Here is a 288,358-nt window from a genome sequence, read left to right on the forward strand (position 1 = left end):
GCATGAAGTCCAAACAAGTCGATGGGCTGATTAGACGTTTGGCACAAAGTCCAGCTAGGTCGACGGGCTGACCGGATAGCTAGCACGAAGCCCAGACGGGTCGAAGGGTTGATCAAACGTCTGGCAGGTAAGTGAAGGTAAGTCACTGGAGGGGAGTGACTGTGAGGACGCGTTCCCGGGAAGGGAACATTAGGCGTCGATCCGACTTAGATCCATTTCGGATATCTAAGTCGAGATCGTGACTAGATTCCGGTCTCGAGGAGACGGAATCTAATTACTATTCTTCTTATCTATAAATTGTGCTAACATTCTGTTTTGTAGGATATAATTTATACTTGTCTTGGACTAACGTTTTATTGTAGGAAGGAGATTGCAGAAAACAAGGGTCCGGGCGCCCGGAGGCAACTTTTATCCATATCGTCGCTTCGCTACGTGGAGATTGCTGACTGGCTCGGCTATGTCACATTCAAGGCACCCTGAAGGGATCCGAGCACCCCGAACCTCCTATATAAGGAGGGTGAAGGCTGAAGCAAAGGAATAACTCATTATCTACGCTTCTGTGCTTCTGCGATGCTGCGAAGGCTCTCCAACAAGTTTTGTTTATTATCTTATTCTCTTATTGTCGGGTTCTTTTCTTTTACTAAATAATTCCTGTACTGCATTTGTAAAGACCTTTCGATTATTAGTGATTACCCAACGAAAGCACTCAACGAGTGCGGGCCTTGGAGTAGGAATCGACAAAGGCTCCGAACCAAGTAAAATGACCATGTTAGCATTGTGTTTTCATTTTTCTGCTACCTACTCTATACGCTGAAAGTTTTAAATCGCTATTCACCCCCCCTCTAGTGAAACTCATCGATCCAACAAGTGGTATCAAAGCAGGTACCACTCTGATTTAGTGCAACCACCAATCAGACAAGGGGTGAAATTCGTTTCTTTCTTTTTTCTTCGGTTTTCAATTTCTCGTCATATTCCAAACTGGTATTGTTATCTTTTTGGAATATTTTTCATCGCAATTAATCTAAATTGGTGCAACACCAATTCAGTTTTTAGTTTTCTTTTATTTTATTCCGCACTACTAATCCAAGACCTAGTCTTGGGATCTTTGTGTTTATTTGTTTACTTGTGTGCAGATTAAAATGTCTCAAATTGAAGGCTTCAGCACGGTACGTCCTCCCCTATTCAACGGAGATGATTTTTCGTATTGGAAGAAGCAGATGAAGGTCTACTTGAAGACCGATTTCGACCAATGGTACAACGTCACCAGAGGCTACAAGGTACCGATCAACAACTCCGAAATACCACTGGACCCGGAATAGTGGCCTCCGGGCATGAAGAAAAAATCGTCAATAGACTTTAAAGCACTCAACACGCTACAATGCGGACTGACGAAGGAAGAGTTGATGTAACGACCCAATTTTCCCTATTTCGAGTTCTAAAAGTCCTTAAAAATATTTGGAAATGCTATAGAAATATTCTAGAGATTTTAAGGAATTTTTAGAGTATTTTTATGTAATTTTTGGAGTCCGTTTGGTATTTTTACCGAGTGGAGAAAGTTTAAAAAAAAACACAAAGTGCAAGAGCTAGGATTCGAACCCAGCTTCTCGGGCTCAAGCAGTATTCAACCCAACCAACCGAGCTGAGCTCGTTTTGTTAACTAAGTGTGGGAACAAATATATTTGAGTAATAGATGGAACCGAAAATAACCCAGGTTATTTAAGGAGATTAATTTCCTTCCCGAAACCTAAAACCCAATCTCTCCTTTTCTCCTCTCACCACGCGACGCCGTCTTCTCCTCTCGGGCGAAACCGCAGCCTAGGCTAGGGTTTCCTCCTCTCGACGCCGGCGAGGTGTTTTCCGGCCGGTCTCCACCCGTGGGTGACCATTCCGGCAAGGGGAGCTCGAGGAACACAAGGAAACGGGAGAAAACGAAGCTCTACCGAAACCCTAGAGGTCATCTTCTTCGGTTGTAAGTTAAAGAACACCAAAGTGAGTTGCTTCTCACCTGCAGTAGGAGTTGTTCCGAGTTTTAAGTTGATTCCGTGTTTTCGGATTGTATTTTATGGCATTCATGTTGTTGCCGAAGCTTTGCATTCTTTTATTGTTTTCTTGCCGTGGCACAAGATGTGGGAAGTGATGGCTGAAGCATGTTTTTAGGAATTGGAAGCTTGAAGGGAAGTGGATAGATTTAAGATTTTTGATTTGCTTTGTTGCTAACCTGTTGAAGTGTGTTCAGAGCTTAGAACAACATGTTTTTAAGGAGCTTTTGATTCCAGGTCATGTTTACCCTTTTTGTTGAGGCATACGATTCTTAGATTCTTGGTTACTGCTGTGAGCATGAAGTGTTCTTCATCTATAGATGCAAGTTTTTCTCTAAAGGATTTTATTACCCTAAGTAAATCCTAAAATCTGTGTGCATGTGAAACATAGGTATCCTGTTAAAACTTGTTGAGGCTTAAGAGCAGTTTTGAGATTTTGATTCTCCTTCTTTACTGTAGTAGTTTGCTATAGAGATTTTGGTTGCTCTATGGAAATCGAATTCCATTAAGTTTAATTAAGGAGGTTCAATTGCAATTATGTGTTGAATAGTCTCTTATTAACAACATGCATGTGTAGAACCTTCCTTATTCAAAGAATATGAACAACCTAGCATTTTGTAAGCATGAACAGCCTTATAATTAGCCTTGCGGATTTAGTTTCCTTGCATATTAATAAGCACTAAACATCCCTTTATTTTGAGTAGATGGTTTTAGAAGTTTGTTAGTTTACAGCATGTTTAGAAAGCTCAAAGTTGCATTCTTTTGCCTAGTTTACAGCATGTTTAGAAAGCTCAAAGTTACTTTTCTTTGCTCTATTTTTTTACAGCATGATTAGTAAGCTCAAGTTGCTTTTCTTTGCTCTATTTTTACAGCATGATTAGTAAGTTTAAAGTTGCTTTCTTTGCTCTATTTTATAGCATGATTAGTAAGCTCAAAGTTATTTCCATTTGCTATTTTAACAAGCATGAACATCCATGTATTTTAATGGAAAAATAAGAATCCTAATAAATACTTTTAGAAGTATTAACAAGTAAAAGGAAGAAAAAGAAAAGAAAGAGAAAGGCCAAGGCCTTAAGTAGATCCCAAAGTCAAGACTTTAGGGATTTTGGCACACAAGGTGCTTATTAAATGCCAAGTCATTTTATTATAAGAAGTATTTAAAGATAAAAAGTATTTTACTTTTAAAGGGCATGTACCGGACACAAGATCCAAGGGATGGGCTCCAAGTTGCCCCTAGGCACATGGCCTAGAAGGGATGGGCTCCAAGTTGCCCCTAGGCATAAGGCCTAGAAGTATCTTAGTAGTTTCGGGATTAGCTACCTCGATTCTTACTAAGAATGCGCGCAAAGTGGTACAATGTCGGGCCCAAGAGAAGTTGATTATTATTTTGAAGTATTAAAGTATAAGTTTTGAAACAAATGAAACAAGCTTCAAATATGTTTAGAATTAGAAAGTTTAGTTTCTTGTTATTTGAAGCATGCAGTAGTAGTTTCAATTGTTTCCTTGCTACTAGATTATTCAGCATGTTTAGCTTTACATGTTTAGTAGTTTTACATGTTTAGTAGCTTTACATGTTTAGTATGTTTCCTTTATTGGATTTTGAGCATGATTAGCTATACATGTTTAGTATTTCAGTTAGTATGATTCCTTCATTGGATTATGAGCATGATTAGCTATACATGATTAGTATTTCAGTTAGTATGATTCCTTTATTGGATTTTGAGCATGATTAGCTATACATGTTTAGTATTTCAGATAGTATGATTCCTTTGCTATTTATGAGCATGAGTAGTTTTACATGTTAGCATTCAGTTTTAGCATGTTTTTATTTATATACATGCATATCGAGTTTTTGTGAGTAGATAGCGCTCACTAAGCTTTATGCTTATAGACTGCACTTCCTCCTACTGCAGATAAAGGAAAGGAAAAGATTTAGCAAGGAAGGCGACAAGGTGGTGGTGATGAAGGTGTGTGATGGCTGGACTATGGAGAGATCATGAGTTTGCTAAGGAAACTGTCAAGACTCCTTCTTTGGAGTTTTCTTTCAGTTATTAAATTGATAGAGATTGTTTAGTAGTTTCCCTTTGTCTATGTTAAGTTTATTCCGCATTGTAGTTGAGTTATTTCCTATTGTTGGAGTGATATAGTTGTTTGCTATTGTTAGAGTAGTTCTTTTTTTTATTTGAGTTATTATACTGCGTGGTCGTGTGATTATATGTTCCAGCCGCTTGTGGCTGAGTATACACTGTTTGTATTGTTGATTTGGTTACCGGTACAGGGGAAACTCTGCCGAAATTTTTCGGTAGGGATTTCTCGTAGTTAAGTAGCGTACCGGTTAAGTAGAGTTAGTAGTTAAGTAGCGGTCGCCCTTAGAGAGTAGTAGTAGTAGTAGTAAGAAGGGTGGTCGTTACAGTTGAACCGAGTTGAACCGCATCAGAATGCGAAAGAACTATGGGACAAGTTAATCGAGCTACACCAAGGAACGAGCGATGTCAAGGTAACGAAACACGATCTCCTTTTAAATAAGTTATTTAATATTAAAATGGAGGAAGGAGAAATCACAAGTCAACTACATGCGAGAATCAAAGACATCCTCAACGGACTCCACGCGATAGGACACTAAATGGAGAACCGTGATCTAATAAGGTACGCATTGAATGCCTTTCCATGTAACACCTTGTGGGCATCAATCGTGGATGCCTACAAGATTTCAAAAAATTTATCTAAGTTAAAATTAGATGAACTGTTTTGCGAATTAGAATTGCACGAGCAAACTAACGCCGGGACCGAGAAAGGTGTTGCCTTGTTTGCAGGTTCATTCAAGGAAAGGACGAAAAACAAGCCTGAGGTTGAAGATGAGTCTGACCAGGATTCTGAAGACGAAGAGTACCTGGTGAACCTGGTAAGGAAGATGTTCACCAGGAGGAAGAAGAGCTTCAGCAAGAAGGACCTGCAAAAGATCAACTCCCCAACCGAACCGAGGAATGTGACCTGCTTCGGGTGCAACAAGAAGGGTCACTACAAGAATGAGTGTCCGAGGTTGAAGAGCGACAAGATGAAGACATCCAAGAAGGAAGCTCTCAAAGCAACCTGGGACGACTCCTCATCAGAAGAATCGAAGGCCAAAGATCAGAAGCACCAGAGTCACCTCGCGCTGATGGCTCGTGAAGCAGAACCGGAGGACGAATCGGAGGACAGGTCCAAACCCGAATCGAGCCACGAGTCCGTACTCGTTTCCGAAGGTCCTGAAGAAGTATACTCTAGTTTGAATAAAAAGTTTTTTAAAATTATTGCATGCTTAAATAGAAGACTAATCACAATAGAAAATGAAAATAAATTGCTCCTTGAGGAAAACCAAAACTTCAAGGAACAAATCATAAATGCTAATCCAACTCAAGACTTAACACTTAAGGAGGAAAATTCAACATTAAAAATAGAAATTAATAAATTAAAAGATCTTTTAGAGAAATTTACAACAAGATCCAAGAATTTAGATCTAATTTTAAATAATCAAAAGGTAATTTACAATAAAACCGGACTTGGCTACAAGTCAAGTTCAAATAAAACATTTAAATCGTTAATCACCCAACACAAACAATCAAGTAAAGCTTGGGTTCCGAAAGCGTGCTTAACCACGTAAGTAGGACTTAACCAATATTACATACCCAAATAAAAAATATATTATGTAAAGTCGAATAAATCAAGTAAAAAACCAAAATACAAACCTAGACCAACAAATTCAAAATCTAAATATTTTAAAATCCACCAAAACTTAGAATATCATCAAGTCAATTATAACAATAAAAACAACAGACACAAACCAAGAACTAAAAATAAAAAATAAAGGCCAATAGTTCAGGGGAGGCTCCAGAATAGCTAGCACCTCCAAAAATAATCTATCCGACAGGGTAACCAAACTAACCTTGTGAGATCTCAGAAAAATTTAAATAATAGGGTTATTTGAGAAATAGCCTTACAAAAATTTTTCGGAATTTTAGAAATTTTCTGGGAATTTTTCGGAGCTCGTATGACGGATTTTGAGGGGATCAATTAACGGGTACGGATAAAGCCTGTTTAGGATACCCGTTTAGGTGAGGAAAAGATTTAATTATAAATTCCTTTATTTCTTTTCTCCCCCCCCCCCAAATCGCCGATCCACCCGACCCTCACGATCCCGATCTCTTCTTCCCCGATCTCCCCTTCTTCCTTCTCTGTTCTCTCTCTCTCGGACGAGCGACGGCGACTGGAGCAAGGCTCCAGCTCCGGCGACTTCCTTTACCAGCGTCGGCGGCCGTTGAGCACAGATCCAGGCGGCGCTGTTCCTCTCCGGATCGTAGGCATGGCGTCGCATCTCCTCTAGCCGACCTTGCTTCCCCGATCCGACGCTACTGGATCGATCCAGATCCACCCGATCGTCAGCGTGGAAGGAACATTAGGGTCTTGAGGGTAAGCGACCGATCTTCCTCTTTTCCATTGCTCGGATTTGTGCCCTAGCTTTGAGTTCTTCCTCGATTCTGCTCTCTTACTCTCTAATGGTCAGCGATCCTATATCAGATCTTGGATCCAATCTTCGTTCTTGTTAATTTGGGTACAGAAGAATTCCTGGTACGTTGCTTCACGGATCGGATGGGGCGACGTTTTCTGGAGACGATCGATTGAGGTAAGCTTAGGTCTTCTTCTCTGCTACCGATACTCTATCCTTGATCCTCATCTTCTCGTGATTGATTTAGGTTTCGGTTGATGATGATGGGATCAATTGAGTTGTTGGGCAGAGGATCGAAGGGTTGATTGATGTCTTGGATTGCTTGATTTGAGATCAGTGATCTGCTTGTTGACCTCTTCTCTTGATCCAATCAGTGAGGTGAGTTCTATTGCTGTGAGGCTGGGATTGTGATCTTTGAGGTGTATCCAGCAGCTTTCCCTAACCGGCAGCAACCCCTTTGGTTGTGATCTATTGGTGATCACCTTGGATTCGAGGTAAGGAATAGGATAATTGATCTTGTTGTAGATCATGTATTGAAATTGGATATTAGTTTGATGATCTTATTCTAGATGAATTTGATTCATGTATTGGATTAGAAATGCATTGGATTAATCCATGATTAGTTAATAATTGTGTAGAAGAAATCTAATGAAATGGTTAGGGTTAGGGTAATTAACCCTAATCAACCGTTGGATTTCTAATCTAATTGGTGATTAGGGATTAGGTAACTAACCCTAATCGACCATTAGATTTAAATTGGTAAGTTGAGATTGTGGATTAGGGTTTTACCCTAATTTAGTGTTAGAGATTTTATTTAGCTATTCATGTGGATTTAGCTAAATAAAATATATATGTTGTTTGACGCAGGAGTCTGATTTGAGACAGGCGTCTCGACGTTGAATTCGGATTTGGATTGTACCTTCTATTTGAGGTGGGTACCCTTTGACTTATCTTGTTGATATTGTCTTGTGATATGTGCAGTTTATATATGTTTACTAGTAATTGGTAGATCTTTCTCTTCTCTGGTTATAGTTTATTCTATACATGTAGGCGATTATTAGCGATTGGTAGTTAGCATATTCCCTGGTTTAGTTATTTGATACTTGATACATGTTGCTACGATTAGCATCTATACCTTTGTCTAGCATGTTTTTCTTTCTTGCTATGCTTATCTGTGTTCATAGAGATGCATATCTATAGTGCTCTACTCTACTGGATTAGTTGCTTTACATGTGTGATACATGCTCTTGGATTCATTATACTTACATCATTGTTATATGTGATGTCTTTGGATTTATGCTGTTTATTATCCTTGTTATATATGTGTTTATCTGTTTGGCATCTACACATATGGAGGAGGATATGTTCAGGTATGACATACTGTAGCCGCATGCACCATATCGCATGATTGCATGCTGGGCGATTGACGACTCCATTATTGTTGAGCTCGTCGGCCAGCTACATTGACCTGCACACCACGTGACCATTGCATGGGTAGTGGCACAGCACACAGGGTGTGTAGGTTGCTCGGTGGTGCTCCGCTGGAGGCTCCACTCATGGGTAGTGTGATAGGCAGCGTGGTAGCACACCGGGGTCCCTCCCCGTCATTGTGTACCGGGAGATGAGAGGATGGCGCTCCCTCCTATAGTGAGGTTGGAGGATAGGTGTACTCCGGTGCATCCCGTCCACTCGGTCACTCTTCAGGGGTAGTGACGGCAGAGTGCACGGTGTCACAGCCCTACCCACGCGGTCTCACCATTGTGTGTGAGATTCTGACTGGCGTCAGGGGTGACCATGTCATTTGCATCATATGCACAGATTGCATTAATTATGATTGATGCATTTTGGTGATTGCATATGATTGACATGCATACAGGTTATATGCTTTTGCTCTGACTATCTTTATCTGTGTATGTTTACAGTCAGTTGCACAAGCCTCGCAGGTGAGTACAGTTTATTACAGTTATGCATTTTCTTATTATTCTTACTATAGACTGTACTTTATGCCTATTGCTGGTTACTACAGTTTATTTCAGCTATGTATATCTGTTATTCTGTTAGGAGACTATACTGTAGGTTGTATGGCTAGAGAACTGTACTCTTGATCCCATGGTTTAGGAGACTGTACCTTAGGCTATTACTGGTGGATATATATTGCTGTACATGTCTATTGGTTTACCTGCTGAGTTCTTTGAACTCACCCCGTTGTTACTATTTTTCAGGTTGAGGCCGTCAGGAGAGATTCCAGTCGCTAGCCCTATTATCGCGAGGATTTCTAGATATCGTTTTCTGTATTCGCTTTTATACGTATACTTGTGATGTGGGTTTGTATTGTGGACTTTATGACGCACATTGGGTTTACTATTTTTGTTTTCCGTTGCGAATATTTCATTACTTTGTGGATTTCGTTTCTTCGTTGTAGTGGAGTAGGATGTGTACGTATATCTTTGTTGATTTCTATATCACCTTTTCTTTATATATAACTGCGTGGATTGTTCATATTATATCTGTGTAGAAATGTTGAATATAACTGCGTGGATTGTTTACTATTTGTATGTATTGTTCCGGCCGAGTGTGGCCGAGGTATAGATATATGTATACTGAGATTCATATTGTCCGCCGTACAGGGGAGATGCTGCCGAAATTTCTTCGGACAGGGACTACCTGGGGCGTGACAAACCTACCCAACAGGGTAATTAGGACTAGTTAAAAAGGGACAACAGTTTAACTTGACCTACGGTACTGGTGAAGTTTTGGATGATAGTACGTTAGGGAAACTATGTCTATGCATGTCTAGGAAGATATGACTTCGACCTAGTGCATTTGGCTTAGTGGAACTAACCGAAGCTACCCTTTATGGATCCTAACTAGTTGACCAAAGTTTTGCACCAAGTTCAGTGGATATGACTATTTGGAAAACCTCGAAGGCATGATTACTTTAATGATGTCCAAGTAACTCACCATACTCCAGAAGTTTATCCGAAGAATGCCAATTTGTTGAGCCCAAAGCTAAACCTGAATCGAACATAAAGTTAAACCAAACCCTAAAACTGAACTTAACTCATCTCACAAAATTATAAGATTTCTTGATTGAAAACATAGATCGGGTGAGATGACTAAGGACTTACATAAATTAAATTAAATTACACTAAAATTAAAATGAAATTAATTAAATTTAAATTAAATTTAAATTAAATTAAAATGAAATGAAATTAATTAAATTAAATTAAATTAAAATGAAATTAATTAAATTAAATTAAATTAAATTAAATTAAAATGAAATTAATTAAATTAAATTAGAATGAAATTAATTAAATTATTTTGAAAATTCTTTGAAAATTATTTTGAAAATTCTTTAAAAATTATTTTAAAAACTTCTTTTTAAAATTATTTTAAAAGTTCTTTAAAAATTATTTAAAAATCATTTTAAAAACTTCTTTTTAAAATCATTTTAAAAATTCTTTAAAAAATATTTTTAAAACTTCTTTTTAAAATCATTTTAAATATCCTTTAAAAATCATTTTTTAAAAAAAAACTTCTTTTTGAAATCATTTTAAATTATTTAAAAATTATTTTAAAAACTTCCTTTTAAAATCATTTTAAAGAATTTTTAAAATAATTTTAAAAAAATTTAAAATGATTTCAAAAAGAAGTTTTTTAAAAATGATTTTTAAATAATTTTTAAAAATTCACTAATAATTCGAAAGGTTTTTACAAATGCAGTACAGGAATTATTTAGTAAAAGAAAAAAAAACTGACAATAAGAGAATAAGACAATAAACAGAACTTGTCGGAGAGCCTTCGCAGCGTCGCAAGAGCACAGAAGCGTAGATCGTGAGTTATTCCTTTGTTTCAGCCTTCACCCTCCTTATATAGGAGGTTTGGGGTACCCGGATCCCTTCAGGGCGCCTTGAATGTGACGTAGCCGAGCCAGTCAGTGATCTCCACGTGGCGAAAGTTGCCTCCAGGCGCCCGGACCCCCGGGCGTCTGGACCCTTGTTTTCTGCAATCTCTTTCCTGCAAGAAAATATTAGTTTGAGGCAAGTATAAATCATATCTTGCAAAATAGAATGTTAGCACAATTTATAGATAAGCAGAATAGTAATTAGATTCCGTCTCCTCGAGATCGGAATCTAGTCACGATCTCGACTTATATATTCGAAATGGATTTAAGTCGGATCGACGCCTAATGTTCCCTTCCCGAGAACGCGTGCTCACAGTCACTCTCCTCCAGTGACTTACCTTCACTTACCTGCCAGACGTTTGGCCAGCCCTTCAACCCGTCTGGGCTTCGTGCCAGCTATCCAGTCAGCCAGTCGACCTAGCTGGATTTTGTACCAAACGTCTGGTCAGCCATCGACCCGTTTGGACTTCATGCCAGCTATCCGGTCGACCCGTCGACCTAGCTGGGCTTCGTGCTAAACATCAGGTCAGCCGTCGACCTGTCTGGGCTTCTCCTGCACACTCGGTCAGAGTGTTAGATAACAACGAAACTAACTTAACTTATTTTGTCATTTATCAAAACTTGAGTTAGATCGTTAGTGCTAACCGCACTAACAATCTCCCCCTTTTTGATGTAATGACAACCTGGTTAAGTTAGTGAAAAACATATGCAAGTAAGAATAAGCATTTATAAGATTGTTAAGTTAACTTGTTTTAAATTTTGTTGTTTGTTGTTTAACTAACTTAAATCACCTAATCTGGTATCACTAACTTTAAAAACAAGCTAACTTAAACAAGTTAGCTTGTTTTAAATTTTTAAAAACCTTTCACATTTTTGAAATCATTTTAAATTCTTTAAAAAATATTTTAAAAATTTATTTTAAAAACTTCTTTTTAAAATCATTTTAAAAATTCTTTAAAAATTATTTTAAAAATTCTTTAAAAATCCTTTTTAAAAACTTCTTTTTAAAAAAACATTTTAAATTTTTTAAAAATATTTTAAAAAAAAATCCTTTTAAAAACTTCTTTTTAAAATCATTTTAAAAGTTCTTTAAAATTTTTTTAAAAAATTCTTTAAAAATTATTTTAAAATTATTTTAAAAACTTCTTTTTAAAATCATTTTAAAAATTCTTTAAAAATATTTAAAAACATTTTTAAAAAACTTCTTTTTGAAATCATTTTAAATTCTTTAAAAATTATTATAAAAATTCTTTAAAAATCATTTTAAAAACTTATTTTTAAAATCATTTTAAAAATTATTTAAAAATTCTTTAAAAATTATTTTAAAAATGCTTTAAAAATCATTTTAAAAAATTTCTTTTAAAACCATTTTAAAAATTCTTTAAAAATCATTTTTAAAACTTCTTTTTAAAATCATTTTAAAACTTCTTTTTAAAATCATTTTAAAAATTCTTTTTAAAATCATTTTAAAAAGTCTTTAAGAATTATTTTTAAAATTTTTCCATCCTAAAACTCATTTTAAAACTCTTTAAAAATTCATCTTAAAAATTCTTTAAAAATTCTTTAAAAATTTTTAAACTCTTTAAAAAAATTCATTTTTCGATCTTTAAAAATTAATTCTTTACAAAAAAAAATTAATAATAATAATGATAATTAGTTTACTATTATTCTTACCTAAACGAAGTTGAAATTAAAACATAAGCTAACCTTTAACCCCTACTTATTGTAGGAAACTAAGTAGATCTTGGACAGTAGTTGCTCCAAACATATGACTGGAGATCACACTAAATTTATCCAATTTACCTACAAAATATTAGGAACAGTTACCTTTGGTAACAATGGCAAACTTAAGGTAATTGATATAAGTAATATTGAGCTTAAAATTGACTTCATTATTACAAATATTTTACTTGTTGAAAATTTCAAATACAATCTTCTTAGTATCAGTCAATTGTATGACACCAGATATAAGGTTATGTTCTTGTCGTCAGAATATCTAATCAAGCATCTAGATAACCCTATGATAAGTCTAAAAGGGTTTAGAAAAGATAGCATCTATGCGATTAACTTAACCACCTCTTCAATTAAGTGTTACTTAACATGAGAAGAAGAAACTTGGTTATGACATAGAAGAATGTCACACACTAATTTTAGAAATATAAGTAAATTAAATGGATTAGTTAGAGGTTTACCAAAATTACGTAACTTAGACTCAACAATATGTAATGCTTGCCAACAAGGTAAACAAACAAAATCAACTCACAAACCAACTAATAAAACTCAAACCAACTCAATACTAGAACATCTACATTTAGACTTATTTGACTCCCATGGAGTCAAATCAATAAATGGAAGTTTATATTGTCTAGTAATAATAGATGATTATTCTAGGTTCACTTGGGTCAAATTCTTTAAAAATAAGGATGAAACTTTTAAAATTTTTACAAACTTTTGTAAACAAGTTGAAAATGAAAAAGACCTTAAAATTAAAATAATTAGAAGTGACAATGGGGGAGAATTTAAAAATCATAAGTTTGACAAATTTTGTCTCGAAAATGGATATCATTACAAATTTTGATGTCCTAAAACTCCCCAACAAAATGGAGTTGTAGAAAGAAAAAATAGAACTCTACTTGAGGCCTCTAGAACTATGCTGAATGAATATAATCTACCTAAGTATTTTTGGACAGAAGTTGCCAGTACAACCTGCTATGTGCAAAATAAAACAACACTAAATAAAACACATAATAAAACCATTTTCGAAATTTATTATAATAAACAACCCAATATAAAATATTTTAAAGTATTTGGGTGCCCAGCCTTTATCTTAAACACAAGAGAACACTTAGAAAAATTCACTTCTAAAGTAGAAGATGGAATCTTTGTAGGGTACTCCCTAAATAGTAGGGGCATAGAATATATAATAAGGTTACACTAAGAATTGAAGAAACTACCAATGTAAAATTTAAGGAGTCTAAACAAAACCTAGAACAACCCCAACTTCAACCAATTGAATTTATTCAAGAAAATAATAATCAAGAAGGAACCAATGATCATAAAGAAGAAGAAGAACCTCTAGAGAATCAACCTCCTATAACCATAAGAGTCAACCCAAATCATCCAATTGATCAAATAATTGGGGATCCAGACTTAAGGGTTCAGACTAGGTCATCTTTTAGAAACCTAAGTCAAATTTCTTTAATTTCAAAAATTGAACCCAAAATCATAGCTGAATCATTACTTGACTCAGACTGGGTCATAGCTATGCAAGAGGAACTAGCTCAATTTCAGCGTAATAAAGTTTGGGACTTAGTACCACCACCTAAAAATAAGAAAATAATAGAAACAAAATGGGTATTTAGAAATAAATTAAGTGAAACTGGGGAAATTACTAGAAATAAAGCTAGGCTAGTCGCTAAGGGGTTTAGTCAAGTTAAAGGGCTTGACTATGATGAAACTTATGCCTAGTAGCTAGATTAAAGTTCATTATAATGTTACTCAGTTATGCAACCCATAAAGGGTTCAGACTGTATCAAATGTGTTGGTGAAATCGACCTCTAGGGTTTCGATGTTTGACAATATGACCAAAGGTTGACCCAAACAAGACTTGATGTTTGGGAGAGAGAAGTCTAGTTAGGACTAGATGACTAGCAAAGGTAAGTCCTAACCAAAGGTTAGGCAAAGTGGAAGTCCTGATGAGTGAAGCCGGATCCTAGTGAGTGAAGCTAGGTGGTGGAAGTCTCGGTGAGTGAGGTCGGGCCCTAGTGAGTGGAGCTAGGTGGAGGAAGTCCTGGTGAGTGAAGCCCGACCCTAGTGAGTGAAGTTAGGTGGAGGAAGTCCTGGTGAGTGAAGCCAGGCCCTAGTGAGTGAAGTTAGGTAGAGGAAGTCCTGGTGAGTGAAGCCAGACAATGAAAGTCCTAGTGAGTGAAGCTAAGCAACCCTAGGAGATAACCCTAGGTTATACTTGAATTCTGTTAACACTGTTTTTATCTATTGTGCTAACCCAGTGTTGCAGGGAAGTTCAGCTAGGTCGACGAGTTGACCAGGTAGCTGACACAAAATCCAGACGGGTCGACAGGCTGACCGGACGTCTGACAGGTAAGTGAAGGTAAGTCACTGGAGGAGAGTGACTGTGAGAACGCGTTCCGGGGAAGGGAACTTAGGCGCCGATCCAACTTAGAACCATATCGAAACTCTAAGTTGAGATCTCGACTAGATTCCGATCTCCATGAGACGGAATCTAATTAATATTTTATTTGATCATAAACTGTGCTAACACTCTGTTTTGCAGGATATATAATTACCTCAGACTAACGTTTTCTTGCAGGAAGGAAGCTGCCGGAAAATAAGGGTCCGGGTGCTCGGAATGGATCCGAGCTCCCGGAGGTCCGGGCGCCCGGAATGGATCCGGGCGCTCGGAGGCAAACTTTATCTTCGAACGAGCTTCGCCACGTGGAGCACCCTGGTTGGCTCGGGTATGTCACATTCAGGGCTCCCCGAAGGGATCCAGGCACCCCGAACGTCCTATATAAGGAGGGTGAAGGCTGGAGTAGAATAACAACAACGAGATCTTCTATCACGTGCTCTGTTGTGCTCCTGCGATGCCGCGAGGCTACTCCGACAAAGTGTATTCTGTATTTCTTCTTCTTATTATTATTGTCAGAATTTCTTTTCGCATTTCTTGTAATTCAATCGTGTAATATATTTTCGAATTGCTAGTGGATTGCCCAACGAAAGCACTCGACGAGTCGGGCCTTAGAGTAGGAGTCGACAAAAGCTCCGAACTAAGTAAAACGAACCTTGTTAGCATTGTTGTCTTTTGATTTTTCCGCTGCGTACTCTCGTTAATTTTTTAAATCGATATTCACCCCCCCTATCGAATTCACGATCCAACAAGTGGTATCAGAGCGAGATTCACTCTGAATTGGTGTAACCACCAATCGAGCAAGGGGTCTTTTTCAAAAGTAAAATAGATATCGTTTGTATTTAAAATAAATCCTTACTCCTTTCATTTTTTCCCCTCCAAAATCATTTTTGAAAAAGTCATTTTGATCTTTTCACCATCCGTCAATATTAGTTAAATATCATATTTTTCAAAATCTGAAATAATATTTTTTTAATATTTTATTATTTTTTTTGAAATACTATATTTTTTCTCCAGCACTGCTAATCCAAGACCAAGTCTTGGGATCTTTCTGTTGTTTCCTTGTGTGCAAGACCAATGTCTCTTCTAGAAGGACGGAGCATCAACGAACCAGCTCCATATGAGATGTACAAGAGGCATGAATTCAATTTGTGGAGGATGCAGGTGGAAAGCTTCATCTTCATGAACGACTTTGATAGTGGCTTGACACTGAGAAGATCAACAAAAAATTCGGAAGCAAACCAAAAAGTAATAAAGTTAGTTTTAGATTTATTACCTAACAAAGTTAGTTGCAGGATAGGAAAAGTCAAGGATGCCCACGAGTTTTGGACCTGTCTGACCAAGCTTCATGAAGAGCCGTTGGAGTTAGACGATCAAGCCAAAATCGAATCCGAACTCGAGTTAGATCCAACAGAAAAGCCTACTGAATTAGGGGTTGCGGTCAATGTTAGTAATATTTACCAAAATACTCCTGCTAATAGTAGTTTAAAAAATATGCATGTTAATTTAGATATTTCTGAAAATATATGTGAAAATAGTGTAGTTGACAATACTTACAAAAATACCCCTAGGATATTTTCTGATAAAATAAATCCACTTAATTTAGAAAATACAGAAAATCTGAAAATAATTAATAAACCTAAAAATTAAAATTTAAAGTTAAACAAATATGAAAATTCAAATGATAAAGATGACAAAGTCAATATTGATCTAGATAAAATTAATAAATTTCTTAATAAATTATTTAATAATCTAGACAATATCAATCTAGAAAATTCTATCCAAACCCAAGATAATTTAATTAACAAAAAATTAAATTTGACCTTGATCATATTAAATTTAATAAATTCCACTAATCATATCAACTTAAAAGATAAAGAAAATATAAGGATAAAATCAAACACTTTGATAAAATAAAAACTAAATTTAACCAACTTAAAATTAAATGTTAAAAATAATCTAGAAATTCAAAACTTAATAAAAGGCTAAAAGATAAACCTTTAAAGAAATATAATTCAAAAAATTTAATTAATTAAAATTTAAAAATTAATGAAAACTTGAACATTAAATACATTCCTTTAAAGAAGGACAATTTAACTCATCTAATTAATTCAAAATTAAAAACTTAAAATAACAAACCATTATTCAGGGGGAGGCTTCAGACTAGCTGACACATCCAAAATTAATCTACCCGATAGGGTAACCAAAAACCAACCTACCCGGCAAGGTAATTAGGACTAGTTTAAAAAGGGACAATAATAGTCTAACTTGACCTATGGTACTGGTGAAGTTTTGGATGATAGTACGTTAGGAAAACTATGTTTATGCATGTCTAGGAAGATATGGCTTCGACCTAGTGCATTTGGCTTAGTGGAACTAACCGAAGCTACCCTTTATGGATCTTAACTAGTTATACCAAGGTTTTATACCAAGTTCAGTGGATAGGACTATTTGGAAAACCTCAAAGGCATGGTTACTTTAATGATGTCCAAGTAACTCACCATACCCCAGAAGTTTATCCAAAGAATGCCTATTTGTTGAGCCCAAAGCTAAACCTGAATCTAACATAAAGTTAAACCAAACCCTAAAACTGAATTTAACTCATCTCACAAAATTATAGGATTCCTTAATTGAAAACATAGATCGGGTGAGATGACTAACAACTTCAAATAAAACCAAATCGAATCGAATCAAATCAAATCAAATCGAATCGAATCGAACCAAACCAAATCGAATCGAATCGAACCAAATCGAATCGAATCGAACCAAACCAAATCGAATCGAATCAAACCAAATTAAATTAAGTCTAATTAAAATTGAATTAGATATAATTAAAATTAAGCTAAACCAAATCAAATTCAATTCAATTGAAAATTCAATTTCAAATTCTTTTAAAAATTATTTTAAAAATCTTTTAAAAATTATTTTAAAAATCTTTTAAAAATTATTTAAAAAACATTTGAAAAAATATTTTAAAAATTATTTAAAAAACATTAAAAAAAATATTTTAAAAATCATTTAAAAATCTAATAATTTTTTTAAAAAAATAGTTAAAAATGTTAGGATCGATGATCGCGATTAGAGAGGGGGGGGTGTGAATAGCCGACCCCAAATTGCTCGTTTCTTCCTACGATCAGGGTTAGCGCAGTGGAAATAACTAAATAGAAACGAAAAAGGAGAAGCAAACCTCAACACGAAGATGTAACGAGGTTCGGAGATGATACTCCTACTCCTCGGCGTGTCCGTAAGGTGGATGAGCCCTATCAATCCGTCGGTGGATGAGTCCCCGGAGAACCGGCTAATAAATACTCCTTGTGGGTGGAGAAACCTCGCCACAATATCTTTGCAACAGCAATAAGGAGTACAACAGAAGAGAAAGCAAACAAGAACAATCGAAATGTAAAACCCTTTGCTTGCCTTCTCGTTGTCGACTGGAATCCTGATGAAGCATCAACTTCTCGGATCCAAGCTCAGCTAGAAAACCAGCAGGGAAGCTCACGCGAAGCTTCAAGAACAAGGAGCTCAGCAAAGCTCAGTAAGTACAGAAGGAACCAGGAAGAAGAATGCGAAGAAGAGTTGCCACTGTAGCCCTTGAACTCCTTTTATAACCTGCACTCACCTACGGAGAACAGAAGACAGAAGACTAGCCGTTGTGAGCCAACGACTAGGGCTGGACCGATCAGAACATCTCCTGATCGGTCCAGGAAGACCCTGATCGGTCCTGGGGACCGATCAGCATGCTTTTCTCCCGAACTTCTTGCCTTCTGATCGTTGTTTCCTGATCGGTCTACAGACCGATCAGATAACACTCAGTAGGCTACTGTTTGGTTACTGATCGGTCACCAGACCGATCCAGATGCCCAGTGTATCACTGGATTGATCTACTGATCGATCCAGAGCTTGGTTTTTGCCCAAACCAAGTCCCAAACCTTCCAAACCAACATCTGGTCAACCTTGACCTGTTGGTACATCATAGCATCCGGTCACTTCCTTGACCTGCTAAGACTCCCCACCAAGTGTCCGGTCAATCCCTTTGACCCACTTGGACTTTTCTCTTCGTGTCAAGTATCCGGTCACTCCCTTGACCTACTTGACCTTCTCAACACCAGATGTCCGATCACCCTTGATCCATCTGGATTTTCCCTTGCCCGGCTTCACTCACCAGGACTTTCACCTAGCTTTACTCACTAGGGTTTTCACCTGGCTTCACTCACCAGGATTTCCAATCTGCCCGGCTTCACTCACCAGGACTTTCCAACTGCCTGGCTTCACTCACCAGGACTTTCCCACTGCCTGGCTTCACTCACCAGGACTTTCCAACTGCCTGGCTTCACTCACCAGGACTTTTCCGTCTGCCTGGCTTCACTCACCAGGACTTTCCACATCCGGTCCAGAGAATGAGCTACCGAGCCCTCTCTGACCACAGTTCGGAGAACGAGCTACCGAGCCCTCTCCGACTTCCATCCGGTCCAGAGAACGAGCTCCCGAGCCCTCTCTGACCACAGTCCAAAGAACGAGCTACCGAGCCCTCTCCGACTTCTCATGTGCCAAGCTTCCATACTTGGACTTCTCCGTGCCAAGTCTCCATACTTGGACTTTTCCCGTGCCAAGCTCCCTGCTTGGACTTTTCACCATGCCAAGTCTCCATACTTGGATTTTTCCCGTGCCAAGCTCCCTGCTTGGACTTTTCCGAGTCAGGTCAACTCACCTCAGGTCAACCAGGTCAACCTTGACCACGGGTTGCACCCACAATCTCCCATCATGTTCTCGTCAAACATCAAAATATAACTCGAGTCAGGTCAACTCGAGTCGGGTCAACCAGGTCAACCTTGACCTAAGGTTGCACCAACAAAAAATTCTTTAAAAAATAAATTAAAAAACATTTTAAAAATAATTTAAATATATTTTCAAAAATCTTTTAAAAATTCTTTTAAAAATATTTTCAAAATTCTTCTAAAAATTATTTAAAAGTCTTTTCAAAATTATTTTAAAATCATTTAAATATTATTTAAAAAACATTTTAAAAATTATTTAAAAATCTTTTCAAAATTCTTTTAAAAATTAATTAAAAATATTTTCAAAATTCTTTTCAAAATTATTTAAAAAATTATTTTAAAAACCTTTTAAAAATTCTATTTTTAAAAATATTTTAAAAATTATTTTTAAAATTATTTAAAAATTATTTTAAAAATTATTTAAAAAACATTTGAAAAAATATTTTAAAATTTATTTAAAAATCATTTCAAAATTATTTTAAAAATCATTTATTTTGTTTTAATTTTTTTTTTAAAATTATTTTAAAAATTATTTAAAAAACATTTTAAAAATTCTTTCAAAAATAATTTAAAAATCTTTTCAAAAATCTTTTAAAAATTATTTAAAATTTTTTAAAAATCCTTTTAAAAATTATTTAAAAATATTTTAAAATTCTCCAAAAAATTATTTAAAAGTATTTTCAAAATTATTTTAACATCATTTAAAAATTCATTTAAAAATTATTTAAAAAAACATTTTAAAAATTATTTAAAAATCAACTCAAAATTCTTCGAAAAATTATTTAAAAATCTTTTCAAAATTGTTTTATAAATTATTTGGAAAATATTTTAAAAATTCTTTTTAAAATGATTTAAAAATATTTTCAAAATTCTTCTAAATTACTTAAAAAATTCTTTAAAAAACATTTTAAAAATTCGTTTAAAATTATTTAAAAATCTTTTAAAAATTATTTAAAAAACTTTTTAAAAATTCTTTTAAAAATCATTAAAAAACTCTATTAAAAATTATTTTAAAAAATATTTATAAATTCATTTAAAAATTATTTAAAAATATTTTCTAAATTCTTTTAAAATTTATTTAAAAAATTCTTTAAAAAATTATTTTAAATCTTTTCAAAATTCTTTTAAATTATTTAAAAAATTCTTTAAAAATCTTTAAAAAAATTCTTTTAAAAATTAATTAAAAAAACATTTTAAAAATTATTTAAAAATCTTTTCAAAAATCTTTTAAAAACTATTTAAATTTTTTTAAAAAAATTCTTTTTATAATTATTTAAAATTATTTTTAAAAGTCTTTCAAAAATTATTAAAAAAATTCTTTTAAAAATATTTTAAAAATTCATTCAATAATTATTTAAAAAATATTTTAAAAATTATTTTAAATTCTTTTAAAAATTGTTTTAAAAAAATTTCAAATATTCTTTTAAAAATTATTTAAAAATATTTTAAAAAATCATTTTAAAAGTTATTTAAAAATCTTTTAAAAATTATTTTAAAATCTTTTAAAAATTATTTTAAAATCTTTTAAAAATTATTTTAAAATATTTTAAAAATTATTTTAAAATATTTTAAAAAATCTTTTGAAAATTATGTTAAAAAAGCATTTTAAAAAAGCTTTTAAAAACTTCAAAAAAAATTCTTTTAAAATTTATTTAAAAATCTTTTAAAAATTCTTTTTAAAATTATTTAAAATTATTTTAATGATTATTTAAATTTTTTTTTAAAATTCTTTTAAAATTTTTTTAAAAATCTTTTAAAAAAAATCTTGTAAAAATGATTTAAAATAATTTTAATAATAATTTAAAAATTATTTAAAAAATTCTTTTAAAATCTTTTAAAAATTCTCTTAACAATTATTTTAACTTAAAAACTATTTTTAATAAATTTAAAATTAAATGTTAAAAATTATATTTTAAACAAAAATTATTTTGAAAAATTAAAATTAAAAATTAATAAAATGTTAAAAGATAAACCTTTAAGGAAATATAATTTAAACAATTTAATTAATTTAAAATTAAAAATTATTTAAAACTTAAAATTAAATAAAATATTTTAAAATTAATTTAAATTTAATTAATTTAAAATTAAAAATTTAAATTTAAAATTATAAATTAAACTTAAATCTTAACTAAAACTCAAATCGGATAATAATTTTGCTCAAAAATATTTGGTATTTTTAAAACTAACATATTCGATCTAAAAATTATTTTAAAAACAGTTTAATTAAAATTATTTTAAAAGGACAAAATTTTAATTTAACCTAAGGTATTGGTAAAATTTATTTTAACTTAAAAACTATTTTAAAAGTTATTTTAAACTAACTTAATCGAAACTAAAACTAAAATTAAAAATCAAATTTAAAATCATATTAAATTAAATTAATACTGATTAAATTAAATTTTAAATTTACTAAACTAAATTAAACTAATTAAATTTTGTTAAACTTAAAACTTAAATTTAAAATGAAAATTAACTTTTAAATTAAATTTAATTAAGTTAAACTTAAATTAAACACAAACTTAAATTTGAATTAAAATTAAAATTAAAATTAATTCTAAGTCTATGTTACTTAAATATAATTTAACAACTTGAAATTAACAAGTTATTTAATTTACCTAATTCCTAATCTTATTTTAAAAAATTAACAGATTAATTAATCTACTAATTTATTCAACTTTGAATTAATACTGACTACAAACTTAATTAATCCTACTTAAATTAACTTTAAAACAAAAATGAAATAAATATTATAACTAAGATTGTCATTAAATTAACTCAATCAATTAATACAAAATTTAAGCTATTTTAAACAAATAAGTATTAAATTAGTAATAAATTATTTTAATATACCTAAATCTAAAATTAATTATCTTTTAGACTAGTTGTTTAATAAATGAGCAATTATACCAAGTATATACAGATAATTATTTAGGAAAATATTACTAACCCTAAATCCCCTAGAACACTTAGGTACCCAAATCCTAGTGTTGACTTCAGGGGGAGTGTTGACTTCAGAGAGAGTGTTGACTTCAGGGGGAGTGTTGTCGTCAGGGGTGGTGTTCTTAAGAATTATGTTTGTAAAATCTTTTGAAAAATTATTTTTGTAAAAATATTTGAAAAATCTATAAATACGAAAATATTTTGAATAACCTTCTCACGCTTTATTTGAAAAATATTCTTAAAATATTTTCAAAATTTTTTTAATCATCTTGAAAACTATTTTACAAATTTATTATATATATATATATATATATATAACTCTATGTTTTTCAAAAATCATTACAACTTAACATATTTTGAAAAATTATTTTGTTACTTAGCAAACATTTCAAAACTTAAGTTGACAAGGTCTTCTTAAAAGGTTTTGGTGCACAATCACTTTCAATTTTTTTTTGAAAATGTTTTGAAAACTCACCTTCAAACTTTGTGTTCTTTTAATTTGGATTAACCCCCTAGACACATAGGAAGTTTTACTTGTGGTTAACAAGAAATCATAAGAATGTGTCAAGTTAAGGGGGAGCCATGATTGAAAGACTAAAAGTAATCATTAAAAATTACTTTTACAAATCTTTGAAACTAAGTTTGAAAAATTATTTTCATAATCTTTTACAAAGTCTCTCTTTACTTTATAATTTTTTTGTGAAAACATATTGAAAAATATTTTTTTTTAAAAATATACTTAAACTTTCAAAAGTTATTAAATATTTTAAAATATACATTGAAAGGTGTTTCTACAAACACTTTGGAAAGTTTTTTTTGCACATTGTTGGTGCAAAACCTAATAGAAACTAACCTTAAGTTCATATTCTTTTGATGTGTGCCAAAGGGGGAGAGTGATATCTTAAGTTAGAAAAATCTTAAGTTAGAAAAGTTAAAACATTCATAACCTCTCTCACACTTTTTGAATTTCTCAAATCTTGAGAATTAACCCTTCAAAGACCCAAGCCTAACTTAATAAAATTGTCAAACATAAAAAGGGGGAGATTGTTCGTGCAAACGACCTCTAGGATTTCGATGTTTGACAATATAACCAAGGGTTGACCCAAACAGGACTTGATGTTTGGGAGAGAGAAGTCTAGTCAGGACTAGATGACTAGGAAAGGTAAGTCCTAACCAAAGGTTAGGTAAAATGGAAGTCCCGGTGAGTGAAGTCGGACCCTAGTAAGTGAAGCTAGGTGGTGGAAGTCCCGGTGAGTGAATTCGGGCCCTAGTGAGTGAAGCTAGGTGGTGGAAGTCCCGGTGAGTGAAGTCGGGCCCTAGTGAGTGAAGCTAGGTGGATGAAGTCCTAGTGAGTGAAACCAGACTCTAGTGAGTGAAGCTAGGTGGAGGAAGTCCTAGTGAGTGAAGTCAAGCAATGGAAGTCCTAGTGAGTGAAGCTAGGCAACCTTAGGAGGTAACCCTAGGTTATACTTGAATTTTGTTAACACTGTTTTTATCTATTGTGCTAACTCAGTGTTGCAGGGAAGTTCAGTTAGGTCGACGGGCTGACCAGGCAGCTGACACAAAGTCCAGATGGGTAGACAGACTGACCAGACGTCTGGCGGGTAAGTGAAGGTAAGTCACTAGAGGAGAGTGATTGTGAGAACGCGCTCCCGGGAAGGGAACTTAAACGCCGATCCAACTTAAAACCATCTCAGAACTCTAATTTGAGATCTTGACTAAATTCTGGTCTCAATGAGATGGAATCTAATTAATATTTTATTTGATCATAAACTGTGCTAACACTCTGTTTTGCAGGATATATAATTGCCTCGGACTAACGTTTTCTTACAGGAAGGAAGCTGCTGGAAAACAAGGGTCCGGGCGCTCGGAGGCAAACTTTATCCTCGAATGAGCTTCGCCACGTGGAGTACCCTGGTTGGCTCGGGTACGTCACATTCAGGGCGCCCCGTAGGGATCCAGGTGCCCCGAACGTCCTATATAAGGAGGGTGAAGGATGGAGTAGAATAACAACAACGAGATCTTCTATCACGTGCTCTACTGCGCTCCTGCGACGCCACGAGGCTACTCCGACAAAGTGTATTCTGTATTTCTTCTTCTTATTATTATTGTCAGAATTTCTTTTAGCATTTCCTGTAATTCAATAATGTAATACATTTTTGAATTGCTAGTGGTTTGCCAAACGAAAGCACTCGACGAGTGCGGGCCTTGGAGTAGGAGTCGACAAAGGCTCCGAACCAAGTAAAACAAACCTTGTTAGCATTGTTGTCTTTTGATTTTTCTGCTGTGTACTCTCATTAATTTTTTAAATCGATATTCACCCCCCCTCTATCGAATTCACGATCCAACAAAATGGACGTCAAATCTGCCTTTTAAATAGACTGATAAAAGAAGAAGTCTAGGTAGGACAACCACCTGGGTTTGAATGTCTAGAACACTCTGACTATGTCTTTAAATTAAAGAAAGTCCTATACAGACTTAAACAAGCACCCAAGGCTTGGTATGAAAGGTTAACCTCTTACCTAATATCCAAAGGGTTTAACTAGGGTCAAATTTGTTGGAACCCCAAGGTGTTTTGATGTGATCAAACAAGCTAAGTTAGGTCCTGCGTTTGTTTAACCCTTGTGTCTAAGTGTGCAGGAGCTTAGGAACACAGGAAGTCGAGCGGAAGACGCGACTAGCGAGAAGGACGGCACGGGGAGAGAGCTGACGGGCTCGGTGCGTCCGAGGGATGAGGTGACCGCGGAAGAGTATACCGGTGGACGAGAAGAACGTGCGCGGCGTTCGAGGGACGAGAAACCGGGAAGGAAGGCTGCTCGAGGAGAAGGCCGGAACTTGGGTTTGGGTGAGCCCTATTCCAGATGGCCGAGATCACCCAAGCTAGCGGAGCCGGAGCAAACAAGACCCAGACCGAGACGAGCTGAACCGGAGGCGAGAAAGTCAACGTTGTTGACTTTGGGCTCCAGGGCGCCCGGAACCCTTCCGGGCGCCCGGACCTGGATTTTGACCAGGATCGCGTCAAACGCGATCTGATCGTTGGGGGATAAAATTTTATCCCCCCCAGGGCGCCCGGAACCCATTCGGGGCGCCCCGACTAGTGCTATAAATATAGCACTGATCTGCACAGTCAGTACAACTCACTTGTAATCAATTCTTTCTGTGCTTTCAGTTGTGTTCTTTTCATTTGTGCTGTAATGTTGCAAAGAGGCTTCTCTGCCCAGAGGAGATCATAGTGCACTTATTTTCCTTGGATTAGCAATCCTCTGATTGCAAACCAAGTAAATCTCTGGTGTATGATTTCTTTACTTAGTCTCTACTTTTTATTACAAGTGTTTATAATATAGTTGAAATCCGAGAAAAGTTCGAGTTTATTTTGTAGGGCAATTCACCCCTCCCCTCTTGTCGGCCTCCAAAGGGACCTACAAGTGGTATCAGAGCAAGGCGCTTCAGGAGGACTAACCGCCGATCGAAGCAACAAGATGGCCAGACCAAGCATCGTCCCACCAAAATTCGAGGGGAACTTCGCAGACTGGAAGCGTCGTATGGAGGTATTCCTAAGAACTGATTTCGAAATTCGGTTTATAATGAAGTATGGTTTTTTAGCTCCGACGAATCAAGATGGAAAAGAAAAAGAAGAGAGCAATTGGACAAAGAAAGAGCAGAGTGAATCTGTAGCAAATAGCCGTGCGAAATATCATCTGCTGAGTGTGTTACCACCTCAAGAGGTCAACCGCATCGGAAGCTATTCATCTGCTAAAGAACTCTAGGAGAAGTTCCTGGAACTCCATGAAGGCACGTCTGAAGCGAAGCTCGCTAGAAGAGACATCCTCCGGAACAAGTTGATGAACATTCGTCTGGAAAAAAGTGAGAAGGTAGCCAATCTACACGCAAAGGTAAAAGAACTGATTACTGATCTCGAGAACCTCGGAGAAACGGTAATAAATCGAGACAGCATACGCTACGCACTCAACGCATTTCCCAGAACTCCAGAGTGGACGTCAATCATCGACGGCTACTACATCTCAAAGGACCTGGAGGTAAGTACATTAGAGGAATGTTTTTCTACCCTTGAATTACACGAAACTAGATGTGCAGAGACGTCAAAGGACACAACCCAGACTATGGCGCTGAACGCAACCAACAAGGATGAACCCGAGTCAGACTCCGAAGACGATCAAGAAGCGTACATGGTAAGAAACTTTAAAAAGTTTTTTAGATCTAATAAATTTAAAATGTAGAATAAAAAGAATCAAAAAGGTAGAAGAAAGATGTGGTGCTACCAGTGTCAGAAGGAGGGACACCTAAGGGAAGACTGCCCAGAACTCAAGAAGGTCAAAATGAAGACACCCAAGAAACACAACCTAAAAGCAACTTGGGACGACACTTCTTCATCCGAATCAGAAGCTTAAGAATATGCGGGGATTGCACTGATGGCAAGCTAGGAAGGACAAAGTACATCAGAACCCAACATCGATGAAGGGGGAGCGACCTTAGATGGAAGTAGCGAAGCAGGGGGAGATTCAGGCTTTAAGTCTTATATGGTAAGTGAGGTATGCCTCTTACCCCCTGATGAACTTTACTTTGGTATTAAGGCAATGGCTAAATCCATGTATAAATTAGAAAATAAAAATACCAAATTAGAAAATGAAATTCTAGAAACAAAAAGAATTTTGGCAAAATCATGTCTTATAGAGGATTTTGAAAACTTGAAAATTGAAAATGAAAAACTAAAAGAAGAAATAAAAATATTAAAAAAATCCAATGGTTCAAATATTTCTAATTTTAGAAATTATAGAGGTTTAAATTGGTATTATAAATTTCATCAAAGTCAAATTAGAAATATATCAAAAATCTATGTACCTAGGAAATACTTGGTTAATCCTGTAGGTAGGAACCTCTACTGGGTTCCAAAAATCGGTTTAATTTAAAATTAAAATCAGACTTAGCATTTTCAGTAAGGAAATTAAACAACTAATTTCATTATGAGGCTTTGTCTAAGGAAGTGGTTGTTGCTCCAATAACCAAGAAGGCCTAGTGCCTCGCCACGACCTGGAAGCCAAGTATCGAAATGAAAAGTTTAATTGACTAACTGAAAAAGCATTAATTTAAATTACTTAATGCTTTAAAAGAGTTATTCAATTTGTGTTAGAAAATATTTAAAATTTTTAACTTGACTTAGAAATTTTTTTATTATCTTAGAAATTTTTTTATGAAAATTGACTTAGAAATTTTTTTTTATATGAAAGTTATCTTAGAATTTTTTTTATGATAATATTGCCTTATAATTTTTCTTAAAATTGACTTAGAATTGTTTCTTATGAATATTAACTTAGAATTTTTTTTATCTGAAAAATGTTTTACTTAAATTTTTCTCAAAAGAAAAATTCTGAAGAGTGTCTTTACTTAGACATTTTTAAATATTTTACACTGAAAGTTTTTGTTTGAATTTACCTTTGACTTGTTTATAACCCCAATTTTTATGTGATCAAAGGGGGAGAGGTATGTTAAGTCTAGGGGGAGGTAATATAATTTTTCAATTGAAAAATATTTGGACTTATTTGAATATAAATTGTTTTTATTGCATATGTTTACCCTAACTTAACTTGAGTTGCTCACATCAAAAAGGGGGAGATTGTTGAAACTCCAAGGTGTTTTGATGTGATCAAACAAGCTAAGTTAGGTCCTGCATTTGTTTAACCCTTGTGTCTAAGTGTGCAGGAGCTTAGGAACACAGGAAGTCGAGCGGAAGACGCGGCTAGCGAGAAGGACGACACAGGAGAGAGCCGACGGGCTCGGTGCGTCCGAGGGACGAGGTGACCGCGGAAGAGTACACCGGTGGACGAGAAGAACGTGTGCGACGTTCGAGGGATGAGAAACCGGGAAGGAAGGCTGCTCGAGGAGAAGGCCGGAACTTGGGTTCGGGTGAGCCCTATTCCGGATGGCCGAGATCACCCAAGCTAGCGGAGCCGGAGCGAACAAGACCCTGACCGAGACGAGCTGAACCGGAGGCGAGAAAGTCAATGTTGTTGACTTTGGGCTCCGGGGCGCCCGGAGCAGTCCGGGGCGCCCGGAGCCCTCCGGGGCGCCCGGAACCCTTCCGGGCGCCCGGACCTGGATTTTGACCAGGATCGCGTCAAACGCGATCTGATCGTTGGGGGATAAAATTTTATCCCCCCAGGTCGCCCGGAACCCATTCGGGGCGCCCCGACCAGTGCTATAAATATAGCACTGATCTGCACAGTCAGTACAACTCACTTGTAATCAATTCTTTCTGTGCTTTCAGTTGTGTTATTTTCATTTGTGCTGTCAACGTTGTAAAGAGGCTTCTCCACCCAGAGGAGATCATAGTGCGCTTACTTTCCTTGGATTAGCAATCCTCTGATTGCAAACCAAGTAAATTTCTTTACTTAGTCTCTACTTTTTATTACAAGTGTTTATGATATAGTTGAAATCCGAGAAAGGTTCGAGTTTTATTTTGTAGGGCAATTCACCCCTCCCCTCTTGCCGGCCTCCAAAGGGACCTATAAAATTGACCCAACCCTATTCGTTAAATTAATAAAAAAGAACATATTTATAGCCCAAATTGTTAGACTTTCGAGCCACAAAAATCATTTTTTGCGTTGTGGAAACCTCGAAGCTAGCCACGGATTCGTGCGAAGATAAATAAAAATTCATGTACATGTTTGTCTACATTAGATCTACCTTAGATCTACATGAAAAAGAAGTATTACCCTTTTAGCGATGTCCTTCGCTTATCCCGCTCGTCCAAATGGTTGCCGGATCTCGTAGAGTGTCAAGTGTACACTCCTCTGCATGTATCCACATGGACAAAAGGTGTATAAAACCACTTAAAGTGTGCTAGCACTCTTGAGAGGTCTCACCAATGGAGGAGAAGGAGAGAAGAAGAAGAGAGGAAGAAGAAGAAGCCTTGAATTGCCTTGATTCAATGTGGTCGGTCACTTATTAGAGCTCTTATATCTCCATGTAATACCAAGAGTCATGGATCTTGGTCTTTCTCATGAGGTGGCACACAATGATGTAGCCTTGATGATGTGGAACATCATCATTGGCCGGCCCATGCCAAGTCACAATGAGGTAACATTTGGTCAAGTCAAACTTGACCCTTCATCTTTCCCCTCAAGTCAAGTCAAACTTGACCTCTTATCTCCCATGGTTGATCAAATCTAACCTTTGATTCAAATCAATTTAATTTAATGAATCTCTATTCATTGGTTTAAATTGATTCAATGAATCATAGTCTAAATTAGACTCATTCGACACATGAATCAAATTGAGTCCAACTCAATTATTCTAATCTAGATTACTCTTAATCCAATTTGGTTCATCACATGAACCTAATCCTCTTCGTCCATCATATGAACCTAATCTCCATCTAACTGCCCTTTGTGTGTGACCCTATAGGTTCTTGTAATGTTGGCAATGCTCCTAAACCCATTTAGAAACATAAGTAATGAGCGGTATCTAGCAACACATCATTACTACCCAAGTTACAAGAATGTTGAGATCCAACATCACCATTGTGACTACTAATTGTGACTCTTACAATATGTGACAATGTCCTTCTATCCTTGACATCTAAATTGATCAATTGAGGCATAGACCGTGTCATCCTCTAATCAATTTATGTCTTGAACTCTAAGTAGACTCACTCTAATCAAATGAGTTCAATATCTCATATTGACCTATTTGGGCATGGCCATGCACTTAGTGGTCTCACTCTATCAAGAATCATGATGTCACCCCCGTCATATAGGCGGGATAGATCCCATTTACATCACTCACATCCCTCCACATAATTTATTACATACCCAGTAGTCGCCTTTATAGTCCACCCATTTACGGGTGACGTTTGACGAAGCCAAAGTATGCAACTCCTTATGTAGGGAACCATGGTGACTTCAGGTCCAAGAACTGATAGACATACTAATAGTCACATGAGAAAGTATATGACACTCATATAACGATCCATGATACTTTCTCATGGCGGGTCATTCAGTATACATTCTCCATTGTATACTCATGTGTCAACTTGATATCTAATATCCATGAATTGTGAGATCAAGTCATCGAGTTGACCTACATGCTAGTCTCATCACATTAACATTGTCCCTGAATGTTAATACTTGACTAGGAATGATTAAGAGTAGTGCTCTCTATATCATCTCATTATCAATTCAACCAATCGATTGATATAGATAAGAACTTTCTACTCAAGGACGCTATTATACTCAGTTATTTGGCACCAATACAAGTAAGTATAATAACCATAAAGAAATGCCTTTATAAATATATATAGAAATATGATACATCGAGTCCATACAACAATCATCACATGATCGGCTCTAGGGCTCTCACTAACACAAATATATGTAGATGATATAATTTTTGGCTCGACTAATTCAGAATTTTGAGAAAAATTCACAAATTTAATGGAACAAGAATTTGAAATGAGTTTGGTAGGAAAATTAAGTTACTTTTTAGGATTGTAAATCAAATAAACAAATGAGGGAAATTATATTTATCAGCAAAAATATACCAAAGAATTACTTAAAAATCTGGGATGAAAAATACTAAAGAAATAAAAACACCTATTGCAGTTAACACTATTCTAGACAACGACCCAAATGGAAAACCAATTGACTTAAAATACTATAGGAGTGCCATAGGTAACCTACTGTACTTAACTGCAAGTCGACCCGATATTTTATTTGCAGTGAGTATATGTGCTAGAAACCAAATCTGTGCTAAAGAATCTTATTTGACTCAAGTCAAAAGAATCTTTAGATACCTTAAAGGAACAACAAATGTAGGAATTTGGTATCCTAGAACTAACATTTTTAAATTAATAGGGTACTCTGACTCAGATTATGCTGGGTGCAAATTAGACCGCAAGAGCACAAGTGGTGGATGTCAACTACTAGGTCAATCACTTGTCAGCTGGTTTAGTAGAAAGCAACACTGTGTTGCTCTATCTAAAACTGAGTCAGAATATATAGCCATAGGAGAATGCGTTGCCCAACTATTATGAATGATGCACACTTTAAAAGACTTTAACTTAAACCTTACAAATGTAAAAGTATTAATTGATAATATTAGCTCAATTAATTTAACAAAAAATCCTGTGCATCATTCCAAAACCAAATACATTGAAATTAGGCACCACTTTATCAGGGATCATGCCACTAAAGGAGACATTGAACTCAAGTACATTGAGTCCAAATCTAATTTAGCTGACATATTTACTAAACCCCTCCCTGAAAGTGAGTTTAGTAATCTACGTAGAAAATTAGGGATGTGTTTAATAGACTAGGACTCTTAAATTGCAAAAATTGTTTCAAAAATAGTATTTTCTGTTGGTCCCCGTGGGTGTTTTGATGTGATCAACCAAGTTGGTTAGGTCCTGCTGTATTTGATTCCTGTGTCTGAGTGTGCAGGAGCTTAGGAGCACAGGAAGTCGAGCGGAAGACGTAGCTAGCGAGAAGGACGACACGGGAAAGGAGCCGATGGGCTCGGTGCGTCCGAAGGACAAGAGAGCTGCGGAAGAGTACTCCGGTGGGCGTGAAGAGCGTTCGCGGCGTTCGCGGCGTTCGAGGGACGTTAGGCCGGGACGGAAGGCTACTCAAGGAGAAGGCCGGGCATTGGGTTCGGGTGAGCCCTATTCCGGTTGGCCGTAATCACCCAAAAGAATGGAGCATAGGAAGCCAACGCAAAAGAGCTGGAAAAGAAGTTGTGCTGGATAAACAACTCAAGGCACCTTCAAGTTGCCTTGAAGGCACCTTCAAGGCTGATGAAGGCGCCTTAAGCCTGGTTACACAGACCGTTTACGCAACGGATAAAGTTTTATCTGCTGACCGAGCTGGAGACGCCTTAAACCTTGTTGAAGGCGCCTTGAACCCTCGGGTTAGGATTTCCAGGACCTATATAAAGGCTCCTAGAGCTAGGAAATAATCAACAACTCAAGCAATCAATCGTGTAGCTATTCCTAGCAATAGTTCTAAGCTTCCAAAGTGTAAAAGGCTTCTCCGCCTTCAGTAAAGGAGATTCTTTTTAGTGCGCTTCTCATTGTCCTGGATTAACAACCTCCTTGGTTGTAACCAGGTTAAATCCCTGTTTCTTTTCTGTTTACTGCTTTATTACTTTACTGCTTTATTTACTATTGCACTAATTGAGTTGAAAGCATGAGGAGGGTATAGTTTATTTTTGATTTCAGCAATTCACCGCCCTCTTGCCGGCCTCCGCTGCACCTACAAGTGGTATCAGAGCCTGATCGCCTCAGAAGGACTAACCACCAACTGAAGCACTACGATCAAGATGATGGCCGGAGCGAACATCCATCCCCCGAAGTTCGACGGAGACTTCGCCACCTGGAAGCGCAAAATGGAGGTATTTTTTAAAACTGAATTTGACATTCTTTTAATAATGAAATATGGCTATGCAGTTCCGAAAGATAAGGAGGAAAACACCTGGATGAAAAAGGATCAAGTAGATTTCGTCGCCAACGGGAAGGCTGAGTTCCACCTACTCAGCGTTCTGCCGCCTCAGGAGGTAAATCGGATCGGAAGCTACGACTCCGCGAAAGATCTCTGGGAAAATTTCCATGAGCTTCACCAAGGTACCTCCGAAGCAAAGCTAGCGAGACGCGACATCCTCCGGACCCAGTTGACGAACCTTCGGATGAACCAAGGCGAGAAGGTAGCGCAACTCCAAGCGAGGATCAAAGAGCTGATAACTCAACTCAACAACCTTGGAGAAGAAGTAACGAACTGGGACTCGATCCGGTATGCACTCAACGCTTTTCCGAGAACTTCCGATTGGGCCTCCTTAGTAGATGCGTACTACATCTCTAAGGACTTCGAGGTAAGTACTTTAGAACAATTGTTTTCTACTTTTGAACTTCACGAATCTCGAGTTGCAGAGCCCAATGGAGTGGAGAAGACCAGTCAGAACATTGCCTTAAAGGCAAAAATAAACAGTTCTGACTCAGAAGTCTCGGTCGACGAATCCGAAGCGACATTACTGGTAAAACGCTTCAATAAATTTTTTAATACTAATAAGTTTAGATCGCAGAGGCATCAACGAAAGAAAAGAACAATTCGTTGCTACAACTGCAACGAAGAAGGGCATATCAAGGAGGACTGCCCAAAATTGAAGAGCAAACAGAAGGATAAGGAAAGGAGCAAGAATCCAACTCGACCCAAACACAACCTAAAGGCCACGTGGGATGATTCGTCGTCCTCCGAATCAGAAGTCGAAGAATTCTTGGGGATAGCACTGATGGTCAACCATCAGCTAGAAGAAACGTCTAGCTCAGAGATGAGCATCAATGAAGGGGGAGGAACATCAGAAGAAGAAAGCAGCAGTGAAGGGGGAGCGCCACCAGATCAGGTAAGTAAGGTACGCAATCTAACCCCGACTCAGTCTTTTAAATTTATCAAGTCTCTGTCCAAAGAATTAGATCAATTAGAAAAAGAAAATAGTGAATTGAAATTGATCCTTGCAAAAGCATGTCCAGTAGAAATGTATGATAATTTAAAGTTAGAAAATGAAAAATTAAAAGTTGAAATTGAGAAATTGAAATATCATGATGCATGCTTAAATAAATTTCCTAAATAAAAATTAAAAATTTATGAAAAATTAAATTGGTACATTAGAAAACACCAGGGTCAACTTAGAAAAGTGCCTAAAAATCATGTACCCCCTATGTTTTTGACCAACCCTGTAGGAAGGAACCTTTATTGGGTTCCAAAATATTTGTTAGTTTAAATTTCACTTTTGGTTAAAAGCTTACAGTGAGAAAATTAAACATTGAAATTCTTTATGGAAGCTTTGTCTAAGGAAGTGGTTGTTGCTCCAATAACCAAGAAGGTCTAGTGCCTCGCCACGACCTGGAAGCTAAAATATTGAAAGAAAATGTTTAATTAACTTTCTGAAAAAGCATTAAACAAGAATTAAATAATGCTTTGAAAGTTTTTCAAATATTTTTGAAAAATTCTAAAAAATCGATTTTGACTTAGAAATTATTATGAAAAAATCATAGATTTTTTTTCTTTAAATCTCAGATATTTTTACTAAGAATTATTTAAAAAAAATAGAAATTTTTACTTAGAATTTTTTTTTTAAAAAATAGAAATTCTTTAACCTCATTTTTACTTAGAAATTTTTTGAAAAATTCAATTTCTGAGATATCAATTTTATTAAATAGAAATTTTATCTAAAGTTAATTTTTTTTCTTTTCTTTTTAAAATATTTTTTAAGTTTTCACCCCATTTTTGCTGTGATCAAAGGGGGAGAGAAAGGTTACAAGTTAAGGGGGAGTAAGAAAGTTTAAAATTTTAATATTTTTCTAAAATGTGTTACAATTTTATTTATTGCAAAACTTATGCTTAACATGCTAGTTTAGTAATTTTTTTTTAAAATTACTTTTTGTGTCTATTTTTTCCCTGACTTGAACTTGGGTTGATGTACATCAAAAAGGGGGAGATTGTTGGTCCCCGTGGGTGTTTTGATATGATCAACCAAGTTGGTTAGGTCCTGTTGTGTTTGATCCTTGTGTCTGAGTGTGCAGGAGCTTAGGAGCACAGGAAGTCGAGCGGAAGACGTAGCTAGTGAGAAGGACGACACGGGAAAGGAGCTGACGGGCTCGGTGCGTCCGAAGGACGAGAGAGCTGCGGAAGAGTACTCCGGTGGGCGTGAAGAGCGTGCGCGGTGTTCGAGGGACATTAAGCCGGGACGGAAGGCTGCTTGAGGAGAAGGCAGGGAATTGGGTTCGGGTGAGCCCTATTCCGGTTGGCCGCAATCACCCAAAAGAACGGAGCATAGGAAGCCAACGCAAAAGAGCTGGAAAAGAAGCTGTGCTGGATAAACAGCTCAAGGCGCCTTCAAGCTGCCTTGAAGGTGCCTTCAGCTTGAAGGCGCCTTAAGCCTGGTCACACAGACCGTTTGCGCAGCGGATAAAGTTTTATCCGTTGATCGAGCTGGAGGCGCCTTAAACCTTGTTGAAGGCGCCTTAGACCCTCGGGATAGGATTTCCAGGACCTATATAAAGGCTCCTGGAGCTAGGAAATAATCAACAACTCAAGCAATCAATCGTGTAGCCATTCCTAGCAATAGTTCTAAGCTTCCAAAGTGTAAAAGGCTTCTTCGCCTTCAGTAAAGGAGATTCTTTTTAGTGCGCTTCTCATTGCCCTAGATTAATAACCTCCTTGGTTGTAACTAGGTTAAATCCCTGTTTCTTTTCTGTTTACTGCTTTATTACTTTACTGCTTTATTTACTATTGCACTAATTGAGTTGAAAGCACGAGGAGGGTATAGTTTATTTTTGATTTCAGCAATTCACCCCCTCTTGCCGGCCTCCACTGCACCTACATTTTCAAATTCTAGGATAAAATTTTTTTTCTTTGTAAAATCTTCCATTTATAGAATTTTAAATCAGTTTTAGCCTTAAACTAGAACAATTCCTTAGAAAGCATGTTCACTTAGGGCTAGTACTTGAGCATCTCACCAACACCCTAGGATTCCCTTGTTTGTGATTGCCGAACATAGAAAGAGGTGAGATACATAGGTAAATTGCCTGGACTTAAGATGCTTATTTCAGTACATCGACATGAGTCTGGGCGTTAAATAAAAAATAGACATTAATCAGGTTAAGTTATTCAGTTAAACACTAATTGATTACAATTAGACTTAACCTGACTAACCAAGTGAAAGCTGCTATTCTCTAATAGTCAGTAAGTACCTAAACTGGTTAGACAGTTTTTGCAATGTTAGGTTCAAGGGGAGGATTAATTATTTTTATACTTATTCTAAAATTAATTTTTAAAAAATATCTCTGTTAAAAATTAGTTTAACACTAACTAAGGCTACGTTTGGTAGCTAGGGTGTAATCTGCCTTGTAATGTAATCATGATTACATTACAAGGTTGATTATTTTATTTGGTTTAATTTTAAACTTATAATGTAATGCACTCTGGATTACAAAAGGTAGTGAAGTTTTGTAATCTGGATTACAAAACAAATACTATATAATCTGATTACATTACGAGGTCACCATTTAACCAAAATTAAAATGTTGACCGTCGTCGACCACCGCCGGCCGTAGGCGACCACTGTCGGCCGCCGTCGACCACCGCCGGCGGTCGACGACCACCGTCGGCCGCCGGTGACCACCGCGGCCGCCGCCACCACCACCGGCGGTCGGCGACCACCGTCGGCCGCCGGTGACCACCGCGGCCGCCGCCACCACCACCACCGCCGGTCGCCGGCGACCACCGCCGGCCGCCGGCGACCACCGCCGGCCGCCGGCGACCACCGCCGCCAGCAACCACCGCTGGCGACCACCGTCGGCCTTCGCCAGCGACCACCGCCGGCGACCACCGTAGATCGTTGCCGGCGACCACCGTCGGCCGTTACCGGCGACCACCGTCGGCCGTTACCGGCGACCACCGTCGGCCGTTGCTGGAGACCACCGTCGGCCGTCGCCGGTGACCACCGTCAGCGACCACCGGTGACCACAGCCGGCCGCCGCCGGCGACCACCGTTGGCGACCACCGCCGCCCGCGACCACTACCGCCCAGCCCCGCCGCCCGCGACCACCGCTGACCGCCGCGACCACCGCCGCCCCCCGGCGACCACCGCACCTGTAACGCCCCGCCTCGCCCCTCCTGCTAAGGCGACGGGGGTGGGGGGGGGGGTTACTCGAACATACATACATACTTAGTATAGCGGAAGTCTTACTTAGAGAATTTAAAACTTTTCCTTACTTTTAAATCACCATGGACATATAAACCACATAGCATACTTAACATGAATTTTTTTTTTGAATCATAATACTTAACACATAACTAATGTCATGGAGTCATAATGTAATAACATAACATGACATATTTCTTATTAAACAAAAGCAGGTCTTTCCATTTAGCCAACCACTTCCACACACATCCTTCTAGCCCCTCCTACCGCTCCCCTAGTACATCCATTCCTTGCCTTTATCTGTTGTACAAGAAAGTAAGCTGTGAGCACTCATGGCTCAGTAAGTTCCTTTCCTACTCACAAAAATCGCATAGCATATCAAAATCATAAGTCAAAATGCATGGAAACAAATCTATCATATCAAGCAACCTATCATGGCATATCGTAACATAACTATCATAAGGTATCATGGCATAATATAACATGATCATCAAATGTGTCCTGATATAGCATAACATCATCATAAATATCATGACATAATCATAACTTATAAACAAGGTAAATTCCTAATCATGTATCATGAAACATATGCAACATGTCTTTTGAAAACTTATAGTATACATACTTAAACATAATCTCAACATGATTAGGGCCCCGGCTTGTACCACATACATAAATGCGCGTGTCCTATGTAGGTCCAAGGTAGCAAGTCTTGAACCCTACAAGGCATACATACTAGGCCCGTTTCTTAGTTCATCAACCTAGGGGCACTTAGGAGCCCATCCCTAACGAGGCCCGTTTCTTAGTCCATCGACCCCGGGGCGTTTATGGAGCCCACCTTTGGTACAAGCCATACATAAAGTAAAGTAGCATGTCATACATATCATAGTTCTAATCATTTCATGCATATCATATTTCTTAACATATCATAAAACATGCATATTTGGGCACACAGCACATGCATGGATCATAAGCATACATAATGAACATGTCATTTATCACATCATAAGGCATGCATATTTGGGCACACAGCACATGCATGGATCATAAACGTACATAATGGACATATCATTTATCATATCATAAAACATGCATAATTGGGCACATAGCACATGCATGGGTCATAAGCATACATAATGAACATATCACTCATCATACAAAGACAGATTATACATGGAATCATTTAAATAACATCTCTTATTTCATAACATAGCATGTGAGGCACAACTAGGTCACTAAACCTTTTATGGCCGAAAGTCAAGAGTAGGGACATGAATTCTAAACAACATACAAACATAAGAAATTTATGATAACTTCATATTCTATCATAAGAAAGATCATAAGCATGTTAACCTAAATTTTTAAGCTCTCCTAGGTTCCTAATTCTTTCATGGCCGAAACCTTCATGAAGAGCAATCAAGTTCTAAGCAACATGCAAACATGTAAACCTAAACTCATATCACATCATATTTCATAAGGAGCAACTTGAGCATGTTTAATTTGGGTTCTAAGTTCCCTAAGCTTCTAACCTTATCATGGCCGAACCCTAGCATGGCCTTATTCTAGGTTACATGTAGCATGAAAATGTTGAACCTTAAGCCAATATCCTACACATTTCATGAGGAACATCATAAGCATATTTGGTTCAAGTTCTAAACTTCCTAAACCCATTAACTCAAGGTGGCCGAAACATATTGAACATGGAAACTAGGTTTCTAGTGGTATAAGAGCAAGGAAACCACAACTACATTTCATAGCATTTATCACAAGAAACATCATGAGCATATCTAAGTTGTGTTCTAAATTTCCTAGGCCTTTAAACCCATGGTGGCCGAAACATGTGAGCATGGAACTAGGTTTCTAGTGGCATAAGAGCAAGGAAAACACAACTACATTTCATAACATTTATCACAAGAAACATCATGAGCATATCTAAGTTGTGTTCTAAATTTCCTAGGCCTTTAAACCCATGGTGGCCGAAACATGTGAGCATGGAAACTAGGTTTCTAGTGGCATAAGAGCAAGGAAACCACAACTACATTTCATAGCATTTATCACAAGAACCATCATGAGCATATCTAAGTTGGGTTCTAAGTTTTCCTAGGCCTTTAAACCCATGGTGGCCGAAACATGTGAGCATGGAATTATTTTTCATGTGGCTTAAAAGCATGGAAACCTTACACAATTTTCATGGCATCATTACAAGAAACAACATGAGTAAACTTAGTTTAAAAATCTAAGCATCCTAGCCCTAAAACTTAGTGTGGCCGAAAGTTACATGTAGCCAAATTTCTATGTAATAAGCAACCATAGGAACATCAAACTAGTTTCATAACATTTCATCAAGAAGGTCATGAGCATCTTAGACTTGGTTTAAACTTTTCCTAGGCCTCAAATCTCAACATGGCCGAATCTTTACAAGCATGAAATAGAATTCAAAACCAACATACAATCATGGCATAACATCTTAGCTTCATATCTTGTCTTAGGAAAAATCATAGCATGCTTAGTTTTAGGTTTAAAACTCTCCTAGGCCTTTTATTCTTCCATGGCCGAATATTCATGAGCATAAAATGGAGTTTCCATCAACATACAAGTAAGAGGAAAAGTTAACAACAACATTATCATAGGGTACATAACACAAGAACAAGGGAGCATGTTTAGTTTGAGTCTTTACCTTACCTAGACCTCTTGTTCATGCTTGGCCGAGAGTCTAAGGTTCATGGATCTAGGTTCTAATTAATCATTCTAGTATGAAAACATTAGATTAACCTCCTACATAAGATACATGTCATAAGGAAAAATTAATAAGCACATCTAGTTAAAATTTCTTAGCCTCTTCCTTTTGTCTTGGCCGAAAGTTCCATAAAGCAACCCTAGGTTTCTTTTTTTTTTAGCAATCTATCTTCATGGAAAAACATATGAGCTATTGTACCACAGGTGAGGGGAAGCTTACCTAGTGTTCACTTGTAAATCCTTAAGGAAATGGTACCCTTGGTGAAGAGGAAGAAGAGAGCTCCTTTTGGTTTCTCTTGTTTGGAAGGGTACACCTTGAAGGCTCCTTCTTGTAATTTAGTTTTCTCTTAGGGAGAAAACCTAAACTTGGCTTGTGGTGATGAGGAAGAAGGACTCTAGTTTCGGCAATGGTGAGGAAGAAGAAAGAAAATGAAACCCTTTTCTTTCTTTCCTTTTTATGCTAAGTGGGTGGAAGAAACAAATATGAACTTTGCTTCCCTTTCTCCTTAATTCATGTATATACTTTTCTAATGAGAATATGTCCTCATTCATCTCCCTTAATTCTCCTTATTCTCACTCTCTTAATCCCCACGAAAACAAGGAGAAAAATAGAAAAGACAACTTGTCTTTTGCTTACTCCTTTTCCTTAACCAAGAGGTAAACAAGAGGAAGAAAGCTACTTGATTTTCTCTTGTTCCCTCACTTAATTATATCCTCACTTTTAACTACCATTCCCATCATTTTCCATTCATATGTTGTTCATTATCCTAGTGGTTATCATACATAATTTTATTTCTATTCTTTGTGAGAGGTTCAAGGTTCAAACCTTCACCTCTTCTTTTTATTTCTCTTATTTCTTTTTCTTTTGATTCTTCTTACTTGTATGCTCTAAAGCAAATAACACCCATATACTTATCTTATAATTCTGTGGGTGTTACAGCACCCCTCATCGCCGCCGCCAGCCACCTCTGGCCGCCGCCGCCGACGGTTGTCGTTGTCGCCCGACCGGCAACGGTCAGCGGTTGCCGATGGCGGCGGCCGGTGGAGGAGGCTAACAGCGGCGACCACTGGTTGCTGCAAGCTCCGGCAGAGGTGCGTCGGTCGTCGGTAGAGGTCGCAAGATATTTTTGTCATTTAATAATATTACGAATTACATTGCTTATAAAAAATAATAGACACCAAACAAAAGAATGTAATCACCCTTGTAATCAAAGATTACATACATTACATTACCAAACGTAGTAATGTAATCAAGATTACATTACATTACATTACAAATTTAATTACATTACAAGTTACATTACATTACACCCAACCAAACGTAGCCTAAGTGTTTTAAAAGTGTGTTTGGATTTTTCAAATTTAGTGTTGAAAGTTAGATCTCCTTAACTGGATTGCTTTAAACTTAGGTTTGGAAATTGATTTTATTTTCGAACTCTAAACTTTTCAAACTTAATTTTGAAACTCATACTTTTTAAACTTAATTTTGAAATTTAAACCTTCCAAACTTAGGTTTTAAAAGTTGATTTTGAAAAATAAACTTTATTAGGGGTTGTAACTTAGATTTTTCATACTTCATTTTGAAAATTATATTCTACTTGGCTTTTAAAAACATATTTTTTTGGAAATTTATTTTAAAAACTGGAGATTACAAACTTAGGTTTGAAAATAGATTTTACTTAGTTGGATTTTACAAACTAAGTCTTGAGAAATAAAATCATATTTAGTTTTGAAAACTTGATTTGAAAATTGGACTTAACCCTAATAATCTTTTTTTGTTTTGTAAAAATGCTATATTTGAAAATTATGTTTTCAATTTACAAAACTTATTTTAAAAAATTAAGTTAAAATTACAAATTTTAAAGTTAATTATTTTTAAGTCATTTTTCTAAAGTTAACTACTTTTTGAAAAAAGATAAAAGATAAAAGCTTAAAATAAAAAGTTATTCTTCTAGCTAAAACTCCCCCAAGTTAATCTGACTTATATTTCTAGACTTCCTTGCAATTTTAATTATAATTTATTCTATGTTGATTTTTGATGAATGCCAAAGGGGGAGGGTTAGGTGGTTTAAGTTAGTTAAACAACAAAGAACAACATTTAAAACAAGCTAACTTAACAACCTTATAAATGCTTGCTCTTACTTGCATATGTTTTTCACTAACTTAACCAGATTATCATTACATCAAAAAGGAGGAGATTATTGGTGCGGTTAGCACTAATGGTCTAACTCAAGTTTTGATGAATGACAAAATAGGTTAAGTTAGTTTCGTTGTTATCTAACACTCTGACCGAGTGTGTAAGAGAATCCCAGACAGGTCGACGGGATGACCTGATGTCTGGCATGAAGCCCAGCTAGGTCGACGGGCTGACTAGATAGCTAGCACGAAGTCCAAACGGGTTGATGGGCTGACCAGACGTTTGGCACAAAGTCCAGCTAGGTCGACGGGCTGACCGGATAGCTGGCACGAAGCCCAGACGGGTCTAAGGGCTGACCGAACGTCTGACAGGTAAGTGAAGGTAAGTCAATGGAGGGGAGTGACTGTGAGGATGCGTTCCCGAGAAGGGAACATTAGGCTTCAATCCAACTTAGATCCATTTCGGATATCTAAGTCGAGATCGTGACTAGATTCCGGTCTCAAGGAGATGGAATCTAATTACTATTCTGCTTATCTATAAATTGTGCTAACATTCTGTTTTGCAGGATATGATTTATACTTGCCTCGGACTAACGTTTTCTTGCAGGAAGGAGATTGTAGAAAACAAGGGTCCGGGCGCCTGGAAGGGATCCGGGCGCCCGGAGGCAACTTTTATCTATTTCGTCGCTTCGCCACGTGGAGATCGCTGACTGGCTCGACTACGTCACATTCAGGGCGCCCTGAGGGATCTGGGCGCCCCGAACGTCCTATATAAGGAGGGTGAAGGCTGAAGCAAAGGAATAACTCACGATCTACGCTTCTGTGCTCCTGCGACGCTGCAAAGGCTCTCCGACAAGTTTTGTTTATGTCTTATTCTCTTATTGTCGGGTTCTTTTCTTTTACTAAATAATTCCTGTACTGCATTTGTAAAAACCTTTCGAATTATTAGTGATTGCCCAATGAAAACACTCAACGAGTGCAGACCTTGGAGTAGGAGTCAACAAAGGCTCCGAACCAAGTAAAACGACCTTGTTAGCATTGTGTTTTCATTTTTTCGCTGCCTACTCTATACACCGAAAGTTTTAAATCGCTATTCATCCCCCCTCTAGCGAAACTCATCGATCCAACAATATTGGGATACTTACCTTTAAGGAATGGGGAACTGTTAGAGATTTGATTAATACTTTAAGCCGATTGTTCATATGAGAGAAGACTCGCCTTTGAAGCGAGAACTTGAGATCTATAAATTCGGTCGAGTTTATAAGGGGAACTGCTTTTCTATATGTATAATAGATGGGCATACTAAGCTGTGTAAATCTAACCAGAGTTGTTATCGACCGACTTTATGAAGGAAGATTGACATGTGAGAAAACCCATTAAGTTGATCAATAATGCGGTCAACCAATCATATGCTAAAAGGTTCATATTGATTGGGAACCTGTTGGACTTATGACCGATCGAGTCTTTGATAAGTTAGATAGCCCTTAAACTTAATCGAATATAGACTGCTCAGATATAAAAGATGTCTCAATACAAGAATGAGACGCTATGTTCCCTAAGTCCGATAGACTTTTAGGCTAGTCGTCCTCATTATGAAGGCCTTAGCGCTCGACCAATACCAAAGTCTCATGGAGAGTGACACGTTGGCTATCACCTCCCCTTGACTTGACCGTCACTTATCTTGATTTTGACTTCCGTGTCATAACTGGGTCTGCCTTTAACACACACATACACACACACATATATATACTCTGCTGCATACTGTACATTATGCGCGTGTGTGCATTATAGTGATTGAATTCAATTTTTTTTTTTAAAAAAATCAACATTTCCTTAAAATGGAAAACTATACTCCGTGAGTATTAAAATTTTTAATCTTAAACACTATAACCCAAGAGAAAAATTTGAACCTAAGATGAAAAATCTTATTAACTTAAATCCATTATAACTCATCCCCTAAATTCTAAAATCTTAAACCCTAAATACATATAATATTACCCCGTGAGTATGTAAAATTTTTAATATTAAACACTATAACCTAAGAGGGAAGTCTGAACCCTAGAGGAAAATCTTATTGACTAAAACTCATTATAACTCAACTCCTAAATTTTAACATTTTGAACCTAATTTTTATATATATATATATATATATATATTTTGATTGATCGATCTAACTTCAAACCAATTGTTATATCATATTGATACATTACAATAATTAGAAGATGAATCCGGCAATCCACATTCATAATCATTCTATGCAAGTGATTTTTAACTCTGATCCACCTCCATAAGAATACATTATGGGAAGCGAATAAATATCGACAAACAACAATATCAATAACAATGAGAGATCTAAACTAGATGGATATGGATACCACCAAAACACTAAGTTGGATTTAGTCGCGGAACTAAGCAACAATTGAGAGCCCACCATCACATGCTAACTCGTACAGCACCCCCACCCTCCATCACACCAGACAAAGATCGCTAAGTGCAAAGTTTGGGAGAAGGTGTGTCTAAGTTCAGGCCTCCTACTTTAGAGGTAGGGCTTCAAAAGAAACAAAAAGAATTGACTCAACTTGATAAATTTGATTTCCTCCATCTTGAGTACCCTTGAGTCCCAATTCGACTGATTGATTGAATCCCTATCGATCGATCTTGATCGCCCGTATCCAAACAGGGGGGCAAGTGGGAGAGTGATGGGGACTAAGTGGGCCATGGAATCCACACTCCAAAACACTTCTTTTCGACAAATAGAGAATAAAGATTCCCCATTTGATTTGAATGGCATCAAGTTCAAGAAAGAACATGCTGAAGCTTGTCTGTACTTATCGAGCCAATGTGGCTCAGGACCCAGCAGGTGGGGCTCTTTTGTTTCTACTATTTAGCTGCTAGGTTCCTTTGAAATCGAATCGGATAATGACTCGTCAAATCAAATACGATTCAGTTATTTCTTTTTAATCCCGGATCATGGTATTATAGTAGGACATTTAGATTATCACTCAGACATCCAACTACGATATAATTATAGAAATTTTTTCTCCAAATAAATGATATAACTAAAAAAATACTGGACTTCTAGGCTGGTCACCGCGTGCGCTTCCCGATTTATCTTGATGATCGATGAAAAATTTTCGTGGGACCGAATCGATCACCCTAGAAATAATCAATGAGACTAATTAAAATTATCATTTTTTATCGTTAGTCAGACGGGGCTTAGTTACACTTTTGACTCCTGATCTAACCGATCTGAAGCAATCCATTGAGGTTAGGCACAAGCAACCTGTGTTGTTGTAGGAAGAGTTACCCGTGGAACGACGAATGTGGCACGACCATCTCGTGTTGTTTCGTGCGCACGGGAGAAAAACTGTGGGGGGCAGCTCTGATTTCTAAACATGAATTCTTAAACTTTACCTAACTCAATAAATATGACTTAAATGCAGTGAAATTGCTATCATCTCTAAATATTGCCCGTGAAATTCAGTGATCCTATGGGAGAAAAAGAATAGGAGATAGACCTGCAGTAGGAATTAAGGTCACAATTTTGTACTCTCCTCACCAATAGAAAGTTAGGAGATCTCATGATGCTCTATCCTATGGGACCATGCCTTACATATAACAACGAACTCATATATACATCCAATAACACAACCCTACAATTAACCTTAATTAGATCATTTGTCCCATAATAAGATAAATCTGCTTGTTACCAATAACATTAACAACATTAACATGTAAGTCAATAAATAGCTAGATAAAATCCAACAAGCTTATCCCATTTGGCACATGTAGAACAGTAGAGGGTTTTTACAACTTTAAGAGCAGCCCACTGAAAAGAAATGAAAAGCACTAGTACATTGATAACTCTAAACTCTAAAGTGTTGTCTTTTTGACAGTATGAATTAAACACAAAATAAAAATAGTAATAACTCATAGTAATATCCTGAGACGAACTTGGTCACCGGTCATCGCTTGTCGTCAGAAGAGCGATCATGAAACTGAATTCGAAAAAATTCTTCTCAAGATCCACGAACCAAAACCTCTCCTGCTCGACTATTCTTCTCTTTGCCCCAGATCATCTTGATCCCCTCACTCCTCTGAATTGCTCTTGGACGCTTCATTATATAAGAAGCAAACATCGGTTACAAACCAATGATTTAATGTCATTCATTGGAGGAAGATGAAGTTGAATGGGCACTCCTTCAACTTCCTAATGTTGAAATTGATGCAACATCCAACATCTCCCACAACATCTCCCACTCATCCAAGTCAATCCAAAAAGATTATCTGGTCACATAGACCATATCAGTCACATAGACTACAAGGTGATCATGTCACAATGCCAAAGCCAAATATTAATTTGTCACAAAGATCAAATAAGTCACATAGACTATTTGACGATCAAGTCACGAAGACCAGAGTAAAAAATTAATTAGTCACAAAGACCAACTAAGAACATCCATTCCATACATTAGGAAAAATGATTCATGCGATAGTAAGCACACTGAGCATTTATTACTAAGAAGATTGTTACACTTTACATAACTACTCTTTAGAACGAATCAGAGATATCAATGACTTACCTTTACCCCAGATTAAATTATTTACATCAATATGAACATCTCTAATCTCTCATAATGACTATTATGTCAAGAGCATGTTCAACATCTCCAATTAAACAAATTATTCACAATTATATTTTATGTACTGAACTAAAAATGTAACTGGGACCAGTGAATAAATATCACAGATGTAAATCAATCTTAATCTTCCTTTTTAGCTAGAATCTATTCATTCTAATCAGTCGCTTTCATAGTTATATTCCATAGACCGAATCACTCATAGCCAATAAGAAACATACTAAAGTAGTAGACACTAATCAGAACTTCAAGTAGATAGCTAAATAGTCACTTAGGGTAAAATTGAGTTAATAATCTCAAGGGTCTCACATAGTAGAGAAGCAGAGATTCATTTTCCTACTACCTTTCTTGTCACCATAGCACATGTGGTATGCATCACATGCTACGATTCTCTTTACTAAAAATACCGCATGTTTTTTTTTCAAAATTTAACATCATACAGATTTCGATCTAGACACACCTAATGTCTAATCTTGAATTCAACATATGAATTCCAATCTAGCTTTAAGTAGATTTAGTAAATGGTGGGTGCATTTACTCGAATCATTACATAAATGATCTCATCTTGACACAATTATCAAGGTGACCTTAACTTATGGGTATATCTCTATTCATAGCTACATAAGTTATCTCATAAGCAATGGTCTTACCTCTATTTATACTTAACAAATAGAGATGATTGCCCATATGAGTGGATCAATCTCAATCTGCCAACATGCTTATCGAGATTTTTATTCGAATGTAACAAAGACATATACACTGAATAGATCATGATATTTTTCATTTATCAAAATATCTTTACAATAAGTTACATTTTCGAAGTCCCAAAGACTTCACATGTCTATGAAATGAATCTTTAGTCAATGGCTTAGTAAAAGGATCAACAAGCATATTTCGTGTAACAATATACTCAAGAATTATCTTTTCTTATCAACAATATCCCTTACAAAAGTATACCTAATTTCTATATGATTTCCTTTACTGTGATATTTGAGATCCTTGGAAAAAGCTATTACAGGTTGACTGTCACACTACACTGTAATAGGACTCCTATTGTCCTCAGTAATTTTCAGATGCTTCATGAACCTTCTTAGCCAGACAACCTCTTGCACAGTCACTGCACAAGCCACATACTTAGCTTCCATTATCGACAAGGCTACACAAGCCTGCTTCTTGCTATTCCATGAGATGACACCACCATTCAGCAAGAAGGTATAGCTATATGTGGATTTTCTCCCCTGTCCAATCTGTATCTGTATAGCCACTCAGGCACATATATGATCCTTGGAAATAGAGTTATTAATCTGCTGTTCTTTTGAGATATCTGAATATCCTCTTTACTGCTTTCCAATGTCTCAATCCTGGGTTTGACTGGAAACGACTAACTAAGCCAACAACATAGCTTATATCAGGATGAGTACACAACATAGTGTACATTAAACTACCAATAGCACTGGCATATAGTTTTTTCTTCATTTCGGCTATTTCCTCAAGAGTCTTGTGATACATACTTTTGCTCAAAATAGTACCTCTCGCTATAGGCGTCTGTTCAATATTGCAATCTGACATATTGAAGTATTATAGCATCTTAGTAATATAAGCTTCTTGAGACAAATCCAAAAGCCTTTTTGATCGATCTCTAATGATCTTCACTCCTAAGATGTACTCTACTTCTCCTATATCTATTATGTCAAATTGTGATGAAAGCCAGGATTTGACTTCTATCACACACTTTATGTCACTTCCAGCTATTAGCATATCATCAACATACAATGATAAAATGACAAATTTTCCTTTTTTCCTTTATAAGGTAAACACAATGATCCTCGTTGATCATTTCAAAATCATAAGACAAAATGACTTCATTAAATATTATGTTCCATTGTCTTGACGCTTGCTTTAGTCCATATATAGACTTCTTAAGTCTACATACTCTATTCTCATGGCCTTCATCAATGTAACCTTCTTGTTGTACCATATAAATTTCTTCATCAAGATTACCATTAAGGAAGTCCGTTTTTACATCTATTTGATGTAATTCCATGTCAAATTGTGCTACTATAGCTAGAATGACACGTATTGACACAAACTTCATAACTAAGGAGAATGTTTCTTCAAAATCAATACCTTCCATTTGGGTATATCCTTTTGTAACTAATCAAGCTTTTTATCGATTAATTGATCCATCTACTTTCCTCTTTACTTTGAGAATTCACTTATTCCCAATAGCCCTTCGCCCTTGAGGAAGATCGACTAAATCCCAAACATTATTCTTTCTTATTTACTCCATCTCTTCATCCATTGTAATTTTCCATTTTTCTCTTACTGAACTTCTCAAAGCTTCCTCAACTATTTGAGGTTCCTCATCGTCAACTAGGAGAATCATCAATGCGTCATTCTCAATATCAAACCTTTTTTGAGAAATAATCTGATGATTACTCCTTTATAGGTTAAACTGTTGAGAAACTGACTCATTTAGTGGCAAATTACTCCCACTAGGTTGACTAGATTCAGGCATCTCCTGATTTGTTGATAAAGGAACATTATCCTCCTCCTCTATCTCATATAGAGGAATTGCCTTATCAACTTCACCTCGTGTTGGGAACTTAGTTTCAAGAAAAGTAGCATCTCTTGACTTTATTTCAGAGATGGTTCCAACTTATCGCTCACCAATAAAAATATTGTTGGAATGTATACTAAAAGCCTAGCTTTTGTAAATATTTATTTTGAAATAAAGAATCACATTGGTCAAAAATATCTACATTTATGTTAAGTGTAGTTGTTCAATGAATTTATATCGTAGATAACATGGTGTGTGGTGTCACGCACAGAAGATCAAATTATCAGTTCTTTATAAATTATAAACAGTTGCTCACGACTAAGATGGAAAGGAACAAACCATCGGTAAAGTCGTAGTGTGATTAGGGATTAGTTTATCTTGACTAATAAATTACATAAGTACACTCTAAGTGTATTGAGTAGGACCATTTTAGGTAAGGTCTTTTTAAATTGACTTGATAAAAGAACTAGACCTTAGTTATTATGGAAGTGTGTGCTCTTAATCCTAATATAATAACAAATACATATATTCAGTATTTATTTCTTTGACTTATCAATGGGTGAGATTTAGCTCGATAAATCAATAAGCCCGATAAGTTGGGAAATAATATTACTTATAGTGTGTGTTGTTGATTATAGAAGGAAACTGTGTCCTAGTAATCTAGGTTGAGAATGACCCCAAGAGGAACTCATAAGGATTGTCATGTTAAACCCTGCAGGTGGACTTAGTCCGACATGATGATGAGGTTGAGTGATACTACTCTTGGACTAAGATATTAATTAAGTGAGTTGTCAGTAACTCATTTAATTAGTGGACATTCGACATCTTAAACATAGGGAGACTTACACACTCATAATAAGAAGGAGCCCAAAATGTAATTTGGGATTGGAGCGGTAGTTTAATAATAATTCTTTAGTGGTATGAATTATTATTGATGAAATTAAGTTGTGTGTTCGGGGCGAACACGGGAAGCTTATTTTCATCGGGAGACCAAAACCAATTCCTCCTCTCGGTCCCTATCGTAGCCTCTTGTATATAGAGAATTATACCCACCTATACCCACCTTCTTACCTACTCTTTGGTGGCCGACCAAGCTAGCTTGGAACCCAAGCTAGCTTGGAACCCAAGCTAGGGCTGGCCAAGACCTAAGGATTGAGCCAAGATTAGTGGCCGACCCTAGCTTAGAGTCCAAGCTAGGTGTGGCCGACCACATATAATATAAAAGGGATTTTATTTAAATTTTTTATTATGTGGATAACATGGTTTTAAAAGAGAGTTTAAAATTTAAATATTTCCTTTTATAGCTTTCTACAAAAGATTAAGAAAAGATTTGAAATCTTTCCTTATTTGTAGATTGAAAGGTGGATTTCAATTTTAAGAAAACTTTCCTTTTTTGTAACCATGTTCATGATTTAAAAGAGAGTTTAAAAATTAAATATTTCCTTTCTACAAAAGATTAAGAAAAGATAAATATCTTTCCTTATTTGTAGATTGAAAGGAGATTTTAATTTTAGAGATAACTTTCCTTTCTGGAAATCATCCACATGTTTAAAAGAAAGATTTTAATTTATAATTTTTTTTTATAATCCACCTTGAAGGGAAAAATTATTAGAGAAATTTTTATTAAAAAATTTCCTGAAACAAATTAGGAAGTTTTAATTCTTGTGAATAAAAACTTTCCTTGAAGGAAATATAGGTGGCCGGCCATGTTATGTGAGAAAAGGAAATTGATTTTTAATTAATTAAATTTTCTTTTTCATGGAAAAGGAATTAAGGAAGTTTTTATTTAAATTTCCTTATTTGCCAAGACCAAGGATTATAAAAGAGGGGGTAGAGGTGCTTTCAAAGAGAATGACTCTATTCTATTTTTCTTCCTCTCTTTTCCTCCTTGGTGGTGGCTGGTCATATTGTTTTTCCTTCTTCCTTTTCTTTCTTCTTCATTGGCCGGACCTTATAATCTCATGGAGCTTGAAGGTGGTCGGATTCTAGCTTGGAGAAGAAGGAGAGAAAGGAAGCATCCCTTGGAGCTTGGTGGTGGTGGCCGAACCACATCTATTCTTGGAGTACTTATGGTGGCCGAATCTTGCAAGGAGAAGAAGGAGCTTTAGTGGTTCTCATCTCAGTAGATCATTGCTACACAACGTCTGAGATAAGAAGAGGAATACGGTAGCAGATCAAGAGGTTATTTGCTTACAAAGAAAGGTATAACTAGTAATTGTTTTCTGCATCATACTAGTTTTCTTTGTATAGTTATTTTTGGAAATACCAAACACAAGAGGCATATGATTCTAGAGTTTCGAATTTGTGCTTTTGTTTTATTTTTCGAATTTATGATTCGATTGTTCTTTTTGGTTAAACCTAATGTTATTTTAGAAAATTAAATATTGAATTTCTATTAAAGGCTTTGTCGAGGCAGTGGTGGATGATCCCATACCCAAGAAGGCCTAGTGCCTCTCCATGTTTGTCCTGGGAGTCGATTTTAGAAATAAATATTTAATTAACTTTGTAACATAGGTTGGATTTGGATCAATAGTGTTAAGTTCCGCTTGTGATCTAAGTCTAAACCATTAAGAACTGATAAGTTAAATTTGGAATCAATAATGTTAAGTTCCGTTTGCGATTCCTAATTTAACTTCTAAAGAACACAATAGGTTATTTAGGAATGGTTCGACACTTGTACAAAATTTTTGTACAGTGGAACCGGTTTGATCTTCCTAGGATTAACCAACAATTGGTATCAGAGCTAGGGTTTGCCTCTGTGTGTTTGGTTTTCAAATAGATTATGCACATGTCATACATAATTTAGGCAAGATAATAGTAGGATGTGCTAACTTTGTGGTTGCAGTCTCCAACTATTATGTCATATAGATATTGTGTGTGATTGGACCCTTGGACATGTCAAGGGTATTTTATTGTATGTACATGATTGTAATATTAAATACAGTAGGAGATGTATTAGTTATTAGGATTTTATATTTTTATTTCAATCTAGATTACATGTACATTCCTTTGTGGAATATAGGATCGATATATGTAAAATTCTATTTTTGTCACGGATCGTATCCTTGCGAAGTGTGGTGCTATTGGAGGACCAGAGGCGCAGCTGTAACGACCCAACTCCTGGGTACTAGGCTGTGAGCCAGATCGCTACATTAACTACTGAAACTACTGTGCGGAAAACTGAGCAAATTTGAAATTTGCTAAACTAATTACTGTAAAGTCTTAACCTGACATTCTAAGAGTACCTGAGTGTTGTACACATGCTAGGAGAGACAATCTATGCCTCTTGGATGTCCTGCTAGCTGTAATCAGACATTTCAACCGATCCGTGAGTCGATTGAGGCGTCGGAACGATTCACAGATCGTTCCAGCTGATACTGGCACGGTGGCACCCTCTGGATCGGTCGGCTGACCGATCCACAAGCTTACCTCGCTTCTGTACGCATCTGGATCGGTCTACCGACCGATCCAGGAACACCCTGATCGATCGGGAGACCGATCAGTGAGCCTCCGTGCTTCTGCTGCGTTCTGTACGCAGCTGGATCGGTCTACAGACCGATCCAGGAGTACCCTGATCGGTCAGTAGACCGATCAGTACACTTTCTATGCTTCTGTTCGCCTCTGGATCGGTCGGCTGACCGATCCATAACCCTTGCCAACTCTCTGTTCGTGCCTGGGTCGGTCGGCTGACCGATCCAGGAAGATACAGTAGCATACTGTATCTCGCTGGATCGGTCGGCTGACCGATCCAGTGGGGCAGCTCAGACCCTGATCGGTCTGGAGACCGATCAGTGTCTGATTTCACTCGAGAGTTCTGATTTCAGCACTTTGGCGTGCCAAAACATTACACAACAGTTCTAAAACAATGGAAATACATTCCAGCATGTAAGTACTAATATTCTAAACATGATGACTAAACAAGATATAGTTTACTAAGCTGTAACAAGACTAATTCATAAAACTAGACATGTTAAGTACTAAAACTGAAATAAAAGCGTGTAGATCCCAAGGATCTTTATTCCAGACCCCTTGCACACACACATCATCGTAGCATCGCCCTCCAGCCTCCGCTAGTCCACTTTTCTTTTACCTGTATCTGCAGTATAAGAAAAGTAGTACCTATAAGCTTAAAGCTTAGTAAGAAACCATCTACCTCACTAAATCATGCATACGATGCGAATATGATTTTAAATCATGTTGTTTGAAAAACATACTGAACATGCAAGCATGGCATGGCATATCAAACAAAGCATAAACTGGAACTGAAACATGGCATAACATATAAACTGAGCATGAAACTGAACTAGTCATGCATATGTCTAAATCTGTACATGAACTCAAATCATGTAAACTGAACCTGAACTGAACTGAAAGCTAAATTAGTGTTCTCATCACGGGTTTCAAATTTGAAAACTATACATATAATAGATGAAAATACTAAACATGCTGCTGGGGCCCTGGCAACTGTACTTACTGTGCGCGCATCCCTACGAGACCCGGGATTGCAAGTTCCGAATCCAGCAGGGTTACTAGGTTATCTGAACCTAGGGACGACTGTGGGAGTCCAGCCCATGGATATCTGATCCAAGTACAGTGCCAACTGAATAAAAGTAAAATACTGAATACTGTTTTATTTTACTTTGCTGTTCTAGGTTATCTGAACCTAGAGCTAGGTTATCTGAACCTAGAGGCTACTGTGGGAGCCCACCCAATGGATATCTGATCCATATAGCTGTAATAACTAATAATAAACTGAATAAAATGTTTCTATTACATTTTATATGCTGTTAGGACGCCTATTGGTACATCCTTCTGAACTGGGCATTCTACCGAATGCTTGGTGTGCACTAAAAGCATGCCCTAAAACTGAAAACTATAAAATTACTGAACTAACGCCAAAACTAACAAGCGAGAGCAATTATACTACAGGTGAGGGGTTTCTTACCTCAATCGTAAGGTTTTCTTACGATTCTATTCGCTAGGTGTTTCCGGAAAACTGTCCGCTCGACGAACCGCTTACGTCTTCGCGTTCCTCTCGCGGAGAAGAACCCCTTTCGTGTTGGAGTCGTCGCCGGAAGATGATCCTATGGACCCTTGCCTTGGTGTGCCGTGCGTGAGGAAGAGGAGAAGAAGGGAGAGGCGGCGGTGAGGTTTTGGAAGAGAAAGTCGCGTGAGGTGAAGAGGTGCCGAACCAAAATAAACCAAACCCCACTTAAGTTTATTATTTATATTAAGTGGTTTAATGAACCCAACTCTAATATAAATATATTTGGTTCTCCTTCCTTTCAGCACGGCCCTGCTGGGTTCAACTGGTTACTAACATTATCCCTTACACCATAGGTCTCGGGTTCGATTCCCGCCTAAGCTATTTTGCGACCTATTTGTTTTTGCTACTCCCGCTACTCGGAAAATTCCGGAAAAATATCTAATAATTCCAGAAAAATCATAGAATAATTCTAAAATAAATTTGGGAATTTTTCACTTTACAATCCCATACCTTATAAAAGTTAGTCCCAGAACTTAAAACAGTCTGGGTATACATCTCATGCTGGCCTCTGTCTCCCAAGTCGCCTCTGCTGTGTGATTTTGCCGGTGACTTTAACTAATGGTACTTCCTTGTTCGTAATTTCTTTCTTGCTCGGTCTATTATCCGAATAGGCCATTGTCATCTTGAGATCATCACGGACTGTACTGGGGCTCAATCACCGGTGGCGTCGGAATATGCTTCTTGACATGGAAACATGAAATCGTTGTGGATCTGACATCTCTGAGGTAGCTCTAGCTCATATGCTACCTTGCCCACTCTCTTCGTGATAAGGTATGGTCTCACATATCTGGGAGCTAGCTTGCCCTTCTTCCGAAACGCATGACCTTCATGGGAGCTACTCGAGGAAAACTGTATCCCCAACCGAAAACTCTAGGGGTCTGCGTCGTGTATCGGCATAGCTCTTCGACGGCTCTGTGTTGTCTCTATCCTCTGGCGAATCTGTTGTATGGCGGCTGTGGTATCTACTACTAGATCATGCAAGCTCTAGCTCCTACATTCACCACTCTCATACCATTGGTGATCTGCACTCGCCCATAGAGTGCCTCATAAGGTGCCATGCCGATAGTGGCATGATAACTGTTGTTGTATGCAAATTCCGCTAGACTCGGATATTTGCACCAACTTCCTTGAAATCTAGGGCACAAGCTCGGGCATATCTTGATGCACGATTCACTCGCTCCGTCGACCATCATCGAGGATGGAAGGCATCTTTGAATTTTAGCGGGTGCCCATGGTGGCACACTTCGGAAGTGTGATGTAAATCTCTTGTCTGCGATATAATGGTTCGTGGGACTCCATGCAGCTGACTATCTCCTTGAGATACAACTGAGCTAGTTGCTCCATGGAATAGGATATTCGGATAGCTAAGAAGTGGGTGATTTAGTCAACTGTCGACTATTACCCAAATGGCATCAAAACCATTCGTGGTTCTGGTAACCCACTATGAAGTCCATAGAGATATCCTCCCACTTCCATTACGGAATCTGGATCGGTGCGAACTCCTCACAGTCGTGATGTTACGCCTTAACCCTTTGACGAGTTAGGCAGACGGCGTGTCTGGCGATATCTCGCTTCATCCAGGCCACCAAAATCGTTTCTTTAGATCCCGATACATTTTGGTGGAACCGGGATGCATCGCATAAGTCCTGTGAGCCTCGTCTAGAATCGCTTTCGTAGTTCCTCGATGCGGAACACAAAGTCATCACCACAAGACACTACCCCAGCGGCGGACACTCAACTCTCCACTTTCGATTACGCTAACCCTTGCTTGATTTTCTGGATTTCAGGATCCTGCTCCTGAGCTGTCTGGATATCATCAAGCAAGGTAGATGCTAAGGACATTGTGGAAAGCTGCCCGACTATAATTTCGAGACTAAAAGTTGTAATCTCCTTCCTCAGGGGTGGTGACATAGCTGCTAAAGATAATAAGGTAGCACTAGACTTCCTGCTGAGTGCGTCTGCTACCTTTTAGCTTTCCCTGGATGGTAGAGGATATCTATGTCATAATCTTTGACCAGTTCTAACCATCTGCGCTGTCGCATATTCAGATCCTTCTGAGTAAAGAAATACTTCAGACTTTGATGATCTGTATACACTCTGCACTGAGCTCCGTACAGATAATGTCTCCAAATCTTGAGAGCGAACACCACTGCTGCAAGCTCAAGGTCGTGAGTAGGATAGTTCCTCTCATAATCCTTGAGTTGTCTGGAGGCATAGGCGATCACCTTGCCCTGCTCAGTATCGCTCCTAATCCCAATTTAGGCGTCGTAGATGTCGAAGTTATGCATGTTTTCGGTATAGCTAAAATAGAGCACCTTTGGTCAATCTCCGTTTAGTTATTTGAAATTTTTCATGATCCTCATCCTTGAAATTTCTTGTTCTTCTGGTGAGAGGTGGGGGAGGCTATCTGGAGAAGTCCTCTGAATTTCTGTAGTAGCACGCCAATCCCGAGCTTGATTTCAGACGTTCTGGGTCTCTTCGATTATTTACCGCTTCTATCTTGGGATCTACCATAACACCATCCTTGGAGATGATGTGACCTAGAAAGGCTACTGGTCTAGCCAAAATTCACATTTCGTGAATTTGGCGTACAACTGGTTCTGTTGAAGGATCTGCAAAACTGTCTTGAGATGCTCTGCATGGTCCTCCTGAGTGCTGAATAGATAAGAATGTCATCGATGAACACGATAACAAACTTGTCTAAGTATTCTCTGAATACTCTATTCATGAGGTCCATGAATGTAGTGGGGCATTTGTCACGCCGAAAGGCATGACTACGAACTCATAATGTCCGTATCTAGTCCTGAAGGTGTTTTAGGTATATCACCTTCCTTCACTTTAACCTGGTGATATCCGATCTGAGGTCGATTTTAGAGAACACTGTGCTCCCTTTAGCTGGTCAAGCAGGTCATCTATCCCGGGAAGAGGGTACTGTTTTTAATTGTGACTGTTTCAAAGCACGGTAGTCTATGCATAGCGCATGCTTCCATCCTTCTTCTTCACGAACAACACGGGTGCTCCCCATGGTGAGTGACTAGGGCGTATGAAACCCTTGTCAAGAAGCTCCTGTAATTGCTCATGAAGTTCCTTCATTCTGCTGGAGCCATGCGATACGGTGCCTTGGAAATTGGATTTGTGCCGGGAATGAGCTCTATCTCAAATTCAATCTCCCTGTCTGGCGTTAGCCTGGTAGCTCTTCAGGGAAGACTGCTGGGTAGTCACAAACGACTCGAACTCGGATAGCTGTTGGTTCTTGTCCTGGCTGGTGTTGACTACATTTGCTAAAAATCCCATGCATCCTGAATCCAATAGTTTTTGTGCTTTCAGAGAAACTTCGGCTTTCCTCTTTGGCTTCCCTGTACTCAAACTGTACTCCTTCAGGTTGGAATATGACTTTTGTTTACGGCACTCTATAGAAGCGCCGTATCGATAAGAAAATCCATTCCAAAGATGACATCGTAGTCGGTCATTTCTAGCACTATCGGATCACCAAAAGCTCCATGCGCTATAATGGTGATGCCTTACTGAGCGGTCGTAGACGCCATAATGTCTCACGAGGGTAGCGTTGTCGAACCGACTATTAAGTACTTGGAGGTGTTGCTAGTTTCTCGGCAAATGCCACGGATACATAAGAGTGGGTTGCCCGATGTCGAATAAAACGGTTGCATTATGTTGAAAAATCTTGATCGACTGTGACAACCGCCGAGGCATTTGCTCGTCCTCTCAGTCGGTGAGAAAATCACGGCATTCGTGGTAGTGTGGGGGCTTCTAATGCACGGTGATCATGGACCATCTAAGACACATACATCGGTGTATGGGGCTGGTTGAGCTCCATCTTGTATCGGTGAGAGGAAGATCGTTCTTGTTCCTTTGCTTAGCCATGTGCCCTTCCTGTCCACATTCAAAACAACCTCGCGTACCCTTGCGGCAAACTCCTGGATGATGTTTCCCACAAGTAGCACACTTGGGATGTCTGGAATGTTTTCCAGCTGGTCCTCCTTTTGGGTCACTGCTTGCCTTGCGTTTCCCCTTCCAGTTGGAGCTATGCCCTTGTTGTTTCTGCTGAGTACCTGAGCCAGCTTGTCCCTTGGGTTCTGTGGAAACCTGCTTCTGCTGGGTGATGCTGTGCTGATAGTGCTCGGTGATCAGAGCACTACTCACCAGCTCCTCTGTGGTTTGTGGCCTATGAACACCACCAGCCACATTCATTGCGATCTCTGGTCTGAGCATCTTCAGCATCAAGCGTACTCGTTCCTTCTCTGAGCTGACTAGTTCTGGACACAGACGGGCCAACCTGTTGAATTTCTTCACGGCCTCCTGAACTGATAGGTTGCCCTGACGAAACTCTGTAAACTCGTCATAGTGTCGGTTCGTGACTTGCATGTGAAAGAATTCCTCGAAGAATTCTTTCTCGAAGTTGGCCCATGTCATCTGGTTTACTGGCCACTTCGGTTTAATCCGCTCCCACCACATGCGTGTGTCTCCTGTTAAACAGAAGGAGGCACACTTCACCTTTTCGTGCTCTGGCCAATCTAGAAGCTCCATCGTGCTTTCCAGTGTTTTAAACCATGCCTGAGCATCCCATGGTTCGCTGGTGCCTGAGAAGTTCTCGGGCTTAATTCTCTGCCACTGGATAAGGTAAGCTTCTCTCTTAGCCCCTGCTACTGGGGCTACTGGGACTGGTACTGCAGGCTGATTTGGTACAACCTCTGTGACTACTGGAGTCGTGAGGTTCGGTACTGGAGTGACTGGGGGAGTAGTCTGCTGGTTAGCCTTTAAGGAGGCTATCTCCTGCTGTTGTTCAGCTAACTGCTGCTGTAGCTGAGCCACTAGTGTTGTAAGGTCTGGGGGAGGCACTGAACTGCCTGCCTCATGCTGGGGCTCAGCCGCTGCTGCTTTCTTAGCTGGACGTCCTCGTACCATTTTCTAAATAGCAGAGAACATATATATATAACTAGGCTATCATGTTATAGTTAACTACTGGTAACATGTTAAATACTATCACTGTAAACATGAATTAATTAACTACCAACATGCGAGCAAACATGAAAGCACATATAACTGATATGAAAGCTGAAAACAAAACTGAGTGAGAGATGTTCTTACTTGGAAGCTGCAGGTACAATGCTGATGTGTGTGTAGGAAGTATGGAAACCTGCTCTGATACCACTCTGTAACGACCCAACTCCTGGGTACTAGGCTGTGAGCCGGATCGCTACATTAACTACTGAAACTACTGTGCGGAAAACTGAGCAAATTTGAAATTTGCTAAACTAATTACTGTAAAGTCTCAACCTGACATTCTAAGAGTACCTGAGTGTTGTACACATGCTAGGAGAGACAATCTATGCCTCTTGGATGTCCTGCTAGCTGTAATCAGACATTTCAACCGATCCGTGAGTCGAGTGAGGCGTCGGAACGATTCACAGATCGTTCCAGCTGATACTGGCACGGTGGCACCCTCTGGATCGGTCGGCTGACCGATCCATAAGCTTACCTCGCTTCTGTACGCAACTGGATCGGTCTACCGACAGATCCAGGAACACCCTGATCGATCGGGAGACCGATCAGTGAGCCTCTGTGCATCTGCTGCGTTCTGTACGCAGCTGGATCGGTCTACTGACCGTTCCAGGAGCACCCTGATCGGTCGGTAGACCGATCAGTGCACTTCTTATGTTTCTGTTCGCCTCTGGATCGGTCGGCTGACCGATCCATAACCCTTGCCAACGGTCGGTGGCCGATCCGAGAACTAAATCTCCTCGAGGCTCATCTCATTTGGATCGGTCGGTGGCCCGATCCGATGGCTCGAGACCTCGATCGGTGGAGACCGATCGATGTCATTCACTCGAGTTCGATTTCAGCACTTTGGCGTGCCAAAACATTACACAACAGTTCTAAAACAATGGAAATACATTCCAGCATGTAAGTACTAATATTCTAAACATGATGACTAAACAAGATATAGTTTACTAAGCTGTAACAAGACTAATTCATAAAACTAGATATGTTAAGTACTAAAACTGAAATAAAAGCGTGTAGATCCCAAGGATCTTTATTCCAGACCCCTTGCACACACACATCATCGTAGCATCGCCCTCCAGCCTCCGCTAGTCCACTTTTCTTTTACCTGTATCTGCAGTATAAGAAAAGTAGTACCTGTAAGCTTAAAGCTTAGTAAGAAACCATCTACCTCACTAAATCATGCAAACGATGCGAATATGATTTTAAATCATGTTGTTTGAAAAACATACTGAACATGCAAGCATGGCATGGCATATCAAACAAAGCATAAACTGGAACTGAAACATGGCATAACATATAAACTGAGCATGAAACTGAACTAGTCATGCATATGTCTAAATCTGTACATGAACTCAAATCATGTAAACTGAACCTGAACTGAACTGAAAGCTAAATTAGTGTTCTCATCACGGGTTTCAAATTTGAAAACTATACATATAATAGATGAAAATACTAAACATGCTGCTGGGGCCCTGGCAACTGTACTTACTGTGCGCGCATCCCTACGAGACCCGGGATTGCAAGTTCCGAATCCAGCAGGGTTACTAGGTTATCTGAACCTAGGGACGACTGTGGGAGTCCAGCCCATGGATATCTGATCCAAGTACAGTGCCAACTGAATAAAAGTAAAATACTGAATACTGTTTTATTTTACTTTGCTGTTCTAGGTTATCTGAACCTAGAGCTAGGTTATCTGAACCTAGAGGCTACTGTGGGAGCCCACCCAATGGATATCTGATCCATATAGCTGTAATAACTAATAATAAACTGAATAAAATGTTTCTATTACATTTTATATGCTGTTAGGACGCCTATTGGTACATCCTTCTGAACTGGGCATTCTACCGAATGCTTGGTGTGCACTAAAAGCATGCCCTAAAACTGAAAACTATAAAATTACTGAACTAACGCCAAAACTAACAAGCGAGAGCAATTATACTGCAGGTGAGGGGTTTCTTACCTCAATCGTAAGGTTTTCTTACGATTCTATTCGCTAGGTGTTTCCGGAAAACTGTCCGCTCGACGAACCGCTCACGTCTTCGCGTTCCTCTCGCGGAGAAGAACCCCTTTCGTGTTGGAGTCGTCGCCGGAAGATGATCCTATGGACCCTTGCCTTGGTGTGCCGTGCGTGAGGAAGAGGAGAAGAAGGGAGAGGCGGCGGTGAGGTTTTGGAAGAGAAAGTCGCGTGAGGTGAAGAGGTGCCGAACCAAAATAAACCAAACCCCACTTAAGTTTATTATTTATATTAAGTGGTTTAATGAACCCAACTCTAATATAAATATATTTGGTTCTCCTTCCTTTCAGCACGGCCCTGCTGGGTTCAACTGGTTACTAACATTATCCCTTACACCATAGGTCTCGGGTTCGATTCCCGCCTAAGCTATTTTGCGACCTATTTGTTTTTGCTACTCCCGCTACTCGGAAAATTCCGGAAAAATATCTAATAATTCCAGAAAAATCATAGAATAATTCTAAAATAAATTTGGGAATTTTTCGGGCTTTACAATCCCCCATACCTTATAAAAAGTTCGTCCCCGAACTTAAAACAATTCTGGGTACTTCTGTCTCATGCTGGCCTCTGTCTCCCAAGTCGCCTCTGCTGTTGTGTGATTTTGCCAGCTGACTTTGACTAATGGTACTTCCTTGTTCCGTAATTTCTTTACTGCTCGGTCTATTATCTGAATAGGCCGACTGTCATAGCTGAGATCATCACGGACCTGTACCAACTGGGGCTCAATCACCTGGGTGGCGTCTGGAATATGCTTCTTCAGCATAGAGACATGAAATACATTGTGGACAGCTGACATCTCCTGAGGTAGCTCTAGCTCATATGCTACCTTGCCCACTCTCTTCGTGATAAGGTATGGTCCCACATATCTGGGAGCTAGCTTGCCCTTCTTCCCGAAACGCATGACTCCCTTCATGGGAGCTACTCTGAGGAAAACTGTATCCCCAACTGAAAACTCTAGGGGTCTGCGTCGTGTATCAGCATAGCTCTTCTGACGGCTCTGTGCTGTCTCTATCCTCTGGCGAATCTGCTGTATGGCTGCTGTGGTATCTGCTACTAGATCTGTCTGAAGCTCTAGCTCCTTCTGTTCACCACTCTCATACCAGCAGATTGGTGATCTGCACCTCCGCCCATAGAGTGCCTCATAAGGTGCCATGCCGATAGTGGCCTGATAACTGTTGTTGTATGCAAATTCTGCTAGACTCAGATATTTGCACCAACTTCCCTTGAAATCTAGGGCACAAGCTCGGAGCATATCTTCGAGTACCTGATTCACTCGCTCCGTCTGACCATCTGTCTGAGGATGGAAGGCTGTGCTGAATTTTAGCTGGGTGCCCATAGCTGACTGCACACACTTCCAGAAGTGTGATGTAAATCTGCTGTCTCTGTCTGATATAATGGTTCGTGGGACTCCATGCAGCCTGACTATCTCCTTGAGATACAACTGAGCTAGTTGCTCCATGGAATAGGATATTCTGATAGCTAAGAAGTGGGCTGATTTAGTCAACCTGTCGACTATTACCCAAATGGCATCAAAACCATTCGTGGTTCTGGGTAACCCCACTATGAAGTCCATAGAGATATCCTCCCACTTCCATTACGGAATCTGGATCATTGCAGAACTCCTCCTGGTCGTGATGTTACGCCTTAACCCTTTGACGAGGTTAGGCAGACGGCGTGTCTGGCGATATCTCGCTTCATCCAGGCCACCAAAATCGTTTCTTTAGATCCCGATACATTTTGGTGGAACCGGGATGCATCGCATAGAAGTCCTGTGAGCCTCGTCTAGAATCTGCTTTCGTAGTTCCTCCTGATCTGGAACACAAAGTCTGTCACCACAGTACACTACCCCACTGGCGGACACTCTGAACTCTCCACTTTCTGATTCTGCTAACCCTTGCTTGATTTTCTGGATTTCAGGATCCTGCTCCTGAGCTGTCTGGATATCATCAAGCAAGGTAGATGCTAAGGACATTGTGGAAAGCTGCCCGACTATAATTTCGAGACTAAAAGTTGTAATCTCCTTCCTCAGGGGTGGTGACATAGCTGCTAAAGATAATAAGGTAGCACTAGACTTCCTGCTGAGTGCGTCTGCTACCTTATTAGCTTTCCCTGGATGGTAGAGGATATCTATGTCATAATCTTTGACCAGTTCTAACCATCTGCTCTGTCGCATATTCAGATCCTTCTGAGTAAAGAAATACTTCAGACTTTGATGATCTGTATACACTCTGCACTGAGCTCCGTACAGATAATGTCTCCAAATCTTGAGAGCGAACACCACTGCTGCAAGCTCAAGGTCGTGAGTAGGATAGTTCCTCTCATAATCCTTGAGTTGTCTGGAGGCATAGGCGATCACCTTGCCTCTTGCATCAGCATTGCTCCTAATCCCAATTTAGGCGTCGTAGATGTCGAAGTTATGCATGTTTTCTGGTATAGCTAAAATAGAGCACCTTGGTCAATCTCCGTTTTAGTTATTGAAATTTTCATGATCCTCCTCCTTGAAATTTCTTGTTCTTCTGGTGAGAGGCATCGGTTGGGAGGCTATCTGGAGAAGTCCTCTGAATTTCCTGTGTGCTTTGCCAATCCCGAGCTTCGATTTCACCGACGCGTTCTGGGTCTCTTCCATTATTTACCGCTTCTATCTTCTTTGGGATCTACCATAACACCATCCTTGGAGATGATGTGACCTAGAAAGGCTACTGGTCTAGCCAAAATTCACATTTCGTGAATTTGGCGTACAACTGGTTCTTTGAAGGATCTGCAAAACTGTCTTGAGATGCTCTGCATGGTCCTCCTGAGTGCCTGAATAGATAAGAATGTCATCGATGAACACGATGACAAACTTGTCTAAGTATTCTCTGAATACTCTATTCATGAGGTCCATGAATGTAGCTGGGGCATTTGTCACGCCGAAAGGCATGACTACGAACTCATAATGTCCGTATCTAGTCCTGAAGGCTGTTTTAGGTATATCACCTTCCTTGACTTTAACCTGGTGATATCCTGATCTGAGGTCGATTTTAGAGAACACTGTGGCTCCCTTTAGCTGGTCAAACAGGTCATCTATCCTGGGAAGAGGGTACCTGTTTTTAATTGTGACCTGGTTCAAAGCACGGTAGTCTATGCATAAGCGCATGCTTCCATCCTTCTTCTTCACGAACAACACAGGTGCTCCCCATGGTGAGTGACTAGGGCGTATGAAACCCTTGTCAAGAAGCTCCTGTAATTGCTCCTGAAGTTCCTTCAGTTCTGCTGGAGCCATGCGATACGGTGCCTTGGAAATTGGATTTGTGCCGGGAATGAGCTCTATCTCAAATTCAATCTCCCTGTCTGGTGCTAAGCCTGGTAGCTCTTCAGGGAAGACTGCTGGGTAGTCACAAACGACTCGAACCTCTGATAGCTGTTGGTTCTTGTCCTGGCTGGTGTTGACTACATTTGCTAAAAATCCCATGCATCCTGAATCCAATAGCTGTTGTGCTTTCAATGCTGAGAGAAACTTCCTGGCTTTCCTCTTTGGCTTCCCCGTGTACTCAAACTGTACTCCTGCTTCAGGTTGGAATATGACTTTCTGTTTACGGCACTCTATAGAAGCGCCGTATCTAATAAGAAAATCCATTCCAAAGATGACATCGTAGTCAGTCATTTCTAGCACTATCAGATCACCAAAAAGCTCCCTGTCTGCTATAATGACTGGTACTGCCCTGAGCCAGTGCGTAGACGCCATAATGTCTCCTGAGGGTAGCGTTGTCAGAAACTGACTATTAAGTACTTCTGGAGGTGTTGCTAGTTTCTCGGCAAATGCCCTGGATACATAAGAGTGGGTTGCCCCAGTATCGAATAAGACAGTTGCATTATGTTGAAAAATACTGATCTGACCTGTGACAACTGTCGAGGCATTTGCTACGTCCTCTCTGGTCAGTGAGAAAATCCTGGCATTCGTGGTAGCTGTGGGGGCTTCTAATCTGCCCTGACTGATCTGTGGACCATCTAAGACAGCATACATCTGGTGTAACTGGGCTGGTTGAGCTCCATACTGTATCGGCTGAGGCTGAGGAAGACTGTTCTTGTTCGGGCACTGCTTAGCCATGTGCCCTTCCTGTCCACATTCGAAACAACCTCGTGTACCCTTGCGGCAAACTCCTGGATGATGTTTCCCACAAGTAGCACACTTGGGATGTCTGGAATGTTTTCCAGCTGGTCCTCCTTTTGGGTCACTGCTTGCCTTGCGTTTCCCCTTCCAGTTGGAGCTATGCCCTTGTTGTTTCTGCTGAGTACCTGAGCCAGCTTGTCCCTTGGGTTCTGTGGAAACCTGCTTCTGCTGGGTGATGCTGTGCTGATAGTGCTCGGTGATCAGAGCACTACTCACCAGCTCCTCTGTGGTTTGTGGCCTATGAACACCACCAGCCACATTCATTGCGATCTCTGGTCTGAGCATCTTCAGCATCAAGCGTACTCGTTCCTTCTCTGAGCTGACTAGTTCTGGACACAGACGGGCCAACCTGTTGAATTTCTTCACGGCCTCCTGAACTGATAGGTTGCCCTGACGAAACTCTGTAAACTCGTCATAGTGTCGGTTCGTGACTTGCATGTGAAAGAATTCCTCGAAGAATTCTTTCTCAAAGTTGGCCCATGTCATCTGGTTTACTGGCCACTTCGGTTTAATCCGCTCCCACCACATGCGTGCGTCTCCTGTTAAACAGAAGGAGGCACACTTCACCTTTTCGTGCTCTGGCCAATCTAGAAGCTCCATCGTGCTCTCCAGTGTTTTAAACCATGCCTGAGCATCCCATGGTTCGCTGGTGCCTGAGAAGTTCTCGGGCTTAATTCTCTGCCACTGGATAAGGTAAGCTTCTCTCTTAGCCCCTGCTACTGGGGCTACTGGGACTGGTACTGCAGGCTGAGTTGGTACTACCTCTGTGATTACTGGAGTCGTGAGGTTCGGTACTGGAGTGACTGGGGGAGTAGTCTGCTGGTTAGCCTTTAAGGAGGCTATCTCCTGCTGCTGTTCAGCTAACTGCTGCTGTAGCTGAGCCACTAATGCTGTAAGGTCTGGGGGAGGCACTGAACTACCTGCCTCAGCCGCTGCTGCTTTCTTAGCTGGACGTCCTCGTACCATTTTCTAAATAGCAAAGAACATATATATATAACTAGGCTATCATGTTATAGTTAACTACTGGTAACATGTTAAATACTATCACTGTAAACATGAATTAATTAACTACCAACATGCGAGCAAACATGAAAGCACATATAACTGATATGAAAGCTGAAAACAAAACTGAGTGAGAGATGTTCTTACTTGGAAGCTGCAGGTACAATGCTGATGTGTGTGTAGGAAGTATGGAACACTGCTCTGATACCACTCTGTAACGACCCAACTCCTGGGTACTAGGCTGTGAGCCAGATCGCTACATTAACTACTGAAACTACTGTGCGGAAAACTGAGCAAATTTGAAATTTGCTAAACTAATTACTGTAAAGTCTTAACCTGACATTCTAAGAGTACCTGAGTGTTGTACACATGCTAGGAGAGACAATCTATGCCTCTTGGATGTCCTGCTAGCTGTAATCAGACATTTCAACCGATCCGTGAGTCGATTGAGGCGTCGGAACGATTCACAGATCGTTCCAGCTGATACTGGCACGGTGGCACCCTCTGGATCGGTCGGCTGACCGATCCACAAGCTTACCTCGCTTCTGTACGCAGCTGGATCGGTCTACCGACCGATCCAGGAACACCCTGATCGATCGGGAGACCGATCAGTGAGCCTCCGTGCTTCTGCTGCATTCTGTACGCAGCTGGATCGGTCTACAGACCGATCCAGGAGTACCCTGATCGGTCAGTAGACCGATCAGTACACTTTCTATGCTTCTGTTCGCCTCTGGATCGGTCGGCTGACCGATCCATAACCCTTGCCAACTCTCTGTTCGTGCCTGGGTCGGTCGGCTGACCGATCCAGGAACCTGCAAATCTCCTCCGAGGCTACTGTATCGAACTAGATCCAGTGGGGCAGCTCCGCCCCTGATCGGTCTGGAGACCGATCAGTGTCTGATTTCACTCGAGAGTTCTGATTTCAGCACTTTGGCGTGCCAAAACATTACACAACAGTTCTAAAACAATGGAAATACATTCCAGCATGTAAGTACTAATATTCTAAACATGATGACTAAACAAGATATAGTTTACTAAGCTGTAACAAGACTAATTCATAAAACTAGACATGTTAAGTACTAAAACTGAAATAAAAGCGTGTAGATCCCAAGGATCTTTATTCCAGACCCCTTGCACACACACATCATCGTAGCATCGCCCTCCAGCCTCCGCTAGTCCACTTTTCTTTTACCTGTATCTGCAGTATAAGAAAAGTAGTACTTGTAAGCTTAAAGCTTAGTAAGAAACCATCTACCTCACTAAATCATGCATACGATGCGAATATGATTTTAAATCATGTTGTTTGAAAAACATACTGAACATGCAAGCATGGCATGGCATATCAAACAAAGCATAAACTGGAACTGAAACATGGCATAACATATAAACTGAGCATGAAACTGAACTAGTCATGCATATGTCTAAATCTGTACATGAACTCAAATCATGTAAACTGAACCTGAACTGAACTGAAAGCTAAATTAGTGTTCTCATCACGGGTTTCAAATTTGAAAACTATACATATAATAGATGAAAATACTAAACATGCTGCTGGGGCCCTGGCAACTGTGCTTACTGTGCGCGCATCCCTACGAGACCCGGGATTGCAAGTTCCGAATCCAGCAGGGTTACTAGGTTATCTGAACCTAGGGACGACTGTGGGAGTCCAACCCATGGATATCTGATCCAAGTACAGTGCCAACTGAATAAAAGTAAAATACTGAATACTGTTTTATTTTACTTTGTTGTTCTAGGTTATCTGAACCTAGAGCTAGGTTATCTGAACCTAGAGGCTACTGTGGGAGCCCACCCAATGGATATCTGATCCATATAGCTGTAATAACTAATAATAAACTGAATAAAATGTTTCTATTACATTTTATATGCTGTTAGGACGCCTATTGGTACATCCTTCTGAACTGGACATTCTACCGAATGCTTGGTGTGCACTAAAAGCATGCCCTAAAACTGAAAACTATAAAATTACTGAACTAACGCCAAAACTAACAAGCGAGAGCAATTATACTACAGGTGAGGGGTTTCTTACCTCAATCGTAAGGTTTTCTTACGATTCTATTCGCTAGGTGTTTCCGGAAAACTGTCCGCTCGACGAACCGCTTACGTCTTCGCGTTCCTCTCGCGGAGAAGAACCCCTTCGTGTTGGAGTCGTCGCCGGAAGATGATCCTATGGACCCTTGCCTTGGTGTGCCGTGCGTGAGGAAGAGGAGAAGAAGGGAGAGGCGGCGGTGAGGTTTTGGAAGAGAAAGTCGCGTGAGGTGAAGAGGTGCCGAACCAAAATAAACCAAACCCCACTTAAGTTTATTATTTATATTAAGTGGTTTAATGAACCCAACTCTAATATAAATATATTTGGTTCTCCTTCCTTTCAGCACGGCCCTGCTGGGTTCAACTGGTTACTAACATTATCCCTTACACCATAGGTCTCGGGTTCGATTCCCGCCTAAGCTATTTTGCGACCTATTTGTTTTTGCTACTTCCGCTACTCGGAAAATTCCGGAAAAATATCTAATAATTCCAGAAAAATCATAGAATAATTCTAAAATAAATTTGGGAATTTTTCGGGCTTTACAGCAGCAGAAAAGGAAGCTCGATGGACCCGACGACATGGACCCGATGGCGGTGGCTAAAGATGGCAGCAACCAGGGTTGGAACACACGAGGAACAGTAATGGAAGAAGCCATAATAGTTGAAAAATTAATTTCCAAATTTATTGCTTTTATTTACTGTGATGTGCATGTGATGTATGCTAGCATAGGTTAAAATTCCTCATTTTAAAAAACTAAGTGGGAGAGGAATTTTTAAATAAATTCCACGGTCTCCATTACTGGTTTGTAAGTGATGCAACAAGCTTGTGTGTTGGCTTTGAGTGCCTCCCTCCACAACGGATGAGTTTGTTGCGGATCACTAGATCAAACTTCCTTTATGGATGGTTATAGGAAATTATTTAGGAGCGTGTGATCTTCTCCAACTGAAGGGACATAATCCTATTTAATGGACTAAGTATCAAGTAATGGTATACACTTAGACGCATTCAATAGTATCCTCTCCAACGGAGTCACTGCTATTGTTTTGCGGGACCAAAGGAATACCAACTATTAATTTGTCATAAAGCTAGGTGAAACCCTCCTCTTACAAATGTTTGAATTTGTATACGTCCACACTAACGTGGCATGCAAAATTCACGGTGTTTGAGGTAATTTTGACAAAATAAATTGGGTAAAACCTCCTCTTATAAACAAATGAATTTGTATGCATCCACACTAACGTGGCATACAAAATTCATGGCATTTGAGATAATTTAAGGATGACAAGATAATTAATGGGTAAGACCCTCCTCTTACAAATTTTTGATTTTGTATACGTCCACACTAACGTGACATACAAAATTCATGGTGTTAGAGGTGCTGGTGAATTTAAATGATATTATTTTGAGAAATCAATATTATTTTAAATTCAAAGTTTTGACCAAATATTTGACCAAAGATAAGACCAACTATTAATTTTATTCGTCATAAAGTAAGGTTGACAAAATAATAAAATTAATTGGATAAAATCTCCTCTTTGAATTTGTATACGTCAACACTAACGTGGCATAAAAATTCACGGGGATTTTTAAGGAGTTGGTCTTGACCAAATATTTTTGTGATTCTTAGGATTTAAAATGTTGGTCAATCCCCTAGCTATTATACTATAGGATAGACTTAGTGGTCCCAATTATAATGATTGGTAAGAAGACTTGGACATTAAGGTGGACTATCTTCTTAGAACTAAGAATAATAAAGGTGTATTTTATTCATTAGTTATTACATGTTTAGTGTGTTGGGACCTTAGATGGCTAGAGGGGGGTGAATAGCCTCTTTGAAAAACACTAAACAACAATTTCTTCAAGAACTTTGTTAGCACAGCGGAATTAGAAAACTAAAACAAGAAAACACAGCACACTAACTCAGAGATTTACGAGGTTCGGGGATAACTTGCCCCTACTCCTCGGCGTGTCCGTAAGGTGGACGAATCCTCTTGATCTTTCGGTAGATCACACCCCGGAAGCTATCCGGCTAAAGGATTCTCCTTCTCGGTGGAGTAACCTCTCCACAAAGTCTTTAACAGCAGTAAGAGATTAAGCACAAGACTTACAGTAGTGGCTCAAGTGAAATGATCAAAGGAAGCTCACAGCCACAATCAGCGAAGAACAAGCGCACTGCTTCAATCTTCCAGAGAGTTTTTCTCCACAGTGTTTTTCACAGCAAGAGCACAAAAAGCATTGTACCGAGAGCCTCTCCTCTCCACCTTCATATGCCTCTCTGCTCTGAAACGGATCTCTGCCAAACCTGCAGCAAATCCCTGCAAATCCCTGCAACCGTCCACGACGTCGCCAATCACACTTCTTCCTTGTCTGATTGTCTCAGCTCCCACCAATGGCATCCTCGTTTCCACTGGTACCTCTGAGCTTGAACCTATCAGCACAAGTCAAGCTGATTTCGACCAAACGGCTGCCAGCAGATCGCAAACGAGACGTTGCTACCAAAACTGGTTTGTCTGCAGCGAGACACAGCAAAAGCTTTTTGTTGCCTTCTACTAATGATCCTTAATTTGAATTCACCCAACATCGTAATCTGTAACCTGAAACTTCGAGAAAACTTGCAGCAGATGGTTAGAAACGAAATAGGTAAAAGAAATTGCGAATCAGAAACAATAAGAGAAAGCGCATGCAAAACAAGCCATACTGTGGATCGGTCGTGAGACCGATCCACGTCTATTTCACTCGATCGCTGGGGACCGATCGGTGCTTGTCTGATCGGTCCCAAGACCGATCCACCCTTCACGCGAATCGGTAGCGAGCTTGATCGGTGCGGGACCGATCGGGACTCACCGGATCGGTCCGTAAGACCGTCGGTATCCACTCGAGCTACGAGGATCATCGATCGGTCCCGGCCCGATCGGTATCCACTCGATGTGCTCGAGTGTTATCGTCGGTCCCGGACCGATCGATATCTCGATGTGCTACTAAGTGTTTCTGATCGGTCCCCCGATCGAGAAGCTGAATCGGTCTGCACCGATCGGCCGTGCATTAGCCCGGATCGGTCAGACCGATCCAAAGCTATGAGTCTCGAGTCAAGCTTCCAAGCTTGCTGTCCTCACCCCTGACGGTCCAGAGAGCGTGCTACCGAACCCTCTCCGACCATACATGCCAAGCTTCCACACTTGGACTTCCCAATTGCCTGGTTTCACTCACCAGGACTTTCCAAATGCCTAACATCCCAGTTAGGACTTTCCCACTGCCTGGCTTCACTCACCAGGACTTTCCCGTGCCAAGCTCCTCGCTTGGACTTTTCCCAATCAGGTCAATCAGGTTAACCAAGTCAACCTTGATTAGTAATTAGTCTGAGTTAATTTAATATCTGATTCAAACTTAAATCAGTGTCAACATCAAAACAACATCCAGGTCAGACTGTATCAACAATCTCCCCCTTTTTGTTGTTTGACAACACAATTTAAGTTTAGATCAGAAAAATTCTCATATCCATAATTTCAGGGAAATTAAGATCTCCCCCTAAGATGGATATAACTCAGTTACTTTCTCTCTTTTTTTTTTATTGATTCAAAGAGGTCAAATCGTCTCTAAACTTAATTATTTTCTCCCCCTTTGTCAAACACCGAAAAGGTGTAAAAGAATGAATAAGACTGACAAGCACCTCCCCCTATTAACTAATAACGCCTCAATCTTAATCCACATAAAAAAAACGGTATATGAAAAACAATGGCATATGAAACATCATAAGTGTATCATGAATAGTGAAGCATCATAAATAGCATGAATATAAGAAACACAGCTAACATCCAGTTCAGATAAATGTATCAAAGACATAGTATCAGCAAAACAATCAAAACATAGAGAATGTCAGCCAACATCCTCATCAAGAGGATCATCCGCAGCATCAGCTGGAAGAGTGGAATCCTGAAGAGGCATGCTGCTGCCTGAGGGTAGCTCGCCCGCGGAGTGCTGAGGAGGTGGATGGCCGGCCATCCATCCTAGAAATGCCTGATGTGTCGCCAACTGCTGTCTCTGTAGAGTATCGAAGCGCTGATCAATCTGGAGGCGCAGGCCATCGAACTCTGCAGCCACCATCTCCTCGTGGCGGTCAAACCGGCTCTCCAGCTCAGCGATCTGCCAGCGCAGATCTGGATCCTCCTCGCCATATGCAGCAGCAGCAGGAGGACGAGCAACCTGTCGTGGAAGTGGTAGCTCACCCAGTGCCCTCCCATCCTTCCACCTAACCGTCCCATCCTGACTTAGGATTCCGGACTTGGAAAACGCACGTTTCCCAAGTCGACAATCCTGCCTGACCATCTTCACTATCCTCCCCCTAGAGACGTCAATACCCATGGACTCGAGCCAATCAGTAATTATATGCCCAAAAGGCATATAGATGTTGTCGCCGCTCGGTTCACTATGGGATATGATAGACATATAGACACTCGACATAATATCAAAATCTAGACGTCGACGTAACCCATAAAGCATCAGACAGTGATATGGTCGAATTTCTGCCAACGGTTTAGAGGTGATAGGTAGAAGACATTGTGTGACAACTTTGAAAAGGATGTAGTCAGGAGCAGAGAGTCTAAGGGCTGCAAATGTAGGAAAGTCGTCATCTAACTCATCTAAACCATCCAGTCTCGGATGACCAAAAAAGTACTCATAGATTGAGTCAGAAGAGACATTAAGAGGATGAGGTATGGGTTCAGGCAAAACAGGATAGATGGAGAACACCGTCCCCGAACACAAACGACAACCTAAATACCCAAAGAAGTCAATTATGTTGAGATCAACGTTTTGCTTAGCCACTCTTGTCCTATAACTACCATCAGGAGTCTGATGAAGGTTGTTATAGAATTCAGATACTAGATCAAAGTTGATGTCCCTTTCTAGAAAAACCAACGAATCGAGCTTGTAGTAGGCAATGGTTTCTAAAATAGAGGGACAAGATTCCTGCATGAACTTCTTATCAACAGATCGACAAGGGAGTAATTTGAAAGTCCTCTCCTTAAATGATTTTTCAAATTTTTGGTTGGGGAATCTCCCCGAACTAGCCGGTTGAGGTCGGGAGGTAGCAGGAGCTTTGGACTTGGATTTGGATTTCTCGGTTGGTTCCTTAGAGGTACCCTCACCACTAGTGGGTTTCTTCCTAACCATTTGGACAATGGGAAACAAAGAGAGAGCACCGGAGCCACCAACAAATAAGAACCGAGACAAACACAACAACAGATGAGAAATGAAAACACAATGCCAAGTTCTATAGAGGTAGGAGTTACCTTGGAGCCATGGAACTCTCGGCTAGGGCTTCCGAGGGCTGGAGCTTCGGCGTGCAAGGAGAAGAGAAAGGGTGGGCTGGTGGGAAGAATCGGCTAGGGTTCGCGTGAATGAGGGAAAGAGGGGATCGGGAGGTTTTAAGGGTTAAGATGGGTGTACAGTGAAGAAATGATCGGACGGTTGTCCGATCAGAAGGTATCCGACGCCCCTGATCGGTCACCAGACCGATCGAGGAACCTCTGATCGATGCGTGGACCGATCGGAAGGTGATCGAGTAGCATTCGAAGCCCGATCGGTCACCGGACCGATCGGGAACTCTGATCGGTCCGTAGACCGATCGAGATCAACGATAAGCCCCTAAGTCACGGCCTTAACCAATGGAACCACCGATCGGTCTATGGACCGATCGGAAGAGCCTTATCGTATCAAATTATCCGATCGGTCCTTGGACCGATCGGTGAGTCGCAAAATAACTGATCGGTCCACTGGACCGATCTGAAACGAAAGATTGGGAAGTTTTGGATCGGTGCATCGTCGACCGATCCATCTTCTCTGATCGGTGTGCCCGATCGGTCTCGATATCTTGAAATTTTCGGTGATTTCGATCAAATCCTTTGATAGTTCGTAGAAGTTTCTCCAGTAAAACTTTCAAAATCAATATCTAGAACCCTGAGAATCTACAAGCATAACTATGTCCTAACGATGGGCTCTTATGGTGTGAATTTGTTTATAATTTGAGACTTTCATATTCGACTACAAACACTGAGATTTCAGACAAGTTTCAAGTTTGTCAAAACAGACAACTTGTCCTAATTTGCAATCAAGGCATGAAAGCTGAAATTCTTGATTCTTGTTATGTTTAGTTTCAAGTTTGTCAAAATATATTCAATTTATTATTATTTCCTTTAATAACCTATCGTTTTATCAATCAAAAGTCATGACATGAACCAAACAACAATACCAATCAACACATTAACCATCAACCATGATTAGAAAAATTTCTAGGCAAATGTCCAACCAAGATTCCTTGGTTGGAATATATGAGTAAGATCTAGGAACCAAATACACATGAATTATGTAATGGCCTTCCCCATACTCAATTAATGTCTCTTCAACCTAATTATTCAAGGGATGCATAATACATTTTGAATAAATTGGTTGTTCCTAGCATCTCACCCCATTTCTAGCAAACAAAAACAATTTGTTAAACCTTATCGTTTGTGTGAGATGTCCCCAAATTGCCCAAATCAGTTTCCCAATTACTCTTGTCATCTTAATAGTCCTTATTGATCATGGTGAAGTTCTAATGACCTAAGGAGCCAAACACATTCCCAACTCCCTCCTTAAATGACTAAATTCATTCTCCGGAAGGGGTTTTGTGAAGATATCGGCTAGGTTTGACTTTGACTCAACATATGTGAGCACAATGTCTCCCCTAGCTACGTGATCTCTTATGAAGTGATGACGCACTTCAATGTGTTTGGTCCTCGAATGATGGACTGGATTTTTAGTTAGGTTGATTGTGCTAATGTTGTCGCATAGCACTTGTACACCCTTATAAGAGAGTCCATAATCCTCTAGGGTGTGTATCATCCACAACAACTGTGATACACTCTCTCCCATGGCAATATATTCAGCCTCGGTCGTGGAGAGAGCAACACAATGTTGCTTCCGACTTGACCAACTAACTAAACATGAACCTAAAAATTGGCAACCCCCACTCGTACTTTTCCGATCCAATTTGCACCCAAGCATAATCGGAGTCGGTATAACCTATCAAGTCAAATGATTCAGTACGAGGGTACCAAAGACCTACTCTAATTGTGCCTTTAAGGTATCTCAGAATTCTCTTAACTGCAATTAAGTGAGATTCCTTGGCACAGACTTGATACCTAGCGCACATGCCCACAGCAAAGAGTATGTCCGGTCGACTAGCTGTGAGATATAGAAGACTACCGATCATGCTTCTATATTGCGTTAGATCAACTGATTTTCCACTCTCATCATTGTCAAGACGAGTGCTCGTCGCCATAGGAGTGGATACTTCCTTAGAATCACTCATTTTGAATTTCTTAAGCATCTCTTGAGTGTATTTTGCTTGATGGACATAAATGCCATCTCTAGTTTGTTTGATTTCTAGTCCAAGGAAGAATGTCAACTCTCCCACAAGACTCATTTCAAACTCACTTTCCATGTGAGTGATAAATTCATTTAAATAGCCCTTGTTATTTGAGCCACAAATTATGTCATCGACATATACTTGGGCTACAAAAATATTTTCACCATCTCGACGAAGAAATAGTGTTGGGTCTATTTGACCCCTTACAAAACCCTTTTCTAATAGATAAGTCGACAACCTTTCGTACCAAGCTCGAGGTGCTTGTTTTAGCCCATAAAGAGCTTTCTTGAGCTTGAACACGTGGTTTGGAGCTTCGGTATTCACAAACCCCGGTGGTTGTTCAACGTAGACTTCTTCTTTAATGAAACCATTTAAGAAGGCCGATTTAACGTCCATTTGATAGAGCTTGAAACCTCTATGTGCAGCAAAAGCTAGCATTGAACGAATGGACTCCAATCGTGCCACAGGAGCATAGGTCTCATCATAATCGAGGCCTTCAACTTGACTATAGCCCTTGGCTACTAATCTTGCCTTGTTTCTTACTACCTCTCCCTTTTGGTTTAACTTATTTTTGAAGACCCATTTAGTTCCAATAATGGTGGTCTTCTTAGGTCTAGGAACCAAGTCCCACACTTGGCTTCTTTCAAATTGACCTAACTCATCTTGCATAGCTATGACCCAATCAGGATCATGCAATGCCTCATCAACTAGTTTAGGTTCGATTTCTGAGATCAAAGCAACCTCATTCGACTCATTTCTGAAGAATGATCTAGTCCTAACCCCTTGTTGGATGTCTCCCACAATCTGGTCTTGTGGATGACTAGAGACTATCCTAGATTGCCTTGGAGTTGGCGGTGCCTCATGAGTGGTCTCACTCGGCACAGGCAAGAGATCAGATTGAGCCCTTTCTTGCCTTTGCTCATCATCTTCAGAGTCAACTTCGACTCTTCCAATGTTTTGATCATTCAAACTTAGATTTCTAAGTTCGAATTGAATTTCTCCTACATCCCTTGATTGATCATTTGATTTAGGGATTTCTTCAAATGCTACGTCTGAGGACTCTTCAATCAATTTAGTCCTCTCATTGTAGACTCGATAGGCTTTGCTGGTAAGAGAGTACCCGACCAGTATCCCTTGATCAGCCTTAGCCGTGAACTTCCCAAGATGGTCCTTGGTGTTTAAGATAAACACTTTACAACCAAACACCCTAAGATGTTTAATTGTAGGCGGTTTCCCAAACCAAAGTTCATGGGGAGTCTTTCCTAAAAACCTATGTATTAAAACTCGATTTTGCACATAGCAAGCTGTATTCACAGCTTCAGCCCATAAGTAGCTCGGTAGTGAGTACTCATTGAGCATGCTTCGTGCAACCTCTTGTAGGACTCGGTTCTTTCTCTCCACAACCCCATTTTGCTGTGGGGTCCTTGGAGTAGAGAACTCATGCCTATATCCCTTTTCTTGACAAAACTCTAAAAACCTATGATTTTGAAATTCCCCACCATGATCACTTCTAATGGTTTTAATTGTTGTCGATTTTTCATTTTCAGTTCTTCTACAAAAGGAAATAAAAATATCTATAGTTTGGTCCTTATGTTTCAAGAAGAAAGTCCATGTGTATCTAGTAAAATCATCAACGATTACCAAACAATATCTACTTCCATTCAATGATATTACACTACTGCAATCAAATAGGTCCATGTGCAATAAATCTAAAGCAGTAGATGTACTTACATTGCTTTTACCTTTATGGACAGCTTTTGTTTGCTTACCCTTTTGACATGCATCACATAGTTTGGTCTTGTGGAACTTGATGCTTGGTAAGCCTCGCACTAATCCTTGGTTGGCCAACTTCCGGATGTTCTTCATGTTTACATGTGCCAATCTTCTATGCCATAACCAAGACTCTTCTTCTTTCGACATGAAACACTTAATCAAAGCATTAGTAGCACTTTTAAATGATACTTGATAAATATTGTCAACCCTTGTGCCTACTAGTACCGTGTCAAGTGTGTCAATGTGTTTAACCAAACATTGACTTGAATGAAATTCAATTGTGTAACCCGTATCACACAATTGACTGACACTTAGGAGATTAAAAGTCATCCCCTTGACTAGAAGGACATTCTTGATATGAAGACATTCGGATATATGAATGTCTCCAATTCCTACAACCTTAAGGCTACCATTATTACCAAAAGACACATTACCTCTACTTTTGTTTTGAATGGTAGTAAACAGTGATTTGTTCCCAATCATGTGCTTGGAGCATCCACTATCAACAAACCAAGTTGATAGATGCTCCCCCTCGACCAATGCCTACAATACACGAAAAATAGAGGTTTTAGGTACCCAAATCTTGGGACCTAATGCTTCTACAACGAAAGACCTAGGAACCCATGCCTTGGTCATACCTTTCCTAGTTCCATGAACTCTAGAAACATGTGATCTACTATTTTGAGTTCTAGACATTAGAGAAATGAAACTCGACTCCTTGGGTTGATACCCTAACCCGGCTTTGTTGTAAACTGCCCTTTGGGCATTTAGAATCATGTCTAGAGTCTTAGAGCTAGTTGAGAATTTCTCAAGCATTTTCTTGAGTTTCTCAACCTCACCCTTTAAGGCCTTGTTCTCATCCTCAAGGACTTCTAGATGTAGGTCATCGACCTCATCTTCCCTAAGGGTCCTTAAGGTTTTTACTTCTTCTTTCAACAATTTATTTTCTGTTTTTGACTTTTTAAGCAATGTAGATAAGTGAGTGATAGTTTTATAACACTTTTCTATATGAGAAGGGGTTACCTCTTCATCATCCGAAGATGATGAAGCCGTGGTTGAAGCGCTTGAGTCATCACTCTCGGATTCGGACTCTTCCCTTGCCATGAGTGCCAATTGCCGAGTGCTCTTTTCCATCTTCTCTTCTTCCTCCGATGAGCTTGATGAGGACTCATCCCAAGTGGCCTTGAGGGCCTTCTTCTTCTTGGCTCTTTCCTCCTTCCTTTTGGCTCGTTCCTCCTTCCTCTTTAGTTTCGGACACTCGCTCCGAATGTGTCCTTTCTTGCTACACTCATAACATGTAACATTAGATTTATCAAAATTTTGATCATTAGTTTTACCTTTTCCTTTGTATCTTCGGCCTCTTCTCATAATCCTCCTTACGAAGTTCGCCATCTCGCTTGATGATGATCCACTTTCATCATCGGATTCGGAAGAAGAGGTGGATGAGGAAATCTCCTTTTCTTTCTTCTTTTCCTTCTTCCTTCTTCCATCCTTGCTCTTTGGTCCTGCAAATAAAGCAATACCCTTCTCTTTTGACCTTTGTTAGCAAGCTCATGAAGTTCCATCTCACAGAAAAATTCATCTAGTTTAACAATGGAAAGATCCTTGGATACCTTGTAGGCATCTACCATGGATGACCACAAGGCATTCCTAGGAAAAGATTTAAGAGCGTACCTTACTAAGTCACGGTTTTCTACCCGTTCATCCACGGAGTGGAGACCATTGATGATCTCCTTGAATCTCCCATGAAGTTCACTCACCGTTTCATTGTCCTTCATGGTTAGATTTTGGAGCTGATTCAAGAATAGGTCCCTCTTGGCAATCCGAGAATCCCGAGTTCCCTCTTGGAGCTCGATGAGTTTGTTCCATAGGTCTCTTGCACTTGAGAACGGACCTACCTTGACGAGTTGGTCCTTGGCGATTCCACATTGCAAGGTGACCATAGCCTTGGCATCGGCTTGTGCTTTGCGGAGTTGTTCGGTAGACCACTTTGACGACTCGAGTTCCTTACCTTCTTCATCCTTTGGTGGTGTGAAACCTTCCTTGACTGAGAACCACATGGCTATGTCGGTTTTGAGGTAGTACTCCATGCGGCCCTTCCAATATTGAAAATCTGCTCCTTCGAAGTAAGGTGGACGGTTGGTGCTAAATCCCTCCTTCATGGCCATTGTTTTGCTCTTTGGGTTGTTAAGCCGAAATGAAGAGCACCAGGCTCTGATACCACTTGTTGGGACCTTAGATGGCTAGAGGGGGGTGAATAGCCTCTTTGAAAACTACTAAACAACAATTTCTTCAAGAACTTTGTTAGCACAGCGGAATTAGAAAACTAAAACAAGAAAACACAGCACACTAACTCAGAGATTTACGAGGTTCGGGGATAACTTGCCCCTACTCCTCGGCGTGTCCGTAAGGTGGACGAATCCTCTTGATCTTTCGGTAGATCACACCCCGGAAGCTATCCGGCTAAAGGATTCTCCTTCTCGGTGGAGTAACCTCTCCACAAAGTCTTTAACAGCAGTAAGAAATTAAGCACAAGACTTACAGTAGTGGCTCAAGTGAAATGATCAAAGGAAGCTCACAGCCACAATCAGCGAAGAACAAGCACACTGCTTCAATCTTCCAGAGAGTTTTTCTCCACAGTGTTTTTCACAGCAAGAGCACAAAAGCATTGTACCGAGAGCCTCTCCTCTCCACCTTCATATGCCTCTCTGCTCTGAAACGGATCTCTTCCAAACCTGCAGCAAATCCCTGCAACCGTCCACGACGTCGCCAATCACACTTCTTCCTTGTCTGATTGTCTCAGCTCCCACCAATGGCATCCTCGTTTCCACTGGTACCTCTGAGCTTGAACCTATCAGCACAAGTCAAGCTGATTTCGACCAAACGGCTGCCAGCAGATCGCAAACGAGACGTTGCTACCAAAACTGGTTTGTCCGCAGCGAGACACAGCAAAAGCCTTTTGTTGCCTTCTACTAATGATCCTTAATTTGAATTCACCCAACATCGTAATCTGTAACCTGAAACTTCGAGAAAACTTGCAGCAGATGGTTAGAAACGAAATAGGTAAAAGAAATTGCGAATCAGAAACAATAAGAGAAAGCGCATGCAAAACAAGCCATACTGTGGATCGGTCAGCAGACCGATCCACGCTTCTATTTATCGTCACTGATCGGTCTGGGGACCGATCAGGTGCTTGTCTGATCGGTCCCAAGACCGATCCACCCCTTCACGCGAATCTGGTAACGAAGCCTGATCGGTCTGGGGACCGATCAGGACTCAGCTGGATCGGTCCGTAAGACCGATCAGTATCCACTCAGAGCTACTGAGGATCATCTGATCGGTCCCCGGACCGATCAGTATCCACTCAGTGTGCTACTGAGTGTTATCTGATCGGTCCCCGGACCGATCAGTATACACTCAGTGTGCTACTGAGTGTTATCTGATCGGTCCCCGGACCGATCAGTATACACTCAGTGTGCTACTGAGTGTTTCCTGATCGGTCCCCAGACCGATCAGGAAACTGGATCGGTCTGCAGACCGATCAGCCGTGCCATTGTGCCACTGGATCGGTCTGCAGACCGATCCAAAACTGTGAGTCTCGAGTCAAGCTTCCAAGCTTGCTGTCCTCACCCCTGACGGTCCAGAGAGCGTGCTACCGAACCCTCTCCGACCATACATGCCAAGCTTCCACACTTGGACTTCCCAATTGCCTGGTTTCACTCACCAGGACTTTCCAAATGCCTAACATCCCAGTTAGGACTTTCCCACTGCCTGGCTTCACTCACCAGGACTTTCCCGTGCCAAGCTCCTCGCTTGGACTTTTCCCAATCAGGTCAATCAGGTTAACCAAGTCAACCTTGATTAGTAATTAGTCTGAGTTAATTTAATATCTGATTCAAACTTAAATCAGTGTCAACATCAAAACAACATCCAGGTCAGACTGTATCAACATAGTGGAGTTATCTACCGGTACCTAGTGTGTAGATACGGGAACCACTGATCATGTCTGTAATTTATTGTAGGGGTTCCAGGAAACCCGACAACTATATGAAAGGAAAATCACCGTCTACATGGGTACTGCTACAAAAGTAGTAGCTGTTGCAGTGGGAGGTGTTTATCCTCCGAGAGGAATAAAACATGGATTTTTTTGAAATTATCTTTACGTACCAAGTTTAGAAAGAACTAGTTTTCAGTTTCTAAACTATTTAAAGAACTTGATATTCTACCTCTTTTAATAACAAAGTTATTATCAAGAAAAAGAGAAAATTTATCTGTTCTAGTACGTTAGTGGGCAATTTAAAAATCCAATAACTCCCATAATGCAACAAATGGAAATTAATAACATATCTTCTAACTTTAATAAGAGAAAGCAACCTTCGGAGATGAACCAATCATATCTTTGGCATCTAAGGCTAGGTTATATTAACTTGAGTAGGATTCAAAGGATAATAGTCGATGAACTTTTGGGTTCATTGGTAGTGGAAACCTTTCCAACCTACGAATTTTGCTTGGAAGGAAAGATGACTAAGAGGTCTTTTTAAGTCTAAGGGGTAAAGATCCAAAAACGTGATGGAATTGGTTCATTCTGATTTGTGTGGATCTATGAGTATTCAGGAAAGAGGTTGTTTTGAATATTTTATCAATTTTATAGATAACTATTCAAAATACAGATATTTACTTGATGCGCTGCAAGTCTAAGTGCTTTGATGAGTTCAAAGAGTATTAGGCTGATGTGGAGTAACGTCAAGGTAAAAGTATCAAGATACTACGCTGAGATCGTAGTGGCAAGAACCTCTTGGGAGAGTTTAGGAGTCACTTATTAGAAGACGGGATTCAATCCCAACTAACTGCACTCGGTACACCATAACAGAATGGTGTAGTAAGAAGGCATAGGACTCTTATGAAAATAGTTAGATCAATGATAAGTTATTCAGAATTACCAAAATTCATTTTGAGGATATACACTGGAAACGGAAGTGAACATAGTACCTTCTAAGTCAGAACTTTCTGCTCCCATAGAATTACATAATGGGCGTAAGCCTAGTCTGAAGCATATTCGGATTTGGGTGGTCTAGCACATGAGAGACACTAATAAGTTGGACAGGAGTTCACTTGTTTGTAGGTTATCCTAGAGAAATGAAAGGAGGTTTATAGTCCTAAAAAGCAGAAGGTCATTGTTTGCACCAATGCACAATTTTTAGAAGAGGACTACGTAATAAACCATGAGCCCATAAGTAAATTTGTTCTTAAGGAAATAATAAAGGACACGTCTAATCTAGTACCAACTGTACAAGATGAAATATCACAAGAAACTGCAACACGTATCACAGATGATACACAATTGCAGAAAGTGCCTCGTCGTAGTGGGAGGGTTGTTAGGCAACCTAAAATATTCATGTTTTGGGAGAGTCTTTGGACTTGATTCCTGGTGAACATCAACCTAATTCCCAGACATATGACGATGAATACAGAAGTATAATATATGTATTCTAATAAAGTCTGGGAGCTTGTAGAACCACCAAATGGTGCAAAAGCCATTGGGTGTAAATAGGTCTACAATATGAAAAGACGGATAAACAGGAAGGTGGAAACTTTCAAAGCAAGGCTTGTTGAAAAAGGAAACTTTTTCGCCGGTAGCCATGCTTAAGTCTATCCGGATTCTTTTATCTATATGGACTATGAGTTTTGGTAAGTGGATGTCAAGACAGCTTTCCTTAATGGAAGTCTTATAGAAAATATCCATATAAAGCAACCAGAAAGGTTCATCGTAAAGGGCAAAGAGCATCTTGTGTGCAAGCTCAATCAGTCTATGGACTGAAGAAAAGCTTCAAGGTCTTGGTTCATCTGGTTTAATGAAGTAATCCAGACCTAAGGATTTGTTCAGTGTCTAGATGAGTCTTGTGTATACAAGTAGTGTGATGGAAGCGTGGTGGTATTTCTTGTACTATACGTAGATGACATTTTTGGTAGTTGGAAACAATATGAAAGTGTTATCGGAAGTAAGGGTATGGTTGTCCAAGAAATTCGATATGAAAGACTTGGGAGAATGCGCACATATTTTCGGGATCAAAGTGATCACAAGAAAAGAATGTTGCGCTTATCTCGAGCTTCATACTATCCTAGCTCGTTTTAGCATGCAAGACTCTATGAAAGGTTTTTTTTTCTACCTTTTGGGTATAGAGAATCTTTATCTAAAAGAGATGTCTCCGAAGATATCAAAATAGATAGAGGACATGAAAGCAGTTCCTTATACTTCGGCTGTTGGAAAGCCTAATGTATGCTATACACGAGATCGAATATCTGTTTTGCTGAGGGCATAGTTAGCATATATCAAAGTAAGTCAGGACCGGGACACTAAACTGCCGTAAAACATATATTAAAGTACCTTAGAGGAACTAGAGATTATATGCTAGTTTACAAAGCAGATAATTTGATCCCTGTGGGTTACAAGGATTTTGACTTCTAATCATAAAGGGATAATAGTAAGTCAACCTCAGGATTTTGTGTTTACTTTAGGAGGTAAAGCCATAACAATGGAGGAGTGTTAAGCATAGATGTTTTTCAGACTCCACCATAGAAGCTGAGTATGTAGCAACCTCTGAGGAAGCATTAGTAGCTGTATGACTCAAAAACTTCATGATCGACTTAGATATGATTCCTGATTTGCCCAAAATTATTACAATGAATTGTGATAATAAGTGGTGCAGTAGCAAACTCGAAGGAACCACGAGTCCATAAGGCAAGTATACACAATAGAGTGTAAGTACCACCCAATATGAGACATCGTATAACGAGGAGAAGTTGTTGCCGCTTAGATTGCATCAGGTGATAACCTGTAGATCCTTTCACTAAGGTCCTTAAGGCAAGAGTTTTTGATGGGCATGTTGAAGGGTTGGGAATTAGATGTATGGCAACATTTATGACAGCATAGTCTTTTAGTATAAGTGGGAGATTGTTGGAATGTATACTAAACGCCTAGCTTTTGTAAACATTTATTTTGAAATAAAGAATCACATTGGTCAAAAATATCTACATTTATGTTAAGTGTAGTTGTTCAATTAATTTATATCATAGATAACATGGTGTGTGGTGTCACGCACAGAAGATCATGTTATCAATTCTTTATAAATTATAAACAGTTGCTCACGACTGAGATGGAAAGGAACAAACCGTCGGTAAAGTCGTAGTGTGATTAGGGATTAGTTTATCATGACTAATAAATTATACTAGTAAACTCTAAGTGTATTGAGTAGGACCATTTTAAGTAAGTTCTTTTTATACTGACTTGATAAAAGAACTAGACCTTAGTTATTATGGAAGTGTGTGCTCTTAATCCTAATATAATAACAAACATATATATTTAGTATTTATTTCTTTGACTTATCAATGGGTGAGATTTAGCTCGATAAATCAATAAGCCCGATAAGTTGGAAAATAATATTACTTATAGTGTGTGTTGTTGATTATAGAAGGAAACTGTGTCCTAGTAATCTAGGTTGAGAATGACTCCAAGAGGAGCTCATAAGGATTGTCATGTTAAACCCTGCAGGTGGACTTAGTCCGACATGACGATGAGGTTGAGTGGTACTACTCTTGGACTAAGATATTAATTAAGTGAGTTGTCAGTAACTCATTTAATTAGTGGACATTCGACATCTTAAACACAGGGAGACTTACACACTCATAATAAGAAGGAGCTCAAAATGTAATTTGGGATTGGTGCGGTAGTTTAATAATAATTATTTAGTGGTATGAATTATTATTGATGAAATTAAGTTGTGTGTTCAGGGCAAACACGGTAACCTTATTTTCATCGGGAGACCAAAACCAATTCCTTCTCTCGGTCCCTATCGTAGCCTCTTGTATATAGAGAATTATACCCACCTATACCCATCTTCTTACCTACTCTTTGGTGGCCGACCAAGCTAGCTTGGAACCTAAGCTAGGGCCGGCCAAGACCCAAAGATTGAGCCAAGATTAGTGGCCGACCCTAGCTTAGAGTCCAAGCTAGGTGTGGCCGACCACATATAATATAAAAGGGATTTTATTTAAATTTTTTCTTATGTGGATAACATGGTTTTAAAAGAGAGTTTAAAATTTAAATCTTTCCTTTTATAGCTTTCTACAAAAGATTAAGAAAAGATTTGAAATCTTTCCTTATTTGTAGATTAAAAGGTGGATTTCAATTTTAAGAAAACTTTCTTTTTTTGTAACCATGTTCATGATTTAAAAGAGAGTTTAAAAATTAAATATTTCCTTTCTACAAAAGATTAAGAAAAGAATAAATATCTTTCCTTATTTGTAGATTGAAAGGAGATTTTAATTTTAGAGATAACTTTCCTTTCTGGAAATCATCCACATGTTTAAAAGAAAGATTTTAATTTATATTTTTTTTTACAATCCACCTTGAAGGAAAAATTATTAGAGAAATTTTTATTAAAAAATTTCCGGAAACAAATTAGGAAGTTTTAATTCTTGTGAATAAAAACTTTCCTTGAAGGAAATATAGGTGGCCGGCCATGTTATGTGAGAAAAGGAAATTGATTTTTAATTAATTAAATTTTCTTTTTCATGGCAAAAGAATTAAGGAAGTTTTTATTTAAATTTCCTTATTTTCCAAGACCAAGTATTATAAAAGAGGTTCAAAGAGAACGACTCTATTCTATTTTTTTTTCCTCTCTTTTCCTCCTTGGTGGTGGCCGGCCGTATTGTTTTTCCTTCTTCCTTTTCTTTCTTCTTCATTGGCCAGACCTTATAATCTCATGGAGCTTGAAGGTGGCCGGATTCTAGCTTGGAGAAGAAGGAGAGAAAGGAAGCATCCCTTGGAGCTTGGTGGTGGTGGCCGAACCACATCTATTCTTGGAGTACTTGTGGTGGCCGAATCTTGCAAGGAGAAGAAGGAGCTTTAGTGGTTCTCTTCTCGGTAGATCATTGCCACACAACGTCTGGGATAAGAAGAGGAATACGGTAGAAGATCAAGAGGTTATTTACTTACAAAGAAAGGTATAACTAGTAATTATTTTCCGCATCATACTAGTTTTCTTTGTATAGTTATTTTTGGAAATACCAAACACAAGAGGCATATGATTCTAGAGTTTCGAATTTGTGTTTTTGTTTTATTTGTCGAATTTGTGATTCGATTGTTCTTTTTGGTTAAACCTAATGTTATTTTAGGAAATTAAATATTGAATTTCTATTAAAGGCTTTGTCGAGGCAGTGGTGGATGATCCCATACCCAAGAAGGCCTAGTACCTCGCCATGTTTGACCTGGGAGTCAATTTTAGAAATAAATATTTAATTAACTTTGTAACATAGGTTGGACTTGGATCAATAGTGTTAAGTTCCGCTTGCGATCTAAGTCTAAACTATTAAGAACAGATAAGTTAAATTTGGAATCAATAATGTTAAGTTCCGTTTGTGATTCCTAATTTAACTTCTAAAGAACACAATAGGTTATTTAGGAAAGGTTCGACACTTGTACAAAATTTTTGTACAGTGGAACCGGTACGATCTTCTTAGGACTAACCAACAAACATAACCCTTAGAAGTCTCAGAATACCTTATAACGATTCACTTCTTACCTCTGGGTCATAATTTTCCATGTTCATGAGTCTTATCATGAAAATAGTCAGCTGACCCCCAAGGTCTCAGATTACTCAAATCTGGCTGTCTGCCTGTCCAACGTTCATGTGGGATAGATGGAACTGACTTTGAAGGTACTTTGTTAAGTATATAGGCGCAACTAATAGTGCATATCCCCAATAAGAGATTGGAAAATTAGCCTGCACCATCATATACCTAACTATTTCAAGAAGAGCCCTATTTCTTCTTTCAGTAATCCCATTTTGCTGTGGAGTTCCAGGGATAGTTAGTTGTCTAATAATTCCTCTCTCATTACACATTGTCTTGAGCTGATTAGACAAATATTCACCTCCACAGTCAGTGCGCAAGGTTTTAACCTTATGTTATAATTGATTCTCAACTTCATTCAGGTAATAAATGAAGCAATCTAATGTTTCATTTTTATGAGAAATCAAATACACATGACTAAAATGAGTGAAGTTTTCAATACATGTAATGAAATAAGAACCCCCATTTCTAGCCTTCACATTCATTAGACCACAAATATCCGAATGAATTAATTACAATGGTGATTCAACCCTAATAGCCTTACCAAATGGTTTCCTAGTTGTCTTTCCAGCAAGACAATGCTCACATATGGACAAGTTAATCTTAGCATGAGTGCCTAAAAAGCTCTCCTTAGCTAATCTATTCATTCGTTCTTGTCCTATATGTCCTAATCTAGCATGCCAAATTTCATCATTAACATCAACATTACTAGTAAGAGCAATGTTTAAAAAACAACTGTTATTATTACTTAGTTCTAAATCAAGAACCATAAAATCATTTGTTACATAACCTTGCCCAATTAACATAGAGTTAATTCAAAGTTCCACACAACGGCTATAAAAATTTACACAATAACCTAAATCAAGAAGACAAGTGATGAAAACTAGATTTTGTCGAATCTCAGGAGCATATAGGACATCATGTAGAAACAATGTTCGTCCACCATGTAAGTTAAGCTTGCAAGTGTCAATTCCTTTGACTTCAATTCTTGTATGATTTCCCACATATATCCATTTGTTGCCAACTGGTACATGACAATACTCCACATATGTAGCTCGATCATGAGCTACATAGTTCGTTGCTCCCGAATCTATAATCCACAAAGGATAAGAATCAGCTAACAACACTATACTTGCAACATAATGCTCGTGGAAAGAAGATAAAAATGAATCTACCATTTTGGGCTTGGTACAATCTCAAGCAAAATGACTATTCTTGCCACAGTTATAACATGTTGACTTGCTCTTAGGTCTTTGTCCATATTTCTTTCCTTTCTTCTTGATTTGGTTTTTTGCAACAACAACACTTGCCTCCTTTCCTTTTCCCTTTCCTTTTAAACCATTTCTTCTTATTCTTGGAAACAAAACCTTCAGCTACAAAAGCTTGACAAAAAATTCTTGCGGATTCAATCCTCTCCGCCTTAAGTTCTACATGGCGTGAGACATCAGTGAAAGTCTTAATACTCTCACTGTGGGTCATGGTAACATTCGAGCATTTTTTACAACTATCAAACTTGATAGTTAGCTGACGGAGCTTACTCAGACTTACTCCACTGTACTTCTCTCTAAGGGCTACCTAGATAGCATGAACTGATGGTAATGTCTCATACTCAAATACCAGGTAATCACCATTGAACTAATCAATATTCCCTTAGCAATGGAGTCCTTCCTTTTCCATGCCTTATAGGCATCAAGGTCACATCTGTGTTGTACAATAAAACCATCAGCCGATTCATCCATGAATTGATTTACAACCTCTAGAACTTGTTCCTCAAGAACGTATTATATCTTGAGGTAACAGATTTTATAGTTATCCCTATATAATTTTTCTCCTTTATTGAATTCAACAATGATGTTTTTAGTTGCCATGATCTACATGAAAAAACACATTATTTATTATTTCAATGTAATTCATATGTATGCAATTAATTATTGACTCAGTGTAAATTAGAATTAGTTTACAAAATCAAGTGATAACTAGGTTTCCACTCATCATGTATGTGCCAATCTAATCAACATTAATCAATTATATCACACACATCCCATCAAATGAACGAATCATATATATATGTGTTAGAGTGTATACTAAAAGCCTAGCTTTTTATAAACATTTATTTTTGAAATAAAGAATCACATTGGTCAAATGTCTACATTTATATGCTAAGTGTAGTTGTTCAATTAATTTATATTGTAGATAACATGGTGTGTGATGTCACACATAGAAGATCATGTTATCAATTCCCTATAAATTATAAACAGTAGCTCATGACTTTGATGGAAAGGAATAAACCATTGGAATAGTCGTAGTGTAATTTGGTATTAGTTTATTTTAGCAATAAAATTACACTAGTACACTCAGAGTGTATTGAGTTGGACCATTTAAGGTAAGTTCTTTTTATATTGACTGAATAAAAGAACAAGACCTTTGTTATTGTGGAAGTGTGTGCTCTTAATCCTGATATAATAACAAGCACATATATCTAGTATTTATTTCTTTGACTTATCAATGGGTGAGATTTAGTTCGATAAATCAAGAGGCCCAATAAGTTGGGAAATGATATTATTTATAGTGTGTGTTGTTGATTATAGAAGGAAATTGTGTCCTAGTAATCTAGGTTGATGATGCCCCCAAGAGGAGCTCATAAGGATTGTCATGTAAACCTTGTAGGTGGACTTAGTCCGACATGACGATAAGGTTGAGTGATACTACTCTTGGAGCTAGATATTAATTAAGTGAGTTGTTAGTAACTCATTTAATTAGTGGACATTCTATATCTTAAACACAGGGAGATTAACACACTCATAATAAAGAAGGAGCCCAAAATGTAATTTGGGATTGGTGCGGTAGTTCAATAATAATTCTTTAGTGGTATGAATTATTATTGATGAAATTAAGTTGGGTGTTCGGGGCGAACACGGGAAGCTTAATTTCATCGGGAGACCAAAATCAATTCCTCCTCTCGGTCCCTATCGTAGCCTCTTATATATAGAGAATTATATCTATCAAATACTCACTTCTTACCCACCCTTAGGTGGCCGACCAAGCAAGCTTGGAACCCAAGCTTGGGTTGGCCAAGCCAAAGGGTTGAGCCATTGAGGTGTGGTCGACCCTAGCTTAAGTCCAAGCTTAGGTGGCCGGCCACATATAAAATAAAAGGGATTTTATTTTTTAAACATTTTCTTATGTGGATATAATAGTTTTAAAAGAGAGTTTAAAATTTAAATCTTTCCTTTTATAGCTTTCTACAAAAGATTAAGTGAAAGGTTTGATATCTTTCCTTATTTGTAGTTTAAAGGAAGATTTTAATTTTTGATAAAACTTTCATTTTTTGTAACCATCCTCATGATTTAAAAGAGAGTTTTAAAATTAAATCTTTCCTTTTATAGTTTCTACAAAAGATTAAGAAAAGATTTGATATCTTTCCTTATTTGTAGATTGAGTGGAAGATTTTAATTTTAAAGATAACTTTCCTTTTTGGAAATCATCCACATGTTTTAATAGAGAGATTTAAATTTATAAAATTTCCTTTTATAACCAACCATGAAGGGAAAATTAATAGAGAAATTTTTATTTTAAAAATTTACAGAAACAAATAAGGATGTTTTAATTTTATATTTAAAACTTTTCTTGCTTGGATGATTGAGAGGTGGCCGGCCACATTAAGTTTGAAAGGGAAATTTTTTATTAAACTTTCCTTTCATTGGCTAAGAGAATAAGGAAGTTTTTATAAAACTTTCCTTATTTGCCAAGACCAAGGAATATAAAAGAGAGAGTAGAGGTGCCTCACCTCATAACTTATGTTCTAGTTTTCCTCTCTTCTATTTCTTTGGTTGGTGGCCGACCCTTCTCATCCTCTTCCTCTCCTCCTTTTCTTCTTCATTGGTGGCCGGCGGCGGCAACTCTCAAGGAGCTTGTTGGTGGCCGGATTTTGCTTGGAGAAGGAGAGAAAGGAGGTTTTGTTTCTAGCATCCCTTGGAGCTTGGTGGTGTGGCCGAACCTCATCTATTCTTGGAATTCTTGTGGTGGCCGAAACTCACAAGAAGAAGAAGGAAGCTTGGTGGTTCTCATCTCGGTAGATCGTTGCCCACACAACGTCCGAGATAAGAAGAGGAATAAAATAGAAGATCAAGAGGTTGTTGCGTACAAAGAAATGTATAACTAGTAATTATTTTCCGCATCATACTAGTTTTCTTTGTATGGTTTTTGAAATACCAAACACAAGAGGCATATGATTCTAGGTTTTGAATTTATGATTCAAGTTTGTATTTTTTTTTTGTTTTTTGAATTTGTGATTCGATTGTTCCTTTTGGTTAAACCTTGGGTTATATAAGGAAATTAAATATTTAATTTCTTTAAAAGGCTTTGTCTAGGTGGTGGTGGATGATCCCATACCCAAGAAGGCCTAGTACCTCGCCATGCAATCCTGAAAGCCAATTTTAGAAATTAATTTTTAATTGAATTTATAACATGGGTGGATTTGGATCAATAATGTTAAGCATCATTTGCGATCCAAGTCTAAACCATTAAGAACAGATAAATTAAATTTGGAATCAATAATGTTAAGTACCGTTTGCGATTCCTAATTTAATTGCTAAAGAACATAATAGGTTGTTAGTAAAGGTTCAGGACTTGCACAAAATTTTTGTACAAGGGAACCGGTATGATATTCCGTATAGTAACTAACAATTGGTATCAGAGCTAGGGTTTGCCTCTGTGTGTTTGGTTTTCAGTTTAATTATGCACATGTCATACATAATTTAGGTAGGATAATAGTAAGATGTGCTAATTCTGTGGTTGCAGGCTCCAACTATTATGGCTTATAGATATTGTGTGTGATTAGACCCTTGGACATGTCAAGGGCATTTTTGTGTGTGCGTGATTGTATGTATTAAATACAGCAGGAGCTGTATTAGTTTTAGGATTTTACATTTTTTTTTCGATGTAGATTACATGTACATTCCTTTATGGAATATTGGATTGATATATGTAAAATTCTATTTTTGTCGCGGATCGTATCCTTGCAAGGCATGGTACTTTTTGTGGACCAGAGGCGCAGCGAAAAAAGAAGCAAGATAGATGCCGCAACTAGACCCGATTGCGGTGGCTAAAGATGGCAGCAGCTAGGGTTGGCAGCACACGGAGGATAGTGATGGAAAAGGTCATAATAGTTGGAAAATTATTTTTTCCATATTTGTTGCTTTATTTGATGTGTGCTTGCATAGTTAAAATTCCTCACCTTAAATAACTAAGTGGGAGAGGGATTAGTAAATAAATTCCACGGTCTCCATTACTGGTTTGTAAGTGATGCGACAAACTTGCGTGTTGGCTCTGAGTGCCTCCCTCCTCATCGGATGAGTTTGTTTTCAGATCACTAGATCAAACTTCCTCTATGGATGGTTATAGGAAATTATTTGGGAGTGTGTGATCTTCTCCATCTGAAGGGGCACAATCCTATTTAATGGACTAAGTATCAAGTAATAGTATACACTTACGCACATTTAATAGTTTCCTCCCCATCGGAGTCACTGCTATTATTTGTGCGACCGAAAGAAAAACCAACTATTAATTTTATTTATCATAAAGATAGGTTGACAAGGTTATTAATGGGTAAAACCCTCCTCTTACAAATGTTTGAATTTGTATACGTCCACACTATCGTGACATACAAAATTCACGGTGTTTGAGGTGTTGGTGAATTTAAATAATATTATTTTGAGGAATCAATATTATTTTAAATTCAAAGTTTTGACCAAATATTTGATTAAAGACAGACCAACTATTAATTTTATTTGTCATAAAGTTAGGTTGACGAGATAATAAAATTAATGAATAAAATCTCCTCTTAAAGATTGAATTTATATACGTCCACACTAACGTGGCATACAAAATTCACGGGGATTTTGAGGTGTTGGTCTTGACCAAATATTTTTGTGATTCTTAGGATTTCAAATATTGGTCATAGAATAGACTTAGTAGTCCCAATTATGATTGGAAACAAAACTCGGACTCTAAGGTGGACTGCCCTCTCAGAAATGAGAACAATAAAAGTGTATTTTATTCATTAATTGTTGAAACATGTTTAGTAGTGTTATCTACTAGTACCTGGTGTGTAGATAAGAGAGCCACTGATCATGTCTACAATTCATTACAGAGGTTCCAGGAAACCTGACAACTATATGAAGGGAAAATCACCGTCTATATGGGCACTGCTGCAAAAGTAGTAGTTGTTGCAGTGAGAGATGTTTATCCTCTGATAGGAATACAACATGAATTTTGAGAAATTGTCTTTATATACCAAGTTTAGAAAGAACTAGATTTCAGTTTCTAAACTATTCAAAGAACTTGATATTATGTTTTTTGATAACAAAGTTGTTATCAAGATAAATAGAGAAGTTATCTATTCTGGTACATTGGATTGACAATTTATAATCCAATAACTCCCACGATGCAACAAACGGTAATTAATAACACATCTTCTAACTCTAATAATAGAAAGCAACCTTCGGAAAAGAACTAATCATATCTTTGGCATCTAAGGCTAGGTCATATTAACTTAAGTAGGATTCAAAGGATAATAGCCGATGAACTTTTGGGTTCATTGGTGGTGAAAAACTTTCCAACCTACGAGTCATACTTGGAAGGAAAAATGACCAAGAGGCCTTTTAAGTCTAAGGGGTATAGAGCCAAAGAAGTGTTGAAATTGGTTCATTCTGATTTGTGTGGACCTATGACTATCCAGGCAGGAGGTGGTTTCAAATATTTCGTCTCTTTTATAGACGACTATTCGAGATACGGGTATATTTATTTGATGCGCCGTAAGTATAAGTGCTTTGATAAGTTCAAAGAGTACAAGGCTGATGTGGAGAAACGTCAAGGTAAAAGTATCAAGACATTACGGTGAGATCGTAGTGGAACTTATCAGAAGTTGGGATTCAATCCCAATTGACTGCACCTGATACACCCCAACAGAATGGTGTGGCAGAACGAAGGTATATGACTCTTATGGAAATAGTTAGATAAATGATGAGTTATTCAGAATTACCAAATTCATTTTGGGATATGCTCTGGAAACAACAGTGTACATTCTGAATATGATACCTTCTAAGTCAGTACCTGTTAGAGTGTATACTAAAAGCCTAGCTTTTTGTAAATATTTATATTTGAAATAAAAAGAATCACATTGGTCAATATCTACATTTATATTCTAAGTGTAGTTGTTCAATTGATTTATATTGTAGATAACATGGTGTGTGGTGTCACACATAGAAAATCATGTTATCAATTCCTTATAAATTATAAATAGTAGCTCACGACTAAGATGAAAAGGAACAAACCATTTGAATAGTCATAGTATAATTAGGTATTAATTTATTTTGACTAATAAATTATACTATTACACTCTGAGTGTATTGAGTAGGACCATTTAGGTAAGTTCTTTTTATACTGATTTAATAAAAGAACTAGACCTTAGTTATTATGGAAGTGTGTGCTCTTAATCCTAATATAATAACAAGTATATATATTTAGTATTTATTTCTTTAACTTATCAAAGGGTGAGATTTAGCTCGATAAATTAATAGGCCCGATAAGTTGGGAAATGATATTACTTATAGTGTGTGTTGTTGATTATAGAAGGAAACTGTGTCCTAGTCATCTAGGTTGAGAATGTTCCCAAGAGGAACTCATAAGAATTGTCATGTTAAACACTGCAGGTGGACTTATTCCGACATGACAATGAGGTTGAGTGGTACTACTCTTGGACTAAGACATTAATTAAAATGAGTTATCAGTAACTCAATTAATTAGTGGGCATTCGATATCTTAAACACAGGGAGAATAACACACTCATGATAAGAAAGAGCGCATAATATAATTTGGGGTTGGTGCGGTAGTGCAATAATAACTCTCTAGTGGAATGAGTTATTGTTGATGAACTTGAGTTGTGTGTTGGGGGCGAACACGGGATACTCAAGCTCGTCGGGAGGCCAAAATCAATTTCTCCTCTAGGTCCCTGTCGTAGCCTCATTAATGCCTCAAGTCCACTCATGAAAAGCCCTTCTTGTTTGCCAAGAGGGGGCCGACCTATGGCTTGGTGACCAAGCCATAGGGGTCGGCCAATTCCTTCTCAAAGGGGCCGACCCTTTGCATGGTGTCCAAGCAAAGAGGGGTCGACCACAATAATTCATAATAGGAGGGGTGTTTTGAATTTTTAAAATTTTCTCTTTGAAGATATCTACAAATTTTAAAAGAGAGATTTTAAAATTTAAAACTTTCCTTATTTGAATTAGGCCACATGATTTAAAAGAGAGTTTTAAAAGTTTTAAAACTTTCCTTATTTAACCATCCTCATGGTTTTTTAAAAGAGAGTTTTAAATTTAAAACTTTCCTTTTTGTAACTATGTTAAAAAAGAAAATTTTAGAAGAGAAGTTTTAAATTTTAAAACTTGGTTTTAATTTTTAAAACTTTCCTTTTTTAACATCCACTTTAGGTAATTAAAAGAGAGCTTGTAAAATTTTATACGAGCTTTCCTTCTTTGCTTATAAAATTTTTACAAGAATTATTTTCTTCCTTTTTAGGGGTCGGCCACCCTTGCTTGGTGCCCAAGCAAGGGGCCGGCCAATCAAATCAATGATTGATTCAATCAATGATTGAATTAATCAAGAGAAAGGAAAAGGAAAAATAAAAGGGGAAAAGGAAAAACAAGAGGATGATTTTAATTTTTGTAAAAAGTCTTTCCTTATTTGCCTTGGGCAAGTAATATAAAAGAAGGGGAGAGGAGGCCTCATGTATTATCAATTCTATTATTTTCTCTCTCCTCTTTAGTCTTCTCCTAAGGGCCGGCCCTTGCTTCTCTTCATGCTAGGGTCGGCCACCTCTTGTGGATACTTTGTGTGGCCGGATACAAAGAGAAGGAGAAGAAGAAGAGAAGTAGGGATTGCATCTATTCTTATTCTATTGCTTGTGTGGCCAGATCTCTCCCCTTTCCTTTCCCCTTACTCTCTTTGGTTCCTTGGTGGTGGTGGTGGCCGAATACTAGAGAAGGAGGAGAAGCTTTTGGGTGGTGTTCATCTTAAAGGATCGTCGCCCACATGACGTCCAAGAGGAGGCGAGAAATATGGTAGAAGATCTCAAGGTTATTAGCATACAAAGAAAAGATATAACTAGTAATTGTTTTCCGCATCATGCTAGTTATTTTTCTTTGTAAGAATTCCAAACACAAGAGACATTAGATTCTAGTTTTTTCGAATTTGTAATTCAAGTTGTGTTTTTTTTTGTTTTTCGAATTTGTGATTCGATTGTTCTTTTCGGTTAAACCTTATGTTATTTTAGGAAATTAAATATTAAATTTCTATTAAAGGCTTTGTCGAGGTAGTGGTGGATGATCCCATACCCAAGAAGGCCTAGTGCCTCGCCATGTTTGACCTGGGAGTCGATTTTAGAAATAAATATTTAATTAACTTTATAATATAGGTTGATTTGGATCAATAGTGCTAAGTTTCGCTTGCGATCCAAATCTAAACCATTAAGAACAGATAAGTTAAATTTGGAATCAATAATGTTAAGTTCCGTTTGTGATTCCTAATTTAACTTCTAAAGAACACAATAGGTTGTTTAGGAATAGTTCGACACTTGTATAAAATTTTTGTACAGTGGAACCGGTACGATCTTCCTAGGACCAACCAACAGTATCCTCTACTCCCATAGAATTATGGAATGAGCGTGAGCCTAGTCTAAGTCATATTCAGATATGGGGTAGTCCAGCATATGTGCTGAAGGGAGACACTGACAAGTTGGAATCACGAACAGAAGTTTATCTGTTTGTAGGATATCCCAAAGGAATAAAAGATGATTTGTTTTATAATCCTAAAAATCAGAAGATCATTGTTAGCACCAATGTTCAGTTTTTAGAGGAAGATTATATAATGGACCACAAGCCCATGAGTAAAATTGTTCTAGAAGAAATAAGAGAGGGCACGCCTAACTTAGTATCAACAGTACAAGATGAAATATCACAAGAAACTACAACATGTATCACAAATGATACATAACCACAGACAGTGCCTCGTCGTAGTGGGAGGGTTGTGAGGCAACCTGAAAGATTCATGTTTTTGGGAGAGTCTTCGGACTTGATCCCTGGTGAACATGAACCTGATCCCCGGACATATGACGAAGCACTCCAAGATAAAGATGTAGTATGTTGGCAAAGAGTGATGAACTCTGAAATAGAATCTATGTATTCTAACAAAGTCTGGGAGCTAGTAGAACCATCAAATAGTGTAAAAGCTATTGGATGTAAATGCATCTACAAAAGGAAAAGAGGGACAGACAGGAAGGTGGAAACCTTCAAAGCAAGGCTTGTTGCGAAGGGATATACTCAGAAAGAGGAAATCAATTATGAGGAAACCTTTTCGCTAGTAGTTATGCTTAAGTCGATCCGGATACTCTTATCTATTACTGCTCATATGGATTATGAGGTTTGGCAAATGGAAGTCTTGAAGAAAACATCCATATGAAGCAACTAGAAGGGTTTATTGCAAAGGGAAAAGAACATCTAGTATGTAAGCTCAGCCGGTCTATTTATAGACTGAAGCAAGCTTCAGGGTCTTGGAACATCCGATTTAATGAAGTAATCCAGTCATATAGATTTATTCAGTGTCCGGATGAGTCTTGTGTATACAAAAAGTGTGATGGAAACGTGGTGGTATTTCTTGTTCTATACGTAGATGACATTTTTGATAGTTGGAAACAATATCAAAGTATTGTCGGAAGCAAGGGTATGACTGTCCAAGCAATTCGATATAAAGGACTTGGGTGAATGCACACATATTCTCGGGATCAAAGTAATAAGGGATCACAAGAAAAGAATGTTGTACTTATCCCGAGATTCATATATCGATACAATCCTAACTTGTTTTAGCATGCAAGATTTCAAGAAAGGTTTTCTACCTTTTAGACATGGAGTAGCTTTATCTAAAGAGATGTCTTCGAAGACATCGAAAGAGATAGAGGACATAAAGGCAGTTCCTTATGCTACAGCTGTAGGAAACCTAATGTATGCTATGCACGAGACCAAATATCTGTTTTACCGTGGGCATGGTTAGCATATATCAAAGTAACCCTGGACAAGGACATTGGACTGCTGTAAAGCATATATTGAAGTACCTGATAAGGACTAGAGATTATATGCTGGTTTACCAAGCAGATGATTTACTCCCTATGGGTTACACGGATTCTGACTTCCAATCAGATAGGGACAAAGAGTAAGTAAACCTTGGGGTTTGTGTTTAGTTTAGGAGGTAGAGCCATAACAATGAAGGAGTGTTAAGCAGAGATGCTTTTTTGGACTCCACCATAGAAGCTAAGTATATGGCAGCTTCTGAGGCAGTCATAAAAGTTGTATGGCTCAGAAATTTCATGATGGACTTAGATGTGATTCCTGGTTTGCCCAAAATTATTATAGTATATTGTAATAATAAATGGTGCAGTAGCCAACTCGAAGGAACCACGAGCCCATAAAGTAAGTAAACACATAGAGTGCAAGTGCAAGTACCACCCAATACGAGACATTGTATAACGAGGAGAAGTTATTGTCGCCAAGATTGCATCATATGATAACCGGAAGATCCTTTCTCTAAGGCCCTTAAGGTAAGAGCTTTTGATGGGCATGATGAAGGAAAGAGAATCAGATGTATGGCAGTATTTATGGCATCATAGTCATTTAGTATAAATGGGAGATTGTTAGAGTGTACACTAAAAGCCTAGCTTTTTGTAAACATTTATTTTTGAAATAAAGAATCACATTGGTCAAATGTCTACATTTATATGCTAAGTGTAGTTATTTAATTAATTTATATTGTAGATAACATGGTGTGTGGTGTCACACATAGAAGATCATGTTATCAATTCCCTATAAATTATAAACAGTAGGTCACGACTAAGATGGAAAGGAACAAACCATTGGAATAGTCGTAGTGTAATTAGGTATTAGTTTATTTTGACTCATAAATTACACTAGTACACTTAGAGTGTATTGAGCTGGACCATTTAGGTAAGTTCTTTTTGTATTGACTTAATAAAAGAACAAGACCTTTGTTATTGTGGAAGTGTGTGTTCTTAATCCTAATATAATAACAAACACATATATCTAGTATTTATTTCTTTGACTTATCAATGGGTGAGATTTAGTTTGATAAATCAAGAGGCCCGATAAGTTAGAAAATGATATTATTTATAGTGTGTGTTGTTGATTATTAAAGGAAACTGTGTCCTAGTAATCTAGGTTGATGATGTCCCCAAGAGGAGCTCATAAGGATTGTCATGTAAACCTTGCAGGTGGACTTAGTCCGACATGACGATAAGGTTGAGTGGTACTACTCTTGGAGCTAGATATTAATTGAGTTGTCAGTAACTCATTTAATTAGTGGACATTCTATATCTTAAACATAGGGAGACTAACACACTCATAATAAAGAAGGAGCTAAAAATATAATTTGGGATTGGTGCGGTAGTTCAATAATAATTCTTTAGTGGTATGAATTATTATTGATGAAATTAAGTTGAGTGTTCGAGGCGAACACGGGAAACTCAATTTCATCGTGAGACCAAAACCAATTCCTCCTCTCGGTCCCTATCATAGCCTCTTATATATAGAGAATTATATCCACCAAATACCCACTTCTTACCCATCCTTAGGTGGCCGGCCAAGCAAGCTTGGAACCCAAGCTTGGGCCGGCCAAGCCAAAGGGTTGAGCCATTGAGGAGTGGTCGACCCTAGCTTAAGTCCAAGCTTAGGTGGCCGACCACATATAAAATAAAAGGGATTTTATTTTTTAAAATTTTTCTTATGTGGATATCATGGTTTTAAAAGAGAGTTTAAAATTTAAATCTTTCTTTTTATAGCTTTCTACGAAAGATTAAGTGAAAGGATTGATATCTTTCCTTATTTGTAGTTAAAAGGAAGATTTTAATTTTTGATAAAACTTTCCTTTTTTGTAACCATCCTCATGATTTAAAAGAGAGTTTTAAAATTAAATCTTTCCTTTTATAGTTTCTACAAAAGATTAAGAAAAGATTTGATATCTTTCCTTATTTGTAGATTGAGAGGAAGATTTTAAGTTTAAAGATAACTTTCCTTTTTGGAAATCATCCACATGTTTTAATAGATAGATTTTAATTTATAAAATTTCCTTTTATAACCAACCATGAAGGGAAAATTAATAGAGAAATTTTTATTTTAAAAATTTCCAGAAACAAATACGAAAATATTAATTTTGTGTTTAAAACTTCCCTTGGATGATTGAGAGGTGGCCAGCCACATTAAGTTTGAAAGGGAAATTTTTTATTAAACTTTCCTTTCATTGGCTAAGAGAATAAGGAAGTTTTTATAAAACTTTCCTTATTTGCCAAGACCAAGGAATATAAAAGAGAGGGTAGAGGTGCTTCACCTCATAACTTATGTTCTAGTTTTCCTCTCTTCTATTTCTTTGGTTGGTGGCTGGCCCTTCTCATCCTCTTGCTCTCCTCCTTTTCTTCTTCATTGGTGGCTGGTGGCATCAACTCTCAAGGAGCTTGTTGGTGGTCGGATTTTTCTTGGAGAAGGAGAGAAAGAAGGTTTTGTTTCTAGCATCCCTTGGAACTTTGTGGTGTGGCCGAACCTCATCTATTCTTGGAATTCTTGTGGTGGCCGAAACTCACAAGAAGAAGAAGGAAGCTTGGTGGTTCTCATCTCGGTAGATTGTTGCCCACACAACGTCCGAGATAAGAAGATGAATACGATAGAAGATCAAGAGGTTGTTGCGTACAAAGAAAGGTATAACTAGTAATTATTTTCTACATCATACTAGTTTTCTTTGTATGGTTTTTGAAATACCAAACACAAGAGACATATGATTCTAGGTTTCAAATTTGTGATTCGAGTTTGTGTTTTTTTTTGTTTTTTGAATTTGTGATTTGATTGTTCCTTTTGGTCAAACCTAGGGTTATATAAGGAAATTAAATATTAAATTTCTTTAAAAGGCTTTGTCTAGGCGGTGGTGGATGATCCCATACCCAAGAAGCCTAGTGCCTCACCATGCAGTCCTGAAAGCTAATTTTAGAATTTAATATTTAATTGAATTTATAACATGGGTGGATTTGGATCAATAATGTTAAGCATCGTTTGCGATCCAAGTCTAAACCATTAAGAACAGATAAGTTAAATTTGGAATCAATAATGTTAAGTACCGTTTGCGATTCCTAATTTAATTTCTAAAGAACACAATAGGTTGTTATTAAAGGTTCAGGACTTGTCCAAAATTTTATATAGGGGAACCAGTATGATATTTTGCATAGCAACCAACAATATGAACTAATGATAGTATTGAACATGACAAATCATGAAATGAACTAATCATTTTCATATAAACTAATCATATATGTATGAACTTATCATTTTTAAGTTTGTTAACATATAACATAACTTTTATATATCTGTTCGTACATGACAGAAATTATTACATTATTCAAAAACTAAATGGACTAACATTGTTCGTACATAATGATAGTAAACAGAACACTAGTAATATAGATAAGCTAGCACCACTTCCATTAGGATAAATGCTAGAGCAGTGGGAAAATGTATCCCGTTTATCCCAAACTCTATGATGGGTGGATCAACCTCAGATGTATCTATTAGATCTATTTTTGGTTATTCTACACACTCTTCAGGATCCTCCTCTGATTCTGTGGGATACATCTCTAAATCCTCCTCAGGTTCCATCTCTGGATCCTCCTTAAAATCTTAGGATCCATTTCTGGATCCTTATCAAATTCTTCAAGGTCCATTTCCGAATCGTCCTTAGATTCTACGGAACTTGGATCCTCCTCAAAATCTTCAAGATCCATTTCTCGATCCTCAGATTCTTCGAGGTCCATTTCTTCAAGATCTGGATTCTCTTTAGATTATTTAGGACCCCATTCTAATTAAAGTAACTACCTGCACATATCTGAATATAAGGTGTGCCCTTCAGAATCATCCCATAGCTGGAATGCTATCTACCTAAGATGTTCTGACAGTGAATAAACTAGAGCCCATCTTCTTTCTTTGTCTTGGACTGGTACCCTTCTCGCTTGAGTTTTCGGAACAACCAATTGAGCCGACCAATAAGCCAACCGACTCCATGATCCAGGTCATATTCCAACTTCTTGATCTCCTCCCAAAGCTCATGCTGTTGTTCATAGTGACCAGTCATTGTGTATATTGTTCATGGTATCTGAATTTGAAAATAATAATGTCAGTACAAAATTGACAAACCAGTAACAAAACTGATCATACTCAATTCCCATATATAGAACAAATATATACAGAATACATAAGCAAATAAGAAAATTAAATTTTCTTTATTTGGGGAGTCTCATGTGACTGACACATTGGATCTTTTAACCATCTCCTGTGTTCGGTCCATTTTCCAGTCAGAACTAATCTAATTGGAAATGGATGTTTTTTCTATATTTATTCTGATCCATTTAAGTCAATCCCAGACTTATTGATCAAACTCAAGTCCATTTGATCAAACCAATGTCTATTGGATTAAGTATAACCCATTAGAATAAATCTAATTAGTTTAGTTAAACCAACTAATGGTTTAAATCACAAACCAGGTCATATTGGACCAAACTAATCTGGTTAAACTAATCTGTTTAAATCAACTAATGATTTGAACCAGCTCTTAGTCTGATCGGACAACTCAACTCATGTAATCAAAACTACCCCAATTAATAATAAACTGATCTGGTTAAACCAACCAATGATTTGAACTAGATATGAGTATTATTGAATTTAACTAGTTTGGTTAAACTAACCAATGGTTTGAACCAGATTGGGATCTGGTTGGACTAAGCTGGTATAGTTCAATTTTCAATTAATTGAACCATAAATTAATTAAACATGTATTTATTAATTAACAAAATATTTCTTCATACATGTAATTAATTAATAAATGCATTTAATCAAATATTTTCATGGAAAACCTTTGATTTTTTTTACTGTGCTTCGTTAATAGCACTGTTTATCTTGTTTTTTCTCTTTTGAATCGATTAAGATTTTATTCAATCGATTCAATTGAATGAATCGATTGATTAATCGATTAAAACAAATTCAATCATTGATGAATCGATTAAGTATATGAATCACTGTGCCATGAAATTAATCGATTCAATTTTCTTATCAATTGATTCAAATGAATGAATTGATTGAGTAATCATTTAAAATAGGAAAAAAATGTTCCGTCAAATTTACACTGTTTATCTTCTATCTCGCGACAAACGTGAGGCTTCCCTCGGCCGATTTTCACCGATATTTAAACACAGTTGCCAGCCCTCCTCTGCCGCGACTCTTTGCCGCCGAGGACTACACGATTTCCATGTAGCCAGGTGGAAATCGTGACTTCGAGATGCATATTCTTGCATAGATTGAATGAAATCACAATGTCGCGATTTCTCAGTTCCGGGCATTGAAATTCATGCTTTTAAACCTTGTTCTGATATCATTGTTGTCTTTTTGACAGCATGAATCAAACACAAAATAAAAATGATAACAACTCACAGTGATCTCTCGAGACGAACTTGGTCACCGATCACCACTTGTCGTCGGAAGACCGATCACAAAACTGAATTCAAAAAGCTCCTCTCAAGATCCACAAACCAAAACCTCTACTGCTCGACTGTTCTTCTCTTTACCCCAGATCACCTTGATCCCCTCACTCCTCTAGATTGCTCTTGGATACTTCATTATATAAGAAACAAGCATCAGTTACAAACCAATGCTTTGATGACATTCATTGGAGGAAGATGAAGGTGAATGGGTACCCCTTCATCTTCCTAACATTGTAACTGATGCAACGTCCAACATAAAGCCCCTAAATATCTTTATACAAGGATTCATTGAAGTGTAACATCAAATCCTAAAGGCTCTTTGCTTTTTTGCTTTAATTTTTTCTAAATCCTGATGATGTGAGCCAAGAAGAGGCATTGAAGGGAATTGGGGGACCCATGACAAGGTCCAAGACTAAGAGAATGAAGCAAGCTTTGGAAGACTTAATAATGTGGCTCAAGGAAAAGGAGGATCAATGCACAATGGAGGCAACAACTAAATGGATCACATTCCTTCAATTTGAAAGTGAAATCGAACCAACATGAGGACCATTTTCGTATGCATGTTTGGGGGGTTTTTCTAAAGTGATTTTTGATGTCCTTTGTGGGGTTTTAATGCAATTTTGGAGAGTTCCTAAGCTAGTATTAAAATACCATGCATGCATGGTTGCATTAAGCTAGTATTAGGGATTAGTGGTTGCATTAGTGGATAATAAATACCATGCATGCAAGCATGATATTTATTGCATAATTAGTGCATAGTGGATCTTAGGGGATGTTAAATAGGAGAACTCTTGTATGACAAATCCCGTGAGTTTGAATGAAAATTGAGTTTTTCTTTCGTGAGAGCTTCCTTCTAGTTCTTAGGCAAAGAACTAATTCTGATCTTATCAAGGTAACTTGTGGCGATCAAACCCCATGACTTATCACTCACCTTCTCATCTTGCTTGAGTGTGGCGTCAATATCCTTCCCCAAGCTGAATTTCAAGGCAATCCATTTACAAGGTTCTTTATCATTTGGTAACAGAGACTTGGCTTCTTGATTTTTAGGTTTGTGTCTTATTTTCATCTTTGTTCTTGTCCCTCTTTGTTGATCTCTCCGTCCCTATCTATCGTAAATTTCTGTTCACTATTTAGGTCCTCAACTAAAAAAAAAAGCAAGAAAATTCGAAACAAAGGAGGATTTGTGAATTGAAAGGACTCAATATTCTTTCTTTGTGAAATCTGAATTCAAAGATATTCCTTTCATTGCTCTTGATCGTTGCTGAATTTCTCGTTTTATCCATTTATTTCTCTTATTCTACTCATATTTTTCTTGTTGGTTTCTTATTCACTTGATTGTCTACTTGCTGTCTTGAGAAAGACATTAATAAGGTTCTTTCCTTAAGAGCTTATAAAGGAAGCTGAGTGGATAAATTTGAGTGTAACCACGTGAGTAGAGTGGTGAGGTCCGTCTAACATTTCTTTTGTAATTTTCCTTGTCATCTTCTTTTGTTGCAAGCATGAGTGGGGAAAGATCACCTCATTCCCCTAGGCGAGATCTTAATAGGCTTCAAATGGAGGCACTTACTCAACAATTTGAGAGAATGCTTCGATGACAACTTGAAGAATTACAAGAAAGGATGGACCGACTTGAAGGATAAAAAGTTTCCAACCACGGGGGCAATTCTAATCATGAAGAATCTTGTCAAAGTGACCCATTCTATGATTCACCAAGAGAAATAAGGAGGCATGAAGGGGGAAGAAGACATGAAAGAGGAGGTAGAGACCATAGACAAGAAGATGATCTAGGAGGTGTGAAAGTCCAGATACCTTCCTTCCAAGGGAGGAATGACCTCGAAACATATCTTGAGTGAGAGATGAAAATAGAGCAAATCTTCTCATGCCACAATTACAATGATGCAAAGAAAGTAAAGGTGGTTGCCCTTGAGTTCACCGATTATGCCTTAATTTGTTGGGATCAATTGCAAAAGGAGAGAAGAAGGTATGGAGAGCATCCTATCGACACTTGGGATGAAATGAAGACTTTGATGAGAAGGAGATTTGTGCCTTCCCACTACCACAGGGAATTGCACAACAAATTACAAAGACTCACCCAAGGGAGTAGGAGTGTGGATGATTACTACAAGGGGATGGAGGTGGCTTTGATTAGGGTCAATATTGTGGAGGATAGGGAAGCTACCATGGCCCAGTTTCTCCATAGCCTAAACCGAGATATTGGAGACATTGTGGAGTTACAACATTATGTGGAGCTTGATGACTTAGTGCATCAAGCAATGAAAATAGAGCAACAATTAAAGAGAAAGGGTGTTATGAAGAAATCATCTTCTCCAAACTACTCTTCAAGTTAGAAGGACAAGCCAAAGAAGGAGGGTTCTTCTTCAAATTCTAAGGAGGCAGCAAGCATTAAGAAGCCTATTCCTACTACCTCTTCTTCCACTTCTAAGAGTAGGGATATCAAGTGTTTTAGGTGTTTGGGAAAAGGTCATATTGCATCTGAATGCCCGAATAAGAAGACTATGGTGGTGAGGGATAATGGGAGTATCTCTAGTGAAGAAATTTCTTCTCATTCCTCTTCCTCAATCGCTGAGGAAAGTGATGGAGCAACCTATGTGCAAGATGGAGATCTCTTAGTGGTTAGGAGATCCAAGCCAAGGAGCATGAGGAGGACCAAAGAGAAAATATTTTTCATACCCGCTGCCGTATTCAAGGTATGACATGCTCTATGATCATTGATGGTGGAAGTTGTACCAATGTGGCAAGCACTAGGTTCGTCACCAAACTCAACCTCAAGACTACACCACATGCAAGGCCATATAAACTCCAATGGCTAAGTAATAGTGGTGAATTGGTAGTGAACCAGTAAGTGTTGATTAATTTCTCCATTGGCAAATATGAAGATCAAGTTTTATGTGATATTGTGCCTATGGAGGTAAGCCACATTCTTCTTGGAAGACCTTGGCAGTTTGCTAGGCGAGCTCACCATGATGGATTCTTCAACAAGTTCTCTTTTGTCCACAATTCTCACAAAGTCACACTTGTACCGTTATCACCTAGGGAGGTTTGTGAGGATCAAATAAAAATGAGAGAGAAAAGAGAAAAAGAAGAACGAGAGCTTAAGAAAAAAAAAAAGAGTGTGTGGAAAAGAAAATACTTGATTTTGAGGACAAAATTCAAAAGAAAAGAGAGAATGAGGAAAAGAAAGAGAGAAAAATAGAAAATTTATTTACAAGAGGAAGTGAGGTTAAGAAAGCTTATTTGACAAGGCTGTTAGTTAGAGCCCTAGAGCCAATCATTTGATGATTGTTGTATGGACTCATTGTATCATATTCTTGTATATAAATAAAGGCATTTGTTTTTTTTGGTTATTATACTTACTTGTATTGGTGCCAAATAACTAAGTATAATAGCGTCCTTGAGTAGAAGGTTCTTACCTATATCAATCGATTGGTTGAATCGATAGTGAGATAATATAGGGAACACTATTCTTAATCATTCCTAGTCAAGTATTAACATTCAGGGACAATGTTGATGCAACGAGACTAGCATGTAGATCAACTCGACGACTTGATCTCACAAGTCATGGATATGGAGATATCAAGTTGACACATGGGTATGCATTGGAGAATGTATACTGAATGATCCGCCATGAGAAAGTATCATGGATCGTTATATGAGTGTCATATACTTTCTCATGTGACTATTAGTATGACTATTAGTCCTTGGACCTGAAGTCACCATGGTTCCCTACATAAGGAGTTACGTACTTTGGCTTCGTCAAACGTCACCCGTAACTGGGTGGACTATAAAGGCGATTACTGGGTATGTAATAAATTATGCGGAGGGATGTGAGTGATGTAGATAGGATCTATCCCTCCTATATGACGGGAGTGACATCGATATTCTTGATAGAGTGAGACCACTAAGTGCATGGCCATGCCCAAATGAGTCAATATGAGATATTGAGCTCATTTGATTGAGTGAGTCTACTTGGAGTTCAAGATTTAGATTAATTAGAGGATGACACGGTCTATGACTCATATTGATCAATCTAGATGTCTAGGATAGAAGGACAATGTCATATATTGTGAGGAGTCACAATTAGTAGTCACAAGGTGATGTTGGATCTCAACATTCTTATAACTTGGGTAGTAATGATGTGTTGCTAGATACCGCTCAATACTTATGCTTCTAAATGGGTTTAGGAGCATTGCCAATGTTATAAGAACCTATAGGGTCACATACAAAGGGCAATTAGATGGAGATTAGGTTCATTTGATGAACCTAAAGGATTAGGTTCATGTGATGAACCAAATTGGATTAAGAGTAATTCAAATTGAGCTAATTGAGTTGGACTCAATTTGGTTCATGTGTTAAGTGAGTCTAATTTGGACTTGGACTCATTTAATTAATTTAATTCAATGAATAGAGATTCATTAAATTAAAATTTACTTGAACCAATGGTTAGATTAGATTAACCAAGGGAGAGAAGTGGTCAAGTTTGACTTGACTTGAGAGGAAGATGAAGGGTCAAGTTTGACTTGACCATTTGCCACCTCATTGGTGAGTTGGCAAAGAGTGGGCCAATGATGATGCTCCACATCATCATGGTTGCTTAAGTGGGATGCCACCTCATGGGAGTTACCAAGAGTTGTGACTCTTGGCATTCCATGGAGGTTATAATCCCTCTTAATGTGGTCGGCCACATAAATTCAAGTGTAAGTTTTATTTTGTGTTGAAACCTCCTTCTTCTTCCTCAAGCTCTCAACTTCTCTCCCTCTCCTCCACTTTTGGACAAACCATTCAAAGGTGCTAGCACACCTTTTGTTTGGTTTCTCCATCTCTTGCTTGTGTGGATACACATAGAGGTGTTGGAATGTATACTGAAAGCCTAAGCTTTGTAAACATTCATTATGAATAAAGAATCACATTTGGTCTAATTATCTACATTTGTTTGTAGTTGTTCATTTAATTTATATTGTAGATAACATAGTATGTGGTGTCACATACAGAAGATGATGTTATCAGTACCTTATAAATTATAAACAGTAGCTCACGACCAGAATGGAAAGGAACAAACCATTAGAAAGTCGTATTGTAATTAGGTATTAGTTTATCTTGACTATATAATTACACTAGTACACTCAGAGTGTATTGAGTAGGACCATTTGAGGTCGTTCCTTTTATACTGACTTTATAAAGGAATAAAGACCTCAGTTATTATGGAAGTGTGTGCTCTTAATCCTAATATAATAACAAGCACATATGTTTGATATTTATTTCTTTAATTTATCAATGGGTGAGATTTAGTTCGATGAATCAATAAACCCGATAAATTGGAAAATGGTATCACTCATAGTGTGTGTTGTTGATTATAGAAGGAAGCGTGTCCTAGTGATACTAGGTTGATAATGTCCTCAAGAGGAGCTCATAAAGATTGTCATGTTAAACCCTGCAGGTGGACTTAGTCCGACATGATAATAAGGTTGAGTGGTACTACTCTTGGACTTAGATATTAATTAAATGAGTTGTCAGTAACTCACTTAATTAGTGGACATTCGATATCTTAAACACAGGGAGACTAACACACTCATAATAAGAAGGAGCCCAAAAATGTAATTTGGGATTGGTGCGGTAGTTCAATGATAGTTCTCTAGTGGAATGAATTATCATTGATAAAATTAAGTTGTGTGTTCGGGGCGAACATGGGATGCTTAATTTTATCGGGAGACCAAAACCAATTCCTCCTCTCGGTCCCTATCGTAGCCTCTTATTTATAGAGTACTATACCCACATATACCCACCTTCTATACCCACCTAAAGGGGGCCGGCCAAGCTAGCTTGGGAACCAAGCTAGGGCCGGCCTAAGCTTGGGTTTAAGGTGGCCGGCCCTAGCTTGAACCCAAGCTAGTAGGGCCGGCCATAATTAATTAAAAGAAAATTTAATTTTAATGTTTATTATTATGTGGAAGATTTAATTTAAAGAGAATTAAAATTAAAATATCTCTCTAGTACAAGATTTACAAAAGATTAAAGAAAGCGATTAGATCTCTTTCCTTATTTATAGATTGGAGAGATGTTTTATTTTCTCTTTAAAATTATTCACATGCTAATAAAATTAAAATTATAGATATTTCCTTTTATTAACCATGAAGAGATTTTAAAGAGAAATTTTATTTTTAAAATTTCTGGAAACAAATAAGGAAAGTTTTAATTGTTGATTGAAACTTGTCCAATTTGCTTCCTATTGATTTGGCCGCCATCATTGTTTAATTGGGAAATATTATTTTATTTTCTCAATTAAATCATGTCAAGGAAATTAAGGAAAATTTATTGTAATTAAATTTCCTAATTTACCTAGGCCAAGGAATATAAAAGAAGGGGTGAGGTGCCTTCACAAGACACAACATCTATTATTCCTCTCCCTCTTTTGTTCCTTGGTGTGGCCGGCCATCATCTCCTTCTCTTCCTCTTGTGGTGGCGAACCTCTCCCTCTTCCTTGGAGTTCTTGTGGTGGCCGGATACTACTCGGAGAAGAAGAAGAAGAAGGAGAAAGCTAGCATCTCTTGGAGCTTGGTTAGTATTTTGGTTTTCTCCTTGGTGAAGCTTTTCTTTGTGGCGAACCTTGCTTGGAGGAGAAGAAGGTGGTTTGTGGTTTCTCATCTTGGAAGATCGTTGCCCACAACGTCCGAGGTTAGAAGAGGAATACGGTAGAAGATCAAGAGGTTTTTCTACAAGGTATAACTAGTAATTTCTATTTCCGCATCATGCTAGTTATTTATGGAAATAATACCAAATACAAGAGGCTTACGTTCTAGTATTTCGAATATGTTTTTTGAAGTTGTGTTCTTTTGTTTCTTTCTTTTCCTTGTGATTTGATTGTTCTCTTTGGTTAACCTAAAGTTATTTTAGGAAATTAAATATTAGCTTTCTATTAAAGGTTTTGTCTAGTCGGTGGTGGTTGCTCCCATATCCAAGAAGGCCATGTGCCTCGCCACGTCAGTACTAGGAACCTTTTATGGAAATTAATATTTAATGGAATTAATAACTTAAGGAGACTTGGGTCGAACGTGTTAAGTTCCGCAGGAGATCCAAGTCAAAACCTAAAAGAACAAATAGATTAAGTTTTGGATCGAACGTGTTAAGTTCCGCAGGAGATCCAAAATTTAATTTAAAAGAACACATGGTAGTTAGGAAAAGGTTCAGATCTTTGTACAAAATTTTTGTACAGTGGAACCTATAGGCTTTCCGAGTAGCAACCAACAAGAGGAGTATCTACTTTGATACTCTCGAGATCCGGCAAACCTTGGACGAGCGGGATTAAGTGAAGGGCTTCGCATCAAGGGTAAATTCTTATCTTGTAGATCTAAAGTAGATCTAGGATTAGAAAACTCGTACGTGAAAGTTTTTACGAAATTTTAATCTTCACACGGATCCAGTGGCATGGGAATTTCGGGGTTTCCGCAATGCAAAAAGTGGTTTTTGCGGCCCGAAAAACCCAACAGTGGTATCAGAGCCACGTGCGAAGTGCGTACGAGTTTTATTTTGAATTTTATGAAATTCTATAGATCTGTAAGTTTTTGTTTTTTTATGATTTTTATAGATTTTATGGGTAATTTTCTCGTTGAAGCGAAGCACAAGTGTTTAGACACTTGTAGGCTTTGACTACCGAGAAAATATTTCCGAAACGGCAAGGTTTCGCCCCAAATCATTTTGGGGAAGCGGACTAAGGTGTTGTAGGATCGCTTAGGAACACTCGCGATGGTTATATCGCGGGTAGGGGTGCTGCCCTTGACCCCGCAAGGGGCTTTGTTCCGCGATTGCGCCCGAAAATCGCTAAACGGGACCGCCGGGAATTTTTACTCATAAAAATTGTAAAAATTGTAAGAAAAATTACAAAAATTTATAGAAATTACATAATTTAGAATTATGTATTATTTTTTGATGGTCATGGCCCAAAAGACCCAATTTGATTGGATATTGTGTGCTGTAATTCATAATACGGTCTGCGTGCCGTCATGTGATTGTGCGTGTTGTATATTTGATACGCGACCTGCGCGTCGTGCCTTTCTATTTATTTATTCCTGTTGTAAATAGTTTAGACTCGAATGTAACTCAAGTTTCACTTTTTTAATGTACAAAATGGAGCGGTGGAACGTCCACTCGAGACGGAGTTACGAGGAGGGCGCGAGCAACACAAGGTGGTCAAAGGAAGGAGCTTGAGAAGCTGTTGACCTTAGGTTGACCATCCGATCTTCTTATTGGCTTGAGAAGATCGTAGTAGGGCCATGACTAATCACAAAATATTTAATTAATTGCTTGTGTGTGTATATGTGATGCATGCTAGAATAGTAATTAATTAGCGCCTTAACGATTAGATTAGATCTAAATCGCGTATATGATACAACTCGACGATTAGATTAGATCTAAATTGCATACATGATGCGCCCTAACAATTAGATTAGATCTAAATCATGTATATGATACACCTCGTCGATTAGATTAGATCTCAATTGCGTCAACTCGTAATGCCTACCATGCCGTGATACCTATCACTACCTCGATCACATGTTGTTGTTGAATCTGCCAAAGCAGAGCAACACATATTATGTTGGTAGGGTACGGAGGGACAATCTTGGTCCCACCTATCAACGCATGGGTGAGTACAACTCAATTAGATTGAGTAACTAGTTAACTCAATTGGATCGAGTTTAACTATATGCATTTTCCAATGGTTGGTAGATAGGTCAAAATCACGTTTATATTAACTCTTGGGTGTATTAGCCAAAGCTAACTTGAGTTTTAATATAAATGCGGATCTTGATCCTATAAACAAGAGTTGCATAGAGATGTAATTGGTAATTAGTTACCTACCGATCATACTAAGTCTTGGGCGATTTAGCCAAAGCTAACTCAGGGCATAGTATGATGTGGATCTTGTCCCACATAAATTATAGAATTCAGTGGGAGCATCATTTAATTAAAGGCCTAATTAGATGACTAATAGAATATGATATTTATTTATTTATTTGCATTTTTCTGTTGTAGATAACCATGACGTCAAATACGAATTTTTTCTCCCTGCGTTCCATCCTTGAGAAGGACAAGCTCAATGGAGCTAATTTCCTGGACTAGTACAGGAATCTGAGAATCATTCTCACACAAGAACGTAAACTGTACGTTCTGGAGCAGCTCATTCCGGAGGCACCTCCTGCCACTGCCACGCGAGCTGACCGTGATGCTTACAAGAAGCATCAAGATGACGCATTAGATGTGTCATGTCTTATGCTCGCGACCATGAACTCTGAGCTTCAGAAGCAATACGAGTTGATGGGCGCTTATGATATGGTTGAACATCTTCGTCAACTATATCAAGGACAAGCGAGGCACGAGAGATTCGAGATCTCTAAGGCACTGTTTCAGTGCAAGATGCAAGATCGGACTCCCGTAGGCCCATATGTACTCAAAATGATTGGGTACATAGAAAACCTACAGAGGTTGGGATTCCCACTTGGCTAAGAGCTGGCCATTGCCAGATAGCTATAGTCAATTCGTTCTAAATTATAACATGAACGAAATTGACAAGCCACTGCCCGAGCTGCTTAGCATGTTAAGAACTGCTGAGCTCAACCTTAAGAAGGTTAAACCCAACTCTATTATGATGGTTCAGAAACACAAGGGCAAGGGCAAGCCCAAAGGCAAGGGAAAGTCCCAATCCAAGGGCAAAGGCAAGACACTAAAACCCAAAGGAGGGGTTGCCAAGGAAGCTACCTGCTTCCACTGCGGTCAGACCGGACACTGGAAGAGGAACTGCAAAATCTACCTGGAAGATCTTAAGAAGAAGAGAAGTGAGACTTCCACTTCAGGTATATATGTTATAGAAGTCAACCTATCTATTTCTTCATCATGGGTATTAGATACCGGATGTGCTTCTCACATTTGTACTAATGTGCAGGCGCTGAGAAATAGCAGGGCATTGACGAAGGGCGAGGTGGACCTACGCGTAGGCAATGGAGCACGGGTTGCTGCTGTTGTTGTAGGAACTTATCATCTATCTTTGCCTTCTGGGCTAGTATTAGAATTAGATGAATGTTGTTATGTGTCTGCTTTAACTAAGAACATAATTTCAGTTTCTTTTTTGGACAAGAAAGATTTTTCATTTATAATAAAAAATAAATATTGTTCAGTTTATTTAAATGATATGTTCTATTATTGTAACACCCACGAAATGCTAAGTTATACCTAGGAGTATTTTTCTATAAAATAGAAGAATAAAAGAAAGAAAGAGAAAAATGGAAAAATAGAAACCAAAATAAAAAGAGGTGAGGTCAAGGATTGAACCTTGAACCTCCCACAAATGATAGAGTTAAATTGGTGCATAGAACCACTAGAGTAATGAATGATATGTGAATAGAAAAGAATGGAAATGGTAGTTAAAGGTGAGAAGATGGTTAAGTAAAGGAACAAGAGAAAACCAAGTAGCATACTTTCTTTTCCTCTTGGTTAAGAGAAGAAGCAAGCAAAAGACAAGTTGCTTGCTTCCCTCCCTCTCTCTATTTTCGTGAGATTAAAAGAATGAGGAAATAGAGGGGTTAAGGGAATGAATGAAGACATGCTTCATTTACATGGAAATAAATAGGATTGAGAGAAGAAAAGCAAGAGATTAATCCTTCCTTCTTCTTCTTCCTCCTTCCTTCTCCTTCTTCATTCCCCACCGAAACCAAAAGCTCTCCCTCTCCTCATTTCCAAAAGCTAAGCTAAGGTTCCTCTGCAAGAAAACTAATTTACAAGAAGGAACCTTCAAGATCTACCCCTTCCAAGCAAGAGAAACAAAAGGGAGTGCAAGAAAAAGAAGCTCTCATCTTCCTCTTCACCTAGAGTATCTTTCCTTAAGAAAAACCACAAGAGAAAGGATGTAAGTATCCCCTCACATGTGGTACAAGTTGCTTTTGTTTTCACATAAGAGTAGAATGCTTAAAACCTAGGGTCACAAGTTGGAACTTTCGGCCAAGTATAGAAAAATAAAGATTTGGGTAGATCAAGATCTAAATAAAGCGTGTTCATTATGTTCTTATGATAAGTACCCTAGTATAAGAAGCTAGTTAATGTTCTCATGTTGTATGTTGACTTAAAACCTAGATTTATAAACATGAACTTTTGGCCAAGTATAGATGAAGGACCTAGGAAAGCTTAAGACCTAAACTAACCATGTTCACTACATCCTTATGATATGTATGCTATGTTAAGGGATTGGGTTGGTTTTTTTTTCTTATGCTTGAATGTTGCTTAAAGCTTAGCTTACTCTTCATGTATGTTTCGGCCAAGAACCAAATTAGGGTTTAGAGAAGCTAAAAAGTTAACCTAGCATGCTCATGTACCTCTTGATGTTATGATATGAATTTAAGCTAGGTGTTTATGTTTACATGTTGTTTAAAACTTAACTTCCCTTCATGAGTGGTTCGGCCAAGAACCAAATTAGGGTTTAGATAAGCTAAAAAAAGTTAACCTAGCATGCTCATGTACCTCTTGATGTTATGATATGAATTTAAGCTAGGTGTTTATGTTTACATGTTGTTTAAAACTTAACTTCCCTTCATGAGTGGTTCGGCCAAGAACCAAATTAGGGTTTAGAGAAGCTAAAAAGTTAACCTAGCATGCTCATGTACCTCTTGATGATATGATATGAATTTAGCTAGGTGTTTATGTTTACATGTTGTTTAAAGCTTAATTTCCCTTCATGAGTGGTTCGGCCAAGAACCAAATTAGGGTTTAGAGAAGCTAAAAAGTTAACCTAGTATGCTCATGTACCTCTTGATGATATGATATGAATTTAGCGAGGTGTTTATGTTTACATGTTGTTTAAAGCTAAATTTCCTTTCATGAGTGGTTCGGCCAAGAACCAAATTAGGGTTTAGAGAAGCTAAAAAGTTAACCTAGCATGCTCATGTACCTCTTGATAATATGATATGAATTTAGCTAGGTGTTTATGCTTGCATGTTGCCTATAGCTTGGTTTCCTCTTTATGAGTGGTTCGGCCATTATGAGTTTAGAAGCTTAGATATGCCTCACATGATACGTTATGAATTAGGAGATGTTATTTAATGATGCCATGCATGATTGTGTCTTTTATGATGTGCTATGTGCCCAAAGATGCATGTTTTATGATATGACAAATAACATGCTTATTATGTATGCTTATGATCCATGCATGTGCTGTGTGCCCAAATATGCATGCTTTATGATATGGTAAATGACATGCTCATTATGTATGCTTATGATCCATGCATGTGCTGTGTGCCCAAATATGCATGCTTTATGATATGGTAAATGACATGCTCATTATGTATGCTTATGATCCATGCATGTGTTGTGCGCCCAAATATGCATGCTTTATGATATGACAAATGACATGCTCATTATGTATGCTTATGATCCATGCATGTGTTGTGTGCCCAAATATGCATGCTTTATGATATGGCAAATGACATGCTCATTATGTATGCTTATGATCTATGCATGTGCTGTATGCCCAAATATGCATGCTTTACTCCTCATGATATGATAAGATAAGATATGTTATGTTATGATTTGAACCATGATCTTTTACTTTGTATGGCTTGTACCAAGGGTGGGCTCCATAAGCGCCCCTAGGCTGACGGACTATGAACGGGTCTAGTAAAGGGATGAGCTCCTTAGTATGCCCCTAGGTCGACAGACTATGAATGTACCTAGATCCCTAGTAGGTTCGGGGCTAGCTACCCTGTCCTAGGGATTGCGCGCATTTATGTATGTATGTGGTACAAGCCGGACCCTCATGATGATATTATGTTCAAGTACTATATGATATATTTTAAAAGACATCTTGCATTATGAAACATGATGATTTATGATATAATATAGCATGATGTTCTTTATGATTTATGATATGACATGCTATACTCTTATGATTTATATGACATGATGATTATGATATGACATAGCATGATGTTCTTTATGATTTATGATATGACATGCTATACTCTTATGATTTACATGACTTGGTGATTTATGATGTGATATAGTATGATGTTCTTTATGAGATAATATGTTATGATGCTATGTATTCACCATGTGATTTTAGATGATTATATTTCCATGATTATATGCTATGTGTTTATGCTTGAAATATGGATTTTGTCAGTAGGAAAGGATCTTACTAAGCCCGTATGCTTACAGCTTACTTTCCTTGTACCACAGATAAAGGCAAAGAATGGATGACCTAGGGGAGCTGCAGGAGAGGTAAGGAGATGTGTGTGGTGGTGGTTCGGCTAAAAGAAATGGAAGACCTGCTTATGTTATTTCGTTATGATGAAATGGACTAAGTGTGTTATGTTATTGTCCGTATGACTTCAGGATATTTTTTTTAGTGTTTTATTTTCAAAAGAAATTTTAATATGCATATATGTTTCCGCAATAGTAATGGTTAAGTACATAACCCCGCACCCTACTAGCAGGAGGGGCGGGCATTACAAGTTGGTATCAGAGCCAAGTTTAGCCCTTCCGCTACACACACATCAAGCCTCCATCCTGCCGCTCCAAGTAAGAATTTCTATGCCTACTTTAGTTCTTTTATGGATGATAAGAAATGTTTAAGTATGCATGTCTACTCCGTTTAATTATGTGATAAGTTACAGTTTTAGTTTAAGTATTCATGATGGTAGATTGGGAATAATAATAACTTATGCTAGCCTTGTGGTCATTCATGAAGATAAGCATGGCTAGAAGACGGAACACTAGAGCTGATGAGAGACAATACCATCACCGGATCTGATGCATGTAGTCACTGAGCTCCAGCGTCAGGTTACAGAACAACAACAGATGATCACTGCTCTGATGAATCAGTAGGGGAATCCTGTTACCCCACCTGGGAATTAGAACATGATACCCGTCATACCGGTAGCTACACCAGTACCACCGGTACCTGCACCACCAGTAGGCCCAGCTCCAGTGGTTCGTCAGGAGGCATACCTGATTCAGTGGCAAAGATTGAAACCGGAAGTTTTCTCTGGCAACTGTGAACCATGGGATGCCCAAGCCTGGTTCAAGCCAGTGGAAAGCATCGTGGAATTATTGGATTGGCCTGAACACGAGAAGCTCAAGTGTGCGTCGTTCTGCCTTACGGGTGATGCCAGAATGTGGTGGGACCGAGTCAAAGCAAAAAGACAAATAAATCAAATGAGGTGGACAGACTTCAAGACAAAATTTTTTGAAGAATTCTTCCATATGCGGGTGACAAACAAGTACTATGATGAGTTCACCGAGTTCCGGCAAGGCGATCTGTCGGTTAATGAAGCTGTGAAGAAATTCAATCGTCTAGCGCGCTTATGCCCAGAATTGGTTGGCACTGAAAGAGAAAGGGTTAGGCTGATGCTAAAGATGCTCCGACCTGAGATAGCATTGAATGTGGCCGGCGGAATTAATAGACCGCAGATTACAGAAGAACTGGTCAGCAGTGCCCTAATCACTGAACATTATCAAAAGGCGATGAACGAGAATAAGAATCAGGCACAGATGCAAGGGCAGAAATCTCAGAGTACCAAACCCAGCTAGAAAGGAAACTTAAATGGAAAAAGGAAACAATGGGACAACACCAAAGGAGGACCAGCAAATAAGCAACCTAAGTAACCTCAGTGTACCATTTGTGGAAAGCAGCATTCCGGAGTATGTCGCAAGGGTACGAGAAAATGTTACAGTTGCGGACGGGAAGGACACCTGGTCAGAGACTGCCCTACCCAGTCCCAGACACCGTCCCAGCAGTATAACCAGAATAGAAGTGCTCCCTCACAGCTGCACTATATGAAAGCTACAATTGAAGGGACTCCAATTAGCTAAGGGAGATTGGAAGCCCCTCCAACTACGACGAATGCCAGGGTTTTCTCGCTTACCAAGGACGATGTGGTGAGTGCCTCTACCGTGGTTATAGGTCAGCTACCTATTTTCAGTCAATATGCTAATGTGTTATTTGATACTGGGACAACACATTCGTTTGTCTCTACACCCTTCATGGAGAAGTTAGAGATACCACCACAAGCTTTAAATGGCAAATTCTTAACAACCCTACCGTCGGGAGAAGTAATGCCATCTACTCATATGCTGCGAGCCGCACCCATTAGAATCACAGACAGAGAACTCTACTGTGATCTGATAGTACTTGATATGCAAGATTATGATAGTATATTGGGCATGGATTTTCTGAGCAGGTACGGTGCTTCCATCGAGTGTCGTCAAAGAAAAGTGGTTTTCCGACCTGAAGCTGAACCGATATTCGAGTTCATAGGTGAACCCGAGGAAAATCAGTGCTATGGGGCTGAAGATGTGACCGGACAACTCTCTACCCTGACTATAGAACCAACGTTATTCGATGATGTATTGGAAAAGCAGACTCGTGACTTGAGTATCCAGCGGATAAAGCAAGAAGTGTTAGAGGGAAAGAATGACGAATTCCGTATCGCTGACAGTGAGATATTATACCTCAAGGATCGCTTATGTGTTCCTGATGACCCAGAGTTGCGGAAGAAGATACTAGAAGAAGCCCACGCAACACCCTATGCAATGCATCCGAGATCTACCAAAATGTACCAAGATTTGAGAAAGAAATTCTGGTGGTCCGGTATGAAAAGAGATGTGGCTCAGTACGTTAGTACCTGCCTGACCTGTCAGAGGGTTAAAGCAGAACACTAGAGGCCTGGAGGATTACTGCAGCCTGTCCAAATTCCAGAATAGAAATGCGAAGATATCTCTATGGACTTTATTTCAGGACTACCTAAGACAACGAACGACTATGACGCTATATGGGTAATCGTGGATAGATTAACCAAATCCGCCCACTTTCTAGCAATCAAGATGACTTATTCAATTGAGCAACTGGCTCAGTTATACGTTAAGGAAATTGTTAGATTACATGGGATTCCTAAGACCATCATTTCTGACAGAGATGGTCACTTTATTTCACATTTTTGGGAATGTGTTCAGAAGGCTCTTGGTACAAAGCTATTGTTCAGTACTGCCTTCCACCCTCAGACCGACGGACAAACAGAAAGGGTGAACCAAGTACTAGAAGACATGTTACGGGCATGCGCCTTAGACTTCAAAGGGAGCTGGTGCCGATATTTATGCTTAGCAGAATTCTCCTACAATAATAGTCACCAAGCTACTATTGGAATGGCGCCCTACAAGTGCATGACCATGCCCAAATGAGTCAATATGAGATATTGAGCTCATTTGATTGAGTGAGTCTACTTGGAATTCAAGATTTAGATTGATTAGAGGATGACACGGTCTATGCCTCATATTGATCAATCTAGATGTCTAGGATCGAAGGACAATGTCATATATTGTGAGGAGTCACAATTAGTAGTTACAAGGTGATGTTGGATCTCAACATTCTTATAACTTAGGTAGTAATGATGTGTTGCTAGATACCACTCATTATTTATGCTTCTAAATGGGTTTAGGAGCATTGCCAACATTATAAGAACCTATAGGGTCACATACAAAGGGCAATTAGATGGAGATTAGGTTCATTTAATGAACCTAAAGGATTAGGTTCATGTGATGAACTAAATTGGATTAAGAGTAATCCAAATTGAGCTAATTGAGTTGTACTCAATTTGGTTCATGTGTTAAGTGGTCTAATTTGGACTTAGACTAATTTAATTAATTTAATTCAATGAATAGAGATTCATTAAATTAAAATTTACTTGAACCAGTGGTTAGATTAGATCAACCAAGGGAGAGAAGTGGTCAAGTTTGACTTGACTTGAGAGGAAGATGAAGGGTCAAGTTTGACTTGACCATTTGCCACCTCATTGGTGAGTTGGCAAAGAGTGGGCCAATGATGATGCTCCACATCATCATGGTTGCTTAAGTGGGATGCCACCTCATGGGAGTTACCAAGAGTTGTGACTCTTGGCATTCCATGGAGGTTATAATCCCTCTTAATGTGGTCGGCCACATCAATTCAAGTGTAAGTTTCATTTTGTGTTGAAACCTCCTTCTTCTTCCTCAATCTCTCAACTTCTCTCCCTCTCCTCCACTTTTGGCCGAACCATTCAAAGGTGCTAGCACACCTTTTGTTTGGTTTCTCCATCTCTTTCTTGTGTGGATACACATAGAGGAGTATCTACTTTGATACTCTCGAGATCCGGCAAACCTTGGACGAGCGGGATTAAGCGAGGGCTCCGCATCAAGGGTAAATTCTTATCTTGTAGATCTAAAGTAGATCTAGGCTTAGAAAACTCGTACGTGAAAGTTTTTACGAAATTTTAATCTTCGAAGGAATATGATGGCATGGGAATTTCGGGGTTTCCGCAACGCAAAAAGCGATTTTTGCCGCCCGAAAAACCCAATAGAAGGCAGCCTATATTTCTTCTTTTGTGCAAGGAAACTTGCTTGAAATCTAATACTAACTCCTTGCCTAGTGATGTTGCTGTTATTTTGCAGGATTTTGAGGATGTGTTTCCCAAGAAAGTACCTCATGGGTTGCCACCAATGAGGGGGATTGAACACCAAATAGACCTTATTCCTGGTGCTTCTCTGCCCAGTAGGCCAGCTTATAGGAGCAACCCTCAAGAAACAAAGGAGATACAAAATCAAGTGGAGGAGTTATTGCAAAAAGGATGGGTTAGAGAAAGTTTAAGTCCTTGTGCTGTACCAGTAATTTTGGTGCCTAAAAAGGATGGATCATGGAGGATGTGCACTTACTGTAGAGCAATCAACAACATCACAATTCGATATAGACATCCTATCCCTAGACTTGATGATTTGCTTGATGAATTGCATGGTGCTTGCTTCTTTTCTAAAATTAATTTGAAAAGTGGATACCATCAAATTAGGATAAGGGAAGGGGATGAATGGAAAATAACTTTCAAAACCAAATATGGAATGCATGAATGGTTGGTAATGCCTTTTGGGTTAACTAATGCACAAGCACTTTTATGAGGCTTATGAACCATGTCTTACGAGAATTTCTTGGAAAATTTGTGGTAGTATACTTTGATGATATTTTGGTATATTCCAAGAGTTTTGTTGAGCATATTGCACATCTCCAATCTATCTTGCATGTCCTTAGAAAGGAAAACCTATATGCTAACTTAGAAAAGTGTTCTTTTTGCACTAATCATGTGGGTTTTCTTCGTCTTGTCACAAGTTCTAAAGGAGTGCAGGTTGATGAAGGGAAAGTTAAGGCCATTAGAGATTGGCTAACTCCTAAAACTATGAGTGAGGTTAGGAACTTCCATGGGTTGGCAAGTTTCTATAGGTGGTTTGTGAAGGACTTCAGCACAGTGGCAACACCCCTAAATGAAATTGTTAAGAAAAACATAAGTTTTAGATGGGGAGAGAATCAAGAAAATGCATTTCAAACACTTAAGGATAAACTCACACATGCACCCATTCTTGCTTTACTTGATTTTTCCAAATCATTTGAAATTGAATGTGATGCATCTCATGTGGGTATTGGGGTTGTTTTACTTCAAGATGGTCATCCCATTGTATATTTTAGTGAGAAATTAAGTGGCGCCACTCTCAACTATTCTACTTATGATATATAATTGTATGCACTTGTTTGAGCATTGCAAATATGGAAGCATTATCTTTTGTCCTAAAGAATTTGTCATTCATAGTGATCATGAATCTTTGAAGTATTTGAAAGGGCAAGGGAAGCTCAACAAAAGGCATGCCAAATGGGTCGAATTTCTTGAACAATTTCCTTATGTGATTAAGCATAAGCAAGGAAAGGTAAATGTTGTAGCAGATGCACTTTCAAGAAGGTATAACTTGTTAGCTACAGTTGAAACTAAATTGCTTGGCTTTGAACATATTAAGGAATTGTATGTACATGATAATGAGTTTTCCCAATTATATGCTGCGTGTGAAAAGAAATCACAAAATGGGTTTGTTAGGCATGACAACTACTTGTTTAAGAATAACAGACTTTGTGTGCCTAGAGGATCCATGCATAAATTGCTAGTTAGGGAAGCACATGAGGGGGGTTTAATGGGACACTTTGGGGTTCAAAAGACTTTAGAAATACTGCTTGAACATTTTCATTGGCCACACATGAAACATGATGTACAGAAATTTTGTACATGATGTTAGAGTGTATACTAAAAGCCTAGCTTTTGTATAAACATTTATTTAAAAATAAGAATCACATTGGTCAAGTATCTACATTTATATATACTAAGTGTAGTTGTTCAATTAATTTATATTGTAGATAACACGGTGTGTGGTGTCACACACAGAAGATCATGTTATCAGTTCTTATAAATTATAAACAGTTGCTCACGACTAAGATGGAAAGGAACAAACCGTCGGTAAAGTCGTAGTGTGATTAGGGATTAGTCTATCTTGACTAATAAATTACACTAGTACACTCTAAGTGAATTGAGTAGGACTATTTTAGGTAAGTTCTTTTTATACTGACTTGATAAAAGAACTAGACCTTAGTTATTATGGAAGTGTGTGCTCTTAATCCTAATATAATAACAAACACATATATTTAGTATTTATTTCTTTGACTTATCAATGGGTGAGATTTAACGCGATAAATCAATAAACCCGATGAGTTGGAAAATGATATTACTTATAGTGTGCGTTGTTGATTATAGAAGGAAACTGTGTCCTAGTAATCTAGGTTGAGAATGACCCCAAGAGGAGCTCATAAGGATTGTCATGTTAAACCCTGCAAGTGGACTTAGTCCGACATGACGATGAGGTTGAGTGGTACTACTCTTAGACTAAGATATTAATTAAATGAGTTGTCAGTAACTCATTTAATTAGTGGACATTCGACATCTTAAACACAGGGAGACTAACACACTCATAATAAGAAGGAGCCCAAAATGTAATTTGGGATTGGTGTGGTAGTTCAATAATAATTATTTAGTGGTATGAATTATTATTGATGAAATTAAGTTGTGTTTTCGGGGCGAACACGGGAAGCTTAATTTCATCGAGAGACCAAAACCAATTCCTCCTCTCAGTCCCTATTGTAGCCTCTTGTATATAGAGATTTATACCCACCACATACCCACTTCTTACCCAACCCAAGGGGGCCGGCCAAGCTATATTGGAACCCAAGCTAGGGCCGGCCAAGACCCAAGGATTGAGCCAAGATTAGTGGCCGGCTCTAGCTTGGAGTCCAAGCTAGGTGTGGCCGGCCACATATGATATAAAAGGGATTTTATTTAAATTTTTCTTATGTGGATAACATGGTTTTTTAAAAAAGAGAGTTTAAAATTTAAATCTTTCCTTTTATAACTTTCTAGAAAAGATTAAGAAAAGATTTGAAATCTTTCCTTATTTGTAGATTGAAAGGTGGATTTTAATTGTAAGAAAACTTTCCTTTTTTAACCATGTTTATGATTTAAAAGAGAGTTTAAAAATTAAATATTTCTTTTATAAGTTTCTACAAAAGATTAAGAAAAGATTTGATATTTTTCCTTATTTGTAGATTGAAAGGAGATTTTAATTTTTAGAGATAACTTTCCTTTTTGGAAATCATCCACATGTTTAAAATAAAGATTTTAATTTATAAAATTTTCTTTTATAACTCACCATGAAGGGAAATATTATTAGCGAAATTTTATTTTTAAAATTTCCGGAAACAAATAAGGGAGTTTTAATTTTGTTTAAAACTTACCTAGTTTTGGAAACTCTTAAGGTGGCTGGCCACTTTAATAAAAGAAAATAAAATTGATTTTTATCAATTAATTTTTTCTTTTTCATGGCAAAGAAAATAAGAAAGTTTTATTAAACTTTCCTTATTTGTCAAGGCCAAGGATTATAAAAGAGGGGGTAGAGGTGCCTTTATGGGTGCTAACTCTATTCTATTTCTTCCTCTCTTTTTCTTCCTTGGTGTGGCCGGCCCTAGAGCCTCTTCTCCTTCTCTTCTCTTCCTCCTTTGTGGCCGGCAGCATCAACACAAGAGAAGTCCATGGTGGCCGGTTCTAGTTAGGAGAAGAAGGAGAGAAAGGAGGCTTTGTTTCTAGCATCCCTTGAAGCTTGGTGGTGGTGGCCGAACCTCACATCTCTTGGAGTTTTTGTGGTGGCCGAAACTTGCTTGGAGAAGAAGGGCTTGGGTGGTTCTCATCTCGAAAGATCGTTGCCCACACAACGACCGAGATTAGAAGAGAAATACGGTAGAAGATCAAGAGGTTATTTTTGCTTACAAAGAAAGGTATAACTAGTAATTGTTTTCCGCATCATACTATTTTTTTTTGTATAGTTATTTTTGGAAATACCAAACACAAGAGGCATATGATTCTAGAGTTTCAAATTTGTGTTTTTGTTTTATTTTTTGAATTTGTGATTCGATTGTTCTTTTTGGTTAAACCTAATGTTATTTTAGGAAATTAAATATTGAATTTCTATTAAAGGCTTTGTCGAGGTAGTGGTGGATGATTCCATACCCAAGAAGGCCTAGTGCCTCGCCATGTTTGACCTAGGAGCCAATTTTAGAAATAAATATTTAATTAACTTTGTAACATAGGTCGGACTTGGATCAATAGTGTTAAGTTCCGCTTGCAATCTAAGTCTAAACTATTAAGAACAGATAAGTTAAATTTGGAATCAATAATGTTAAGTTCCGTTTGCGATTCCTAATTTAACTTCTAAAGAATACAATATGTTATTTTGGAAAGGTTCGACACTTGTACAAAATTTTTGTACAGTGGAACCGGTACGATCTTCCTAGGACTAACCAACACACGGTGCATTGTGTGTAGAAAAACAAAATCTAAGACATTACTATTGGCCCCTTTAGAGACCGGCAAGAGGGGAGGGGTGAATTGCCTTGAAAAAATAAATTCGACCTTTCTCGGATTTTCAACTGAATACAGAACACTTGTAATTAAAAAAAACAGAGACTAATAAAGAAAATGGATGCAGAGAAGTTACTTTGTTTGCAATCAGAAGATTGCTAATCCAAGGAGAATAAGGTGCACTATCTGAAGATCTCCTTCGGGCGGAGTAGCCTCTTTACAACGTTGACAGCATAGAAAAAAAAGTAAAGTACAGAGAAATGGATTACAAGTGAGTTGTTTTAAACTGTGAGAATCAGTGCTATATTTATAGCACTGTTCGAGGCGCCTCGAAGGGTTTCGGGCGCCCTAGGGGGTATAAAACTTTATCCCCTTTTCGCACAGATCGCGTTGACCGCGATCTGCATAACAATCCAGGTCCGGGCTCTCGGAAGGGTTCCGGGTGCCCTGACCACTAAGTCAACCAAGTTGACTTTCTGGTCGGGGCCCTCTGCTCCGGTTTCGCCCGCCTCGGTCCGGGTCTTCCGCTCCGGCTCCGCTAGTTTGGGTGATCTCGACCATCTGTAATAGGGCTCACTCGAACTCAAGTTCCGGTCTTCTCTTCGAGCAGCCTTCCTTCCTGATTTCTCATCCCTCGAATGTCGTGCACGTTCTTTTCGTCCACCTGTGTACTCTTCCTCGGTTACCTCATCCCTTGGACGCATCGAGCCCGTCGCCTCTCTCCCTGTGTCGTCATTCTCACTAGCCGCGTCTTCCACTCGACTTCCTGTGCTCCTAAGCTCCTGCACATTTAGACACGGGGGTTAAACCAAACAGGACCTAACTTAACTTATTTGATCACATCAAAATACCTTGGGGTTCCAACAATCTCCCCCTTTTTGATGTGAGCAACATAGGTTAAGCTAGGTTAAAACAAACATAATATAAAAACAAATAATGTTGCAAATATGTGTAAGTAAGATTTTTCAATGAAAGAAATTTTAAATACACCTCCCCCTAGACTTAACATTCTTCTCCCCCTTTGATCACATAAAAAATTGGGGTTCTTTTAACAAGTCTAAGGTAAATTTTTTTAAAAAATTGGCAAGTAAAGAAAAATACTTAAGTAGGAAAACTTTTGATTTTCTAAGTTAAAAGATTTTATGCAACGGAATAAGTAACTTAAAAATATTTTTCAAAGTTTGAAAAATATATTTTTAACTCCAACAATTTTTTTTTTCATATGTGTTGAAGCAAAAAATTTCGAAGTGAAAAAAAATTTTCTAAGGCAAAAATATATAAGGCAAAATAATTTCTAAGGAAAAAATTTGTAATGGAAAGATTTCCTAACTTAAAAAAAATTCTAAGTTTTCATAAACATGAATATTTTTGAAAATATTTTCTAAAACACATTGGGTAACCCTTTAAAGCATTAAGTAATTTTAATTTTAATGCTTTTTCAGTTAGTCAGTTAAACTGTTTATTTCAATACTTGGCTTCCAGGCACTGGCGAGACACTAGGCCTTCTTGGTTATTGGAGCAACAACCATTTTCTTAGATAAAGCCTCATAAAGAAATTCACTATTTAATTTTCTCGCTGAAAGCGCTAAATTTAATTAACAGTTCAAGTTAAACACGAGTTTGGAACCCAATATAGATTCCATCCTATAAGGTTAATCATGTATTTTCTAGGTACATAAGCTTTTGATATTTTTCTAATCTGATTTTTATGAAACCTATAATACCAGTTTAATCCTTTATAATTTCTAAAAATAGAAATATTTGAACAGTTAGAGTTTTTCAATTTTTCTATTTCTTCTTTTAATTTAACATTTTCAAGTTTAATTTTATCAAAATCCTCTATCAGACAAGATTTTGCTAAAGTTCTTTTTATTTATAAGTTTTCATTTTTTAATTTAGTATTTTCACTTTTTAATTTATACATAGACTTTGCCATAGCCTTAATACCGAAATAAAGCTTATCAGGAGGTAAGAGACATACCTCACTTACCATATCAGACATGAAGCCTGACTCTCCCCCTGTTTCGCTGCATTTATCTGAGGTCGCTCCCTCTTCATCGATGCTGGGTTCTGATGTACTTTGCACTTCATAGTTTGCCATCAGTGCTAACCCGACGTATTCTTGTATCTCGGACTCAGATGATGAACTATCGTCCCAAGTAGCTTTTAGATTCTTGTGCCTCTTGGGTATCTTCACTTTGTCCTTCTTGAGTTCTGGGCAATCCTCTTTTAAGTGTTTTTATTTTTGACACTGGTAGCAACGAACCCTTCTTCTATTTCTTGGATTCTTCTTATTCTGTATTTCTTTAAATTTATTAGATCGAAAGAATTTTTTAAAATTTCTTACCATATACGCTTCTTGATCTTCTTCTGAGTCTGACTCAGGTTCATCCTTCTTGGTTGCATTTAGCGCCATTATCTGACTTGATTCCTTTGTTGTCCGTGCATATCTGGTTTCATGTAATTCAAGAGTAGAAAATAACTCCTCTAGGGTACTTACCTCCAGGTTCTTTGAAATGTAGTAGGCGTTGATGATAGACGTCCATGCTAGAGTTCTGGGAAAAATATTGAGTGTGTAGTGTATGGTGTCCCGGTTGGTTACCGTTTCACCGAGATTCTCGAGTCTGGTAATTAACTCTTTTACCTTTGCATGTAGATCGACTACTTTCTCACCTCTTTCCAGACGGATGTTCGTCAGTTTGTTCTGAAGTATATCTCTCCTTGCGAGTTTGGCTTCGGATGTCCCTTCATGGAGTTCCTGGAATTTTTCCCAGAGTTCTTTAGCTGACGAGTAGCTTCCGATGTGGTTGACTTCTTGAGGCGGAAGCATGCTCAACAAGTGATATTCCGCACGATTGTTTACAATGGAATCATTTTGTTCCTTCTTTGCCAAAGGCTCTCTTCTTTTTCGTCTCCATTCTGATTCGTAGGAGTTACAAAACCATATTTTATAATTAGATGAATTTCGAAATCGATTTTCAGAAATACCTCCATAGACGCTTCCAGTGTGCGAAGTCCCCCTCAAATTTTGGTGGAACAATGATTGGTCCAACCATTGATTGCTTGCTTCGGTCGGCGGTTAGTCCTTCTGAAGCATCCTTGCTCTGATATCACTTGTTGGTCCCTTTGAAGGCCGACAAGAGGGGAGGGGTGAATTGCCCTGAAAAAATAAATTTGACCTTTCTCGGATTTTCAACTAAATACAGAACACTTGTAATTTAAAAAAATAGAGACTAATAAAGAAAATGGATGCAGAGAAGTTACTTGGTTTGCAATCAGAAGATTGCTAATTCAAGGAGAATAAGGTGCACTATTTGAAGATCTCCTTCGGGAGGAGTAGCCTCTTTACAACGTTGACAGCACAGAAGAAAAGTAAAGCACAGAGAAATGGATTATAAGTGAGTTGTTTTAAACTGTGAGAATCAGTGCTATATTTATAGCACTGTTTGGGGCACCCTGAAGGGTTCTGGGTGCCCTGGGGGGGTGGGGGATAAAACTTTATCCCCTTTCCGCACAGATCGCGTTGACCATGATCTGGATAACTATCTAGGCCTGAGCGCCCGGACGGTCCAGGCGCCCGGACGGTCCAGGCGCCCTGAATGGATCCGGGCGCCCGGACCACTAAGTCAACCAAGTTGACTTTCTGGTCCGGGCCCTCTGCTCCGGTTCTACCCGCCTCGGTTCGGGTCTTCCGCTCCGGCTTCGCTAGCTTGGGTGATCTTGGCCATCCGGAATAGGGCTCACCTGAACCCAAGTTTTGACCTTCTCTTCGAGCAGCCTTCCTTCCCGGTTTCTCATCCCTCGATCATCGCGTACATTCTTCTCATCCACCGGTGTACTCTTTCACGGTCACCTCGTCCCTCGGACGCACCAAGCTCATCCGCTCTCTCCCCGTGCCGTCCTTCTTACTAGCCGCGTCTTCCGCTCGACTTCCTGTGCTCCTAAGCTCCTACACACTTAGACACAGGGGTTAAACAAAACAGGACCTAACTTATCTTTTTTGATCACATCAAAATACCTTGGGGTTCCAACAATTACCTCATGGACTTTACACGCCTTTGCCTATTCCTAATTTTCCTTAGACTGACTTGTCTGTAGATTTTATTTTAGGGCTACCACGTACTCAAAAAGGTAAGGACTCCATTTTTGTGGTAATTGATAGATTCTCCAAGATGGCACACTTCATACCTTGCCACAAAGTGGATGATGCAACTCATGTGGTAGATTTATTTTTCAAAGAGGTGGTAAGACTTCATGGCATGCCTAGGAGCATTATTTCAGATCGTGACACCAAATTTTTAAGCCATTTTTGGAGGACCTTAGGGAACAAGCTAGGAACAAAACTTCTTTTCTCCACCACATGTCAGCCACAAATTGATGGCCAGACTGAGGTGGTAAATAGGACACTTTCTACTCTTCTTAGAGCAAGTATTAAGAAGAACATTAAGTCTTACCTAATGTTGAATTTGCTTATAATAGGGTGATCCATTCTACTACTCAATTTTCTCCTTTTGAGATTGTTTATGGGTTCAATCCACTAACACCTCTTAATTTACTTCCTTTACCTAACACTTCTTCTTTAGTTCACAAGGATGGCAAAACAAAGGCAGAATATGTGAAGAAGCTTCATGAGCAAGTTAAAGCTCAAATTGAGAAGAAAATGGAGCAATATGCAAATCGAGCCAATAAAGGGAGAAAAAGAGTTGTCCTTGAATCCGGTGATTGGGTGTGGGTTCATATGAAGAAGGAACGGTTTCCTATAACCAAGAGGATATGGACCATTCCAAGCATTGGAAAGAATTAATGACAATGCTTTTGCCCGGTAAGTATGGTGTTAGTGCAACATTTAATGTGGCTGATTTGAGTCCTTTTGATGTAGGTGATGAAGACCTAAATTCGAGGACGAATTCACCTAAAGAATGAGGGAATGATGTGAGCCAAGAAGAGGCATTAAAGGGAATTGGGGGACCCATGACAAGGTCCAAGACTAAGAGAATAAAGCAAGATTTGGAAGGCTTAATAATGGAGCTCAAGGAAAAGGAGGATCAATGCACAATGGAGGCAACAACTAAATGGATCACATTCCTTCAATTTGAAAGTGAAATTGAACCAACATGAGGACCATTTTCGTATGCATTTTAAGGGGGGGGGTTTCTAAAATGATTTTTGATGTCCTTTGTGGGGTTTTAATGTAATTTTGGAGAGTTCCTAAGCTAGTATTAAAATACCATTCATGCATGGTTGCATTAAGCTAGTATTAGGGATTAGTGGTTGCATTAGTGGATAATAAATACCATGCATGCAAGCATGATATTTATTGCATAGTGGATCTTAGGGGATGTTAAATAGGAGAACTCTTGTATGAAAAATCACGTAAGTTTGAATGAAAATTTGAGTTTCTCTTTCGTGAGAGTTTCCTTCTAGTTCTTAGGCAAAGAACTAATTTTGATCTTATCAAGGCAACTTGTGGCGATCAAACCCCATGACTTATCACTCACCTTCTCATCTTGCTTGAGTGTGGAGTCAATACCCTTCCCCAAGCTGAATTTCAAGGCGATCCATTTACAAGGTTCTTTATCACCTGATGCCATCTTTTGGGGTTAGTCTCCAAGCTCATCATCCTCACCCCACTTCTTCCTTTGCCATTTCAAGTGAGAAAACCTAAAAACATCCACTTGAGTCCTTTTGCGGGTCAAACTTTAGATGAGTTGTTACACCGCTATACAACTCTCTCTAACTCTCTCCTTTTAATTATTACTTTTATATAATTCAGATTTCCAAATTTTAACCGACTAATTTTAGAAGTACACGACCTTTCCTTGATTCGAACCACAACTACCTCCCTCTTCTTCTTACTTCAAAATAATGGTCGGTCACCTTAGGAATAGTTAATTAGGCTAACTAGATTTATCATTTACTTCAAAATAATGACTTAAAATAAATTTGATAAATTGTTCACTAAATAAAATAGATCGATTGACAAAGAACATGTGTATGAACTAATAAAGAGCCAAATTAACTAAAAGCTCATAAGAGGAGTCTATTGGTGCGGGTAGCACTAACGGTCTAACCTAGGGTTTGATAAATGACAAATAGGTTAAGTTAGTTTTGTTGTTGTCTGACACTTTGATCGAGTGTGTAGGAGAAGTCCAGACAGGTCGACGGGCTGACCGGATGTCTGGCACGAAGTCCAGCTAGGTCGACGGGCTGACCGGATAGCTGGCGAGAAGTCCAAGCAGGTCGACGGGCTGACCGGACGCTTGGAGAGAAGTCCAAGCGGGTCGACGGGCTGACCGGACGCTTGGCGAGAAGTCCAAGCGGGTCGACGGGCTGACCGGACGCTTGGCGAGAAGTCCAGACGGGTCGACGGGCTGACCGGACGTCTGGCAGGTAAGTGAGGTAAGTCATTGGAGGGGAGTGACTGCGAGGACGCGTTCCCAGGAAGGGAACATTAGGCGTCGATCCGGCTTAGATCCATTTCGGATATCTAAGTCGAGATCGTGACTAGATTCCGGTCTCGGAAAGACGGAATCTAAGTCATACTAACTTGTGCTAATTCATACTAATATAAAATGTGCTAACAATCTATGTTGCAGGTTATATATTGCCTCGGACTAACTTTGTTTTGCAGGAAAAGGGAGTTTTCTGGAACAAGGTGGTCTGGGCGCCCGAAGGTCTGGGCGCCCGGAAGGCAAATTATATCCAGCCGAGTCGTCGCCACGTGGAGCATCACAGTTTGAGCAGCTACGTCACATTCCAGGCGCCCGGAAGGAATCCAGGCGCCCGGAGCAACATATAAAAGAAGCCCCAGGCAGGAGCTTCAGAATCAATAATCAATCTGAGAACTCTTCTACTGCTGGTCCTGCTGCTCTGCTGCGACGCCAACAAAGCTCCGACAAAGTGCTCCTTCGATTTTTAGTTAATTTCCTTGTCGGTATTACTTTGTTTCATTAGCATTTCCTGTATTCATCTTGTAATTATATTCGAATTGCTAGTGATAGCCCAACGAAAGTGGTCAAGGACCACGGGCCTACGAGTAGGAGTCGTCACAGGCTCTGAACGAAGTAAAAACAACTGTGTTCATTTACTTTTCCGCTGCGTATTTTTACTCAACTTTTTTGAATCGATATTCACCCCCCTCTATCGAATCTAACGGTCCTACAAGTGGTATCAGAGCAGGTACCGCTCTGATTTGGTGCAACCACCAATCAGACTGGGGGTGAAATTTTTTTTTCCTTTTTTTGTTTTCAGTTCGACGCTTAATTCTAAAACTGGTGCATCATTACTTTAATATTTTTATTAATCTAAATTGGTGAAACACAAATCTATATATATATTTTTTTACTTATCTCTCTCTTCCCGCACTACTAATCCAAGACCAAGTCTTGGGATTTTTTTTGTTTCTTTTCTTTCGTCTGTGCGCAGGACTAAAATGTCTCAGACAGAAGGATTCAGCACAATACTGGAAAAAGCGGATGGAGGTCTACCTCAAAAACAGACTTCGACCAGTGGATGAGCATTACCAGACCCTACAAAATTCCAGTGGACAACTCCGGGAATCTACTGGATCCTGAAGACTGGACAACAGACTTGAAGAAGAAGGCATCAACAGAAAATAAAGCAATCAACACTCTACCGTGCGGATTAACAAGAGAAGAACTAAACAGAGTTGGTCCACACAAAAACGCTAAAGAGCTGTGGGACAAATTGATTGAGCTGCACGAGGGAACGAGCGATGCCAAGGTAACCAAACGAGACTTGCTCTTAAATAAAATTTTTAATATAAAAATGCAGGAAGGTGAAACAGCGAATCAGCTCCACGCGAGGATCAAGGACATCCTCAACGGGCTTCATGCGATAGGCCACCAGATGGAAAATAGAGACTTAATAAGGTACACATTAAATGCTTTTCCACGTAATAGTTTGTGGGCATCAATAGTGGATGCCTACAAAATCTCTAAAAATCTTTCTAAGTTAAAGTTAGATGAGCTTTTCTGTGAATTAGAATTACATGAACAAACTAATGCTGGAGCCGAGAAAGGTATAGCTTTATTTGCAGGTTCCACCAAAGAAAAGAAAAGCAAGCCTGAATTTGAAAAAGATTCCGACCAAGACTCTGAAGACGAAGAACACCTGGTGAACTTGGTAAGAAAAATGTTCACCAGGAGAAAAAGGAGCTTCAGCAAAAAGGACCTTCAAAAGATCAGTTCTCCCTCAGAACAAAAGAACGTGACTTGCTACGGCTGTAATAAAAAGGGGCACTACAAGAACGAATGCCCAAAACTGAAGTTCGACAAACCAAAGCCAACCAAAAAGAAGGCACTCAAAGCAACGTGGGACGATTCCTCGGACGAATCGGAGGAAGAAGAGCAGAAACATTAGAGCCACCTCGCACTGATGGCCCACGAAGATGAAACAGAAGACGAGTCGGAAGATGAAGACGGGTCTGAACTCGAAACAAGCCACGAGTCCGTACTCGTTTCTGAAGGCCCGAATGAGGTATATTTTAATTTAAACAAAATTTTTTTAAAAATTATTTCCTGTTTAAATAGTAAATTAATTAAAATAGAAAATGAAAACAAGTCACTTATTGAGGAAAATAAAAACCTCAAAGAACAAATCAAAAATTCAAATCCAACTCAAGATCTAACACTTGAGGAGGAGAATTTATCAATAAAAAATGAGATTAACAATTTAAAAGAAATGTTAGAAAAATTCACAATAAGATCAAAAAATCATGACTTAATCCTGAACAATCAAAAAGCATGTTATAATAAAACCGGACTCGGATACAAGTCAGACTCAAATAAAACTTTTAAGTCATTAATAACTCAATACAAATCAACTAATCAAGCTTGGGTTCAAAAGCGTGTCTGACCACGCAAGTAGGACTTAATCAATATTATATACCTAAAGAAAAAATACATTATATAAAATCGAATAAACCAAACCAAAATCCAAAATACAAAGCTAAATCAAATTCAAAATCTAAACACTTTAAAAATCAACAAAATTATCACCAAGTTAACCATAACTATAAAAAGAATCGACACAAACCTAAAACCAAAATTTAAATTAATGGCCAATAATTCAGGGGGAGGCTCCAGAATAGCTGGCACCTCCAAAACTAACTTACCCGACAGGGTAACCTAAAACAAACTAACCCGGCAGGGTAATTAGGATTAGAGACCAAGTTTAACTTGAATCATGGTACTGGTGAAATTTTTGGATGATAGTACGTTAGGGAAGCTTGGGCATCGCATGTCTAGAAAGATATGGCTTCGATCTGGTGCATTTGGCCAAGTGGAACTGACCGAATGTACCCTTAAATGGATCCTAATTAGTTAGACCAAGATTTAGTACTAAGCTCCGTGGATAGGACTATTCGGAAAATATCGAAAGGTTGGTTACTTCTAATGACGTCCATGTGACTCACCAAGCTTAGAAATTTATCCGAAGAATGCCTATTTGTGGAGACCAAAGCTAAATCTGAATCTAACACAAGTTAAACCAAAACTCCATAAGTAAAAAATCTAATTCCATCTCACAAAATCATAGGATTCCCTGATTGATAATATAGATCGAGTGAGATGAATAAGGTTTAAAAATTTAATTTTAAACTTAAAAATAAATTTCAAAATTATAATTTTAAACTTAAAATTTAATTTCAAAATTTTAATTTTAAACTTAAAAATTAATTTCAAAATTTTAAATTTAAACTTAAAAAATTATTTTCAAAATTTTAATTTTAAACTTAAAAAAATTAATTTCAAAATTTTAATTTCAAACTTAAAAATTAATTTCAAAATTTTAATTTTAAACTTAAAAAATTAATTTCAAAATTTTAATTTTAAACTTAAAAAATTAATTTCAAAATTTTAATTTCAAACTTAAAAATTAATTTCAAAATTTTAATTTTAAACTTAAAAAATTAATTTCAAAATTTTAATTTTAAACTTAAAAAATTAATTTCAAAATTTTAATTTCAAACTTAAAAATTAATTTCAAAATTTTAATTTTTAACTTAATTTCAAAATATTAATTTTAAATTTTAAAAAAAAAAATTTCAAAACATGAATTTTAAATTTAAAAAATTAATTTCAAAATTTTAATTTTTAACTTAATTTCAAAATTTTAATTTTAAACTTAAAAATTAATTTCAAAATTTTAATTTTAAAACTTAAAACTTAATTTCAAAATTTTAATTTTAAACTTAAAAAATTAATTTCAAAATTTTAATTTTAAACTTAAAAATTAATTTCAAAATTTTAAATTTTAAACTTAATAAATTTCAAAATTTTAATTTTAAACTTAAAAATTAATTTCAAAATTTTAATTTAATTTCAAAATTTTAATCTTAAACTTAAAACTTAATTTCAAAAGTTTAATTTTAAACTTAAAAAATTAATTTCAAAATTTTAATTTTAAACTTAAAAAAATAAAATAAAATAAAATTAATTTCAAAATTTTAATTTTAAACTTTAAAAAAAAAATTCAAAATTTTAATTTTAAACTTAAAAATTAATTTCTAAATTTTAATTTTAAACTTAAAACTTAATTTCAAAATATTAATTTTAAATTTAAAAAAAAAAATTAATTTCAAAACATTAATTTTAAATTTAAAAAATTAATTTTAAAATTTTAATTTTAAACTTAAAAATTAATTTCAAAATTTTAATTTTAAACTTAATTTCAAAATATTAATTTTAAATTTAAAAAGTAAAAAATAAATTTCAAAACATTAATTTTAAATTTAAAAAATTAATTTCAAAATTTTAATTTTAAACTTAATTTCAAAATTTTAATTTTAAACTTAAAAATTAATTTCAAAATTTTAATTTTAAAACTTAAAACATAATTTCAAAATTTTAATTTTAAACTTTAAAAATTAATTTCAAAATTTTAATTTTAAACTTAAAAATTAATTTCAAAATTTTAAATTTTAAACTTAATAAATTTCAAAATTTTAAATTTTAAACTTAATAAATTTCAAAATTTTAATTTTAAACTTAAAAATTAATTTCAAAATTTTAATTTACTCGGCTGGATTCGTGACTGATAGACGAGTCCATATGCCATTTGGTCACATTCTGACAGCCTATATGTCCTCGTTGCACATTGATGTCACTAGAGGAGACATTGCCCATATGACCGAGTTCGATGTTATAGCAGCTCGGAACTTCTCCCTAGCTGGTGTCCAGATAGATAGAAATGACGGGACTATGTCTTGGCGGAGGGGGGCACAGCACCAGCCCGATCCAGACGCACAGGTGGGCGAGTTCATGCTCCCACTATTTCCAGAGGAAGCCGCACCGGCTCCACCACCGCCCCGAGCTCGAGCACCACGTCACGCTCCCCGCACTCTAGCCGAACGTATGACCGGACTAGAGAGAGCTATGGCGAGTCTCCAGCAGGAGAACTCTGATTTTCATCGAGACATTCGGTGAGAGGTTGCCGAGTTACGAGCTGCCGGGGATACCCGACACACTGAGCTGATGGCGCTTCTCCGATCCTTGGGATCTGGAACACCTCCTTCATCATCTCAGTAGATCTAGTTATGACTCACTTCTGTAGCTACACTACCTGTAAAATATTTTTCTATCTAGTGATATTTCAGACTTACATTGATTATGTTCTATCTTGATAGACTAGGATTTTTTTTTTAAAAATACTTTCAAAAATAATTCTTTCAAATTATAAGTTAAACTTGTTTGTTTTCAAAACTTTCCATTTTTAGATTTTCAAAAACAGTTTTGGCCTTAGACTAGTTTTGAATCTTTAGAAAGCATTTACCCATAGAACTAGTTTTTGAGCATCTCACCAACACCTTAGGTTTACCTTGCTTGTGTTTGACAAACATAGAAATGGGTGAGATGCATAGGCCAACTGTCTGGACTTAAGATGCTTATTTCAGTGCATCAGCATAAGTCTGGACGTTAAATACAATTCAGATATTAATCAGATTAAGATCATCAGTCAAGTCATACACTGACTGTTTATAATTGTAACGACCCGGCCCTTTGGCCTCTTGGGCGGCCCTTGTGGCGGCCCAACTGGCGGCCCTTATGTCGTCGGCCCATTTGGCGACCTCTCATGTCGTCGACCGACGACCCTTGGCCGTGCCGTTACTCACTAGGTCTTCCCACCCCTGGCCAGTGGATTTTTGCCTTCCCCAGGATTCGAACTCTAAACCTCCAGGCTTAAGTATTAGAGTTTATGAATCCTGGTAACCAAGTGAGATCATCTCACTTGGTTACCAGGATTCATAAACTCTAATACTTAAGCCTGGAGGTTTAGAGTTCGAATCCTGGGGGAGGCAAAAATCCACTGCCAGGGTCGACGACATGAGAGGTCGCCAAATGGGCCAAGAGGGCCGGGTCGTTACAATAAAAAGGCGCCTTTTTATTGTAACGACCCGGCCCTCTTGGCCCATTTGGCGGCCCATTTGGCGACCTCTCATGTCGTCGACCGTCGGCCCTTATGTCGTCGGCCCATTTGGCGACCTCTCATGTCGTCGACCGACGACCCTTGGCCGTGCCGTTACTCACTAGGACTTTCCACCCCTGGCAGTGGATTTTTGCCTCCCCCAGGATTCGAACTCTAAACCTCTAGGCTTAAGTATTAAAGTTTATGAATCCTGGAAACCAAGTGAGATGATTTCACTTGGTTACCAGGATTCATAAACTCTAATACTTAAGCCTGGAGGTTTAGAGTTCGAATCCTGGGGGAGGCAAAAATCCACTGGCCAGGGGTGTTTTATTGTAACGACCCAGCCCTCTTGGCCCATTTGGCGGCCCATTTGGCGACCTCTCATGTCGTCGACCGTCGTCGTTTATGTCGTCGGCCCATTTGGCGACCTCTAATGTCGTCGACCGACGACCCTTGGCCGTGCCGTTACTCACTAGGACTTTCCACCCCTGGTCAGTGGATTTTTGCCTCCCCCAGGATTCGAACTCTAAACCTCCAGGCTTAAGTATTAGAGTTTATGAATCCTGGTAACCAAGTGAGATCATCTCACTTGGTTACCAGGATTCATAAACTCTACTACTTAAGCCTGGAGGTTTAGAGTTCAAATCCTGGGGGAGGCAAAAATCCACTGACCAGGGGTGGAAAGTCCTAGTGAGTAACGGCACGGTCAAGGGTCGTCGGTCGACGACATTAGAGGTCGCCAAATGGGCCGACGACATAAGGGCCGCCAGTTTGGCCGCCACAAGGGCCGCCCAAGAGGCCAAAAGGGCCGAGTCGTTGCAATAATCACCTTAATCTGACTAACCAAGTGAAAGCTACTATCTTCTGATAGTTAGTTAGTACCTAATTGGTTAGACAACTGTTTAAATTTAAGTATCAAGTTCAGGGGGAGAAATTAATTAAAAAAATTTTTGTGTTTGAAAATTGCTTTTTAAAACTAACTTATGTTTGAACATTAGTTTACAAAAAGTTTAACTAAGTGTTTAATCCCACCTAATTTTCAAACCTGATTTAAAAAGTTGACTATTGAAAATTAAACTTTCCAAATTTAGCTTTTATCAAATTAGCCTTAAAAATTTATTTTGACAAATTTAATCTTACTTGTTTAATTTTTGCTTTGTTTAATTTACTTAAACCTGAAAAGAAAATTTACCGTTTGAAAAGTTGAAAAATCTGATTTAAAAATTTTACACGCTTGAAAAGTTAAAACTTGAATAACTTTAAATTCATACTTTTCAAAATTCAACTTGTCTCCCCCAAGTCAACTTGATTTTTTCTTGGATTTAAAAATTGTACTTTTATCCTTGAATTTTGAACCAAACTCAGATATTTTTCAAGATTAGGTGTTATTATTTTTCAGTAACTCTACACTATGATTGTTTACCCTTGTTTTTTTTTAATGAATGCCAAAGGGGGAGGGTTAGGCGGTTAAGTTAGATAAACCAAATTGAAAACACTAAAACTAACTTTAAAACCGATGTACCTGTTTTTTTGCGTTCTTTCACTAACTTAAACAGGTTGTCATTCCATCAAAAAGGGGGAGATTGTTGGTGCGGGTAGCACTAACGGTCTAACCTAGGTTTTGATGAATGACAAATAGGTTAAGTTAGTTTTGTTGTTGTCTGACACTTTGATCGAGTGTGCAGGAGAAGTCCAGACAGGTCGACGGGCTGACCGGATGTCTGGCACGAAGTCCAGCTAGGTCGACGGGCTGACCGGATAGCTGGCGAGAAGTCCAAGCGGGTCGACGGGCTGACCGGACGCTTGGCGAGAAGTCCAAGCGGGTCGACGGGCTGAGCGGACGCTTGGCGAGAAGTCCAAGCGGGTCGACGGGCTGACCGGACGCTTGGCGAGAAGTCCAGACGGGTCGACGGGCTGACCGGACGTCTGACAGGTAAGTGAGGTAAGTCACTGGAGGGGAGTGACTGCGAGGACGCGTTCCCGGGAAGGGAACATTAGGCGTCGATCCGGCTTAGATCCATTTCGGATATCTAAGTCGAGATCGTGACTAGATTCCGGTCTCGAAAAGACGGAATCTAAGTCATACTAACTTGTGCTAATTCATACTATTATAAAATGTGATAACAATCTATGTTGCAGGTTATATATTGCCTCGGACTAACTTTGTTTTGCAGGAAAAGGGAGTTTTCTGGAACAAGGTGGTCCGGGCGCCCGGAGGTCCGGTCGCCCGGAGGTCCGGTCGCCCGGAGGTCCGGGCGCCCGGAGGTCCGGGCGCCCGGAAGGGATCCGGGCGCCCGGAAGGGATCCGGGCGCTCGGAAGGCAAATTATATCCAGTCGAGTCGTCGCCACGTGGAGCATCACAGTTTGAGCAGCTACGTCACATTCCAGGCGCCCGGAAGGAATCCAGGTGCCCGGAGCAACATATAAAAGAAGCCCCAGGCAGGAGCTTCAGAATCAATAATCAATCTGAGAACTCTTCTACTGCTGGTCCTACTGCTCTGCTGCGACGCCAACAAAGCTCCGACAAAGTGCTCCTTCGGTTTTTAGTTAATTTCCTTGTCGGTATTACTTTGTTTCATTAGCATTTCCTGTATTCATCTTGTAATTATATTCGAATTGCTAGTGATTGCCCAATGAAAGTGGTCAAGGACCACGGGCCTTCGAGTAGGAGTCGTCACAGGCTCTGAACGAAGTAAAAACAACTGTGTTCATTTACTTTTCCGCTGCGTATTTTTACTCAACTTTTTCGAATCGATATTCACCCCCCCTCTATCGAATCTAACGGTCCTACAGAGTCAACTGGGAGTCTAGCCATTTTGAAAATCATAGGCCTTTGCTAAACAATATAGTTTCTTTCAAGCCTTTCTTTGAATGAAACAATACTAAGATGATCAAATATTCAACTGCATTCATTCTCTTCTAGGGGGCACAATGATTCTTTAATCATTGCCTCTACATTTAAAAAAATCCTTTCTTTTCACCTAATCATGCATTTTGCACTATGGCTTGATCTTGAGCTAAGTAAATAGATGGATGAACTTAAAAATATCATGCCCCAGAGGAGTCCCTGCCTGACAAACAAATAACATTTCCCCTATAATAGTGACAATATGAATCATATATACAATGTCACACGACTACTCATAAACTATAATCAACAATCCACATGACTGGAACATATATAACCACGTAGTTATGCACAGCCCACTCGGCTGGAACAAAATGATCGACATCACACAGTTGTATAATAAATAGCCCACACGGCTGTACTAAAAATATAGCGAAAAAGGAAAGGAAAGCCCATAAATCAAGAACAACAAATTGCTAGCCGGCTAGGCTTTACACACAACCATAACAAGACAAATACAAGATACTAACATAGCAAAACTCTAAAACAAAATGGAAGTAATACAATGCCAAGCTCACAAATTCTTAAAAAAAGTAAAGTAAGAAGCAAAACCCAAAACCATCCACTATGTGACGTGGGACCGACAGACATGATACTTTAAGCAATTCCACAATAATCTACCTGCTACTTGAGGAAAAAGATAATATAGAAATACTGTGGTGAGTGGGGGTCACTCAGCGGGTAATAGACAAAATAGTGCATGGTCTAAATAAAATATGGAGATCAAAGTATATAGTCTCATCAGGGAAATAAGAACATGATCATAAATTGACATAATGAATGTACATACCCAATCTGGATCCAACACATAATATCATGATCATAATGTCATAGTAAATGAACCTACCCAATCTGGAACTAATATATAACGTCAAGATCGTAAAATGACTTAATAAATGCACATACTCGAACCGGTTGAATACACATAGTGTAATAAACAAAAAACTCACCAGAGATCATCAACAAACTTGCTCGTAACACCTGAGTAATATAACCGACAACATATACATGTATAATAAATGACATGTATGCATCATGGCGATCATATGCAACAATCATATCTCAAACAAGTGCAACATATCACAATCACATATAGCTAGTAACTACAAGATATGCATGTAGATATATCTCCACAGATGCACCGCGCATCATATGTAATTGCACATGCATGTCCCATGGTCACCCCCGCCACCTCTCTAAACACCACGACCCTGTATAGCCAGGAGGCTTAGGTTTGTGACAACTGTACTACCTTCCAGATACCACAATAGAGTGGTCGAGTCCGATAGTTCGCTAAGTAGCTATCTAACTACATTGCATCAGGGTCCCTAACTACTCACATCTCTAGCCCCTGTCTATTGTACCATTCAAATACCACTACTCATGAGTGGCCGAGGCTGACAGAGTATAAGATTGAGTGGCCAAGTGCGCACGATAGGACTAGCTCCACTTCTAACTACCACTCTCCCACAGTGGCCGAATGGGCAGCTAACGTGATTGACAACTAGCTCATATCGAAAGGGAGCAGTGGTCGGCGAACCAACCTATACCACATGGAAGTAATGGTCGTCGGCATGCATATGTATATATGACCAGGCGGGATCCTTTGGTCCGTAAATTACGAACAAGAAGGTGGTCCACTTTATTGATTGGTGGATTATGATGGGCCCCATCTATTTAAGTGATGGGGTCCATTGAAATGGACCAATCCATAAAGTGGGCCATCCTCTGGTCTGCAATTTGTAGACCAGAGGATCCATGCTTATATATGACTGTCAACTAGCTCATATCACAAGGGAGCAATGGTTGTCAGTGTGCATATGTAACGCCCGCCCTTCTTACCCAACCAAAGGCGGCGCTACGTTCTTATACTACTTACGTACATGTTTTACTATAACAGCGGAAGAATAAAAAGTTTAAAGAATTTAATTTATTAAGCATAATATCACATATTCTGATTTGTTCAAATGTGCATATATTGAACTTATAACTAATCATATTAATTTGTCCGGATCGTTCTTTGCCGAGCCACCACCACACACATCACTATCTGCTCCTCCTATTGCTCCTCTAGCTCATCCAGCTTCTTTATCTGCGGTACAAGGAAAGTAAGCTGTGAGCACTCATGGCTCAGTAAGTTCCTTTCCTACTCACTAAAACCGAAAATCATCGTATATTAATATCATGCGTAGTATCATAAGCATACGACATACAAGGGTATCATATTCATATCATGACATTATATCATCAGATAATTCAAGCACATATGTAGGCAATGCATCATGATTTTGAAAGCTTATACTTATAAGTACTTGAAATTCATATCATCATTAGAGGGGATCCCGGTTTGTACCACATACATAATGCGCGCGCTTCTTAAGTAGGTCCAAGGTAGCAAGTCTTGAACCCTACCATACATACATACTAGGTCCGAGTCTTACTCCATCGACCTAGGGCATTCAGAAGCCCATTTCTGACGAGGCCCGAGTCTTACTCCATCGACCCCGGGGCGTTTACGGAGCCCACCCATGGTACAAACCCATACAAAAATAACTTATCATGCATAACTATCATATCATGTCCTTAACAATCTTTCATGCATTTCTTTTCATTATGTATAGCATTTCCTATGCTATCACATATCATGGCATATTACATAACATAATTTCATTTCTTCATTTTGTATAGCATTTCCTTATGCTATCACATATCATGGCATATTACATAACATTATGTATAGCATTTCCTATGCTATCACATATCATGGCATATAACATAATTTCATTTTCTCCTCATTATGTTTAGCATTTCCTATGCTATCACATATCATGGCATATTACATAACATTATGTATAGCATTTCCTATGCTATCACATATCATGGCATATAACATAATTTCATTTTCTCCTCATTATGTTTAGCATTTCTATGCTATCACATATCATGGCATATTACATAACATTATGTATAGCATTTCCTATGCTATCACATATCATGGCATATAACATAATTTCATTTTCTCCTCATTATGTTTAGCATTTCCTATGCTATCACATATCATGGCATATTACATAACATTATGTATAGCATTTCATAGAAGGAACCTTTGCACTAGTTCGGTTAGACAATAATCTTACTCACCTCTTTAAAATATTTTTGGTTGAAATCCTAAGGTTAGATACTCCTCTGATCATACATCATATCAATATAAAATCATGGAAAGGAATCCTTCTACATAGCATAGAAAATCTTATCATGAAATGAGGTCTTGTTTAAATCATCCTAGATTTGAAAACCTTTTCTTTAGCCGAATTTTCTTAAATTCTTTCCTAGGTTTTCTAATCCTTATAAATCCGAAAATCACATAAAAGCCTTGTACCACAGGTGAGGGGAAGCTTACCTTCTTCGCTTAAGTTTCCTAGGTTTGAGAACTTGCTTGTGGACCTTTCTTCCTTGCTTGCTTGCTCGGCACTAATGGAGGAGAAGAGTGGCTAGGTCTTTTGGTGGAGAGGAGGAGGAAGAAGAGACCTCTTCCTCTTGTGTTGCTCGGCAACAACAAGAAAGAAAAGAGGGAGGGAGTGAGGAGGAAGAAGAGGTTTCTTCCTCTTGTGTTGCTCGGCAACAAGAAGAAGAAAGGAGGAAGGGAGAGGGTTTTCGGCACCCAAGGGAGGAGAGGAGGAAAGTGAGTGAGGATGAAGTTGAAGTCACCCCTCCATGCCTATTTATACTAAAATGAGGGGAGGAAACTTGTCTTGATTCATCCTCCTTATTTACTTCTCCTCTTAATGTTAAGAATATTCTAGAGAAGATGCTTCTTGAGTTCTCCCTTAATTTCTCTCTTTTCTTTCCTTTAATTAAAATTCCTATCTCTCCTCTTACAATATCCTCTCCTATCCCACTTGGTTAACACATGCATGTATCCACAAGAGAACCAAGGATCAAAACTTGGTTATGTATATTTTTACTTCTTTTTACTCCCTTTTCCTTTTTAGTAAAAAGAATCCTTTCTTATTCTTAACTACTTAGTCCTCTCTCTCCTTATCAATAATTCTCCTATCCCCTTTGATATCCTATACATGTTCCTTACAAGAGATCCAAGGTTCAATTTCTCTTCTAACGTTTTATTTTCTTTTGTACATAATAATTCATATATTACCCTATTATGCATTATGCATAAATATTTCATACATGTATTCATATTTCTTCCTTTTGTCTACATTAATTCCATACATTATAAATCATGCATAGATGATTTATATTCTCAACTTTATTTTCTTTCATAATCATCTAAATCATTCCCATCGTAACATTCAACGTAGACTATCTACACATTCTTTTCATTACATTCGTACTCTCATTGCCCTTACTTTATCTAGGCTTTCTAGGGGTGTTACAGCATATGATGCAATGATACACATGATATAAATAATCATGATACCAACATAATATCGACACAATCATCATCAATGCAACACCTCAATCCATCATAAATACCTCTAGTACATGATCCATCAAACACCTATATCTATAGGGAAGGATAGATCCAACAAGTGTCTCTAGGATCGAAAGCGCTAGAGAGGGGGGGTGAATAGCGCTCGTGGCTTTCACGTTCATTTCATAAATATGCAATGGAATAGAAGTAAACGAAAAACAGTCGCTAACACCAAGGGTTTTATTTGGTTCGGAGCCTGTGGCGACTCCTACTCCAAGGCCCATGCTCGTTGAGCGTTTACTTAGGGCAATCACTATCAATTCAGAAGTTATAATTTGAAGTACAATATAAATGAAAAAGTTATACCGACAAACAAGAATTAGTAACCTTGAAGCTTCTGGTCGTCGGAGTCTAGTTGCACCTTTTCGGATTGTTCTCTAAGCAGCACACGGAACACGGATTGCGATTTTGAGTTATGCTTTGCTGCTACTCGAGATAGGCTTATATAGCCCATTGAGGGTGCCTCCAACAACACGGAGGGCACCCTCAAAGCCCGCTGGATCTGCAGTGTGGATAAGCTTCACTTCGCCCGCAGCCTATCTGCCCGAGGGCACCTCCAAGCCCATGTAGGGCACCCTCCACCCCGTCCAAGGCACCTCTAGTTCCATGGAGGGGGCCTCCTATTAGAGCAATTCCAATGGTCCGTGGGACCATGTATTTTGGTGTTTGGGTAAAGGGTTTAAGTTAGGTTCACCCTTGTATTTGATATATGTATGTGAGTGTGCAGGTTTGTAGGATACACATGTGACTCAGGTTGACGGCTTCGGGTCCGGTGAAGGATAGAGCATCCGAGGGACTATGGATAAGGCAGCAAGGACAAGGGCTGAGGGAAGCGACTTCGAGGCATACGCGAAGGATGGCATTGGGGATGAGAAGTGGGCTTGAATGCATCTGAGGGACGAGAGCCAAAGGAAGTAGGCTTGAAGGCAAGAGGTCAAGGCTATGAAGGAAGCGTCAAATGAGTCGTAAGGGTGAGGGTCCGAGTGCTGAGAGATTGTACTCGGGTACCAGTCAACTGGTGTAGTCAACTGGGTAGTCGCCTAGGAGCGAATAGAATGCTTCTGTTTGCTCTACCAGTGTGGAGCAGTCGACTTGTACTTTTACCAGTCGATTGGTATCGAGCCGTTGGAATGTAACGGTCGAATTTCAACAAGAGGGCAGTCGACTGATGGTTTTGGCAGTTGACTGGTAGGCGGGGTTTTCAATTCATGGCCTATATAACCAAGCCTTTGGAGCTTGGTTAAGGTTGATGAAAATTAGTGGTGGTAAACCCTAATTAGTAGTCTACTAGTTCTCAAGTGCTTGTGAGTGTTATGGTGAGGCTTCTCCACCCACAAGGAGTGACTTGAGATAGTCGGAGTTTGTCGAGGGCTAATCCACCAACATATAGGGATCGTCCACCTTACGGACAGTCGTGGAGTAGGAGCCCTAATCTCCGAACCACGTTAAACAAATGTGTATTGGTTTGTATTTTTTTCTTGTCTTTAGTTTAACTTTCTACTTGTTTGTTTGTATTTCCGCTACGTAACTAACAAGTGTAGGAAGAAGCGATCGAATTGGGGGCGCCGTCTATTCAACCCCCCTTCTAGCCAGCCACCGATCCCCAACAAGTGGTATCAGAGCCGAGGTCGCACTTCACAGGACTAATCGCAGAGAAGAGCAAATACAAGAAGATGATCGACTTGATTGAACCACTGAAGCTTGAAGGCGGAGGCTTATGGGACATCACCTATTGGATGATGAAGTTAGAGGTCTTCTTAGACACGGATTGGGACACCATGATGGTGGTAAAGGAACCGTTCGAAGTCCCAAATGATAAGAAAGGGAAAAATCTCCGACCACGATATGGGACGGAGGAGCAAACCACACGATGGAAGGCAAATTCAAAGGTAATATCTATTTTAATTGATATGTTGCCTTCTAATGTGATGAGTTGTGTACATGAGTATGAGAATGCTCACGATTTGTGGAGCAAGATAAAGAAGGTTCAAAGGGAAGAACCTATGCCTACACAAGAAGAAGAAGGACCCAAGGAGATAAGCTTAGTTGCTCAAGAAGAGGAGGTGGAGCAACCGGAAGTTGAGTCATGCTCAACATCCGAGGAGGAGAAGCAAGATGATGAAGTATCATCAACATCCTCAAGGGTTGAAGAAGAGTCCAAGATGAATGAAGAAGAAATCTTGGAAGAAGTCAACCTAGCAAGCACCTCCACTGAAGTGAAGTCAAAGGACCACATAATATGCTTCAAGTGCAATGAGAAGGGGCATTACAAGAGTAGATGTCCTATGGGTAAGAAAAAGCTAACTCCTAAATCTAATCAAGTTATTTTAGATACTAATGTGGGTTGTAGGAATGATGGTGCCAAGAAGAAGAAGGAGAAGAAATGGCACATAGTGTGCTTCACGTGTGGTGAGCAGGGTCATTACCACACCAAATGCCCAAAGAAGAAAGAAATCAAGAAGTTGGCACATTTGAAGAAGGAGGAGAAGAAGTGGAGGAAGAATGGAGGCTCATGTCAAGGGGGATCTCTAAACATAAAGGGTAAGATAAACCCTAGTTTAAATTTGAAGTCAAATTTAAAGTCCTCCATGCATGCTAGGAAAAATAATGATAATCATTATGTAGCAATGAAAATTTTTGGATTTACATATCATGATAGAAGTAGGGTTAATGTAGATCAAAACCCTAAGGTATCCATTCATGATAACTCTAGAAATAGTAGACCTAAGGAGACCCAAGACATTAATCCCAAGAAGGGGAGACACATGCCTAGAAAGGGTAGGTCTAGGAATGTCCATGGTGGACATGTTGACTCTAGGATTAGGAACCTAGAAAGGGAAAATAAAGCTTTGAAGTCAAAGCTTGGTAAGTTGGAGAAACCCCTAGAAAGATTCAAGGTTGGATCTAACGGTTTAGGCATGGTATTGGGTAGTCAAAGACCCAACAATGATAGATCGGGTCTAGGATACCAATCTAGTGTCTCCAAAGTTAAGGAAAAGTCTTATGCTAGGGTTACATATGACTATAGCAAGGAGAAGCCAATTAAAAGTAAGGAGAAATTAACCAAGGACAAGGTGTCCAAGGACAAGTCTTATGCTAGTGTCACCGGAGGTGCACCGATGTGACCTAGCCATTATGGATGAGTCACCTAGGGAGATGGCTAAGGTTAAGAGCTCTAGGGGGAGCTCAAAGAGTCAAGTTGGGATCCATGGAAAATGGATCTCAAGTGGATTTTTCTTGGGAGTCTAGATTGGGTCATGGAGTGTGCCAAATAGTTTAGAGACAGACTTAAGTCTCAAACCTAGGGTTTTGGCACAATTGGCTTGCGTTTCATGCTTAGAAATATGACATTGGAGTCATATAGCATGATAATTGATTTTGGATGTATAGATGTCATATAAAATAATGCTAGGGATGCATTGTGAGTTAGTATGGACAAATACATCAAGAGGAAGCCAAAACTAGGACTTTAGGTCAAAGTTCAATTGAACCATTTAGCTAGTTTTGGGTTTTGTATCAATCTTGGGAATGGCCGTAGATACATTTTTAGATGTATTTTTCTCAAGTAGACATGGGTAAAACAGACCTCTCCATAAAATTTAGAGATTTTTGGATATCTGTGGAATTATTGGTGCATTTCTGAAATTGAGACAGAAATACTGAAAAGGGTTGAAACAGGGTGGCAGTCGACTGGTACAGTTACCAGTCAACTGGTAACAATGAATATCGAACACAGAATGGTTCTATATGTTATTTTGATAAGGGCAGTCGACTAGTGCAGTCGACTGGTACAGTCGACTAGTGCAGTCGACTGGTGCAATCGACTGGTGCAGTCGACTTGTGCAATCGACTGGTACAGTCGACTGGTGCAATCGACTGGTACAGTCGACTAGTGCAGACGACTGATGCCAGTCTGAAACTATTTTTTAGCACTGATTTTGACCGATTTAGCTCGTATAGGTGTATGAGATCCATGGGGGATAAATACATGAGTTTAGAGTCAGTTTGGTGATCAAGTTTTTAACAATTGGGATATTGTTGAGAATTTTTTTGGATGTTAGGCAAAGGAGGAGAAGTAAGGTTTAGTTGCAAAAATCTTAGTACCTTTGTGTAGGGGGAGCCTTGTGATAGGTTCTTAAATAGCCCTATGGGAAATTCCTAGCTCAATGGGGAGCATAGGTGTAGGGGGAGCCTTGGGATAGGTTCCAATGCATGTTGCATTGTTTTTCATTCGGCTGTGTAAGTCCAAGTGTGTAGCCTTGGCAACGTAAATCCATTCGGCGGTGTAAGTCCAAGTGTGTAGCCTTGGCAACGTAAGTCCATTCGACGGTGTAAGTCTAAGTGTGTAGCCTTGGCAACGTAAGTCCCTTTTGGTTTTAGCATGTTTATTTGCTATTATGTTTTCCCTAACTTAAACGTATTGTCAAACATTAAAAAGGGAGAGATTGTTGGAGCAATTCCAATGGTCCGTGGGACCATGTGCTTTGGTGTTTGGGTAAAGGGTTTAAGTTAGGTTCACCCTTGTATTTGATATGTGTATGTGAGTGTGCAGGTTTGTAGGATACACATGTGACTCAGGTTGACGGCTTCAGGTCCAGTGAAGGATGGAGCATTCGAGGGACCGTGGGTAAGGCAGCAAGGACAAGGGCCGAGGGAAGCAACTTTGAGGCATACGTGAAGGATGGCATTGGGGATGAGCCGTGGGCTTGAATGCATCCGAGGGACAAGAGCCAAAGGAAGTAGGCTTGAAGGCAAGAGGTCGAGGCTGCGAAGGAAGCGTCAAATGAGTCGTAAGGATGAGGGTTCGAGTGCTGAGAGATGTACTCGAGTACCAGCCGACTGGTGGTTTTATCAGTTGACTGGTGTAGTCGACTTGGCAGTCGACTAGGAGAGAACAGAATGCTTCTGTTCGCTCGACTAGTGTAGAGCAGTCAACTGGTACTTTTACCAGTTGACTGGTATCGAGCAGTTGGAATGTAACAGTCGAATTTTCACAAGAGGACAGTCGACTGATGGTTTGGCAGTCAACTGGTAGGCGGGGTTTTCAACCCGTAGCCTATATAACCAAGCCTTTGGAGCTTGGTTAAGGTTGACGAAATTAGTTGTGGTAATCCCTAATTAGTAGTCTACTAGTTCTCAAGTGCTTGTGAGTGTTGTGGTGAGGTTTCTCCACCAACAAGGAGCGACTTGAGATAGCCGGAGTTTGCCGAGGGCTAATCCACTGACAAATAGGGATCATCCACCTTACGAACAGTCATGGAGTAGGAGCCCTAATCTCCAAACCATGTTAAACGGATGTGTATTGGTTTGCATTTCTTTCTTGTCTTTAGTTTAGCTTTCTACTTGTTTATTTGTATTTCCGCTGTGTAATGAACAATTGTAGGAAGAAGCGATCAAATTGGGGGCGCTGTCTATCTAACCCCCCTTCTAGCCGGCCACCGATCCCCAACACCTCCTGCTCTGCTGCGCAGAGTCTTCAAGAATTGTACCCGAGGCACCTCTAAGCTCCATGGAGGGCGTCTCGGGTATTGTTCATCTGACGCTTTAAGGCTTTTTCACTCCTTGCAAGATGTGTTAGTCCAAAATATAAAATATATCCTGTAAAATAGAGTTTAGCATAATAAAATAAGATTAAGATAAATATTTAACAATCACTGGACTATCCGGTTCTGACTTCGGATTTCCATTCGAAAACCCTAGGTCAAACCGATGCCTACTGTTCCCTCACTGTAGAGAGTGTCCTCACCTACTCCACTCAGGAGAGTTTACCTGTTGCCAGATCGGTCCTCCAGACTAACTGGACTTTTGCTCAGCGCCTGAGGATCCAGGACTTTTTGCTAGACGTTCGCTCCACGACCCGTCCAGTGTTCCACCCGGTTCGCGACACCAGTACTTTCCACCTAGAGTCCCCGACCCTAGGGTTTTTACCCGAAGCCTTCGACCCATCAATACTTTTCGCCTAGGGTTACCACCCCCTAGGGGTTTCTACTTGCCTAACCGTAGCTAGAACATTTGCCTAAGTACACTTAGGACTTTCCTGCAAACTCATTTAAACATGTTAGACCACAAATAATCTTAACTTTAAACCCTTTGTCATTATCAAAACTTAGGTTCGATCGTCGAATGCTTCCCGCACCAACAGTGTCTACTAAATATCAAATACAGTAAGTAGCATCACTAGACACGTATACACCATACACATACGTAACATACAATGTAGGTATAATCAACATAATACCTACAATATCACACCAGACACATGCACACAACCACATAGGTATAATCAACAAGAAACCTCCAATAACCACACCGGACAAGTATACACACACAACATGCAAATGGACAATCAACCAGGTGACTCCTACAACACAAACCAATTATGTGTACACTCAACATCAAATGCATAATCAGCATGTTAACTCAGTTAACAAGATATTCCCTCCTATACATACTCTACATGTATATACACAACAGAGTATAGATATCCAAAAGCTAAGACTGTATATGAAATAAATAGATCATCTCAAAGGTCAAGCACAAGTATCAAGCAAGATAACAATACGGATAGATTTAAGGTAGAGCAACCTAATCCATCAATCAAAAACAATCATGGACTAAGTTCAAACAACTAAAGAGACTAAGGAAAAAATATCCGCCTTTATCTATCGATCGTGCTATACAATCCCACGTTGAGACGCTCATTTCAAATAAATGTCCTACAAATCACATAATATACATTTTAGCTATTCACATATAAATTAAATAGCTAAATCCAATCCCCCAAACCTATTTAGGGTGACTCCAATCGAATACGATCTTTAATTAACCCCTAATTAATGTTTAAGTCTTACTAATACAATTCACCACCTAAACTAGAGTTAAGTCAGTTTAACCCTAATTACTCCATCACCTTCATTAGATTAGGTTTAATCCTTCAATTAACCACAACCATTTCACTACTGATAATCATTCTAATAATCCTGATAATGATCATGCTATCATCGAAATCAAACTATCAACCAAATAATTAAACCACAACTGATAACAAACTCCAACATCCGATTATTATTATTCAAAGGTTAATTCAACCTAAACCAATTTTAACTAGAATTCTCATTCCTAATCTAGCTAACAACATCATCCAATAATTAACAAGTTCCAATTCTAGTAATGAATCAATCCTCTGTTCATCATTAACACCTTTAATTTCAAAAATAGAATCGAACCCATGTAGCAAAACAAAACAATGGATTAAATTCAGTACTAATCCAATTCTATACACATCTTACCCCAATCTAGATCTGCAGCAACTTGACGAAGGATCTTGATGCAGCTGTGAGAGACAAGAACCGCTGACCCCTGCCGGAATTGATGGCACTATCCTATTGTGAACTCATGTAGCAATCAATAGGAATCGCCACAGACAAAGATCTGTAACCCAACACACCCTTCGATGGTCAACCGTGGTTGGCAACTGGACAAGAATAGCTAGGGGTAGGGAGACACATCTATTGGATCGTGAAAGCGCTAGAGGTGGAGGGGGGGGGGGGGGGAATAGCGATCAAAAAATTCGAAGCGAGTACGCAACGGAAAAATGAAAATCACAATGCTAACAAGAACCATTTTTACTTGGTTGGAAGCCTTCGTCAACTCCTACTCCAAGGCTCGCACTCGTTGAGTGCTTTCATTGGGCAATCACTAATAGTTCACAAATTGATTACAACAGAAGGTACATGAACTATTAAATTGAAATACCGACAACAATAAGGAAAAAAAACTTGAACTGCAAGTTGTCGGAGTAGCTTCCGAGCGTCGCAGGGGTAGAGAGCAATAGAGCAGTTGTAGAAGAAGTTGTTCTTAGAAGCTCTGGTGGAGGCCTTCTTTTATAGAAGTACTCCGGGCGCTCGGATCCCTTCCGGGCGCTCTGACCATGACGTAGGTCTGGCCAATCAGCGCGCTCCATATCTACAATGGGATAACTTTTGCCTCCCGGGTGCCCGGATCCCCTCCGGGTGCCCAAACCACCATTTTCCAGAAAACTCCTTTTCTTGCAAGAAAATGTTAGTCCAAGGCAAAATAAAAGTTATACTACCCTGCAAAACAAATTGTTAGCTCAACACAGTCAAGAGTAGTTAGAGTAATTAGATTCTTTCTCCTCGAGACCAGAATCTAGTCACGATCTTAACTTATACTTCTGAAATAGATCTAAGTTGGATCGACACCTAAGTTCTCTACCTGGGAACGCGTCCTCACTAAGTCACTCCTCCAGTGACTTACCTTAACTTACCTACCAGATGTTCGGTCAACCCGTTGACCTATCTGGACTTCGTGTCAGCTATCAGGTCAGTCCGTCGACTTAGCTAGACTTCATGCCAGACATTCGATCAGTCCATCAACCAGCCTGGACTTTGTGCCAACTATCAAGTCAGCCCATCGACCTAGCTGGGCTTCGTGCCACCTATCAGGTCAGCCCATCGACCTAGCTGGACTTCGTGCTACACATCTGGTCAGCCCATTGACCTGTCTGGACTTCATGCCAGCTATCCGGTCGGCCCGTCAACCTAGCTGGGCTTCGTGCCAGCTATCCAGTTGGCTCGTTGACCTAGCTAGGCTTCTCCTGCACACTCAATCAAAGTGTTAGATTATAACAAACTTAACTTAACCTACTTTGTCATTCATCAAAACCTATGTTAGACCATTAGTGCTAACCACAACAACAACATCATACCTTCTTGTGGCTAAAAGGGTGGAGATCGACGACTACACGACAATCTAGGCACGGCTAAGAACAGGGAATCAATGGCGATGCTCAGCCGAAGCGAGCCAATGATGGGGACAGAAGCTTGGTCAGCATCGACGATCAGCTGATGGGAAGAGGGCTCGGCTGAAGGGCGATGATGGTGTTGCCCAAAGCTAGGGTTGTGGCGACATCGTACATCCGTGAAGAGGGAACTGCATACCGAAGAGGGCGGTACCACGGCATTGCCGTGCTAGACTCCATGGAAGGGCCAACAATGCAACGACGATCCGCGCGGTGTGCCTGCTCTGAGGAGGAGACAGGGCATGGGAGGAGATCGACGTCGATGATGGGAGCCGACATGTTAGGGTGTATACTAAAAGCCTAGCTTTTTGTATGAACATTTATTTTGAAATGAGAATCACATTGGTCAAATGTCTGCATTTAGTTAAATGCAATTTTTCATTTAATTTATATTGTAGATAATATGGTGTGTGGTGTCACACAGAAGATAATGTTATCAGTTCCTTATAAATTATAAATAGTACCTCACAACCAAGATGGATTGGGACAAACCAGTGGAATGGTTGTAGTGTAATTTGGTATTAGTTTATCTTGACTATAAAATTACACTAGTACACTATGTGTGTATTGAGCAGGACCATTTGAGGTTGTTTCTTTTTATACTGACTTCATAAAAGAACAAAACCTCTGTTTTTATGGATGTGCATACTCTTAATCCCGATATAATAACAAATATATATACTTAGAATTTATTTCTTTAATTTATCAAAGGGTGAGATTCATTCAGTTAAATCAATAGGCCTGATAAGTTGAGAAATAATATTATTTATATGGTGTGTTGTTGATTATAAAAGGAAACTTTGTCCTAGTAATCTAGGTTGATGATGTCCCCTTGAGGAGCTCATAAGGATTATCATGTAAACCCTGCAGGTGGACTTAGTCCGACATGATAATAAGGTTGAGTGATACTACTCTTGGAGCTAGATGTTAATTAAGTCAGTTGTCAGTAACTCATTTAATTAACGGACATACGATATCTTAAACACAGGGAGACTAACACACTCATGATAAGAAGAAGCACATAATGTAATATGGGATTGGTGCGGTAGTTCAATAATAATTCTTTAGTGGTATGAGTTATTATTGATGAACTTGAGTTGAGTGTTCGGGTCGAACACAGGAAGCTCAAGTCCATCAGGAGGCCAACACCAATTCCTCCTCTCGGTCCCTGTTGTAGTCTCTATAAAGCCTCGCATTCACCTATTTTGGTTTTGCTTCCTACCCAAGAAAGGGGTCGGCCACATCCTTGCATGCTGCCCAAGCAAGGGGCCGACCAAGACTTGCTTCCTTCCCAAGAAAGGGGTCGGCCAAACCAAAAGAAAAGAAAGGAAAAGAAAAAGAAAAGAAAGAAAAAAAAGAGGAGTTTTTTTTTCTCAACAGAATTAGAGATTTTTCTAAAAAGAATTACGTTGATTCTTTCTTAGAAATTTCCTAAAAAGAATTATATTAATTCTTTCCTAAGAAATTTTTCTAAAAAGAATTATATTAATTCTTTCCTAGAGATTTTTCTAAAAAGAATTATGTTGATTCTTTCTTAGAATTTTTCTAAAAAGAATTATACTAATTCTTTCTTAAGAATTTTTTCTAAAAAGAATTATGTTAATTCTTTTCTAGAGAATTTTTCTAAACAAAAATCTATTACTTTTTCTCCTTTTTTATCTGGGGCAAAGGGTTATAAAATGAGAGGAGATTGTACCACAAAAATCAACAATTCAATTAAGAATTGATAAGTTTTTCTTCACAACCAAAAATGCTCTCCTTTCCCTTAAGGTCGGCGCCCCATTCTTTCTTTTCTTTCCTCTAGGGTCGGCACCCCATCTTCTCTTGGTGGCCGGAGCTTGGAGGAAAAGAAAACGAAGAGACGAAGCACCTTGGTGGTTGGCAGTTTGGAGGAGAAGCAGAAGAAGGAGGCATTCCTTTCTTTGCATTCTTTTGTGGTAGGCGTTTTGGAAACAAAAAGGGTTTGGGTGTTTTTTTCTTGGTAGATCGTCGCCCACACGACATCTTAGAAAAGGAGAGGAATATGGCAGAAGAACAAGAGGTCTTTCTCTACGAAGAAAGGTACAACTAGTTATTTATTCCGCAGCACAACTAGTTTTGTTTTCTTTGTATAGATCCTGAAATACCAACACAAGAGGCTAGCGATGTCGTGTTTTTATTTTTGTGCTTTGATTTTGTGTTTCGATCTTGTACTTTGATTGAGGTCTCTGTAGTTAAACCTAAGATTATTGTGAGAAGTTTTAATATTCAATTTCTTTGAGAGGCTTTATCTAGGAAGTGGTGGATGATCCCATAACCAAGAAGACCTAGTGCCTCGCCAATGACCTGGAAGTCAATCCTTGAAATAGATATTTAATCAACTTCTATAATATGGTTTAACTTCTGAATAACACAAGGGTTGAACTTAGAGTAAAAATGTTAAGTTTCGTTTCCAATCCAAGTTTAACTTTGAAGAATGAACTTGGAGTAAAAATGTTAAGTTTCGTTTTCAATCCAAGTTTAACTTCTGAAGAGCAGATGGGTTGCTAGGAAAAGTTCTGTGCTTGTATAAGTTTTTTTTTATAAGGAAAACAGAACGGTATTAGAAGTAGCACCCAGGAGCCGACGATAGAGGCTTGAGAGAGAAAGGAAATCAAGAGAATGGCGCGATGAAGAATCAAGGAGGAAAGGCTTGGGGAAGGAAAGGCTCAGTGGAGGAAAAAGAAATACCTAAGTTTATATACTTAGGTTTAAGTTAATTAAAACGTAGGTTAATTCCTCGATCAACTCCCACTAAAATTAGCTATTCTAAACATGCTTCCTCCTAGCTCAATCGATTCATTCCCTCAAAACGAGTCATACGGGCTCGTTTAAATTTCAAAAAAATTCTGAAAATCTAATAAGGTTATTTCTCCAATAACACTTATTATTTATTTATCGTATCTTACATTCTCTCCCACTAATAAAAATTTGATTTCCAAATTTACTGCTCAACTCAGGGATCCTCATCCAAGAGTAACAACCAAGTAACAAGCCCATATACTACTCCATCATAGTATCATGATCAAATCCCTAATCATGATGATTCTTAAAACCATATGATTCCACTGTGATAGTGATAACTTGATGATGGGAGCCAATGGGTCAGTACTATGAATCGGTAGAAAGTGAGCAAATCTAGTCAACCAATCAATGGTTACCCAAATGCATCATATCCTCTCCGTGTCCTAGGTAATCCCATAACAAAGTCCATCATAACATGGTACCATTCCCATTCTAGTAACTGAATTCTACTAGAACAACCTGCTAATCTATGATGTTTAGCCTCCACTTGCTGACATACTAGACATTGAGTTACAAACTCTGCAATGTCTTTCTTCATGTCGTTACACTAATAAGAACGCATCAAGTCTCTCATCAAGTACCACCCAGATGTATCACAAATCTGGATTGGTGTGCTTCCTGAAGTAACTCCTCCTAGATAAGATATTATTGGCACTAGGAGTTCCGTTCTGTGTAAATCTCCTGTACAAAAATTTGTACGAGCACAGAACCTTTCCTAGCAACTCACATGCTCGATTAGACATGTGTTTGATCAATCAAGTAAGTTCTTGATTGATCAAAGTGCACCTTGAACGAAGCACAAGATCGCAGGCCTCTTGGGTTGGTGTTCAGGATCCATATGAAAAAAAACAAACTAATTGCGCTGCAGAATAATAATTAGTTGTACCTTTCCTCGTATACTAAGACCTCTTAATCTTCTGCTGTATTCCTCTCCTCCTCTTGGACTTCGTGTGGGCGACGATCTACCAAGACAAAACTACCCGACCCCTTCTTCTTGTTTCCAATCTTTCAGCCACCAAGAGATGCTAGAATAGGATGCCTCCTTCTCTTCTTCCTCTCCTTCAAGCAACCGGCCACAAAGTAAACTCTTTTCCAAAGGGGCGCCGACCCTAATGAAGAGGAAGGGAAAGATGCCGTCGGACCTAGGGAAAGAAGCAAGGGGAAAATAAGAGAGGAGGGGCGCCGACCACAAGAGAATAGAAGAGGATTCTTAGGTTAGTTTTTGAGCACCACCCTCTCTTCTTTTATAATCTTTGTTGGCGGCTAAAAAGGAAAGATTTTAACAAAATTTTGTTTTAAATAAAATTTCCCTTTTATTCCTATTATGGATGGTTTATAAAAAAAAGAAAGATTTTAACAAAATTAAAATCTCCCTTTTAAACCATTGTAAATAGCTATAAAAGGAAAAATTTTAACAAAATTCTGTTTTACATAAAATCTCCCTTTTATTCCAATTGTGGTCGGCCCCTTGCTTGGGCACCAAGCAAGGCTTGGCCGGCCCTTATGTTGGGCACCAAGCAAGGCTTGGCCGACCTTATGCTTGGGCAACAAGCAAGGCTTGTCCAGCCCCTTACTTGGGTAAGAAACAGGGCTTGGGTGGATGTGAGGCCTCCTACCGCACCAATCCCATATTACAATATGAGCTTCCTAATGGACCGAGAGGAATTGGTTTTGGCCTCCTAATGGACTTGATCTTCCTGTGTTCGACCCGAACACTCAACTCAAGTTCATCAATAATAACACATACCACTAAAGGGTCATTATTGAACTACCGCACCAATCCCATATTACAATATGAGCTTCTACTTATCATGAGTGCGTTAATATCCCTGTGTTTAAGATATCGTATGTTCATAATTAAATAAGTTACTGACAACTCATTTAATTAACATCTGACTCCAAGAGTAGTACCACTCAACTTTATTATCATGTTGGACTAAGTCCACCTGCAGGGTTTACATGGTAATCCTTATGAGATCCTCAAGGGGATATCATCAACCTAAATAATAGGACACAATTTCCCTTTATAATCAACAACACACCATATAAATGATACTATCTTCCAACTTATCGGGCCTATTGATTTAACGAATAAATCTCACCCATTGATAAGTTAAAGAAATAAATACTAAGTATATGTGTTTGTTATTATATTAAGATTAAGAGTACGCACATCCATAATAATAGAGGTTCTGCTCTTTTATATAATCAGTATAAGTTGAACAACCTCAAATGATCCAAGTCAATACACATATAGTGTACTAGTGTAATTATATAGTCAAGACAAACTAATACTAAATTACACTACAACCGTTCCAATGGTTTGTCTGTTGGGTTTTTCGGGCCACGAAAACCGCTTTTTCGCGTCGCGGAAACCCCGAATCACCCTAGCCAACGGATCTCGTGCGAAGAATATAGAACAAAATACGAGTACGAGTTTCAAACTATGATCTACAGTAGATCTACAAAGGAAAAATATTTTATACCTTTGAAGCGAAGCCATTCGCAATCTCGCTTGTCCTCGGTTCGCCGGATCTCGAAAGTGTCAAAGTAGACACTTCTCTATATGTATCCACACAAGCAAGAGATGGAGAATAAGGATGTGTTAGCAACCTTAGAGATCAGTAGGGAGGAGAGGGAGAGCAAGAATAAAAACTCAAGAGGAAGAAGAAGATGGAGTTACAACCTCTTGAATGAAAAATCAATTTTTCATTCCACCTAAAAGTGGCCGGCCACTTCAAGGCATGTAACCCCCATGGAATATCAAGAGTCAAGTCTCTTGATCTCCTCCATGAGGTGGCATTTGGTCAAGTCAAACTTGACCAAATGAAGAAGCCTTCATGATGTGGCATTGGTCAAGTCAAAGTCAAGTCAAAACTTGACTCTTCATCTTCCTTCTTAAGTCAAGTCAAACTTGACCACTTCTCTCCCTTGGTTGATCTAATCTAACCATTGGTTCAAGTCAATTTTAATTTAATGAATCTCTATTCATTGAATTAAATTAATTAAACGAGTCTAAGTCCAAATTAGACTCACTTAACACATGAACCAAATTGAGTCCAACTCAATTAGCCTACTTTGGATTACTCTTAATCCGATTTGGTTCATCATATGAACGTAATCATTTAGGTTCATCTAATGAACCTAATCTCCATCTAATTGCCCTTAGTGTGTGACCCTATAGGTTCTTGTAACGTTGGCAATGCCCCTAAACCCATTTAGGATCATAAGTAATGAGCGGTATCTAGCAACACATCATTACTACCCAAGTTACAAGAATGTTGAGATCCAACATCACCTTGTGACTACTAATTGTGACTCCTCACAAAATATGACAAGTGTCCTTCTATCCTAGACATCTAGATTGATCAATGTGAGGCATAGACTGTGTCATCCTCTAATCAATCTAAATCTTGAACTCCAAGTAGACTCACTCAATCAAATGAGCTCAATATCTTATATTGACTCATTTGGGCATGGCCATGCACTTCGTGGTCTCACTCTATCAAGAATATCGATGTCGCTCCTGTCATATAGGAGGGATAGATCCCATCTACATCACTCACATCCCTCTGCATAATTCGTTACATACCCAGTAATCGCCTTTATAGTCCACCCAGTTGTAACGCTCCGCCCCTCCTGCTAAGGCGACGGGGGGTTACTCGGACATACATACTTACTTACTACAGCGGAAGTCTTACTTAGAGAATTTAAAACTTTTCCTTACTTTTAAATCACCATGGACATATAAACCACATAGCATACTTAACATGATTTTTTTTTTTGAATCATAATACTTAACACATAACTAATGTCATGGAGTCATAATGTAATAACATAACATGGTATATTTCTTATTAAACAAAAGCAGGTCTTTCCATTTAGCCAACCACTTCCACACACATCCTTCTAGCCCCTCCTACTGCTCCCCTAGTACATCCATTCATTGCCTTTATCTGCGATACAAGAAAGTAAGCTGTGAGACTCATGGCTCAGTAAGTTCCTTTCCTACTCACAAAAATCGCATAGCATATCAAAATCATAAGTCATAATGCATGGAAACAAATCTATCATATCAAGCAACCTATCATGGCATATCGTAACATAACTATCATAAGGTATCATGGCATAATATAACATGATCATCAAATGTGTCCTGATATAGCATAACATCATCATAAATATCATGGCATAATCATAACTTATAAACAAGGTAAATTCCTAATCATGTATCATGAAACATATGCAACATGTCTTTTGAAAACTTATAGTATACATACTTAAACATAATCTCAACATGATTAGGGCCCCGGCTTATACCACATACATAAATGCGCGCGTCCTATGTAGGTCCAAGGTAGCAAGTCTTGAACCCTACAAGGCATACATACTAGGCTTGTTTCTTAGTCCATCGACCTAGGGGCACTTAGGAGCCCATCCCTAACGAGGCCCGTTTCTTAGTCCATCGACCCCGGGGCGTTTATGGAGCCCACCTTTGGTACAAGCCATACATAAAGTAAAGTAGCATGTCATACATATCATAGTTCTAATCATTTCATGCATATCATATTCTTAACATATCATAAAACATGCATATTTGGGCACACAACACATGCATGGATCATAAGCATACATAATGAACATGTCATTTATCACATCATAAGGCATGCATATTTGGGCACACAGCACATGCATGGATCATAAACGTACATAATGGACATATCATTTATCATATCATAAAACATGCATAATTGGGCACATAGCACATGCATGGGTCATAAGCATACATAATGAACATATCACTCATCATACAAAGACATAATCATACATGGAATCATTTAAATAACATCTCTTATTTCATAACATAGCATGTGAGGCACAACTAGGTCACTAAACCTTTTATGGCCGAAAGTCAAGAGTAGGGACATGAATTCTAAACAACATACAAACATAAGAAATTTATGATAACTTCATATTCTATCATAAGAAAGATCATAAGCATGTTAACCTAAATTTTTAAGCTCTCCTAGGTTCCTAATTCTTTCATGGCCGAAACCTTCATGAAGAGCAATCAAGTTCTAAGCAACATGCAAACATGTAAACCTAAACTCATATCACATCATATTTCATAAGGAGCAACTTGAGCATGTTTAATTTGGGTTCTAAGTTCCCTAAGCTTCTAACCTTATCATGGCCGAACCCTAGCATGGCCTTATTCTAGGTTACATGTAGCATGAAAATGTTGAACCTTAAGCCAATATCCTACACATTTCATGAGGAACATCATAAGCATATTTGGTTCAAGTTCTAAACTTCCTAAACCCATTAACTCAAGGTGGCCGAAACATATTGAACATGGAAACTAGGTTTCTAGTGGTATAAGAGCAAGGAAACCACAACTACATTTCATAGCATTTATCACAAGAAACATCATGAGCATATCTAAGTTGTGTTCTAAATTTCCTAGGCCTTTAAACCCATGGTGGCCGAAACATGTGAGCATGGAACTAGGTTTCTAGTGGCATAAGAGCAAGGAAAACACAACTACATTTCATAACATTTATCACAAGAAACATCATGAGCATATCTAAGTTGTGTTCTAAATTTCCTAGGCCTTTAAACCCATGGTGGCCGAAACATGTGAGCATGGAAACTAGGTTTCTAGTGGCATAAGAGCAAGGAAACCACAACTACATTTCATAGCATTTATCACAAGAACCATCATGAGCATATCTAAGTTGGGTTCTAAGTTTTCCTAGGCCTTTAAACCCATGGTGGCCGAAACATGTGAGCATGGAATTATTTTTCATGTGGCTTAAAAGCATGGAAACCTTACACAATTTTCATGGCATCATTACAAGAAACAACATGAGTAAACTTAGTTTAAAAATCTAAGCATCCTAGCCCTAAAACTTAGTGTGGCCGAAAGTTACATGTAGCCAAATTTCTATGTAATAAGCAACCATAGGAACATCAAACTAGTTTCATAACATTTCATCAAGAAGGTCATGAGCATCTTAGACTTGGTTTAAACTTTTCCTTGGCCTCAAATCTCAACATGGCCGAATCTTTACAAGCATGAAATAGAATTCAAAACCAACATACAATCATGGCATAACATCTTAGCTTCATATCTTGTCTTAGGAAAAATCATAGCATGCTTAGTTTTAGGTTTAAAACTCTCCTAGGCCTTTTATTCTTCCATGACCGAATATTCATGAGCATAAAATGGAGTTTCCATCAACATACAAGTAAGAGGAAAAGTTAACAACAACATTATCATAGGGTGCATAACACAAGAACAAGGAAGCATGTTTAGTTTGAGTCTTTACCTTACCTAGTCCTCTTGTTCATGCTTGGCCGAGAGTCTAAGGTTCATGGATCTAGGTTCTAATTAATCATTCTAGTATGAAAACATTAGATTAACCTCCTACATAAGATACATGTCATAAGGAAAAATTAATAAGCACATCTAGTTAAAATTTCTTAGCCTCTTCCTTTTGTCTTGGCCGAAAGTTCCATAAAGCAACCCTAGGTTTCTTTTTTATTTTAGCAATCTATCTTCATGGAAAAACATATGAGCTATTGTACCACAGGTGAGGGGAAGCTTACCTAGTGTTCACTTGTAAATCCTTAAGGAAATGGTACCCTTGGTGAAGAGGAAGAAGAGAGCTCCTCCTTTTGGTTTCTCTTGTTTGGAAGGGTACACCTTGAAGGCTCCTTCTTGTAATTTAGTTTTATCTTAGGGAGAAAACCTAAACTTGGCTTGTGGTGATGAGGAAGAAGGACTCTAGTTTCGGCAATGGTGAGGAAGAAGAAAGAAAATGAAACCCTTTTCTTTCTTTCCTTTTTATGCTAAGTGGGTGGAAGAAACAAATATGAACTTTGCTTCCCTTTCTCCTTAATTCATGTATATACTTTTCTAATGAGAATATGTCCTCATTCATCTCCCTTAATTCTCCTCATTCTCACTCTCTTAATCCCCACGAAAACAAGGAGAAAAATAGAAAAGACAACTTGTCTTTTGCTTACTCCTTTTCCTTAACCAAGAGGTAAACAAGAGGAAGAAAGCTACTTGATTTTCTCTTGTTCCCTCACTTAATTATATCCTCACTTTTAACTACCATTCCCATCATTTTCCATTCATATGTTGTTCATTATCCTAGTGGTTATCATACATAATTTTATTTCTATTCTTTGTGAGAGGTTCAAGGTTAAAACCTTCACCTCTTCTTTTTATTTCTCTTATTTCTTTTTCTTTTGATTCTTCTTACTTTTATGCTCTAAAGAAAATAACACTCATATACTTATCTTATAATTCTGTAGGTGTTATACCAGTTACGGGTGACGTTTGACGAAACCAAAGTACATAACTCCTTATGTAGGGATCCATGGTGACTTCAGGTCTAAGGACTAGTTGTCATACTAATAGCCACATGAGAAAGTATATGACACTCATATAACGATCCATGATACTTTCTCATGGCGGGTCATTCAGTATACATTCTCCAATGCATACCCATGTGTCAACTTTATATCTCTATATCCATGACTTGTGAGATCAAGTCATCGAGTTGACCTACATGCTAGTCTTATTGCATTAACATTGTCCCTGAATGTTAATACTCAACTAGGAATGATTAAGAGTAGTGTTTCCTATATCATCTCACTATCGGTTTAACTAACCGATTGATATTGGCGAGAACTGTCTACTCAAGGACGTTATTATACTTAGTTTATTTGGCACCAATACAAGTAAGTATAATAACCAAAAACCAAATGCCTTTATTTATATAGAATATGATACAACAAGTCCAAAATACAATCATCAAATGATTGGCTCTAGGGCTCTAGCTAACAATCTCCCACTAGCACTAGTGCCAATCACTGTAGGCTCTAAGCCCCAATGACCTAGTGTGACCATCATGCTTCCTTTGTGCGAAAGCCTTGGTCAAGGGATCTGCAATGTTAGCCTCTGTAGATACTCTACAAATCTTCACATCTCCTCTCTCGATGATCTCTCGAATGAGATGGAAGCGCCATAGTATGTGTTTGGTCCGCTGGTGTGAGCGAGGTTCCTTCGCCTGTGCTATAGCTCCATTGTTGTCACAATAGAGCTCAATGGGGTCAACAATGCTAGGAATCACCCCAAGTTCAGTGATGAACTTGCGGATCCAAACTGCCTCCTTTGCTGCCTCTGATGCAGCAATGTACTCGGCTTCTGTTGTAGAATCAGCTACTGTATCTTGCTTCGAACTCTTCCAGCTGACAGCACCACCATTAATGCAAAATACGAACCCCGACTGCAATCTATAGTCATCCTGGTCGGTCTGGAAGCTAGCATCACTGTAACCCTTTATAGCTAGCTCATCATCGCCTCCATATATCAAGAAATATTCTTTAGTCCTTCTTAAGTACTTAAGAATATTCTTGACCGCTATCTAATGACTTTCACCTGGATTTGACTGGTATCTCCTCGTCATGCTCAAAGCATACGAGACATCAGGTCGAGTACATAGCATGGCGTACATGATCGATCCTATGGCTGAGGCATAAGGGATCTGATCCATGCGGTCTCTCTCCTCTCTAGAAGAGGGACCTTGAGTTTTCGAAAGACTCACGCCATGTGACATCGGCAGAAATCCCTTCTTGGAGTTCTGCATGGCAAACCGTAGGAGTACCTTGTCAATGTATGTACTATGACTTAGGCCAAGAAATATCTTAGATCTATCTCTATAGATCTGTATCCCTAGAATGCGGGATGCCTCACCTAAGTCCTTCATTGAGAAGCAACTCATTAGCCAAGTCTTGACAGACTGAAGCATAGGGATGTCCTTCCCAATGAGTAGTATGTCATCCACATACAATATGAGGAAGACAACTATATCCCCTACAACCTTCTTGTAGACACAAGGCTCATCTTCGTTCTTGATGAAACCAAACTATTTGATTGCATCATCGAATCGAAGATTCCAGCTCCGAGAAGCTTGCTTTAGTCCATAAATGGACCTATGCAGCTTGCATACTCTGCTAGTATGTTGTGGATCTACAAAACCCTCAGGTTGTGTCATGTACACATCCTCGAGTAGGTTTCCATTCAGAAACGCGGTTTTGACATCTATCTGCCAGATCTCGTAATCGTGGTAAGCTGCAATAGCAAGCATGATCCAAATGGACTTAAACATCGCTACTGGAGAAAAGGTTTCATCATAGTCAATACCATGAATCTGCTTGAAACCTTTAGCTACCAAGCGACCCTTATAGATAAGTCCATCCATGTCAGTCTTTCTCTTAAAGACCCACTTACACCCTATAGGTTTTACCCCTTCAGGTGGATCAACCAAAGTCCATACTTGGTTGGTGTACATGGATTCCATCTCGGATCTCATGGCCTCTAGCCATTTCTCGGAATCTGGTCTCATCACAGCTTCCTGTTAGGTGGTAGGCTCATCCTCTATGAGCACAATGTCATCATGGTCAGACAAGAGAAATGAGTATCTCTCAGGCTGACGACGTACCCTATCAGACCTGCGAAGAGGTATGTCTACTTGAACTGGTTGTTGTTCCTCAACTCTTTGTGGAACAACATCATCCACAACACTTTGTGGTTCCAGTTCAATTTCCATCGAGGCATTAGTGCTATTGTTCGCATCTTGAACTTCTTCAAGATCGAACGCGCTCCCACTAGTCTTTCTAGAAACAAAGTCCCTTTCTAGAAAGACCCCAGTCTTTGCCACAACTACCTTGTGCTGATTGGGATTGTAGAAGTAATATCCCTTAGTTTCCTTGGGATATCCAATAAAGTAGCACTTGTCAGATTTGGGTCCTAATTTGTCTGAGACTTGACGTCTAACGTAAGCCTCACAACCCCAAATCCTCATGAAAGACACCTGGGCATCTCTCCCAGTCCATATCCTATATGGTGTCTTTATCACGGCCTTTGATGGAACTCGGTTGAGTATAAAAGCTACCGTGTCTAGAGCATAGCCCCAAAGGTATGTCGGAAGATCTGTGTGACTCATCATAGATCGCATCATATCTAATAGGGTACGATTCCTCCTTTCGGATACACCATTCCACTGTGGTGTTCCAGGAAGAGTGAGTTGGGATAGAATCCCACACTCAGCTAGGTAGTCACGAAACTCATGGCTAAGGTATTCTGCACCTCGATCGGATCGAAGTATCTTAATACTCTTGCCAAGTTGATTCTGTACTTCATTCTTGAATTCTTTGAATTTTTCAAAGGATTCACACTTATGTGTCATCAAGTACACATAACCATATCTACTGAAGTCATCAGTAAATGTGATGAAGTACCTATAACCGCCTCTAGCAGTGACATTGAAAGGGCCACATACATCACTATGTATGAGTCCTAACAAATCAGTCACTCTCTCGCTGTGCCCACTAAAGGGAGTCTTGATGATCTTGCCTCGTAGGCATGACTCGCATATCTCATATGATTCAAAATCAAATGAGTCCAATAAACCATCCTTATGGAGCTGGGATAAGCGCTTTCATTTATATGACCTAAGTGACAGTGCCAGAGATAGGTTTGGTTCAGGTCATTTGACTTGAACCTCTTGGTATTTATGTTATAGATAGGGCTTTCAAGGTCTAGAATATAGAGTCTGTTTATCAGAGGTGCACTACAATAAAACATATAGTTTAAATAGACGGAACAACAGCAGCAACCTTTCTTGTCCAAACAAGAAACAAATATAATGTTCTTAGTTAATGCAGGCACATAACAACAATCGACTAACTCTAGTACAAGCCCAGAGGGTAGAGATAGAAAGTAAGTCCCTACAGCAACAGCAGCAACCCGTGCTCCATTGCCTACTCGTAGGTCCACCTCGCCCTTTGTCAATGCCCTGCTATTTCTCAGCGCCGGCACATCAGTACAAATGTGAGGAGCACATCCAGTATCTAATACCCATGATGTAGAAATAGATAGATTGACTTCTATAATATATATACCTGAAGTGGAAGTCTCACTTCGCTTCTTCTTAAGATCCTCCAAGTATACCTTGCAGTTCCTCTTCCAGTGCCCGGTCTGACCGCAGTGGAAGCAGGTAGCATCCTTGGTGACCCCTCCTTTAGGCTTCAGTGCCTTGCCTTTGCCCTTGGCTTGGGACTTTCCTTTGCCTTTGGGCTTGCCCTTGCCCTTATGTTTCTGAACCATCAAAATAGTGTTGGGCTTAGCCTTCTTAAGGTTTAGCTCAGCAGTTCTTAACATGCTAAGCAGCTCAGGCAGTGGCTTGTCAATCTCGTTCATATTGTAGTTTAGAACGAATTGACTGTAGCTATCTGGCAAGAATTGCAAGATCAGGTCAGTAGCCAGCTCTTGGAAAAGTGGGAACCCCAACCTTTGTAGGTTCTCTATGTACCCAATCATTTTGAGTACATATGGGCCTACGGGAGCCCCGTCTGACATCTTGCACTGAAACAATGCCCTTGAGATCTCAAATCTCTCATGCCTTGCTTGTCCTTGATACAGCTGACGAAGATGTTCAACCATATCGTAAGCGCCCATTAACTCGTGTTGCTTCTGAAGCTCAGAGTTCATGGCCGCGAGCATTAGACAGGACACATCTAATGCGTCCTCTTGATGCTTCTTGTAAGCATCTTTATCAGCTCGCGGGGCATTGGCAGGAGGAGCCTCCGGAATGGGCTGCTCCAGAACGTACAGTTTACGTTCTTGGGTGAGAACTATTCTCAGGTTCCTGTACCAGTCCAGGAAGTTTGCTCCGTTGAGCTTGTCCTTCTCGAGGACAGATCGCAGGGAGAAGGTGTTCGTGTTCGATGTCATGGCAATTCTACAACAGAAATAAATGAAGAAATAAGTATCATATTCTTAATTATTTAATTAGGACTTTAACTAAATGATGCTCCCACTGAATTCTATAATTTCTGTGGGACAAGATCCACATCATACTAACCCTTGAGTTAGCTTTGGCTAATACGCCCAAGACTTAGTATGATCGGTAGGTAACGATTACCAATTACATCTCTATGCAACTCTTGTTTATAGGATCAAAATCCACATTTATATTAAAACTCGAGTTAGCTTTGGCTAATACGCCCAAGAGTTAATATAAACATGATTTTGACCTATCTACCAACCATTGGATAATGCCTATAGTTAAACTCGATCCAATTGAGTTAACTAGTTACTCAATCTAATTGAGTTATACTCACCCATGAGTTGATAGGCGGGACCAAGATTGTCCCTCCGTACCCTACCAAGATAGTATGTGTTGCTCTGCTTTGGCAGATTCAACAACAACATGTGATCGAGGTAGTGGTAGATATCACGGCATGGTAGGCATTACGAGTTGACGTGATTTAGATCTAATCTAAATGATGATGTGTATCAAATACTTGATTTAGATCTAATCTAATCGTGGGGTGCATCATGTGCACGATTTAGATCTAATCTAATCGCAAGGCACTAATTAACTACTTAATTAAACATGCATCACATACATATAAGCAATTAATTAAATTATTTTGTGATTGTGTCATGGCCCTACTACGATCTTCTCAAGCCAATGAGAAGATCGGATGGTCAACCTAAGGTCAACAACTTCTCAAGTTCCTTCCTTTGACCACCTCGTGTTGCTCGCGCCCTCCTCGTAACTCCTTCTCGTGTGGACCTTCCACCGCTTCAAAATTACATTATAATTTTGAAACTCGAGTTACATTCGAGTCAAAATCTAATTTACAACCAGACTATAAGAGAAAGGCACGACCCACAGGCCATGAAAATAAAATAAAAATAAAATAAATACAGCACGCACATCACATAACGGCACGCAGGCCGTATTATGAATTACAACACATTTCCAAATCCAATTTGGGTCGTTTGGGCCATGACTATCACAAAATTAATATATAATTCAAAATTATATATTTCTATAATTTTTTGTAATTTTTTTTAATAATTTTATAGATTTTATGAGTAAATTTTTCCCGGTGGTCCCGATAAGCGATTTCGGGTGCAATCGCGGAGCAAATCCCCTTGCGGGGTTAGGGGCAGTACCCCTACCCGCGATCTAGCCATCGCGAGTTGCTCCTAAGCGATCCAAGAGCGCCTTAGCCCACTGTCCCAAAAATTTTTGGGGCGAAACTTTGCCGTTTTGAACAATTCTTCTCGGTAGTCGAAGCCTACAAGTGCCGAAACACTTGTGCTTCACTTCTACGAGAAAAATACCCATAAAAACTTTAAAAATCATAAAATTACAGAATATCACAGAACTGAATTTTTGTCATAAAAAGAAAAACTAAACTCGTACATGCTTCGCACGTGGCTCTGATACCACTATTGGGTTTTTCGGGCCGCGAAAATCGATTTTCCGCATCGCGGAAACCCCGAATCACCCTAGCCAATGGATCTCGTGCGAAGAATATAGAACAAAATACGAGTACGAGTTTCAAACTATGATCTACAGTAGATCTACAAAGGAAAAACATTTTATACCTTTGAAGCGAAGCCCTTCGCAATCCCGCTTGTCCTCGGTTCGCCGGATCTCGAAAGTGTTAAAGTAGATACTTCTCTATGTGTATCCACACAAGCAAGAGATGGAGAAAAATCTCTAAGGATGTGCTAGCAACCTTAGAGATCAGTAGGGAGGAGAGGGAGAGCAAGAAGAAAAACTCAAGAGGAAGAAGAAGATGGAGTTACAACCACTTGAATGAAAAATCAATTTTTTCATTCCACCTAAAAGTGGTCGGCCACTTCAAGGCATGTAACCCCCATGGAATATCAAGAGTCAAGTCTCTTGATCTCCTCCATGAGGTGGCATTTGGTCAAGTCAAACTTGACCAAATGAAGAAGCCTTGATGATGTGGCATTGGTCAAGTCAAAGTCAAGTCAAAACTTGACTCTTCATCTTCCTACTTAAGTCAAGTCAAACCACTTCTCTCCCTTGGTTGATCTAATCTAACCATTGGTTCAAGTCAATTTTAATTTAATGAATCACTATTCATTGAATTAAATTAATTAAATGAGTCTAAGTCCAAATTAGACTCACTTAACACATGAACCAAATTGAGTCCAACTCAATTAGCCTACTTTGGATTACTCTTAATCCGATTTGGTTCATCATATGAACGTAATCATTTAGGTTCATCTAATGAACCTAATCTCCATCTAATTGCCCTTAGTGTGTGACCCTATAGGTTCTTGTAACGTTGGCAATGCCCCTAAACTCATTTAGGAGCATAAGTAATGAGCGGTATCTAGCAACACATCATTACTACCCAAGTTACAAGAATTTTGAGATCCAACATCACCTTGTGTCCAAATTAGACTCACTTAACACATGAACCAAATTGAGTCCAACTCAATTAGCCTACTTTGGATTACTCTTAATCCGATTTGGTTCATCATATGAACGTAATCATTTAGGTTCATCTAATGAACCTAATCTCCATCTAATTGCCCTTAGTGTGTGACCCTATAGGTTCTTGTAACGTTGGCAATGCCCCTAAACTCATTTAGGAGCATAAGTAATGAGCGGTATCTAGCAACACATCATTACTACCCAAGTTACAAGAATGTTGAGATCCAACATCACCTTGTGACTACTAATTGTGACTCCTCACAAAATATGACAAGTGTCCTTCTATCCTAGACATCTAGATTGATCAATGTGAGGCATAGACCGTGTCATCCTCTAATCAATCTAAATCTTGAACTCCAAGTAGACTCACTCAATCAAATGAGCTCAATATCCTATATTGACTCATTTGGGCATGGCCATGCACTTCGTGGTCTCACTCTATCAAGAATATCGATGTCGCTCCCGTCATATAGGAGGGATAGATCCCATCTACATCACTCACATCCCTCTACATAATTCGTTACATACCCAGTAATCGCCTTTATAGTCCACCCAGTTACGGGTGACGTTTGACGAAACCAAACTACATAACTCCTTATGTAGGGATCCATGGTGACTTCAGGTCTAAGGACTAGTAGTCATACTAATAGCCACATGAGAAAGTATATGACACTCATATAACGATCCATGATACTTTCTCATGGCGGGTCATTCAGTATACATTCTCCAATGCATACCCATGTGTCAACTTGATATCTCTATATCCATGACTTGTGAGATCAAGTCATCGAGTTGACCTACATGCTAGTCTTATTGCATTAACATTGTCCCTGAATGTTAATACTCGACTAGGAATGATTAAGAGTAGTGTTCCCTATATCATCTCACTATCGGTTCAACTAACCGATTGATATAGGCGAGAACCGTCTACTCAAGGATGTTATTATACTTAGTTTATTTGGCACTAATACAAGTAAGTATAATAACCAAAAACCAAATGCCTTTATTTATATAGAATATGATACAACAAGTCAAAAATACAATCATCAAATGATTGGCTCTAGGGCTCTAGCTAACATTGTCCCTATCCATCTTGGTTGTTAGCTACTATTTATAATTTATAAGGAACCGATAACATGATCTTCTGTGTGACACCATACACCATGTTATCTACAATATAAATTAAATGGACTACTGCATCGACATATATTTAAATTTAAAATGTAGACATTTGACCAAAGTGATTCTCATTTCAAAATATCTCAAAAACAGATGTTCCTACAAAATCTAGGCTTATAGTATACATCCCAACAATCTCCCACTTATACTAAAAGACTATGCTGCCATATATGCTGCCATACATCTGATTTTCATCCCCTCAACATGCCCATCAAAAACTCTCGCCGGAAGGGCCTTAGTGAAAGGATCTGCCAGGTTATCTACTGATGCAATCTTGGCGACAACAACTTCTCCTCGCTTTATGATGTCTCGTATCAGGTGGTACTTGCGCTCAATGTGTTTACTTGCCTTATGGGCTCATGGTTCCTTCGAGTTTGCTACTGCACCACTATTATCACAATAAATTATGATAATTTTGGGCAAACCAGGAATCACATCTAAGTCCATCAAGAAGTTTCTGAGCTATACAACTTCTTTGGCTGCCTGAGAGGCTGCCACATACTCAGCTTTCATGGTGGAGTCCGAAACACATTTCTGCTTAACACTCCTCCATGTTATGGCTCCACCTCCCAAAGTAAACACATACCCTGAGGTTGACTTACTATTGTTCCTATCTGATTGGAAGTCAGAATCCGTGTAACCCACAAGGAGCAAATCATCTGCCTAGTAAACTAGCATATAATTTCTAGTCATTTTCAGTTACTTTAATATATGCTTTACGGCAGTCCAATGACCCCGCCCTAGGTTACTTTGATATCTGCTAACCATGCCCACAACAAAACAGATATCCGATCTCGTACATAACATTGCATACATTAGGCTTTCTACAGCCGAAGCATAAGGAACTGCCTCCATCTCCTCTATCTCCTTTGATGTTTTAGGACACATCTCTTTAGATAAAGGTACTCCATGCCAAAAAGGAAGAAAACCTTTCTTGGAGTTTTGCATGCTAAAATGAGCTAGGATAGTATCGATGTATGAAGCTTGGGATAAGCACAACATCCTTTTCTTGCAATCCCTTATTACTTTGATCCCAAGAATATGTCCACATTCTCCCAAGTCTTTCATATCAAACTGCTTGGATAATCATACCCTTACGTCTGGCAACAATGTCACAATACTTTGACATTATTGCTAATGAGCAAAATGTCATCTACGTATAGTACAAGAAATACCACCACGTTTCTATCACTTTTCTTGTATACACAAGACTCATCCGGACACTGACTGAATCCATAAGACTGGACCACTTCATCAAACCGGATGTTCCAAGATCTCAAAGCTTACTTCAGTCCATAAATGAACCGATTGAGCTTGCATACAAGATGCTCTTTGCCCTTCGCTATGAATCCCTCTGGTTGCTTCATATAGATGTTTTCTTCAAGACTTCCATTAAGGAAAGTTGTCTTGACATCCATTTGCCAAACCTCATAATCCATATGAGCAGCAATAGATAAAAGAATCCGGATAGACTTGAGCATGACTACCGGTAAAAAAATTTCCTCATAATCTATTCCCTCTTTCTGAGTACACACCCCTTCGCAACAAGCCTCGCTTTAAAGGTTTCCACCTTCCTATCTGCCCCTCTTTTCCTTTTGTAGACCCATTTACATCCAATGGCTTTTATACTATTTGGTGGTTCTACAAGCTCCCAGACCTGATTAGAATGCATAGATTCTATTTCAGAGTTCATTGCACTTTGCCAAGATGTTGCATCTTTATCTTGGAGTGCTTCATCATATATCCAGGGATCACCTTCATGTTCACCAGGGATCAAGTCCGAAGACTCTTCCAAAAATATGAATATATCAGGTTGCCTAACAACCCTTCTACTACGATGAGGCATTACCTGTAATTGTGCATCATTTGTGACACATGTTGTAGTTACTTGTGGTATCTTATCTTGTACCGTTGGTACTAAATTAGACGTGTCCTCTTTATTTCCTCAAGAATAATTTTACTCATGGGCTTGTGGTTCATTATATAATCCTCTTCTAAAAATCAGGCATTGGTGCTAACAATGATCTTCTAATCTTTAGGACTATAAAACAAACCACCTTTCATTCTTTTAGGATAACCCACAAACAAGCGAACTTCTGTACATGATTCCAACTTATCAGCATCTCCCTTCAGCACATGTGCTGAACTACCCCAAATCCAAATGTATCTTAGACTAGGCTTACGCCTATTCCATAATTCTGTGAGAGAAGAGGGTACTGACTTAGAAGGTACCAAGTTCAGAATGTACGTCGCTGTTTCCAAAGCATGTCCCCAAAATGAATTTGGTAATTTTGAATAACTTATCATTGATATAACCATTTCCATAAGAGTCCTATTCCTTTGTTCCGCCACACCATTCTGTTAGGGTGTATCAGGTGCAGATAATTGGGATTGAATCCTGACCTCTAATAAGTAATTCTTAAACTCTCCTATGAGGTACTCTCCACCACGATTTGACCGTAGTGTCTTGATATTTTTAGCATGATGTTTCTCTATATCAGCCTTGTACTCTTTGAACTTATCAAAGCATTCAAACTTACGGCGCATCAAGTAAATGTACCCATATCTCGAATAGTCGTCTATAAAAGAGATAAAATATTCGAAACTACCTCTTGCTTGGATAGTCATAGGTCCACATAAATCAGAATGAACCAATTCCAACACTTCTTTGGCTCTATATCCCTATGGCTTAAAAGGTCTCTTGGTCATTTTTGCTTCCAAGCAAGATTCGTAGGTTGGAAAGTTTTCCACCACCAATGAAGCCAAAGGTCCATCGGCTATTAACTTTTGAATCCTACTCAAGTTAATATGACCTAGCCTTAGATACCAAAGATATATTTGGTTCATTTTCGAAGGTTGTTTTCTCTTATTAGAATTAGAAGATGTGTTATTAATTTTCATTTGTTGCATCATGGGAGATATGAGATTAAGAGTGTACAAATTATCAACCAACGTACCAGAACAGATAACCTTCCTATTTTCTTGACAACTACTTTGTCATCAAAAGAAACAGAATATCCATCCATAAATAATTTAGAAACTGAATCAAGTTCTTTCTAAAACATGGTACGTAAAGATAATTTCTCAAAATCAATGTTTTATTTCTATCAAAAGATAAATAAACATCTCCTACTGCAACAACCGTAAATTTCATAGCATTGCCCATGTAAACGGTGATCTCCCCTTCATGTAGTCGTCGAGTTTTCTAGAACCCCTGCAATGAATTGCAGACATGATCAGTGGCTCCCATATCTACACACCAGGTACTGGTAGATACCACCGCTAAATATGTTTCAATAACTAATTAATGAGATATACCTTTATTGTTCTCTTTCTGCGAGGATAGTCCACCTTCCAATGTCCAGACTGTAGGGGACTAGTGGCTGCCTAGAAGGGGGGTTGGATAGATAGGTCACCCCCAAATTACTTTCTTCTCTACAAGGTGTTAGTGCGTAGCGAAATATACTAAACAAAAATAATAAGAACAAGAAAGAAAGCAAAAACGCTAACACAATTCCTTTGCGTGGTTCGAAGATTGCTTGTTCCTACTCCACAGCGTGTCCTTAAGGTGGACGAACCCTTGATCCTTCGGTGGATCAATCCCCGACAATCTCCGGCTAGCTCTTACTCCTTCTCGGTGGAGTACAACCTCTCACAAAGCTCTCTTCCTCTTACAAGATGAAGACTTAGATTAGGAGGAAGAGAATGGCTTAGAAGCTTTGGACAATTGCTAAGGAGTTATTCAACAAGCATGAGTAACCTCCTTCAATCCCCAAAGCTTCCCTTAAATAAGAGGAGAGAGTTGATCATCATATCAACTCACCTCGGCACCAGTCGACTGGAAAAACTATCAGTCGACTGTTGCTAGCGTTGGAGGTAGCCAACGTTTACTTTGTAGCACCAATGGTCTGCCAACGGTCATTTACCAGTTGACTCCATGTTTTATCAGTCGACTGTTTGCTGCCGAAAGAGCGAACAACTGCGCAGTCGATTGGTGCAGTCCACTGCTAAAACATGCAGTCGACTGGTGCAGTCGACTGCTAAAAGTTGCAACCGACTGGACTGCACCTTGTTACACACTCACACTCTTCGTCTCCGGAGTCACCCTTGAAGTCCTCTTCCTCGGCCGTCATCCCTTAGATGCACCCGAGCCCGCGGCTCCTCTCCATGCCATCCTTCACGTTGCCTTGAAGTCCGCTTCCCTCGGCTCCACTCCATTGCTCCTCGTCCGGCGGTCCCTCGGATGTTTTCCACACCATCCTTCACCGACTCAAGGATCCAAGCCCTAGGATGAGCTTCCCAAGCTAAACTGCACCAAGCTCCTCATGTGTGTTTCACCAAGTCCTGCAAGATTCAAACACGCATATCAAACGCATATAAAAGCCTAACTTAAACTCTTTGACACACACATCAAAACAATGATCGTACCGATCAAACCTAGGTCGATTGCATCAACAATCTCCCCCTTTTTGATGTGTGGCAATATGTTTAAGTTAGGCATTAATGACAACATGAAAATTAAAACCAATATGTAAACATGAAGCATAATTCCCAAGCTCCCCCTTAACATATGCTTTCAACCTTAATTTTCAAGTTTGCACACAAGTAGGTTTCTAACTTAATTTCTCCCCCTTTGACACCATCAAAAATTGTACCAAACATGTACACATACCAAGATATCAATGTGAACTTAAAATTAACCAAAACCAGCTCTTGAAGGTGCTAAAAAAGAGCCACTAGTCGACTGCTAACTGTCGCAGTCGACTGGCACAAACCCAAATCGATTTTCAACATTCTGAGGCCAACTTCAGAAATGCATAAAAAATTTCAAAAAATTCAAAAAATCATGAAATTTTGAACACATATTTCTTATAGTGTTATTTAACAAGGAAAAATATGTTTTCATGAAAATTCATCATATTTTTGAAGTTTTGATAAAAACTCAAACACTTTGAAAAACACTCAAGTTTGTATCAAATTAAACCCTAGTTTTGAATTCATATGTTTTAAAATAACTATCCACTGTAAATAAAACATAGAATTGTTTTCAAAACATTTGAAATGTCCAACTATGATCTATGGGCAAGATGTTCATTAATTAAACATTTGCTTTCCCCATAGTTGGCCTATTATCACTAAAAATTGATACATTTCATAACTCATCAAAATGCCATAAGCATAAGTGAATTATTTGTATCATCCTATCATCTCACATTTATGGTTAGAAAATAATGAAAATCATTGTGAGATAAAGGTAACCTCTACTTACCCCTTTTTATCATGAATTTCTATCAAGGCTAAGTGTTCCCCCTTAAGATCTCAAGTCAACCATTTTTCAAGGATTTGAATTATGATTTCTATGGTTGACTTGACCTAAAATCCTCTAACCATTGAGGATTCATTTTGACACCCAATAGAAATTCTTTCTAATTAGGTTAACCAAATATTCCTTGGGGATCCATTTTCTATCTATGGTCTTGGTTTTTTATTGCCCCCTAGCAAGTAGACAATGGTAGGTCTTTTCATTGTTGAGTTCATTGTATCCTAACCCATTTTTCTTAAAACTTGCCCTTTGGCTCCCAATGATCATATTTAGGGTTTTAGAGCCAATTTCAAATTTCCTAAGGGCATTGGTAAGGTATTCTACCTTTTTCCTTAATTTCCTATTTTCTTCTTCTAAACATGAATCATTTGAAGAATTAGAAGAAGCATGCATATTGTTGTCCTTAGAGCACATGGATTCTAATTTTTCCTCAAGCATGCTAATATCATGTTTCAAAGACTTGTTTTTCCTTTTAGCCTTGAACAAATCATCATTTGTACTTGAAATAATTTTAATTAAAATATGGGTAGAAAGGTTATGTACCTCACTTACTGAGAAGTCCGAATCCGAAGTTTGACCTCCCCCTTCACTTGAGCTCCCCTCTTCATCTTCACTTGAGCTCCTTCCTTCTTCTTGTTCAGATGAGGTGGAGGCTACATCATCAATTCCCATTAGAGAAAAATTGACTACATGGTGCTCTTCTTCCTCCAATGATGATGCATCATCCCATGTAGCCTTTAGATTTTTGACTTTCTTCCCCTTTTCTTTTGTCTTTTTCTCTTCCTTCTTCTTTCCTTCCTTCTTTTTCAAGAGAGGACAATCATCTCTTATGTGTCCTTCTCCTTGGCAATTTTAGCAAATGATCCTCCTTATTCTACTTTTGCTTCTTGAGCTTTTCCTAGAATGAGATTTGTTAGTTGAAAACTTTTTAAATGCTCTTCTCATTTTTCTTACCATATACGCCTCTTGGTCGCTATCCATTGAAGCGCTTGATTCTTCGGAATCGGAAGATGATGGAGAAGGAACTTTCTTCTTCTTCCCCTTTCCCTTATTTGCCACAAGGGCTACTCCTTTTGATCTTTCTCCATCTAGCCCTTCAACTCGTGTCTCATGAAGCTCCATAGTTGAGAAGAATTCATCTAGCGAGCTCTTCTCTAGATCCTTTGAAATGTAGAATGAATCTACAATGGAGCTCCATGTTGAGGTTCTTGGGAAAGCATTGATGGCTTTCATTATGATGTCTCGGTTTGTAAGTATCTCACCTACACTTGTTAGTCTATTTAAAATGTCCTTAATTCTAGAATCTAAAATTTATACCTTTTCCCCTTTTTCAAGCTTGATATTGGTGAGTTGAGTTCGAAGGAGGTCTCTTCTTGCCAATTTCGCTTCCGATGTCCCTTCATGAAGCTCCACTAGCTTTTCCCATAACTCCTTCACGCTTGAGTAGGTTCCAACCCTTGTTACTTCTTGTTGGGGAAGGACATTTAGTAGATGATGTATGGCTTTAGTATTCGCTAAATGTTCTTCCCTTTGGTTCTTGCTCCACCTTGTTTTCTAAAGTATCTTATTGTCTTGATCCCTAGGCACTTCGAAATCATTTTCCATGATTAACATAATGTCAAAATCGATTTCGAAAAATACCTCCATTCTCTTCTTCCACCAAGAGAAGCCCCCTTCGAATTTGGGTGGATGAATATTTGAGCCGACCATTTTGATGAAGTGCTCTTCTTGGCGATTAGTCTGTTAAAGGGCGTCCTCGCTCTGATACCACTTGTAGGGGACCGGTGGCTGGCTAGAAGGGGGGTTGGATAGCTATGTCCCCCTCAAATTACTTTCTTCTCTACAAGGTGTTAGTGCGTAGCAGAATATACTAAACAAAAATAATAAGAACAATAAAGAAAGCACAAACGCTAACATAAATCCTTTACGTGGTTCGGAGATTGTTTGCTCGTACTCCACAGCGTGTCCTTGAGGTGGATGAACCCTTGATCCTTCTATGGATCAATCCCTGGCAATCTCTGGCTAGCTCTTACTCCTTCTCGGTGGAGTATAACCTCTCACAAAGCTCTCTTCCTCTTACAAGATGAAGACTTAGATTAGGAGGAAGAGAATGACTTGGAAGCTTTGGACAATTGCTAAGGAGTTATTCAACAAGCATGAGTAACCTCCTTCAAGCCTCAAAGCTTCCCTTAAATAAGAGGAGAGAGTTGATCATCATATCAACTCATCTCGGCACCAGTCGACTGGCAAAACCATCAGTCGACTGGTGCTAGCGTTGGAGGTAGCCAACAACTACTTTGCAGCACCAACGGTCTGCCAACGGTCATTTACCAGTCGACTGCATGTTTTATCAGTCGACTAGTCACTGCCGAATGAGCAAACAACTGCGCAGTCGACTGGTGCAGTCGACTGCTATAACATGCAATAACTGGTGCAGTCGACTGGTGCAGTCGACTGCTAAAAGTTGCAACCGACTGGACTGCACCTTGTTACACACTCACACTCTTCCTCTCCGGAGTCACCCTTGAAGTCCTCTTCCTCGGCCTTCGTCCCTCGGATGCACCTGATCCCGCGACTCCTCTCCGTGCCATCCTTCACGTTGCCTTGAAGTCCGTGTCCCTCGGCTCCACTCCATTGCTCCTCGTCCGGCGATCCCTCGGATGTTTTCCACACCATCATTCACCGACTCAAGGATCCGAGCCCTAGGATGAGCTTCCCAAGCTTAACTGCACCAAGCTCCTCATGTGTGTTTCACCAAGTCCTGCAAAACTCAAACACGCATATCAAACACATATGAAAGCCTAACTTAAACTCTTTGACATACACATCAAAACATTGATCGTACCGATCAAACCTAGGTCGATTGTATCAACACAGATTGCTTGCATGTGAGGCACTTGCCCTTCGGCTTCTTCACACTTGCTTCAATCCAGTCCCTTGAGGTCGAATGACTTTCTTTGCTGAACCAACTTATTTCTTTTTCTTCTTCCTACCTTTCGACTTAGAAGCAAAAACGTTTCCAACAATGTGAATTTGAAAACTTTAAGGAAATAGCCCTTCTGCTACTTGGAGTTCTATCAGAAGTTCTGCTAATGAATAAGTCCTTTTGTTCATGTTATAGTTCATGCGGAACTACTCAAAACTCTTGGGTAGCGTTTGGAGAATGATATCGACCTGGGGTTTCCCATCGATTTCAGCTCCAAGGATTTGTATCTCGTTCAAGTGAGCCATCATTTTGATTATATGATCCCTCACGGGTGTCCCCTCAGTCATGGTAGTCATCATCAGGTTTCTCATAGCCTCCTGCATGGTGGCCCGATTCTGGTGTCCGAAGAGTTCTTTGATATTGTACATCATGTCATAGGCAGCAGGCATGGCCTGATGCTGATGTTATATCACATTTGACATAGAATCGAAAATGTAACACCGCGCCATCTCATCTGCCTTGACCCATTTCCTATGTCTGACAATCTCCTCTTCACTAGGATCGCTATCAGGAACATTAGGACATACCTCAAAAAGTACAAACTTGTATCCTTCAGTAGTTAAGACAATGTCCAAGTTTCGTTTCCAATCAATATAATTGAGACCAGTAAGTTTGTTTTCTTTTAAAATAACAGCAAGAGGATTGAAAGCCATTTTGAAATCTTGAAAATCACAAAATAAAATATTTGGTCAAAACTTTAGAATTTAAAATAATATTGATTCCTCGAACAATATAATTTAAATTCACAAACACCTCAAAACACCGTGAATTTCGTATGCCACGATAGTGTTGACGTATACTAATTCAAACATTTGTAAAAGGAGGTTTTACCCATTAATTTTATTATCTTGTCAACCTAACTTTATGAAATATAAAATTAATAGTTGGTTTATCTTTGGTCACACAAATAATAGCAGTGACTCCGATGGGAAGGATACTATTAAATGCGCCTAAGTGTATACCATTACTTGATACTTAGTCCATTAATTAGAATTTCCTATAATCATCCATAGAGGAAGTTTGATCTAGTGATCCGCAAACAAGCTCATCCGATATGGAGGAAGACACTTAAAGCCAACATGCAAGTTTGTATGCATCACTTACAAACCAATAATGGAGATTTATTTAAATAATTCCTCTCCCACTTAGTTATTTAAAATCGAGGAATTTTAACATGCACACACATCACACATGCACACAAGCACACAAACACAACATATAAAGGCAATAAATATGAAAATAAATTTCCAACTATTATGGCCTCATCCATCGCTATCCTCCGTATGCCACCAACCCTAGCTACCGCCAACCCTAGCCAGGTGAGGAGGAGAAAACCTAGCCGTCGTCCCTAGGGTTTATGTCGTCGCGTTTATCTTGCTTCCTTCTTCGTCGCGCCTCCGGTCCTCAAGGTAGCACCACGCATAGCAAGCCGCAACAATAAGAAATAAAAAATTACATTTATTGATCCTATATTCCATGAAGGAATGTACATGTAATCTAGATCGAACAAAATATAAAATAAACTAATACAGCACCGGCCGTATTTAATAATTACAATCATGCACAAAAAATACCCTCGACATGCCCGAGGGTTCAAATCATATACAAACACAATAGGTCATAATAGTTGAAACTAAGATGCCTGCAACCACAGAGTTAATCTATTTTGCATATCATACTATTATCCTACCTAAATTATATATGAACAGTGCATAATTTAACCGAAAACCAAACACTTAGAGGCAAAAAACTTGCTCTGATACCAATTGTTAGCGCTGGGTGTTCCGTTCTGTGTAAATCCCCTGTACAAAAATTTATACGAGCACAGAACCTTTCTAACAACCCACATGCTCGATCATACATGTGTTTGATCAATCAAGCAAGTTCTTGATTCATCAAAGCACACCTTAATCGAAGCATAAGATCGTTGGCCTCTTGTGTTGGTGTTCAGGATCCATACGAAAAAAACAAACTAATTGCTATGCGTAATAAGAATTAGTTACACCTTTCCTCGTATGCTAAGACCTCTTGATCTTATGCTGTATTCCTCTCCTCCTCTTGGACGTCATGTGGGCGACGATCTTCCAAGACAAACCCACCCGACTCCTTCTTCTTGTTTCTAATCTTTCGACCACCAAGAGATGCTAGAATAGGATGCCTCCTTCTCTTCTTGTTCTCCTCCAAGCAACCGGCCACAAAGTAAACTCTTCTCCAAAGGGGCGCTGGCCCTAATGAAGAGGAAGGGAAAGATGTTGCCGGCCCTATGGAAAGAAGCAAGGGGAAAATAAGAGAGGAGGGGCGCCGACCACGAGAGAATAGAAGATGATTCTTAGGTTAGTTTTTGGGTATCACCCTATCTTCTTTTATAATCTTTGCTGGCGGCTAAAAAGGAAAGATTTTAACAAAATTCTATTTTAAATAAAATTTCCCTTTTATTCCTATTGTGGATTGTTTACAAAAAAAAAGGAAAATTTTTAATAAAATTAAAATCTCTCTTTTAAACCATTGTAAATAGCTATAAAAGGAAAAATTTTAACAAAATTCTGTTTTAAATAAAATCTCCCTTTTATTCCTATTGTGGTCGGCCCCTTGCTTGGGCACCAAGCAAGGCTTGGCCGGCCCTTATGTTGGGCACCAAGCAAGGCTTGGCCGACCTTATGCTTGGGCAACAAGCAAGGCTTGTCCAGCCCCTTGCTTGGGTAAGAAACATGGCTTGGGCGGATGTGAGGCTTTATATATAGAGAGGCTACGACAGGGACCGAGAGGAATTGGTTTTGGCCTCCTAATGGACTTGATCTTCCTGTGTTCGACCCGAACACTCAACTCAAGATCATCAATAATAACTCATGTCACTAAAGGGTCATTATTGAACTACCGCACCAATCCCATATTACAATATGAGCTTCTACTTATCATGAGTGCGTTAATCTCCCTGTGTTTAAGATATCGTATGTTCATTAATTAAATAAGTTACTGACAACTCATTTAATTAACATCTGACTCCAAGAGTAGTACCACTCAACTTTATTATCATGTCGGACTAAGTCCACCTGCAGGGTTTACATGGTAATCCTTATGAGATCCTCAAGGGGATATTATCAACCTAAATAAATAGGACACAGTTTCCCTTTATAATCAACAACACACCATATAAATGGTACTATCTTCCAACTTATCAAGTCTATTGATTTAACGAATAAATCTCACCCATTGATAAGTTAAAGAAATAAATACTAAGTATAATGTGTTTGTTATTATATCGGGATTAAGAATACGCACATCCATAATAATAGAGGTTTTGTTCTTTTATATAGTCAGTATAAGTCGAGCAACCTCAAATGATTCTGCTCAATACACACATAGTGTACTAGTGTAATTATATAGTCAAGACAAACTAATACTAAATTACACTACAACCGTTCCAATGGTTTCCCCCTATCCATCTTGATTGTTAGCTACTATTTATAATTTATAAGGAACCGATAACATGATCTTCTGTGTGGCACCACACACCATGTTATCTATAATATTAATTAAATGGACAACTGCATCGACATATATATAAATATAAAATACCGACATTTGACCAAAGTGATTCTCATTTCAAAATATCTCAAAAATAGATGTTCATACAAAAGTTAGGCTTATAGTATACATCCCAACAGATATGACTCAGGAACACACACAATCTCCCACGAAAATAATGAATCTCGTAGTGAATGATGTCTCCCCATTTTCAGCGCAAAAATGGTAGCTACTATCTTCCAAATCATGTGTCAAATAATTCTTCTCATAATCTTTCGACTGTCAAGAAGAATATGGAATTACTCGACCGTGCTATTACAGAACTGCACCTATCTCCTGGTACGATACATCTGTGTAGAATACAAATCCGTCTATACTAGAAAGTAAAACTAAGACAGATGTAGTTATTAGTCTTTTCGTTTCATCTCCTAAAATAGGTCTTACAAGCCTCTATCCAGGTATGTTCTATACCCTTCCTAGATAGTCCAGTCAGTGGCATAATAATGCTGAAAAAATCCCTCTACAAATCCCTGGTAATATCCAGCCAGAGTAAGGAAGCTGCCAGTTTCCTGTATAAACTTCGACTACTCCCAACTGGTAACAACCTCTAACTTCTGTGGATCCACTAATATACCCCTACTAGAGACAATGTGTCCCAGAAATCCCATAGAAGATAATCAAATACGCACTACTAAACTTCACATAGAGATGTTCTCGTCGAAGCATCTCCAGAACTATGCGAAGATGGTGTATGTGATCTACCTTAGATCGGGAATATATCACCATACTGTCAATGAAGGCAATTACCATTAATCCAAATTCCCTAGGAATACCAAATTAATCAAGTCAAACATCTAAGACACTAATAAGCCTAATGGCAAAACCAAGGACTCATATATCTGTACAACAGACACACTTAACCATAAGATCACTGACAACAAGTATATAATCTGATCACCCACTACAAATCACTAAATCCCCAAATATCACAGACATGCTATTCCTTATGTCACTATCAACAACAAATACCATCAATAGACCATCAAGTCAAATATCTACTAATTGATCATCAGAAACCACATATCACAACATCAGATCTCACAATATCCACCAAACTCAAATCCTCCTCAACATCAATCAAACCTGATAGCTTCCCGCACAATGATAGTGAAAGAGGAAAACATCCAACCTCTAACACCCACTTCCAACAAATTTTAAGATATAGTTCATGGTTCAACATTGCATGTCTATGTTGTACCATTATATCTAATAGGGAAATTTATTACCATATAATTTTTTAGTGAGACAAACCAGTCGTGTGCTCACAAATCTAACTTCCTGTAGCCAATTCTCATCATATCAGGTACTATCAAGATGTAGAAATATATCACTAACCTACCAAAGGTGTATAATTACTGAAGTCCAAGAGATATCCCGTGACTTTCTAATCGATAATCAACAACTCTCCAAATGGTAGAGATACGATCAATCTCTGAGATATGAATACAAAAACTCTACTAATTTTATCCAAAATATCCAAAGAGTATATCAAATCTCATCCTTTTAGATACTCACATATCCACAGTAAAGGAATGACAATCCAAAGTCCAAAAGGGTCACTCAACCTCCTGACTGAGAGTTTACCCATCAAGAGGGTATCTCCACAACTCTCATAGTCGTGCCTGTAAATGTCCCTCGACAAATATCGATAAAAGGTTGAACCCTCTAATCTGAGATATAGACTTCAAGACCCTGAGTAAATAGTCAGGTGGTCAAGGTCTTAAGCTACCTGATAAAGATAATGTTAGTTAAGTCGCCTAACCATTGTCTTGTAACGATCATACTATGATTACTCCACCTGAGGTTCAGTAACCTTTAGTGGTGAGCCATACATACAAGGATAGAAGAGCACTAACACTAAATATCTAGTCGAAATATCTATTAATCGATGTTGTGCCGCTCGAAGATCATCATCTAATATTTCCACTCAGTAACAGTGGAATTTTATAGGTGTTAACCAACTAACACCACCTTCTCCACATTATTGCGGGTTGTATAACTTTAGGTATCATCAAGGTCATCTAACCATATTCGATTGGTCCATGAGTTAGGATCTCCCATGGAACAATGTTAGGCAAGTCAACTGACCATCGCCTTATAAACCATTATACTACCAAAGGAGGTAAAAAAGTACTCTCTATCTAAACACCTTAAAGCAATCACCAAGTGATGCCTTGATCTCAAAAATCATCTTCTGTATCTTTCTTCATGTGGTGCCTGGTCACGTAAAGGATACGCAACTAATATCAACTGTTTCACGTCAGTATAAATCATATATCTGAATGTACTCTCCAAGTTATACACCAGATTATGATTGTATCTCATAAGTGTTAAGCTTCATACCACTCTGAATTGGTGAAACCACTAATCGAGCAGAGAGTTCCTTTTTGAAAAAGAAAATTATATATCATTTTTGTTTAAAAAATATTCTTACGCCTTTCGTTTTTCCCTTCAATTTTTTTTTTAAATTTACTTTTATTTTTTCACCATTAGTTAGAGTTGGTGAAATATTTCATTTTACAAAATTTGTCATAATATTATTTTATTTTTATTATTATTATTATTATTATTATTATTAAATTAGTGAAACACCCTTATTTTATTTTTCTCTAGCACTACTAATCCAAGACCGAGTCTTGGGATATTTGTCATTTTTGTATTGTGTGCAAGATTTTTCTAAATGATTCACCAAGAAGGCCATTCATCTACCTCTTTTCTCTGGTGAAGACTTCGGGTACTAGAAAAGTTAGATGGAGTACCATCTCAAGACCCAAGTGGAAATGTGGATCATAATCTAAATCGGATTCACATTTCCCACATAAGATGGAGTACTCATCCCTTGCGACGAGTGGGATACACAAACAAAGAGGAAGATCGAGGCGGATGCAAAAGCAATATGTATCCTCCAATGTGGCCTAACCAAAAAAGAGTTGAGCCAAGTTGGCCCCTTTAACAGCGCTAAGGAGTTATGGGAGAAATTGATCGAATTACACGAGGGCACCTCAAATGAAAAAGTAAGTAAACGTGATTTAATATTAAATAAGTTATATAACATTAATATGCATGAAGGTGAGCCGACAAGTTAGTTACATGCCCGCATCCAAGATCTTCTGAACAGCCTCCACACGATCGGACAAAAAGTGGAGAATCGCGGCATCATTAGGTATGCGTTAAACGTCTTTCCTAGGAATACACCGTGGGCATCAATGGTAGATGCTTACAAGGTATCTAAGGACCTTTCCATAATTAGATTGGATGAATTATTTTTTGAATTTGAACTTCATGAACAACTTAATACTACTCGGGCCGAGAAAGGTATTGCGCTACTTGCAGGGAAACTCATAAACAAGAAGTTGAAGCCTAAGTACCAAACCAAACCCGAATCCGTAAACGAATCAGATTCATAAGATGAAGACGAAGTCACCACTGAACTAGTCAAGCTAGTTAAAAAGTACTTAAAAAAAAAGAAGGTGACTTAAATGGACACGAAGGACAAGTCCAAAGTTATCTACTATAGCTACAACAAGAAGGGACACTACAAGCCAGAATGTCCAAACTAGAAGCAAAGAAGAAAGGGTTTGAAAGCAACATGGTCTGAATCCTTGGAAGACACTGACAAAGAGCTTGAGCAAGCAAGCTTCCTTTCTCTACCAGTATAAGCATACATTGCTAAAACTAAGTCTGAGTCTGAAACCGGAGCTAAATCAGAAATCGAGTCCTAAAGAAGCCACACATTCGTATCCATTTCTGAAGGGCCAAATAGTGCTATAAGTTCTCTGGTTGCTGGTGATCATGTAGATGAATTTCAAAACTTAATTACATACTTATTGAGAAAGTCGGTCAAATCCAATATCCGGGTCAAGTCACTCCAAAAGGAGGTAAAAACCTTAAGGAGGAGACTAACCAGAGCTCTTTGACTGAACAAGTTCAAGATGAAACCTAAACTCAAGTCCAACAACTTGAGGAAGAGAATTCCAATTTAAAAACTCAAGTCAAAGAACTCAAGGACTCATTGGAATAGTTTATTTTGGGTTCCAAGATCCTTGATCTGATTCTTAGAAAATAAAGGGCTATATACAATCGATCCAGACTCGGATATAAGGAAAACAAAGATTCATATCATACTTATCTTTAGTAAATCGATCAAATAGAAACTTAGTCCAAGCATGAGTCCCCAAGTCTAACCTGAGTAATCAAGTTGAACTCAATCAATATTGGATCCCCAAGGATCAAATTCATTACCTTGATATACCTTATCGGGGCTATGATCCAGGGGGAGCCAATAAAAAAACTAATTTTGCTATCAAGTATACTTGTTTGATGTTTGATTTACTACTTTCCCTATATATGCTTAGATTAGGATAGATAAAAACTTAGGCTTGATCTATACTTGACTAGTTAGACCTAGGATTTTTAGGAAGAAAATTAAATATTCAATTTCTTTAAAAGGCTTTTTTGTCTAGAAGTAGTTGTTGTTCCAATATCCAAGAAGGCCTAGTGTCTCACCATGCCTTAAAGTCAATTATTAAAATAGATGTTTAATTGACTAATTGTCAAATCTTAGTCTAACTCAAATGTAAATCAATCCTTATATTTTAATCAAACTTGAAGATATAATTAACCATGTCACCCGTACAGGGGAGATGTTGCCGGATTTTTGTCTGCCTGATCCCAAAACTCGAAAGTCACATCGAGAAATCAAATTACAAAGGGAGACCAACAATCGGAACATCGAAAATCATAAATTGAACAAGATCGAAATCCGAAAAAACATAAAACCTCACATTTGACTCGAACCATGCTCTGATACCACTAAATTGGTATCAAATTAACTCGAAAATTCAAAACACTAAAAACATATCGCAACATCTGAAACATAAAAATAGGCTTCGCAACTTGGCTCTGATACCACTAAATTGTCACGCCCCCAAGAAGTCCCTGCCAGACAAAAATCCAGCAACATCTCCCCTATACGGGTGACAATCTGAAGCATTACTACATACAAAATATACCTCAGCCTACCCGACTGGACAAAAATGAAATAAACACAACCACACAGCCAAAACAAATATAATAACAACAGCGTATGCACGGATGGTCACTCCCGCCCACCTCTCTGCACCATGACCCCTGTATGGTCGAGAGGCCGGGTCAGTGACAGACTGTACACCACTCCATCTACCACTCACACAAGTGGCCGAGGGGACAGTTGCATAGTAGCTAACTAGCTACATCTGCGAGGGGGTCCCTGTTGCTCGTACTCCAGCTACCACTCACACAAGTGGCCGAGTGCGGCACGACAGGACAAGCGGCATCAACTCCAGTTACCACTCTCTCGAGTGGCCGAGGATGCGGCATGCATGCAATAACATGATGCGAACAATGCAACAGTCATCGTATATATATAAGCAGGAACAGGTATGCTACATGAAGCCAGCATGCTCAATACGGTACATAAACAAACAATAGTTAAAGCATACAAACATGGTATCTAGTATCTGCTACTGATCATGGACAACAACAAGAGACTGTATAGATATGGAACGAATTTCTCAAAGATTGCGTGGAAGTATCAAGCGCGGGAAAGTAAGAGTGGAGTCAAGGTAAACAGTCCTTATCCAAAATAATTCATACACTAAGGTCAAAGTACTAAAAGAAAACAAAGCAAGAAGTACCCGCCTTATAAGAAGATCGTGACCAGAAATCCTACATCGAGACGCTCGTCCCGAATCAACGCCCTGCAAATCACATAGCATGCACAATATAGCTAAGATTTATTATAAACCACATAGCTAATCATAATCCTAATCCGATTAGGAATATTATCTAAGGTATACCACGGATTAATCCATTAATCAACCTATTTACTAATTAATTAAGCAATCCATTAATTAATTAATCCATCAATCTATTCCTTAATTGATTAAGCATTACTTTTGTGTATTTCATCAATTAACCTCAATTAATCAACTAATCCATCTATTAATCTCACCTAATCAACCGTTTAATCCTATAAGTACGTAACTCATAACTAAATTATAAATAATTCATTTAAACCAAACCTTCAATTAACCTTGCATAAATATCTAATTAATCTAATTAAATCAAAAGCATAAATTTGGATTTTAGTTAAAACCACTGTTTTGATAATTCCTTAATCTGTTAGATGATCCATCAATTTTAATTAACTGTATAATTGCATTAATCACATCCTTGCCTTAATTACTCATCGTTGTTACCTTCCGTTTCGCTTCTTCTCCGACAGCATAACTACCTACATTCCACGGGAAGTCAACGATGGCGCGAAGGTGCTAGTGGCGGTGGAGACCACGGCAAGAGGGATTGTGCACCAGGCTGGCGACGGCGTCGATGTACACGAGGAAAGGGAGAAAAGAGATAACGTGCATTGTTATCAACTCTTAGGGTTTGATTAAATATAAAGTTAATAAATCCAATTAATTCCAATAAAGTCCCTACACGGATTTATCTCACTTTATCTTACAATCAATTATTATGATAATAATTAATATTACTAAATTATTTCAATTTATTCTAAATGGACAAATTCAAATCATACTAATAAAAATTCAATTTTAACCCATTTACTTAATATTATAAACTTAGGTATCTTTGACTAAGCCCTAGATTAGTTTCTCAATCAACTCTCACTTAATTGGGATATCCAAACGAACTCTCCTACAATCTAATAATTGATCCCCTTAAAATATGTCATACGAGCTCCGAAAAATTCTCAGAAAATTTCTAAAAATTCCGTTAAGGCTATTAGCCTATTAAACCTTATTATTTAATTATTATTTAGTTTGGTATTTTACAAACCATCTCACAAACAAATAAGGTTCCCTGATTGACAATTTAGAAAAATTATGAAATAGATTTAGGTTTAAGATTAATTAATTAAAAGCTTAAACCTAACTTAATCAAAACAAATTAATCATGTTGGATCAAAAGCGCTAGAGGGGGGGGATGAATAGCGCTCGTGGCTATTTCATTCGTTTCGGAAAACTCAAAGTAAAATATCCAGCGAAAAATAAAACACAACGCAAACACTAAGTTTTTTACTTGGTTTGGAGCCTGTGGCTACTCCTACTCTAAGGCCCGCACGTAAGAGTGCTTTCGATAGACAATCACTAATCAATACGGAATAAGTACAAGTACAATGATTGATTACAAGTAATAAGAGAACTTTTAAAGAATACCAACAACTCGGAAATATGAATCTTCAGCGCGATGGTTATCGGAGTAGCCTTTGAGCGTCGAGGACGTGCTTTCTGAGCAGTTCAAAAAAGCAAAAGTCATTCGTCGTGTTGTACTGAAGCTTCTGGTCAAGGCTCCTTATATAGGCTGTTACGAGCGCCCGGAACCCCTCCGGGCGCCTGGACCACGTGGCTCGGCCACTTCACGCACGCCACGTTAGCTTCCCAATAACTTTTGGATTCTGAGCGCCTGGACCGACTCCGAGTGCCCGAACCAATTCCGAGCACCCAGACTCCGGGCGCTTGGACCAGCTTTCTCCAACACCTTTATTTTCTGAAAATAAAGTTAGTCTAGGCAAAAAAATAATATATTTAATATAAGATTTGACAGCCTCTGACTGTTTGGTTCTGACTTGAGATTTCCATCCGAAAACTCTAGGTCAAACTGACACCTACTGTTCCCTCACCGGGGAGCGCGTCCTCACCTACTTCACTCAGGAGAGTTTACTTGTTGCCAGTTGATCCTCTAGACCAATTATGTGTGTAGATTGTATACATTTATTGACATGTTTTGACACACATTCACATACTTTGAGCATGCTTGATCTATGCATTTTCGTACTTTCAGCTTTCCTTTTTAGCATATTTACTCTCTTTGTTCGGAGATCTATTTTTGTGCATTTTCTGTACACAGGAGTCGAAATTGGTGAAGATTTCATGTTTGAAGCCAAATCTGTGAGCAAAACAAAGGGAAGAAGGTGCCCCAATTGAACCACACACTGCCCTGCTCTGGGGTTGCCCAGGCCGTGTGGAGATCATGGGCTAGAAAGCTGCAGCAGGAAACAAAGAGGTCATGGCCGTGTGAACCTCACATGGTCGTGCAAGGATCCAAAGAACCCAGATTTAGAAGGAGCCTAGGTCATGTGCACCACACGGCCATGTGAGTTTTCCAGAGAAAGGAGAAGCCTCGGCCGTGTGTCTCAAACGTTCATGTGGGGTTCTCAGTGGCAAGGAAGGAGGCAGGCCGTGTGCATCACACGGCCGTGCCAGATTTCCAGAGTTTAAGATAGTTCAGGCCGTGTAGATCTACATGGCCGTGTAAAGGGGATATTGGAGATATTTGCCACGGCCGTGTCTCACACACGGCCGTGTAAGGCTGGCAGAGAGGAGAATGGGTAGGGTCGTGTGAACCTCACACGGTCGTGCCACGGGGCCGTGTGGCGCCCAAACCTCACCTCTATTTAAACCCTTCTTCAAGATTTGAAAGGGGATCTTCTCCCCCTTAAGAGAGAGCGAGATTTGGGGCTTTCCTTCCAATCTTGGGAGGATTTCTTGGCGATCTAAAGGCGGATCTTCAACGGAATCAACTCCGTGAGCGTGGATTGGATCCGAATACCAAGCTTCATCTTAGATAAGTTTTCTTTCTCTGCTCTTCTTAGATTGGGGGATCAAGAAATGCTTGTAATCTCTATATTTTCGGATTTCTCTCTGTTAGTTAGAGCCCTAGAGCCAATCATTTGATGATTGAATGGACTCTTTGTATCATATTCTTGTATATCAATAAAGGCATTTGTTTGGTTATTATACTTATTTGTATTAGTGTCAAATAGACTAAGTATAATAGCGTCCTTGAGTAGAAGGTTCATACCTATATCAATCGATTAGTTGAATCGATAGTGAGATGGTATAGGGAACACTACTCTAAATCATTCCTAGTCAAGTATTAACATTCAGGGACAATGTTAATGCAATAAGACTAGCATGTAGGTCAGCTCGATGACTTGATCTCACAAGTCATGGATATAGAGATATCAAGCTGACACATGGGTATACATTGGAGAATGTATACTGAATGACCCGCCATGAGAAAGTATCATGGATCGTTATATGAGTGTCATATACTTTCTCATGTGGCTATTAGTATGACTACTAGTCCTTAGACCTGAAGTCACCATAGATCTAAGCCACGTGCAAGGCGTGTACGAGTTTAATTTTTGGTTTTATGAAAACTAAACCTTCTATGATTTTCTGTAAAAATTTAGTTTTTATATTTTTATGGGTAATTTTTCCGTAGAAGCGAAGCACAAGTATCTCGGCACTTGTAGGCTTCGGCTACCGGGAAGTTTTTCCTTAAACGGCTTCGTTTTGCCCCAAATCCGTTTGGGACAGCAGGCTTGGGTGCCATCAGATCGCAAAGGAGCAACTCACGATGGTTAGATCATGGGTAGGGGTACTGCCCCTAACCCCGCAAGGGGATTTGCTCCGCGATTACACCCGAAATCGCTAAAAACGAACCTGCTGGGAAGATTTTTCCGAAACGGCAATGTCTTGACCCAAATTGTTTTGGGACAGCGAGTTTAGGCACTGTTGGATCGCAAAGGAACCCTCGCGATGGTTAGATCACGGGTAGGGGCGCTGCCCCTGGCCCCGCAAGGGGATCCGTTCCGCGATTGCGCCCGAAATCGCTAAACGGGACCGCCGGGAAATTTTTACTCGTAAAAATTGTAAAAAAATTAATTTTAAAATTATAGAAAATTATGAAAATATATAATTTTGAATTATATATTAATTTTGTGATAGTCATGGCCCAAAAACCTAATATGATTGGATTGTGTTGTAATTCATAATACGGCCTGCGTGCCGTTATGTGTTTGCGCGTGTTGTATGTTTTTATTTTTCCGCGACCTGCGCGTCGTGCCTTCCTCATATATTCTGGTTGTAAATTAGATTTAGACTTGAATGTAACTCGAGTTTCAAATTGTAATGTACAAATTGGAGCAGTGGAGGGTCCACACGAGACGGAGTTCCGAGGCGGGCACGAGCAACACAAGGTTGTCAAAGGGAGGAGCTTGGAGAAGCTGTTGACCCTAGGTTGACCATTCGATCTTCTCATTGGCTTGAGAAGATCGTAGTAGGGCCATGACTAAATCACAAATAGATTAATTAGTGAATTGCTTATGTATATGATGCATGTTTAATAAGTAATTAATTAATTAGTGTCTTACGATTAGATTAGATCTAAGTCATGCACATGATGCACCCTTGCGATTAGATTAGATCTAAGTCGTGCACAAGATGCATCCTTTTCGATTAGATTAGATCTCGATCGAACCAACTCTAAATGTCTATCCGTGTCATGATACCTATCACTACCTCGATCACATGTATTGTTGAATCTGCCAAAGCAGAGCAATACATATTATCTTGGTAGGGTATGGAGGGATAATCTTGGTCCCGCCTATCAACGCATGGGTGAATACAAACTCAATTAGATTGAGTATTCCTAGTTACTCGGTTGGATCGAGTCAACTATAGACATTCTTCCAATAGTTGGAAAGGTAGGACAAAATCACGTTTATATTAACTCTCGGGCGTATTGGCCAAAGCTAACTCGAGTTTTAATATAAATATGGATCTTGATCCTATAAACAAGAGTTGCATAGAGATGTAATTGGTAATCGTTACCTACCAATCATACTAAGCCTTGGGCGTATTAGCCAAAGCTAACTCAAGGGTTAGTATGATGTGGATCTTGTCCCACAAGAATTATAGAATTCAGTGGGAGCATCATTTAATTAAAGGCCTAATTAAATGATTTTAAAAGAATATGATATTTATTTCTGCAAATTTTCTGTTGTAGATAACCATGACGTCGAACACGAATTCCTTCTCCCTGCGATCTGTCCTTGAGAAGGACAAGCTCAACGGAGCGAATTTCCTGGACTGGTACAGGAACTTGAGAATAGTTCTCACCCAGGAACGTAAACTGTACGTTCTGGAGCAGCCCATTCCGGAGGCTCCTCCTGCCAATGCCCCGCGAGCAGACAAAGATGCTTACAAGAAGCATCAAGACGACGCATTAGATGTGTCCTGTCTAATGCTCACGACCATGAACTCTGAGCTTCAGAAGCAACACGAGTTGATGGGCGCTTACGATATGGTTGAGCATCTTCGCCAACTATATCAGGGACAAGCGAGGCATGAGAGATTTGAGATCTCTAAGGCACTGTTTCAGTGCAAGATGTCAGACGGGGCTCCCGTAGGTCCTTATGTACTCAAGATGATTGGGTACATAGAGAACCTACAAAGACTGGGGTTCCCACTTGGCCAAGAGCTGGCCACTGACTTAATCTTGCAATCCTTGCCGGATAACTATAGTCAATTCGTTCTGAACTATAACATGAACGAAATTGACAAGCCACTGCCCGAGCTCCTTAGTATGTTACGAACTGCTGAGGTTAACCTTAAGAAGGTTAAGCCCATTCTGATGGTCCTGAAGAATAAGGGCAAAGGCAAGCCTAAAGGCAAGGGAAAGTCCCAAGCCAAGGGCAAAGGCAAGGCACTGAAGCCTAAAGGAGGGGTCGCCAAGGATGCTACCTGCTTCCACTGCGGTCAGACCGGACACTGGAAGAGGAACTGCAAGGTATACTTAGAGGATCTTAAGAAGAAGCGATGTGTGACTTCCACTTTAGGTATATATGTTATAGAAGTCAATCTATCTATTTCTACATCATGGGTATTAGATACTGGATGTGCTTCTCACATTTGTACTGATGTGCAGGCGCTGAGAAATAGCAGGGCATTGACAAAGGGAGAGGTGGACCTACGAGTAGGCAATGGAGCACGGGTTGCTGCTGTTGCTGTAGGGACTTACTATTTATCTCTGCCCTCTGGGCTTGTACTAGAGTTAGTCGATTGTTGTTATGTGCCTGCATTAACTAAGAACATTATATCAGTTTCTTGTTTGGACAAGAAAGGTTTCTCGTTTACTATAAAGAACAAATGTTGTTCCGTCTACTTAAACGATATGTTCTATTATAGAGCACCTCTGATAAACGGACTCTATATTCTAGACCTTGAAAGCCCTATCTATAACGTAAATACCAAGAGGTTCAAGTCTAATGACATGAACCAAACCTACCTTTGGCACTGTCGCTTAGGTCATATAAATGACAAGCGCTTATCCCAACTCCATAAGGATGGTTTGTTGGACTCATTTGATTTTGAATCATATGAGATATGCGAGTCATGCCTACGAGGCAAGATGACCAAGACTCCCTTTAGTGGGCACAGCGAGAGAGCAACTGATTTGTTAGGACTCATACATAGTGATGTATGTGGCCCTTTCAATGTTGCTGCTAGAGGCGGTTATAGGTACTTCATCACATTTACTGATGATTTCAGTAGATATGGTTATGTGTACTTGATGACACATAAGTCTGAATCCTTTGAAAAGTTCAAAGAATTCAAGAATGAAGTACAGAACCAGCTTGGCAAGAGTATTAAGATACTTCGATCAGATCGAGGTGGAGAATACCTTAGCCATGAGTTTCGTGACTACCTAGCTGAGTGTGGGATTCTATCCCAACTCACTCCTCCTGGAACACCACAGTGGAATGGTGTATCCGAAAGGAGGAATCGTATCCTATTAGATATGGTACGATCTATGATGAGTCACACAGATCTTCCGACATACCTTTGGGACTACTCTAGACACGGCAGCTTTCATTCTCAACCAAGTTCCATCCAAGGTCGTGATAAAGACACCATATAGGATATGGACTGGGAGACATGCCCAGGTGTCTTTCATGAGGATTTGGGGCTGTGAGGCTTACGTACGACGTCAAGTCTCAGACAAATTAGGACCCAAATCCGACAAGTGCTATTTCATTGGATATCCCAAGGAAACTAAGGGATATTACTTCTATATTCCCAGTCAGCACAAGGTAGTTGTGGCAAAGACTGGGGTCTTTCTAGAAAGGGACTTTGTTTCTAGAAAGACTAGTGGGAGCCCGTTTGATCTTGAAGAAGTTCAAGATGCGAACGATAGCACTGAATCCTCGATGGGAGTTGAACTGGAACCACAAAGTGTTGTGGATGATGTTGTTCCACAAGGAGTTGAGGAACAACAACCAGTTCAAGTAGACATACCTCTTCGCAGATCTGATAGGGTACGTCGTCAGCCAGAGAGATATTCATTTCTCTTGTCTGACCATGATGACATTGTGCTCATAGAGGATAAGCCTACCACCTATCAGGAAGCTGTGATGAGACCAGATTCCAAGATATGGCAGGTGGATGTCAAAACCGCGTTTCTGAAAGGAAACTTGTTTTTTGTAGATCCACCACAGCATACTAGCAAAGTATGCAAGCTGCATAAGCTAGCTTCTCAGAGCTGAAATCTTTGATTTGATGATGAATCAGACAGTTTGGTTTCATCAAGAACGAAGATGATCCTTGTGTCTACAAGAAGGTAGTTGGGAACACAATTATCTTCCTCATATTGTATGTGGATGGCATACTACTCATTGGGGTAACATCTCTTTGCTTCAGTCTATGAAGACTTGGCTAGGAAGTTGTTTCTCAATGAAGGACTTAGGTGAAGCATCTCGTATTCTGAGAATACAGATCTATAGAGAAAGATCTAAGAGATTGCTTGGCTTAAGTCAGAGTACATATAATGACAAGGTACTCCTTCGGTTTGCCATGCAGAACTCCAAGAAGGGATTTCTGCCTATGTCACATGGCGTGAGTCTTTCGAAGACTCAAGGTCCTTCTTCTAGAGAGGAGAGAGACCGCATGGATCAGATCTCTTATGCCTCAGCCATAGGGTCTATCATATACGTCATGCTATGTACTCGACCTGATGTCTCGTATGCTTTGAGCATGACGAGCAGATACCAGTCAGATCCAGGTGAAAGTCACTGGATAGTGGTCAAGAATATTCTTAAGTACTTATGAAGGACTAAAGAATATTTCTTGATATATGGAGGCAATGATGAGCTAACTGTAAAGGGTTACAGTGATGCCAGCTTCCAGACCGATCAGGATGATTAAAGATCATAGTCGAGGTTCATGTTTTGCTTGAATGGTAGTGCTATGAGCTGGCAGAGTTCACAGCAGTTCTACAACGTTTCCATCTCATTCGAGAGATTATTAATAGAGGAGATGTGAAGATTTGCAGAGTATCTATAGAGGCTAACATCGCAGATCCCTTGACCAAGGCTTTGGCACAGAGAAAGCATGATGGTCACACTAGGTCATTAGGCCTTAGAGCCTCTACTGATTGGCACTAGTGCTAGTGGGAGATTGTTAGTTAGAGCCCTAGAGCCAATCATTTGATGATTGAATGGACTCTTTGTATCATATTCTTGTATATCAATAAAGGCATTTGTTTGGTTATTATACTTATTTGTATTAGTGCCAAATAGACTAAGTATAATAGCGCCCTTGAGTAGAAGGTTCATAACTATATCAATCGATTAGTTAAATCGATAGTGAGATGATATAGGGAACACTACTCTAAATCATTCCTAGTCAAGTATTAACATTCAGGGACAATGTTATTGCAATAAGACTAGCATGTAGGTCAGCTCGATGACTTGATCTCACAAGTCATGGATATAGAGATATCAAGCTGACACATGGGTATACATTGGAGAATGTATACTGAATGACCCGCCATGAGAAATTATCATGGATCGTTATATGAGTGTCATATACTTTCTCATGTGGCTATTAGTATGACTACTAGTCCTTAGACCTGAAGTCACCATAGATCCCTACATAAGGAGTTATGTACTTTGGTTTCGTCAAACGTCACCCGTAACTGGGTGGACTATAAAGGCGATTACTGGGCATATAACGAATTATGTAGAGGGATGTGAGTGATGTAGATGAGATCTATCCCTCCCATATGACAAGAGCGACATCGGTATTCTTGATAGAGTGAGACCACTAAGTGCATGGCCATGCCCAAATGAGTCAACATTAGATGTTGAGCTCATTTGATCGAGTGAGTCTACTTGGAGTTTAAGATTTAGATTGATTAGAGGATGACATGGTCTATGCCTCATATTGATCAATCTAGATGTCTAGGATAGAAGGACACTTGTCATATATTGTGAAGAGTCACAATTAGTAGTCACAAGGTGATGTTGGATCTCAACATTCTTGTAACTTGGGTAGTAATGATGTGTTGCTAGATACCACTCATTACTTATGCTCCTAAATGGGTTTAGGGTATTGCCAACGTTACAAGAACCTATAGGGTCACACACTAAGGACAATTAGATGGAGATTTGGTTCATACGATGAACCAAGAGGATTAGATTCATTTGATGAATCAAATTGGATTAAGAGTAATCCAAATTGGGCTACTTGAGTTAGACCCAAGTTGATTCATGTATTTAATGAGTCTAATTTAGATTATGACTCATTAGATCAATTTAATTTAATGAACTAGATTCATTATATTAAGTTGGCTTGAATCAAATGGTTAGATTAGATCAACCATGAGAGAGATTGAGTCAAGTTTGACTTGACTAGAGAGGAAGAGGAAGAGTCAAGTTTGACTTGACTCTTTGCCACATCATGAGTGAGGTGGCAAGATGTGGACCAATAGTGTTGCTCCACATCATCTTGCTTTGCCACCTCATGGAGGTTACAAGCCACCATTGCATTTAATGTGAGTTAACCACATCAAATGAGTGGAGGTTACTCATTTGCCACATCATTGTGAAGTGGCAAGATGTGGATCAATGGTAATGGTCCACATCTTCATGATGTGCCACATCATAGGAGTTACAAAACACCTCTTAATGGCTTCACATTAATTGTGATTAATGTGGAATGGGAGTTACACTCCATGGAGTGGCCGGCCACACAAAAGTGGTCAATGAAATTTGATTTCATTCAAGTGTGATTATTACTCCTTTCTTCTTCCTCAAGCTCTCCCTCTCCCTCTCCTCCTTGCTTGGCCGAATCTTACCAAGGTGCTAGCACACCTTTGTGTGAGGTTTTCTCCACCTACGTGTCCATGTGGATACTTCTAGAGGACCGACGCTTGACGGTCTAGAGATCCGGCAATTCCTTGGACAAGCGGGAACGCGAAAGGGCACACTTCAAGGTATACTTCTTAACACATAGATCTAGGAGTAGATCTAGATATTTAAAAACTCGTACTCGTAATTTTCGTTCGGTTTTCTTTGCACGGATCTACGGTTTTGGGTGATTCGGGGTTTTCGCGACGCGAAAAGCGGTTTTTGCGGCCCGATAAACCCAACACTCTCTTCGATTCATGGAGTAGATCTCTTGTTTTAGGATGAGGGAGTATTTGTATAATGAATTGATGTAAACTCTTGTGGATTTGTCATTTCCTTATTTTTATGATATTGTCTTGTTTGTATCAATTCGATCTTGAATGTATTGTTGTGATATGAACCTAATTCACATTCTTGATTGATTGTTTGATTGTCCTATGGATCTTATAAAGACTATCCCCCACTAAATTTTTTGAGGGAAGCACACGAAAGGTGCAAGCCCGTGTTAGGACGCTTGAGGGATAAGATTTAGGGAAAAGGAGGATAATTCAAGAGGGTAGGATAGATTTCGAAATTAATCTTTATATCTTATGGATTGAGGAGCATGATCTTGTGTTGATCATCCGAGGGATCTTCGTGACAGGAACAAGCCCGTGTAAGGACAACATAAGTTCATATCTACTTGATCACATTTAGATATAGATTTGAGTCCTAGGCCGGTTGTTTATTGCAAGAGAGAACCGACAACCTTCTATAAATGTTGGACAATTGAGAAATAGTATTTGGTAGATCATTTACATTGAAGAATCTTACAAAGAAATAAAAACTCCTAGAACATTCCTTTATCATAGCCCATAATCTTGTTTGTTGATCTTTCATTCCTATGTTTACTTTTAATTAGTTACATTTAGTTTTTGAAAACCAATTAATTAGCTGTTTAGCTAACTCGTGTTGAAACATTTCTAGTACTTATTGCAGTCCCTGTGGATATGATAATCTTTTATATTACTTGCGACATTTCCATACACTTGCAGAGAGAGAACAACCAACTAGACTTTTACTCAGCGCTTGAAGCTTCCAGTCTTCATGCTGGACGTTCGCTCCATGACCCGTCCAATATTCCACCCGGGTCACGACACCAGGATTTTTAACCTAGGGTTACCACCCCCTAGGATTTTGCCAAAATCTCTCGACCTACCAAGACTTTTCGCCTACGGTTACCACTCCCTAGGACCTAGGGTTACCGTCCCCTAGGGTTTTCCCTTTGCCTAACCGCAACTAGAACTTTTTCTCACCAAGGGTTACCACCCCCTAGGACCTAGGGTTACCACCTCCTAGGGTTTTCCACCTGCCTAACCGCAGCTAGGACTTTTGCCTAAGTATACTTAGGACTTTTCTGCAATCTCAATCAAACTCGTTAGATAACAAAACAACTTAATTTTGAACTTTTTGACACAATCAAAACACAGGTTCGATTATTAGATGCTTCCTGCACCAACAAATCAAACTCAATTTAAATTTAAATTTAAATATTTTTAAAATATTAAATTCAAATTTCAAAATCTTAATTTATTTTTCAAATGTTAATTAATAATAATTAATTTTCAAATTTCAAAATCTTAATTAATTTTCAAATGTTAATTAATAATAATTAATTTTCAAATTTCAAAATCATAATTAATTTTTCAAATGTTAATTAATAACAATTAAATTCAAATTTAATTCTTTTCAAATGTTAATTAAATTTTAAATTTTGAAATCTTAATGATTTTCAAATATTAATTAATTTTTAAATCATAATTAATTATTTTCAAAAAGTTAGACTTAAATAAATTCAAAGTTCAATATTTTTAAATTCAAACTTATATATTTTTTAAAATTTAAATTCAAATATTATAAAATTCAAAAATTTAAAGATACTTAAAATTAACTCCATCTCACACAAACTCATAAGCTCACCATGTTTGATAATTTAGAAAGGGTGAGATGGAAAATAGGAAAATAAATAATTATTTTAAATATGTTCTTAATTTTTTATGCTTGGACTCTAGGATTCCAAACTTAAATAAGTTACCTAATTTTTTTGGGCATTAATCAAGGGAGAGGAAAAGAGAGTTAAATTAAATATTTTTATTTTCAAATGTCAAAGTATTTTTTAAAAGGAAGTTAAGTTTTTTTTAGTTTAAATATTTTTGAAAGTTTAACTATCTTTGAAAAGCAACCCTAAATATATTTTTTAAAAAAGCAAGTTTAAAAATTTTTATATTTGGAAAAATATAATTTTGAAAAAATATTTTACTAAGTTTTCTGAAATCTTTTCAAAAAGCTAAGTACTTATTTGTTTAAAATTTCTTCAAAAGCTAAGTACTTGATAAAATATTTTTTTTTATTTTAGTTAAGTTTTTGCTTAAAGAAAAAACTAAGTCCTTTCTCAAAACTTTTAAGTCTCCTTTAAGTGTTTTTTAAACACTTAAGTCTTGTTTAAAAGCTTTTTCACAGTTTTTAGCTATGTTAAACTCCCTAGTTGAAATTAAAAAAAAAAACTCTCCTTTTCAAAGTCTTTCAAAATAAAACTTCTACTATCTTAAAAAGAAGTATTTTGTTCCAAAGTATTTTTTTTTAAAAGGCAAAGTATTTTTCAAAGTATTTAAAAAGATAAAATACTTTTCCTCCCTAAATAGTTTTTGATATATGACAAAGGGGGAGATAATGGTCAAAAGTCAAGGGGAAGTGATAAATTAAGGGGAAGTTAAAATTACTTTAGTATGAAAATTGCTATGTTTATTCTTTGAACTGCTATATGTTTTTACATAACGTTTGAATTAGATTGTCATAATTAAAAATGAAGAGATTGTTGGTGTAGGAAGCACCAAATGATCGAACCTGAGTTCTGATTATGGAAAAGGATTCAAAAGTTAAGATGTCTTATTATCTAACAAGTGTGGCTGAGCTTGCAAGAACATCCTAAGTGCTATTAGGCAAAAGTCCTAGTAGATTCTAGGCAGGTGGAAAATCCTAGGGGAGGTAACCCTAGGTTATGGAAAGTCCTAGCTGCGGATAGGTAACGAAATCCTGGTATGGGGGACTAGGAAAAGTATTGGCGGGTCGAGAACGTTGGGCGAAATCCTAGAGTCGAGGATTTTAGGTGAAAATCGTAGGGGTCGCGGACACCAGGTGGAAGACTGGCCAGATCAAGGATCAAACATTCATCATGAAGTCCTAACGTTTTTGATGCTGAGCAAAATTCCAGACAGTCTGGAGGACCGGTCTAGCAAAAGGTAAATGCTCTTGAGAGGAGTAGGTGAGGGCGCGTTCTCCGTTGAGGGAACAGTAGACGTCGATTTGACTTAGAATTTCTGAAAAATTTGAAAGTCAGAATCGGACAGTTTAGAGATTGTCAAATAATTTATTATTCATATTTTATTGTGCTAACATTGGCTTACAGAGTATACTTTGTATTTGGACTAATATATCTTACAGAAAGTTAGATACATAAAGAAAAGCTTGGATGAACAGTGTTCGAGGCGCCTCCAGGGATGTTGGAGGCGCCTCGGCTACTTTGGCCGAAGCTTTGCGGGGAGAGGAGCCAAGGCGCCTTCCAGGCTCTTGAAGGCACCTTGGAGCAGGGATGGAAGGCACCTTCCATTCGCTTGAAGGTGCCTTCAAAAGGATAACTTTCGCAGATTGTGGAAGTTATCATCTCCGATGCTATGGGAATAAGCTATGCCACTAGAGGCGCCTTCAAGAGGGTTGAAGGCGCCTTCAATGGCCCATAAAAGGCTGGTTCGAGCAGAGAACTAAATACAACTCATTCTTATAATTTTTCTCTTACGCGCTGGTTTAAGGACGATCCTGCGACTCTGTGACGCGACTCTGACGACCAAAAGCAAGAGTGTCCGAATTCCAAAAGTTGTGGATATGATTATTTAAAGCATTCAAATTATATTATTATTGTATTCATCCTTGTAATTGGAATTTCCGAATTGATAATGAATTGGCCAACAAAAGAGGTCAACGATCACGAGCCATGAAGTAGGAGTCATCACAGGCTTCGAACTAAGTAAAATTAACACTTGTTAGCGTTTGTTTTATTTTACTTTCTATTTCCGCTGCGTGATTCTGATCGATTATTTTTTGAAAAGTGTGAAAAACTCACGAGTGTTTTTCACCCTCACCCCCTCTAGCATGTCTCAATCCTACATATAGTACATCCACTAACATTACGATGAAACCGAAATCCTAGAATAGTTTTCCCAACCAACCTTCTCGACTTTCTTGATCTCTTTCTCTCTTCTTCTTCTTCTCTCTCTCTCTTTCTTAACCTAAGTTCTCAAACTTTCAAACAATTCAATCGTCTAAATAATTCACTTTGCAAAGTCACTAGTGCTTAATCTATAGTCCCTGTAGGATCAATATTTTATTACTTGATCACATTCCGTGCACTTATGGATTGACACCACGTATTGTAGTAATTACGGTTCCATATCTATTACAATGCATATTTAACCTATTCAAAAATATCTAGGTTATAGCAGTTACAATTTCCTAACAGCTACAATTTAGATTTAACTCTATTCACTTATCATTCACATTGTACCGTAGCTATTACAATTATTATAGTAATTATAATTTTATAGCTGCTACAATGTGGATTCAATTTGGTCGCCTAATATTCCCATTGTAGTAATTATAAAAGTATAATTGTCACAATATTTATAGTGCTTATGATTTTGTAGCTACTACAACGCGTTCGACCGATTCAAAATTTAATATGCATAGTAAAAGGATAGATGTGTCATTTTATAAGAGATTGATAGGGTGAGACTTTTTTTTTTATAAAAATAAATAAATAGATATGCTCCAGAATAATTCAAAAAATAAGCACTTTTGATTTTTTTTTTTTTTTTTTTGCTATTTTTACAATCTGTTTATTATTTACTTTCTTGAAATCTAATAAATTTAGATATTATTAAATAATAGCATTTATGTAAGATATTTCATATCGTATAAATTAATAAATATAAAAAATAATTTTTATTTATATTCTGCTGTTTGCTTGCATCGCAAAAATGATCAACTCAGTTTGCAATGTACTAAAAACCACTCGGGTCAATTAGTTTTAAAACTTGGGCTTGTGCTTCGGCCCATTTACAATGGAATCGAATGCATATGACCATGTGATTTAGCCCCGATTCCGGTCCATTCTTAATTTCATGTTTTTCCACTGTATAGAGGACATTTTTATTCAAAAATGAAAATAGAAAATGTTTTCTTTGAATCTATTAGATATATTCTTATTTTCCACTATATTTGTAGCTCTCAATCTTTATTTAACTACTACTTGAGTAAAACTTTAAAATGTGCAAAATTACCTCTATAATGAATATCTACTAGTTAGTTTGCGTATTTATTATGAAAAATATAAAATAGTCTAGTTACTAGAGAATTATTTTTTTATCTATGAAAATCATAGTCGTCTATAATATTTATAAGTTCCCAAAGTATTTCTTAAACTTCAAAAGCCTTAAAGTAAAAGTTTGTCAATTCTAATCGTCTCCATGTAAAATCATATCAATAATCATCTTTAAAAACTTTAAAACTTAGATTTAGATCTCCAGTATATTCAATCCAATGTATTCCTCAAAGCAAATGGCCAATGAAATAATGTTCTTGACGAAATAAATGATTTTTGTGCGACATCTTAATTAACTAGCATTAAACTATATGATAAGGATTAAAAATTTAGTACTATCTTAGTACTAAGAAGATCTTAATTAGGGAATGATACAGCGATAAAGATGACTCCTAAAAAAGTGGATTAAAACAGTGAAGTTGATGTGGAGGGTAAAGTCACAGAGTCTGACATACCCAAAGACTGCAGACCAAGCAGTATTTAGTCGAGCGGGAACCTAGAGCCGATCGAATGCGAAGGGTCGACTAGACCGTCCGATCAGTCTCCTCCGTACCTTGCAAATGAAGTCGAGAGGCAAACACTAAGTTATCCGGCCCACCGTCTTTGCAGATCGGACGGTCTAGGCCAATCGAACACAGTATGCCTCTTCGACAATATGTAAGTCAAGGGAAGAACAGGTCAGTTGCTGAATTTTATACGACCGAGCTGGCAATATCCCAGCTGAGTGGCGGTCGGTCGACCCACAGCGGGACCTACATATATGTCATATCGTATTCTTTTGGAAATTTGTACCAGAAAGGATAGAAAATGTCCTATAAACAAATCGTACTTTAGAAACTTTCAGGCTATCACATAACAGAAATTTGCGTGCTCACTTAAGGAAAAATATCAGGGACACTTCTCTGTTGGTGCAGTTGACACCAATGGAGAAACCTGAGTTTTGATGAATGACAAGTGGATTAAAGTTAGATGTATTGTTGATTTAACCTTGTTACCGAGTGTACAGGGTTGACTAACTTTATGGGTCAAGAGGACCTGACACTAAGTAGGAAGTCTAGTCGAGATGTGCGATTCCCAATTGATGAAGTCTAGATGTGGGATTCTGGCAGGAGGTCAGGATGTTTGATTTCCGATAGGTTGAAGTCCGGATGTGCGATTCTGATAGGAGGTCGGGATGTTTAATTCCCAATAGATGAAGTTCAGAGGTGTGATTTCAACAGGAAGACCTTGTGGGTCAGATTGGACATCGAGGAGCTAACTTAACACTTGATAAGTGAAGGTAAGTCATTGGAGGAGAGTGACTTAGTGAGAACACATCCCGGTTGAGGAGATAATAGACGTCGGTCCAATTTAGGTTCATTTTGAAAACTTAAATTGAGACCCTGACTAGATTCTGGTCTCGGGGAGACAGAATCTAATTACTATTTAATACTATGTTTATTGTGCTAATTCTATTTTATAGGTTATTATTTGTTTAGGACTAACATGAACTTGCAAGGCAAAGGCACCCGACCACTACTGAGGAGTCATCCAACACCAAATCTGATCCGATCATCTATGAAGGCGTTGGGTAACGAACTTTAATATTATACTTAAATTATTGCATAAAGAAAAGTGTAGCGTATTACACTTTTTCGATTCTTTTATTGTACTCGATCCCCTCTTTCGACGGTTCCGAAAGAGGTTATTAGTGGATTACCCATAGATAGGTCCGCAAGACCTGCGACTTAGAGTAGGAGTCGTCGAAGACTCCAAACCAAGTAAAATTTTGAACGTGTGTTTTTCTTTTTCTTATTTTTTCATTATTCCGCTGCACTCGTACTTAGTTTTAAAAAGAAAAAGAATAATTTTTTAAACCACATGATTCACCCCCTCCCCCTCTCAATGTGTCTTGATTTAACAAGTGGTATCAGAGCAAGATACTACTCTGAATTGGTGCAACCACCAATCAAGTCGAGGGCATTATTTTTCGGATTTTAGTGTTTCATATTTTATATGAATTAGTAAAGGTTCTTCAAATAATTCTTTCTCGTTCGATTTTCACTCGATGTTGGTGCAACACCACTCAAGTCGTTGATATTTTTTTCTTCAAACTGTAACGACCACCCTTCTCACTACTATACTACTCTCTAAGCGTGACCGTTACTTAACTACTGACTCTACTTAACCGGTATGATCGAAACCACAAGGAGTCCTTACCGAAAAATTTTGACAGAGTCTCCCCTGTACCGGTGACCATAAACTGAGATACAAACATAATATACATCAGCCACAGGTGGCTGGAACATATAACAAACTCTCACGCAGTTAAATAAGTATCAAACACTACTCACATCAAAAATAACCCAAAAGTACATACATACTAAACTAAGTACATCTTAGCATGCAACCTAGAACAACAATAATCTCAAATAACATGAATCTTAAAGTACAACTTCAAATGTTTCTTAATCACTAAAATGCGGAAAACTCAATAACATCCCAAGTCTCTCCCATAGTCCTGGCATCACACATCATCGAACACCTCCTTGTCGCCTTCCTTTGCTAAATCTTTTCCTTTCCTGTATCTGCAGTAAGAGGAAATGCAATCTATAAGAAAAATGCTTAGTAAGCGCTATCTAACTCACAAAAATCTCAATATGCATGTACATATATCTATAACATGAACTAACTGAATGCTTACTGAAGACTACTCATGTTCATCCAATAGTAAAGGAATCAAACAGGCTGAAATGCTAAACATGTAAATCTACCCATGCTCTTCTAATAGCAAAGAACGGTAAGTTAATCTAATTAACATTCTAGCATAAAAGAAAACTAAACTTGCAGATTTAAAACAAAATGAAACTTATTTCATTTATTCTAAACTTATTCTTTTATTCCACTTGTTTACAACTTATACTTTAATACTTTTATACTTATGTGAAACTTATTTTACTTGTTTACAACTTATACTTTAATACTTTTATACTTATATGAAACTTATTTTACTTGTTCAAAAGCTTATACTTATAATACTTCAAAATAGTAATCAACTTCTCTTCTTGGGCCCAGGCTTAGTACCAAAGCGCGCTCCCTAATAGAAACTGGGGTAGCGAGCCACCAATCCTACGAGGGTAAAGAGCTCGGTCTTACCAGGGCCAAGACCTCCGAATTGGTCACCTGGATTTATTTAACGACAACCTCGGAAGTCGGGTACTAGCCTCTTAAAAATAAAATACTTATTTACTTCTTCTTTAAATGTCTTGACATTTTAACAAGCACCTTATGTGCCAAAATCCCTAAAGTCTTGACTTTTGGGATCTACTTAAGGCCTTGACCTTTTTCTTTCTTATACTTTTCTTAAACTCAAAATGCTGTTAGGGTATTTTTTTTTTCCATATGCATCTATAAGTGAATTCAACTAAGTAACACACAATCATGCATATTTAAGGGAAATCTACAGCCTTGTTCTACAATGCTATCCATAAACTATCTATTTGCAAATCTGTACTACTAAAGAAACTAAATACTTAAAGCAAATCTACACTACAATGCTTAACAAAATTCTGTACTGCAATGCTTAACAGAAATCTGCATTGCAATGTAAAATAAAAATCTGTACACTAATGCTTAATAAAATCTGCACACTAATACTTAATAAAAATCTGCACTAAAATTCTACTCTACAAGGAGATCTAAACTGCACTAAAATTCTGCACTACAAGGAGATTTCAACTGCATTAAAATTCTGCACTTCAAGGAGATCTAAACTGCACTAAAATTCTCACATGACAATTATAAACCTAGAATTTCATATTCTAGTAACCAGCTGAGACCAAATGGAATCCTTGATATTGACACATCCAAGCACTTTAATTCTGAACATCAATTATTCCATTAAACTTATCGTCAGAAAGGAATTATCAGTATAAAATATATATTGATCAATATATAAATCTCTTTTCTCATCTTCTAAACTAAACTTCTACTCTGAAGTTACTACTTGCATATCTAAAGTACTCACATATTTCTCACCTGTTAAATTCATTACATCAATTCAAATCATCTTTAGTCTTAATACATGATACTCACCAAAACAACATATTACATATTGTAACGACCCGCCTCCTACTGACTAGGCTGCGAGGCCGGTCGTTACGTAATGCTGTGTTAAATTACTATTGCGGAAATCTGGATTGATTAAAATTTTACTAAACTAATTACTGTAACATCTGAACTTAATATTCTAGGTGTACCTAGGAGTTGTACACATGCTAGGGAGGATAATCTATGCCTCTCGGATGTCCTGCTAGCTGTAATCAGGCATTTCAATCGATCCATGAATCGATTGGGTTGTCGGATCGATCTAGTGATCGATCCAGCTTGATACTGGCACGGAGAGAAACCCTGGATCGGTCGGCTGACCGATCCACAAGCTTCATTGCTACTGTACGCGGCTGGATCGGTCTACCGACCGATCCAGAGCGGAGCGCCGCGATGCAGTCACCCATCAGGATCTGGTTCAGCGGCAGGTCGCTTTCGCGGTGCGCCGATACCGGCCGCGTCCCGATCGGCCTTCCTACCGTCTGGATGACCCCCATCGTTAACCGTCCCTTCAACCTGTTCGCGACTGGATCGGTCAGCTGACCGATCCAGTGGCACAACTCAACTCTGATCGATCCTTAGATCGATCGGAGTTTCTGATTTCGCACTGAAACTCTGATTTCAGCACTTGTTCGTGCCAAAATCTCACATTTCACTTATACAATCCATAGAATATATTCTAATGACATAAAGCTAGCATTCTAAACTAGATATAAAGCATGGTTTACTAGTTCGTAGCATTTAACAATTAAAAGTGCGTGAAAATAGAAATACTAAAGGTTCATTTGTTTAAGCTTGCTAGATCCCCTAAGGATCTTTTATTCCAAATTCCTGCCACACACACCATCTCTACATTGAACTCCAGCTTCCTCTGCTAGTCCATCTTCCCTTTACCTTTATCTGCAGTATAAGGGAAAATAGTATCTGTAAGCTTAAAGCTTAGTAAGAAACCATCTACCTCACAAAAACATGCAACGATGCAATCATGTTTTTAAAGAATGCTATTTAAAAACATGCACTGGATTTGTTAAAGCATGGCATACTGAAGTTACATGGCATAAACACTGAAATAACTGAACATGTAAGCTGAAACATGGCATAGCAGCTAATCACATAGAACAATAATAGAGAACTAAGCTAACTGAAACTAACCTGAAGCTGAAATCAAACTCAACTAACATAACTGATTTTATGAGTTTTGAAAACTAATAGCATAGTAGATCAAAATAATAATCATGTTGCTAATGGGCCCGACAACTGTACTTGCTGTGCGCGCATCCCTAACTAGACCCGAGTTTGCAAGTCCCACATTTAGTAGGGTTTACTAGGTTATCTAAACCTAGGGACCGACTATGGGAGCCCAGCCCAATGGATATCTAATCCAGTACAGTGCCAACTGAAAAGTAAAATACTGAATATAGCTAAATTTCTAAATTTACTGCTAGGTTATCTGAACCTAGAGCTAGGTTGTCTGAACCCAGAGGCGACTGTGGGAGCCCACCCATTGGACCGTAGTCCCATATAAGCTAGAATAAACTGATTTACTGATTTAGATGCTTCTAATGCATTCGACTGAGCTGTTAAAATGCCTAGTTTGTATTTTTACTTAACTAGCTATTTTATCGAACACTTAGTGTGCTTTAACTCTCCTCTCTATTAGGGAGACTACCTTTAGGCACTCGACAACATCAAAACCTCCAACTGAAGGGGGTAGAGACGTGTCCGGCCCATCCGAAGGCACTCACTAAATCCCTAAACCTGCGAGGAGGGTTAATTTCACGCTATGCGTTGATAAAAATCTGCATATAGCTAAACTAATGCGTAGAAAACCCAAACGGAGCTACTTATACTGCAGGTGAGGGGTTTCTTACCTCGTACGCTAATTTCCTTACAATTCTATTCGCTAGAATTCCGGTGGAGACGACTTCTCGACGATCTTCTCGCGTCTAAGCGTTCTTCTCGCGGAGAGGAGCGTCCTCGTATCCTTGATGTTGCTGGAAGATGCTCCTATGGCCCTTGGCTTGGTGCGCCGAGAGAAGGAGGAGGAAAGGAGAGGGGCGGCGTGAGGCTAGGGTAAGGAGAGGGAGTTGCCGAACCAAAGAAATAACCCAAACCCCTTTTAAGTTTATATTTATATTAAGTGGGTATTTTGGCCCGACTCTAATATAAATTAAATTTTTTCCCTTTCCTTTCAGCACAGCCCTGCTGGGTTCATCTTGTTACTAAGGCTAACTAAAAGTTATCGGATCCAAGAGGTCTCGGGTTCGATTCCCGCCTAAGCTATTTTACGGTTCTAATTATTTTTGCTGCTTCCGCTACTCGGAAAATTCCAGAAAAATATCTAAAAATTCCAGAAAAATCATAGAATATTTATAATGCAGTTTCGAGAATTTTCGGGCGTTACAATCCCCCATACCTTATAAAAAGTTCATCCTCAAACTTAGAATAATTCTGGGTACTTCTGTCTCATGCTGGCTTCTGTCTCCCAAGTTGCCTCTTCTGCTGTGTGACTGTGCCAAATGACTTTGACTAATGGTACTTCCTTGTTCCGCAATTTCTTAACTACTCGGTCTATTATCTGAATAGGCCGACTATCATATCTGAGGTCTTCGCGGATCTGTACCGACTGGGGCTCAATCACCTGGGTGGCATCTGGGGTATGCTTCTTCAGCATAGAGACATGAAATACGTTGTGGACAGCCGACATTTCCTGGGGTAGCTCTATCTCATATGCTACCTTGCCCGCTCTTCTGCTGATAAGGTATGGTCCCACATATCTAGGACTTAGCTTGCCCTTCTTCCCAAAACGCATTACTCCCTTCATGGGAGCTACTCTGAGGAACACTGAATCCCCGACTGAAAACTCTAAGGGTCTGCGCCGTGTATCAACATAGCTCTTCTGGCGGCTCTGAGCTGTCTCTATCCTCTGGCGGATCTGCTGTATAGCTACTGTGGTATCTGCTACTAGATCTGTCTGAAGCTCTAGTTCTTTCTGTTCACCACTCTCATACCAGCAGATTGGAGATCTACACCTCCGCCCGTAGAGAGCCTCGTAAGGTGCTATACCGATAGTGGCCTGATAGATGTTGTTGTATGCAAATTCTGCTAAACTCAGATATTTGCACCAACTTCCCTTGAAGTCTAGGGCACATGCTCGGAGCATATCTTCGAGTACCTGATTTACTCGCTCCGTCTGACCATCTGTCTGAGGATGGAAAGCTGTGCTAAATTTTAACTTCGTGCCCAAAGCTGTTTGTACACACTCCCAGAAGTGTGATGTGAACCTACTGTCTCTGTCTGAAATAATGGTTCATGGGACTCCATGCAGCCTGACGATCTCCTTGAGATACAACTGAGCTAACTGCTCCATGGAATAGGATATTCTGATAGCTAGGAAGTGGGCTGATTTAGTCAACCTGTCGACTATTACCCAGATGGTGTTGAAACCATTCGTGGTTCTGGGTAGTCCCACTATAAAATCCATAGAAATGTCTTCCCACTTCCATTCTGGAATCTGAATGGGCTGCAAAACTCCTCCTGGTCTCTGATGTTCTGCCTTAACCCTCTGACAGGTTAGGCAGGTGCTGACATATCGAGCGATGTTCCTCTTCATCCCAGGCCACCAAAAACGTTTCTTCAAGTCCTGGTACATTTTGGTGGAGCCAGGATGCATCGCATAGGGAGTCTTGTGAGCCTCATCTAGGATTTTCCTCTGTAGTTCCTCCTGATCCGGAACACATAGCCTGTCACCAAAATACAACACCCCGCTATTTGATATTCTGAATTCTCCACCTTCTGATTCTGCTAAACCTTGCTTGATTCTCTGAATTTCAGGATCCTGCTCCTGAGCTGTCTGGGTGTCACTGAGCAAGGTAGACTCTAATGTCATAGTAGAGAGCTGTCCGACTATGAGCTCGAGACCGAAATCTGAGATCTCCTTCTGTAGGGGCGGTGACATGGCTGCTAGAGATAATAGGGTAGCGCTGGACTTCCTGCTAAGGGCGTCTGCTACCCTATTTGCTTTTCCAGTTACTCACAGCTTCTATCTTACTGGGGTCTACCATGATACCATCCTTTGAGATGATATGACCCAGGAAGGACACTTGATCTAACCGAAATTCACATTTTGTGAACTTGGCATATAACTGGTTCTGCTGAAGGGTCTGCAATACTGTCCTCAGGTGCTCTGCATGTTCTTCCTGAGTTCCTGAATAGATAATAATATCATCGATGAACACGATGACAAACTTATCTAAATATTCCTTGAATACTCTGTTCATGAGGTCCATGAAAGTAGTTGGAGCATTTGTCACTCCAAAGGGCATGACTACGAACTCATAATGTCCGTATCTAGTCCTAAATGCTGTCTTAGGTATATCCCCTTCTTTGACCTTCACCTGATGATAACCCGATCTGAGGTCTATCTTAGAGAACACTGCTGCTCCCTTTAGCTGATCAAACAGGTCATCAATTCTGGGAAGAGGATACCTGTTCTTGATGGTGACTTGGTTCAGCGCTCGGTAGTCTATACACAGGCGCATGCTTCCATCCTTCTTTTTCATGAACAATACAGGCGCTCCCCATGGTGAGTGACTAGGACGGATGAAGCCCTTGTCAAGCAGCTCCTGTAGTTGTTCATGAAGTTCCTTCAGTTCTGCTGGAGCCATGCGATAAGGTGCTTTGGAGATAGGATTTGTACCGAGAATGAGCTCTATCTCAAATTCGATCTCCCTGTCTGGTGCTAGGCCTGGTAACTCTTCAGGGAAGACTGCTGGGTAGTCACATACGACTCGGACCTCTGCTAGCTGTTGGTCCTTGTCCTGACTGGTGCTGACTACGTGTGCTAAAAATCCCGTACACCCTGAATCCATTAATCTCTGTGCCTTCATAGCTGAGAGAAACCTCTTGGCCTTTCTTTTGGGTTCTCCGACGAATTCGAACTGTGCTTCTGCTTCAGGTTGGAATATGACTTTCTGCTTACGGCACTCGATGGAAGCACCGTATCTGATCAAGAAGTCCATTCCGAAGATGACATCGTAGTCAGTCATATTTAGCACTATCAGATCGCAAAAGAGCTCTCTGTCTGCTATAACGACTGGCACTACTCTGAGCCAGTGCGTGGATGCCATAATTTCTCCTAAAGGTAGTGTCGTCAGAAACTGACTACTAAGTACCTCTGGAGGTATTGCTAGCTTCTCGACAAATGCCCTGGATATATATGAATGGGTTGCCCCAGTATCGAATAAGAAAGTTGCTATTTGCTGAAAAATACTAATCTGACCTGTAACAACTGTCGAGGCATTTGCTACGTCCTCTCTGGTGAGTGAGTAGATCCTCGCATTGATCATAGCTGGAGGGGCTTCTAATCTGCCCTGACTGATGTGTGGACCATCTAGAGCGGCCTGCATCTGATGCAACTGTGCTGGCTGGCCTCCGTACTGAATCGGCTGTGGCTGAGGAAGACTGGTCTTGTTTGGGCACTGCTTAGCCATGTGCCCTTCTTGTCCACATTCAAAGCATCCTCGTGTGCCCTTACGACAAACTCCAGGATGGAATTTCCAACAAGTAGCACACTTTGGATAACTAGGCTGCTTGCTGGCTGGTCCTCCTTTTGGGTAACTCCCTGGTTTGCGCTTGTTACTGGAGTTCCCTTTCCAGTTATAGCCATGAGAGCTGTGGCCCTGCTGCTTCTGGGTACCTGAGCCTCCTTGACCCTTAGGTTCTGAGGGGATTTGCTTCTGCTGCTTGATACTATTCTGGTAGTGCTCAATGGTCAAGGCGCTGCTGACTAGTTCTTCGATGGTTTGCGGCCTGTGGATGCCGCCAGCCACGTTCATTGCTATTTCCGGCCTCAGCATCTTGAGCATCAACCGGACTCGTTCTTTTTCTGTGCTGACTAGTTCTGGGCATAGACGAGCCAACCTGTTGAATTTCTTCACGGCTTCCTCCACTGAAAGGTTGCCCTGACGAAACTCTGTGAACTCGTCGTAGTGGCGGTTCGTGACCCGCATGTGAAAGAATTCCTCAAAGAACTCCTTCTCGAAGTCAGCCCATAACATCTGGTTCACTGGGCGCTTCGCTCTGATTCTCTCCCACCACATGCGTGCATCCCCTGTCAGGCAGAAGGAGGCACACTTCACCTTCTCGTGTTCTGGCCAGTCCAGAAGCTCCATCGTACTCTCCAGTGTTTTGAACCAGGCTTGTGCATCCCATGGTTCACTAGTGCCTGAGAAGTTCTCTGGCTTGACTCTCTACCACTGGATCAGATAAGCTTCTCTCCTTGCCTATGCTGCTGGGGCTACTAGTGCTGGTGCTGCAGGCTGGACTGGTGGAACCTCTAAGACCACTGGAGTCGTCAGATTTGGTTCCGGGGTGACTGTGGGGGTATTTTGCTGATTAGCCCTGAGGGTGGCTATCTCCTGTTGCTGTTCAGCTAGCTGCTGCTGTAACTGAGCTACTAATGCTGTCAGGTCAGGGGGAGGCACTGAACTGCCTGCCTCATGCTGGGGCTCAGTAGCTGGTGTCCTTCTAGCTGGGCGTCCTCGTGCCATTTCTAAAGACATAGAGGACAGAACATACATAACTAATACAATTATAATTGTATAACTATTGCTATCATGTTATCTACTATCACATACTAACATGCATCAGTTATCTATAAACATGAACTATAACAAGAAAGCAAGAAACATAAATAAAGTAGAGGTATTCTTACTTGGAAGCTGCAGGTTCAATGCTGATGTGTGTGTAGGAAGTATGGAACACTACTCTGATACCACTCTGTAACGACCCGCCTCCTACTGACTAGGCTGCGAGGCCGATCGTTACGTAATGCTGTGCTAAATTACTATTGCGGAAATCTGGATTGATTAAAATTTTACTAAACTAATTACTGTAACATCTGAACTTAATATTCTAGGTGTACCTAGGAGTTGTACACATGCTAGGGAGGATAATCTATGCCTCTCGGATGTCCTGCTAGCTGTAATCAGGCATTTCAATCGATCCATGAATCGATTGGGCTGTCGGATCGATCCAGTGATCGATCCAGCTTGATACTGGCACGGAGAGAAACCCTGGATCGGTCGGCTGACCGATCCACAAGCTTCATCGCTACTGTACGCGGCTGGATCGGTCTACCGACCGATCCAGGAGTGCACTGATCGGTCGGTAGACCGATCCAGTGGCTCACTGATCGGTCGGCTGACCGATCAGTGAGTTGCTGCACCCTCTGTTCGCATTTGGATCGGTCGGCTGACCGATCCTTAAACTCTCTGTTCGCGACTGGATCGGTCAGCTGACCGATCCAGTGGCACAACTCAACTCTGATCGATCCGTAGATCGATCGGAGTTTCTAATTTCGCACTGAAACTCTGATTTCAGCACTTGTTCGTGTCAAAATCACACATTTCACTTATACAATCCATAGAATATATTCTAATGACATAAAGCTAGCATTCTAAACTAGATATAAAGCATGGTTTACTAGTTCGTAGCATTTAACAATTAAAAGTGCGTGAAAATAGAAATACTAAAGGTTCATTTGTTTAAGCTTGCTAGATCCCCTAAGGATCTTTTATTCCAAATTCCTGCCACACACACCATCTCTGCATTGAACTCCAGCTTCCTCTGCTAGTCCATCTTCCCTTTACCTTTATCTGCAGTATAAGGGAAAATAGTATCTGTAAGCTTAAAGCTTAGTAAGAAACCATCTACCTCACAAAAACATGCAACGATGCAATCATGTTTTTAAAGAATGCTATTTAAAAACATGCACTGGATTTGTTAAAGCATGGCATATTGAAGTTACATGGCATAAACACTGAAATAAATGAACATGTAAGCTGAAACATGGCATAGCAGCTAATCACATAGAACAATAATAGAGAACTAAGCTAACTGAAGCTAACCTGAAGCTGAAATCAAACTCAACTAACATAACTGATTTTATGAGTTTTGAAAACTAATAGCATAGTAGATCAAAATAATAATCATGTTGCTAATGGGCCCGGCAACTGTACTTGCTGTGCGCGTATCCCTAACTAGACCCGAGTTTGCAAGTCCCGCAATTAGTAGGGTTTACTAGGTTATCTAAACCTAGGGACCGACTATGGGAGTCCAGCCCAATGGATATCTAATCCAGTACAGTGCCAACTGAAAAGTAAAATACTGAATATAGCTAAATTGTTCTAAATTGCTGTTTCTAAGTTATCTGAACCTAGAGCTAGGTTGTCTGAACCCAGAGGCGACTGTGGGAGCCCACCCATTGGACCGTAGTCCCATATAAGCTAGAATAAACTGATTTACTGATTTAGATGCTTCTAATGCATTCGACTGAGCTGTTAAAATGCCTAGCTTACATTTTTACTTAACTAGCTATTTTATCGAACACTTAGTGTGCTTTAACTCTCCTCTCTATTAGGGAGACTACCTTTAGGCACCCGACAACATCAAAACCTCCAACTGAAGGGGGTAGAGACGTGTCCGGCCCATCCGAAGGCACTCACTAAATCCCTAAACCTGCGAGGAGGGTTAATTTCACGCTATGCGTTGATAAAAATCTGCATATAGCTAAACTAATGCGTAGAAAACCCAAACGGAGCTACTTATACTGCAGGTGAGGGGTTTCTTACCTCGTACGCTAATTTCCTTACAATTCTATTCGCTAGAATTCCGGTGGAGACGACTTCTCGACGATCTTCTCGCGTCTAAGCGTTCTTCTCGCGGAGAGGAGCGTCCTCGTATCCTTGATGTTGCTGGAAGATGCTCCTATGGCCCTTGGCTTGGTGCGCCGAGAGAAGGAGGAGGAAAGGAGAGGGGCGGCGTGAGGCTAGGGTAAGGAGAGGGAGTTGCCGAACCAAAGAAATAACCCAAACCCCTTTTAAGTTTATATTTATATTAAGTGGGTATTTTGGCCCGACTCTAATATAAATTAAATTGTTTCCCTTTCCTTTCAGCACGGCCCTGCTGGGTTCATCTGGTTACTAAGGCTAACTAAAACTTATCGGATCCGAGAGGTCCCGGGTTCGATTCCCGCCTAAGCTATTTTGCGGTTCTAATTATTTTTGCTGCTTCCGCTACTCGGAAAATTCCGGAAAAATATCTAAAAATTCCAGAAAAATCAAAGAATATTTATAATGCAGTTTCGAGAATTTTCGGGCGTTACACATATGCTCATCTTCACTCTTACATCCACACTTCTGCACTAAAGAGATTACACTACCTACTTCATCATAAATAAACCAAAATCACCAAGTCTAAATAAACTACTGGAAGATCTAACTAAATACAAACTAAGGCTGTCCATAACTGTAAATTTAACCATATTACACATCCCACCTAAACTATCAATTTATCATAAGTAAGCAATGTATCCTTTTTAGAACTTCAAACTATGCATCAACATTGAACTTATCCTAAGGAAACAATGAAACACTTGCTGTACAGAAAATCTAAGCATGGAAACAAAGCACACTAGCTGTACAGAAAATCTGAAGCATGGAAACAAGTGTAGTGCAATGTCCAATTGAAAAACCCCTTCAAAACAGTGATTAAACTATCCCTAAAAACTAGAATCTACAAGTCACTTATACTTTAAACAGAAGGGCTGTCCTTGCCCTTTAAATAACACTAAAAAGGTCTAAACTAGTTAGAACTTGAAACTCTATAAAACTTATACTTCTTATACTTTAAAATATTAATCTTTTCCTATCAAGACCTTAGTCTCTCTTTACTTATAACTACTCATAATCTTCTAAAAAGATTTAATGGAACACATGCTTTAAATTAAAGAACTATTCTTGCTCATTAAGGAAGTAGCAAACTTCAAATCTGCACCCTAAAAGTGGAGGACTGCATCTTCGTGATATGCAAGTTGTTTATGCCCACGGCAGTAATAGAAAGACTATAAACTATATGCTTAATATTAGAAGGTTGTGCAAGCTTATTATAAAGGTTGTTCTTGCCTATTAAGGAAGCGAAACTCCTCTGCACCCTTAAGAAAACAAGACTGTTCGGGTTCATTAAAGCTCGAAAGTCTAGAATTTCAATGCACAACATATGGGCTGGAAGATCTAAACTACTTGCTAGGATGATCGGTTGTTCATGCTTCAAGAATAGCAACAAAAGAAAATAACAGAATCTATCTTGTTGAAACTTGGAATCCTATAAACAAAACTTGAGAAAAGGAAAACACAACCTTGCAACTAATAAAGGTTTTGCTACCACGAACCTACAACATAGTTGTTCTTCATGAAACTACATGTATAAAAGTTTCCTACACAACTGATCTACCAACCACATGCCAATCTAATCAATTCATTCATTTTCCTCAATCTAACAACTGAATTGAAATTACACAATAGCAAGGAAATTAAATTCTGAGGTTGTTCATGCTTGCTAAGTAGCAAGAACAGAGTTTCTAAATTTCCCCGACTAAACGTACTTATTAAACTATAAGGAGGTCAAATCTGTAATGAAATCAAAGCTAAACCGCATACTCTAATCTATGCCCAGAAAACTCCTAAACAATCTGCATACTTTAAATTAACTGTTTGTGCACATTAATTAGCAAGGTAAAACTGAAACTGAAATCCTAAACTGTCTTGACTTCATAAATGGCATGAAAGATACAACCAACAAGCTTAAGGTAAAATCATCAAGGAAATCAAAACCTAAGCTTAAGATCTGTTCATGCTCGGAAAATTAGCAAGGAAATCCACACCCAATGCATGACACAACCCAAATCCGAACAACAAGCTTAAGGAATTGTTCTTGCCCCCCCCCCCCCTTTTTTTTCTAACACCAATCTGATTTGCAAAACAAGGTCACGAACCCGAATTACTCAACAAGACTTAAGCCAAATACAAAGGTTTAAATCTGAAAACTAGGGTTCTATGGCTAACTCAATCTTTACAGTAATAAGGGGGGGGGGGAGGGGAGGAAGACCAGCTAGGTCTAAAGTTCACTTGGCTACTAGGATTCATAAACTCTACTACTTAGCCTGGAGGTCTAAAGTTCGAATCCTGGGGAAGGCAAAAATCCACTGCCAGGGGTGGAAAGTCCTAGTGAGTAACGGCATGGCCAAGGGTCGTCGGTCGACAACATTAGAGGTCACCAAATGGGCCGACGACATAAGGGGCCGCTAGTGGGCTGCCGCAAGGGCCGCCCAAGAGGCCAAAGGGTCGGGTCGTTACACAAACTCTGCAAATCCAATACCTAATCTTGGGATATTTTTTTCTCTTTTTTTTTTACAAGACAAATCAAATGGCCCAACTCGAGCGATATATTGGTACGGTTAGCACTAACGGTCTAACTAAAGTTTTGATAAATGACAAAGTAGGTTAAGTTAGGTTTGTTGTGATCTAACACTTTGACTGAGTGTGCAGGAGAAGTCCAGATAGGTCGATGGGCTGACTAGATATCTGGCACGAAACCCAGCTAGGTTGACTGGCCGACTGGATAGTTGGTACAAAGACCAGCTAGGTCGACGGGCCGATCGGATAGCTGGCACGAAGCCCAACTAGGTCGATGGGCCGACTGGATAGCTGGTATGAAGCATTGCTAGGTCGATGGGCCGACCGGATAGTTGGCACGAAGTCCAGATAGGTCGATGGGCTGACCGGATGTTTGGCAGGTAAGTTAAGGTAAGTCACTAGAGGGGAGTGACTTGGTGAGGACGCATTCCTAATTAGGGAACTTAGGCGTCGATCCAACTTAGAACCATTTCGGGAATCTAAGTTGAGATCGTGATTATATTCTGGTTTCAGTGAAACAGAATCTAATTACTACTCTAATTGTCACGCCCCAGGTAGTCTCTGTTAGAAGAAATTTCGGCAGCATCTCCCCTGTACGGGTGACAATCTGAAACTTTCTACAATGCCCTCAGGGCCACATATACATCGGCCAACACGACCGGAACAATAACAATAAAAATAAAAGTATAATAAGCAACCATCCACGCAGTTTTATAATAAAAAAAAACATAAGCACACAAAAATCCTACTCAACTACACCCATAAAGCACAAAACCGATATCCTACTCAACTACACCCATAAAGAACAAAATCGATATCATCCAAACAAAAACCCATCGATAATAAGGGATCATACAAAAATCCAAATTCCAGCAGATACAAATCTGAATCATAGTCTAACATAATAAGAAAAAAACCAAAGCAAGGATTTAAGTGAAAATCCTTGCAATCTGGAGGGGGGACTAGCGATTGGAACTCCTCCGGACAGCCTCAACCTTAAAAGAGTAATAACGGGGTGTGAGTCCAACACTCAGCGAATACCTAGTTGACATGCATAGTAAACTATAACAAATAGTAATAACTATGCATACAGTCTCCTGATATAACATATAGAAAGAGCAGAACCGAAAGATAAGGATAACTGTACTAACCAGAACCTAGGTATCAAGGCCGGCAGACCCAAAGTATCATAACTCCGGTATGCATGTCAAACAATGCATCCATCCAATATGCAGCATATAAAGTGCAACAAACACAAGCAATAAATGCAAATAATGCATATGATGCCAATAATATGTCCTAGTCACCCCTACTCTCCAGTCAGCCGTCTCACACACGATGGTGAGACCGAGTGGGTAGGGCTGTGACAATCGTGCACTCTGTCGTCATTGTTCCTGATGAGTGGCCGAGTGGATGGGAAGCTGTCGGAGTACACCTATCCTCCTACACCAAATCATAAGTGGGGGAGCTCAATGCTCTCATCTCCCTGAGACAATCCAGTGGAGGGACCCCTGACCTGCTACCACGCTACGTCACGCTACCCATGAGTGGACCAGCAGAGCATTAACAGAGCCAGCACTACACCCTGTCTGATATACCACTAACCCATGGGTGGTGGTGTGTGCAGATCCATGTACTGGCGATGCGCACAACAATAATGGAGCTACCAATCGCTCAGCATGTAATCATGCAAGATGGTGCATGTCACTAAACCGGGAAATATCCTAATCCTATCCCTCTCCATATAATGAGTACCAAGATATGTGGATCAAATAATATGATCTAGGTACACATGTCAAGTAGGGTATCTAACCAGTCTAGTATATCATAGAGCATGACATGTCACTACTTCTATAACATAAATAATAAATAAGTAACAAACAATACATGCTCAGAAATAAATAGTGGCATGCCGATGCAGATATAATCATAATTATTACTACTTATTAAAATCTACTAAACATATCAACAAGACGTATCAAAATAGATAGGTCAAGGTACTCGCCTCCAATAGAATGGTCCAATCCAGTCCAAATCCGACGTCGAGATGCTCGTCTCGCGTCAAAGTACTATGTCACCAATAAATTTATTTTTATTTAGCTACAACTCAAATGAATAGCTAAATAAAATCCTAAAAAAATAATTTAGGAAAACACCCTAAACCATAAACCTTAGCCTACTAATGGTAAATTAGGGTTAGTCAACTAATCCCCAAATCACCATTAGATCAATAATCCAAACTTAACTAACCTAAAATTCATCACTGTACAGATGCTCACCTTAAGGTATAGCAGTCAATCAACAACTCATCGTCGCGATTCAGAGAACAAGATCTCACTTCACACCCTCCTCTACTGATCCACAGTTAAGAACGCGGCTGCTGGACCAAGGAGACACCCCACAGCAAGCACTTCTCTTCTGGATTCCAGTACACTGTTCGGATCAAAGGTGAGGTCAAGAGTGGAGATCACAGATCAGATTTGGGATTCAACCGTAGTATAGAATCAAATTCCTATTAACCTAATACCAACCAAACTTACCTCCAAGATCGTCGACAGTCGGAGATAAGGAAGGAAACAGTGACTGCTAGGGTATGGTTTTTCTTGCGGTGACGATAGATCAGAGCCGAGGAAATAGAACCAGGGAACAACGTGGTTGGAGGATAGGGCAGAGATGCTGTGCGGGTTGCGGCGCCGTCGAGGAGAAGCGACGTCGGGTGTGGCAACCTGGGGCGACGCAAGAGGGCAAGGGAGGCAGCGACGCTAGGGCACAGAGGAGGCCAGTGCACTTTCGTGCAACAGCCGCGCTGTGTAGAGGCGCTTGGCGTCACTGGCGACAGTGGGCATCTCTAGGGAAAATTCGTCGTGAGGGCAGAGGGTGAGGGAGAGGGATCGAAAGGAGGAAAGACCTCGAAGTTTCCTTTGGCTGGCCATTTTGTAGGCAAAGGGAGGAGCAGAATCGATGCGGTGGCGGCGGCGGTTTGGGAAGGAAAAGAAACGACCGGAGTGTGGCTCGAGCACGCGGCGCGGATCAGGAAAGAAACGACGAAGGAAGGGAATAAAATGAAAAGGAAAGGATTTAAAGAAAATAAACATTTTCTCATTAAAATGGGGTAGCCTAAATAGGCTTCCCCCGGGGCTCAATTTATCCCCGTAAACTCGTCCATACGGTCTCCGAAAAATTCCCAAAAAATTTCTAAAAATTTCAAAAATTTCCCTTATGGTTATTTGCCATTTTTTGGTTTTTTATATTCTCCCCTAATAATAAAAAATTGGTCCCCAAATTTCATTATCTACCATCAGCAAATACTAACAACAGATAAAGAGTATAAATACTGAACGGTAAATTAACCCACATACCTCAAGTGAAAAGATGGGGGTATCGAGCTCGAATCGTATCCTCGAACTCCCAGGTAGTCTCCTCGTCTGAATCATGCTGCCATCCGACTTGAACCAGTCGGATAGTCTTGTTCCGCAGCTGACACTCCTTCTGATCCAGAATCCGTATCGGAACCTCCTTGTTGGGGGTGTCAGGCTGAAGGGAAATTGGTATATCAGACAATACATGAGCTGGGTCTGTTATGTATCTCCTCAGTATTGACACATGAAATATGTCGTGCACGTCTGCCAGAGCCGATGGTAGCGCCAGGAGATAAGCTACTGCTCCAATTCTCTCCAAGATCTGGAAAGGTCCAATGTATCGCGGAGCTAGCTTACCCCTAAGGCCAAATCTCTTCACCCCTTTCGTGGGTGAGACTCGTTGAAATACTCCAGGGGTCTGCGTCTCTGATCAGCATAACTCTTCTAGCGGTCTTGCGCTTCTGACATCCTTCGTCTAATAGTACGGACCAACTCTGCCTCATGCTGAGCTCTATGAGGTCGCAACAGCTGGGCCTCCCCAACCTCATCCTAGAGGGTGGGTATCCGACAAGGCCTACCATACAACGCTTCATATTGTGCCATCTGGATAGCCGAATGAAAGCTGTTGTTGTAGGCAAACTCTACCAATGGCAAATGGTCCTCCCAACTGCCTCCAAAATCCAATACACATGACCTCAGTAAGTCCTCTAGAGTTTGAATAGTCTGCTCTGACTGTCCATCTGTCTGTGGATGGAAAGCTGTACTGAAACGGAGCTGAGTGCCCAAAGACTGCTATAGACTCTTCTAGAAACGAGACGTGAACCGGGGGTCTCTATCCGAAATAATACTCAAAGGAACACCATGTAATCTGATGATCTCCCAACAATACAAATCTGTCAATCGATCCAGGGAATTAGTCTTCCGGATCGTTAAGAAGTGCGCAGATTTGGTTAATCGATCAACGATTACCCAAATTACGTCATGGCCTCGACGTGTCCTAGGCAAACCCACCACAAAGTCCATGGTAATGTATTCCCATTTTCACTCAGGAATAGGTATCCGCTGAAGTAATCCGGCAGGTCTCTGGTGCTCAGCCTTCACTTGCTGACAGACAAGACATCTAGCTATAAATTCCGCGATGTCTTTCTTCATACCGTTCCACCAGTAGGAACGCCTCAAATCTCGATACATGCGGGTCCCACCTGGATGGATCGCAAATCAAGAGCGATGAGCCTCCTGAAGTAGCTCTTGTAAGACTGGGTGAGACGGAGGTACGCATAATCTGCCTCAGAAATATATAATACCCTCCTCATCTCGGGTGAACTCGATCTGCTGCCCGGAAACTATCTGGCTGCCAATAAACTACAAATGCTGATCACCTGCCTGGGCCTCTCGGATCCTCGTCTTGATCGACAACTGAGCAACCATGGTAACCAGAATACCCTGCTCTTTCTGTCCCTGCTCCTGAAGGCCCAACTCAGAGAAACCCTAAACAAAGTCTGTGACTGAAACTCGATGGAAAGCCAAAGTCCCTCTGGACTTCCTGCTGAGTGCATCGACAACCACATTAACTTTCCTCGGGTGGTGCCTAATGGTACAATCATAATCCATCAGGAACTCCATCCATCTTCTCTGTCAGAGATTAAGCTCCTTCTGGGTGAAAATATATTTGAGACTCCTATGATCAGTGAGAATCTCAAATGTAATGCCGTACAGATAATGTCGCCAAATCTTCAAAGCAAAGATGATGGCGGCTAGCTCCAAATCATGTACTGGGTAGTTCTTCTCATGCTCCTTCAACTGACAAGAAGCATAGGAGACTACCCTACCATGCTGCATCATAACAACGCCCAAACCCTGTAGAGATGTGTCGGTGTAGAGCACAAATCCGTCCTCTCCAGCGGGCAAAATCAAAACTGGTGCCAACACTAATCTCCATTTCAGCTCCAAAAAGCTGGTCTCGCAGTCCTCTGTCCAAGTGAACTTCATGCCTTTTCTGGTGAGACGTGTCAATGACATTGCGATACATGAGAAACCCTCGACGAACCGTCTGTAATATCCAGCCAATCCCAGAAAACTATGGATCTCCTGAACTGATTTCAGCTGCTCCTAGCTGGTGACAACCTCGATCTTCTGAGGGTCTACTGAAATACCTCTGCTAGAGACTACGTGTCCTAGAAAACCGACTGAAGATAACCAGAAAGCACACTTGCTGAACTTCACATATAGTTGATGTCGTCGAAGAGTCTCCAAGACTATGCGAAGATGCTGTGCATGCTCCTCCTCGGAGCTCGAGTAGATCAAAATGTCGTCGATGAAAACGACAACAAACTGATCTAGATACTCCAGAAAGTTGTGGTTCATCAGATCCATAAATACTGCTGGAGCATTGATAAGCCCAAATGGCATTACCAAAAACGCATAATGGCCGTATCTGGTACGAAAAGTTGTCTTCTGAATATCACATTCTTTGACTCTCAGCTGATGATATTCAGACCGTAGATCAATCTTAGAATACACTGAGATACCTCTGAGCTGATCAAACAAATCCTCAATCCGCAGTAAGGGGTACTTATTTCTGATGGTCATTACATTCAGCTGTCTGTAATCGATGCACAACCTTAGAGTACCATCCTTTTTCTTGATTAATAATACCGGAGAACCCCACAGAGAAACACTAGGGCCAATGAATCCCCTATCCAATAACTCCTGGAGTTGAACCTTTAGCTCGTCCAACTCTTTCGGTGCCATACGATATGGAGCTTTCGATGTTGGCATGGTCCCCGGAATCAGTTCAATAGCAAACTCCACTTGCCTTCAGGGAGGCAAGCCCGGTAGCTCATCTGGAAATACATCGGGATACTCTCGGACCACCGGAACATCTGAGAGCTGGGAACTACTGTTGTCGTCAGTATTAATCAAAGACAGAAGAAATCCCTGATAGTCATGTGACAGCAGCTTCTGAGCCTGAATCGTCGAAATGATCGATATGTCATCGTCCCTGATGTCAGTGAAATCGCACGAGGGTTGGTTCGGAGGTCGAAATGTGACCACCCTCGTTTGGCAATCAACCGTGGCATTATATGCAGACAACCAATCCATGCCAAGGATAATGTCAAACTCGACCATTTCTAGCACTAATAAGTCAACCATAAGTATCATGTTGCCAAAATCTAACGGGCAACCTCTGACCTCCTGAGTGATGTCCAATGTATCACCGGACGGTAGGGAGACAGTCAGTTGCTGCGATCTACGAGTAGGTAGTCTACCAATCTCCCGTATAAAGGTATGAGATATAAAAGAATGCGAGCTACCAGTATTTATCAGCATATCAACATATAAGGCATAAATGGAAATCGTACCGCGGAAAACAGATCCGTCGGCTCGCTGCACATCCTCTCTGGTGACCGTATGAATATGTCCCATCTCGGGTGGAGGAGAAGGTGGTAGCGCTACCAGCGGATGCTGCATCTAGGCAGGAGTCTGCCACTGAGGTGGTGCTGGATACTGTGCCAGAGAAGTCTGAGAGGGCTACGACTGATATTGGACTGGCGGCTGGGGCTGTGACTGGTATTGTACCAGTGGCTGTGGCTGGAACTGGACCAGTGGCTGAGGCTGCAGTTACTGGACTAGGGGCTGAGGCTGCAACTGATATGGAGGTCCCATAACAGAACTCTGTGGTGCCATAAGGGCAATGGAGTGCTCCTGTCCATGTATGCCATATGCAACTACAGTAGGGGGAGTTATCCTCTGCTGACTATGCGAAGATTGGGCTCTCTGCCCTCCTCGCCAAGTCCCTGACCGACTGTGCTATACTCTATGAACAGCAACCCCGGAAACCTGTGCTGAGCCTTCAACGAACAATCTCGTCTCACATGTCCAAGCTGTTTGCAATAATAGCAAACTGGCTATCCCAAGGAGCAGGCTGAGGTGACGTGATCTCTGGACCCACATCTAGTGCTGAGAATATCGCTGGCGGGTTGCTTCCGATTCTGTTGTGAAGACCGGGAACGTCCTGATGAAGATCACCCAAACTTCTGAGGCTGACCAGAAGCCCCCGAAGTACCCTGTCCTGACCGACTACGACCACTCTGCTACTGCCCGGTCGCCTGTGTCTGCTGGATCTGTCCTGATGTCTGACCCGTCTGCTTCCTTTTCTTATCCGGACACGCTCTCTGCTGAGCTGACTCTATCATCAGGGCTCTGTCCAGTGTCTCTATGTAGGATGAACTCCCAAAACCGGCAAGCTTTACTTACAGATATCCATCTAGTCCCTGAATAAACTGATGTATATGGGAACTGTCCTCAGCAACTAATTCTGGACAACATTTGGCCAACTGGTTAAACTTAGCATTATACTCTGTCACCGAACGGTTGTTCTGTCGCACACTCAAGAAATCCTGCCGGCGAGTCATCTGATACGCTCGTGAAAAGTAGCATCTCTCAAAAGCCTCTCTAAATCTGGCCCAGATAATGTTCTGCTCGCTTATGATGGATCGCTGCATAACCCACCAGGTGTTGGCCTCATCCCGTAAATGGAAAGCAGCAAGCTCTGCTTTCTCCCACTCGGAGTAAGCCATGTAGAAGAAGGTCTGCTCCATGGTCGCTATCCACTGAGCCACACTCAGATCAGTCTCTCCTCGGAAGAGTGTGAATTGACTCTTCATCGACTCTGGCAATGCTGGGATCTGGGCTCGTGTCGCGACAACATCAGTGTGGTGAGTAGGGACGACTGCAGGAACTGGCGGAACCACTGGAGCTTGTGCTACAGGTAGTACTGCTGGATCGACCGGGGGAGGTACTCCCGGTGCTACTGCATAAGCCGGAGCAGGTGCCGCTGGTGGCACTGCAGGGTTAGCATAGGTGGTCGTGGCTGGAGGTACGGTGGGTGGTACCGAATGTGGAGCAACTACTGTTGCTGGTGCGAGTGTCGGGTGTGCAGTAGGCATTGGTGGTGGTGGTATCGCTGGTGGTATAGTAAATATGGTAGGGGTGGGTACAGCGGGTGCCGTCGGGGTAGGTACCTCTAAAGGAGCCATCGGGGTCTGGGAACCCGACGCGCCCGCAGCACCATGAAAAGTCTGTCCCTGACCGACAGGCTCAACCCCATTAGGGATCTTTGGAGAGTCCGCTGCCAGAGATTCTAAAGTCCTCTTACGTGGCCATCCAACACCACATCTCGGCACGGAAGCACGTGCACCTCGCCTCATATATGTTGAATTATAACACACAAATATTACTACAAGTTTCACACTCTAAAATTAAACATCATACCTATATGCCGTCTGGAGATGTTCCGTCACTGTCCAATCCCCCTTTATGACCTCAGAATCCCATACGAGAAAATCGACGGAAACTCGTACAAATCTGAAACAGAATTCTGAAACATACATATAATGGAAATTCGTACAAATATGAAAGTACCAGTTGACTCGCAAACCTGGCCTAATACCAAAAATATTGTCATGCCCCAGGTAGTTCCTGCCAGAAGAAATTTCGGCAGCATCTCCCTTATACGGGTGACAATCTGAAACTTTCTACAATGCCCTCAGGGTCACATATACATCGGCCAACACGGCCGGAACAATAACAATAAAAATAAAAGTACAATAAGAAACCATCCACGCAGTTTTATAATAAAAACTAAACATAAGCAAAGATAAGGAAAACATCACAAAAATCCTACTCAACTACACCCATAAAGCACAAAACTGATATCCTACTCAACTACACCCATAAAGCACAAAATTGATATCATCCAAACAAAACCCCCTCGATAACAAGGGATCGTACAAAAATCCAAATTCCAGCAGATACAAGTCTGAAACATAGTTTAACATAATAAAAAAAAAAAATCAAAGCAAGGGTCCAAAGTGGAAATCCTCACAACCTGGAGGGGCGACTAGCGACTGAAACTCCTCCAGACAGCCTCAATCTGAAAAGAGTAATAATGGGGGTGTGAGTCCAACACTCAGTGAATATCTAGTTGACATGCATAGTAAACTATAACAAATAGCAATAACTATGCATACAGTCTCCTGATATAACATATAGAAAGTGCAGAACTGAAAGATAAGGAGTAACTGTACTAACCAGAACCTGGGTATCAAGGCCGTCAGACCCAAAGTATCATAACTCCTGTATGCATGTCAAACAATGCATCCATCCAATATGCATCATATAAAGTGCAACAAACACAAGCAATAAATGTAAATAATGCATATGATGCCAATAAGATGTCCTGGTCACCCCTACTCTCCAGTTAGCCGTCTCACACACGATGGTGAGACCAAGTAGGTAGGGTTGTGACAACCATGCACTCTGTCGTCACTGTTCCTGATGAGTGACCGAGTGGACGAGATGCTGTCGGAGTACACCTATCCTCCTACCCCAAATCATAAATGGGGGAGCTCAATGCTCTCATCTCCCTGAGACAATCCAGTGGAGGAACCACTGACGTGCTACAACGTTGCGTCACGCTACCCATGAGTGGACCAGCGGAGCACTAACAAAACCAGCACTACACCCTGTCTGATATACCACTAACCCATGAGTGGTGGTGTGTGCAGATCCATGTACTGGCGATGCGCTCAATAATAATGGAGCTACCAACCGCTCAGCATGCAATCATGCAAGATGGTGTATGCCACTAAACCGGAAAATATCCTAATCCTATCCCTCTCCATATAATGAGTACCAAGATATGTGGATCAAATAATATGATCTAGGTACACATGTCGAGTAGGGTATCTAACCAGTCCAGTATATCATAGAGCATGGCATGTCACTACCTCTATAATATAAATAATAAATAGGTAACAAACAATACATGTTCGGAAATAAATAGTGACTTGCCGATGTAGACATAATCATAATTATTACTACTTGTTAAAATCTACTAAACATATCAATAAGACGTATCAAAATAGATAGGTCAAGGAACCCGCCTCCAATAGAAAGGTCCAATCCAGTCCAAATCCGATGTCGAGATGCTCATCTCGCGTCAAAGTCCTGTATCACCAATATATTATTTTATATTTAGCTACAACTCAAATGAATAGCTAAATAAAATCCTAAAAAATATAATTTAGGGAAAACCCTAAACCATAAACCACAGCCTACTAATGGTAAATTAGGGTTAGTCAACTAATCCCCAAATCATCATTAGATCAATAATCCAAACTTAACTAATCTAAAATTCATCACTGTACAGATGCTTACCTTAAGGTATAGCAGTCAATCAGCAACTCACCGCCACGATTCAGAGAACAAGATCTCACTTCACACCCTCCTCTACTGATCCACAGTCAAGAACGCGGTTGCTGGACCAAGGAGACACCCCACAACAAGCACTTCTCTTCTGGATTCCAGTACACTGTTCGGATCAAAGGTGAGGTCAAGAGTGGAGATCACATATCAGATTTGGGATTCAACCGTAGTATAGAATCAAATTCTTATTAACCTAATACCAACCAAACTTACCTCCAAGATTGTTGACAGTCGGAGATAAGGAAGGAAACAGTGACTGCTAGGGTATGGTTTTTCTTGCGGTGACGATAGATCGGAGCCGAGGGAATAGAACCAGGGCACAACGTGGATGGAGGCTAGGGCAGAGACGCTGTGCGGGTTGCAGCGTCGTCAGGGAGAAGCGGCGTCAGCTGTGGCTACCGGGGGCTACGCGAGAGGGTAAGGGAGGCAGCGGCGCTAGGGCACAGGGGAGGTCGGCGAGGTCAAGTGGTGCTTGGTCGCTAGCACAGAGGAGGCGGCAGTGGGTGTCGCTAGGGCAAATTCGCCGTGAGGGCAGAGGGTGAGGGAGAGGGATCGAAAGGAGGAAAGACCTCGAAGCTTCCTTTGGCTGGCCGTTTCGTAGGCAAGGGGAGGAGCGGAATCGACGCGGCGGCAGCGGCTGTTTGGGAAAGAAAAGAAACAATCGAAGTGTGGCTCGAGCACACGGTGCGGATCAGGATGAAACAGCGAAGGAAGGGAATAAAAAGAAAAGGAAAGGATTTAAAGAAAATAAACATTTCCTCGTTAAAATGGGATAGCCTAAACAGGCTTCCCCCGGGGCCCAATTTATCCCCGTAAAATTGTCCATACATTCTCCGAAAAATTCTCGAAAATTTTCTTAAAATTCCAGAAATTTTCCTTTTCATTATTCGTCATTTTTCGGTACTTTACACTAATTGACTATAATTGTGCTACCATTTTGTTTTGCAGGGTAGTATAATTTGTATTTGTCTTGGACTAACATTTTCTTACAAGAAAAGGATTTGCTGGAAAATGGTGGTCCGAGCGCCCGGAAGGGATCTGGGCGCCCGAAATACAAAATTCTCTCTCGACACAAACGTGGAGTGTGCTGGTTGGCTGGGCCTACGTCACAGTCCAAGCGCCCGGAAGGGATCCGGACGCCCAGAGCACTCCTATAAAAGAAGGCCTCCGCCAAAGCTTTGGACAACAACTTCTACAACGACTGCTCTATTGTGCATTGCTCCCGCGACGCTGTGAGGCCTCACCGACAACCTGCGATTTAATCTTCTGTTTCTATTGTCGGTATATTTTTTTGATAATTCCTGTACTCATTTTGTAATCATCTTTGTGAATTATTAGTGATTTTCCGACGAAAGCACTCAACGAGTCTGTGCCTTGGAGTAGGAGTCAACGAAGGCTCCGAACCAAATAAAATTGATTGTGTTAGCATTGTCTTTACTTTTCTTATTTCCACTGTGTACTCGAATTGATTTTTGAATTCTAAACGATCGCTATTCACCCCCCCCCCTCTAGCGAACTCTACGATCTAATAGGATATAGTACCGAACTCCGTCCCCTCTTTAACGGCAATGATTTTCCATATTGGCAGAAGAGAATGGAGGTCTACTTGAAGACTAACATCAAACAGTGATTCACCATCCGACGAGGATACAAGGCGCATGTTGATGAAACAATTAAAGTACCCATCGATCCAGAAGATAAAAACGAAGGCTCAGATCGACTCGAAGGCATTGAACATGATCCAGTGCGGACTCACAAAAGAAGAACTCAATCGAGTCAGCCTACACGAAAATGCAAAGGAGTTATGAGATAAGCTCATCGAATTACACGAAAGAACCAATGATGCCAAGGTAACTAAACGAAACTTGCTTATAAATTCTTTATTTAATATCAAAATGCAGGACGGAGAAATCACAAGCTAACCACATGCGTAGTTATCAAGATATCCTCAAGGGTCTACACATGATCAGACATCAACTTGAGAACCACGACATTATCAGGTACGCTTTGAACTCGTTTCCTTAAACTGCACTATGGGCATCAATCGTAGATGCCTATAAGATTTCAAGGAACATTTAGAAATTGAAATTAGATGAGGTTTTTTATGAATTAGAGTTGCACGAACAAACTAACTCCACAAAGGTCGAGAAAGGAATTACGTTTTTTGCAAGTAGTTTGAAGGAGGCCAAAGACGAACCCAAGCCAAACCCGAGGTGGAAACTGAGTCCAACTCGGAATCAGATGAAGAATAGCAGCTAGTGAATATGGTAAGGATCTTTATACACAAGAGAAACTTCTCTAAATGTGACATGAAGAAGATGTCTAAGTCCACAACCAACAACTCAAAAGTGAACATCACGTGCTACGACTGCAACAAGAAGGGACACTTCAAACACGAATGCCCTAACGAAGATAAGACGAGGAAGACAAAGCAGAAGAAGACACTCAAGGAGACTTGGGACGAGTCTTCCTCGGACGGATCGGAAGAAGACGAACCAAAGCAAGCAAGCTACTTGCGTTGATGGCAGCCGGAGGTGAATCGGATCAAGAACACGAGTTCGAATACGAGTCGAGCAATGAATCCGCATCTAGTTCAGATGAATCAATTGGGGGTAAATTTTAATTATATTACAAAGTTTTTAAAAATATTTTCCTACTTAAATAAAAAATTAAGAGAAAACTGAGAAACACGCTAAACTCCCCATTAAGAAAAATAACATTCGTAAGGAACAACTAAGCTTGACCACCTTAATTGACCAAGTTCAAGACAAAAGTTCAACTCAAGTTGCAAACCTTGAGAAAGAAAATTCTTTCTTGAAAAGTCAAATTAAAAAATTAAAAGAACCGTTGGAAAAATTTACCTCAGGATCTAAATATCTAAACATAATACTTGGATTCAAAAGAGTTGTGTATAATAAATCTGAACTCGGATACAAGTCAAACTCAACCTTTAAATTATTTCTAAGCCTAACTCAAAATAAAAAATAAACGAAAGCTTGGGTTCCAAAAACTAAGCAAGTTGGACTCAATCTATACTATGTACCTAAAAATAAAATATACTACCTAAAACTAAATCAAAATAAACCAAATAATTGAACCTTAATCTCAAAAATTAAATCTTCTAAACTAAATTCAAACCTAAAAAATAAAATGAAATCACAAACTAAACTTAAATTAAATAAATATGAAACTAATCTAAACTTAAACTATAATCAAGTTTATTATAACTATAAAATAAATCGACACAAACATAAAATTTAAATCCAAAGTTTAATAATTCAGGAGGAGACACCAAATTAGTTGACACCTTCGAAATAATAATTTACTCGGCTGGATAATTATGACTAGTTTAATTAGAGACAAAAGTTTAATTTGACAAATAGTACTGGATAAGTTTTGGATGATAGTAGATTAGGAAAACTTTGCATATGTATGTATAGGAAAATATGACTTCGACCTAGTGCATTTGATTTAATAGAACTAACTGAATGAAACGACCGCACTTCTTAACCCTGACCCAAGCCACGGACGTTACTCCTTTTTATACTACTAAGAACATTATTGTATATACACTGTTCGGTTCAGAGATCTATTCTGAACTTGTTTCGACTGTTAAGTCATGTTTTGGAAGCGAAATAGAGCTAAGATAAAGTTTAGAACTGCTTGAGGATCTGGGTTGTGTGGTGATGACCACCGTGTAGCCTTACTAAGCCCTAGTTTGGGCACGACCGTGTGTACCACACGGCCGTGTAAGGCCCTCCCGGTTAGAGCAGGGCACGACCGTGTGGCTTCCATACGGCCGTGTCACCTTGGCCGCAACGAAGAGGGGCATGGTCGTGTGGCTCATACGGTCGTGTCACCTCGACTGAGTCAAAGGGGTGAACGACCGTGTGAATCCACACGGCCGTGTCATTTTGCCCGAGGAGGAGAGGTGCATGGCCGTGTGTGGCACATGGCCGTGCAACCTTTCCAAAGGCTAAGCCTTGCATGGCTGTGTGTGGCACATGGCCGTGCAACTTTTCCAGAGACTAAACCTTGCATGGCTATGTGTGGCACACGACCGTGCAACTTTGGCCGAGAGGGAGAGGGTTGGGGCTGTGTGACTCCACACGGCCGTGTCACGGTGGTGTGGGGGTCATGCCCTGCACCCAAAAAGGAGTGGTTCTCCCCCTTTGTACTCCTTCTTGACTTATCATTTTATCCCACAACCTTAGGGATAATATTTGACACTTCAACTACTACCAAACTGTAAATTCATTGTACACCAATCTCAATAGTACTTTTATACTAAGTGGAGATAAGAACATATGTCCATCAGCACCAAAATCTAACATGATCAGACACTAGCAAATTCCAGGATCGCTTCCCACTGTTTCGTCACCCATACCATCAAACATTGCTCCTGCTGCCCCTTCTTACTCCAGCTTTCCCTTACCTAATTATTTGCAGTATAAGGAAATGCAAACTATAAGCAAAGGCTTAGTAAGTACCATATACTCACAAAACTACACATTAAAGAGAACATGCCTTTTTATTGTAAAACAGCTTGAGAAGAAAACAACAAACATGCACTCGAGTATAGTTCATGCTAAAACATATGCTTTGTAAATATGCACATGATATGTATTTTTAAACAATTTTAGAAATGCCAAACACCAACTTAAACCTTGCTAGTAATGTAACGAAACAGAAATCCTGGCATATCATAGAGTTCACCAGCACTACACTTTATAACTCAAGTTCTCCACTTAATGATGGTTTCACTTCAACAAACCAATGCACTTTGAAAACTTTATCATACATATTAGTGAACATAATAATCAACTTTCTTGGGCCCGGCAATGTACCACTTGGGCGCATCCTTAATAAAATCCGAGGTAGCTAATCTTGAACCTATTAAGGTACTACTAGGCGAACTTATGCCTAGGGGCAATCTAGGAGCCCATCCCATGGACCTTGTGCTCAGTACATGCCATTTTAAAGTAAAATACTTTCTTCTACTCAATACTTTCTTATAATTGCACTTATTGTCATTTTGACAAACACCTTCGCTCAGCAATAATGGAGCTACCAACCGCTCAGCATGCAATCATACAAGATGGTGTATGCCACTAAACCGGGAAATATCCTAATCATATCCCTCTCCATATAATGAGTACCAAGATATGTGGATCAAATAATATGATCTAGGTACACATGTCGAGTAGGGTATCTAACCAGTCCAGTATATCATAGAGCATGGCATGTCACTACCTCTATAATATAAATAATAAATAGGTAACAAACAATACATGTTCGGAAATAAATAGTGACATGCCGATGTAGACATAATCATAATTATTACTACTTGTTAAAATCTACTAAACATATCAACAAGACGTATCAAAATAGATAGGTCAAGGTACCCGCCTCTAATAGAAAGGTCCAATCCAGTCCAAATCCGATGTCGAGATGCTCATCTCGCGTCAAAGTCCTGTGTCACCAATATATTGTTTTATATTTAGCTACAACTCAAATGAATAGCTAAATAAAATCCTAAAAAATATAATTTAGGGAAAAACCCTAAACTATAAACCTCAGCCTACTAATGGTAAATTCGGGTTAGTCAACTAATCCCCAAATCACCATTAGATCAATAATCCAAACTTAATTAACCTAAAATTCATCACTGTACAGATGCTCACCTTAAGGTATAGCAGTCAATCAACAACTCACCGTCGCGATTCAGAGAACAAGATCTCACTTAACACCCTCCTCTACTGATCCACAGTTAAGAACGCGGCTGCTGGACCAAGGAGACACCCCACAGCAAGCACTTCTCTTCTGGATTCCAGTACACTGTTCGGATCAAAGGTGAGGTCAAGAGTGGAGATCACAGATCAGATTTGGGATTCAACCGTAGTATAGAATCAAATTCCTATTAACCTAATACCAACCAAACTTACCTCCAAGATCGTCGACAGTCGGAGATAAGGAAGGAAACAGTGACTGCTAGGGTATGGTTTTTCTTGCGGTGACGATAGATCGGAGCCGAGGAAATAGAACCAGGGCACAACGTGGATGGAGGCTAGGGCAGAGACGCTGTGCGGGTTGCAGCGTCGTCAGGGAGAAGCGGCGTCGGCTGTGGCTACCGGGGGCTACTCGAGAGGGTAAGGGAGGCAGTGGTGCTAGGGCACAGGGGAGGCCGGCGGCACTTCCGTGCGGCGGCGGCGCTGTGTAGAGGCGCTTGGCGTCGCTGGCGGCAGTGGGTGTCACTAGGGCAAATTCACCGTGAGGGCAGAGGGTGAGGGATCGAAAGGAGGAAAGACCTCGAAGCTTCCTTTGGTTGGCCGTTTTGTAGGCAAGGGGAGGAGCGGAATCGACGCGGCGGCAGCGGCGGTTTGGGAAAGAAAAGAAACGGTTGGAGTGTGGCTCGAGCACGCGGCACGGATCAGGAAGAAACAGCGAAGGAAGGGAATAAAAAGAAAAGGAAAGGATTTAAAGAAAATAAACATTTCCTCGTTAAAATGGGATAGCCTAAACAGGCTTCCCCCGGGGCCCAATTTATCCCCGTAAACTTGTCCATTCGGTCTCCGAAAAATTCTCGAAAATTTTCTTAAAATTCCAGAAATTTCCCTTATCATTATTCGTCATTTTTCGGTACTTTACACTAATTGACTATAATTGTGCTACCACTTTGTTTTGCAGGGTAGTATAATTTGTATTTGTCTTGGACTAACATTTTCTTACAAGAAAAGGATTTGCTGGAAAATGGTGGTCCGAGTGCCCGGAAGGGATCTGGGCGCCCGAAATACAAAATTCTATCTTGACACAAACGTGGAGTGCGCTGGTTGGCTGGGCCTACGTCACAGTCCAGGCAACCGGAAGGGATCCGGACGCCCGGAGCACTCCTATAAAAGAAGGCCTCCACCAAAGCTTTGGACAACAACTTCTGCTACGACTGCTCTATTGCGCATTGCTCTCGCGACGCTGTGAGGCCTCACCGACAACCTGCGATTTAATCTTCTGTTTCTATTATCGGTATTTTTTTTTTGATAATTCCTGTACTCATTTTGTAATCATCTTTGTGAATTATTAGTGATTTTCTGACGAAAGCACTCAAAGAGTCTGTGCCTTGGAGTAGGAGTCGACGAAGGCTCCGAACCAAGTAAAATTGATTGTGTTAGCATTATCTTTACTTTTCTTATTTCCGCTGTGTACTCAAATTGATTTTTGAATTCTAAACGATCGCTATTCACCCCCCCCTCTAGCGAACTCTACGATCTAATAGGATATAGTACCGAACTCCGTCCCCTCTTTAATGGCAATGATTTTCCATATTGGCAGAAGAGAATGGAGGTCTACTTGAAGACTAACATCAAACAGTGATTCACCATCCGACGAGGATACAAGGCGCATGTTGATGAAACAATTAAAGTACCCATCGATCTAGAAAGATGGAATCCAGAAGATAAAAACGAAGGCTCAGATCGACTCGAAGGCATTAAACATGATCCAATGCGGACTCACAAAAGAAGAACTCAATCGAGTCAGCCTACACGAAAACGCAAAGGAGTTATGAGATAAGCTCATCGAATTACACGAAAGAACCAATGAGGCCAAGGTAACTAAACGAAACTTGCTTATAAATTCTTTATTTAATATCAAAATGCAGGACGGAAAAATCACAAGCTAACCACATGCGTAGTTATCAAGATATCCTCAAGGGTCTACACATGATCAGACATCAACTTGAGAACCATGACATTATCAGGTACGCTTTGAACTCGTTTCCTTAAACTGCACTATGGGCATCAATCGTAGATGCTTATAAGATTTCAAGGAACATTTAGAAATTGAAATTAGATGAGGTTTTCTATGAATTAGAGTTGCACGAACAAACTAACTCCACAAAGGTCGAGAAAGGAATTGCGTTTTTTGCAAGTAGTAGAAGGAGGCCAAAGACGAACCCAAGCCAAACCTGAGGTGGAAACTGAGTCCAACTCAGAATCAGATGAAGAATAGCAACTAGTGAATATGGTAAGGATCATTATATGCAAGAGAAACTTCTCTAAATGTGACATGAAGAAGATGTCTAAGGCCACTTCCAACAACTCAAAAGTGAACATCACGTGCTACGACTGCAACAAGAAGGGACACTTCAAACACGAATGCCTTAACGAAGATAAGACGAGGAAGACAAAGCAGAAAAAGACACTCAAGGAGACTTGGGACGAGTCTTCCTCGGACGGATCGGAAGAAGACGAACCAAAGCAAGCAAGCTACTTGCGTTGATGGCAGCTGGAAGTGAATCGGATCAAGAACACGAGTTCGAATACGAGTCAAGCAATGAATCCGCATTTAGTTCAGATGAATAAATTGGGGTAAATTTTAATTATATTACAAAGTTTTTAAAAATATTTTCCTACTTAAATAAAAAATTAACAAAAAACTGAGAAACACGCTAAACTCCCCATTAAGAAAAATAACATTCTTGAGGAAGAACTAAGCTTGACCTCCTTAATTGACCAAGTTCAAGACAAAAGTTCAACTCAAGTTGCAAACCTTGAGGAAGAAAATTCTTTCTTGAAAAGTCAAAATAAAAAATTAAAAGAACCGTTGGAAAAGTTTACCTCAGGATCTAAATATCTAAACATAATACTTGAATTCAAAAGAGTTGTGTATAATAAATCTGAACTCGGATACAAGTCTAACTCTACCTTTAAATTATTTCTAAGCCTAACTCAAAATAAAAAATAAACGAAAGCTTGGGTTCCAAAAACTAAGCAAGTTGGACTCAATCTATACTATGTACCTAAAAATAAAATATACTACCTAAAACTAAATCAAAATAAACCAAATAATTGAACCTTAATCTCAAAAATTAAATCTTCTAAACTAAATTCAAACCTAAAAAATAAAATGAAATCACAAACTAAACTCAAATTAAATAAATATGAAACTAATCTAAACTTAAACTATATTCAAGTTTATTATAACTATAAAATAAATCGACACAAACATAAAATTTAAATCCAAAGTCTAATAATTCAGGAGGAGACACCAAATTAGTTGACACCTTCGAAATAATAATTTACTCGGCTGGATAATTATGACTAGTTTAATTAGAGATAAAAGTTTAATTTGACAAACAGTACTGGATAAGTTTTGGATGATAGTAGATTAGGAAAACTTTGTATATGTATGTATAGGAAAATATGGAACTGCTTTGATACTACTAAATGAAACAACCGCACTTCTTAACCCTGACCCAAGCCACGGACGTTACTCCTTTTTATACTACTAAGGACATTATTGTATATACACTGTTCGGTTCAGAGATCTATTCTGAACTTGTTTCGACTGTTAAGTCATGTTTTGGGAGCGAAATAGAGCTAAGATAAAGTTTAGAACTGCTTGAGGATCTGGGCTGTGTGGTGATGACCGCCGTGTAGCCTTACTAAGCCCTAGTTTGGGCACGATCGTGTGTACCACACGGCCGTGTAAGGCTCTCTCGGTTAGAGCAGGGCACGACCGTGTGGCTTCCATACGGCCGTGTCACCTTGGCCGTAACGAAGAGGGGCATGGCCGTGTGGCTCACACGGTCGTGTCACCTCGGTTGAGTCAAAGGGGTGAACGACCGTGTGAATCCACACGGCCGTGTCATTTTGCCCGAGGAGGAGAGGTGCATGTCCGTGTGTGGCACATGGCCATGCAACCTTTCTAGAGGCTAAGCCTTGCATGGCCGTGTGTGGCACATGGCCGTGCAACTTTTCCAGAGACTAAACCTTGCATGGCTGTGTGTGGCATACGGTCGTGCAACTTTGGCCGAGAGGGAGAGGGTTGGGGCTGTGTGACTCCACACGGCCGTGTCACGGTGGTGTGGGGGTCACGCCCTGCACCCATAAAGGAGTGGTTCTCCCCCTTTGTACTCCTTCTTGACTTATCATTTTATCCCACAACCTTAGGGAGAATATTTGACACTTCAACTACTACCAAACTGTAAATTCATTGTACACCATTCTCAATAGTACTTTTATACTAAGTGGAGATAAGAACATATGTCCATCAGCACCAAAATCTAACATGATCAGACACTAGCAAATTCCAGGATCGCTTCCCACTGTTCCGTCACCCATACCATCAAACATTGCTCCTGCTGCCCCTTCTTACTCCAGCTTTCCCTTACCTAATTATTTGCAGTATAAGGAAATGCAAACTATAAGCAAAATGCTTAGTAAGTACCATATACTCAGAAAACTACGCATAAAAGAGAACATGCCTTTTTATTGTAAAACTGCTTGAGAAGAAAACAACAAACATGCACTCGAGTATAGTTCACGCTAAAACATATGCTTTGTAAATATGCACATGATATGTATTTTTAAACAATTTTAGAAATGCCAAACACCAACTTAAACCTTGCTAGTAATGTAACGAAACAGAAATCCTGGCATATCATAGAGTTCACCAGCACTACACTTTATAACTCAAGTTCTCCACTTAATGATGGTTTCACTTCAACAAACCAATGCACTTTGAAAACTTTATCATACATATTAGTGAACATAATAATCAACTTTCTTGGGCCCGGCAATGTACCACTTGGGCGCATCCTTAATAAAATCCGAGGTAGCTAATCTTGAACCTACTAAGGTACTACTAGGCAAATTTATGCCTAGGGGCAATCTAGGAGCCCATCCCATGGACCTTGTGTTCAGTACATGTCATTTTAAAGTAAAATACTTTCTTCTACTCAATACTTTCTTATAATTGCACTTGTTGTCATTTTGACAAACTCCTTATGTGCACTTAATCCCCCACACATATAGGGAAGCATCTTAGGGTACTTGATTATGCTTATTAGTCCTAGAAACATAATGGGAAGCAAATCAAAGTACTCACATTCTCTTAATTCCAAAACTTAGAGGGACATCTTTAGATATCATGCATTATATCTTCTTTAACATGCACTTTAACATGAAATTTCTTAATCATGCATACAACCATACAAACCTACCACAAATAGGTTCCTTCATGCATAATCGAAACAACTTATACTGCAGGTGAGGAGTACTTACATCCTTTCGCTAGATCTTACTCTTATAGGGTGTAAGAAAAGCAACACTCTCTTTTGTATGCCTTGATCTCCAAACCACCCACCTCGTACGTACAAATCCTGATGAAAACCCTCCTCTAGATTCTCTTCTTGAAGAACCTAGAACCTTGGAACCCTAGAGTTCTTGGCCAAAACTACAAGAGAAGAAGAGGGAAGGAGTTTCGGCTAGGTATGGGAGAAGGGAAAATGAAGAGATTTAGGTTTTGATCTCATCCCTCACCTTTTATACTAAGTGGAAGTTGAAGCATCTCTTCTCCCAAAATCTGCTTATAAGGAATTGTTTCCTATTGCTAGTGTGATGCTTTACCACCACCCTAATGGAAACTTTAACCAATTATATATAAGAGGTCTTGGGTTCAATCCTGCCCAAGACCATTTTTAAATCTATTTTTTTTATTTTTTTTTCTCTTCTTCTAGTTCTTTTTGCCTTTTTGAATAGAGAAAATTTACGGGTGTTACACTGAAACTATCCCTTATTAATCCTAACTGGTTAGACCAAAGTTTTATATTAAGTTCAATGGACAGGAAGGATTATTTGGAAAATTTTAAACACACGTCATTACTCTAATGATGCCTAAGTGATTCACCAGAACCTCACTATAAGAAAAAAAATAAAGACAACATATTTTACATGTTATCTATGTAGTTGAAAAAACATTGTTAAAAGTACTATTGTTAAAAATCCGCTCAAAGACAACGCTTAAAAAGCATTATCATTTTTTACAAAGACAACACTTTTACAATGCTCTGAAAAACATTATTTTTTTTTATAAAAATAATACTTTTACAACGCTTAAAAAACATTGTCTTTTTTTTAAGACAATGTTTCTGCAACACTTTAAAAAATATTATCATTTTTTTTAAATAATAATTTTTTAATGGATAGAAAAATATTATCTTTTTTAATATATAACTTTTTAACAAAAAGATAAATATATTTACAAACACAAAAAAATATGAATATTCACCAACTTTATAAATAAAAAATATGAATATTCATAAATAGAAATTATAAGCATCCACAATCTTTTTTAAATACAACTATTTAGCAAAAAATACAACTTCATACAATTCAAATAGAAAATATGTACATATAATCCATAAATTAACTTTGCATCCATGTTAAATTTATACAAAATAAAAACCCTTCTCAGATTGTATGTAGGAAAATGGACTCACAAAAGTGCATATTTTGTCCTTCATAACAAAATTATCATCCACTAAACTTTGCAAAACATCCCACTGACTTATGACACCTTTTTTTTTGGATCCAACTTCTCAAGCTCTTTAACACTGCATCAAAACACAAGTTTGGCATTAGAGATTCTCTTTTGATAAAACTTAGAAGTTCGAGTTCACATCAAAAACTAGGAAGCAAAGAATTAAGCTTAGCAAAATGTTTCTGAAGAACTTTCACTTGAGCAACCTTACAAGAACTACACACAACTAAATGTTCATAATTATTTTATAGATAAGTAGACTCCAATATTCTACTAGGAAAACATCTACATTGATCGGTGATCTCTTCATCAATCCTTTGCAGCAGCCAGTGATTTGGTTTTATCTCTTCATCAATCCAACAACTATTTCTGAACACAGGGAGGGGGGGTTTCTGACTTTGCTGCTCGAATGCAAGTAAAATTCTGTGTTTCCATACACCACATCCAACTTTGATAGGAGTGTTGTAGAACAAGCAGCAGCAACTTAGCCGAATAATGTTGGTCAATGATCACCAATTGCTAATCAATGACGTGAATTAAATAAATAGACAGTATCAATGTTATTTGTGATATTGCCTCCTGTAGACAATAGCTCCTATCAAACAAAAAATGTAACACGGACTTTCATGTTTTGTTATTTTTTTCCTAGTCGGTACCTGCATGAATTACAGTTTTGTGAAGTTCCTTCTACAATCTTGCTAATAACAGATGTTATTTAAGTTGGATATCAATCTATCAGAAACTTAGTGTCTTCTACTGCAATTTATGAATAATTTTTCTAATCAATTCTTAAGCTTCTAGCACAGAAGCCTAGAAGTAATATAACCAACACAACAAGGCAAGACCTTATAGCTTCACAAAAGTTCTACATTACTCCTGGATATCTGCTATAGTCTACTAAATACATTAAGATTGTTGCATGGGCTATATAGGATATCACAAAAAAAAAAACATCATTAGTTAAAGAATAGAAGAATGCCGCATTTAATAAATTATGATGATTTGAGAAGATTTCAGGGAGTGTTTGGTTCTTTCCTAAGAATAGGAATTGGAATGAGAACCATTGTATTGTGGAATGAGAATGGATATGAGCATGAATATCACTCTTAAAAGTAATGTTTGGTTAGTTGCATATTTTCTATCGGAATAAATCAAAATTTCCTTTTTTACCCTTAAAGAAAAATAAGAGAAAAAATTAGATGTGAGAGAAAGATGAATGTGAGAAAAAAATATAATGAAAGAGAATAATGAGAGAGAAAGTATAATGAGAGAGAAAGTGTGATGAGAAAGAATGAAGAGAGAGAATATGTGATGTGAAAGAATGAAGAGAGAGAAAGTGTGATGAGAGAAAATGAGAAAAGAGAGTGTGATAGGAGAGAGCATGATGAAAGAAGATGAGAGAGAAAGTATGATGGGAGAGGATGAAGAGCGAGAAAATGTAATGAGAAAAAATGAGGAGAGAGAGTATGATGAGAGAGATTGAGAAGAGAGAAAGTATGGTGAGAGATAAAGTATGATGAGAGAGAAAGTGTGATGAAAAAAAGAGAACATTGAGTGTGATGGGAGAGATTGAGGAGAGAGAAAGTATGATGAGGGAGAAAGTATGATGAGAGAGAAAGTATATTGAGGAAAAAAAGGAGGGAGTGTGACAAGAGAGATTGAGGAGAGAGAAAGTATGGTGAGAGATAAAGTATGATGAGAGAGAAAGTGTGATGCAAAAAGAGAACATTGAGTGTGATGGGAGAGATTGAGGAGAGAGAAAGTATGATGAGGGAGAAAGTATGATGAGAGAGAAAGTATGTTGAGGAAAAAAAGGAAGGAGTGTGACAAGAGAGATTGAGGAGAGAGAAAGTGTGATGAGAGCGAAAGTGTAATGAGAAAAAAAAAAGAGAAAAGGGAGTGTGATGGGAGAGATTGAGGAGAGAGAAAGTACGATGAGAGAGAATGTATGATGAGAAAAAAAGAAGGAAGAGAGTGCGATGGAAGAGATTGAGGAGAGAGAAAGTATGATGAGAGAGAAAGTGTAATGAGAAAAAAAGGAAAGAGAGTGTGATAGGAGAGAGAAAGTGTGTGATAAAATAATGAGAGAGAAAATATGATGAGAGAGAACAAGGAGAGAAAAGTGATATGAAAGAATAAATAAATAAATATATTTTGATATTTGATATTTGATATTAAGGGAGAAAATTTTAGTTTTAGGTCAAGGGTATTTTTGGAATAAGGGAATATTTTGATTGATGAAAATAGGGTAATGACTCATTGAAGGAGAGGTACATGGGAATGAGTTATTACCCAATTTCAAGGATTCATTCCCTTATTTGCATTCCTATTCCTATAATCCAAACATTAACAATAGCAATCAATGATTCTCATTCTCATTCCCCACTCTTATTCCCCTAAACCAAACGCCCCCTCAATATTTTAGCAACACTGCCAGTTATGCAAAAGATTCCCATGATTTCGAGAGCATGCTTTAAAGTCATATGTGTTTAATGGTTAACAAGTCATGGATCATATAGGTGGTTTAAAATTGTCATGCAATTACTAACTACATGTTGGAAATATGAATGGAATAAAGAGGTGGAGACGAAGAGACTTTATTGTGCATGAGTTTAGTTCTATATTGGAAGTTTCTTGGCTTTATTGTTGGTTTAAATTATGACACATGCATTGTAAACATATGCATTGGAAGAGACTCTCTCACGCGTGAGTGAGTAGGGGTTGGGTGCAAATCCAGGGCTCGGATTATATTGAACCAAGGTTGACTCGTGCGCGAGCACGACTTGCGCATGTCGAATGCAGGACCGGTTGAGGTAAAATTTACCCAAAAGAATGAACCAACATACTCATTAATTGTGATTCGTAACGTCTCAGTATTAATGGCGACATTAATATCATTAATAATGATTCTGTAACGTCTCGACATTAATGAAGACATTAAACCCATTAATGACGAAATTAAACTCAGCATTAAATGATCATAATTTGATTATTTATTTCAGGCAAGATGAGAGCTCCTATATAAGGAGGCTGGATCTTGAGAAAAGCGAAGAGAAAGTGAAAGCAAAGCGAAAGCGAAGCAAAAGCAAGAGAATTCCTCCACCTTCGTTCCCCGATTCTTTTCTCTCAGTCGTGCATCCGCTCGGCTAAACTACTTGTGATAGCACTCAGGTGCATTCTCAGTTCGCCACGAACAACCAGTGCTTGGTTACGTTCGTGGTTTTGCCGTTGTATCCTGGGAAACAGACGATCCGAGAAAACATCAAAGCACAGCCGGAGGTTGAACGAATCTGTTTCAAGGAAACTGCGTCGATCGTAGGCCTCGGTCCACTGCTCTGTTTGTCCGCTCGGTTGGACTCTTCATCTGCTGGGTCGGCCACTCGCCCTTCTGATCTACCCGACCGATCTCCCGCTCTGCCTTCTATCCTTCAGTCTGCTCGGACGCTTTGATTGCTCAGACTCTGAGGTCAGAAAACCAGCCCCTACTGGCAGCCTAAGATTATCTGCTCAGGTCATCTTAACTATGAGTTGAATTTAATTCGAGTATTTTGATTCAGCTAATTTCCTATAAATCTCCGGCTACAGATTGTTTGGTTTGCAACAATCTTGAAAAAGACTTGATTCTGTTGAGAAGACCATGGAACGAAATGTTGAGGTGCAACAGACTCAACACGTGCAGGCCCCCTCCACCCCGATTGGAACTGTGCCAATCAGTCATGGGGAAAAGCCAGAGAAGTTCAGTGGACTGAACTTCAAGAGGTGGTAGCAGAAGATGCTCTTCTACCTGACCACGCTCAATCTGGCTCGGTTCTTGACCGAGGACCCTCCCAAGCACACTGACGATGCTGATGCGCAAACCATCAGTACAGTGGAGGCATGGACTCATTCTGAGTTCCTTTGCAGAAACTATATCCTCAACTGCCTTGCCGACTTGTTGTACGCTGTGTATAGCATGAAGAGAACGACTAAGAAGCTGTGGGATTCCCTAGACAAGAAATACAAGACGGAGGATGCAGGGGCAAAGAAGTTCATCATGGGCCGATTCCTGGACTACAAGATGGTTGACTCCAAGACGGTGATCAGCCAAGTCCAGGAGCTTCAGGTGATCTTGCACGAGATCCATTCAGAAGGGATGGTTCTGAGTGAAACCTTTCAGGTGGCAGCTATCATTGAGAAACTGCCTCTCAGCTGGAAGGACTTCAAGAACTACCTGAAGCACAAGCGGAAGGAGATGAATGTGGAGGAACTCATTGTTCGACTTCGCATCGAAGAAGACAACAAGAGTTCAGAGAGGAAACTGTTCTCTCAGGCTACTATGAAAGCCAACGTTGTCGAGCTCGGTCAAAGCTCGAAGCGGATGAACCCCAAGTCTTCCAAGATTGGACCCAGAGGAGGCATCAGCAAGAAGAAGTTCTCTGGCAAGTGCTTCAACTGTGACAAAGTGGGTCACAAATCCTCGGAGTGCAGAAAGCCGAAGAAGAAGCAAGAGGCCAACCTGAACGAGGGACTAGAAATGGACAACATATTGAAAGAAATAATGAACCACTTGACCTAATCCACACTAATGTGTGCGACCTAAAAGGTACACCAACACGTGGTGGTAATAAATACTTCATCACTTTTGTAGATGATAACACAAAATATTGTTATGTGTATCTTCTCAAAAGTAAGGATGAAGCTATAGAGAAATTTACTCTCTATAAGAATGAGGTTGAAAACTAACTTAATAGAAAAATTAAGGTGGTTCGAAGTGACCGAGGTGGTGAATATGTGTCACCATTCGCTGAGTTGTGTGTTGAACATGGGATCAGATACGAAACAATAGCTCCATATACTTCTCAGCAAAACGGAGTTGCTAAGCGAATGAATCGAACTCTTAAGGAGATGATGAATGCTCTTCTATTAAGCTTTGGTTTGCTAGAGTCCATGTGGGGGGAAGCTGTGTTAACAGCTAATTACCTTTTAAATAAGGTGCCCCGAAAGAAAATAGATAAAAGCCCTTATGAGTTGTGGAATGGAAGACAACCGTCCTACAAATATTTATGATTGTGGGGGTGTCTTGCCAAAGTGTTGGTACCTGATCCGAAAAGGATTAAGATAGGACCAAAGACTGTTGATTGCATATTTATTGGATATGCACATAACAGCAGTGCTTATCGATTTTGTGTGTATGAGTCACACGTACCGGAGATACACAAGAACTCGATAATCGAATCGAGAAATGCCTCTTTATTCGAGCATGTGTTTCTGTATAAGACCCGTGAGGATGCTAGCTCCTCAAAACGGGCAACCGAAACGCAAGGTGAAGAAGAAGATGATGATGACAAGTAACCCGTGGAGGTTGAGTCTAGACGGAGCAAAAGAGCTCGGGTAGAAAAATCCTATGGATAAGATTTTATCACTTTCATGTTGAAGAGTGACCTCCGAAGTTACTCAGAAGCTGTAGGCTCTTCTGATGGACCTCACTGGAAAGAGGCAATTGCATCTGAGATAGAATCTATCTTGCAAAATCACACTTGGGAACTTGTGGATCTTCCTCCGGGAAGTAAACCACTAGGTTGCAAGTGGATCTTCAAGAAGAAAATGAAATCAGATGGCACAATCGATAAATACAAGGCTAGATTGGTAATTATGTTGGTTGCTACTCAGAAAACCTAATGGTTCCACTGTACAAAAATTTTGTACAAAGGTCTGAACATTTTCCTAGCTACCATGTGTTCTTTTAAATTAAACTTGGATCGTCTGCGGAACTTAACACGTTTGATCCAAAGTTTAATCTATTTGTTCTTTTAGGTTTTGACTTGGATCTCCTGCGGAACTTAACACGTTTGATCCAAATCACCTAGGTTATTAATTCCATTAAATATTAGTTTCCAAAAATTAGCTCCCAGTACTGACGTGGCGAGGCACATGGCCTTCTTGGATATGGGAACAACCACCACCGACTAGACAAAGTCTTTTAAGGAAAGTTAATATTTAATTTCCTTAAATAACTTTAGGTCAACCGAAAAGAACAATCAAATCACAAGGAAAAAATAAAATAAAAAACACAACATCGAAAACAAATTTGAAATACTAGAATCGCATGCCTCTTGTATTTGGTATTGTTTCCTAAAATAACTAGTATGATGCGGAAAGGAAAAATACTAGTTATACCTTTTAGAAAGACCTCTTGATCTTCTACCGTATTCCTCTTCTAACCTCGGACGTTGTGTGGGCAACGATCTTCCGAGATGAGAAACCACCAAAGCACCTTCTTCTCCTCCTTGCTAAGTTCGGCCAAATCAAAATTAAAGCTTCACCAAGGATGAAGAAAAAACACCAACCAAACTCCAAGGGATGAAAGCTTTCTCTCCTTCTTCTTCTTCTTCTTCTCCAAGTAGTATCCGGCCACCACAAGAGCTCCAAGCAAAGAAGGGTTTTGGCCACCACAAAGAGGAAGAGAGGGAGAGAAGATGACCGGCCACAACACCAAGGAAAAGAGGGAGAGAATAATAGAGGTTGTTCACCATGAAGCCTTCTCTACCCCCTCTTTTATAATCCTTGGTCTTGGCAAATAAGAAAAATTTAATAAAAACTTCCTTAATTCTTTTGCCATTGAAAAGGAAAATTTATTTAATTAAAAACAATTTTTATTTTCAATTTACAATGGCCGGCCACACCATAAAATTTCCAAGCAAATAAAATTTTAAACACAAATTAAAACTTCCTTATTTGCTTCCGGAAATTTATAAAAATTTCTCCAATAATTTTTATCCCTTTATGATTGGTTAAAAGGAAATTTTATAAATTAAATCTTTCTTTAAACATGTGGATAATTTCCGGAAAGTTATCTCTAAAAATTAAAATCTCCTTTCAATCTACAAATAAGGAAAGATATCAAATCTTTTCTTATTCTTTTGTAGAAACTAATAAAAGAGAATTATTAATTTTTTAAACTTTCTTTTAAATCATGAACATGGTTAAAAAGAAAGTTTTTACCAAAATTAAAATCAACCTTTTTAATCTACAAATAAGGAAAGAGATTTAGCCCTTCTCTTAATCTTTTGTAGAATCTTATAAAAGGAAAGATTTAAATTTTTAAACTCTCTTTTAAATCATGTTATCCACATAAGAAAATTTTAAAAAATAAAAATCCTTTTATTTTAATTTTGGCCGGCCACACCAAGCTTGAACCCAAGCTAGGGCCGGCCACCTTGAAGCACTCATGAACCAAACTTTGGCCGGCCCTAGCTTGGTCTCTAAGCTAGCTTGGACGACCCCTATGGGATGGGTAAGAAGGTGGGTATAGGTGGGTATAGTACACTCTATAATTAAGAGGCTACGATAGGGACCGAGAGGAGGAATTGGTTTTGGTCTCCCGATAAAATTAAGCATCCCGTGTTCGCCCCGAACACACAACTTAATTTTATCAATAATAATTCATTTCACTAGAGAACTATTATTGAACTACCGCACCAAACCCAAATTACATTTTGGGCTCCTTCTTATTATGAGTGTGTTAGTTTCCTTGTGTTTAAGATAACAAATGTCCACTAATTAAGTAAGTTACTGACAACTCACTTAATTAATATCTAGCTCCAAGAGTAGTACCACTCAATTTCATCGTCATGTCGGACTAAGTCCACCTGCAGGGTTTAACATGACAATCCTTATGAGCTCCTCTTAGGAACATTCTCAACCTAGATCACTAGGACACAGTTTCCTTCTATAATCAACAACACACACTATAAGTGATATCATTTCCCAACTTATCGGGCTTATTGATTTATCGAACTAAATCTCACCCATTGATAAATTAAAGAACTAAATATCAAATATATGTGCTTGTTATTATATTAGGATTAAGAGCACACACTTCCATAATAACTGAGGTCTTTGTTCCTTCATAAAGTCAGTATAAAAGGAACGACCTCAAATGGTCCTACTCAATACACTCTAAGTGTACTAGTGAAATTATATAGTTAAGATAAACTAACACCTAATTACACTACGACCTTCCAATGATTTGTTCCTTTCCATCTTGGTCGTGAGCTACTGTTTATAATTTATAAGGAACCGATAACATGATCTTCTGTGTGTGACACCTCACACCATGTTATCTACAATATAAATTAATTGAGCAACTACATTTATCGTAAATGTAGACATTTGACCAATGTGATTCTTATTTCTAGATAAATGTTTATACCAAAAGCTAGGCTTTTAGTATACATCCTAACAATCTCCCACTTATACTAAAAGACTAAGCTGCTATATCTGCTGCCATACATCTGATTCCCAACCCTTCAACATACCCATCAAAAGCTCTTGCCTTAAGGGCCTTAGTGAAAAGATCTATAGGTCATCATCTGCTGCAATCTAGGCAGCAACAACTTTTCCTCGTTTATACGATTTCTTGTATTGGGTGGTACTTGCGCTCTATTGTGTTTACTTGCCTTATAGACTCATGGTTTCTTCGAGTTTGCTACTGCACCATTATTATTACAATAAATTGTAATAATCTTTGGACAAACCAGAAATCATATCTAAGTCTATCTTGAGGTTATTGAGTCATTCAGCTTTTATGACTACCTTAGAGGTTTGCCATATACTCAGCTTCTATGGTGAAGTTCAGAAAAATACCTATGCTTATCACTCTTCCATAGTTATGACTTTACCTCCTAAAGTAAATACAAAACCCCGAGGTTGACTTACTATTGTCCCTATCTAACTGGAAATCAAAATCCGTGCAACCCACAGGGGCCAAAATAACTGTCTTGTAAGCTAGCATATAATCTCTAGTGCCTCTAAGGTACTTCAATATATGCTTTACTGCAGTCCAATGTCCTTGTCCAGGATTAGTTTGATATCTGCTAACTATGCCCTTGGCAAAACCGATTTCAGATCTGGTGCATAGCATACATTAGGCTTCCGACAGTCGAAGCATAAAGAACTGCCTTCATTTCCTCTATCTTCTTTGATGTCTACGGAGACATTTCTTTAGATAAAGTTACTCCATGCTAAAAAGGTAAGAAACCTTTCTTGGATTTTTGCATGCTTAAAACGAGCAAGGGTTTTTTTTTCGATATATGAAGCTTGGGATAAGTAAAATATTATTTTCTTGCGATCCCTTATTACTTTGATCCCAAGAATATATACATTCTCCCAAGTCCTTCATATCGAATTGTTTGGACAACCATACCCTTACTTCTGACAACATTTTGATATTGTTTCCAACTACCAAAAATGTTATCTACGTATAGTACAAGAAATACCACCACGTTTCCATCACACTTTTTGTATACACAAGACTTATCCGGTTACTAAATAAATCCATAGGTCTGAATTATTTTGATAAACCGGATGTTCCAAGACCTTTGAAGCTTTGTCTCAGTCCATAGACTGATTGAGCTTGCACACAAGATGCTCTTAGCCCTTTGCAATGAACCTTTCTAGTTGCTTTATATGGATGCTTTCTTCAAGACTTCCATTAAGGAATGCTGTCTTGACATCTACTTGCCAAATAGATAAAAGAATCCAGATAGATTTAAGCATGACTACCAATGAAAAAGTTTCCTTTTTCATCAAGCCTTGCTTTGAAAGTTTCTACCTTCCTGTCTATCCCTCTTTTCCTATTATAGACCTTTTAATACCCAAAGGCTTTTACACCATTTGGTGGTTCTACAAGCTTCCAGATTTTATTAGAATACATATATTCTAATTCTGTTATTCATTACTCTTTGCCAAGATGCTGCATCTTTATCTTGGAGTGCTTCGTCATATGTCCGGAGATCAGGTTCATGTCCTCCAGGGATGGAGTCTAAAAACTCTCCCAAAACATGAATCTTTTTAGGTTGCCTAACAACACTCCCACTACGACGAGGTACTTTCTGCAATTGTGTATCATTTGTGATACGTGTTGCAGTTTCTTGTGATATTTCATCTTGTACAGTTGGTACTAGGTTAGACATGTCCTTTATTATTTCCTTAAGAATAAATTTACTTATGGGCACGTGATTTATTACAGGCCTTTTCTAAAAATCGGTCATTGATGCTAACAATGACCTTCTGATTTTTAAGACTATAATCCTACTTTCATTTCTCTAGGATAAACAAGTGAATTCCTATCCAACTTATTATTATCTCTCTTCAGCATATGTGCTGGACTACCCGAATCCGAATATGCTTCAAAATAGGCTTACGCTTATTCAGCAATTCTATATGAGTAGAGAGTTCTGACTTTGGAAGGTACTATATTCACTTCTGTTTCCAGAGTATATCCTTAAAATGAATTTGGTAATAACTCATCATCAATCTACTTATTTCCATAAGAGTCCTATACCTTCCTTTTTCTACACCATTCTGTAGGGATGTACCAGGTGCAGTTAGTTTGGATTTAATCCCTACTTTTAATAAGTGACTCCTAAATTCTCCAAAGAGGTACTTGCTACTACGATCTCACCGTAGTGTCTTGATACTTTTACTTTGACGTTTCTCCGCATCAGCCTTGTACTCTTTGAACTAATCAAAGTACTTAGTCTTGCGGCACATTAAGTAAATGTATTTGTATCTTCAATAGTTATCTATAAAATAGATGAAATATTCGATACTACCTCTTGCTTGGATAGTCATAGGATCACACAAATCAGAATGAACCAATTCCAACATATCTTTGGCTCTATACCCCTTAGACTTAAAAGCTTCTTGGTTATTTTTCCTTCCAAGTAAGACTCGCAGGTTGGAAAGATTTCCACTACTAATGAACCCAAAAGTTCATCAGCTACCAATGAATCCTACTTAAGTTAATATAACCTAGCTTTAGATGCCAAAGATATAATTGGTTCATTTCCGAAGGTTGCTTTCTCTTTAGAAGATGTGTTACTAATTTCCATTTGTTGCATCGTGGGAGTTATTGGATTATAAATTGTCAACCAACATACCAGAATAGATAACTTCTCTATTTTTCTTGATAACAGCTTTGTTATCAAAATAGACACAATATCTATTCTATAATAGTTTAGAAACTAAAATCAGGTTCTTTCTAAACTTAGTACGTAAAGACAATTTCTAATAATCCATATTTTATTCCTATTAAAGGATAAACATCTCCCACTGCAACAGCTGTCACTTTTACAGCAGTGCCCATGTGGATGGTGTTTTTATTTTCATTTAGTTGTCGGGTTTCCTGGAACCCTGCAATGAATTGCGAACATGATTAATGGCATCTGTATCTACACTCCAGGTTCTGGTAGATAACACCACTAAACATGTTTCAACTAATGAATACACCTATATTGTTCTTTAGTTCTAAAAAGACAGACTACCTTAATGTCCAAGTCCTATTTCCAATTTTTATAATCGGGACTACTAAGTCTTTTCTATATAACAGCTAGGGAATTGACAAACATTTTAAATCCTAAGAATCACAAAAATATTTGGTCAAGATCAATTCTTTAAAATCTCCATGAATTTTGTATGCCACGATAGTGTGGACGTATACAAAATCAAAGAAGAGATTTTATCCATTAATTTTATTATCTCGTCAACTTTACTTTATGACGAATAAAATTAATAGTTGATCTTTCTTTGATCAAATATTTGGTCAAAACTTTTGAATTTAAAATAACATTGATTCCTCAAACAATATTATTTAAATTCTCCAACACCTCAAACACTGTGAATTTTGCATGCCACGATAGTGTGGACGTATACAAAATTAAACATTTGTAAGAGGAGGGGTTTACCCATTAATTATCTTGTCAATAAATCTTTATGACAAATAAAATTACCTCAAACACTGTGAATTTTGTATGCCACGATAGTGTGGACGTATACAAAATAAAACATTTGTAAGAGGGGTTTTTAATTTTATTATCTTGTCAACTTATTTATTTGACAAATCAATAGTTGGTTTTCTTCGGTCACACAAATAATAGCAGTGACTCTGATGGGGAGGATACTATTAGACATGCCTAAGTGTATACCATTACTTGACACTAAGTCCGTTAATAAGATTATGTCCCTTCCGATGGGGAAGATCACACGCTCTTAATTAACATCCTATAGTCATCCAAAATGGAAGTTTAAGCTAGTGATCCGCAAACAAGCTCATCCGATATGGAGGAAGGCACTCAGAGCCAACGCGCAAGCTTGTTGAATCACTTATAAACCAGTAATGGAGACCGTGAAATTTATTTAAAAATAAATCCCTCTCCCACTTAGTTATTTAAAGTGAGGAATTTTGACTATGCTAGCCTACTTAGCATGCATACTAACAAACACACACAACACAGCATAAAAAGCAATAAATATAAAAACTAATTTTAAACTATTATGGCTTTTATTTATTGTTGTCCTCCGTGTGTCGCCAACCCTAACTGCTGCCATCTTTGGCCACCGCCACCGGGTCTAGTTGTCGCATCCATCTTGCTCCTTGTTCCGCTGCGCCTCTGATCCTCAAAAGGTTCCACGCCTTGCAAGATTCGATCCGCGACATAAATAGAATTTTACATTTTTCGATCCTATATTCCTCGAAGGAATGTACATGTAAACTAGATCGAACATAAAATAAAATTTACATCCATCGATCCTATATTCCATAAAAGGAATGTACATGTAACTAGATCAAAAAATAAAATCCTAATAAAACTAAATACAGCTCCTGCTGAATTTTATAATATAATCATGCACACACAATAAAATACCCTTGACATGTCCAAGGGTCCAATCACACACATAATAACTATAAGTCATAATAGTTGGATCCTGCATCCACAAAGTTAGCACATCCTACTATTAACCTGCCTAAATTATGTATGACATGTGTATAATTAAACTAATACCAAATACACAGAGGCAAAATCCTAGCTCTAATACCAATTGTTGGTTGCTACTCGGAAAACCTAAGGGTTCCACTGTACAAAAATTTTGTACAAAGGTCTTAACCTTTTCCTAGCTACCATGTGTTCTTTTAAATTAAACTTGGATCGCCCGCGGAACTTAACATGTTTGATCCAAAGTTTAATCTATTTGTTCTTTTAGGTTTTGACTTGGATCTCCTACAGAACTTAACACGTTTGATCCAAATCACCTAGGTTATTAATTCCATTAAATATTAGTTTCAAAAATTGGCTCCCAGTACTGACGTGGCGAGGCACATGACCTTCTTGGATCTGGGAACAACCACCACCGACTAGACAAAGTCTTTTAAGGAAAGTTAATATTTAATTTCCTTAAATAACTTTAGGTCAACCGAAAAGAACAATTAAATCACAAGGAAAAGAAAAAATAAAAAACACAACATCGAAAACAACTTCGAAATACTAGAATCGCATGCCTCTTGTATTTGGTATTGTTTCCTAAAATAACTAGTATGATGCGGAAAGGAAAAATACTAGTTATACCTTTTAGAAAGACCTCTTGATCTTCTACCGTATTCCTCTTCTAACCTCGGACGTTGTGTGGGCAACGATCTTCCGAGATGAGAAACAACCAAAGCACCTTCTTCTCCTCCTTGCTAAGTTTGGCCAAATCAAAAGCTTCACCAAGGATGAAGAAAAAACACCAATCAAACTCCAAGGGATGAAAGCTTTCTCTCCTTCTTCTTCTTCTTCTTCTCCAAGTAGTATCCGGCCACCACAAGAGCTCCAAGCAAAGAAGGGTTTTGGCCACCACAAAGAGAAAGAGAGGGAGAGAAGATGGCCGGCCACAACACCAAGGAAAAGAGGGAGAGAATAATAGAGGTTGTTCACCATGAAGCCTTTTATAATCCTTGGTCTTGGCAAATAAGGAAAATTTAATAAAAACTTCCTTAATTCTTTTGCCATTGAAAAGGAAAATTTATTTAATTAAAAACAATTTTTATTTTCAATTTACAATGGTCGGCCACACCATAAAATTTCCAAGCAAATAAAATTTTAAACACAAATTAAAACTTCCTTATTTGCTTCCAGAAATTTATAAAAATTTCTCCAATAATTTTTATCCCTTTATGATTGGTTAAAAGGAAATTTTATAAATTAAATCTTTCTTTAAACATGTGGATAATTTCCGGAAAGTTATCTCTAAAAATTAAAATCTCCTTTCAATCTACAAATAAGGAAAGATATCAAATCTTTTCTTATTCTTTTGTAGAAACTAATAAAAGAGAATTATTAATTTTTTAAACTTTCTTTTAAATCATGAACATGGTTAAAAGGAATGTTTTTACCAAAATTAAAATCAACCTTTTTAATCTACAAATAAGGAAAGAGATTTAGCCCTTCTCTTAATCTTTTGTAGAATCTTATAAAAGGAAAGATTTAAATTTTTAAACTCTCTTTTAAATCATGTTATCTATATAAGAAAAATTTTAAAAATAAAAATCCTTTTATTTTAATTTGGGCCAGCCACACCAAGCTTGAGCCCAAGCTAGGGTCGGCCACCTTGAAGCACTCATGAACCAAACTTTGGCCGGCCCTATCTTGGTCTCTAAGCTAGCATGGCCGGCCCCTATGGGATGGGTAAGAAGGTGGGTATAGGTGGGTATAGTACTCTATAATTAAGAGGCTACGATAGGGACCGAGAGGAGGAATTGGTTTTGGTCTCCCGATAAAATTAAGCATCCCGTGTTCGCCCCGAACACACAACTTAATTTTATCAATAATAATTCATTTCACTAGAGAACTATTATTGAACTACCGCACCAATCCCAAATTACATTTTGGGCTCCTTCTTATTATGAGTGTGTTAGTCTCCCTGTGTTTGAGATTACAAATGTCCACTAATTAAGTAAGTTACTGACAACTCACTTAATTAATATCTAGCTCCAAGAGTAGTACCACTCAACTTCATCGTCATGTCGGACTAAGTCCACCTGCAGGGTTTAACATGACAATCCTTATGAGCTCCTCTTGGGGACATTCTCAACCTAGATTACTAGGACACAGTTTCCTTCTATAATCAACAACACACACTATAAGTGATATCATTTCCCAACTTATCGGGCTTATTGATTTATCGAACTAAATCTCACCCATTGATAAATTAAAGAAATAAATATCAAATATATGTGCTTGTTATTATATTAGGATTAAGAGCACACACTTCCATAATAATTGAGGTCTTTGTTCCTTCATAAAGTCAGTATAAAAGGAACGACCTCAAATGGTCCTACTCAATACACTCTTAGTGTACTAGTGTAATTATATAGTTAAGATAAACTAACACCTAATTACACTACGACCTTCGAATGGTTTGTTCCTTTCCATCTTGCTTGTGAGCTACTGTTTATAATTTATAAGGAACCGATAACATGATCTTCTGTGTGTGACACCACACACCATGTTATCTACAATATAAATTAATTGAGCAACTACATTTATCGTAAATGTAGACATTTGACCAATGTGATTCTTATTTCTAGATAAATGTTTATACCAAAAGCTAGGCTTTTAGTATACATCCTAACAAATTAAAGGATACCGACAACGAGAAGACCTTGACTACTTCGATACATACTCTCCGGTATCGAGAATAACTTCCATTAGAGTATTATTGGCTATTGCCGCTCTATGGAATCTCGAAGTACATCAAATGGATGTAAAGACAGTCTTTCTAAACGGGGATTTTGAAGAGGAAATCTACATGGACCAACCTGAGGGGTTTTTTGTACCAGGAAAGAAAAATAAGGTCTGTAGATTGATGAAGTCATTATATGGCTTGAAACAAGCACCAAAGCAGTGACATGAGAAATTCGATAATGCCATGAAGGAATGTGGATTCAAGATCAATGAATGTGATAAATGTGTCTACATGAGAGCCACAGAGAGTGACTATGTCATCTTGTGCCTCTATATAGATGACATACTTATCATTGGAGCAATGATAAGATAATCAAATCCACTAAAGATATGTTGAACTCAAGATTTGACATGAAATACATGGGCCTAGCTTATGTGATTCTAGGAATTAAAATTCTTAGAACGATAGAAGGACTTGTTCTTAGTCAGTCCCATTACGTGGACAAGATTCTTGAGAAATTCACCAAGGGTGATACTGCGTTGGCACGAACGCCGATAGATACGAGTCAACATCTATCAAAAAATCGAGGTGAAAGTATCTCGCAGATATAGTACTCTCGAGTGATTGGAAGTCTGATGTACTTGATGAGTTGTACTCGACCAGACTTGGCCTACGCAGTAAGCAAACTGAGTAGATACACGAGTAATCCCAGTGTTGAGCACTGGAAAGGGATAACAAGAGTACTGAGGTACTTGAGGTATACTCATGAATATGGACTGCACTACACGAGATATCCTGTTGTGATCGAAGGATACAACGATGCAAGTTGGATATCTGACATAAAAGACTCTAAGTCTACGAGTGGATATGTCTTCACTTTAGCAGGTGCAGCCATTTCCTGAAAATCTTCTAAGCAAACCGTAATAACCAGATCCACGATGGAATCTGAGTTTGTAGCTCTTGACAAGTGCGGTGAAGAGGATGAATGACTACGACAATTCTTAGAAGATATTCCTCTATGACCGAAACCTGTGCCGGCGATTTACATACATTGCGATAGTCAATCAGCGATCGGTCGGGCACAGAGCCATCTGTATAATGGTAAGTCTAGACATATACGTCATAGACATAATACCCTTAGACAACTACTCTCAACTGGAATTATCACTGTTGACTATGTGAAGTCAAAGGATAACCTAGCGGATCCGCTAACCAAAGGGTTAAATCGAGAGTTAGTTGCAAGCTCATCAAGAGGAATGAGCTTGATGTCGTTGTCAGCAATCAGTGCAGAGGACACCCAACCTATGCTGACTGGAGATCCCAAGAACTAGGTTCAAAGGGACAACTAATCTGCACTGACTAGACACACTGTTGGGGGGGGGGGAGCCCAATGAAACAGTGACTAGACCAGGATAAGCCGATGGACTTTTAATGATCAAAATGAGTAGATGGTAACTCTTGAGGGATCACCTATGTGAGAAAGAAGTGGGGCCGCTTCGAAGAGAATTGGAGGCACAATTCTTAGAGCTTCTCACAGAACCAGGCATGTTCATGGCCAAGAACGAACACACTCATGAGAACTGAGTTGTATCAGGGAGAGTCTTGGGTGAGATTTATCACTTCTTACACAGACGACAGTATAGTTTAAGGACATCGTGTCTACTATCAGCCAATAAGCAACCAGATCTTCACACAGGAAGGTTCAAAGGGTAAAACCTACCTATCCTATACTTGACTCAACTGTTGAATGCTATCACATACCCTATTTTCCATTCATATGGGGGGTTGTTGGAAATGTGAATGGAATAAAGAGGTGGAGACGAAGAGACTCTATTGTGCATGAGTTTAGTCCCACATTAGAAGTCTCTTGGCTTTATTGTTGGTTTAAATTATGACACATGCATTGTAAACATATGCATGAGGAGAGACTCTCTCACGCGTGAGTGCGCAGGGGTGGGTGCAAATCCAGGGCCCGGATTGTACTGAACCAAGGTTGACTCGTGCGCGAGCACGACTTGCGCATGTCGAATGCCGGACCGGTTGAGGTAAAATTTACCCAAAAGAATGAACCAACATATTGCCACTTGAATCTTGCTCAAGGGTGTAATGGAAGCATTAATGTGAAATTAATGCTGATTCCGTAATGTCTCGACATTAATGGCGGCATTAAACTCATTAATGATGATTTCGTAACGTCTCTGTATTAATGACGACATTAATCTCATTAATTATGATTCTGTAACGTCTCGACATTAATGAAGACATTAAACCCATTAATGATGAAATTAAACTCATCATTAAATGATCGTAATTTGATCATTTATTGCAGGCGAGATGAGAAAATGTGGAACCGCCACATCAGCGGCCCCCCTAGAGCCGGTCCCACGGATATGGAGGGAGGTAAATGCAGGTACACAGGTGGAAAGTGCATAGCGGAGACGTTAACCCCAGACAGTGACACCCCGGGGATCGACCCCTGGACCTTTCAGCCACAGAACCATGCACTCCCCATCTGTGCTACGCCCTGGGGACAGTTGCAGGCGAGATGAGAGCTCCTATATAAGGAGGCTGGATCTTGAGCAAAGCGAAGAGAAAGCGAAAGCGAAGCAAAAGCAAGAGAATTCCTCCACCTTCGTTCCCCGATTCTTTTCTCTCAGTCGTGCATCCGCTCGGCTAAACTACTTGTGATAGCACTCAGGTGCATTCTCAGTTCGCCACGAACAATCAGTGCTTGGTTACGTTCGTGGTTTTGCGGTTGTATCCTGGGAAACAGACGATCCGAGAAAATCTCGAAGCACAGCCGGAGGTGGGACGAATCTGTTTCAAGGAAACTGCGTCGATCGCAGGCCTCAATCCGCTGCTCTGTTTGTTCGCTCGGTTGGACTCTTCATCTGCTGGGTCGACCACTCTCCCTTCTGATCTACCCAATCGGTCTCCCGCTCTGCCTGTCTATCTTTCAGCCTGCTCGGACGCTTTGATTGCTCAGACTCTGAGGTCAGAAAACCAGCCCCTGCTAGCAGCCTAAGATTATCTGCTCAGGTCATCTTAACTATGAGTTGAATTTAATTCGAGTATTTAGATTTAGCTAATTTCCTGTAAATCTCCGGCTACAGATTGTTTGATTTGCAACACTACATCCACCTTCCAATGGCACCAAGCTCATTGGTTCCTATGTAGGTGCCAGATAGAATTACAATTTTTGCCACCCCTTATAATATGATACTTCCATTTAAAAATAAGCTGTAATAATAGTAGAAATTTTTGTAGTGAGCAATTCTTGTTTGATTACATAGCAGATCTGAAACTCCGATGGAACATACCATGCGGACCAAATAGTGTGATCACAAATAACATTTCCAAGTAAGTCTCTAATTTGTTAAGAGCTATTGTCTACAGGAGGCATAGATCCAAGTAAGTCTCTAATTCCAAGTAAGTCTCCAGGATTGCACAAATAACATTTCCAAGTATCTAATTTGTTAGGAGCTATTGTGAGGCAATAGCTGATCAGAAGTCTTCAACCAAAAAATGAAGTAATTAAATAAACACACAGTATCAATATATATCTCAAAAGATAGCATAGATAATTTCATCATCATTGTCTGTAGGAGGCATAAATTCATATCTATTTATAAATACAATCTTGTATATATTCTGTCAACTCAGAATGTACCTCATCAATTTCTTCTCGAGAGTACTTTACTTTTGTGAACTGTGAACATACACAAATTATGTTAATGAAAAAAAAAATCATCGCTCACTTTACAAATTTTAAATAATTTATTTCAAATAAACTATTTCAAATAAATATATTTGCAACTTACGTTCAATGGATCAATCATTATACATAAACCCTAAGTTTCTCAATCCAAACAAAATATTATAAGGTTAGCACTGGACCTATTAATTGACCACTAGGAGCAAAAAAATAAAAAAATAAAAAAGGAAATCGTATTTTACTTAACAGAATGATCAGAAAATATGTAGCAACATACAATCACCAAAAAAGGCCGAGATGCGTACCCGTGTTCTCCAGTGCAAAATTGCCTGCCAGAGAAGCTAAGAAATGAGCTAGTGAGCTAAGATTATTAAATTTCGGTAAATCATTTTATCCACGAGTTTGAATGATCTTTGTCGAGAAAAAGAAAGATAAAAAAATCTAAAGTTTTCGACCATCCTTGGGACGATGTCAGCGAACAGTTCCATCTTGATGCGGGTGGTGGGGATGGATCCGATGATAATGTTGAAGAAAATGATGGGATTCTTAGCGTTGGGAGGCCTCAGGTGCCACTCGACCATGGATGCGACAGAGGCGAGCACGACGGTGAGAAAATAATCTCTCCACGTCGTTAATTTTTAATTTTATTTTTTTATTATCTTGATAATTGATTATTACTCGGTCTATCTATTTTTATGGATCTAGATCCTATTTTTATGGATCTCAACTAGATCTTATTTTTATGGATCTCGTGGTTCGTGCTCTTATCATTTGTGATGCTATATAAAGGGTCGTAGAGGCATGTAGAAGGTATCTCTCGGTGTAAGGTTTTCTTTCATAAGTTTAATTTCTATTTGTCATATTCTTCTTGTGTATTCCTGTGTGCTATGTGTTTTGGGTGTGCTATTCATTAATTCTAAGCCAACATTTGGTATCAGAGCCTTGGCAGTATAGAATACCCAAGAATCCACGATTCCACAAAAATGTCTGGCATCCCACAAGTTGCTGCGAAGGAGAACGGCGGAGTGTCATTTCCCTATCTGATGCTAAGCCCTCACAATTATACTGTGTGGGCAATAAAGACAGAGGCGATTCTTGATGCCCAGGGAGTCTGGGAGGCGGTGGAGCCAGTGGAAGGAGCCCAGGTGAATGCAAAGAAGGATAAAAAGGCACGTGCATACATCTTGCAGTGTGTCCCCGAAGACATACTTCTCTAGATCGCAAAAAAGAAGACGGCGAAGGAAGTCTTGGACAGCCTCAAGACGAGGTACCTTGGTAGTGATCGAGTGAAGAAGGCATGCGTAAAAACGTTGAAGAGCGAGTTTGACGCCCTCCGGATGAAGGAGACCGACACGATTGATGAGTTTGCTGGCAAACTCAGTGCTATGAGCAGCAAGTTCTCCGCCCTTGGTGCCACGCTTGAAGATTCATCTTTGGTAAAGAAGTTACTCTATTCTGTCTCTGATAAGTTCTTCTCTATTGTTGCCGGTATTGAGCAGTTTCACGACCTTGAGACGATATCATTTGAGGAGACTATTGGGCGACTGAAGGCGTACGAGGAACGAACATAACGATTATGCGGCAACACCAATGGCACTGAAGAAGAGCTCCTACTTACTCATGCCGAATGGCAAATGCGACAGAAGGGGAGCAACGTGGACACTTCGTCAGGAGAAAAGGGGTGTGGGTCCAGCAGCCCTAGTCATGGCAAATGGCGTGGACGTGGGCGCGGTCGTGGCTGTGGTACGCCGAGCCAAGATAGTGCAGGAGGCACTAGCAGCAACAACATTGGCACTCGAGACAAGAGTCATATAAAGTGTTTCAATTGCGATAAAATGGGGCATTATGCGTCCGAGTGCTACAACAAGCGTCGTGATGATAAGGCTCACCTCACTTACGCCACCGATGAAGAGCTAGCACTGATGATGACCGTGTCCCACGAGAAGTCTCACACTAGGCATGAGCGGCAGGATATCATTCTACTCAGTGAAGATAGGTTCCTACCGGAGATGTATCGCAGCATTGAGAAAGGAGAAGATAAAGATGTCTGGTACCTTGACAATGGTGCCAGCAACCACATGACTGGCCATCGTGAGAAGTTTCAAGAACTAGATGAAACCATCACCGGGAGGGTGAGGTTTGGCGATGGATCAACCATTGAGATCATGGGCAAGGGGACGGTTGTGTTCGAATGCAAGAATGGCGACCAGAAGGCTCTCCACGAGGTATACTACATTTCAAAACTTTGTAGTAATATCATAAGTCTTGGTCAATTGACAGAAACTGGGAATGAAGTGCATATGAAAGGAGATACCATGAAGGTGATTGATAGGAGCGGGAAGCTCTTGATGCTGATAAACCGTACACAAAATCGCTTGTACAAGATAACCTTGGAGATATTCAAGCAAGCCTGTCTCCTAGCAAGACTAGAAGACCCAACCTGGCTAGGGCACATGCAAAGCAGCGAACCAGCAGTGCGCGAGGCACTATCCATGTGCAAGTCTGCAGGAGGCAGACTTGGCATACATCCGAGTCTGGCATGCACGCAAGGCATGCCAAGCAGAGTGACAGTGCAGGGCTGCCCAAGCCCAAGTCTTACAGGAGGAAGACTTGGCAAACCAGCAAGTGTGGCATGGGCGCAAGGCATACCAAGCAGAGGATTGGTAGTGCGCTGGGTACGTTCCAAGCCCAATTTTGCAGGAGGCGAACTTGGCAGCGAAGCGGGCGTGGCAGGTATGCAACATATGCCAAGAAGCAAAGGGGGACAGATGGACTTGTCCATTGTGCAATCAGACGGACTTGCCCGTGGTGCCAAGAGAACTAACAGACGAGACTTGTTCGTGGTGCCGAAGAGATCGAGTTGTGGGCCAAGCACTTGGTGTGCAAATAGACTTTGGCGCGGGGCTAAAGAAGCGAAGTCATGGATAACGCGGACAGATGGACTTGATCGTGGTGCAGATAGATGGACTGCTCGTGGTGCCAAAGGTGGACAAATTATGGTTGATTTCGTTAATACCGGAGAACAAAGATGGACTGCCCATGGTGCCATGCGACAACTACTCGGCTCCGTGACTTAGAACCATATCAGGATTAGGGGGAGTAATGTGAGAAAATAATCCCTCCACGTCATTAGTTTTTTTTTAATTTTTATTATCTTGATAATTGGTTATTACTCGGTCTACCTATTTTTATGGATCTAGATCCTATTTTTATGGATCTCATCTAGATCCTATTTTTATGGATCTCGTGGTTCGTGCTTTTATCATTTGTGATGCTATATAAAGGGTCGTAGAGGCATGTAGAAGGTATCTCTCGGTGTAAGGTTTCCTTTCATAAGTTTAATTTCTATTTGTCCTATTCTTCTTGTGTATTCCTATGTGCTGTATGTTTTGGGTATGCTATTCATTAATTCTAAGCCAACAACGACACTGTTGTCACTATTGCTGGTGGAAGCATCACCTGATAAGAACCCGGGGGCCTATCACGTCGAAGAATTGAAAAAGAAAAATGAAAAAGGGATAGGGTGATCACTTCGAGGGGATCAGCCTCCAATAATCAAATGAAATTGATTAACTAAAAGAGAAATTACTTGTCTTCCAAAATTATAAAACGTCTCTTTAAATAGAGACCTAAACTACCTTTTCAGAAGAAAATGTCTAAAAGAAAAATAAAATTAAAATATATTTTCATGAGAAAATGCCTTATTAGAATTTATCTAGAAGAAAAAAAATAAAAAGGCTAAAACTTAAAGGAAATAAAGTTAAAAGATTTATTTGAATAGATCCATTAAAGAATTTTATCATTCCACCGCCCTTCAAAACAACCTTGTCGTCAAGGTTGTTTATCAATAAACTCTGAAAATTTTTCTTGAATGGTATCATATAATTTCCATGTTGCATCATCGATAGATAAATTATCCCATTGAATTAATAGCTCAACCGTTGCTTGATTGTTCTTCTTCATAAGTCTCCTTTCTAAAATAGCATAAGGTTGAAATTTAATTTCAGCATCTGAATTCACTTCAGGAATGTGTTGTTGAGGAGTAAATTTATCGCCTAGTTTCTTCTTTAAACAAGACACGTGAAATACATGGTGTATTTTAGAATCTTGTGGAAACTCTAAGCGATAAGCAACAACTCTTTTCACAAAAAGAGAATGCTCACGTAAAAGAGTGAGTACTTAGTGATGCAAATAATCTTCGAATGATGAACTATAAACAAGAATATCATCAAATAAAATCAAAACAAACTTGCGGAGATAAGGCCTGAAGATATCATTCATCAAACTTTGGAATGTAGAAGGTGCATTAGTTAAACCGAAAGGCATGACTAAAAATTCATAATGACCATCATGAGTCCGAAAGGTTGTTTTTGGAATATCCAGCTGATAGATCCTTATCTGATGAAAGCCTGAGCGAAGATCCATTTTGAGAAGAATGAGGAACCTCCTAATTCATCAAGTAATTTACCAATGATAGGGATGGGGTACTTATCTTTCACTGTAATTTTATTGAGTGCCTGATAATCTACACACATTCGCCAACTTTCGTCTTTCTTTCACACAAGCAGTATTGGAGAAGAATACGAGCTTACACTTGGGCGAACAATACCAGCTTGAAGCATCTCTTGTACAATCTTCTCAATTGCCTCATTCTGTATGTAAGGGTAGCGATAAGGCCTAACATTTGTTGGTGCACTCCCCGGTATTAGAGGTATACGATGATCATGTGAATGTGATGGAGGAAGCCCCTTTGGCTTAGCAAATATCATAGAAAATTTTGAAAGAAGTGTCCTAATTCTGGAGGGGGTATAAGAGATACCTTTAGGATCCTTTTTGATGGAGAATTGCATGAGAAAAATGGAGCAATCTTTCTTTAATAACCGCTCTGCCTGATAACTATTGATTGATGTGATAGTATCTTGTCTCTTGCCTCTGATGCAAACTTCTTTTCCTTGATTCTGGAAGCACATTGTTAGTTGAGAGAAATTCCATATTATGTCTCCTAATGTTCTCAAACATTGTGCTCCAAGTACAACATCACATCCATCCAAGGGTAGAAGAAAGAGATCTGTGATTAATTGATAATTTGTTAAGAAAATTTTAATACCTTTGCATTTTCCTGGACTTGTAAGTGATCTTCCATCCGCTACCTTAACATCAAATGTAGATGCTCGCTCTATTTTTTGTTTAAGCCTTCTTGCTAAGGTTGAGTCTAGAAAATTGTTGGTGCTTCCTGAATCTATAAGTATTATTACTAGTTGTTTTTTAATGAATCCTTTTACCTTCATTATTTACGGAGTTTGTAGTCCTTCTAAGGCATGTACTGATATTGCCATAAAGTCATCTTGTACTTCGTTGATATTATCTTGTGTTTCACCTTCATCAAAATCATCTTCTTTCTCAGAGTTCTCTATTGGTTCAATCATCAGTATCCTCTTTTGCTTGCATTGATGACCACGGTGCCACTTTGCATCACAATGCCAGCATAATCCCTTTGCCATCCTTTCCTTGATCTCTTCTTTTGTCAATCTACGGGGTGTTGAATAATGTGATAGGTTTTCGTGAATTACCTTGTTATTTCTTCTTCCCTCCTCATTGATCTTCTCTTCTTGTAGCCGTGCAAAGGATAAAGCAACCTTCATGGTGCGGGGTTGATTCATTTTTACTTCTCGTCGTATATCAAGGCGAAGTCCTTCAATAAAAGTGCCCAGTAGTTGCTTTTCTGACCAATCACGAGTTCGATTAGAGATTCGCTCGAATCATCCTTGGTACTCTAGTACGGTTGAAGTCTGTCAAATTTTGGCCAATTCTCCATCAACATTCTCATAACCGGAGGGACCAAATCGATTGATGAGTTCTTCTTTGAATTCCTCCCATTTTGGAGGCTCATGGCATGCTTCAAGCCAGCCATACCATTGGATGGCATCACCTTCGAGGTTTATAGATGCTAGTTCTACCTTTGCATTGTCTGATGTGCTGTGGAAGTGAAAATATTTTTCAGCCCTTGGAATCCATCCAATTGGATTGATGTTCTCCCAACGAGGAAATTCCACCTTCATGCATGGATGGTTGTGCTCTCGATCTTCATTTGAGTTTGCTCCTTGGTCATATTTGTTGGACCCCGTGATTGTTTTGATGTGATCAACCAAGTTAGGTTAGGTCTTGTTTGGTTTTTGATCCCTGTGTCTAAGTGTGCAGGAGCTTAGGAGCGCAGGAAATCGAGCGGAAGACACAGCTAGCGAGAAGGATGACACGGGAAGGGAGCCGACGAGCTCGGTGCGTCCGAAGGACGAAAGAGCTGCGTAAGAGTACTCCGGTGGACGAGAAGAATGTGCGCGATGTTCGAGGGATGAGAAGTCGGGACAGAAGCCTGCTCGAGGAGAAGGCCAGAAATTAGGTTCGGGTGAGCCCTATTTCGGTTGGCCGAAATCACCCAAGAGATCGGAGCTTCAGAAGAAGAAGAAAAAGAGAAGCTGGAAGCTATTTATACCATGCAGGTTGAAGGCACCCTCAACAGCATTGAGGGCGCCCTTAACATTGAAGGCGCCCTCAACAACATTAAGGGTGCCCTCAACATTTAAGGCGCCTTCGACCCAGTCTACTTGACTGTTTCGACTTTGGATAAAGTTTCATCCGATGCCTCGACTAGAGGCACCCTCAACCCCTTTGGAGGCACCCTCAAGACTCGAGATAGAATTTCCAAGAGCTATATAAAGGTCCCTGGAGCTAGGAATTAAGCAATCAACTTTGTAATCAATTCCTAGCAACTTATGAGCTCTCTAAGTGTGTAAAAGGCTTCTCCGCCTTCAGAGAAGGAGACTTTTAGTGCGTTGTTCAACCGTCTTGGATTAACAACTTTCTTGGTTGTAACCAAGTCAATTGCTGAGTTCCTTTTCCTTCTTTTATGTTATTTTTATTTTATTATTGCTAATTTTTGAGTTGAAAGAAAGAGGAGGGTTTTGCTTTATTTGCAGGTAATTCACCCCTCCCCTTTTGCCGGTCCCACTGCACCAACAAGTGGTATCAGAGCCAGACCGCCTCAGAAGGACTAACCGCCGTCTGAAGCAACAAAGATCAAGACGATGGCCGGAACAAGTATTCATCCCCCGAAATTCGACGAAGACTTCGCGACATGGAAGCGCCGAATGGAGGTATTCTTCAAAATAAATTTTGATATTTTATTAACTATGAAATATGGGTTTTCAGTCTCAAAAGATAAGGAAGAATTCTAGTGGACGAAGAAGGAGCAAGCTGATTTCGTGGCTAACGGAAAGGCAGAATTCCATCTGCTTAGCGTCCTGCCGCTCCAGGAGGTAAGTCGGATAGGAAGATACGACTCTGCCAAAGATCTCTGGGAAAAATTCTTGGAGCTCCATGAAGGCACCTCAGAAGCAAAATTAGCAAGGTGCGACATCCTCCGGACTCAGCTGACAAATCTCCGGATGAACAATGGAAAAACGGTGGCGCAACTCCAAGCGAGAATTAAGGAGCTAATAACTCAACTGACCAATCTCGAAGAATAAGTAATGAACTCAGATTCTATCCGGTATGCGCTCAACGCCTTCCCAAGAACTTGAGAGTGGGCATCCTTAGTAGATGCTTACTGCATCTCTAAGGACTTTGAGGTAAGTACGCTAGAAAACTTGCTTTCTACTTTCGAACTTCACGAGTCTCGAATTGTAGAACCGAAACAAATGGAGAAGTCGAACCTCAATGTTGCCCTACAAGCCGAGATGGACGATCCCGACTCCGTAGCGTCAATCGATGAAACTGAAGTGGTGCTATTAGTAAGAAAGTTAAATTAGTTTATCAAAATTAATAAATTTAGACTACAAATGAGAAAACATCAACGCAACAAAAGGACGGTCCGATGCTACAACTGCAATGAAGAAGGCCACATCAAGGATGACTGTCCAAAGTTGAAGAAAGGGGACAAGGAGAAGTCCCAAAGACTGATGCCCACTAAATGCAAGAGTTTGAAGGCTACATGGGATGAATCATCATCCTCCGAATCTGAAGTCGAAGCCTTCTCGGGATTAGCACTAATGGTCAACCATCAAGTTGTAGAAGAAGAGACCAGCTCCGAAATGTGCATAGATGAAGGGGGAGGACTATCTGAAGAAAAAAGATGCAATGAAGGGGAAGCATCAGAAATTGAGGTAAGTAAGGTACGTGCTCTAACTCCCAAGCAATCCTTTCAGTTCATTAAAGTGCTTATTAAAAATGTAGTTAAATTAGAAAAGGAAAATGATGAGTTAAAGTTAAACTTACCAAAAGCATATCCTCTAGAAATGTACGATAATCTAAAATTAGAAAATGAAAAATTGAAAATTGAAATTAAAAAATTGAAAAATTGAAAAATAATCATGCATGCTTAAATAAATTCTAAAAATCAAAACTTAGAATTTATGGTAAATTAAATTGGTATATTAAACATCACCAAGGTCAACTTAAAAAAATACCTAAAGGATATATACCCACTAAGTTTTTAACTAACCCAGTAGGAAGGAACCTCTATTGGGTTCCAAAATCACTTCTAGATTAAATTTTTAAAGTTAGCGCTTTCAGGAAGAAAAATTAAACAGATAATTCCTTTTTTTGAGACTTTGTCTAAGAAAATGGTTATTGTTCCAATAACCAAGAAGGCCTAGTGGCTCACCACTGCCTGAAAGTGAAAATACTGAAATAAAATGTTTAATTAACTTACTGATAAAGTATGACAATAGAAATTGAATAATGCTTTAACAAGTTTTTGTTTAAACATTTTTGGAAATTTCTCAAAAATACTTTGAAAATTCCTACCCCGTTTAAATATCAGAGTTCTTTGTTAATTTAGAATTTTTTTTTCTAGCCCATTTTTTGCTATGATCAAATGGGGAGAGATAGGGAACAAGTTTACGAAGAGTTAATATTTTTTCAAATTAGTACTTAATTTTTTTTTGGATAGGAACAAGTTAAGTTAATATTTTTTTTTCTTGCAAATTCTATTATTGCAATCTTTATGCTTAAAATATTAATTTAGTAATTTCTTTAAATTACTACTTGTCTATTTTGTTCCTTAACTTGAACCTTGGTTGATGCACATCAAAAAGGGACAGATTGTTGGATCCCGTGGTTGTTTTGATGTGATCAACCAAGTTAGGTTAGGTCCTGTTTGATTTTTGATCCCTGTGTCCAAGTGTGCATGAGCTTAGGAGCGCAGGAAGTCGAGCGGAAGACGCAACTAACGAGAAGGACGACACGGGAAGGGAGCCGACGGGTTTGGTGCGTCCGAAGGACGAAAGAGCTGCGGAAGAGTACTCCGGTGATGAGAAGAACGCGTGCGACGTTCGAGGGACGAGAAGCCGGGATGGAAGCTTGCTCAAGGAGAAGGCCGGAAATTGGGTTCAGGTGAGCCCTATTTCGGTTGGTCGAAATCACCAAAGCGATCGGAGCTTCGGAAGAAGAAGAAAAAGAGAAGCTAGAAGCTATTTATACCATGTAGGTTGAAGGCGCCCTCAACAGCATTGAGGGCGCCCTAAACATTGAAGGTACCCTCAATGCCTTTGAAGGTGCCTTCGACCTAGTCTACTTGACCGTTTCGACTTTGGATAAAGTTTTATCTGATGCCTCAGCTGGAGGCGCCCTCAAGACTCGAGATAGAGTTTTCAGGAGCTATATAAAGGCCCCTGGAGCTAGAAATTAAGCAATCAACTCTGTAATCAATTCCTAGCAACTTGTGAGCTCTCTAAGTGTGTAAAAGGCTTCTCCGCCTTCAGAGAAGGAGACTTTTAGTGCGCCGTTCAACCGCCTTGGATTTAAAACCTTCTTGGTTGTAACCAAGTCAATTGTTGAGTTCCTTTTCCTTCTTTTCTGTTATATTTATTTTATTTCTGCTAATTTTTGAGTTGAAAGAATGAGAAGGGTTTTGTTTTATTTGCAGGCAATTCACCTATCCTCTCTTGTCGGTCCCGCTGCACCAACAATATTGTTGTTGTCGAGACTGTTGATTTATTCCCCTTTTGATTAGTATGCTTGAGTTGGAATCTGCTTCTAAACAATCCTTCAATTCTTGCACTATTGTGACCAACGATGCCATAGTTTTTTCGAGTTCGTCCATCCTTGTCTCATGCTTAGCTTTAAATTCCAGGGCCCACTTGGCGTAAGGATGAGATCCTCCGGTCATCATGTCAGAGTAAATTTTCTTCTCTTGAAGTCGGGTTAAGGCCATGCACTTGTTGAAGTTGCTGTGAGATACTATAGGGTGAAGATGAAGTGAACTTGCTCTGATACCAAGTTGATAGGAACCCGGGGGCCTATCACGTGGAAGAATCGAAAAAGAAAAATGAAAAGGGAGATAGGGTGATCGCTTCGAGGGGATCGACCTTCAATAATCAAATGAAATTGATTAACTAAAAGGGAAATTACTTGTCTTCCAAAATTACATAACGTCTCTTTAAATAGAGACTAAACTACCTTTTCAAAAGAAAAGGTCTAAAAGAAAAATAAAATAAAAATACATTTTCAAGAGAAAATATCTTATTGAAACTTATCTAGAAGAAAAAAGAAAAAGTCTAAAACTTAAAGGAAATAAAGTTAAAGGATTTATTTGAATAGATCCATTAAAGGATCTTATCAGCACTGTCAAAAGCCATCACCGTCGAGAAGGAGTGTGAGGTATGCTGGCTTGTTCACTGGGAAGGAAAGACCAGGGGGAGTTTTGATGGAGATGGCTTTTCGTGGAGATGAGCTTCGGGGAGGAGCTATGGTTTTGGCGGTGGGTTTCGGTGGAGGAACTAGGGTTTCGTCGACATGAGTTTCGAGGTTTAGGCAGAGGAGGGCTCAGCGTGGGTTTTGGGGGAGGAGGGTTTCGTGGGTTTTCGTCAAACACTTTGGCTAAAACACTAGCACGATGGTGTAGTATTACTAAAAAGTAAGGTAAAATATGACTACACAACGTCTATAAAAGTATTGTAAAGAAACAAGACGATGATTTAATTTTGTTACAGTGCCCGCACATTTATCTAAAGAATATTTATTTATTAGATCTAAAGTTAACTTTAATCTAATACCGGTTAAATTAAATATTAAAACTTAAATTTAATTCTAAAACTTAAATTTAATTCATCTTATAAAATTATAAAATTTCCTAATTAAAAATATAAATCAGGCGAAATGAATAAGAATTAATTAAATTAAATTAAAATTAAATTTAAAATAAATTAAGTTAAGATTAAAAGTTAAAATTAAAATTAAATAACTTAAACAAAGTTAAGTTCGCACTTCAGCTAAACTTTTTACTCCTACTCTTTTATAGAAATCTAAATGGATACTATATAGTGGTTGTTTTCGACACATAACCGGGGATCAAACTATATTCACAAAATTGACATTTAAAAGAATAGGAATAGTTACATTTGAAAACAATGATAAACTTAAGATAATTGGAATAAGTAATATTGCACTAAAATCTAATTTCATTATTCATAAAGTACAACTTATTAAGAATTTCAAATTCAACTTACTCAGCATTATTTAATTGTGTGATTCAGAATATAAAGTTAGTTTTACATCCACTGAATATTTAATTACACATATGAAAGACCCCACAATAAAATTTAAAAAAAATTAGGAATAGTAATATTTACACAATTAACCTAGCTAGCTCTCACTTAAGTGTCACTTAACACAAAAGGAGAAAACATGGTAATGTCATAAAAGACTTTCCCATACTCACTTTAGAAACCTCACCAAACTAACTGACTTAGTTAGAGGATTATCAAAACTACCTAATTTAAACTCAATAATTTGTAATATTTATCAATAAGGAAAATATACCAAATCAACCCACAAACCAACAAATCAAACTTAAACCAATTTAACACTTGAATTATTATTATACTTAGATTTATTTGACTCACATGGGATTAAATTGATTAATAGAAATTTATATTGTCTAGTAATAATTGATGATTATTTAAGATTCACTTGGATAAAATTCTTAAAAAATAAAGATGAAACATTTAAAACATTTAGTAATTTTTGTACATAAACTGAAAATGAAAAAGACTCAAAAATTAAAAGAATTAGGAGTGATAATGGTGAGGATTTTAAAAATCATAGGTTTACTCTGCTTAGAAAATAGGTACCATAAAGAATTCTCATATCCTAATATACCTTAACAAAATAGAATAGTTGAAAGAATATAACCCTCCAAGAAGCCATTAGGACAATAATGGTGTAGCGGGGGCGACAAGAGAGGAGTGAATTACCTATAAAATAAAATTAACCTCTTCTCGTACTTTGAACTTGATTAGTAGTACAATTACAATAACAATACTAAAACTGAACTAAACAACTTAAAAGAAAGACGTAATAAAGCCAGAAATTAACTTGGTTACAACCTAAATTATTGTTAATCTAAGATAGTGAAAGGCACTAGAAGATCTTCTTCGTTGCATGCGGAGAAGCCTCTTACAAATGTTAACAGCTCAAGAAATAAACTTGGAAAGAGTACAAGAGTTGTAGTTAAAGTTGTGTTTTATTTCCTATCTCTAGGAATCTTTTTATAGCCCTTGGAAGGTGCCTTCAATAGGTTGGAAGGCACCTCTAACGTGTCAAGTTTTATCTGTACGAAGATAAAACTTTATCTTAGCTAACGATCACCGGAAGGCGCCTTCAATAGCTTGGAAGGCACCTTTATACTATTCATCGAAGGTGCCTTCCAAGTCATAAAAGGCGCCTTCCATAGGTAGATCAACTCCTTAGTTGATCTCTTTATGTGGATGATGCTCTAGGTAACCGGAGTTGAGTTCACCCGAACCCATTCGACCATCTCCTCGAGTAGCCTTCCTCATAGGCTTCTCGTCCCTCAGTCCGTTGCGTGTCCTTCTCATCCGTTGGTGTATTCTTCCGTAACACATCTTCCTTAGGATGCACCGAGCCCGTCAACTCCCTTCCCATGACATCCTTCTCGCTAGCTGCATCTTCTACTCGACTCTTATGTTCCTAAGCTCCTGCATATTTAGACACAAGGATCAAATACATAGAACCTAACTTAACTTGGTTGACCACATTAAAACTATCATAGGGTACTTACAATCTCTCCCTTTTTGATATCCATCAACCTAAGTTAAAGTTAGGGCTAAACAAGAAGTAATAACATAATTATGTAAAGAAGTTACAATTCAATGAAATTGTTAGTCCCCTGGCGGCAAGGTAGAGAGGGACTGGGGGGGGGGGTGAATAGCCCTAAAAATAAACAAATATCCTTCTCGATCTTATAACTTGATTAAAACAAACACTTGTCAAAAGAATTAAGAAGCAAATTAATTAAAGACAGAGGCATAAAAATTTACTTGGTTTGCAATCATAGGATTGCTAATCCAGTGCAAGTAAAGTGTAGGATCAAAAGCGCTAGAGAGGGGGGGGGGTGAATAGCACTTGTGGCTTTCACATTCGTTTTAAAATAAACGATCAAAGATACGCAGCAGAATAATGAAAACAATACTCGAACACCAATATTTTTACTTGGTTCGGAGCCTATGGCGACTCCTACTCCAAGGTTCACACTCGTTGAGTGTTTACTTTGGACAATACTATCAATTCGGAAATATTGCAAAATAATATAAATTAAAGCACTATTAAATGTTATACCGACAACAAAGAAATCTGAAATTGAAAGCTTCTAGTCATCGGAGTAGAGTTAGGACTTCGCCAGATCGTCTCGTTAGCAGCACACGGAAGAAGGATAGTGAGTTTCTTGATTTCCTCAGCTGCTGCTCGAACTAGCCTTAAGTAGCCCATTGATGGCGCCTCCAACCTCCATGGAGGGCGCCCTCAGCCCGCCGAGTCAGCCGCGTTGATAAGCTCCTCAATCTTCACTGCTTATCCGCCTGAGGGTGCCTCCAAGCTCCATGGAGGGTACCCTCCATCAAGTATTCAGGGCGCCACCAAGCTCCATGGAGGGCGCCCACGAGCCTTGCTGTGGGGCTGTTGACCAAGTCACCCGAGGTGCCTCCAAGCTCCATGGAGGGCGCCTCGAGACTATTCATCCGAGGCTTTCTTGTGCGATTTCTCGTTCTACAAGGCATGTTAGTCCACAAACAAAGTATACCCTACAAAACAAAGTTAGCATAATAAAATAAGACAAATAAAAGTAATTTTGACAGTCTCCGGATTGTTCGATTCTAACTTCATATTTCACCTCCAGAAATCCTAGGTCGAACCGATGCTTACTATTCCCTCACCGGGGAACGCATCCTCACCTACTCCACTCAGGAGAGTTTACCTGTTTGCCAGTTTAATTCTTCAGGTCAACTGGACTTTTGCTCAACGTTCGAATCTCCAGGACTTTCTGCTGGACGTTCGCTCCACGACCCGTCCAGTCTTCCACCTAGTTCGCAACACCAGGATTTCAACCTAGAGTCCCCGACTCTAGGATTTTTGCCCGAAGCCTTCTACCCGCCAAGACTTTCTGCCTAAGGTTACCACCCACTAGGGTTTTCGACCTGCCTAACTATAGCTAGGACTTTTGCCTAAGACAACTTAGGACTTTTTTGCAAACTCAATAAACCTTGTTAGATAATAAGACAACTTAGCTTTGAACCCTTTGACATAATCAAAACATAGGTTCGATCATCGGATGCTTCTAGCACCAACATAAAGCTCACTATGAAGATCTCCTTTAGGCGGAGTAGCCTCTTACAATGTTGACAACTCACACAGTAGTAGAACAGAAAAAGAACTTACTTGTAACACCCACAAATTTCTTAAGCTAAGTATGTGAAGATTTTCTCTTAGAATAAAGGAAGATAAGATGGAACCAAAAAATATATATATAAAAAAAAAGAGAGTTGGTCAAGGATTGAACCTTGAACCTTCTTAAGCTAAGGATTATGGAATTACCACTAGACCATCATGAGTTATTGTTGAATAGAGAATGAGAATTGTAGATAAAGATAAAAACCATGATTAAGAGAAGGAAGCAAGAAAACATCAAGTAGCTTTCTTCCTCTTTCTCTTGATTAAGAAGTAAGACAAAATTGTCTTTCCTTCCTCACTCCTTTCCATTTTCGTGGAGATTCAAGAGGGAATGAGAGGAGAGGAAGTAAGGGGATGAATGAAGACATTTCTTCATCATTAAGAGGATAAAGGATGAGTTAAGAAGAGGGGAAAGCAAAGTTCCTTTTTGCTTCTCACTTCCACCTAGCATAAGAGGAAAAACAAAGAAGAATTTTCATTTTTTCTTCCCTTTCCTCACCCTTGCCGTGACCTAGAGTATTCCTCTCCCCTTTCTGAAAATCCAACAAAGGTTTTCTCCCTAAGAAAACCAAACCACAAGAAGGGATCCTCAAGATCTATCTCTCACAAGCAAGAGAAGCAAAAGGGAGCACTAGAAGGAGAAGCTTTCTTCTTCCTCTTCACAAAGGGTACCTTCTCTTAGGGAAAAGACCAAGCAAGAGGAGGTGAGTATCCCCTCACCTGTGGTATAAGTTGCTATGTGATTTTTGTTTGAGTTTAGATGGATTAAAACCTAGAGTTCTTATGGGAACTTTCGGCCATGACACTTGTAAAGGTTTATGGAAACTTAAAACCAAAACCAACATGCTTAAGTTTCTTCCCATGATATGTTATAAATATGATCTTGATATTTCATGCTTGTATGTGGCTTGGAGTTAGGTAATACGCTAACTTAGGGTTCGGCCATGAAGAGGCTTAAAACCTAGGGAAGCTCAATTTAAAAACTAACATGCCTATGATCTCTTCTATGATGTTATATGAATATTTTTCTTGATGTTTTATACTTGTATGTTGCTTAGAACTAGTAGGACCCTACCTTAAGGTTTCGGCCATGAAGAGATTAAATACCTTAAGGAGGCTCAACCTCAAATCTAGCTTGCTTATGTTTTACCTTATGAAAAGATATGAAAATAACATAAAGCACTTGAGATTCATGTTGCTTAGGGTTAGGTTTTCACATGATAAACTTTCGGCCAACATGAAATGTAAGGTGTAAGCAACCCTAAATTCAACCCTAACATGTTTATGTTTCTCTCCATGATATGCTATGAAATTCATAAGGTACTCACATGGTTGTAAATTCTAGAATAAGTATCAAGTATGAACTTTCCCATAATATGTTATGAATGTTCTCTTGATGTTTTATACTTGAATGTTGCTTAGAACTAGTAGGACCCTACCACAAGGTTTCGGCCATGAAGAGATTAAATACCTTAAGGAGGCTCAATCTCAAATCTAGCTTGCTTAACTTGTGATCCATGCATGATTATGTTTTTCTTTTTTTTTTCCATGATATATTATATTGCTCGTTTAAGTATGCTTATGAACCATGCATGAGAATGATACCATAGCTATGTGCCCAAATATGATGGCTATGTGCCCAAGACAAGTATGATGGCTATGTGCCCAAGTATGCATGGCTATGTGCCCATTTATGCATACCTTATGAATTCTATGAATGACATGAACATGATATGCTATGAATGACATGAACATGATATGCTATGAATGACATGAATGTGATATGCTATGAATGACATGAACATGATATGCTATGAATGACATGAACATGATAGGATATAAATGACATGAATAAGATATGATATATGTTATGAAATGATAGAGATATGATATGACATGTATTTTACTTTGAATGGCTTGTACCAAAAGGGTGGGCTCCTTATGCGCCCCTAGGTCGACTTACGGGCTAAGTAAAGGGTGGGCTCCTTACGTGCCCCTAGGCCGAGCTACGGGCCTAGTTTCCTAGTAGGTTCAAGACTAGCTACCTTGGGTCTACTTAGGATGCGCGCATTATGTATGTATGTGGTACTAAGCCGGGCCCTTTCATGTTAAGATTATTTTCAAGTACTATATGATACTGTTTTAAGACTTCTCACACATGACATAAACCATATTTTGAAAAGCATATTGTACATAACATTTCCCATGTTTTAAAGAACATCTTGCATCCATGCTTATGATATGATGTGAAATAATGCTTACAGTTATGCTATGATATGATGCCTTGATGTTATGAAAAAGAAATGCCATGATGCTTTCACTTATGTTATGATGATTTCTTATGCTATGATATGATCTATACCATGATATGATGATTACTTATGCTATGATATGATTTATGCTATGATATGATGTTACTTATACCATGATAAGATTTATGCCATAACATGTTGTTACTTTATGTTACGATATTATTGAAATTCATGCTATGATATGACATGTTTTTAGTTATATGATGATATGAGTGTTATTTATTCTATGATGTATGATATGATGAATTTTATATGATATGTTGGTTTTTGTGAGTAGGAAAGGATCTCACTAAGCCTTGAGTGCTTACAGATACTTTTCCTTGTACCACAGATAAAGATAAAGGATGGATAAACTAGAGGAGCGACAGGAAGGGGCAAGAGATGTGTGATGGTGACTTGGCTAAAGAAATAAAATGACCTGCTGAAGTGAACTTAGAATAATATGTTATGTTATGTGATGTCTTTTATGATTTCCTATGCATGTGTTAGAAATGAATACTATGAATATTTAAGTTGAACCATGTTATTTCATGCTCATATGCTTAGTATGATTAGAAAAGAAAAAAAAATAGATATGCTTCCACTGTAGGTATGTTTATGTATGCTAAGTCAAAGTAAGAAAGTAACCCCGCCCTCACTAGGTAGTAGTGGTAAAAGGGGCGGGTGTTACAGGTTGGTATCAGAGCCAAGTTAGCCATCTCATTACACACATCAAGCCTCCATCCTGCCGCTCCAAGTAAGAATTTTCTATGCTTACTTTATTTTGTGCCTGATATGTTTATTTAAGTATACATGCCTATCTTATTGTTATGATGCTAGTCTAGGGATATATGATGGTAGGATAGGATTGACGATAACATATGCTAGGTCGTGTTAAGAATGATAACCATCTTATGTTAGTCTAGTTAGGAACGATAATGACTTATGATAGCATTGTTGTCATTTATGAAGATAATCATGGCTACTAGAAGACGCGGTGACAGAACTGATGAGACAGTAACTCCACCAGACCTGACTCAGGTAGTTACAGACCTCCAGCGTTAGATCACCGAACAACAACAATTGATCACTACTCTGATGGGTCAGCAAGGAAATCTAGTCACCCCGCCAGCAAATCAAAACACTATGCCCGTCATACCAGCAGCTGCCCCGGTGCCACCAGTAACCCCTGTTCCAGTAGTCCGACAGGAAACTTATCTGATACAGTGGCTGAGGTTAAAGCCGGAGAATTTTACGGGTACATGTGAGCCATGGGACGCCCAGGCTTGGTTCAAGACGGTGGAAAATATCGTAGAACTGCTGGATTGGCCCATACCGGAAAAGATCAAGTGCGTGTCTTTCTGTTTTACCGGAGACACAAGGATGTGGTGGGAAAGAGTTAAGGCCAAGAGACAAGTCAATCTGATGAACTGGGCAGATTTTGAAGTAGAGTTTCTGGAGAAATATTTTCATATGCGGGTGACAAATCGGCATTATGACGAGTTCACCGAATTTTGGCAAGGCGATTTATCAGTTAGTGATGCCATGAAGCGCTTCAACCGCCTCGCACGCCTATGTACAGAGTTGGTCAGCACGGAAAGAGAACAGGTCAGATTAATGTTGAAAATGCTCCGACCTGAAATAGCTTTGAATGTGGCCGGCGGAGTTAATAGACCGCAAACCACGGAAGAGCTAGTCAGCAGTGCCTTGATCACCGAACACTATCAAAAGGCGATGAACGAAGGAAAGAGTCCGGCACAGACTGAAGGACAAAAATCGCAGAGTACCAAGACAAACTGGAAAGGAAAGTCCGCTGGAAAAAGAAAACAATGGAACAACAGTAAAAGTGGTCCAGCAAATAAACAGCCGAGGTACCCTCTTTGTGCCACTTGTGGAAAGCAGCATTCCGGAGTATGCCACCAAGGTACGAGGAAGTGCTACAGTTGTGGACAGGAGGGACATATGGTCAGAGACTGCCCTACCCGGTTCCAGGTACCATCTCAACAGAATGACCAGAATAGGAGTACCCCCGCACAACTACATCAGATGCAAGCAGCTCTGGAAGGGACCCTGATTAGCCAAGGGAGATTAGAAGCCCCACCGGTGACGACAAATGCCAGGGTTTTCTCTCTCACCAAGGAGGACGTGGCGAGTGCTTCTACAGTAGTCACAGGTCAGCTATCTATTTTCAGTCAGTATGCTACTATATTATTTGATACTGGAGCAACCCACTCGTTTGTCTCCACATCCTTCACGAAAAAGTTAGAAGTACCACCACAAGTCATAAATGGCAAATTCTTAACAACCTTGCCTTCGGGAGAAGTGATGCCTTCCGATCAGATGTTGCAAGCAGTGCCTATCCGAATCGCAGACAGAGAACTCTACTACGATTTGATAATACTCGACATGCAGGATTTTGATATTATACTAGGAATGGACTTCCTGAGCAAGTACGGCGCTTCAATCGAGTGTCGTAAAAGAAAAGTAGTTTTCCAACCGGAAGCCGAATTGAAGTTCAAGCTTATTGGGGAGCAACGGGAAAAGATGTGTTACGGGATCAGAATCATTGCAAAAAGGCTCTCTACTCTGATGAAAGCTCCAACGCTGTTTGACGACATATTAGAGAAGCAAGGTCGCGACCCGAGCACCCAAAGGATCAAGCAAGAAGTGCTAGAAGGAAAGGATAACGGATTTCGTATCGATGATAATGGAGTGCTCTATCTCCGAGATCGGTTATGTATACCCAATGACCCAGAGTTGCGGAAAAATATATTTGCGGAATCTCATGCAACCCCTTATGCGATGCATCCAGGATTCACCAAAATGTACCAAGATTTGAAGAAGAAATTCTGGTGGTTCAGCATGAAAAGAGATGTGGCTCAGTATGTCAGTTCTTGCCTGACTTGCCAGAAGGTCAAAGCAGAACATCAGAGACCCGAAGGGTTACTGCAGCCAATCTAGATTCCCGAATGGAAATGGGAAGACATTTCTATGGATTTCATCTCGGGACTACCCAAGACAACAAATGGGTATGATGCTATATGGGTAATCGTGGACAGATTGACGAAGTCCGCACACTTTTTAGCAATCAAGATGACATATTCAACAGAGCAATTAGCCTAATTATATGTTAAGGAAGTTATCAGATTACATGGGATCCCTAAGACCATTATTTCTGATAGAGATGATCACTTTATCTCACATTTTTGGGAATGTGTTCAGAAGGCTCTTGGCACAAGGCTATTGTTCAGTACTGCCTTCCACCCTCAGACTGACGGACAAACAGAAAGGGTGAACCAAGTACTAGAGGACATGCTACGAGCTAGCGCTTTAGACTTCAAAGGAAGTTGGTTCCGATATTTGTGTTTGGCGGAATTCACTTATAATAATAGCTACCAAACTACCATTGGAATGGCGCCTTACGAAGCTTTGTATGGAAGGAAATGTAGGTCACCTATATGCTGGTACGAAGGTGGAGAAAAGAAAGAAATGGGACACCGAATGGATTTCATCGATGACACCACCCGAGCTATACAGAATATTCGTCAGAGAATAGAAACTGCTCAAAGCCGACAAAAGAGCTATGCCGACAAACAGCGTAGGCCGTTAGAATTCAGTATCGGAGACTCGGTATTTCTCAAGGTAGCTCCGATGAAAGGAATAATGAGATTCGGGAAGAAGGGCAAGCTAAGTCCACGATATGTGGGACCATATCAGATACTGAAAAGAGTGGGTCATGTGGCGTACGAGCTAGAGCTGCCCCAGGAGATGGCAGCTATTCACAACGTATTTCACGTCTCCATGCTCAAGAAGTGTATTTCCAGTACAGATCAAGTGATTGAGCCACAGATAGTACAAGTTCAAGAGGACCTAAGTTATGAAAGTAAACCCATCCAAATACTAGATAGAGGAGTCAAAAGGTTAAGGAACAGAGAAGTACCATTAGTAAAGGTCCTATGGCAAAATCAACGGTTCGAAGAGGCAACCTGGGAACGTGAGGACGATATGAAACAAAAGTTCCCAGAGCTATTCTAAAGTTCGAGGATGAACTTTCTATGAGGTATGGGGTACTGTAACACTCACGAATTTCTTAAGCTAAGTATGTGAAGATTTTCTCTTAGAATAAAGGAAGATAAGATGGAACCAAAAAATATATATATATAAAAAAAAAGAGTTGGTCAAGGATTGAACCTTGAACCTTCTTAAGCTAAGGATTATGGAATTACCACTAGACCATCATGAGTTATTGTTGAATAGAGAATGGGAATTGTAGATAAAGATAAAAACCATGATTAAGAGAAGGAAGCAAGAAAACATCAAGTAGCTTTCTTCCTCTTTCTCTTGATTAAGAAGCAAGAAAAATTGTCTTTCCTTCCTCACTCCTTTCCATTTTCATAGAGATTCAAGAGGGAATGAGAGGAGAGGAAGTAAGGGGATGAATGAAGACATTTCTTCATCATTAAGAGGATAAAGGATGAGTTAAGAAGAGGGGAAAGCAAAGTTCCTTTTTGCTTCTCACTTCCACCTAGCATAAGAGGAAAAACAAAGAAGAATTTTCATTTTTTCTTCCCTTTCCTCACCCTTGCCGTGACCTAGAGTATTCCTCTCCCCTTTCTGAAAATCCAACTAAGGTTTTCTCCCTAAGAAAACCAAACCACAAGAAGGGATCCTCAAGATCTATCTCTCACAAGCAAGAGAAGCAAAAGGGAGCACTAGAAGGAGAAGCTTTCTTCTTCCTCTTCACAAAGGGTACCTTCTCTTAGGGAAAAGACCAAGCAAGAGGAGGTGAGTATCCCTTCACCTGTGGCACAAGTTGCTATGTGATTTTTGTTTGAGTTTAGATGGATTAAAACCTAGAGTTCTTATGGGAACTTTCGGCCATGACACTTGTAAAGGTTTATGGAAACTTAAAACAAAAACCAACATGCTTAAGTTTCTTCCCATGATATGTTATGAATATGATCTTGATATTTCATGCTTGTATGTGGCTTGGAGTTAGGTAATACCCTACCTTAGGGTTCGGCCATGAAGAGGCTTAAAACCTAGGGAAGCTCAATTTAAAAACTAACATGCCTATGATCTCTTCTATGATGTTATATGAATATTTTTCTTGATGTTTTATACTTGTATGCTGCTTAGAACTAGTAGGACCCTACCTTAAGGTTTCGTCCATGAAGAGATTAAATACCTTAAGGAGGCTCAACCTCAAATCTAGCTTGCTTATGTTTTACCTTATGAAAAGATATGAAAATAACATAAAGCACTTGAGATTCATGTTGCTTAGGGTTAGGTTTTCACATGATAAACTTTCAGCCAATATGAAATGTAAGGTGTAAGCAACCCTAAATTCAACCCTAACATGTTTATGTTTCTCTCCATGATGTGCTATGAAATTCATAAGGTTGTAAATTCTCGAATAAGTATCAAGTATGAAGTTTCCCATAATATGTTATGAATGTTCTCTTGATGTTTTATACTTGAATGTTGCTTAGAACTAGTAGGACCCTACCACAAGGTTTCGGCCATGAAGAGATTAAATACCTTAAGGAGGCTCAATCTCAAATCTAGCTTGCTTATGTGTTACCTTATGAAAAGATATGAAGATAACATAATGCACTTGAGATTTCATGTTGCTTAGGGTTATGTTTTCACATGATGAACATTCGGCCAACATGAAATGTAGGGCTTAGGCAAGCCTAAATTCAACCCTAACATGTTTATGTTCCTCTCCATGATATGCTATGAAATTTGTAGGGTACTCACATGCTTAGAACCTATGTTTTTTGGCATTCGGCCACCTATATTTTGTGGACTTAAGAAGCTTGAAACTTTAACCTAATATGCTCATGTGATTGCCTATGATAAATGCATGGAAATTGATTAGGGTTCACATGTTTACATGCTATTTATAACCAAGTTTGGACCTTGTATGTTTCGGCCAAGGTGGGTTTAAAAAAACTAGGAAGCATAGAACCTAAATCAAATATGCTTATGATGTTCCTTATGTTAAATGTTATAGAAATGAATGTGGGTTTATATGCTTGTATGATTTCATGAAACCTAATTGAGTCTATGCATGTTTCGGCCACCCTTAGTGGGTTGAGAATTTAGACTAAGTTATGACTCAATATGTACTTTCCTTGCCATGATATGAATTGGGAGAAGTTAACTTGTGATCCATGCATGATTATGTTTTTCTTTTTTTTCTTCCATGATATATTATATTGCTCGTTTAAGTATGCTTATGAACCATGCATGAGAATGATACCATGGCTATGTGCCCAAATATGATGGCTATGTGCCCAAGACAAGTATGATGGCTATGTGCCCAAGTATGCATGGCTATGTGCCCATTTATGCATACCTTATGAATGCTATGAATGACATGAACATGATATGCTATGAATGACATGAACATGATATGCTATGAATGACATGAATGTGATATGCTATGAATGACATGAACATGATATGCTATGAATGACATGAACATGATAGGATATAAATGACATGAATAAGATATGCTATATGTTATGAAATGATAGAGATATGATATCACATGTATTTTACTTTGAATGGCTTGTACCAAAAGGGTGGGCTCCTTATGCGCCCCTAGGTCGACTTACGGGCCTAGTAAAGGGTGGGCTCCTTACGTGCCCCTAGGCCGAGCTACGGGCCTAGTTTCCTAGTAGGTTCAAGACTAGCTACCTTGGGTCTACTTAGGATGCGCGCATTATGTATGTATGTGGTACTAAGCCGGGCCCTTTCATGTTAAGATTATTTTCAAGTACTATATGATACTGTTTTAAGACATCTCACATATGATATAAACCATGTTTTGAAAAACATATTGCACATGACATTTCCCATGTTTTAAAGAACATCTTGCATCCATGCTTATGATATGATGTGAAATAATGCTTACAGTTATGCTATGATATGATGCCTTGATGTTATGAAAAAGAAATGCCATGATGCTTTCACTTATGTTATGATGATTTCTTATGCTATGATATGATTTATGCTATGATATGATGTTACTTATACTATGATAAGATTTATGCCATAACATGTTGTTACTTTATGTTACGATATTATTGAAATTCATGCTATGATATGACATGTTTTTAGTTATATGATGATATGAGTGTTCTTTATTCTATGATGTATGATATGATGAATTTTATATGATTTGTTGGTTTTTGTGAGTAGGAAAGGATCTCACTAAGCCTTGAGTGCTTACAAATACTTTTCCTTGTACCACAGATAAAGGTAAAGGATGGATAAACTAGAGGAACAACAGGAAGGGGCAAGAGATGTGTGATGGTGACTTGGATAAAGAAATAAAATGACCTGCTGAAGTGAACTTAGAATAATATGTTATGTTATGTGATGTCTTTTATGATTTCCTATGCATGTGTTAGAAATGAATACTATGACTATTTAAGTTGAACCATGTTATTTCATGCTCATATGCTTAGTATGATTAGAAAAGAAAAAAAAATAGATATGCTTCCGCTGTAGGTATGTTTATGTATGCTAAGTCAAAGTAAGAAAGTAACCCTGCTCTCACTAGGTAGGAGTGGTAAAAGGGGCGGGCGTTACATTACTTATAAGTGTTGTTCTCTAACTACTGAAATTAGGGTTGTATTTATATCGCTTATCTGGGCGCCTGGAAGGTTTCCGGGTGCCTAGGTGTGGATAAAATTTTATCTACGACTTAACGGATCGTGATAACTCGGCAAGTGATAGGTTTTGTGGTCCGGGCGACTGGACCAAGTCCTGGCACCCGGACCGAGTTGAACCAACCCTCGACTAGGGTGCAAGCTCGGGGCGCCTGAACCTAGGATAGGCATTCAGACTAAAGTCAACAAACTTATTGACTTTTCATCTGAGCTCTCGCTCCGGCT

General features: G+C 39.0%; 1 protein-coding gene across 1 annotated transcript; it reads left to right on the forward strand.

Moving 5' to 3' along the window:
• The first annotated feature begins 36,265 nt into the window (after nt 1-36,265).
• On the forward strand, nt 36,266-228,298 carry LOC122054931 (putative protein FAM47C). Its single transcript, XM_042616343.1, has 4 exons — nt 36,266-36,286; nt 36,405-36,944; nt 40,671-40,822; nt 228,106-228,298. The coding sequence occupies exons 1-4, from the start codon at nt 36,266-36,268 to the stop codon at nt 228,296-228,298; spliced, it is 906 nt and encodes a 301-aa protein (XP_042472277.1).
• The last annotated feature ends 60,060 nt before the right edge of the window (nt 228,299-288,358 follow it).

Source organism: Zingiber officinale, chromosome 3B (genome assembly GCF_018446385.1).
Source record: "Zingiber officinale cultivar Zhangliang chromosome 3B, Zo_v1.1, whole genome shotgun sequence".
NCBI classification, from domain to species: domain Eukaryota; kingdom Viridiplantae; phylum Streptophyta; class Magnoliopsida; order Zingiberales; family Zingiberaceae; genus Zingiber; species Zingiber officinale.

Coding starts and splice junctions, on each gene's coding strand:
- LOC122054931 (XM_042616343.1), top strand. CDS start 36,266: ATGCACTCTGGATTACAAAAG. Junction 36,287..36,404: donor TGCACTCTGGATTACAAAAG/GTAGTGAAGTTT, acceptor CGCCGGCCGTAG/GCGACCACTGTCGGCCGCCG. Junction 36,945..40,670: donor CCCCGGCGACCACCGCACCT/GTAACGCCCCGC, acceptor TGGGTGTTACAG/CACCCCTCATCGCCGCCGCC.